Source organism: Prionailurus bengalensis, chromosome D1, assembly GCF_016509475.1.
Source record: "Prionailurus bengalensis isolate Pbe53 chromosome D1, Fcat_Pben_1.1_paternal_pri, whole genome shotgun sequence".
NCBI classification, from domain to species: domain Eukaryota; kingdom Metazoa; phylum Chordata; class Mammalia; order Carnivora; family Felidae; genus Prionailurus; species Prionailurus bengalensis.
In genome coordinates this window covers 104,554,039-104,842,396 of record NC_057346.1, presented here as the reverse complement: position 1 = coordinate 104,842,396, position 288,358 = coordinate 104,554,039, and the positions used below count along the sequence as shown (strand labels likewise).

Sequence of the window (288,358 nt, the reverse complement as noted above, 5' to 3'; positions counted from 1 at the left end):
ATTGTAAATGATATAATAGCAGCACTTCAATTTTTTTTTAATTGAAATATCTTAGTGAAAAATACCTTGGCAAAATCAGATTCCAGACTCACGTAACATTCAAATACACATTTAATAAGCAATTGAATGGCACAGCTCCATCCTCATAAACAATATAAGAAATATCCCAAAAGTCAGAAGAGACTTTTTTTGTGCGTTGCATGGTAAAATTGCCTCCTTGGGGGAAAGAAGGGGTCACAGGTAGCTGTTGACAAATGGTTATAAGAGGATGATACTGTGATAGGATGATCCAACCTTTCACCACCTCAATCAGTCGATTATTTCAAGTGTGGAAAAGTCACATCAGGGAGAGAACAGAAAATGTGACATCAAATTTTAGTTAAGAAAGTGGTTGTTGAAATCCTAGAATATGAATCTAATTTCCTTCTCCAATAATTGCTCAAATATGATATACATAGAATACTTTTAGGAATTGACTTTACTAATTAGGAATTATTTTTAGGAACTGATTTTACTAATTAGGAAAGCCCACACAAGTTAAAGTATCTTCACACAAAAGGACTTTGCCTTTCCTGAGAATATGTTAAATTTTAGATTCTGCACAAATTTACTCTCTGGCACATTTAGATACCTATCTCTATTCTTTATTTTTACTAAAAGAAAATATTAAAAAATTTTGAGAGAGCATGCACACACCAGTGGGGGAAGGTCAGAGAGAGGGGGACAGAGGATCCGAAGCAGGCTCCACTCCATCAATAGCAGAGAGCATCTTGTAGGACTGGAACTCACAGACTGGGAGATCATGACCTGAGCTGAAGTCAGATTCTTAACCAATGGAGCCACCCAGGCGCCCCTACTAAAGAAAAAAAAAAATATTTAGAACATATTTCTCGAAGGTTCATATCAATTGGATCAAATTATTGTCATTGAAGACATATTGTTCTACCATATAGAATAGAAAATAAAATTTTTGTGAGACAGAGATACAGAGAGAGAGCAAGCGAGGGAGCATGCATGGGGTGGGGTAGAGGGAGGGGCAGAGAGAATCTTAAGCAGGCTACACACCCAATGAGGAGCCCAATACAGGGCGCAGCCTCATGACTTGTGAGATAATGACCTGAGCCGAAAACAAGAGTCATATGCTTAGACGATTGAGCCACCCAGGTGGCCCTAAAAAATAAAATTCAAATGGCTAGTATAAATTACCTATTAACATTAAATTAATCAGCTATACCCCTAATGAATAAAAAAATGAAAAATATACTTTCACTGAATCAGGACCTTTACTGAATTAGGGATGTTTAGGGGTAAGATATCTAAGAAAAGATCTATACTAACTTTTTTTTAATACAAAAAAACAGTTTTTCGAACAAAATTCATGATGCCAACTCCAAGTCTCCATTTCTCCTTAAGGAGGGAACCCGTCTGACTTGAACTTAGTAATCCTAGCTCTTCAGGTGTTGTCTCAAAGTCAGCAATAAAGGGACTGGGGTCCAATTTTATTTCATTATCTGCAGAAACTGGTGTGAGCCATACTGATTTCCTAAAAAACAAAACAAAACAAAAAAACAGAAGCAGATATTATTGGCATACTTGGTACCAGGTCATTCTGAGTCTACAGGTGGGGACAAAGTTATTTTTTTACCACTGTTGAACACAGTGGCCATTTTCAGTATAATGATTTAGGGGTGTGGCACAGGCCTAGACCTTCTGCATAACTGATGATTTGTAATGCTTGCTTCAGTAAAGTACCAAAGTGCCCAGTGGAATGGATTTAGACAAGTGGATTCCTAAGAACAGTAAGTAAAAGCTGTCAAAAGCTTAATCTGACCCCATGCAGTGGTAGTAAAGGATATGTGTGTGTGTGTGTGTGTGTGTGTGTGTGTGTGTGTGTGCGCGCGCGCGCGTGCGTGTGCAGCAGTAACATTTATGCACCAGTAACCTAATCATATATCTGTTGGCCTTGTTTTCATTTTTTTTCTAAGGAAGATAAGCTGCAAGCAACATCAAAATTACTATCGAAGTAGAAATGCTGTAGTCATCATAATTAATCTGGTGGCCTACGGAGAGGCAATAGCTCCAGGGCATTATTTCAGAGTGTTTTATATTACTGGAAGCATCGGCTAATATATAGGAATGAAAATGTGTGTGTGTGTGTGTGTGTGTGTGTGTGTGTGTGTGTCTACAGAATCCAGTGTTAGTGTCAGCTACTCCCCAGAGTATTGCTAAATTCCTCAGCCTTCGATTTGCCTTATGAAAATAAGTTAAAAGAAGATCAAAGTATTTAACAATAAGAATGTATGTAATGTACACTTAAAAATGGTTATAAATTTTCTATGCTAATTTGGATGTAAATTTTAAAAAATAAAATTAAAAAAAGTGGTTACAAATTTTATCTTATGTATATTTTACCACAATAAAAAATACCAATTCTCGGGCACCTGGGTGGCAGTCGGTTAAGCACCAGACTTCAGCTCAGGTCATGATCTCATTGTTCGTGGGTTTGAGCCCTGCATCGGACTCTGTGCTGACAACTCAGAGCCTGGATCTTGCTTCGGATTCTGTGTCTCCCTCTATCTCTGCCCCTCCCCGACTTGCACTCTGTCTGTCTCTCAAAAACAAACAAAAAATGAAACATTAAAAAATTTTTAAAAAAATTCCCCCCCCACAAAAAGGATTCTGATAATGTTATAAGATACTATACACTTGCTCTGAGCTCTACCTTCTTTTTTTATGTCAACTATTTCCATATATCAAACAAGGATGAAATCTTTTCCAAGATTTGTAACTCGTAAAACTCAACGTGAATATTACAATGACATGGTAACGTGTTTCAGTATTCACCATTCCACTTGGTCTCAAAGTTTATGTGGGGTCCCTTTGGGATTCAGCATCTCAGTTCCACAAAACTGCAAGCAAAGTGCATCTAATGATTAGGCTGATAAACCTTTCCTTTCATGCATTTCCATGAGTTAGTATTAAAATGGAGGACTAGTTTTCTCTTTTTAGTCATTCACTGTATTCACATGGAATTAAGCCATGAGATGTATTAGGGTATTATAAAGGAGAAGACGTTAAAAAAAAGCATCAGGTTTGACTCTTCCACTTATTAAGGCGACTGGGTATCTAATGATTCTGCTTTGCAGTTCAGTTACCGTAAAATAACCTAGTTACACTAGACTGCATAGGTTTTGATTCTAAAATAAATATTACATTAAAAAATAAAAATACTCCATATTATGATAAATGTCAATTTCATGCTTGTTTGGAAATACGCTTACGGGTGAGTCAAATCTAAAGTCTATGCTTTGCAGAAGCATCTGATTTGGTAAAGGTAAGATGGATGCTTTCCAAAGGAGTCTGGTCTATTGGACTGACCTAGAGGCAGAACATTCCAAAGGGATTTTCTGGCTCTCACAATGCACAATCCTAGGGTTAAAGAACATCTCTGTTTGAAAAAGGAGGGTATCCTCTGAAACAACCTAGAGGAGCACAATATTTAAGCAGAAGGTACTTCTCGTAACAGGGGAGGCATACATACATTTGTATTCTAGTTTAAGATTTATGCCTAGGGGCGCCTGGGTGGCTCAGTCGGTTGAGCGTCAGACTTCGGCTCAGGCGGCTCAGGTCATGATCTCACAGCTCGTGGGTTTGAACCCTGCGTCGGGCTCTGTGCTGATGGCTCAGTGCCTGGAGCCTGCTTTGGATTCTGTGTCTCCTCTCTCTGCCCCTCCCCCAACACGTGCTCTGTCTCTCTCTGTAGTGAAAATACTTCTTCAGTGAAAATACTGCCTCAGGGCAGTTCAAATGATCCAATGAATAGGATAAACCTTCGCAGGATTTGTGACTCTTCCCCTTTGGAGCATCGAATGAAACTTAAAACTGTCTGCTAAGCTTTGGCGAAATAGAAGAGGAGCTGAAGGACAATTTAAAATAGGTTTCCTAACCAGTCAGGAAACCTGTGCTGTTGGGTCCTGTGCACATGAATGGCCCAATGTTCAGTGAATGATAAGGAAGGGACCATGTTGTCATCTGCCCATAAATAACGATAACTAGAAGCAAAATGTAATCCTTAAAACAAACAAAAAAAAAAGACAATAATTTTAGAGCCAGGTATAAAGATCTAAAAAACTACTTCAAAGTTATTTTTAGGGGCACCTGGGTAGTTCGGTTGGTTATGCATCCCACTTCAGCTTAGGTCACGACCTCACGGTTCATAGGTTCGAGCTCCACATTGGGCTCTGTGATGACAGCTCAGAGCCTGGAGCCTGCTACGGATTCTGTGTCTCCCTCTCTCATCGCCCCTCCCCTGCCTGCACTTTATCTCTCAAAAATAAATAAATGTTAAAAAAAATTTTTTTAAGAAGTTATTTTTATAAATAATACTGTACTCACCTTTGTCTTGATCCCACGGTCATGTACAGGGTATATCAAATCATATGCAGAGGACTGAATCCAAGTCATAGGGCAACCTGATCCCAGGTGCAATTCATCAGCAAATATATACAGATCACTGTTGTGCCCACATGGGCTAACCAAGATCATAACCTAGTCCATTGAACAACTTACTGTCACTACAGAAAGAATCATATAAGAAAGTATCAGATGTGTATTTACATCCGGGAAGAGCCCAAGGAATATTCAGCTCTGCCCTTTGTGGTAAATAAAAGGTATTTCTTTCTCCGGCCAAGGTAATCAAGGCTTATAGAATAACATATAAAGGGTTTTCACATTACCGGTTTTTCCAAAATATCTGCATATTATCCTCAAATAACTAGGCTTCATTTATTTCACAGGGAAGAAGATCAACACATAAGAAAATCATAATCTTCTAGTCCCCTGCCTCCTCTAATAGAGATTATATTCTAAAGAGGGTGATGTATCTGGGACCACACAAAAGGCACAGAAGTAAATTGCAATGCATTCGAATAGGAGAGATGTATTCCCAGTAATGCTCTTTGGAGAGGGAGAAGGGGAAAGGGTGGGAGAGTAGAATCCTGATCTGGAACAGTCCCTACCAAAGACAGAGCCACAGAGGAAAGACTCTGAAGAGAGAAAATCCGCTGCCTGGGATGGCAATTCTGTGAAGGTTTCCATGTAAAACCTATTCTTATCCTTTACATTGAAATCTTCAGTCAGTCAGGGATAATCACTATTTCTGGAGGCGCCTGGGTGGCGCAGTCGGTTAAGCATTCGACTTCAGCCAGGTCACGATCTCGCGGTCTGGGAGTTCGAACCCCGCGTCAGGCTCTGGGCTGATGGCTCAGAGTCTGGAGCCTGTTTCTGATTCTGTGTCTCCCTCTCTCTCTGCCCCTCCCCCGTTCATGCTCTGTCTCTCTCTGTCCCAAAAATAAATAAACGTTGATAATCACTATTTCTAATGGACTCATTTATCCCGTGGAAGAAGTAAAGACGGACAGTAACCAGAGCTTCTCAGAGCGCTGATCAGAGTTGAACTGCATGGATCCTACTAATGTTCAGAAAGAAAACACAGATTTATTGGCTTTAAAGAGTCATGATTAGTGGTAGGGGGAAAAACTAATGAAACAGGTTACAAAACTTCCAAAGTGGAGAACAAAAGAGAATGGAGAAAAACAAATTGAAACAATTTAGAAGAAGGCAAAAAAGCCTTAGGGGAAGAGACAAAACATCAAAGCAAACAAACAAACAAAAAGGACAAAAATTAAGCCATAGGGGGATCCTGGGTGGCTCAGTCGGTTAAGTGTCTAACTCTTGCTTTTGACTCAGGTCATGATCTCACAGTTGTGAGTTTGAGCCCTACATTGGGCTCTGCACTGACAGTGCATAGCCTGCTTGGGATTCTCTGTCTCCCTTTCTCTCTGCCCCTCCCATGTGCTCTCTCACTCACTCTCCCTAAATAAATAAAATAAAATAAAATAAAATAAAATAAAATAAAATAAAATAGTAAGCAATAAGATGATTGCAATAAATGAACTGCAAGTATATGTCAACAATAATAAATGTAAATGAACAAAATACTTCAGGCCAAATGACCAACAGCCAAATGAAGAAATTATAATGTATTTATATAATCAACTTCTAGGTAACATGGCAAATATAATTATAAAGTATCAATCTGAAAAAAGTTATGAGAAAGAAGCAAGTCACAACACAAACCTTATATATCTAACAATACAAAGTTGAAATGACAGATAACCATTTTTTATAAAAGATTTTTTTCCAAACAGAGACTATTCTTCGGTAGCCAGTACCTGCCCCACACTTAAGGCATGCGACTCATAACCCAGAACATGACCCCACATCTCATCTGATACAGCCTCCTCATGTTTTGCAAAAGTGGAAGTAACCGGGTTTAAATTTTATCTTCCTATTTCGACGCTAATATAAATTACTCTAACACAACCTGTCATCCAAGCTAGGATAAGTACTTTGAACTTGGATTTCATTTCATAATTATCTTTATATTCACAGCTGCACAGAACCCAGGGAATGTTGAATATACATAGTTTGAATTGTAGCCCTTGTTGATAGTACCACCTGCACGCAGAACTTCCGGATGAGCAGAAATTACAGAACCTCCCCCTTACTGTTTAACAAAGGGAAGGGGCGGGAGAGAGTGAAAGTCTGACTGGCTATCCAACCTATAGGAAGGTAACCTTCTTACAGCTGGCTGGATAGGGCTTGAATTCTATAGCTACCCAATTATTAGATTTTGAAAAAACTGGTTAACACTGCAATGCAATTTATTCACGAGTCAGTGAAGGCCACAGAATGGGAAGATTCACAGTCAGGACGAACAGAAGTTCTGGCAGTTTGACGGAGTGTACTCAGAGCCTCAGTCCAGTTAGTGGACTGGGCTGGACTGGTTCAAGTGAATGTGCACACAAGGTGGCAATTCTAGCCAGTAACTGGAAAGTTAAGCTACAGTGGTTTGGGATGACATTTAAGACAAATTTCCCATACTCCCGAGGTCTCCTGGGAGCTGTAGGTGTTCTAAACACTTACATGCTTTGGAGCCTAACAGAACCTGGAAGTAAATAAAGTAGTGACCTCTTATTCCAGAAATAAGTAGTTCAGTCACTGCTGAAGTCCGATCAATGCCTCCTGTCCCCTACCAGCATCTCTCTAAAGGCAGAAGAAAAATAAAAAAATTGGGGCACCTGGGTGGCTCAGTCGGTTAAGTGTCCAACTTCAGCTCAGGTCTGATCTCACAGATCATGGGGTTCAAGCCCTGCATCGGGCTCTGTGCTGACAGCTCAGAGCCTGGAGCTTTGGATTCTGTGACTCCCTCTCTCTCTCTCTGTCCCTCCCCTATTCATGCTCTGTCTCTCTCTCTCAAAAAATAAATAAACATTAAAGAAAAAAAATTTTAAATAAAGTAAAGCAACAATAGGAGTATGCTCACTAATACTCAGGTGTGGTAAGTGGCTATTGTCTCCTACAGAAAGGACATAAAGTGATGAGTAAATTGATAAGGGCTCCAAGTAGAAAGCCTTGCTTAAAGGCTGCCTTTGGAAGGCATATGTGAGCAGATCTGTGGTCAGGAAAATTGTTAGGAAGATTTTCCTTCCTAAAGCAATTAGGATCACCTGTCATGGGTGTTTTCCATTATTTACGCCGATCTCAATAATATACCACACGCCACATATGATAATGGCAGTCTGCACATCATCTAAAAATTATATTACCTGTGCCGTGAAGCACAAAGCATATACCTGATTGACTTTGACCCTGTACTCTTCACAGATGTGCTGAGTAAACTGCCCCTCTATGGTAGCTGTAGAAATATTAAGAGCTGGAGGATGATCTTCCCACAGCAAAAACTCATTAAATTACCTCCCAGTAGATGACTCTTGCATCAATTTAGGAATTGACAACAGGTAGTCGTTGGAAGAAATAGTCAAACAAACGACTTTTAAAATGACCATCTGCCATCAATATTTATTACTTCTCACTTCATACTTCTCACAAATAAGTCTACCATGACTCTGAGCAAGCCAGTCCTGTGTCAAGGGGCTGTCTACTTATTATCTTCTTTCCTAAAGCACTGGGGCTTTCCCATTCCCCTTCCCCTTACATTCCCATTACAAAGTAATAATAGAAAGTCGGATCACACAATGAAGAGAATGGCTAGAGGTTCAAACCTTGACGAGGAAAGCTTCCCCAAACAGTAATAGGGAGCAGTAGACCTTGGAATACATTCAGGATATTCTTAAACACTTTGGAGGACCTAAGTCTTCCCAGGGTGAAAAAATATTCATATGTAATGAGCAAGAGATTCCAACACTTTGTAAGCCAGTAAGTTCTGGCTCTTTACAGATAAACCATCAAGAAAGCAAGAAAATTCAGGGAGATGGTTTGCAGGGAAAGTGGCATTGGAGAAAGAAGGTGTTCTATATTAGTGACTGTCACCTCCAAATCGCTCCATGGGTTGGAAATATTATCCTACTGTCACCTAGATAAGAGTATGAGAAGGACCCTTCCTAGAGGAAAAAAGATTGCGACATTTAAAGTTGGATTCAACAGGATAAGTGGATATGGACATACAGGGAGTCCAGGCTTCTGTTGTCACTTATTTTTCTCATACTAATCTTAGTCAGTCTGACATTATGAGGTCGTGCCTCTAGTATCTGAGAAATCTGAGGGAAAGCCCGAGGAACACATGTAGCTGCTACACAAATTGGCTGAAGTAACTAGAATCTTCCTTGCACCTGAGCATCATAGATCCCAGCCAGGCCTCAATGCCCTGCTTCCTCACCCCAGATGACCCCAACGCCCTGTGCTCCCCACCCCAGGTGCCCCCAATGCCATGTGCCCCTCTATCCTAGATGGCCCCAATGCCCTGCATCCCCTTACCCCAGAGGGCCCTTACTCCCTGAGTCCCCCACTCCAGATGGCCTCAGTATATTGACTCAAGTCTCCTCGGCCCGAAAGCACTTCCCTTCCAGCTGCTTGTTAAGATCTGAACTCTTCGGGAGGAGAGTTCCTGCATGGAAAGCGACCATAACTCCTCCAAGAAAGTGTTCTTTAGAACTGGCCTCTACCATAGATGCTCTCAGTGCAAGGCCAAATCAAGGCAGCGAGGAGCGACCAGACTCCTAAAGCCATAGAGACCTTCATCTGGACAGACCCCCAGCCAGGACTTCTCAGGAAACAGGAAGTCGTGCGGCCTTACGTGATTTTATACGGCATCCCACACTCAGCTGTCTTCATTTTCCTACTGATTTAGATAGGGCATGCGGCACCCTCTCAATGTCAACCACCTAAAAGCTGCAACTCTCCAGATTTCCCAAACACTGACTCTCCGAAAGGCATATCACACAAAAAGTGCTATTTGATAACAGACGGTGTCTGCATGAGGCCTGTTGAGACCATCTGGGAGGCTAGCATGGCACATGACATTTCCAGTACATGCTAAATTGTAGGAAATTACTGGCACCAGCTGATTTTTGGGTGTCCAGCTAATATGTGGAACAGCCTAAGTCATATACATTTGAAATCAAAAGATGATTATTTCTTCTTTTTTCTGACTTTGGCTGGAAGAATCAGCAGCAGGGATAATAAAGTGACTTGCCCAGAAACAAACATCCCCAGGAGGAGACAGGGACCTATAGAAAGCCATCTTTCTTGGCATCAAGGAAATCTAAAAATCTGTCTTTATTGATTTGTCCATAAATTAATGTTTTAATTAGTTTAGCCAGGTCAAGCCTTAAAAGTATTTACTTATAACACGAGAGAATAATGTTTTTTTCATGCTGAGATTTCTTAGAAAAGAAACATTTATATTCGTGTATTTTGTCCCCTTGTGCCATATATATAATTTTATGTATAATAAGTATATATATTCATTCCAGTACTCAGAAGTTCCAGCTAAGCATTTTTAAAATAATTTTTTCCATCCTGTTTTTGTTTTGTTTTTTTAGAGTTTATTTATTTTGAGAGAGAGAGAGAGAAAGAGAGAGAACGAGGGAGGGGCAGAGAGAGAGGGAGAGAGAGAATCCCAAGCAAGCTCCACACAGTCAGCACAAGCCTGATGTGGGGCTTGAACTCCCAAACGATGAGATCACAACTTGAGCTGAAGTCAGATGTTTAACGGCTGAGCCACCCATGCACCCCAAAGTTCCAGCTAAGCATTTTTTTAATGTTTATCTATTTTTGAGACAGAGAGAGACAGAGCATGAATGGGGGAGGGTCAGAGAGAGAGGGAGACAGAATCGGAAGCAGGCTCCAGGCTCTGAGCCATCAACACAGAGGCCGACGCGGGGCTCGAACTCACGGACCGTGAGATCATGACCTGAGCCGAAGTCAGAGGCTTAACTAACTGAGCCACCCATGCACCCCAAAGTTCCAGCTAAGCATTTTTTTAATGTTTATCTATTTTTGAGACAGAGAGAGACAGAGCATGAACAGGGGAGAGTCAGAGAGGGAGACAGAATCGGAAGCAGGCTCCAGGCTCTGAGCCATCAACACAGAGGCCGACGCGGGGCTCGAACTCACGGACCATGAGATCATGACCTGAGCCGAAGTCAGATGCTTAACCAACTAATCCACCCAGGCACCCCATATGTTTATCTTTTAAATCATTCCAGTAGAAGCATCTAGTATTGTTCTAGAAGGCATCAGAGTCTACTGCTTAAGAGCTTCTACTGCTTAAGAGAGTTTCTCTGCTTTCAATTTACACAAGTTTGGAAAATTAGTTAAACAAACTAAGGCTCATATTCATACTCTGTAAAAAGGAGGTAATAATACTATTTCCCTTGTAAGTTTATTGTGACTATTAAAAGGGATAACAAACGTAAGCAGTCTAGCCAAAGCTAATAGCGTACAAAAAAAAAAAATATATATATATATATATATATATATATATAAACAAGGTACATAGTGTACAAAAGTACATATATTTTCCTCAAACCTGAGTGCAGTGAATTCAGGTTTTATATACTTTTCCAAGGAAGCCTTCCAGGCCAGGAAAGAGGCAGATAATACATCCAAAGTACTAAGTGAAAAAAACTGTAGGTGTTCAGCATTTGTGACTCTCAAAGGACTTCTTAAATTCTTATCCTCAATTATTATTTTTAAAGATGCTGGATTCAATACCACAGTGTTTCAATACTATTTATTTCTGAATCTGTTTCATAAACAATATTTTTCTAAGCATATGTATTCATACATGGGGCAACAGTTTGGGAATCTTTTTTTTTTAAGACTTTAGGATTGCTTATGAAATGTGAGAATTTTCACCTGTGTACACTTAGAAAAACTTGCTTGTCATATATGCTACCCCAACAGCTTTTTACTTGTAAACGTGAGATGACTTCTAAGTCCTCTAATTGTCTCTTTAGACTTTCTGTCTCTTGAAAGCATCTGCTAACATTTTACTAAAGAAGTATTCATTGAAACCTCAAAAAAAAAGAATTATTTATTTAATCTTCACTTTCAAATATACTGGCCTAAAATGGAAGTTTTCCATTTAGATAGTCAGGATTCATTATGCAGAGAAAATGTGTACTTCAGGTTTTCTAGAAAAATTCAGACTCCAAGTATTTCATCAAAATGATAGTAGGAACTATCTAAAAATTTCAGAAATGTTAAATCCAAATTACGTGTTTTATACTGCATCCAGAAACTGAATGTCATCTTTTGTCAGCATATGAGATTGTTGACAAATTATGAGCAGTTTTGTTTTAAAGAAGATCTGAAGGTCGATGATTCTGAAAAACTAAACTCATGAATAAATTAGAGCCCCAGATTTGCTATAAATTTATATCTTCTTCATTTGCCAATTACACGTTCCATTTACCATTTTCAACTAAACTTGCCCATCTTGGATTTCATGGTAGTCTGAGACCAAACACTTATAAATTCTCAAAGGTCTAACACCAGAATAGACAAGAAAAAAAAAAATTAGTGTCTGATTAGCAAATAGTTCCAACTAATTATCTTTTTCAAAAGAAAACATCAGGTAGTTGATAATCAAATAACAAATTTATTTATTCAAATAAATTTTAAAACCACCTAGAACCAAAGCCTATTTTATTGATTCCGTTTTGACTCAAATAGGGGAAATCAGTCTTCTGATTTCCAGACTGTAATCAGCAGGCAAATCTCTTATCTCCCAAACCAGGACTCTCTTGACTGCACAAGACAATTCACCAATACTCATTTTTCATTTGATTTTCTTAGCATCCATAATTGTAATAGCTGGATTTAATGCATGAATACATCAAGTTAATGTTTGAGACTTAATTTGTACTCAGCAAATGTGATTTCTCTTACTCAGGAAGGCACTTTGTTTTTAAAAGTTGTGTAAGGAATTACAAATCAAACCCACAGCATGCAATCTCCAAATAACCTAAAAACAACACTTTAATAATCTAACACATTTCTAGCAGTGGTATCTAAGAAACGATCTATGGTCAGGGGAACATGAATACGCACAAAAACAGCACCCCATAGTGGGTAGCCTGTGCAGAAGACCAAGAAAAACGGGCGGAAGGCACGAAATATGCTTTGTAAGGAACCTAGAAAAACACCCAGAGCCAGAATTGTTGCTCCATTCATGATCTGGACGGCCTATAAGAAGGAAAAAAGAAAAAAAAAAAAACATAATGGTCATGTACTAGTGTCCATGGAGAAGAGACCATTTGAATTTTCTTCAGAAAGGAGATATCAGTGCTGGAAATGACGACAATGTCAAGCTTAACTGAGACAGTGCATGTGTGTGGGGGAAGGCGGGGGGGGGGGGGTGGCGGGTAGACAGAGAGAGAGGGAGGAAATGAGAGAATCCCAAGCAGGCTCCACACTCAACGCAGAGAGCCCCACGTGACGGCTAAATCTCATGGATCATGATCTGAGTCGAAATCAACAGTCAGATGCTTAACAGACTGAGCCACCCAGGCATCCCAATAATGTGTGTCTTAATGAAAATACATTTCAATTTTTGTCAGTATGGGCAGTAGGAATGCAAGATAGGATTTTTTCCTCTTTACTTACTGTATTTGAGGTTCTAGAAACCTCCAGACTTATTGAGGGTGATCATCTAATGTACAGGCCAATTTGAGGTTTCCCAGTTGTCCTCTGTATTGTCTTCTTATGGCTATATATTGCTATTCGCTTTATTCTGAGTACAATAAAGACTGATGCATTGGTTTTATTATCTCTCTCTAATCTTCTATCATACACTAAAATCTTACCTTCAACTTTCTTTTTCAGTTTAAATTCTATTATTTTTTCCTTTTTAAAAATTAAGGCAAACTTGGGGTGCCTGGTTGCTCAGTCGGTTGAGCGTCCAACTTCGGCTCAGGTCACGGTTTCACGGTTCGTGGGTTTGAGCCCCACGTCGGGGTCTCTGCTCTCAGCAGAGAGCCCACTTCAGTTCCTCTGCCCCCCCTCTCTGTCCCTCCCCTGCTCACGCACTCTCACTCTCAAAAATAGATAAACATTAAAAAAAAAATAAGGCAAACTTTACAGACAATAAAATCCACTCTTTTTATATTACAGTTCCGTAAGTCTTGATAAATGTATACAGTCAGGTCACCACCACAACAATCAAGACATTGAACATTTCCATTACCCCAAAATATTCTCATATACCTCTTTGCAGTCAGCTGATCTCCGAGACCCAGCCTCAGGCGACCACATATCTGTTTTCAGTCCCTATAATATTGTCCTCTCCAAAATGTCATTTAGGCGCGCACTTGGGTGGCTCAGTCGGTTGAGCGTCCAATTTCAGCTCAGGTCATGATCTTGTGGGTTCGTGGGTTTGAGCCCTGTACCAGGCTTTGTGCTGACAGCTCAGAGTCTGGACCCTGCTCCAGATTCTGTGTCTCCCTCTCTCTCTGCCCCTCCTCCGCTCATGCTCTGTCCCTCTCTCAAATAAATAAACATTAAAAATATTTTTTTAATGATTTAAATGGACTCATACAGTACACAACCTTTGTGCCTGCCATATTTCTTTCAGCCTAACGCTTTTGAGATTCATTCAAGTTGTTAGCGGTAAAGGTACTTTGTTCCTCATTACAGCTGAGTAGTATTTCATTGTGTGGCTGTCCCACTAGTTGCTTAATTATTTATGAATTGATAGAGATTGAGGCTGTTTCCAGTTTGGGGCTATTGTGAACAAAGCTACTATAAATATTTGTGTATATGTCCTTGTATAGACATTCTTGGATAAATACTCAGAATTGGAATTTCTGGGTTGTATGGAAAGTCTGTGTTTCATTTTTTAAGAGGTTGCAAATCTCTTTTCCAAAACAATTGTGTCATTTTGAAATCTCACCAGAAATTTAGATTTTTAATTGCTCACCCATACTTGGTGTTATGGGTCATTTTAATTTTTGCCCTCCTAGTAGGTGTGGCTCTCATTGTCCTTTAAATGTGCATTTTGCTAGTAATTAGTGACATTGCACAACTTTTTGTGTGCTTCCTTGCCATCTCTCTGTCCAAACATTTTGCTCATTCTTACTGAGTTTTCTTTTTATTGAGTTACCCCTCCTGAATCTTCTTTTTTATGAAGATTTCTTTTTAGAAGAGTCACAGCTAGCTGTCTTAATATGTTTCACAATATTCATTCAGAATATGTCTGGTTATTTCCTCATAATTAGACTCAAGTTAAACCTTTTTGCAAGAGTGAATCATAGGTGATGTTGTCTCCTTGTAGTGAAGATCTCATAAAGTTAGGAACATTTACAGATCTTTCTCATTGCTCATTTTTCTAATTTCTTTTTCTGCATTATGTTGTAGATTTCTTTATGTATCAGGGAGATTATGCTTTTATCTGTGACGTAAGATGACAATATTTGCCTCCCAGGCAGTCATTTGTCTTTTGACTTCATTTGTGGTATTGTTGCCATTGAAATTTGTTTAATTTTTTTTTTCAAATTGTATTTGGCTGCATTTAACTTACTGCTTCTGGAACAGGAGTCGTAATTAGAACAGATTCCCTCTACACTGTTCACAAAATAATTAACACAGCCGGCTAAGTCCACAGTGGGCTTTTTACAAGGACCAGGGGAAAGTCAGTCCAGGGCCAAGAAATCATTTGCCTTTGTCATTTGTAGTTCACTGCCATTTGTGTTTTTGTATCCAGTGCGATCCCCAAGACACCTAACTGACTCACATGAACTCTCAGATAAGTAGCTAGTAACACTAAAACATCTCAGGTTTGTCCCATTAACACATGCGTGCAGATGGAGAGAAGGGGGAGGGGAAAGGAGAGGAAGGAAGGGGAGTGGAGGGGAGGGAAGAAAGAAAGAAAAGGAAACAAGAGAAAGAAGAGGAAGGAAGGGAGGAAGGAAAAGAAAGAAAAGAAAAAAGAAGAAATCTCTCTAGCTATGGTGTCCACTGGTCCCACATACAGGCCTGGCTTCTGTCTAAGGGAAACAAGACAGCTCGGTCTTACCCTCAGTCAGCTCTGGACCAGCTCAGCCAACCTCATCTTTCAGAGCCTCTGAAACGAACACTTCTATTCATGTCAAGAAACCCCTGTACATGTCTACAGCTTTTCCTTCTTGCTACTTTGGGCTTAGAGTTCCATTTCTATTTGCCAGGCTTTTTCTTTCACATGAAGAATTGTTTCTCTTGTAAAATTTACAGGATAAGGGATGACTCACAGCAGAGGGTCCCCAATATTCACACAGTTCTCTTAATTGCTCAGTAATTTTTTTTACAGTATCTGTAGGTCAAAAGAAATACTAATGGCTTCATGTATGAAGTGGTTACATCAAAAATAATTTAGTATATATTTATGCCCTAACAACTTCATAGCCATTTGAAAACATTAGAACACATGCATTGAAAGAAAAATTAATGTGCTTACTTTATTGATTAACCACAATTACTTACTAACAGAATGTGTATGCCTGTTTGATAATACATAGCTTCTCAAATTTTGGAATCAGGTTGGACATCAACATTCTATTTTTTGTTCCACATTTCTTTTCCCACAGTGACTGCTTCTGCTTTTTACAGCAACCACAACACCACCAGCCCCACAAGGATACGGCCTCACTGAAAGGAACATAGTGCCATCAGATGTCAGAACTATGGGTTACCTTGAACGAGCTATTTGTACAGCACCTGCCAGCTTTCAAGCATCATTGTGTCCCTGGAAATTTTAAAGTATTCTCTGGTAGCCCTGGAACTTCTCTGCAGTGCCTCTGGGCTCCCAGGACACTGTATAGGAACCATGGAGTTAAGGACAAGTTTTGCACATCTGTAGAAAAGTCTGACATGTTAATGGCCCTTTTAATGGCACAGTAAATTCTCACAAATAGGCTTCTTGTTAAATTACAGAAGAGGGACACCTGGGTGGCTCAGTCAGTTAAGCGTCCAACACTTGATTTTGGCTCAGGTCACGATTTCACCGTTTGGGAGATTGAGCCCCACATCAGGTTCCGTGCTGACAAGTCTGCTTGGGATTTTCTCTCTGCCTCTCCCCTGCTCTCTCTCTCAAAATAAATAAATAAACTCAAAAAAATGAATGAAGATAACCACATGTGGCATACTTTGTTTTATGTTTTTTCTCGTTGATCTATTCATTCAATTCTTCAGTAGATATCTATTGAGCACCTAATAGGACAGGTGCATGTCTCAGAGAAATGAAAGCTGATTTTCACACAAAAACCTAGATAGAATTGTTCCTAGCAGCTTTATTCACAATGACAACATACAGAAAAATACACAGATGGCAGAATGCCACAACAGCCCATATGTCGTTCATTGAGTGAGCAGTCAAACAAACAGTGGTAACCTAGACCATGGAATATCATTGGGCAATAGAAAGAAACATTATTGGGGTGCCTGGGTGGCTCAGTCAGTTAAGCATCCGACTCTTGATTTTGGCTCAGGTCACGATCTCGTGGTTCGTGAGTTCGAGCCCACATCAGGCTCTCTGCCGTCGGCACAGAGCCTGCTTGAAATTCTCTCTCCCTCTCTTTTTGTCAGTCCCCTTCTCTCTGTCTCTCTCAAAAATAAATAAATTTTTTAAAAAATTTAAGAGATCTATTCACCTTCAGTGGTGATGGATCCTTAGAAAACAGACAATATCATTACTCCCTTCATGAAGATAAATGGACACATCTTTCAGGGAAAATTTAGCAGTAAATATTAATTACCTTTAAAGTGTTTGTACTTTATCACAGGGGCACCTGGGTGACACAGTTGGTTAAGCATCTGACTCTCGATCTTGGCTCAGGTCAGGGTCTCACGATTTGTGAGTTCCAGCCCCACATCAGGCTCTGCACTGATGGTGCAGAACCTGCTTGGGATTCTGACTCTCCTTCTCTCTGCCCCTCCCCCTGCTTGTGCTCTCTCTCTCTCTCAAAAAAAAAAAAAAAAAAGAATAAAGTTTTACACATACTGCATATATGTATTCACTATACTTATATATTATATCTGTACATGGTGCATATATATATAGTAGGTATATATTTACCTACAGTACACACACACACACACACACACAGCTTTTCACAGGCCATAGGAATTTTGAAAATCTTCTGATTAAACAGACTCTGCAGGAGATACATATGGCTCACCCATGAGCGTCCATCAGTGCTAGTCTGCTGTGTCTCTCTGGAAATATGTCAAACCTGGTTTTACCAAAGGTTAGACTGTCCGGCCTCTAATGAGAACAGTAAATCAAGATACTGGGACTCTGTCAAGGTTGATTTCTTACAAACAGAGAAGTAGTCAAGGTTAGACCTCCTGGCCTTGTTGACTTCTCCTTCCCATGTTGATAAAATCCAGCCCAGTCCCGCAGCTATTGGGGCAGCCCCTATTAGCAGAAAGAAAGAACGAAAGAAAGAAGGAAAGAAAGGAAGGAAGGAAGGGAGGAAGGGAGGAAGGAAGGAAGGAAGGAAGGAAGGAAGGAAGGAAGGAAGGAAGGGTGAAAGAAACAGAGAGAAAGAGAAAAGAAAAAAGAAAGCACACCATAAACTGTGGGGGTGGGGAAATGCTCCAGTGGTGGGGGATGAAATGCATCCTGGGATCAGAGCTTTGTGGCATCCCTAACTCATCCCACAAAGTACCAAAAATTGGCCTACAAAGGTCCTAGCAAAGACAGTCCTCTGGACACTGTGTAATGCTTGGTTGGGCTCACTCTGTATATCACTGTGGATTTCCATACCCAAGTGATCGAGAGAGAGTGGGATGTCAGGATCTGGAGCTGACAACAGGTTACCGGCCTTCTCCCTCTTCTCTGAAGTGGCTTAATCGAACACATCTGAGTGTGGCATCAGGCATAAAAACACTGCAGGCTCCCCCAGCCCCTCCCAGCTTCCTGTTGCCCGAGGAGCTCTCGACCCAGCATCCAGCATCATGAAGGCCTGTGTGGGTTTGGGAGGATGGCTGTTCCTACTCGCTTCTTTGATTTGGACGTGTTCTGGGCAAGAGCCAGGTATCAAAGGTGACCCCGAATGCTGGTGCCTCGAAGGGGGAGTTTCTCAACCACCACGAGCCGTGGGGCTTCGGGTGGCTTAGACTCGATTGCCCTTCCCCCCTCCAAAATTTAAGAACTCTAACTCTCCTGGCTCCGCACTTTATTTTCCCCTTGTGTCCAGCCGGATACTGTTGAATGAGTGAAGGAATATTGAGCTCAAGGAGTTGTGTTTTCTTCAGGTTCTAGGAATTAGTCTCTCTTCTCCCACTTCTTCCACATGTCAGCTGCTGGAAATTCCCACCAAACCGTCCTTGGACCTTCTGCTCTGTCATGTGGCTTTCTCTCCCCTTTCCCAGCACCTCCTCTGTTCTTTCACTTTAAACCTTAGCCCCTTGATCACACGTTAACTGGCCTGCCTCGTCGAACTGCCTCTCTCCCCATCCAGAGCATCACTGCACAAGATGCAATGCAAGTGCCTGTTTCTTAAGATGCGACTCTGACCAAACCCCTCCTTAAAAATCCTGGTGCTTCAGGGCGCCTGGGTGGCTCAGTCGGTTGAGTGTCCGGCTTCAGTTCAGGTCATGATCTCACAATTCATGAGTTTGAGCCCCGCGTCAGGCTCTGTGCTGACAGCTCAGAGCCTGGAGCCTGCTTTGGATTCTGTGTCTCAGTCTCTCTCTGCCCCTCCCCCGCTCGTGCTCTGTCTCTCTCTCTCAAAAGTAAATAAACATTAAAAAAATTTTTTTTAAATTCCGATGCTTCTCAGCAGCCAGCTGGATGAAGCATAAACTGGCCTTCAGCATGCCATAAAGCCTGACCTCAAGCCACCTTCTGATTCCATGTGTCTGGTTCGTCCCCAAACAGGGGCTGTCAGACTGCTGGTTTCCCCCACAGGCACTGCAAGGTCCCACTCTGGTACCTGGAGAAAATCTGGTGCAGAACCCCTCATAATATATTCAAGCCATGTAGATCACAGACATTGGGTCACATCAAAAGAAGCAGATGTTAATTTAAAAACTAAGAGATTTATAAACTGTTCTAAATGCTCAGAAGGGAAAGTTAGTCGGATTACAAGTGCATGTAACAAGCAGAATTGATGTGGTTCCCAGGGGACAGGAGAGCTTTCCTGAAGAAGTCCTATGTAAGGTAGGACCTTGGGGATGTCCTGTCTTTACTTGGGGTAGGACTGAGAACAGGGAATGACTCTCTGCTTTTCTGGCTTAAGTTAAAAAAGAGTTGGGCAAAATGTCTCTGTTTCTGAAGCAGTGATCTGTGTGTAGGCTGTTGGACTGTGACCAATGTGAACAGAACACAGGGAAGTGGAAAACGGTGACTTGAGTAGACAAGGGAGGGTAGAAAGGGCAGTGGGGGGTCTGAGATGAGGGGGTGTGGATCGTAAGCAAGAAGGCCATCCTCTCTGCACAGGGCATGCTCTAAGAACAAGCCTTCCCCAGGCCTGGGGTGATGTGCTGGCCCAACCATTCATAGAGAGCTGAAGGACAATGTCCTAGTTGTAGGGAAGCTAGGGATAGAAGATTCTGTGATGGAAACATCAGGACTCAGGAGTGAGGCAGGGAGGAAAAAAAAATCAAACATGACCGCCCCCCCACTTTGTGCAGGTTCCCCACGAAGACAGCACAGGATCTGTCCCCACCCCATCTGGCCCTAGAACCTGAAAAACAGGGCCTGGCTTACTTCTGGGGCAGATGCCAGGTTAGGGCAGCTCATGTTAAGGACTTTGGTCTTTTTCCTACTCACTGTAGGAACCCCAACCAGGAGACCAGGGTCGGGTAATAAAGATGAGAATAGTGTGCTGAGAACCGTTGCATTCATTTGACTTAGGGTCTCAGCCACCCCACAACTGCTCTCAGCAGTCACAAAACCAAGTCAGGTGGATGAAGGATTGTGGAAGGCAGAATGACTTCTCAACAAGTAATCCCTTGTAAACCAGTTGTGTGACGTGGTGGAGCCCTGGCCTGACCGGGCTTGCCTGTCAAGATGACCCCTGACCAGCTCGTACACTTGGCCATCCAGGCCCTTGAGTCCCTATTTCCAAGTCTGCCAAACACAGAGACGCTCATTCAATTCCTCAAGGATATTAAGAAGTTCAAACTTAAAATAATATTAGAAATGTGATGGTCCAAGGAAAGAATGAATACGCAGGTGCTTTGTAAAGATAAATCACTCTCAAAGTTTTGGACCATGAAATTGAAACTGTGTGTCTGTCTGTCTGTGTCCCAGTGGTTGGAAATGCCTGGTAGCAAAGAGGCATATGAGGCTATTGGGACTTATTGTCATGGTCAAGTGTCTCTTGTACTTCAGAGCCGACAATGAGTAACTTTGTGCAATTTCTAGAGTGGTCCCCTCTTCTCTGTGGGGGATACATTCCAAGGCCCCTAGTGGCTGCCTGAAACCGTGGGTACTACTGAACCTTATGTATGCCATATTTCTTCCCATACGCACATACCCACAATGAAGGTTAATTTATAAATTAGGCATAGTAAGCAATTAACAACAATGGCCGATAATAAAATAGAACAATTATAATATAGTGTGATAAAAGTTATCACTCTCTTTCAAAATACCTTATTATACCATAACCACCCTTCTTCTTGTGATGATGTGAGATGATACAATGCCCACGTGTTGAGATAAAGGGAGGTGAATGACACAGGTGTTGTGCTGTTCCACACCACCCCATTCGCTGCTACTGACCTTCTAAAGTCAGAAGGAGGATCATCTGGGCGCCTGGGTGGCTCAGTCAGTTAGGTGTCTGACTCGTGATTTCAGCTCAGGTCATGATCTCATGGTTTGTGGGTTTGAGCCCCATGTTGGGCTCGGTGCTGTCAGTGCAGAGCCTGCTTGGGATTCCTTCTCTCTCTCCCTCTCTCTGCTCCTCCCGAACTCGCTCGTGCATGCATGCTCTCTCTCTCTCTCTCAAAATAAACTTTAAAAAAAAACAAAGAGGAGGATCATCTGCTTCCTGACCACAGTTGACTGCAGGAAACGGAAATTGCAGAAAGGGAAAACACGGATAAGCAAGGACTCCTGTGCCCTAACTAAGTCACCTTTAATACTAAATCTTGCCCTCGTGCACTCAGGCTCCAGCAGCTTTATTTGGGCTACTTCTGTTACTATAGTAACATCGCAATACTTCAGGTCCCCCACAAAGGTCTAGAATCCAATCAAGCCCTTGCCTCCTTTCCTGAAAGTAAGGTCCATGTTATCCTTCTGTTTCTCTCCTCCCAGTATTTAGGACAGACGGTATCAGAATGCTCAATTTGTGTCTAACATTTTCCTTCCTTGCCTATTTACCTGCCGTGGGCCTATTTCCAGCAGCAAAGGCATAGCAGTAAAGACCTTCTATCTTTCTGGATAGTGACAGTGGTAGTTTGGGCCAGGGTCTTGGCCAATCCCAACACCCAGTCCAATACCAATTGGCCAATCTAATACCCAATCCAGAGTATTGGATTCACATGAATCCAAATTTTTTTAATGTTTATTTATCTTTGAGAGAGCGAGACAACTAGAAAGGGAGGGGCAGAGAGAGAGGGAGACACAGAATCTGAAGCAGGCTCTAGCCTCTGAGTGGTCAGCACAGAGCATTGTCGCCTCAAACTCAGGAACCATGAGATCATGACCTGAGCCGAAAGTCAGACATTTAACTGAGCCACGAGGCACCCCAAGTGAGATAAATTTTGAAGGTAAAAGTGAGAAGACTCAGGAATAGACGAGATGCAGGTATGAAGGACAAGGAGTTTGAAGAAATCCTAGCATTTCACGGCTTAGAAGTTGGATGGATTGTGGTGCTGTTGACCGAGGTGGAGAGCAAACCAGGAGTAGGGTCAATCAGAGCTCTGGATTGTACATGTACTTTTGAGAGAACTATTTCAAATATCCACTCAGATGTCTAGCAGCTAATTATAGTTTGAGGTAACTCTCAAACTTGGGAGAGAGGTCTAGGTCAGGCATGACAATGGGATCCCCCAAGGTAATGTGATGTAGTCCAAAGAGCAATGACCCAGTGTGATTTTTCAGTCCCAGCTCTGTATTCTGTGACCCTGAAAAAGTCCCTTCATTCTCACCATATTTACTGCACACCTGCTACTGTGTGGCACACAGCCATGGGCAAAAGTTAAAACATGGGATCTATTTTCACCAAGTTCAAGTTTTCTAATACTAGGTGCTGGGGAACTCAGTTCCTAGCACGAATGCCCTAATAAAGATGCAGTCCTCTGCTCCTCCACCCAAGATGGAGGCTTGAAGACACATCACCACGCTTCTTTCTCAGGTAAAAATTCTGAGTGCTGTGTGAATTCACTCTGGTCACCTGGGGAGTGGCAGTCTGAGAGAGGTAGGGAGCCCCATGTAATGCCGTGAAGGGAATCGTGTTTTCCACAGATCTCGAAGTTCCATTTCTTGTAGTTGAAAATGGTCTTCCTTCTTGGTACCTAATAGTCCTGCTCAAACTTCGTGGAGCTGTTCACTGAAACAGATTTGCTAACTGTCTTCTTTTTTCTTTGCCTCCTTTGACAGTGTTGGTGGAATGCAGCCGTTTGAATTTTCTCGTTGTAGTTAAAAGAGCACTGTTTTACAGAGATGAATTGGTAGGCCCTGATGAGTTATTTCTGGGGACTGGCTGTCAGGCAATTCGAGTGTGGCCGGACAAACTTGAATTTGACTATCCTGTTAGTCTGTGCGGAATTACAATGCAGGTAAGAGAAGGAGTCGTTTTCCCGGGTACCGTCTGTACAGTCTTTGGAAGCACGGCTTTATGTTTGTTCTTATTATATATTATTATTATAACAGGCTCCTGGTCTTGATCATTGATACCACAGACTGAGCAGATGCATAGAAAGAACCTGAAGAACATTTTGTTTTTCATTCATTCACCAGAGACCTACCATGTGTAGGACATGGACAGTGAATAAGAAACTCAAAGAGCTTTCTCTTAGGAGGTGTAGCATACCCATTATTACATGGATGGCATGATAGATTAGCCAGCATTTTCACACAGTTTCTAATCCTCAGAATTTCACGAGGTTGACGTCATCTACACTTACGTAGATTAAGGAATTGAGGCACAGGGGCCAGTGATGTAACCAAACTCGGGAAGTCAGGGCCAGAAACCAGGTCTGCTGACACCTATGCTAATAAGCTCTTAGTTTTATTTTGTTTTCAGTTATGACTCTGGGATAAGCAACTCCCATTATAGAATGTACGACAATGACTTTTTTTTTTTTAAGACCATGGGGATTTGGAGGAAAGGGAGATCTGGGAGGGTCTTGAACTAGCAATCTGCTTTACTTGTTCTTTTCCTCACAAGAGAGTACCAAAAATCTGAGTACCAATATCCTAATAAGGAAAGCTCTGGGAGGGTTTCGATGTAGGAGGTTTCTACCACACCAAAGGTAAGTATAATACATCCAATTTATCTCATCTTCGTGGGTGTTGCTTTAAACATGGGGCTAAATATTTTCTGCCAGGAACCTGGCCTTCAAGTCACAGGTAAGGGAAAACTTGGACATGGGAGCATGAAGTTCCTTCACTGGACCCCCTTCCCGGACCCATAAGGATCGTGGTCTGAAAGCACAGTTCATGCTGGTCCAGCACCTTGCACCAGCCCTTATTCCCCCCACAATGCCATGCTAGTCACTTAGCTCTACTCCGCTACACCTGCCTTGGAGAGATCCAAAGGCATTTGAGATGCTTCTAGAGGTTCAAGGCGCCTGCCACTCCTAGAGTCCTTGGCAACAGCCTAACTCAGTATTGATCAGGGATCAGGTATCAGTAAGCAGGGATGATTTTTTGCCTCCCTCCCCCCCCCCCCCCCCCCGCTCACCCCGTGGTCATTTGGAAATGTCTAGCACCAATTTTAGTTGTCAAAACTGGGCAGGTGGTAGGGTGCTACTGGCATTGAGTGAGTAGGGGCCACACACGATGTTAGCACCCTACAGGACAGTCCCCACAACAAAGGATTATGTGGCCTGAAATGCCAACAGCATCGTAGTTGAACAACCTGGCCTAACCCATCACACTTGCCCTCTCCCCCACCTTTGTGCTCTGAGCAGCCTTTCGCTAAAGGAGCTTAGAACCGTGAGAGCAAACACAGCCTCAACTCTTAGCCTCATTGCTACATAAACCAGATGACAACACTTCACATTTCTAAAACTGCTTTTTCTCTTGTTTCACCCCTTCACTGGAATCACTGAACCAGACAAATCAAGAGACCCCAGGAAATATATGCTTCATCCATCTAATAGGATACTATGCAACTAATAAATGTATACAATAATCCAACAGCTTGAGAACCTCTCTATTGAAGTAGGGAAACGAGATCTGTAGATCTTTTTTTTTTTTTAACTATATATATAGTATATGTTGACTATAAAAAAAAAGGCGGGGGAAAAAAAAGTTAGGTGGAAATACATGCAAATTGTTACAGAATGAAAACAGGCTGATCTGCTTATAGGAATCAAATCTCATTTGTTGAACACCAAATACACTTCAAAATTCCCTAAGGGGAGTACATGTTTTCCATTCAGAAAACTCAGTTGTTTAGCACAAATACATAATTTTCAGTTAGCTGTCTTCCTTTTGGTCTAAGTGTTTTTCAAGGATCTGGAGACCAGAAGTAAAGAAAAAATACCACGTTTTATTTTTTATTTTTTTAAATTTTTTTTTCAACGTTTATTTATTTTTGGGACAGAGAGAGACAGAGCATGAATGGGGGAGGGGCAGAGAGAGAGGGAGACACAGAATCGGAAACAGGCTCCAGGCTCCGAGCCATCAGCCCAGAGCCTGACGCGGGGCTCGAACTCACGGACCGCGGGACCGTGGGACCGTGGGACCACGAGATCGTGACCTGGCTGAAGTCGGACGCTTAACCGACTGCGCCACCCAGGCGCCCCAAAATACCACGTTTTAATACGGAGATCAGAGAAAGCATTTCAGATCCCCCTCGATAAGGGTCATCTTAAAAGTCCTCTTCTCGTGGAACAACTTTTCTCCCCAGCAGCTGTGGAAAATTTTTCCTCCCTAGAATCTTGATTTGAAGAGTCTAACACAAAACTTTCAGGGTCGAATGACCTTGAACCTCCAGTTCTATTCAAAAGCCTCTGCCACGCCTTCTCGTTCTGTTGTGTGATGCAGCTAAATGCCTCTGCTTTGCCAAAGAGAATTTAACTACCCTAACTGGGGTAAATATCATGATCTCTGGAGACACTGTGTGGCCAATTTTTTATTCGAATATATTAAAATATGTTGAGACAACTGAACACCTGTTTCAAGGGCCTCTTTTCCCACCAGGTCTTCTGTGATGGAGCCGTCTTCCATTCCTGGCTCACCTATGTACCAAAGAATCAATCCATTTCTGCTAAACTTCCCCTGGAGTGTACAGTTCCCAGGTCAGTCCAAAAACTCCATTGGCTCCTTCCTTCAATACTGATAGCTCTTTGCTGAAATGCACTGCTATCTACTTGGAAACCTTGAAAATCGTGACTATTTTTATATAGCTTCTCAGGGTGTCTGTCAATGCTATTGAACCTCTACAGAAGCCCACTACTCAGAGGTCAAAGCTCGGGACAAGTGAGTTACACAGAGTTACAAAACTGGGAGTGGACTTCGCTTCTTAGTTTTAGACCCTTGGGTTCCTTCTATCCCTTCTCCCACCGATCATGAAACTTGCTGCCAAACATAACTCACAGCACCAACACTTGACACACAGCATCTACAGAGATTTCTAAGGCAGGAAGTTGAGGTTTGGGAAGGCAGAGACATAATAATCCATTTCCCCTCCTGCATTCGAAATCCATTAATAAATCATAGGCTATGAAAGATGTCAATCAGAATGTAGTTTCATTTATAGTAAAGCCACAGGCAAATGAATCTTTAGCCCTACAACTGGAAAGCCTCATGCAAGTCCCCCTGAAATGAGCTTGCAGACCCAGGGGAAGGAAGAGCTGGAAAAATACAGGTGTCCCCCTTGCCTATAAAGCTCCGGAAGTGCTTTTGGCAGAGGTTGGCCTCCTGGTTGTGGAGCAGACCAGAACATGGCCCTCTGAAGTCGGACTCCACAAAGAGAACGGTGTTCTGCCTAAACTAAGCATGGCCAGTTCCTTCTCCCAAATTTGCCATCAGATAATACTTTCCTGCTTCCTTAGAAAATTAAGGGACAGGACCTAGAGAAGTTAAGTTGTTTTTCCCATAGATTCCTGTCCTGGAAAGTAGTATAATATATACCTGTCTTCTCTGGAAATTTCAAAAAATTAGAAGAAAAATAGTACCAAACAGCTTATTAAAAAAAGAAAAAGAGGGGCCCCTGGGTGGCTCAGTCAGTTAAGCATCCGACTTCGGCTGAGGTCACGATCTCGCAGTTTGTGGGTCCAAGCCCAACATCAGGCTCTGCGCTGACAGCTCAGAGCCTGAAGCCTACTTTGGATTCTGTTTCTCTCTCTCTCTCTCTCTCTCTCTGCCCCTCCCCCGCTCATGATCTCTCTCTCTCTCTCTCTCTCTCTCTCTCTCTCTCTCTCTCATTAATAAATATTAAAAAAATTTAAAGGAAATTCTATGGTTTAAGCCATAAGTATACAATTTCTTCTAAGCCAGCTGGAATTGAATTGTGAGGACAGGATCAGAAAGTTTGTTAAGCATTGAGTCTATCAGGTCACAGCTTTTGAGTGAACATGCTATTGGATTTTCAAAGTCTTCTGCCATGTGTTTTGTTCTGTTTTCTGATAAGATTAAGTAACTCTGCTTTGCCAGAGAGAACTTTCATTACCTTAATTGCTAATGAACTTGTTTATTGAACACTTACTATGTGCCAGCCACAAGTTTAGAAGAACTTCAGGCATTTTAATCATCATTATCAACCCCATGGGTAAGGCACTCATCCCTATTTAATGTTTGAGAAACTTGGGCACAGACACATTAAAGATTTGCAGCATCACACAGCTAGAGACTCCTAAATTTAACTCTAGGTAGAATGGCTGGAAAACCACTGCCCTGTATCCCTAGGCTCTGCAAGTCTGTATTGGTTAGCAAGCTCTTGTGTCAGCTTCCAACCTGACCAATGTTGTCTTTCAAACAAAAAGAAGAGACCTTTATTCCATCTTGATTAACGTATTAATAAACTTCAAGACATTCTAGGAAAATCTTGCCTTAAACCCCGTACTGTCTTCCAGCAAAAATTACAGTGAATATATTCTTGAAATAGTTTTTCTTAATTTAACAGAGGATAGTTTCTGTGTCCTTAAGTTATTATCTAACAAGGAGGGATTTGGTGAGGGTCTAGGGAGTTGAACAAGGACATGATCATGCATTGTGCTTAAGACAAAATAAAAAGTTATAGCTGTTACAGCAAGGCCAGGCAAAAGCTGGGTCCAAAGTTCAATCCCAAAGTTCAGAATGATTTCTTAAGTCTTTGTATTCCTTTTTAATTCCCTTTCCCCAATCTTTTGAAAGCTCCTGTGTCTCACCTGATGAGTCCTATAACAACACTGAAGTGAGCAATGGCTTCCTCCTATCCTCACCTGTTCAACACTGGTTCTTGATACAGTACAGATACTGCATGAGATGTGGCTATACCCACTGGAGAGAACACTGGGTAAGGATACTTGCAAAAGCCAACATTTAATGTGCCCAATCAGGTACTCTATGACGAAAAGAAAACCGCATTTGGGCAAGTAACAACAGGTAAAGTCTAAATCCCCGTTGAAGTATAAGTGGCATACAATTCCGTAGTAGAGACATAGAGGTAGAGTCCCATTGGGTTCTTTCTCTTGTGCTTGGAGCACACCATACTTGGTATTCATATGAGGAAGACCCTCTACCTTCCCGTCTTATAATTCTCTCCTCACCCTAGGATTTTTTTTTTCTTGAACAGGAAGGGTTTCACTCTACAAATTTCATGCCTAAATATCTGAGTCCAAAACCAATGACTGTAAGAGAAGGAGTTGATAAGTTTAGAGGTTACCAGATTAGAGCATCTTTCTTATCTTTTGTGGGGCAATTAAATATCTTAAGGTGGGAGAGGGCCCTTTAAAAGAACCAAATGAGCTAAGTCATTTGGGTTTTCCCACTGGGTCTAGTTCAAACAAAATTGTAAACATGTAGAAGACTCCCTAGAATTTTGTCTTCCTTTTTGCCTATAATCTCTAAGAATTAGGCTCTACATTGCTCCCAGTCTTAAAATCTATACTATCTCAAGACCACCTGGGATATAACTCCTATCTGAGAGTTAGAGGAAAATCATATCCTAAAGCTAATCTTATGTATTTTAGCTGTTTCCATGCCCATTTTAGCCCATGGATTTGAGCTCAGAGAGAATCTTCCCCCTCCTTTGAACAATATCCCAGCTCATAAACACCAAATATCAGCTAATTATGGACCTTGTTTTTCCACAGTCCACACCTTTTTATGGACCACACAATTATTCACTTCAAGAGCATTTCTTCCATCCTTTCACCGATGACTTTTAGAAGCTTTTCGCCTTGGACATTCAGCACCAATACGGAAGTAACCCAGCCCAGTCATGTGGCATTTTGTTTTTATATATTTACATGTTTTTAATTCATTTTGTAATCCCTTTCACGATGCCTTTGAGAAGAGGCCATTTGTATTTTTAACTTTCAATGTGGCCACAAACCCATGAATAAAAACTGACACATTTTATGATATATCTGTGTTTACTGCATTTCTAATTTAGCACTCCATGCTATGGGGCTGAGTTACCAAGAAGGTGGGAGCCTGGGGGAAGGTTATGACCAGTATTGTTCTCAGTAGCTATTTAACACCCAGCTGTTGAACATGGGTGCTGGTTGTGTGCAGTAACATGGCTAGTAAGATCACATGGAAGAGAATGAATAGAAAGTGAGACCCTGGGTGGCTCGGTTGGTTGAGCATCTGACTTTGACTCAGGTCATGATCTCACGGTTTGTGGGTTCAAGCCCCATGTCAGGCTCTGTGCCGACAGCTCAGAACCTGGATCCTGCTTTGGATTCTGTGTCTCCCCCTTTCTCTGCTATTCCCCATTAGTGCTCTGTATCTCTCTGTCTCTCAAAAATGAATAAAAACACTAAAAAGAAAAGTGATATTATATTTTCAATTTGCACGTCCAATTAGTCTGAATTCATGCAAGAGAAAGTCCCTCTCTGAAGCTATCATGGTCCAGGCTCTTTCTATTGTCGTTTTCACAAGGAACAGCTGCATTTCTCAGCGAAGGTACAGGACATCTTGATCTCAGTCCACCAGGGCAAGATCTAGATTCCGCAAACCTCCCTAGGTAGAGCTCAGGCATTAAGAAATTGGGCGTGGGAGCCTGCTTCCTCGCATTATTTCTTGTGACCACCTTTTTGCCTTGCAAGTAGAGCCGTTTCCATTTCAAAAGTCTTCTTTTCCTTTGCTTTCTTCTCACTACCTCTGACTCCTCCCTCTGATTGTCTCTCCTGGGCTATGCGTGTGTAGGATTGCAGGCTACAATGTCAGGGTTAAGTGCTTTCTTGGGCTCTGCAACATCGGCAACCCCTATAAAGAGATGCCCCTGCATAGCCCTCCCTATGTTCCCAGGGCTAAAGTTCCTGATACTTTACCAGCTGTGAAACTCCACTTCCTAATATTACTCCCCACCATCTCCCCACCCTTACCATCTTCTCCTGCAACAATCCTTTATCTTATTTTTACAGCTCTTCCCAATGTAAACAAGAGCCATTCAAGGAGCAGTCCAAACCTCTGTATCCCCGCCCCCCAAATCTGCTGGAAATCATGCACAGAAGCCAAGATTCTAAATAAACCTCCACCCACCAAAAACATGTGTGTGGATGAATAGGTAGACAGACAAATACAAAAATGCATAATTTCTAGAACCTGTACATTTGAAGAGGCCCAGGCCAGGTATACTCCAAGAGTATTCCGTACTAACAATTGACTTCAGCCCCCAAAATGGGTATTTTTCTATACACAATTGTATTTGAAATAGAAACATCAGTGATTTGGCACTTGAGTTACAGTGGCACAATACCATTCATTCAGTTAACAAGTATATATTAAGAGATTACTATGAGCAAAGTATTGTTTTATGCCTCAATAACACATTAACTTTTTTAAAAAAGACAAGTTTCTTCCCTTCTTGACCTGACATCCTAATATATAAGAAAAACAAAATAGGTAAAATATATAGTATGTGTTTAGTGCTAAGAAGGAAAAAATAAAGAAGGGGGATATAAATGTTAATGTGTGTGAAATTTTAGGTAGGATGGAGAGAAAAGGACTCACAGAAAGATAGCTGTGAATAAAGAGACAAGAAAGGGTGCCTGGGTGGCTCAGTCAGTTGAGCATTCAACTTTGGCTCAGGTCATGATCTCATGGTTTGTGGGTTTAAGCCATGCATTGGGCTCTGTACTGACAGCCTGGAGCCTTCTTCAGATTCTGTGTGTCCCTCTATCTCTACCCCTCCCCTGCTCACACTCTGTCTCTCTCTCAAAAAATAAACATTAAAAAAAAAGAGAGAGACAAAGTAAGCAAGTAGCCAGCCATATGGATATCTAGACATAACAGGAAGGGTAAAGTCCTGAGACAGAATGAGGTATCTACAATAATGCCATTTAAAGTAATTAGGGATTTATGCAAACAAAACAGCCCACATTTCACACTGGACTCAAAAGATATTCATCCAATACATTAGAACAGTTAGCTTTGATGGAGGATTGATTGATTACATCGGTTAAATCAAGAGGGGGGGGGGTCTTGCATCGGCCAATGATCACAATGTGTGATTAACTTGACCCTTGAAATCTCTTTAAAAAGTATAATCACCAAGTTAGATTTTGTCAAAAATTGGAAACAGAGGAAGCTAGGCCTCTCAGCTTTCCCAGGTGGATAGATATAACAGTGAATAATTAGTCCCTCAGCAGCTCAATCAGAGTGTTTAGTATTCCTAAAAATCATCGCACAGGGTAGCCCTCCACAAAGAGGCTCTTGAACTTTATCATGAATCACAATCACCCGGGGAACTTGTTAAAACACAGCAAGAATTTGCATTTGTAACAAGTTCCCAGGTGATGCTGATTCTGCCACTCCATGGCCCACATTTTGGGAACTACTACATAAGGATGAAGGCTACTCTATGGACAACATCTTCAAAAGTCCTAATGATGCTCTAAAGATGACTCAAAATGCGTCCACTTCCTTGGTCTATACTCCAGGTCTCAGGAATGTGGAGTTTCAAGTGTGTGGAGAGCTTTCTCTTTGTTCTCCAGATTAATGAAGCGATCATGTACATGTCAGTGTAGCATTATGCATGAACTGACTTTAGGCTTCTCAGCTCTATCAAATTCCAGTTGCTTGAGAGGTTCTTAACCTGTGATCTAGCATAAGGAAGGCCTTTGTGGAGTTACCTTCTACATGTTTCCTTGATTTGGACATGTTCTGGGCAAGATTCAGGTGTAGGAGTACAGTTTAGCTGATAGCTTGAAAGGGTGGTTTCTCGATGACCATGAGTCATGGTAAAAGATGGCTTCACCTGCCTCCATTTTGACCTGAGCCTTTCTAGTTGGGTTCTTCATTCCAGCTTGTCTCTTGGCTCAGGCAGAAGACCCTAAGGGCAAAGCATCCCCTGATGGGAACCGAAACAACCCCCTCAAGCAATAAGGACTGAGCTGATCCAGGAAGACAACGCCTGTGATTGACTCCAAGACAGTGACCTATTAGACCTTCACTGCCCACCTGCACGTACCCACTGACCTTTGCCCCACATTTTCCTTATATAAACCTGGAAATATTTTTAGCACTTTGGAGATAGTCTTTGAGACCTTAGTCCGCTGTCTTCGCGGTGTTGGCCTCACTGAAATAAATTCCTTTCTTGCTTCACGGCCACTCATTACTCTGCCTTTGGATTTTGTCAGCAGTGGGTGGCAAACCCAGCCTGTTTGGGACCCCTGGAGCCACACACTCTTGTACCCCTACACCCCAGCCACAACGGAATTCCTAGGTTAGTTGCTAAAAGCTGAGAATGAATGGTTCTAATTGGCCCTAGATATTATCTTTTCCTTGGGTCTGATTAATACTGTTGAACAATCGATGAACTCACATCATTATCTTCTCTCTCGAAAACATAGTCTGAGGGTTCACAGAATTAACTGTTTTTGCCTCTTATCCCTCATTTCCTCCATTTAGTCATCCATGGCCCATCTGCTCTCCCTTCCTGCAGATGGTACCTCCGTTGTTCTTTTACCTCTTCACACTAAGTCACATTGCAACATATCATCAACTACTGTCCCTTATCTGATTGTATCTCCTCCCCTCTACCCCCAGAACACTACTGTGTAACCTTAACTACTCCTTAGTTCAATTCTTTCTTTAAAATTCCAGAGCTTGCCTACAACCACCCTGGTGAAGCAGACTCAAATTCTATTTCACCTTGCACATAAACCTCACTCAGAGCCCCCTGTCTGATGCCTGCTCATCTAAGAACTTCAGGGAAAAACATACATGACTTTTTTATTCTGCTGTTTAAATAACCTGTCTCCAATACCATATGCAGACCATACAGATTCTACAGAAAAGGCACCTGATCTTTAGAGCAATGTTATGATATGACCATGCAGCTCGTGGTGGTGAATTCTATCTTGACTGGGCCACAGGGTGTAAAGACCTTTGGCTTATCGTTCTTCTGGGTGTCTGTGAGGGTGTTTCTGGATGAGATTAACACTTGACTCTGTAGACTGAGCAAAGCACAACGCCCTGCCTAGTGTGGGTAAGCCTCAATAGAACAAAGAGTCTGAGTAAGAGGAAACTCCTCCTGCCTCACTGCCTTCAGGTTGGGATACTGGTTTTTCCTGCCTTCAGACTCAAGCCAAAAGTGGCTCTCTGGGTCTCAAGCTTTTGGACTAGAACCACACTGTTAGGTCTCCTGAGTCTCCAGCTTGCCAACTACAGATCTTGGGACTTATTAGCCTCCATAATCACATGAGACAATTCCTTATCATACATACAAACGTACGTACCATTTGGTTCTACCTCACTGGAGAACCCTAATACACAGCTACATAAATTTTCCTCAGTGCTAACGAACAATACATTTTACTCTAATCGCCTTATGAATCTTTAGTAATAATAAATGCTACATTTTAGGAGGTTTTATTTATAATAATGAGTAAAGTCTCTCTTCAAGCTGCCCCAAATGATGGATTATTGTGGACACCTGACAGGCTTCAGTTATAATAACACAAAGCAGCTGGTCCTCTCACAACTTTCTGTTCCCCAAACTGATGTTGCCTTGGGTGCTGGCCAGATGAAGGTTTTCCTGGCATTAGGAGGGCTGCACCTCCTTTATGCTGTGTTTTGGACTTGCTCTGGAGAACAGCCAGGTATTTATAGGGTAATAGAAAACATAGTGGGTAACTGATGATCAACGAGGAGGCTAATTCTTGGACTTTCCAAATCTGAATGTTTCAATCTGCTGTTACGTTGCTAATAACTAAGGGTCTATGCTAAGTGATCTGCTTTAGATGACTGAGCTTGGGATGCCTTGTCTCCCAGCTGGCTTTACCACAGGTAGTGTCCTTTGCCCTGCAACACCCTTTCCCCCTTTAAGGATCCTTATCATGCTATAAGGGAAATGGGGTTGGTTGATCAGATAGAAGAGGTTTCCAATGTATCTGAGATGGAAAGGTTATCTTGGCTTTAGCCATGGAGAAAGATGCCTGGACAGAACCCTGGAAAAGAGAAACACATTCACAGTATATGTATATGTATCAAATGCTTATCTCTGGATTCATTAGCTATTTCAGAGGGACCTTTACTTTTTCAGCTTGGTGAACCAAGATGCCAGTAATTGGAATTATTTGTAGCAGAAATTTTGACAATGAGGCCAAGAGAGTTATATCCCAATACATTTTCAAGATACAGAGTCTAGTCTACCCCTAGAATCCAATTATTTGAAATACACATAAGGACTTTGGGATGGAGATTCTTAGTGCTATTTCTAGAGAAAAAATAAATGATCTCTCACAGCTGCAGAGACTAATTCAAAATTCTGATAGACACAGATCCTGTATCCCACAGTAGTTTTTTTTTAAGTTTTTTTTTTTTTTTGAGACGGGAGGGGAGGGGCAGAGAGAGTGAGGGAGAGAGAGAATCCCAAGCAGGCTCCATGCTGTCAGTGCAAAGCCTCACACAGGACTTGATCTTACAAATCATGAGATCGTGACCTCAACCAATGTCAAGAGTCAGATGCTTAACCAACTGAGCCACCCAGGTACCCCTCCCACGGTTGTTTTTTAAGACTTTTTATATAGGGAAAATCAGGGGGACATAAGAATGTAGACATCTGAGGCCCATTCCACATTTAAAGAATTGGCATTCTGAGAATTTGGCCAAGGAACTTGTTTTTTTAACAATCGCTGTAGTTGACTCCACAATAACATTTTAGTAAAGAGCCAGTGACTTTATAACTACCTGATTCTAACCACAATTGGGACTCAATGTGAAGTCACTTTATGTACATGTTCATAGTGGACAAAATTAACTCTCATAAAATTTGGCAAGATCCTTCAGTTCTTTCCTACCACATGAGTTCATTTTAATATCGTCCATATGCTAAGCTCTCTGAGATCTTCCCACTATTACTATTATCTCCCTGGAACTCTTCCAACTATCTATACAACATATTAACTTGAATATACAATATTTATCTTTAAATTTTTACATCTAAAATGAAATGCACACATTTTTTTAAAATCTCAAACTTGCCTCTCTCCAGTTTTCCTCATCTTAGTTAATAGTAGTACCATTTATCAGATTCCCTTAGAACTCTCACTTTTCCTTCCCTAGCCCCACATGCACATGCATCCAAAATGTTTCTAGAATCCCACTGGTTCTGGCAATCTCTTCTACAAAAACTCAAGTCCAAGCTGCCAGCAGCTAGTCCTGGTCTATTTGAATATCCTTGTAACTGTTCTCCCTGATGACACTCCATTCCAACAACCTCCTCTCCTTCTACCCACTAGAATGAACTTTTAAAATCATAAATCAGATCCTGCTTACCCCACAGTGTGCTCACCATGGTTCATTATGTTCTAACCACACTGATCTTTCTGTTCTTGGAAGTCACCAACCAGTGTTTTTACATTTCTTTTTTTTTTTATTGACATATCATTAACATACAATGTTACATTAGTTTCAGGTGTACAACATTGTGATTCAACTTCTCTATATGTTATGCCATGCTCACCACAAGTGTAGATACCACCTGTCACCATACAACACTATTACGATATCACTGACCATATTCCCTAGGAAATCATCAACAAAACAAAAAGGCAACCAACAGAAAGGGAGATGATATTTGCAAATGACTTATCCAATAAGGGGTTAATATCCAAAATATATAAAGAACATAGACAGCTTAAAACCAAAAAATTGAAATAATCTCACTGGCCAGAATGACAAATGACTTAATGCCTGAGTCACCCTCTGTTAAAAAGAGAATATCTAGTCTACCCACCATATATGAACCAAAAAGGGAGAATGGACAGGCCAATGGTTTTGTGTGAACTCACGTTTATGATTTTAGTACTGAGATTCTCCAGTGGTTGGAAATGGCCAGCAGCTAAAGATGGCTTTAAGACTATGAACAATTTACTCCACTATACTATAACTATAACCTAACTATAGGTTAACTTTCCAGTGGTTCTATGCTTGCCTCCTGAAGAAAGCACATAATTCCTTTCTCAGATTTTCCAATTAATCCTCTAAATTATCAGCAGTCTCAAATTACTAGATCTTATATTTCACCACCCAACTTCTTGACTGCTAGCGACCTTTAATGCTTCAACTAATAATATTATAGCATCAATTGTCTTTGGCTGATTGGGCATAATACCTCTTGAAGTCACCAGCTCTTTCCAATCCTTTATCAGCAACATCCAGGCAACTTCATCTTTGGGGACCTCTCTTCACCACACGTCCTAAGTTCTACTTCCGTTTCAGTTCTCCCCAAACACAGCCCGTTGTGATCAGGGAGGGTCTGCACAATCCTCCCTCTTTCTCAGTAACAGGTAGTATTGTTCATGTATTCATTCAACAAATACATAGTGAGAATTGATTGTGGGCTTTTTCTTGGCTCTAAGTAATACAACAGTAAACATAACAGACCAAAGCTTCATTCTTATGGAGCTTATATTCTTATGCAAAGAGGACAATATTTGAAACAATTATAATTACTAGATCCAATTAGTAGTAAGAGAAAAGTAGTATCAAAAAGTTACACCTGGTTAAGCTACAATCACTACGTTTCTATACCAATTTTGTTAGTTTTAGTTTGATCAAATAACTGTATTTGGTTCAGAAAATACCAAGATTACATGTAGATATTAAGATTTAGAACATAGGCTTTGCTTTCTTGAACTTTAAATTGGAAATAAGGGTAGGCAGACCATTGCCAGTAATTACTAATAGAAATGCCACAGTGGAAATGGCCTTTCACTTAGAACTGCACAAGGGGGCATCTACAATCTTGTTTGGGTCAATTCTCATCCATGGATATGATCACCTGGACTCTTCTTGGTGGTAGTGTTTCAAGGGAGAAGGTAAGACTATGATCATCCCCTCTAAAATATATTCTCCCCGACCAACAGGGATGCCTTGTATACTGTTAACTGACTCTGAGCTTCCCTGACCTTCCATGGTACCACTATATCATCTGACACTTTTTCTTTTCTACCTCTCAACAGTGTATGTACGATGCAGCCCCTCTTTGTTCTTGGCCAGGGTTAAGTCAACTGCATTTCATAACGATCTACCTGTGGCCCCTGATGAAGTGTTTCTGGGAGATCGATGTCCTGTCACCTCAGTTCATCCAGGATTTTATGAGTTTCGATACCATCCCAAGGACTGCAACATCAGGATTGAGGTAATTAGGTATCTGGCTACTTAACTAAATCTCTTAAAGACTTTCAGCCTCACAAACTGCATGTTGTGGATTGTTCTTAGTTTTTCCCTACTAATAAGCTGAGCTGATTTTGCCAAATGTCACCTAGGCCCTGGGAAGTAAAAGAAGGGAAGAAGGAACGGTTTCTACTTGTCAGTCAGCAGTGACTAAACAAGACATAGAATTTGTCCTAAGCTTAGAGACAGGCTTTTCTTCTCCCTCGTCTGTCTCCCTCCCTCCCCCGCCTGTCTCCCTCCTTCCTCTCCCTCCCTCCCTCCTCTCCCTCCCTCCCTCCTCTCTCTCCCTCCTCTCCCTCCCTCCCTCCTCTCTCTCCCTCCCTCCCTCCTCTCCCTCCCTCCCTCCTCTCTCTCCCTCCTCTCCCTCCTTCCTTATATCAGGGGTTAGCAAATTATAGCCTAAAGGCCTGATCTGGCCCACTATCTACTTTATGTGGTCTGTGAGCTAAGAATAGATTTAAATTTAAATGATTAAAAAATAACAAAAGAAGCATAACACTTTGTGATAGGCAACAAGTATATGAAATTCACATTTCAGCATCCATACATTCAGTTGGAACATTCAGATGGAACATCGCCAGCTCAACCTCTTTTCATTTGCTTACTATCTCTGGCTACTCTCGCACTATATCACTGGGACAGAGGTCACAGAGCCCACAAAGCCAAAATGATTTACTATCTGGTCCTTTAGAGAAGTTTGTCCATCCCTGCTCTGTAGTATAAAAGCTAACCAAGAGGCCTCAGATGCCTCTACATTTTTATAGCCTTAAGACACAGCCAGTCTAGGGGCGCCTGGGTGGCTCAGTCGGTTGAGCATCCGACTTCGGCTCAGGTCATGATCTCACAGTCTGTGAGTTTGAGCCCCGCGTCGGGCTCTGTGCTGACAGCTCAGAGCCTAGAGCCTGCTTCGGATTCTGTGTCTCCCTCTCTCTCCGCCCCTCCCCTGCTCATGCTCTGTCTCTCTCTTTCTCAAAAATAAATAAAAACATTAAAAAAAATTTTTTTTAATTAATTAAATAATTAATTAATTAATTAAAAAAAAAAAGACACAGCCAGTCTTTCCTGGCTGCAGGCAAATGGAGGAAAGGTGTGAGTGGTTGACACATTTGGTATCTACAAATGACTGCCCAAGCCATCTCCTGATGTCTCAGCTCCCCAGAGAGAATCTGGCCCCCCACCTGGGGGAGGGGGCGGTTAGGATGGGCAGAACAAGAGCATCAGTCTAAGGAGGAGTGTGGAGAGTTGGAAAGCCTCATAGAAAACTTTGATGCCTTGCCACCACACATAACTCCTTTCATTCCATCCAACCCCTGTGAGAAACTCTGAGGGAAGTTCCTCTACTCCATTCAAAAACCAAGAAACTAAGACTTAGTGTCTTTTTAAAAAAATTTTTGATATTATGTTCATGTTCTGACAAAAATCTGAGGATGTTGATGACAGTTAGTGGTGGGGTCAGGTAAGCTAATGGGAGAGTTTCAATTACGTTAAATGAATATTGAGAATCCATTTTTTTTAATGCACAAATACTCATGGTAGCAATCTCTAGATGATGAGATTAAATCTTTATATTGTCCATACTACATTTTTCATATTTTCTTGAAAAAATTTATTTGTTAAGAACCTATAAACCTACTTAAAGTACTCTTTAGGGGTACTTGGGTGGCTCAGTTGGTTAAGCATCCAACTTCGGCTCAGGTCATGATCTCACAGTTCATGAGTTCTAGCCCCACATTGGGCTCTGAGCCTGGAGCCTGCTTCGGATTCTGTGTCTCCCTTTCTTTCTGCTGCTCCCCTGCTCACACACATCCACTCTCTCTCAAAAAATAAATAAATAAATAAATAAACATGTAAAAAAACTTTTAAATACATAAAATACTCTTTACAATTAGATGTATCTCTTCCTCATCTACTATTCACAACTCATGCTCAGCAACTCAAAGCTTCTTAGAATCTAGAGAAAAGTTTCTCAAGAAAAGAGGTTACAAACCCTTTTTTTAATGTTTATTTATTTATTTTGAGAGAGAGAAAGCATGCAAGCAGGGGAGAGGCAAAGAGAGAGAGGGAGAGAGAGAATCCCAAGCAGGTTGTGCCCTGCCAGCACAGAGCCTGACATGGCTTGATCCCACCAACCGCAAGACCATGACCTGAGCCAAAATCAAGAGTTGGTTGCTCAACTGACTGAGCCACCCAGGCGCCTCTATAAACCATTCCTTGATAATTATAGATAATAACTTTGAGGCAATATGGTTCAAATTCAAGTAGCAGGTGCTCCCACCTCCTATGAGCCAAACCCTATACCAGGTGTTAACTCTTCTGGCCACTTAGGAAAAAGCCCTCTTCCCCATTGGGAAGATGCCTTTCTGCGTGCATGTGTCTGCTTTTTAGAGCTGTTGACTGAGCCATGAATTCCTAACAAGATCTTTAAGCTGACTTACACTCTCTCTTTGTCTCTTCAGGTCCTCCCAGGAAAGCATATCCTTTTTGTATCTGAAATCATCTTTAGGTCAAAGTTCTCAGATCTTGAAGCTTCCATACCTGTGGCCTGCATTGTCTTCCAGTAAGTCTAGAATGCCCAAGTGGTTTCAGGCTCTCTCAACTGCCTTTATCTGCTTAGGGGAGGCAGGGTGGGAGCACTGAAGCTGAGAGACCAAGTTACTATGACATGGTGGACCAGACCCTCGTGAGACTCTTACCCCCTTGATGCCCTCTTATTCTGTGCTCTTGACCTCCCAGCTGTGCTACTTATTACCAGTGTGACTTTGGGGAAGTTACTTTATAACTCGGTGCCTCAGCCTCCTCGTCTTATAGGGAAGATTAAATGAGACGATGCACATAGAGAGACTGGAAAAGCTCTTGCTCATAAGACGCACACAGGGCACAGTGGCTGGTGCCATCACTGTATCTGTTCATTCTCTACAGTGTGCGTAGAGCTGCATGTAGGACTAGGTCTGACTTCACCATCTACCCAGAAGCTCTTAGACTGAGAAATCAATTTGTTCTCATTATATTTACAGTCCGAATTACAAACTATGTTATCTCTTAGCCAAGACCAATGGCGAATATTAGAGGTCCTGATTCACCCACAGGGGATGGGAGTACTGAACACTGATGGGCTGGGGAGAGAAGGGAAGCTTACTAGAATACTCATTTTGACTTTAAATGTTAAATATTTCAAATGTCTCTGTGACCTGTGGGATAGGACTCCTATTGGCTCATTGAGACTCTACTTTTTACAATCATCTAAGATTGTTAAGTTTTGAATTAGTGATTATTCATCAGGTAATAGCAAATGTGGTGGCATATTTGGGAGGGCCCTCTTTTATATAAAGCTTACTAGGTTCAGTCCTTAAACTAATAATTTATTTTCTTTAAAAAAAAAATGTTTACTTACTTTTGAGAGAGAATGTGAGCAGGGGAGAGGCAGAGAGAGAGGGAGACAGAAAAATCCCAAGCAGACTCCACACTGCCAGTGCAGAACTGATGAGGGGCTCGAACTCACAAACCATGAGATGACCTGAGCCAAAATCAAGAGTTGGATATTTAACCAACTGAGCCACCCAGTCGCCCCAATAATTCACTTTCTAAAATGGAACAGGATGAAAACATTTCATACTGTTTGGCCCATCAGGGGATAAGGATACTGATGCCAAAGCAGGAAAAGTAAGGATCAAGGGCCTGGCTTCAGGTTCTAAACCTCAGTCACCAGGACTTGCAAGGACCCTAATTCCATCCCTCTCTCTTTATCTGCTTTTCCCTTCTATAGCCGCCCAGGTCCTAGAGGAATAACCACAGGAAATGATGCAAATAAACAAGGTGGCCTCAAGAAAAGATCAGGAATAGCAAATTTATACATTGGAGAGACAGTCAACAGGAAAGGAAAGGTGAGCTTACTTAAAGCACATAGATTAATGCTGTCCACGGATATTTTGTAACCACAAACAATAAGATTTTTACAGGGAAATTGTGTAAATTCCTGTGCTTCCAGTTCAGGAAAGGCTGGTTCATGCTTCCTTGCTTACTAGAGGTGTTGATCTTTCTGGCAGCCGCTGTCTGTCTGGCATTAACTGGCATATTAACTGGCATTAGCCATGTGACTCATCCATGCAGGATGAGGCAATGGAGGAAACATCCTTACCAAAATCAATATTAATAGAATTTTAAATATACATGTTTTAAAATTAATACGAAAATCATAGAATGTGGAATTTAATGAGGTAATAATCCATGAGAATGTGCACTCAGAAATATCTTAAGCTCGGACTCTGTCCTGAAAGGATTAAATGGCTGTCAGGGAGGACATTTCCTAAATTATACGGATTTTCCTTCCCAGACAGCAGAGGAGGAAAATCCTGAATATATACATTAGTATGTGTTACTAACCTGGGATGTAGCTCTCCATGAAGAGAAAAAGCTATAAGCTAGAGGTGGTGAGCACTTTTTAAAATTTGGGATAGGCACCTGGGTGGCTCAGTCAGGTAAGTGTCACACTTCGGCTCAGGTCATGATCTCACGTTCGTGAGCTCAAGCCCCACACTGCACTCTCTGTTGTCAGCACTGAGCTGAGCCCATCGTGGATCCTCTGTCCCCCTCGCTCTCTGTCCCTCCCCCCCACTCTCACGTGTGTGCTCTCTGTCTCACAAATAAACATTAAAAAAATTTTAATGGGATAGGTTACAGATGCTATTTTAAAAAAGATATATACCACATTTCTCTGATATATTCCACCGATTAAAAAAAGCAAAAATACTTACATCTTTAGACATATACAACTCCTATATTAATTTTTTTAGGACATGACCCCAAACATTACCATTTTCTTCCTATCCTCACCATCCCTCCCTGTGACTTGGGAATGTTAGGCCTTTGGGGGCAAATGGTAGAGAATGACACTGGAGCAGATTCTGGCTCCTTTTCTCTTTGCAGAACTACCTTCATGTGCCGTTTTGCTGCTTAAAAAATCACACAGCTTGTCTCTCTCCACCCGAGAACTTGGAAGCAGATATAAATCCCTATAGCTGTGCCGGGGACACTGCATGGGAGCAGCTGGAATCCTGTCTGAGGATCCTGTGTGTTCTCATACATTTTTAAATGTTTTAGAGGGCTTGGTTTTTCATGGAATGGCCCTTTGTTGTTTTACGATCCCTTATTTAGAAGGGTCTGCCTCTGCTTTTAACTTCAGAAGGAATCATAATAAAATGTGTTTTCTTTTCGTGGGTTAAGTATTTCTTAATACACGGTGCTATGGTGCCTCATCATCCTTAAAACTTGTTACATGCAAGCTGAGTTTGCATTGGTTGTTCAGGGTCTGTAGTCGGTGGTTAATGCTAGTGAGGCTGAATAATAGAGCCTAGAAATCCAGCTAATCTATTTGGGACTCGTAGAGTAAATTAAAGAACTGCTGGAAACGAATGAAGTTAGTGTTGTGGGTGGAAAGTTTCCTACTTCAGCTCACATGGCTCCATTCCAAAGAAAGGAGAGGAAAAACCATTGCAAGTGCTTTCATTTTACTAATGGGGCTCCTGGTGGTCAAGAAGGAGGAAGGTTTAGTCCTAGACTATCAAAGCCGGTGCTATCAGCTGGGTTGTTGACTACTGGTCCAACATGACCAACAAGTCCACAATTAAACTAAAATCTTTCTAATGTTCTCTGAACAGAACTGGTTCTGAATTTAGGATATGCCCCATCGTACGTAGTATTTGGAACTCTTTCCAGAAATCTTTTTTTTTTTTAATTTTTTTTTTCAACGTTTATTTATTTTTGGGACAGAGAGAGGCAGAGCATGAACGGGAGAGGGGCAGAGAGAGAGGGAGACACAGAATCGGAAACAGGCTCCAGGCTCTGAGCCATCAGCCCAGAGCCTGACGCGGGGCTCGAACCCACGGACCACGAGATCGTGACCTGGCTGAAGTCGGACGCTTAACCGACTGCGCCACCCAGGTGCCCCATTTGTTCACTATAATATACATAGCTCCATTTCACCCATTCTCCAGGATTCCTCAAATCTTTCACTACCCCCTGTTTAAATACTATGGATCAGGGGGCGCCTGAGTGGCTCAGTCAGTCAAGCATCTGACTCTTGGTTTCGGCTCAGGTCATGATCTCAGTTTCGTGAGTTCGAGCCCCACATCAGGCTCTGTGCTGACAGTGTGGAGCCTGCTTGAGATTCTCTCTCTCTCTCTCTCTCTCTCTCTCTCTCTCTCTGCTGTTCCCCCACTCACTCTGTCTCTCTCAAAATAGATAAGCTTTAAATACATACATACATACATACATACATACTATGGATCAGAATAGAAAGGGGAAAAAAAAGATGTTTTGAGCCATGGACATAATAATAGAGCCAAATATCCCACAGCAGAGCAAATATTAGTCTCATACTGTATTAGTTTGCTAGGACTTCCATGACAAAGTATCGTAGACTGGGTGGCTTAACCAACAGAAATTTATGTTCTCATAATTCTAGAGGTTAACTGTCTGAGATCAAGGTGTGGGAGGGGTTGGTTTCTCCTGAGGCCCCTTTCCTTGTCCTGTAGATGGCTATCTTCACACATGCCCGTGTGTGTGTGTGTGTGTGTGTGTGTGTGTCCTAATCTCCTCTTCTTATGAGGACACCAGCCATAGAGCATTGGGGCCATCCTAACAACCTCACTTAACCTTAATCACCTCTTTAAAACTCTATCTCCAAATACAGTCAAATATATGATTTGGGGGGAACCAGTTCAGGCTGTAACACTTCACCATTTGACCCCCAAAGTATATGTCCTTTTCACATGCAAAATACATTCACCCCAGCCCAACAGCCCCCCCAAATCTTAAACCATTCAACCATCAACTCTAAGTACAAAATTGTATCTGACCATCATCTAAATCTGGTGTGGGTGAGACTTGAGGTACATTGATCCTGAAGCAAAATTCCTCTCTAGCTTCAAACCTGTGAAACCAGACGAGTTATCTGCTTCCAAAACACAATAGTAGGGCAGGCATAGGATAGACCTTCTGCAATAATGTGATTAGAAGAATTATATATTTGGCCATTCAGATGACCAAAATATACTTCTCATATATATTTGAACTTCATCTGCAGTTACCCACTCACGGCTCCCCAAACCTTTGGAATTTCCTGAACGATAAGGGCAATGGGAGCATCTTTTGTTATAATATTTGGTCTCTGGTCCTTGGGTTCTGAAATCCCTTCAGAGAAGGAAAGGTGGCATAGGTGTCTTGTTATTCATAAAAAACCCCTAACCACCATACCTGGGTTCCTGTTAAAGAAGTGACTTGCAGAGCACCTAGGAATGTAGGCGTGTTGCCAGGGGAAACAAACATGATTATAGGATTGGGACTTGCAGTCCAACCTCCTGAATTCTGGGGAAGGGAGAGGGTCTGGAGGTTGAATCAATCACCAATGGCCAGGGAGTTAATCAATCATCCCTATGTAATGAAGCGTCCATAAAAAACTAAAGGGAGAGGGTTTAGAGAGCTACTGGGTTGAAGAACTAAAACGCTTCCCTGTTCCACCTCACTGAGCCGGGCTCTACAAGAACAGAGGTCCTTTGTTCAGGACTTAGCCCTGTGTAGCTCTCCATCTGGCTGCTGATTTGAATCCTTTAATATTTCTGTAATAAATCAGTAACCTAGTGAGTAAACAGGTTCCCTGAGTTTTGAAAGCCATTCTAGCAAATTAATCAAACACAAGGAAGGGGTCGTTAGAGCCTCCAATTTGTAGCCAGTTGGTCAGAAACACTGGTACCCCGGGCTTGCAATTGGTACCTGAAATGGAGGACAGGCCTGTGGGACTGAGTCCTTTCTTTACCCATGGAATCTGATTTTATCTCCAGTAGAGAATGTCAGAGTTGCGTTGAATTCTCGGACATCCTGGTGGTGTCCAAGAATTGCTTGTTGGCATGGAGAAGCCTATATACACACACTTATACATAGACAGGAATTGGCCCAAGGTACCTAATTTACATTCTTATTCCAAAAAGGAGAAATTGAAAAGAAGAAAGGGATCACAGGTCCCAAGCAAGTCCAAAATGTAGCAGGAAAAAAATCCTTTTAGATTTTAAAGCCTAGGAATAATCCTCTTTGGCTCTATGCTCTGTACTCAGGGCCTACCAGGACAGTACCCCTGGCTCATTGGCCCTGGGCCCTGTGGTGGCAGTGTCAGCCCTGCCAAACTCCAAACCACCTTCAGGGTCATTTTTCCCTTTTCTTGAAGGAATAACACATGTTCACCACAGACAGCTCTATTGGCCTATCCTGTAGAATCCCAGAATTCGGGGGGCATGGGTTCATGATGTCGCAGTTCATGGGTTTGAGCCCCACATTGGGCTCACTGCCATCAGTGCAGAGCCTGTTTCAGATCCCTTGTCTCCCTCTGTCTGACCCTCTCCCACTTGCACATGCTCTCTCGCTCTCTCTCGCTCTCTCTCTCTGAAAAATAAACATTAAAAAAAATTTTTTTTTTAATGAATCCCAGGGGTGCCTGGGTGGCTCAGTCGGTTAAGCATCCGAGTTCGGCTCATGTCATGATCTCGTGGTCTGTGAGTTCAAGCCCCGCATCGGGCTCTGTGCTGACAGCTCAGAGCCTGGAGCCTGCTTCCGATTCTGTCTCCCTCTCTCTCTGCCCCTCCCCAGCTCGCGCTCTGTCTCTCTCTGTCAAAAATAAATAAACATTAAAAAAAATTTTTTTAATTAAAAAAAAAAATGAATCCCAGAATTCTGACAACAAAGTGTCAGCAAGATTGGGTGTTTTTTTTTGGAGGCCTCTCTCCTTGGCTTGCAATCTTCTCTGTGTGTTCACACATGGCCCTGCGTGTGTGTGTGTATGTTTGCATCCTATTCTCCTTTTCATTTCAGATGCCAGTCATATTGGATTAGGGCCCATCCACATGACCTCATTTTCCATTAATTACCTCTTTAAAGACCCTATCTCCAAATACAACCACATTCTGAGATACTGGAGGTTAGGCCTTGAATATATGAATTTGGAAATGGCTCAATTCAGCCCGTAGCACATACCTAGATTTGTCATGTAATCCCAAAACTGGAAAATAAGGTTTTCTTGTATGGCCAACAAGAACAAACGAGATTAATAAGCATTTGAGCAATCTCTGGCAAAGTAGAAGAGACAATTGTTAAACACTTTATAAGACAGAATAAGGGTTGACTACATTTTGAATTATTCATGACATGGTTTGATAAAATAGGTTTTAACTATTAGCACACCAATCAAAAATAAAATCTCATCCAATTTTCATCCTTGGATTTTATTTTAAAAATGTGTCTTGAGAATTCTCTAAAACATTTTTTTAATGTTTTGCAATTTAAACATTAAGTAAAAATAATCAGCATCGGGAACCAATACTTCTTTGACTTCTGAATTCAGAGCATTCTTTCCTGGCCTAATTTCTCAATTTGTGATGCCAAGCTTCATCCTTAACAGAAATATGCATGAAATAAGGAAAGATAGAAATCAGGGGTAGGCAGGGGCGCCTGAGTGACTCAGTCAGTTAGGTGGCCAACTTTGGCTCAGGTCATGATCTCACGGTTCGTGAGTTCAAGCCCCACGTCAGGCTCTGTGCCGATGGCTCACAGTCTGGAGCCTGCTTCGGATTCTGTGTCTCCCTCTCACTCTGCCCCTCTCCCGCTCGTGTTCTGTCTCTCTCTCTCTCTCTCTCAAAAATAAATAAATGTCAAAAAAATTAAAAAATAAAAGACATCAGGGGTTGGCAATCTATATCCCATAAGTAAAATGTTATCAAAACATAGGCATGCCCATTCCTTTCCTTAATGGCTGCTTCCTGGAACTTCTACCATGTTTGTTTTTTTGGATCAACTTTATAATCATGTTATTAGATCCCCCCTCCCCAAAATCCTATTAGTATTTTGATTGGAATTGCACAAAATTTTCAGATTTGTTAAAGGAAAATTGGCATATTTACAGTTTCTTATCCAGTAGCAATGCATTCTCTCTTTAGTCAAGCCTTATGTTATATTCTACAGATTTTCAAGATTTCCTGATTAAAGGTGCAGCATATTTATTTTCCACTGTGTATTTGTTTGCTATTGTGACCAGAACTTCTGCTATTTGTAACTCCTGATAACAGGATATGTATTTATTATGCCTATGATTATTTTGTGTATTGGCATACTATATATAGTAAATATTATGCATATTGTGTATTTTGTCTAATATGTATCATAAATAAATGTTTATGTTCCCCCAAAAGTCATGTTGAAACCTAATCCCCAATATGATAATATTTGGAGGTGGGATCTTCAGGAGGTGATTAGGTAAATGAGGGTGGAGCCCACGTAAATGGGGCTACTGCCCTTATAGAAGAGATTCAGAGAACTCCCTTCCCCCTTTCGCATGTGAGGACACTGTCAAAACACATTTGGGTCATCTGTGAGCCAGGAATTGGACCTTCACCAAAGACCAATTCTGTCTGCACCTTGACCTTGGTCTTGCCAGCCTTGGAACTGTAAGAAATCAATTTCTGTTATTTATAAGCCACCCACTCTATGGCATTTTGTTATGGCAGCTTGATTGGACTGATCATATGGATATATGTTAAATATATTAATTTTAGTGAGTTTTATTACTTTTAATAGGACAACTTATTGATTTCTCTTACGATTTTTAATTTAAATTTCTCTTACTTATTCAAAGCCAATTCCTTTGAAGGGTTCAGATATTAAGCCTACCACCAGAAAAAAATTATTTTGTCCCATCTTTTTAAATTTAAGAGAGACGTTATCTCAAATATTAGCTGATGGCTTCCTGTCACTAAACTCTGTCAGCCAGTGTTTGGAGGGATTAGATACCTAAATCAGATGTTTCTGAAGTGTGCCTGACTACATTTTTCCCTAAGTAATGCAATGCCCTTTATGAGCAAGCTACAAGCCAGAATGGCATGGGGACTTCCAATCTCCTGGAAGATTCCAAAGGTGAGCCCTATCTGGAGTAGTATGTAGAGCTCCTTATATGTATATTTGGGGTAATAGGTCAGGAAAAGTAAGCAAACCAAATTCCATTTCCATACATGACCAATCTCTTAAAAGAATTATGCATTAGAAATTGCAAGGTACAATGTGAATGATTGGCAAGGGATGTGATGTTGTGTGTTACATGTTCTTTTAAGAAAGGTTGGGGCGCCTGGGTGGCGCAGTCGGTTAAGCGTCCGACTTCAGCCAGGTCACGATCTCGCGGTCCGTGAGTTCGAGCCCCGCGTCAGGCTCTGGGCTGATGGCTCGGAGCCTGGAGCCTGTTTCCGATTCTGTGTCTCCCTCTCTCTCTGCCCCTCCCCCGTTCATGCTCTGTCTCTCTCTGTCCCAAAAATAAATAAAAACGTTGAAAAAAAATTTAAAAAAAAAAAAAAAAAAAAAAAAAAAAAAAAAGAAAGGTCATAGACTCCTAGAGCTCCTTAGGGAAATGGAATCTTCAAGATGCCCAATGAAGCCAACATTCCCAGAGTGGAGCTGAGTGTGGGGGAAAGCAGTGCAGATCAAAGATCAAATGCTGGTGACCCACTGAGATTAACTTGGCTTGATCTGGATACTATTACTTTTTTTAATGTATTAATTAGTAGCCAACATTAAAAAGCAGGAAACTTCATGTTAAACTTGAAAACTTTTGCATTCTCTTGAAAACCAAAAGATCTACAACATTTGGGTTTGGGTCAAGTATGGAATATACCCTCAAAAACTAGGTTAGGCTCTCCAGGATGACTCCATTTTCATCATTCTTTACTTACTGATTTATGTTACCTACCTAGACCCTACTTATTTATAAAAGTTGTATTCTTTTATAACACTATATTCCAAAAACTAAAAAATATGTAAGGAAATGTATAAGATTTAGACAACTTCCTGACAAAGCAGACCATTTGGGGAGGGGAAAAAAATCCACGGAAAAGCTTTTTTTTTTTTTTTTTTTTTCATTTTCATTTCAGGGTCACTACTGTCTGCCTCTGGTTCCCATTCAGGAGGTAGTGGGCTTTGGACTTTTAAAGAATGATGGAAATAGTAAGTAGAAATATTTTTTGTACAAAGGCAATGGATTCATCTCAAATGAATGCTAGATATGAGGGAGAGAAGATACAAACTATAACCACCTTTAGCCCTAGTAAATGCAAAATCCTTGCACATCTTGTATATGAAAAACTGTAAGATGTGTACCAAAAAATCTATTAGAACGAATAAACACCTTCACAAATGTTGCATAGTAGAAGATAGTTTATAGAAATGCAATTGATTTTTGTGTAACTGAACAATCTGGGAATGAAAGTAAGAAAACAGCTCCATGTATAATAGCAAAGATGCTATCACAAGAACTAAAGATTCCAGATAGGGAGTATAGCACCTGCGTGCAACACAGAAATAAGAAGATGCATTTAAGAGAGTAGAGAAGACAACATCACATTACCCCATTACCCACCCCATAAAGCCCATGCAGCCAGCACAGAGGCACCCTCCCTTTGGGGAAGAGAGAGTGAAGTGAGAACCAGACTTCACCATGGACCCCAGCACCATATCTGCACCACCACCAGGACAGCCCCCAAAGACCCAGCCTCCAAGATGGCTCCCAAGGACCCAGGCTCCCAGCCCACCCCAGTCTCCATACCAACCCCCTGAGACTCAGGCTCAAGCTCACCCCTGCAGGAAGTAGCATACGAATAGAAATAAAGGCACATAGAAGGAAGAAAGGATGACGTAACACTGTCTCTGTTTGCACATGACATGATTTTTTTATATGGAAAACCCTAAAGACTCCACCAAAAAACTGTTCAAATAAATGAATTCAGTAAAGTTGCAGAGTACAAATTCAACATGCAAAATTCAATTGTGTTTCTATACACTAACAACAAACTATCTGAAAGAGAAATTAAGAAAATAATTCCGGGGTGCCTAAGTGCCTCAGTCAGTTAAACGTCTTTTCATTTTGGCTCATGTCATTATCCTAGGGTTGTGGGCTCTGTGCTGAGTGTGAAGCCTGTTGGGATTCTCACTCTGTCCCTCTCCCCTGCTCTCTCTCTCTCTCTCTCTCTCTCTGAGAGAAAGAAAGAAAAGAAGAGAAAAGAAAAGAGAATTCCATTTATAATGGCATCAAAATTGATAAAATATGCAGGGCCCCAGGTGGCTCAGTTGGTTAAGTGTCTGACTTCAGCTCAGGTCATGATCTCATGGTTCATGAGTTTGAGCCCCACATTGGGCTCTCTCTGTCAGCACAGAGCCTGCTTCAGATCCTCTGTCTGAATATATACATATAAAAAATAATAAAATACTCCAGTATTTCAGATTCAAAATACTCAGATAAATCTAATCAGTAAGACAGAAAGATCTTTACACTGAAATCTATAAAATATTGATAAATCAAAGATGACATAAATAAATGGAAACATATCTCATGTTCATGGGTTGGAAGAATTGATATTATTCAAGCGTCCATACTAACCAAAGCAATCTACAGAATCAGTGCAATCTCCATAAAAATTCCAATGGTATCTCACAAAAATAGAAAAAGCTAACTAAAAATTCATATGGGATCACAAAATACCATATGATATTGCTTTGTTGCCAAAGCAACAGAGATAACAAAGCTGGAAGTCAAACTATCTGATTTCAAAATATACTACAAAGCTACAGTAATCAAAACAGCATGGTACCAGCATAAAAACAGGCCCATATAGACCAAAGGAACAGAATAGAGAACCCAGAAATAAATCCACCCACTTATAGTCAGTTGATTTTCCATGAAGTTGTCAAGAACATACAGTTGAGAAAGGACAGTCTCCAGTAGTGTTGGGAAAACTGGTTTTCAACATAAAACATGAAGCTAGACCCTTATTTCACTCCATATATAAAAGTCAACTCAAAATGTATTAGGAATCAAGATTTAAATGTAAGACCTGAAACAATAAAACCATAGAAGAAAACAGGGAAAAACTCCTTGACATTAGTCTGATCAATGATCTTTTGGATAGGACCCCTGAAGTACAAAGCAACAAACTACATTGAACTAAAAAGCTTCTGCACATTAAAGGAAACCATCAACAATAGAGTGCAGAGAAAACCTACAGAATGGGAGAAAATATTTGCAAACCATGTATCTGATTAAGGTTAATATCCAACTATGTAAGGAACTCAATTCAATAGCAAGAAAACAAACAACTGATTAAAAATGGGTGGAGGACCTGATAAGACATTTCTCAGAAGACATACAGATGGCCAACAGGCATATGAAAAGGTGCTCAACATCACTAATCATCAGAGAAATGCATATCAAAACCACAATAAGATATCATCTAGCACCTGTTAGGATGGCCATTATCAAAAAAAAAAAAAAAACCAACAAAAGATAACAAGTGTTTGTAAAAAGAAAGAGAACCCTGTGCCCTCTTGGTAGGAATGCAAATTGGTACACCTGCTATGGGAAACAGTATGGATATTCCTCAAAATATTAAAAATACAACTACAATATGACCCAATCCCACTTCTGGGTACTTATCTGAAGGAAATGAAATCAATATCTTAAAGAGATAGCTGCACTTATGTTTACTGCAGCATTATTTACAATCGCCAAGATTTAGAACCAACCCAGGTATCCATCAAGGGATGAATGGACAGAGAAGATGTGATATACGCATAAAACACACACACACACACACACACACACACACACACACACACACTGGAATATTATTCAGCCATAAAAAAGAAGGAAATCTTGCCATTCACAAGATGAATGGACTTTGAGCACTTAGTATAACACTATATGAGATAAGTCAGACAAAGGACAAGTCATGTATGATCTCACTTGAGCATAGAACCTAAAATAACAACAGTGAACTCAAATGCAGAGAACAGATTGGTGGTTGCCAGAAACAGGGGTGAGGAGAGTGAAATGGGTAGAAGTGGTCAAAAGCTACGAAATTCCAGTTATAAAATAAATGGGCCATAGGGATGCAATGCACAGCATGGTGACTATAGTTAATGATAGTGTACTGTATATTTGGAAGATGCTAAGCATAAATCTTAAAAGTTTTGATCACAAGTAAAAAACACATTATAACCTTATATGGTGATGGATATTAACTAGGCTTGTGGTGAGCATTTCACAACAGAGACAAATTTGAAATTGTTAAATTTTTTTTTTTTGCTTAAATGTAATAGAATGTTATATGTCAATTATATCTCAATAAAGAAAGTAACAAAAAAAATTTCTCAAATTGCTAATGCAAAGACCTACAACCATAGAACTCTTAGCATAGTCATGGGGCGCCTGGGTGGCTAAGTTGGTTGAGTATATGACTCTTGATTTTGGCTCGGGTCATGATCTCAGGGTGGTGAGATCTCCCTCTACCCCTCTCCCCTGCTTGTGCACTCACTCTCACTCTCTCTCTCTCAAAAAAAAATTAAATTAAATTAAATTAAATTAAATTAAAAAGAAAAAAGAAAACAGGAAAGTCACAAATCTTCTTATCTTGGATTAAGTGATTGTTTCTTAGACAGGACACCAAAAGCAGATACAGCAAAAAAGGAAGAAAAGAAAAGAAAAAAAAAGATGAATTGCATTTCAAAATTTTAAAGTTCTGTGCTTTTGAAAACACTGTCAATAAAGTGAAAAGACAACCCATATAATGGTATAAAATATTTATCTGAAAAGGGACTTGTATCCAGACAGAAGAAGAACTCTTACAGGTCAATAAAAAAAAGACCCAATAACCCAATTAAATAGGTAAAAGAGGGACACCTGGGTGGCTCAGTCGGTTGAGCGTCTGACTTCGGCTCAGGTCATGATCTCACGGCTTGTGAGTGCAAGCCCCGCGTTGGGCTCTGCGCTGACAACTCAGATCCAGGAGCCTGCTTCAGATTCTGTGTCTCTCTCTCTCTGCCCCTACCCCAATTGCACTCTGTCTCTCTCTCTCTCAAAAATAAATAAACATTAAAAAAGAATAGATAAAAGATCTGAACGGCCTTTTTCCAAAGAGATATACAAATGGCCAGCAGGTACATGGAAAGATGCTCAATACCATAGTCAATAGGGAAAGGCAAATTGAAACTCCATCAAATACCATTCCACACCCACCATGATTACTAGCATAAAAGAGAAAGAAAATTACAGGCATTGTCAAGGTTGTGGAGAAATTGAACCCTCCTACACTGCATGCAAAATGAGACAGTTACTTTGGGAAACAGTCTGGCAGCTGCTCAAACACTTTAAATATAGAGTTACTGTATGGGTCTGTACTTTTACCCGTATGTATTTACCCAAGACAATTGGAAACCGAGAATCTTGCTCACAGTTGTTCAGAGCAGCACTCTTCATAATAGTCATAAAGCGGAAACAACCCAAACGCGGTATACCCGTACAAAAAAACATTAGTCAGCCCTAAAAAGGATTAAGTGTTGATACATGCTACAACATGGATAAACTTTTAAAACATGCTAAGTGAAAGAAGCCAGTAACAAAAGGCCATGTATTACCTGATACCATTTGTATGAAACGTCCAGAATATGAAAATCTATAGAAAGAGAAATTAGATCAGCCACTGGCGAGGGGAAAGGGAGACTAGGTAGTGACTGCTAATGTGTATGGGGTGCCTTTTGGGGGTGACTAAAATGTCCTACAATCACATAATTAGATGGTTCCACAACTTTTTAAAAAGTAAATTCTAGGGGCGCCTGGGTGGTTCAGTCAGTTGAGCATCTTACTTCAGCCCAGGTCATGATCTCAAGGTTCGTGGGTTCGAGCCCCGCATCGGGCTCTGTGCTGATGACTCGGAGCCTGGAGCCTGCTTCGGATTCTGTGTCTCCCTCTCTCTCTGCCCCTCCCCCACTCACGCTCTCTCTCTCTCCTTCAAAAATACACATTAAAAAAAAAAAGTAAACTCTAGTGCTTGCTTCAGCAGCACAGACACCAAAGTAAATTCTACCCTCAACATGGGTCTTGAACTTATGACCCTGAGATCAAGAGCCACATGTTCTACTACCTGAGCCAGCCAGATACCCCACAACATCTTAAAATACTAAACCACTATACTGTACACTTAAATTTTTTTCAGTGTTTGTTTATTTAAGAGAGAGGCAGAGAGAAAGAGAGCATGCACGTATGAGCAGGGGAGGGGCAAACAGAGAGGGAGAGAGAATCCCAAGCAGGCTCCACACTATCAGCACAGAGCACAATGTGGGCTCCATCTCATGAGGCCTGAGATCATGACCTGAGCCAAAATCAAGAGTCAGGATGCTTCACCAACTGAACCACCCAGGTGCACCTTAAAATTCTATCAAATAAAGTATTCTTCCCTATTCCATGACTGCTAGTTAAAGTGAATGTGACAGGCCTGCTTTTTTGTTTTTTAATGCTAACTAATTAAAATACAGGTCCTTCTTTTTCAATGGATAATCTTTATAATAAATAAAAATAAATCTGGAAAAGAAAGGAAACCACCAAGAGAGAGCAAGAGAGAGAGAGAGATCTTTTTTTATCATAAAACTCATTCCAAAATGTGATTTGATAAGCTATCATACCAAAACACTCATAAGAATATCAACACTGGCTTCTGTGTACTATGGAAACTTGAGACTTTTCTATTTGTTAACCAAGGTGTCCCACAAATACCCATGTGCTTGTGGAAGTATAATTTCAAAGGGGTGTTGTAAGGCTCCGAAAACTATAAAAATTGGCCTTCATGCTCTGGGAAAATACTGTCAAAAGAGATCTATAGCTCTGATTGGTTGTTTTACTTTATAGTTTATTGTCCCTATCGTAACATTGTGGTTGATCTGTCTGCACCTCTTATGTAGTGGCATAAACTTTGTAACAGTCTATTAATCCTTTTGCCTTTGTCATTTCCCCCCATGTATCTGTAATAAAGTCATGCTTTGAAATATGGGAAAGGAATAGAAAGGCAAAAGAAATTAGAAATATGCAAGCCTCCATACCATAGTTGATAATTCACGGTTTGTGGGTGTGAACTAGTATATGGAAGGAAATGAGAAACATTTGTACACAACACGTACACACCTCTAAATGGATAGTCCAGTTATTCCGCGCTTGACTTTCCTACACCTCTGCTTCTTTTGAGTTCATTTTGTAAAACCACTGCATGTTAAATGCAGAGTCCACTTTCTCATCCTCCACCAAAGGTCAGTGTTGAATAGTCAGAAAACCCAGGTTTGTTCTCTGGATTTCCTGCTCCCCTACACAAGTCCCCTGGCCTTGACTTCACTCTAGGTACATTTTCAAAGAAAAATGAAAGATACAAGAGGTTTTGCCACTAAGTTCTATTGAACATTCAGGGATTGAAAAATTCCAATTTTTCCCAAACTTCTCCGACACATGACAAGGAGTATATTAGAAAGGGCAATTGTAGACCAAACTCATTCACAGACATCGATGTGAAAATCATAAATGAGGTCCTGGAAAATCCACCTGGATCACACATTCTCGGATCCTCCCTTCCTCTAAATCCAATTTATGGGTCCCACTGGTCTTTCTTTCTTCTTTTTTTTAACGTTTATTTATTATTGAGAGACAGAGCATGAGCATGAGCATGGGAGGGGCAGAGAGAGGGGAGACTCAGAATCTGAAGCAGCCTCCAGGCTCTGTGCAGACAGCTCAGAGCCTGACATGGGGCTCAAACCCAGGAACCATGAGATCATGACCTGAGCCGAAGTCAGACACCCAACCGACTGAGCCACCCAGGCGCCCCTCCCATTGGTCTTTCTATCCTAAAAGCACCAAAATCAAGTGTCATAAAAATGAACAGGTTCTTCATGGCTTCATCTTCAGCCATGACTGCACCTATCTTGCACTGTGCCACTGCAAGTTAAGATCCAGGGTTAGTTTATGATTTGAAATGTCCATAGCTCTAACCTCTTTCTGAATCCCACACTCGGTGACAAGGTGATTAAACCCATACCCCTTCTCAGTTATGTTGGTTACAGGACAGTCAATCCCCAGGGACACTTCATCAGAATGCAAAAAGTGACCTTCACCAAGTAGAGGTGGTTCCACCACAGCCTGGAAAGTAGAAGTACATCCTATTGATACTGTTGAAAGAACCCAACACACAGAGATTCAGATAGAAAGTTTTGTCCCAGAGGGCACTCAGAGAAGATGTGAGCTTAGCATCTCATAAACTAATTAGTTAGCTAGTTAATAAACACAAACACACACACACACACACACACACACACACACACACACACACCAGAACATCCTTGAGAGATGCAATGCAATCATTCATATGAAGTCACAACAGTTGTGAGTGAAAAATTAACATCAGGTTAGCCTTGTGCAGGCCTCTCTGGGGACAATCTCCATCATCTCCTCCTCCCAGCAGCACTTCCTTAAAAACTACACAGTTAAGGGGCTCCTGGATGCCTCAGTCTGTTAAGCATCTGACTCTTGATTTTGGCTCAGGTCATGATCTCATGGTACATGAGATTGAGGCCCCTGTGTGGGGCTCTGCTCAGAATTTCTCTCTCTCTCTCTCTCTCTCTCTCTCTCTCTCAAAAATAAATAAACTTTAAAAAAACTACAGAGTTAAGTTAAATGTGGGATGTTGTCTCTGCTTTGCTTGCCGTGTGGACGTTCTCCTGGACTGGGGGAGCCTCAGACAGGGGTGCAGCCTTGGGTCGGCATGACCAGGCCAGTGTAAATCATCAGTGGAATACCAAAGCTGCAGCTTCTCTATAGCTTCTGTCCCTCCTCCATAGCAGCCAGACACTCCTTTTGTGGATGAAGGGACAAAGGAAACCACATATCTGAGCAGCTTCTGGATCTGCCGATGGCATAAAGATCTGTACCTACTGTGTCCCCTGCCCTGTGTCCTCCTAGACAGTGACAGGAAGAGATCTTAGATTAAAGCCTGTTTATGTCTCGTGAGTCTGTTATCCACAGTTGTGGTGCCTCATTCATGCGACTACCAGGGTTAGATCCCAAGGAAGGTTTTTAATAGATATGCAAAGATAGGTCCTGCAGATAAAGCTATCCATCACTAGGTTTTCATGATAAGGAAATACTAGAAGTAACAAAGTGTTTACTTTCTACATAGTATCCGGTGACTTTTTTAAAAAGGAAAAATATACGTAGTTTCGGTGAGAAAAGATTGCTGCAAAACAAGCCACAGACGGACACACGAGCAAGGCAAATAAAACAACAGGTGTTAAAAGTTAGCTTTATGACCAGGAAAATAAGTGAGAAGAGAAAAAATGACACAGTCACTTCAGGAGGGCACAGGAGACGACCAGAGGCAGATGGCTGGGTTAGGAGTAGACCAGTAGGTCAGCGTGGGACACGGATGAGCAAGCTGAAACTGTAAGTAGGGAAATCTTCTCCCCCAGGTAGGGTGAGTGGGGATGGTAGGGGGAGGGACACAATGGGAAATACCTACATCTGGAAGAAAGAATAGAAAGCAGCTCTTTCCCAAGCATCAGGATAAACTAGATAAATCACTTGCTTTGGAAGGAAGGAGAGGGCAAAAGAGAGACAGCAGAATCACCACAGAAGTCAGAAAAATAGAATGACAAGTCATTTCTGCTCGAAATAGCAAACAAGAAAAGGGCCAGCAACCTATAAGAAACTACACCTTTAACCTCCAAACAACAAAGCATGAGGGTTGTTCTTGAATCTGTATCCTGTTCAATAAAAGTGAAAATCATGCACAAAACTAAAAATGATTGTGAGCCCACAAAATCCTTCGTGATGTCCGCTCCGAACACGGGATCCCAGAAGCACCTGACCTGTTGCAGGTAATTTTACAGCCACTGTCAGCACTCACAGGGTGCACTTACAAATCGCTCTGCTGATTGCTTTTACTTTTCAGGAATATATGTATTGTGTTATTGCTGATCCAAACTGCCTCATATTTGGAAAAATATAAAAAGTACAAAGAACAAAAGGAAACCTCTATGCAAACCACTATTTTTGTATTCAAAGAAAAACTTCATTCTGCCTCATGAACCCTGACATGCTCCTGATCACTCCAGTACTGACATCGGGGGTGAAAATCAAGTGCCCCCAGCAAGTCTCTTTGAGAACCATGACTTCTCCTGGCCCTCTGAAGTCCCTGGGAAAACAAAATGTTCAGGGAGTGTCGATGGGTGCTTGTCGAATTGTTGGGGAATGGCATTTACGGTGTTTTGCAAACTTGAGTGGCATCAGAATCACCCCCAGGGCTTGCACAACTACAGACTACTGGGCTTGTGCTCCAGGAGATTCTTCTTTAGATTCTTATGGGGCCCAAGAATTTGCATTTCTGAAAGTTCTCAGGTCTTGATGATTCAGCTGATCCCAGGACTACACTTTGAGGAACACTGACTCAGTTACTCAGTTACTCAGAACACTGACTCTCAGTCACTGTGGAGAGCACTCTGTTCAATGGCTCCCAAACTTTATCAAAATCATCTGAAATTGGGGCACAGGGTGACTCAGTCGGTTGAGCATCCAACTTTGGCTCAGGTCAGGATCTCACGGTTGGTGAGTTCGAGCCCCACATCGGGCTCTCTGCTAACATTGTGGAGCCTAGAGCCGGCTTCCCATTCTGTGTCTCCCTCTCTCTCTCTGCCTCTCCCCTGCTTGCACTCTGTCTCTCTCTCACTCTCTCTCTCTCTCTCTCAAAAATCAACAAACATTAAAAATAAATAAATAAGGAATCAGATGTATCTAAGAACTACTCAATAAACATCATCTTTGCCAAATCAATGAGGAATACAAAAATGAATCCAAATCCTGCCTCTCTTCATATATTCTCCTGGTCTTTCCAGCAACTATATAATATAAACATTGTAAAACATTGATGCTATTTGTGCTGGTGGTTGAGGTCTTTTGAGACTCAGGAATGACCTAAAGGAAAACAGAGAAACCAAGTCCAACAAGCATGGCATTGGGCCAAGTTCTAGAACCAGCAGTCTGAACAAAGCCTTTCCAAAAGAGGAGGGGGAAACCTTCACCCTGAGATGTAGGATCTCACACCTCCCTTTCAGCTTTAGCTCCTTCTAGACATCACATTATAACAAGGGAAAAGAGATGGGATAAATTCGTTTGCCACATGGCATTTTGTGTCACCCCAAGATCTGCCAGGAGGGATTTCTGCTCAGGGAACAACCTCATTCTGGTCCTCTCCACTGTGCCTCTTGACTGGAGCAAAAGATTGTGAGACCAAGGGGACAGGCCCCCAAGAACCCACTCCTCCAGAATTACCTGCCCAAATGGCCCTGAGGTCACATCCAAGATCTGCATGAGCCCCTTCCAGAGTCTACCTTCCCAGGTGTATATACAACCAGGCCCAGAGGGTGGCCAAGGGGCAGTTGTCTACTGGTAATATGGACAGAGCTTAGAAAAGTCATCTGTAGTATCCGCACACATGTACTCCATGAATTGGATGCTCCTTACAATGCAGGTTAAAGTGGGGCTGGAAAGAGAGGAGAAATGAGGCCATGGGCCATGGGGAGTGAAGTAGAGTGGTGAGAGATGGTATCTTATACCACACTGCAGTGGTCCAGCATGGAACTCTAAGGGTTAAGGGTGCTAAATCAAACATCGTTCTATCTCATTATGAAAGCTGGTTTGTCAAAACAGGAGGGCAGAACTTATCTTGATTAAGTTTCTTCAATTGATTTATAACTTTTATAGATATGGTAGATATGCCTCCCCTTGTACACTTGCCCCCATCCCCAAACATGCTAGGTAGAAACAGACCTGCAGCCCTTGGTGCCCAGCTCAGAGTGGCTTGTGCTAGATATCTTCTGATCTCCATGGAAGCTCTTAGAACCTTGTCTTGTTCTGCTGATAAGCCTTGAAGGAACTGGGCTTTACTAGACATCATGGTTCTTGGTTCACTTCTCAATGTTCACCTTCAATATATCCAGCAAATAACCAGAATTACATAACTTTTGCTTATCGGCTCAGAAAGAGGTGAAACAAAAGAAACAGAGATTATCTCAAAATGGATCTGCTTGATTAGATAAAGAAATAGATGATTCTTGGGGCGCCTGGGTGGCGCAGTCGGTTAAGCGTCCGACTTCAGCCAGGTCACGATCTCGCGGTCTGTGAGTTCGAGCCCCGCATTGGGCTCTGTGCTGACAGCTCAGAGCCTGGAGCCTGCTTCCGATTCTGTGTCTCCCTCTCTCTCTGCCCCTCCCCCGTTCATGCTCTCTCTCTCTCTGTCCCAAAAATAAAAAAAATAAAAAAAAATAAGTTAAAAAAAAAAAAAAAGAAATAGATGATTCTAGCATACTTAGTACTTGGGCGACCTTGACTCCAAACCCAGATGCTTAAATCTTGAATTCACTCTCAATCCTAATGGAAGTCATGCTAATTATTTCCTTTAGTTTCTGGTTTTCTCCTGTCTAAACTTCTAATATTTATTCTGAGATTATCTACCAAAATGTGTTACCAATTTATCATTTGCCTTAAGGATCTGAGGTGGTTCCTTTCAGCAAATATTTGATGACCTCATGATATGGCAGGAAATACAACAGCTGACAAGAAAGACTTATCCTTACCTTTGAGGAACTTACAATCTGGCAGGGACAAGTATGCTAAACAAACACAGTTAAGAAATAATTCTGCAAGTAGAGAATTGCAATTCTCACAGGTGTTACAAAGGAAAGTACAGGGTGTCAAGAAAGTAGATAACAGGGGAAAATAACTTGGTCTGGGGGGGGTGCAGATAGAACGTCCCAGAGGACATGAAATGGCACCACTCCAAAGCAAGCCTTCAAGAGGAAAACCATATGTGCCAATGAGCCTTGAGGGGGGAAAGAAACTTGCACAAAAGAAGAATAAGAATGAGTGAGGCTGGAGCATAATGTACAAGATAATGAGGTAACGCTGGACACACAGGCAAGGATCAAAAGGTTCAGGTCCTGAGCAATCACATTTAAAATATGGAGTCTTCTTGGGGAGCCTGGGTGGCTCAGTAGGTTGAATGTCCAATTTTGGTTCAGGTCATGATCCTGCTGTTTGTGAGTTCAAGCCCCACATCGGGCTCTCTGCTGTCAGCACAGAGCCAGTTTGAATGCTCTGTCCCCCTTCACTCTCTGCCCCTCCCTGGCTCACTCTCTCTCTCTCTCTCAAAAAAAAATTAATACAATAAATAAGTAATAATAAGAAAAAAATAAAATAAAATAAAATAAAATAAAATAAAATAAAATAATAAAATAAAATAAAATAAAATAAAATAAAATAAAATAAGGAGTCTTCTTCAAAGTGCAATGGAAGCCTTCAAGGTTTTGACCAAGAAGCAAATAATCATAAGCATGGTTTTGAAGATCACTGTAGGAGAAGAACTGAATACTCAGCCCCAAGAGTCACAGACATATTTTCAATTCTATGAGGATTTCAATAAATCGTTAAAAACACTACCAGCTACAACAGTGAAATACCTCTTCTGCAAGGAAAATGCAAAGTGACATTTTTAGAGATTAAAAGTCTTAGAGCAGTCTATGTCAAACTCAGCTCCTTGAGAATTCCTTTTCTTTAAATGGGGTCTATGTATTAATCAAGTTTGAGAAATGCTGCTCTAGGAGTTGCATGGAGAATGCTTTGGAAGGGGTCCAAGGGGCCAAGACAAAGATTTGGAAGTTATGATGGGGGTGCAGAACTCCTAGTAATGTAGACCAGAGTAGTAGCAGTAAATGCAGAAAAAAAAGCAGACTGGTTCCAGAAGGTAGAATGCTTAACACTGGTGATTACTTAGATCAGTGATGGAGGGAGACAGAGGTATCAGGACTGACAACCAGACTTCAGGTAGATACAACTGAAATGATGGTTATTAGTGAGATACTACAAGTTAAAAATTATGAACTGCCTGTTATGGACCAGTTCCTACTCTAAACAATCTTGTGGTAACTCATCAAACTCTCACAGAAACTTAGGAGTTAAGAATTATTTGTATGTACATTTTACTAATAAACTGGGACTCAGGTTGAGTGACTTCCCTAAGGTCACACAGCTATTAAATAGCAAAGAATCACCAATGAAGAAGCAAGTTAGCAATAGAAGGAAGAGCTTTGAATTTGGCATATGCTAATTTTGAGATTCCTATGGGACATCCAAGTAGGAATATAGAGGAAGCCATTGGCTATACATTGGGACTCAGAAGGAAATCTATGCTAGTAGTAAAAATGTGGGAAATGTTGGTGTATTTGTAGGCTTCAAACTGGATTGGAGAACACCTAGACTGTGTAGCACGAGAAACAATAATAGTTTAATACAAAGTCCTGAAGACAAAAACATCTAAAGTTAAAATATATATATATATTGGTAGTGAGGACAAAGGAGGAGTCAAAAAAGCTGGGAAAACTATCAGGGGGTGAAGGTTGATGGTACTGTCACAAAAGGGGAAAGTGTGTCTCAAATTGGAGAATTAACTACACTGAGTGCTCTTAAGAGTTCTGCTAGAAAAGACAACCCACAGAGTGGGAGAAGATATTTGCCAATCACGTATCCAATGAGAGACTTGGCTCTAGAATATATAAAGAACTCTTATAACTCAGCAATAGAAGAGAAATAAATAATAAATAATAGAGGAGAAATAAAAGAGAAATGACCCAATTTAAAGATGGGCAAAAGATCTTTTTGGAGTGATGAAAATGTGCCCTAACTAATTGCAGCAATGGCTGCACGTATCTGTGAATGCTCTTATCTGTGGACACACAAAAATCCATTGAACCAAAACCCATTGAAACCACGTTATCCAGCTAAATCGTATAGAATGTGAATTATATCTCACCAAAGCTGGTTCTTCAAAAGTGAGGGTGAAAACCAGGAGCTGTCCATTACATTTGGAAACAGCTGGTTGGCAACATCACATGAGGAGTTTGATACAACGGTGGAAGGTAGAAGACAACTACAGAAGTTTAGAAAAGTCTGCCAGCCATTTGACTAGTGTAAGAGCTATTCCCCACCCTTTCTCTCTTCCGCTCTGAATCAGAGGACTGATCCCTGTAAACTTCGTCCCCAGACCCCTCTGTTAACTGGCTCCTATGGAAGAGTAATGGAAATAAGGCTGGATGGTGGGGATTTACAGCTGGTTCCATGGTCTGTAATCTAGCTTTCAGGGATGCCTGGGGATTTGACCCCTCGGTCAATTCTCCTAACATTAACTCGGAATTGTTATGAATTTACTTACAGCAGATGCAAAATAAATGACAATCTAGAGAAAGACTAGGCACTGTTTTGTTGCTGCTGTCCCAGAGGAGGAGGACTTTTCACATATACCTGAGGGGCTGTATAACTAACTAGGTAGGTGTAAAAGGTGACGAGACCCAGCACTCTCAAGTGCAGAATGACGGGAACATCAGAAGCTGTGCCTGGGAGTCATAACATCTCTGTGTTGATACTGTGCACGCCCTGAATCCTTTCTTATGGCTAGGAAACTTGATCCTGGTTGAAGTCTGTTGTGCCTCACGAGTTTGATTGTAAATTTACATTCAACCTCTCTGTTGCTGGAAGAACAGAGGAGACATTGCTGAGGCACTGACAGGAGACTGGAAGCTGGGAGAGGAGGAGGATGTAGGGTGTCTCTCCCCCTGAATCTCTTCTCCTGAGATATCTCCAGTGGGTCTACCTCCTGACAGGCAGCCCTCCTTTCCATGGGTCCATCGCCTCTATTGGCCCCTACACAGCTGGAATGGTGTCTCTCTGCAGTTGCTAAACTCTGAGTTGCCCCATCTTCTCCTATCTCCTCTTTCGGCTCCCACAAACCTTAGAAACTAACCCCCATATTAAATCAGTCTATTGAACTACTTGGTGTGTTTTCTGCTTTCCTAACTGGACCCTGACTGACACAATTCAAAGCAGGAGTGGTCTTACAAAATAAAGCCTTAAGTTAGAATTTTGGAATTGAATGCCCATTTATTTTGGCAGGACTGCAGTACCGCCTCGTTGTTAGTAGAAAATGACACATTAAGGGGTGCCTGGGTGGCTCAGTCGGTTGAGCAGCCGACTTCAGCTCAGGTCACGATCTCACCGACCGTGAGTTCGAGCCCCGCGTCAGGCTCTGGGCTGATGGCTCAGAGCCTGGAGCCTGCTTCCGGTTCTGTGTCTCCCTCTCTCTCTCTGCCCCTCCCCCATTCATGCTCTGTCTCTCTCTGTCTCAAAAATAAATAAACATTAAAAATTTTTAAAAAAAGAAAGAAAATGACACATTAATAATCAGTGGCATATGGTGGCATTACATTGGTTTCCCTGTCATCTATTGTTTCTTAGGGTGATGGGCCCATTGAAGGCAAGATTTCTGGAGATCAGTCAGCTTCTGCAGTTGGCTGTGGTTGCAGTAATTATGATTAAAGGGAGTATGTGGTAAGATGGCTGTTTCTATCATCATGGGTCAGCTTACAGGGATAAAATTATAAATCCAATATCTTCACCTCTCTGTTCAACTAATGGTCAGAAAACCAGACAGCTTCTATACAAGCCTGACTAGATGTAAATATTCCTTATGCCCGCAGGCCAGGGGAATTGGAGAACTAAAGCTAAAATGTAATTGTACAGCTTGCAGAACCACAATGAAAGTTTAGCATATCACCCACCAAAATCCCTGTTGTAAAGATGTGGTCATTGACTAGCAAGGAGTGGGATTCTGAGAATCAAGATGAGCGTTTTGAATATACTTCAAAGAATCTGAGAATCTTGGACCAATCACTTTAAAACTGGTTTGTTTTTTTTTTTAGTAGAATTAGCATTTCCTATCCTGACTGATCTTCCTTTGCTTGAAGATCCTGTATTAATCTAATTTGATGCAGTTTTCTTGCAAGGACATCCCTGTTCTCTTTAAAGCCTGGGCCTGTGATCATTCATTGCCTCAAGAACCATCACTATTATCAGATCCCAATGTGACCCAAGAAGACAAGGGCAAAGTTAGACCCAACAGAGGATAGCTTAAACACAAAAATAATTACAAGACCTTCCTAATGTACATTTGCATAAACTTAAAAAAAACATGTGTGGGATTGGATTCTTGGTATATTAGACCAAAGAAAACAGAATATAATGTTGGATGATGCCAAACTTGTCAATATAGATGCCGTTACCAGAGACTATGAAATGTGCTAACTTGAACAACAGCAAGTGGCTCCAACATTTTTCTTGGTTGATCATATGAAACCTGGACTCAAAAGTGACCTACATGAAGGTCCAGAGAATACTTTCTCCATGATGAAATTAGGAAAACAATGAGTGAGAGGAAATGGTTGGGAATAATAGTGAGAGATTTGGTCATTACAATGATCTGTCAGTATAAATGTCACCCTAAATTAGCCAGATTAGGTAACAGTACTTAATCATCCAAGACAAGCTTGGAGCAATGACTGTAATTGACAACAGAATCAGCATAACAATAGGAATATTTTAGCCCACAGAGGTCTCTGACATCAGCTAAATGAATCATGAGGTACCTAAGCACGAAATAGGTGATCAGCTTACTAAAGTATTGCTTATACTATATAACTGGAAAAAATTCTAAGTATCACATATCAGTTATCTACTGCTGCAAAACTAACCACTCCAAACCTAGCAGCTTAACACATTTTCTCACAAATCTATGGGTGGGCAATTTGGGCTAGATTTAGCTAGATAGTCTATCAATCTTGACCAGGGTCATTCACATTATTTTATTCACCTGGGGTTCAACCAATGCTAAACGATCTAAAATCTCCTCACACAACATCAGGATGACAACTAGAATGCTTGTGTTCTCTGTGTGGCATTTCCAGAAGGCTAGCTCAGGTTCATACATGCGATGGGTCTCAGGATTCAAACCACAGAATTCAATGCAAAAGCAATTTTCAAACTTCCTCTTACATCATATTTGCTAACTTCCTATTGACCCAAGTAAATCACATGACCAAGGCCAAATTCCAGACTAAAATTAAAGATATGTCCTGTATGGAGATATAAATTTAAAAAAACACTAGCATGTAGGTATCATTTAAAGTCTTGAGATTTGGGGGGCGCCTGGGTGGCGCAGTCGGTTGGGCGTCCGACTTCAGCCAGGTCACGATCTCGCGGTCTGGGAGTTCGAGCCCCGCGTCAGGCTCTGGGCTGATGGCTCAGAGCCTGGAGCCTGTTTCCGATTCTGTGTCTCCCTCTCTCTCTGCCCCTCCCCCGTTCATGCTCTGTCTCTCTGTCCCAAAAATAAATAAACGTTGAAAAAAAAAAATTTTTTTTTTAAATTTTAGCCCACAGAGATCTCTGACATCAGCTAAATGAATTATGAGGTACCTAGCCACAAAATGGGTGATCAGCTTACTAAAGTATTGCTCATAATATATAACTGGAAAAAAATTCTCAATATCACTTATGTTATCTACTGCTGCAAAATGAACCACTACAAAACTTAGCAGCTTAACACATTTTCGCACAAATCTATGGGTCAGCAAATGTGTCAGATTTAGCTAGATAGACTATCAATCTTGCACTGTACATACATACCACATTTTCTCCATCCATTCATCTGCTGACAAAACACTTAGATTGATTCCATATCTTGGCTATCATGAATAACGTTGCAAAGAACATGAGAGTGTAGCTATCTGAGATACTGATTTCACTCCTTCGGATAGATACCCAACAGTGGGATGACTGGGTCATATGGTAGTTCCATTTTTAATTTTTGAGGCACTTCCATACCGTGTTCCATAATGACTGCACCAATTTACATTCCCACCAACATCGCGTAATGGTTCCCTTTTCTCCACACCAGTGCCAACACTCATTATCACTTTTTCATAACAACCATTCTAACAGGTGTGAGGTGATATCTCACTGTGGTTTTGATATGCATTTCCCTGGTGGTGCTAACCACCTTTCTATGGGCCTGTTGGTGATTGGTGTGTCTTCCACGGAAAAATGTCTATTCATGTCCTTTGCCTATTTTCCAATCGAGTTGTAGGATTTCCTTATATATTTTAGATATGAATACCTTGTTTGATATGTGGCACCTGATAAATATTTTTCTTCCATTTTATAGGTTGCTTCTTCATTCGGTTTACTGTTTCTTTGCTATGCAAAAGCTTTCCAGTTTTAAGTAGCCTCACTTGTTTATTTTTGATTTTGTTGTTTGTGCTTTTGGTGTCCTATCCAAAAAAATCCTTGCCAAGACCAATGTCAAGGAGCTTCTTTGCTAAGTTTTCCTTCCATAGGTCTGTTAGGTCTATTTATTAGTTTTCTTCAGTGATGTCATGTTTATCTGCTTCTTGTGGTCTGTATGGCCTTACGTTTGTGTCTGTGTGTTTGAAGGAGCAAACACCTCTCCATCTTTATAAACTGTTTTTGACAGGTAAAGACCTTCTCCTGTCAGGCGCCTGAACTGATGGGATTACCTCTGGGATCATAGTCATGCAGGGTTGGAACTGGATCATCTGGCTGCTGCTGGGTCCCCAGCGGGTCTGCAAACAGCAAGCCTGTTATCAGGTGCATGACGGTCCTGGCTCCTGCTGGGTCATAGTACAGATCCCTGCACAGGCAGGACTGTCCCTGAACCACAGCTGAGAGTAGATGGAGCCAGGTCACAGGGTCACTTCAGGATCCATAGTTGGATCAAGGTCAGACAGCCTATCTCCTAGGCACTGATAGATGGGTCTCCTGCTAGGTCCCTGGGTGGGCAAGACTGCTCCCAGATCATAACTGATGTTGGAGCCAGGTCACAGCTACTTCAGGGTCCATAGCCCTAAACAAAGTCAGCAGGCCTATCACCGAAGGCTCAGATGGGCATGACTCTTCCTGGGTCCCTTGGCTGATGGTACTATTCGCAGGACCAATGCCAAACAGGGCTGTAGACAAGTCCGCAAGGGGACAAGGCTGTTTTCTGGCCTGTATCCAGGACCATGGACAGTGAGCATGGCTTCTCAGGGTGCAACAGGGAAAAAGGCCAGAAAGAAAAATGAGAGTTGGCAAAGTCTGTGCTTTAGCTTGTGTGGATACAGTCTTTCTTCTTTGTTGTGCCTTTTCAATAAGCTCTCCTCGGTGGCTCCACTGAGGTTTCACAACCTCTTGCTTGGAACCCAAAGCTCCCACATAAAAAAACTTTTGTCCACAGATGGCTATTAAAATTGCAGCTGTGGGGGGATATGAGTAGGGGGCCTCTTATTCTGCCATCTTGCTGACCCAGAGCAAACATTTTAAGGACAAACTGATCGTATTCTCTGATAGTTCTTGGAAGAACTCATAGACAGCACTTCTTACATGTAACTTGTAGCATCTTTCCTAGTATAGCCACCCAGGCTCCCCTCACTTAATTTATTTTCCTTGGGCTGAAGACAAGCAAGGAATGTGAATCCCAAAGTTTAGGATAGGATACGAAGAAAAATTATTTCCTCGTCCTCCCTGAACATACCTTTCAAGACTTCTTCCTGGTTTATCACAATTCTTGGACAAACACACTTGACCACACCCCCTGACATTGTTCAACATTGCTCAATGTTTGCTTAATGAAAGAGGCTGAGGCAAGCTAAAGGAGGAGCTCTCATTACCCTCTGCCCATCACCCAATAAATAGTCAGACAAGCCCTCACCATTCCAGAACACTGTTGGAGAGATGAGACAATCCCACCAGCTGCCCCTACTGGGGCTCCTATTGTTTTCTCTTATTCCAAGACAACTATGTGAGATCTGTGGTGAGTATGCTTTGAGCTAAAATTACTCCTAGTGTGATAGTCTTCTAAAGACTAGTGGCAGGGCACTTGTGTAGAGTGACCTATTCCAGTTCTATAGGGGGTTGGATTTTATGAGTAATATAAAATGTGGCAAGACATGGTGAGGAAAGTTCCACAATGTATGTATGTTGTTTTAAGAGAGGTTGTAGATTCAGTGCTAACTTGCCTAACCATTCTTCCTAGATTCAGATTTTCTCCACCACAGCAACCCTACTAAGTAACTATGTATTCTTCTTCATTTTCAATGATATAATATTCCCAATCCCAGAAACTTTTCAAGATCATATAAAGTATCTTTTGAATTTGAGGCACAATCTTTTTTTATTTTTTTTTGGAAGTTCAACTTATGGGTTTAGGGTTAACCCTTTGCAACTACACAGAAAAAAAAAATAATGTTAATAATCCCTTTCAAATAATGAAGACTTCCCTCTTGTCACTATTGAGTTCAGATTTTCCAAGCTACACATCTTCTCCCCTCCAACTCTTCTTCCCAGGAGATGAGTACAAGCCCATCATCTCTCCTCTGGGTATAGGATCTGGAGATTGTGTGATCCTATTAAAAAATACTAAGTAAGAGAAAGAAAAACTGGCCAGGTGTAGTCTGACCACTTATTAGCTGAATGATCCAATGTTTCTGACATTTTTTTTTTAGCTTTATCCATAAATTGAGGATAACTGGGGGAAGGTGTTGAAGGAAGTGATGTCACGAAGTCTGGTATAGCTCTCAGGGGCATGATTTCTTTTTTGTAAGTATTTTCCCTGGAATGGAGCTTAAACCTAGTCCAAAGATGAGTAGGTGGTGCTGTCTGTGGGTACATCTTCCCGGTGTTCTGTAGCCTACAAGAAGAGAACATCACCACAGCAGGGCCTTGTGTTCACACAAGCTAAAGCACAAAATCTGCCACTTCTAAGTTTTCTTCCTAGCCTGTCATTTCCTCTGTTGTATCCTAAGAATTGGGGGTCTCTGTGGAGGCTTTGAAGTTCAATTCATTGTACAAAATGATTGACTCTGTCTTTAGTGGTCAAGGAAACTGATGAGTTGTTGACTAGGAACTGAAAAGTCCATTTCAGTGCCAGAAAATCTGCTGACCTAGATGCTTCCACAATATCTCAAAAATGATTCAACAATTGTCCAATTGTTCTTGTAACAAACCATGACCTTTCTGTAACCAGTGATTCAGATCTCCACAACTCTCTTTTAAAGAGAAAAATGGTGAAGGGGTGCCTGGCTGGCTCAGTCAGAAAAGCATGGGACTCTTGATCTCCAGGTCATGATTCTGAGCCTCACATTAGGCATAGAGAACTCACGTTTCCTTGATTCTCTAAACATAATGATTGCAACTCCAGTTGAGCTAAAAGTTATAGTATGTATGGTATTTTGCAGTTTTTACATGATTTGTTGTCCAATATCTATAAAACAGATGTTAATATCCACAATTATAAAACAAGGAAACTGAAGGTCAGGAAAGTTACATAAGTCCATTGGAAAGATGGAAAAGGGAAAGAACTGAATCAAGCAAATAGAAAGGACTACAGACTGGGAGTCAGAAGATGCATATTCTAGTCTCCATTAAGCCTTCAATTACCAAGGTTTCTTTAAGGACATGTCGGCTAGACCTCATCTTCAAAATCAGGGAATGATCCTAGATCTCCCAGGAAGGACTGATATTCTGCCAGCACACAACAGTAAGGCTGAAACAGTATTAAAACCTTGAAACACTTCCATGATGGTTGGTAAAGGAGTATCACCTGATGTAGCAGAGGCTCCAGACTCACCTTTGTACCTGTTCCAGTCACATAGCTAGTGACCACTGGACAGTTCCCTCTGTGCCATATCTGTTGCTAAATATTTTAATGCCAACCCTGATCCTAGGGCTCTTGTTCCTTCATGTTTTCTTAATGTGTATTTCCTATTTCTTCCCTCCCCTGCCACAGAGGTAAGCAAAAACAACTATACTGATCTAAACCCTCTGATAAACACAATGATCAATTCAAAATATACCAAAGGAATCCAAGCTGCCAATGTCCTGTTGTCCCTCAGACTTGGTGGGATCCTGAACCAATGCCAAGAACAACAGCTGATCCAACAAGTCAAACTCACTGTGTATTGTAAAGGTGAGTGCCTATAGTCTCCAGAAGATTTAGAACACTAACTTACCCATATAGGTTATCTCTAGCAAGAGATATTTGGAAAATATTGTGTGTCCAAAGTATACTTGCTACATCTATTCCAGCTGTAGAAAACTTGAGGGGACATAAAAGTACCTCAAAACATCAACCCTCTGCCACTTTCTCTATAGCTAGACCTTACTTACTTGGGTCCTGAAAAATATTTTCTTTCGAAAGGCCACAAGGAAAAGCAAAAGAAATTATATACTCTTATCTGCTAATATTATATACTCCTATCTGCTAATATTATATACTCCTATCTCCCCCTACACATCTCACAATATTATTATAAGAATTATGAGAAGCCTGAGAATTTTCATACTCTATGAAGCAGAACATCCAAGTCAATTATTACTATCCTGGAAAGATGGCACCCACAAAGAGAGAAAACCCCAAGGTTTCATTATCTATTTTTTTCTTTTAAATTTTACAAGGATTGTATGATTCCCAAAACCTCCCATGATTTCATGGGAAAGACGAGAATCTAGCTTGCATTTAAACAGTACTGCTGGAAAAGGCTCTGCTTTGGGAATAAAGAAGAGAACAGTCAAATATTGGTATAGTGTAGGGAAAATGAAAGAACTGACAGGCAATATAAATTACAAGAAAGACAGGAGGCCAGAAAAAATCACAAGCATGTACCTTGTTCAACTTGAATATTTCTCTTTTCAGCTTCAACTTTAACCTCGGGACAGCTTGCCTTGGCTATACTGGCTTTGGGAGCATGCAAAACGCCTGATGAAACATCTATACCTTATCCTAACCTGGTCAAAAACCTTAGAAATAAATTCAAAGCAGAAATTAAAAATATGGGTGAGAATCAAATGTTCAGAGGCCATGGACAACCTTGTCTTCTCTTCCACTGGTTCAGAACTGAAGGAAGTTTCCCTTCAGTCTTTCCTTCTCTTCATTCTATTCATTCACATATTTTTGCAGATCACTTTCCCTTCTTCTCTCTTCCGACAGGCATCTTGAATTTTCTTTTCAAATAGATTCAACTGAGCATTGACTCTACATCAACCTTACATATGATGATGAACACACGCCTACACACACACACAAATTATAGGACACTGTTCTCTTGTTCTCGAGAAGCTTGTCTTTAGACAAATAATGAAACACACCAGAAATAGCTGAGCAACACAAGACACTAATGACTGTCATAAGCACCAAAGCATACAATACTAGTATAAGAGCTAAAGGATGGCCACAAGTACTTTATCACCTGGAAAAGTAGACTGACCATGACAGCTGTTAGTGAGGTGCGTTGTTTTTATTTCAACACCCACCCGATATTTATCCTATTTTTCATTAGGCCTCTTTGATCCCATCTTCTTTTGAGATGGTCTCTATTTCTACTTGTAGTTTGAACACATACCATTGAAAGTGCAAGAGGCTTAGTGGTGGGAAATTTGTGTTCCAGTCCTAGCTCTGTAAACACCTCAATGTCAGGATAGTACTTTTATCATGTTATCACTGAATCTCCTCAGTTTTGAAATGAAAAGAGTTGAGTTGAATTTGGTAGCTCTTAGCAGCCTTTACATTTCTCACGTTTGCTGATTTTACCAGTGATTTCCCCCTTCTATTACTCACCTCTCCTTAAATGTAAAGAAATTCTAATAAAGCAAGTAGGAATGGCTGTAAAACTTATTACTCCAGTATTATTTCCATGAGTAAGGTATTTCTTTCCTCTCTGACAGGGAAACACAATGGCAATCCACTGACTAACTACTATCAGCTCAGCCTGGATGTTTTGGCCTTATGTCTGTTCAGGGGGAAATTTTCAATCACCCAAGTTGCTAAAATCTTCGAACCTGAAAATAAAAATTTCTATTTTAAGGGACAGTTCTCAGTAGGTGAGTCATTAAACCCAATTCCTTTGGCATATCGGACACCGGTAAGTCTTTCCCTTTGAGAAAGACTTCTTTCTCCCTTTGAGAAAGACTTTCCCCTTCTTTTTGAGAAGAATGGATATTGGGGAGCATTTAAGCATCTTTCTAGATGTGTAGCAATCCAGTAGAAAGATCTGGTTCTTACCCTACCTCTTCTTTGAGTTATATGACCAATGGATGTTAACTCTTGACTTGAATTTTCCCATCTGTATAACAAGGATAGATTGAAAGAATCCTCATATAAGACATTTTAGGAAGTATAAGTGTTAGAGAAAAGAAACAGTGGAAGTCAGTTATCTTAACTTTGCCTCTTTCTCTCATTTATTGGGACCATTTGGATGTGTGGGCTTACTTGGACAACATGACCTCTCTAGTAACAAGGCCCAAAACTTTGATCAATAAAGTCTGTATCCCCAAAGGATAAGGACCAGAAATCTCCTGGGTCAGCTTACACATCCAAAACAAAGCCCCCTATAGACAGCTAGTATTGTTGCCCAGCCCCTATGGATCCAGATACACACATTTATCTTTCTCCAATGGGCCCGAAGAAAATCACAACTCAGTATCTCTGGATAATAAGGAGAATATGAGATTTCTCATACCATTTCTATGGGAGAGAGAAGGTACCACATCTAAAGAATGCAAGGAGAACTAAGTAATAAGACAGAAAAAGACCTTATCCTCCCTTCTTCCAATCTCTTGTCTCATCCTCCCCCTTAAGAAGGTTTATTGGAAAACAATTCTCTTAAGTGCTATTTCTTAATCAACCCAATGGAAACACTGGAAAATTGCAGACATATTTTACTTGGTGTATCATCCTGAATTCTCTCTATTCCTTTGCCAATATGGCTGAGAGATAAAAAAAAAAAATGAGAACAGCCAAGATGTAGAAGTGGAAGACTGTTCATGTGGATGCATCTGCAAATCCATATGTGTTTCTCTGACCAACAGGTGAGCTATTGAGTATAAGGTACAAGGGATCTTGAAATATTTGAGTGGTTAGTACTGGAGAGGTGATTGCCATATTCCGAAATCCTTCTCTCCTATCATCAACTAGTGTGACCCATCTTCCCAGTTTCCCCAGATCTGTCCCTCTTTTAGCAATGAAAATCCTACATATCAGGAGATCCCTCAGTCCAAGGCAAACTGGGATGGTTGGTCACCCTATCACCAATATGTTGTTTCCTGGCAGATACTGGTGCAATGGCTGTCCTGGCTCTGACCTGTGTGAAGAATATAACAAATGGGAAGAAAAAAACAGATATGGAGAACTTAAATAATATCAATAATCATATAAAGTCACTGATAGAGAAGATTCTTTCTCAGAAAAAAGAAAATGGTCTCCTTGGAAACATATATAGTACAGGAGAAGCTATGCAGGTAAGTCAGAGGATAAAACAGGAGACAGAGAAGGGAGTCATGAAAGAAAGAATAGCTTTCTTATCAGCCTAAGATATTACCCATTCTCTTTCCTATACTAACTGATTTTAAGTGATTCCTCTCCCCTGATGGAAATGTATTCTCCTCACCTTCAATCCTTACCTTTCACACTCCAATGTTTCTATGAAGCTTTTCCTACAACAATTTTTTTTTAAGAAATTCTAGAGTCTACTACAACCTGTCATGTTGTTCTGGCAAATGTAATTTCACACTTTACCATAAACCATTGTTTTGCATTTGCATCTTACCTCCCAAATTAGACCATTGTTTTCCAAGTAATAAAAGGCAGTGGTAGTAATGGCAGCTAGTATTTGTTGACACAGTCATTAATGAACACAACAATCCACGGAGGAAAGAATTATCACCTCCATTTCCTAGAATATGACCATGAGTCATGGAGTATCACTAACTTGCCTAACATTACAAAGCCAAAAAGTGATTCAGATGGGGATGGAAACTGTTGGTTTCAAAATTCACACTCAGCACCTACACTGTCCCGTATATGTTCCTTGAAGTCTGGGGCTTTATTCCTGCATCACTTACTGATTTCCTCAACTCTAAGGGGTAGATACAAGAAGAGAGAAAAAAAAGATTTACAGAAAAAAAATTCACCGAGTCTTTAGTCTGAATCGGAGTCTTCCAGGCCACTCCAGGAGGAGAGGGCTTTCCAAGGGACAGAGGACAGCAAGGGCACAGACCTCAGGCATGAAAGAACATAACATATTTTAGGAAGATCAAGGTTTTCAACATGACCAGTGCAAGGTCCTCAGGAAAAAATTACAAGATGAAGCTAGGGACATAACAGGGATCCAATCACACAGGTTGATTTTACTATTGTTGCTGTTGATGCTGTTGCTTGCCTTGCTGAGTTTGGACCTAATAAAACAGTGGTTTCCCATCCTGGCTGCAAATTTGAATCTCCTGAAGAAGGTTTGAGAAACATTAATGTGTAGGCTCCACACCGGCCAGTTAATATAGAAACTTAGAGGTGGAGCATGAGCCTTGGTCTTGTTTTCAAACCCTCCAGGTGATGTTCACTCACAGCAGAATTGAGAGCTACTTGCCTATAACTTTTTAAGAGGAAATGAAATATGATCCCTTTTAAAAATATTCCACAATGGCTTCTTGACTTCTTGGTTAATTTAAAGTTTCCCTGAGAAACTACAGAGCCACATCTGTAGGTCCAGCCCAAGTAAGCCCTTATCTTACTCCTTGGATACCCTCCTAACTTTTCCTACCCCATCATTCTGTCCCTTCAACCCAGTTCACATCTGCCACTTGGATAGTTTCTATTCAAGGACCTATCAGACTCCCCACTGCCAAGCAAAGAATATCAGACACCTCACCCAGAAACTCTACCAATATGGCCCAACCTCCTTCTCCAGCCTGTTCTTCCACTATCACCCTGAGTCTCCCCAGTGCCCTTCCAGGCCAAGAGGAATCATCTGGGGATTTTGCCAAAATGTAGAGAGTCTCATCACAGGCAGGCCAAACGCTGGCTGCACCTACTTTAGCATCCTTGATAATGCTGACCCTCTGGGAATAGTGCTCCCCTGTTTATGGCACCTAATGAAATGTTGTCATACTGTCAAGACCCACCTCAAGGACCACCTTCTGCACCAAGCCTTTACAAAGTGTCACTAAATGTTTATGTGCTCTTCCTCTTCTGAAAGGCCATGGCGTTAGATGCTTCTCCTAAGGCATTCATCTTAGGGGCTCCTTTATGATTATCTGTCTGTTAACAACGTTTATCAATTGCCTCCTATGTGGCTGGTATTGTTCCAGTGCTGGGGCTACAAGAGTAAATAGGGTAGAGAAAGTCTGTTCTCATGGATGCTCTTATCAGTTGTATTATTAATCAATTGCCCACCTCCCACCCATCCCCAAACTCTTTATAAACTTCTTGGTGAATGGGGCACCTAGGTAGCTCAGACAGTTAAGCATCCAACTCTTGATTTCGGCTCAGGTCATGATCATGGTCATGGTATGGAGCCCCACGTCAGGGTCCACACTGTGTATGGATCTTGCTTAAGATTTTCCCCCATCTCTCTCTCTCTCTCTCTCTCTCTCTCTCTCTCTCTCTCTCTCTTTCTCTCTCTCTCTCAAAAAATAAATAAATAAATGTTTTGGTGGCAGTAAAGGCATCCTAGTTATCCAAGGTGCTTCCTATATGGTCAATGTCCAATAAATATTTACCACATTGTTTAGATGTAAGATTTCCCCTTATTTGATGTTTCTCTCACTCATTCTTATTCCCCCTCATCTTCTCTCATGCATTAGGCTCTCTTTGTCTCATCAGACTATTACAATGAAAGTAAATGGGATTGCCAACGAACTCTGGACACAGTGATCATGGAAATTCATAAAGGAGCGTTCCGTATTCCAACTGCTGCAGCTCAAATCTTACCCGCCCTGATGGGAAAGACCTACTTGAATGTTAACAAAGACTCTCCTTGTGTCTATGGCCCAGGTAGAGCACTAAAGAGCATGATACCCTAAGATGTGAGTCTAAGGTGTTCTTAGGGACCAAGTGTGACCAGATAAATCTTTAAAGCCTAACAGTACCCACATAGAACTCAGTCCTCTATATGTCACCAGTGATTATAACCACCAGAGGACTTGTTCTTAATGTGGTACCAGGTATTGTTCTTGGTTCAAACATTGATAAACAAGGCAGACTTGATTAAGTGATGTCTGCCTCCAAAGGGATGTTTTCTGATGGGTGGATAGAGAGATGTTCTGAGCGTTATTCCCATTCTAAACCAATTATGGTGAGTCTGACTCTCCATTATGTACAAGGAGTGATACTTCAGGGAAGTCCTACATTCTATGGGAGGAAGATGGCAATCTTATAAGGAAATTACAGTCATTTATTCAAACGACTGATTTTTCAACAAGGTATGAAAGAAGACTTTGCTTTTGTCTCTGTTACCTCTGTATCTTTTCTTTTATCTCTGTTCATTCTTGGTTCAGCCACTTATAGGTTTAGGGACCTCAGACAAAATGTTTAATCTCTAACTTCAGTGTACTAATATAAAAAAATACAAATGATAATAGTATCTAATGTGGTTTTTTGTCTAAGGACTGAATAAGATAATCCATGTATGATGGTTAGTACAGTGCCTGGCACTTAATATGTTTTCAATAAATGTTAAGAAATAAAAAGGCACCCCCCAAAAAGGAAGCATTATTGTATTCTGTACCAAAGCAAAAACAAAATCAGGAGCCTCTGTGAGAAACAGAAGCAAGTGAATTGCTCAAATTGCTGGGAATGGAGCTGAACACATGTATTTACAAGCTGGTGACTATCTTGTTTAGTCACCGAGAGATCTGCCTCTTGACTGCTGATTCTGGCTCCTTGTAGCAAATCCTACTCTGCATAAAAGGAGACTGGGACTCAGGCCGGATGGGCATGTAAACGCTAACATCATTTTTATTATTCTGAATAGTAATTCTTCTTTCCTTTTCTGTCTCTGCCAGGTGACTTCAACATCTCCACTGTGGAGCCTATAACAGTGACACCTCCTCTCTCACCCTCACAAATCCAAGTGAATTATTCTGTGGTAATAATCAAGGAAACACATTCCACCACGGTCTCCGTAGCAAATGGCTCTGTCTTCCTAGATGTGATGGAAGCAGCTCAGAAAGAAAATGCAACTCTATTTGGGTATGTCTGTATGTAACCTAAGGTGATGGTATTTGGTGATTTTAAGGCACAGTAAGAATACATAAGCACCTGAATACAAAGTATGTTTGAAACTCTTCTTCACTGGTAACTGCTGTCCATCTACATCTCATGGCAAGAATTTAAAAAAGGTAAGACTTTTCATCTTCTATCACCCAGTAGGTATTAAATTAATGTTCACCTAATGGGTAAGTCCCAGGGATCTCTCTTCTGTCAGAAAAATTCTTTCAATAAGTAGAACTTTGTTAGTCACTTTGTTTTAGAACATGGTTCATTATTTTTGAATCACTGACCTCTTTGAAAATCAGATGAGGGGCACCTGGTGGCTCAGTCAGTTAAGGGTTCAACTCTTGATTTTGGCTCATGGTTTGGGAGGTTGAGCCCTGTAACTGGCTCTGCGCTGAGAGCACAGAGCCTTCTTGGGATTCTCTCAACCTCTCTCTCTGCCCCTCCCCCACGCAGGTGCACATGCTTGCTCTCTCTCTCTCTCTCTCTCTCTCTCTCTCAAAATAAATAAATAAGCTTAAAAAGCAAAAGAAAAGCAGATGATTGCAATGGATGCTCATACCAGACACGTGAACACACACACAAAACGTGTCCTTTAAATCAGAGGTTTCACAAATGCCCTGAAGCCTCTCCATGCTCCCCCACTTTCAGATTCATGGACCCCTAGATTAGGGTTCTATGGCCCACAGAGGTCAAATATTAAAATTACAATATTGATTTTGCCTCTGAAAGATATGGTTCCTCTGACTCCCTAAATCTAATTGACAAGTATTTACTGGGTTTAGTAACAAGATGTAAGATGCCAAAATGTAAGAGAAAATTATATATGCATATATGTATACATATATATACACATATACACCACATGTACACATATATGTGTACATATATACACATATATATGTAATATGTAATGTAAATAAATTCTATAAAGGTTGCTTTCAAGGGCTCGCAGAAAGGCAGAGATGCGACCAGGGAATGTGAAACAGACACTGGTCATGTCACTTTATAATAAATACAACATGAAATATTAAATTATTCTTTCCTGTTCCTCTTCCCTAAAAGAAAGCCCACTAGCTTATGGTGCCTCTAGGACATAAGGTGAACATTTTCTTCTGCACTTTAGTATTTTCAACTGTTACTATCTTGGGTCAGAAGACTAGTAGTTGTTGACTGCAGTGTCTCCTATGAAATGATGCAGGGCAGAAACAGGGCATCATTCCTGTATGATTTAGCATGGATTATGGAGTCCCTGCAGCAGAATCATCTATAGTGTTTATGAAACATGCAGATTTCTAGTCCCCACCCAGACCTACAGAATCAAAGTATCTGAGGACAGGGACAGGAAATCTGCCTTTTTGGATAATAGCTTCAAGTAATTCTTGGGTACACTGAAGTTTGAGAAATGCCCATGGAAGGTTGCCTTTAAAAATTCTAAGTTCCCATAACCCATTTACTGTCCCCACAGTTTCACAGTGGAGGAGAGATCATGGGGCCCCTACATCACCTCTGTTCAGGGCTTAACAGCCAACAATAACAACAGAACCTTCTGGGAGCTCCTGAATAACGGCCAACCGCTGGATCAAGGTAAGAGAGGGACAGATGTGAGTGGCCATGCCCAAAGCATCCAGATGTGAGGGTGCAACCTTTTGTGGTGAGTGTGCTGAGGCACTGGGAAAGTGAAATCCATTATTTGGTGATTTTGTGGTTAAATCACTTAACCCACTTCTCATTCTTCCTTTTCAGGAGTTGGTAGTTACATTGTGCATGAGGGAGATAATTTGGAGGTTCGTTGGAGCACATACTAATAAATTCAAACCTTCCTCAGCTGGATCTCATCCCTTTGCAATGGAATGGCAGGTGGCAAGTGGCCTCATACCTTCCTTTTCCTTTCTCTCAATTTCAGTAGGAGACCCAATAACCCCCCCTACTCTGCGTGTTCAATAAAAGGTCAACAGCTACACAAAAAGAGCGTGTTCTAACCATTTCATTTTAAAAGGGGATTATTGATGGAGGGAAGACCACTGCAAGAAGAAGGAAGGGAAAAGAGACTAGACCAGTGTCTAAGCTGAGCTCTACTCAAGGTTCTACTGCTAACTGTGTGGGTGACCTTGGGCAACAGGTAGGAATGGAGATAAGGTTCTAGATCCAATGTTGAAGCAGCAGCAGATGAGATCAAGTAGGCCCAGAAGTAAGCGATGAACCAAGTGGACATTGACCTCACAGAGGCAGTGGGTAGGGAGAAAAATATTGCTCTGGAGAAAAACAGAAACGTGAGTCTTAGAGATAAAAGGTCAGTCCATAAAGCCCGAGGAATAATATCATCCCCTCACCCAGCTGTCTCCCTTGGATCCCATTTTTTCTTCTCCCACATTTATTTATCTTTTACTTCCCCATAAAAATCATCCTGATATTCATATCATCAAAATACATGTGCAGAAAAAATCACCTTTAGTGTCCATTTCAGCAGAATGCACATTTGAAAAATATATATTAAATCACATCTCAGAAGCATGAACTGAGTTGTACTTTATAACTGAGTGCTTGAGCTATATGCACATACAGTCAGGAACAAGACAAGCCTTTAAGATGCCAAAGGGCAAATAGTTCTTCAGATAAAGCATAAAATAACCCATTTAAAGCAACCCCAATACACACACACACACACACACACAGTGGAGTATTACTCAGCAATCAAAAAGAATGAAGTCTTGCCATTTGCTACTAGTGGATGGAACTAGAGGATACTATGCTAAGAGAAATCAGTCAGGCAGAGAAAGACAAATATCCTATAACTTCACTCATATGAGGACTATAAGAGACAAAACAGATGAACATAAGGGAGGGAAGTAAAAATAATATAAAAACAGGAAGGCGGACAAAAACATAAGAGACTCTTAAATATGGAGAACAAACAGAGGGTTGTTGGAGGGGTTGTGGGAGGGGGGATGGGCTAAGGGGCATTAAGGAATCTACTCCTGAAATCATTGTTGCACTATATGCTAACTAACTTCGATGTAAATTTAAAAAATAAATTAAATAAAAATTAAAAATTTTAATAATAATAATAATAACAACAACAACAAAGCAACCCCAAAGGGTGCCTGGGTGGCTCAGTTGGTTGAACGTCTGACTCTTGATTTTGGCTCAGGTCATGTTCTCATGGTTGTTAGACTGAGCCCCCCTGTCAGGCTCTGTGCTGGTCATGGAGCCTGATTGGGATTCATTTTCTCTCTCTCTCAATCTCTCTCTCTCCCCCTCTGCCCCTCCCCTGCTTGCATTCTATTTCTCTCTAAATAAATAAATAAATATAAAATTTAAAAAAATTTGAAAGCAACCCCCAAAAGGAAGATGCCTTCAGGTAGAGTTAGTTAAGTTATTTCTATCCATGTCTCCCTCAGATGAATTGAATGTTTTCTTCATGATACCCTTAGCTTCCTCTTCTCCACTAGCAACCCTGCTTTACAGTTAGGGTTTGGCCATTGCTTTCTGGTACTGATCCTTGGTCCTCAGGGTCAACGCCACCCTGTTCTTCATTAACTGGATGTGACAGATGCCCTCATAACTAGACAGCAATGGATTCTATCCCCCTTGGGTCTGCATCTCATCCTGGAGCTAAGTCAGAGACAGAAGGCCTCCGTGGTGCTGTTTGCACAGGGAGGCAGCTGTCAGACCTGTTTGTAGACTCTCCAAGCCATGTGAAATATGGCTCACTTTCAACAATAACCAGTCAACCCCAGTAAAGCACACAATTTGTATTAGACTCATTCACCCAAATAGATAATAAGGCTATTCTAATAGGCACGCTGACATGAAATGAAATAACATCCAATCACAGCACGAAAAAGCATTTCTTTTGCAATTCTCAGTTCATTCCTCTCATTGGATCAAATACGAAATTGAATTTTATGTCACTGTGTTTCTAACACTTCCCTGTAGTGCTGCGGCCTCCATTATTAACAGACAGAGCTGAGTTTCTGCTACTCAGTGGTCCCATAGCAGAATACAGTAACATTGCTATCTGATAGGAATGCCTTTAGTCTCAGGAACAGACATGGAAGTTAATGGAGTAACATTCCCTTGGCGTTCTACTGACATTGCCCGGAGAATCCTAGCTCTGGCCACACATGCTTTATGAGAAGCTCCCAAGGCTTGGGACTATGACAGAACCAAGACTGAGTCTGAGGGTAAAGACTTCCATCTGCTGCCACAGAATAATCAATACAAATAAACCTTTCGTATGTCCAGAGAGAGTCTGGGTGCTTGGATACCAGAAAACCAGACACAGGATAAAACAGGCAAATAAATGAATAAAGAAGTTCAGTCAATGGTTACCCAAGGACTGTCAAAATATATGAGTTAAGAAATGTATGGCCTGTGTGGTTCCTGTGCTGGAAGTTATTTGCTAAGTGAGACAATTGTATCATAATCAGTCTTGCAGCAGCCATGGCTGGCAATTTATAAGGAAGTATATGTTTCAAGACACATACCACAGGGTGTGGCTCATCTCAGGATGGTCATGAGCAGCCTCTGGAACCCAAGATCAGTGCCATTCTGGGTCCCTAATCCTGTATTAGATTCTTCTTGCTGTTGTTAACAAATAACCACTAATTTAGCTGACAACAAATACATCACCGTATAGCCCTGGAGGTCAGAAGTCAGAAATGGATCTCACTGGGATAAAATCAAGGTGTTGACAGGGCTGAGTTCCTTCTAGAGGTTCTAGGGGAGAATCCATTTCCTCACCTTTTCCAGCTTCTGGAGGAGGCAGCGTTCCTCCACCTTCAAAGCCAGCAACTGTATCACTCTGACCTCTGTTTCCATCACCACATCCCCTTCTCTGACTTTCACCCCCTCCCACCGTCCTCTTCCACGTGTAAGGACCTCTGATTACAGTGGGGGCCCCCCAGTAAACCAAAATAATCTTCTATGTTAAAGTCAGCTCATGAGCAACCTAAACTCCCCCTTGCCACATGACCTAACATACTTACAGGTCCCAGGGATTAGCATGCAGACATCTTAGGGGGTGGTGGGCATTATTGTGCCTACCATTCCTTCACATGGCATGCAAAGGCTTCCACTGTGCAGACTCAAACTGTCTTTCTGGCCTCATCTCCCACCACACACCATGTATTAGTTAATAACACAAATCACCCTAAAACTTAATGGCTTAAAACAAGATTTATTCTTTCACGGTTCCCACAGGTCAAGGTCTCTCAACAAGGCCACAATCCAAATGTTGGCTGAGGCATTGTCTTCAAACTCAACTGGGGAAGGATCTGCTTTCAAGTTTATTCACACGGTTGTTGACAGGATTCTGCCCGCCCTGGCTGTTGACTGGAGGCTGCTCCCAGTTCTTTGCCATAAGGGCTTCCCAATCAGACAGCTCGTAACATGGCAGCCGGCTTTCTCGGAGCAGGGAGCAAGAAGAGCCAGAGAGAGAAGGCAAAAGCAAGAGGGAAGACAGTCTTTTGTCACCTCATCTTATAACTTTTGCTGTATTATATTCATTTGAGGTGAGGCCAGCCCACACTCTAGAGAAGGGGATATCACGAGGGCGTGAACCAGGAGGTGGGAACATGGGGCCATGTTAGAAGCTGTCTAATGCACCCCAATACATGTCCTGTGCTCTCATCACAAAACCACCAACACTAGCCAAGAATGAAAACCAATGCTTTGCAACCCAGGTCTTATATCTGTTCATGAATTTGCTCATCCAGGAAGTCTTTCTTCTGTTCCTACTGTGAACCAGGTAGGAACTCAGGGGCTGGAGATAGAACAGTGAAAAGGAGACAAAGACCCTTTTGCCTGAGAGCAAACATCTAGTGGAAAAGGAGACAGGAAACGAACCACATGCATAGTGTGACAGAGGGTGAGGAGTCAGGGGCACAGTGGGTGTCTTTGGGGGTGAGGCTGTCTCATACATGAGACAGAAGGTCTGGGTGAAAGCTGGCCTTTGAGCAAAGACGTGAAGGACGTGTGGGAGCCACCATGAGAATATTTGGAGGAGGAGCGTCCTTGACAACGGAGACAGCAAGTGCCAAGGTGGGTGATGGATTCAGGGAACAAGGGGTTCAGTGCGGCTGGAGCAGAGGGAGCAAGGGAAGAAAGCAGTTGGAGGTGAGGCCCAACAGGCAACCAGGAGCCAGATCTTACAGGGCCTTGTAGGTCATTAAGAGGATTTTGAATTTTATTCCAAGATGGGAGCCACTGAGGAACGCCCCCCTAAAAAAAAAACCACCTAAAATCTAGTAGTTACAAAAAAAATTATCCCCCTCCTTTGTAATCTCAAGATATTATTTCTGTTGTATGTTATAGGGAGGTATTGCTTTAATATAGCTGTATTTCTGATACTTATATATCAGAATAATATATATACTAATTATATATATACTAATATATATATATATACTAATACTTATAGTACACTAATACTTCATATTTATACCTCATTGATCCCACATTGTCTAAGTATTTTTTTAAGTTTATTTACTTATTTTTGAAAGAGAGAGAGCACAAGCATGAGCGGGGGAGGAGCAGAGAGAGAGGGAGAGAGAGAGAATCCTAAGCAGGCCCTGCAACGTCAGCACTGACCCCGATGTGGGGCTCGAACTCACGAACCATGATATCATGACCTGAGCTGACATCAAAAGTTAGACGCTTAACTGACTAAGCCACCCAGGCGCCCCCCCCCGGCCCCCCACCCCCCGCCAACTTTCTAATTCTTACTTTAAAAGATAATACCTGAAAGCCTTGGGTGTTTGAAACTGCTTTGTCCCCAGATAAGGAAAAAGAAATCAAATAAAACAATTTCTGGGAAACTCAGGTCCATTGCTTGCCTGAAGTCAAACAGCCTCCAAGAGCCAAGGCTGGGACCCAGGTCACAGTGACTTATTAACCGCACAAAACCCGCCTCCACCTAGCAGACCCTCCCCCAACTGCATGAAAGGGTATGTTGTAAAGCATGCGCCTTGAACCATAAGTAAGGCAGTGCCTTAGGAACTGCCTGGCCCTAGGGGAAGTGGTTGCTGATGAACAGCCACAGGGGTGCCTGGGTGGCTCAGTGGGTTGAGCCCACTTCGGCTCAGGTCATGATTTCATAGTTCATGAGTTCAAACCCTGCATTGGACTCGCTGTGTCGGTGTGGAGCCTGCTTCAGATCCTCTGTCCCCCTCTCCCTCTGCCCCTCCCCTGCTCACTCTTTTTCTCTCTCTCTCTCTAAAATAAACATTAAAAAAAAAAAAAAAAGCCAGCCAGGAGGTGGTCTGAGCAGGTGTCTGAAGGCCCAGGAGGAAAGCCCGTTTATACTCGCTCACTCACCAGCCAAGCTCCTGATCTAATGGCCCAGGATCGTGGGAAAGGGCACTTCGACATCACTGCCTTCCCTGCACCCCCAGCCCCAAGCGTCTCATACTGGCGGTGCCAGCTAGAAGTCACCTTCACACACCTTGCAGGGTCTAGACTAGTTAGATAAGCGTATGGAAATTAGTTCCCTCAGGGAGAGACAGGTCAGCAAAAGTGGTTAGGAGTGGCTGGGAGGGAGGGGAGGGCCGACTGGTTTACAAAGAGAAGCATATATAAGGGAAACGAGAGAAACACTCCACTTTCAAACACTAGGATTTGGGCCCGGGACCCATAGACAGGACAAGAAGAGATTGGGATGGCCTGGTACATCCTCTACCTCCTGAACCTTCTCTGGGCTGTGGCTGGGACCAGCACCCAAACCCAGGGCTCATGTTGTGAGTACAGTGTTTCCTCCAGAGAAGTCAGGGAAGCCGTGACCCCAGGGACAGGGGCAAACCTCACACGCTGAGGTCAGCTGAGGAGAAAGTGATTGGAAACAGCAACCACTGTAGGAGTTCCAAGTGGGTGAGTCAGGGAGAGTGCTTGGTTCATCTTTCCTAGCTGCATAGTGTAAGTTCTTCCAGAAGGAAGTCTATGCATTTTTTTTAAGTTTATTTATTTATTTTTGAGAGAGAGAGAGAGAGAGAGAGAGAGAGAGAACAAGTGGGGAAGGGGCAGAAAGAGCAGGAGAGAAAGAATCCCTAGCTGGCTGCACCCTCAGCATGGAGCAGGTCTCGGGGCTCAATCTCATGAACCGTGAGATCATGACCTGAGCTGAAATCAAGAATCAGATGCTTAACCGACTGAGCCAACCAGGTGCCCCGAAGGCTATGGATTTCACATTAAGAGAGATTGAAATCCTGGTGCAGGAATGATGGCTGGTGGCACAGAGAGGTTCAGAGCTGTTCTGACCTCGTGCCACTGCTAGTGGGGATATGGGTACTCGCTGAGGACTGGTCATATCCCAAGCCTTCCATATTTTTCATGTCAGACTGAAGAAAAAAATGCAAGGAAAACATGATTTTGAGGGATGTGCTGGAAATAATATGAACTGCCCATGAATCATATTGCTTGAAGTCACTAAGTGAGAAATCACTTTCTTAAAGATAAGGGTTGAGAAGATGTTTGGTTTAATTGGCCTCAGAGGAAAATCTCAAGGTTTTCTCCTTTTTCTTTAATAATCATCCCTACATGGGAGCATCCTGGAAGGTACGTACCAATGCTAATCCTGTCTTCTGATTGACTCACAGGAAACACGTGTCTGAGATGAGAGAGAGGGTAGGGGGTTAGTTAATGCCCTTCTCTTTTCAGCTGTCCCCCCAGCACAGCAGCCCTTGGTTAATGGCATACAAGTGCTCATGGAGAACTCTGTGACCAGCTCAGCCTTCCCAAATCCCAGCATCCTGATCGCCATGAATCTAGCCGGAGCCTACAATGTGGAGGCCCAGAAGCTCCTGACTTACAAGCTCATGGCCAGTGACATAGCCGGTGAGAAGTCAGAGCCCCTCTGAACTCTCCCTGACTCTCCAGCCCCAGGTCCTAACTCCACACACCCCTTACTCCCATGCCACCTGCAACTGTACCTGGATCACCCAAATACCTTTCCCTACAAACCTGGAAAGAAATGCATGTGAAGTCAGAGCATTCGCAGAAGAGGGCAGCAACAATGAAAAAGCTCTAGATCAGATGTAAAAAGAGCAGGCTTCCAGTTCTGGCTCTATACCACGTATTAACTCCATGACCTTGGGGCACCTGGGTGGCTCAGTCAGTTGGGCATCCAACTCTTGATCTCATCTCGGGTCTTGATCTCAGGGTCCTGAGTTCAACCCTGCCTTAGGCTCCACACTGGGCGTGGAGCCTACTTTAAAAAATAAAAGTAACTCGGTGACCTTGAACAGGTCACGAATCCTGACCAACCTCACTTACGCATCTGCAAAATGTAGACGATTCTAATAACAAGGACACTAACAGTCATAATAAGAATGATAGTAATAATCAGATCTCTGTACTGCCTACCTCCCAGGAGTAGCCCTGACAATCAAGTGAGACAATAAAGTTAAAGTTATTTTCAGGTATGAATTTGTATGGGTGTTCTTGCTGCTTTTCTAAACAGACACCAGAGATTCTCGATGAAGTTGTCAAGTCACGGAGTGGTCACCAGAGTAAACATTCCTTGAGAATTTGTCCACACTTCTTTCCTTAAAAAGGAGAGATCAAAAAATTATCTAGGTGGTGCCTGGCTGGCTCAGTCAGAAAAGCACTCTTAGATCTCAGGGTTGTGAGTGTGTAACCCATGTTGGGTAAAGAGATTACTTAAAAATAAAATCTTAAAAAAAAAAAAACCTATCTAATCACACTATTAAAAATTCAATGATCTGGACAAAAAGCAGAGAGTTCAGCCCTGGCGCCAGGCACACTCTTCCCTGACAATACCTTTGTAACCCTTTTGTTCTCTCCTCCACAGACCTGACCATTGGCCAGCTTGCCCTTACTGTCATGGCCCTCACCTCCTCCTGCCGAGACCCTGGGAATAAAGTTTCGATTCTACACAGACAAATGGAAAACTGGGCTCCTTCAAGTAAGAGCTCATCAGAAGGGAGGGGAGAGTGAGGCAAATGATTTTTCCTGAGAATTTTAAGCCTAGAACGAAAGAGATGGGGGAATGGAAAGTGAGGGAAGAAACACAGCTGTCTTTGCTTAGGATCCCTGAGATCATCCCACTGCGAGATATTCACTTCGATTCCAAGTGAACTAGAGAAGACCACTGTCCCCAGGGACACAGACTTATGCCATCACCTGAAGACAGCCTCATTCCTTTTATTCTCTTCTCATGCCGGGTGACATTCTTATTCTGAGAAGTGTTGAAGTTACCTTTTGCTAAAACGGAGGCTTTCTTTTTGGACAGGTTTTCTAAACATTTCTATTTAAAAGGTTTGGCTTTTCCCTTTTTCATGAACGTCCTCATTCTGGAGGATGTTAATCTTATCGAGGCCCTCTGTCCCCTTCCCAGGCCCCAATGCTCAGTCTTCAACCTTCTACGGGCCCAGTCTGGCGGTCCTGGCACTGTGCCAGAAGAACCCTGAGACAACCTTACCCATAGCAGTCCGCTTTGCCAAGATCCTGCTGGCCAATTCCTCCCCCTTCAACATGGGTGAGTCGGTCACCACTGCCAGGCACTGCCCTGAGCAGGGAACATCACGGGCACTGAATGGGGGGCCGGAGGGGACAGTGGGAGGGGGAGTTCTCCACGGAGGAAGAGCTCAGGATCATGAAAATGTCTACAGATGGGAGGTACTTCACAAATATTTGTTGGACATGTGAATTAAGGAATAAATGAAAGGGAAATAGTAAGACAAAGAAACCAGGATGGTACTTGAAATGTCTTGACAATGACAGAATCTTCACTGGAAACAATAAGCATGTCACTCACCCAAGTCAGGAGTTATTTCCAGGCAAATTCTTGAATTATTAAACCAATGTCTAGACTCAGCCATACACTGAACCTTCTCTTGTATCATTAGTGGTGATTCCACACCCTGTTCTTCTCAATGTTTCTCCTTGTAACATTCAAATATTCTCTTTCTATTGAACAGATACTGTCTGGGGGCACCTGGGTGGCTCAGTCGGTTAGGCACGCAACTCTTGTTTTCAGCTCAGGTCACAATCTCACAGTTTGTGAGTTCAATCTCTCTCTGCCTCTCTGTCTCTCTGTCTCTCTCAAAATAAATGAATAAACAAAAAACATTTAAAATACATAAACAGATACTGATGCTCCTCCGCTTCAAGGATATATTGGAACCATCGTATTCCTTCTTTCTGCAACCTTATGGCTGCTTGTGAATGGAAGCTTCTCCCCTCTATGGCACCAGGTCCTTCTCTGTCCACCCTCCCCTCCTGCAGATGATGGTGCCGACTCTGAATAATGCCATCTGTGAGGACACTGCTGTATGCCCCTCGTTCATGGTCACATTTTCTCCTCTGCCACTCTCCAAGCAAGAGTGTATCTCAGGTTAACACCCCATTACCCATGCTTCCTCAACAACCTCTCTTGTCTCAAGCAAACACTCTCGTTTCAGGCTTTCAGACCAAGAAACAAAGGCTCTGGTACGTCCCTGGGGGTCAAGAGCAGACGGGTCTCCGTGTTCCATCTGGGACCTCATGCATTGCTGGGGTGTCTCTGTCAGTTTGGGAAATTTGGACTTCTTTGCCAACACTGGTTTCAACAACACTGTCTTCCTTAATGAGTTTATGCAAATTTCAGGCGGAGATCCCAGTAGGGAGGGGAAGATCAGTCAAAGAAAAGATGTCATCTGGCAAGTCTTGCAAGTGTTCCGGTCTTGTCCTGCCAGCACTTGCTCATTCAGTCCATGTACATTTTCCCATGCAAATCATGAAAATGCCCCTGTGTTGGGTGCCATGGGGGGGTGCAAAGTTCCTGCCACCCAGAAGCTCACAGAGCACGGTAACAACAAAACAGAGCAGCGAGTGCTGACATTGCAAAACCGGTCCAAACAACACATGCTAAAAAATAAAAAAGGTCAGGAAAGAGACCACACCTGTGGCATAGGGCTGCCCAAGGGAAGGCTTCAATGAGAGGTGGCGATGGCTCGGCCTTCAAGCATTGGTGACATTTTTAAAGATAAACACTAGCACAAGAGAAATGGGATTGAATCAAGCGCCAGTCTACATTAATTAAAAGCATGAGCTGTGGAGTCACATAGATCTGGGTTCAGATCCTGGCCCTGCTACTTACTAGCTGTGTGGCCTTGGGCCATTATTTGGCCTCTCTGAGCCTCCATTTCCTCATCCCTTAAATGGAGACGATTATAGGTCCTACTTCACAGGCTGTCCTGAAGAATAAAGGAGATAATGTAGCTGGAACACAATAAGCACACAGTAAATGTTGCTTGTTCATATTGTTGTGGTGATGGTTGCCTTATCCCCACTGTGATTCACAGACACGGGAGCAATGGTGATCTTGGCTCTGACTTGTATGTACAACAAGATCCCAGTAGGTTCAGAGGAAGGTTACAGAAGTCTGTTTGGTCAGGTACTAGAGGACGTCGTGGAGAATATTAGCATGAGGATCAAAGACAATGGCATCATTGGAGACATCTACAGTACTGGCCTTGCCATGCAGGTAACACATCACCAACACTCTCTGCTGGGTCCATGCCAATACAGTAAGGCTGGGTTGTAGGATCAAGAGACCAGGCTTCTAACATCTCTGGGAAAGACCAGCTAGTTTAACCTGAGGTAGATACCTTGTGGTGCTTATGTCTTAGTCTCTCTACTGGTAAAATGTAGGTTGAGTCTTATTTCTTCCCTACTTCATGGGCAAAGTGTGAAAATAAAACTACGTGAATTCTTTTCTCATTCTTGGGGAAAAAAATACAAGTCAATCCAAGAAACATATCAGTTTATTACTGATAATGATCGGTTTGTTCATAATATTTACAGACTGATGAAAATTTGATGTATAAAAAATATAAGGATATTAAAACAAGTCCTAAAAAAAACTGAATTTTCTGATTCCATCTTGCCAGTCAAGTGTTCTTTTTTTTTTAGCCCTTTACCGTGATCCAAAAAAATGTGGGCTTGTATTCAAAGTGATTAATGAAAATAACCTAAAGCTGATTGGATGTCTAATCTTTGTCAAGCTCTTTTATAGTCTCGATCTCATTTCATCCTCACACAGTGCTCTAAATGGCAGAGCCAAGTTTGTCTGGTACCCAAGTACATACCCAATCCTATGCTTCCCTGGGAACCCAGATCCCGAGGCTTGGATTCTATGAGATGTTGCTTGATGCATCTCCAAATGCAACCCCCTTCCACTGATTAGGGTTGACCAGAGCAGCGTCCTCCCGTGGAAGACATACTAAAGATAGTGGGGAGACATAACCAACTAGAATCATAAATTAAAGGGTCACCTGTGGCCAAATCCTCTAGCCCCAACTGAGAAGTCTGTGCTCCAAAGTCTCAAAATGCCTAGTGTAATTAATTGGAAAACGACATCATGACCTTCTCCACTCAGAAAGCCCAGGAAACAGAGAACCATGGAATCACAATGCCAGCCCTGAACCTAATACACTACAGTGATAGGAAGAAATCCGTACATGGGGAGGAGTGGAGACTGGCCCTGATTCCACACATTAGAAATTACCAAAGGGCATGAACAGACTAGAAATCAGCTTATATTAAACGTAAGAGTGAACACCAAGTCCCCACTCCATGTGCCATGGTTAGGAGCAATTAATGAGAACAAAGTCAGCTTCTGTATCATGTCATGGTGAATGAAATTTTGCCATGGTACAAAAGACTGTTTGTTACCATGGCTGAATCATATGAGACCAGCTCTGGGGCTCAGGTCTAGAAAGCTGTGTGGAGTATCACAGGCAGTCTGGAAGGGATATAAGATGGGTTTTATCTATGACTCACTTAAAATAAACTTGCTTCACCTTAGTGCCAGACAGAGAAAGGTTTGCTCTTGTTAGTTTGGCTTGTGAATTCTGTTTGGGATTTTTATCACCTGCAGGGTACACTCTGATAAGCTGTGCCTGAGAATTAAAGCTTTTCCTATGAAAAGACAAAACCTCATTCTTATCCAGATATCACAGGCCACGTGGATTTCTAATCAGTTAGGAGACATATCCTCTCCCTACTTGAGTTAAGGCACACATCTAGAGTTTACTCAAGCAGCCTGTAGTCTGGAATCGCCAGATATCTAATGCATAACTTTTTTCTAATTAAAAATGTTCTGGTGTCAAAAACCAGAGGGCTCTGGACATGTAACAAGTTGAGTTTGAAGCCCAGATCTGCCACCCTTGTGGGCAAATACTGAATTTCTCTGAATTTCACTTTCCCAATCAGAACAAGGATCCAAGGATAGTTTTTACAAATCACAAGCACAAGGCAATGCTTAATAACTGTTCACGGTCTCTCCCTTTTCAGCCTTCATTCTTCACCTTCCAGGACGCCAGTGCCCTTCAAGTGGTCTGGGCCACCCACATGGCTTCCCTAGGCATTCATGTGGCACTTCCTCTGTTCCAGAGTTTCTTCTCTTGTTTCCATCACTATTCCAAAGGTTTCAAAATTCCTCTGATAGGGATTTAACTTGGAAAGGGACCTGATAAACATCTTCATGCAAAGTTGTCAATGGCTTCTCACAGCATAATGTGTCCTTTCTCTCTAGAGTGTTGGCATTGGTAATGTTTTATCCCAAAGAGCTACATCTTACTTTTGGGATTTGAGAATTGAATACAGCAAGTGAACAAGATATGGCTGCTGAGGAGTACCTACCTACCTGATGCCCTTTAAACCAAATTTCCCTGTAAAGTGGCCTCTCGCAAGAGCCACAACTCATGGTTGCCAAAGTTAACAGTGATAGTCATGCCTATCCAAACTGTCTGGTTGTTCATCAACTGCCTTTGGCTTATAAAGCCAGTTCTGACTCTCCTCCCCCTTCGCTCATTTCCCATTTTAAGATTCAGCTGAATCAGTCAACCAGCAATCTCAGACCATTGACATACTCTGATGGTCATGGTCAGCACAACCCTAAAGTGAGGGAGATGGTAATGACAGCTTATATAACATACATCACAAAATGCTCTTGCTTATCATCCCATCTGAACCTCAAATGAACCTCCAAAGGTAGGAAGAAATTATGATTTCTGTTTGACCCAATGAGATCTAAAACGCAGCAAAGTAGAATGAACTGCTTGGTGTATTTAGCAAGAATCATTTTTTTTTTTATTTTTTTTTCAACGTTTATTTATTTTTGGGACAGAGAGAGACAGAGCATGAACGGGGGAGGGGCAGAGAGAGAGGGAGACACAGAATCGGAAACAGGCTCCAGGCTCTGAGCCATCAGCCCAGAGCCTGACGCAGGGCTCGAACTCACGGACCGCGAGATCGTGATCTGGCTGAAGTCGGACGCTTAACCGACTGCGCCACCCAGGCGCCCCGCAAGAATCATTTTTTGTAAGTAACAGAAACCCAAGTAACTTAAGAAAAAAAATGGGCATTTCCTATTTCATAGAGACTAGAGGGTCCAGAGCTGGATTAATTTCAGGAGCAGCCAGAAGAAAGGACTCAAATCATGGTTTCAGGGACCACTCTTTTTTCATCGCTCAGCCCTGGTTTTCTTCATTGTCTCCTACTCCATGGTTTCTTCAAAGTGGCTGAGGAAGATGGTCACCAGCAGCCCACTGCTTACTTACATGGTCCCAGCTGAATACCCCCAGCAGGAAAGAAAGAAGTACTTCTCTCTCTGAGTGTCTGTATATCAGGGAAGGACTCTGTCTAGTGTGTATGCCCACCAATCACTGTCACCAAAAGGATGGCACGCTATGATTAGCCCAGCCCAGGCCATGAATCCACCCCTGTGGCCAGGGTTGTGGAGCCTCTGGCTGACAGTTCTGACGTGAATACAAAGTGTGGGAGGAGTCCACCAAAGGGTGTGCAGGACAACACAAAACAAAAGAGTTCTCCTATGTTTCGCTGGCCAGGCTGTTCCAGACTAGCTGCCCCTGGAGCTTGCTTTGCCCGGCTCTCACCTTGTTCTACGTTTAAGAACTATTTTATATAAAACATACTATAAATGCAGCAGCCCTAATAGTGTTCCCCAAATCTGTTGGTTGCACAAATATTTGTTGTGTGACTGCTATGTGATAGACACTGAGCTAAGAGGTGGGGACACAGAGTGAACAAAAGAGACATCGTCCTGAACCTTGGGCAGCTCAATTTTGGACTCTGGATGATCCCCAAGATTAGTGATCAAGTGTTTCCCTTATAAAGCTTATAAAGGCCAACTCTCAGCTATGCCTAATCAACCAATCTCTCCCTCTCCTTCTCTCTCTCTCCCTCTCTCTCCTGCCCCAGGCTCTCTCCGTGACACCTAAGCACCCTCCCAAGAAGTGGAACTGCAAGAAGACCATGGACACAATACTTAAGGAGATTGAGCTGGGGAAATTCCACAATCCCATGTCCATTGCCCAAATCCTTCCTTCCCTGAAAGGCAAGACATACCTAGATGTGCCCCATGTGTCTTGTATCCCTGGTAAGAACTCTAAACATCTGCCTTTCCTTGTGGTATAAAGTGGAAACTTATGCCCATAATAATATGTGGATCAATTTCAAGTGGCATATAGGCTTGTTATGTAGGCAGAGACGCATCTGATTTCCAATTCCCAAGTGTCGTGTCTTAACACACAGCCGCGCCAGCCTGCCCTCAGAGTTCAGCCCCCATGTCCACTTCACTCAGTACACATTAAATGAGCACCTACTATAGTAGGTGGTGAAGATGATGCTGAAGATGATAGTGAAGTGAAATGATGGTGAAGGGGGAAGGTCCATGGTCTTAACAATCAGATGATATATAACTTCACTCATTCATGGGATGAATGCCTCAAACATTACACAGTATCTTCAGATATCTGCTCTTTACAAAGTCATGAGATAGCTACATAGACAAAAACCACAACATTTGGAAGAATGAAATAAGCATTAAATAGAAATAGAAGCCACATACAGTGCAAAAGCAAAGGAGGTATGGCCAATCACTGATCTGGTCTGAGAGACTTATGAGAAGAACAGAGTTGGCATTTCAGCCCAGACATGGAGATCTAAATACGAAGCCTTGGTGCTCCTGGCACACCAAAGGAATGGGGGTGGAAACCTGGCACGTTACCCTCTGATTTGAAATATCTCTATTTTATACAATTAAAAATATAATACAAGGATACTTAAAATTCAAACACTGCAGAAATGTACACAAGGAAAGTGGGAGTCCTGCATAAAAATTTTATCACTCCAGAGGTAACTAGTCCTTGGTAGACATAGCGCCAACTCTTCTTTGTTATCAAATACTAGTATAAAGCACTATTCATCTCATGTTGCATGGACTTCCCGAGACAAGCAGAGATGACTAAGCTCCTTGTCTATCTCAGAACAGAATCTATAGAGACTGCGATCAAGCAACCGGATCCCAAGCACAGGCACATTCACCTAACCCCTTAGACTGCTTCCCAGTGATCTCCCCACCTTCACAAGATGGCTTTGGAGTCTTTCCTACCACTCTACACTACAGTTGCCCAGGCGTTTTGTTAAATGGCCTGAAACTTACTACCAGTGCCTCCAGATTCACAGTGGAAATTCCTTCAACAAAACTCATGTTCCTTGTAAAACTAGCTGTCAGCTCTTCAGCCAAAAACAACTCTCTAGAATGGAAATGAGAGCTCCATGGACCACACCAGTTCCTCAGAACAACCCACCAAGAACACAATATCATTGCCATTCCTTGAAATGTTTGTTTTTTGGTTTGTTTTTCTTTTAGGATGAGTCACTAACAACAGAGATTTTGCACCTAATAGTACAAACCCCATAGTCTTTAACAAATTTGGCCTGTTTGCTCTTCACAGGTCATGAAGGGCAACCAACCCTCCCCAGCCAAACCAACCCTGCTCCCACCTCAGCATCCAACATCACCGTCATATACACCATCAATAACCAGCTGAGGGGGGTGGAGCTGCACTTCAATGAGACCATCAATGTCAGTGTGAAAGCTGGATCGGTGCTACTTGTTGTCCTAGAGGAAGCCCAGCGCAGAAGCTCCATGTTCAAGTGAGTGTTGTAAGCGACACGCACATTCCCCCCAGGCCTCGCCTGAATTCCCATTCTCTCTCTCCTGCCTTTTCTTACCTTTTTTCCCTTCTGATAATTTAACAGATCTTCATCCCATCACCCCTCAAGAGGCCTGCAAACTACCAACTAGGCAAGGCTCTCAGGAAACATTAAATCACCCAAGTCAACATATGATAGAGTTTTACAAACAGGAATTCAAAGGGGAGAGTCTGTTGTGGATTTAGAATAGTCCAGAAAGGCTTGGGGCTTTGGACCACATTCGAAGGATAAGTACTGTAGGGCACATATGGGTAGATGGTATTCTAGGAAGAGGGAATGGCTAGAAAGAAGCATTCAAGGGGTGTTTGGGTGGCTAAATGTCCTCAGTTAAACGTCCAACCTGGGCTCAGGTCATGATCCCACAGTTCGTGGGTTCGAGCCCCACATCGCCTCCATGGTGAGTGTGCAGAACCTGCTTGGGATTCTCTCTCTCTACCTCTCTCTCTCTGCTCTTTCCCCACTTGCACTTTCTCTCTCAAAATAGATAGATAGATAGATAGATAGATAGATAGATAGATAGATAAAAAAGAAGAAGAAGAAGCATCGGAAGCAGGAAGAAGCAAGGAATTCCGGGAGCGAGTAGTCCAGCGTGACTAAAGAAGAGAATACAGGACTGAATTAAGTAAGTAACATCCAGAAGGATAGTCTGGGTAATGTAAAAAATCTGAAAAACCAGGCTCAGGAGATTGGACTCCACATTATGGAGAAGCATTGCAGGTTTTTAAGTAAGAAAAGTCATGTTGTAAAATGTTAGTTGGTTTGAGAATGGGAGACAAGGAGGAAATCTGGGGTGTGCCTATGGTCATGAATCTATGAAGTAATGAAGATTCCATGTAGGACAAACAGACTCACACCGAGGAAAACTCCACAGGTCTCTGTGAGAACTGGATGCGAGGGGCAAGAGAGAGAGAAGCTTCCAAACTTTTGATAGGAGTACCAGAAAGAAAGAATGTCTTTCAGAGAAAAAGACTTAATTCCTTTAGACGTGTCTAATTGTATGTGTTCAAAACAGAAGCACTGGGGAGCTTTTGAAGGGAGAAGCATGCAATGCTCCTTGGGGGCGTGAGTTGGAGCCCCATGTTGGGCATAAAGCCTATTAAAAAAAATAAAAAGGGGTGCCTGGATGGTTCAGTCGGTTAAGCATCTGACTTCGGCTCAGGTCATGACCTTGTGGTCTGTGAGTTCGAGCCCCGCGTCGGGCTCTGTGCTGACAGTTCAGAGCCTGGAGCCTGTTTCAGATTCCGTGGTCTCCCTCTCTCTCTGACCCTCCCCCATTCATGCTCTGTCTCTCTCTGTCTCAAAAATAAATAAACGTTAAAAAAAAGTTTTTTTTTAAATAAAAAGAACAGGAGACAGGTCTACATGCCCATTATACGCATAGCACCACTTAAGCCCAAAGAGGCTAAGTAACAGTCCTAAGATCACATGACATGTAGCTAATAGAGTTGAGATCGGAACCTAGACTTGACCGTGAAGCTCATGTCTTCCACTGCCCTGTCATAAAGGGAAGAATACAGAAATAAATCCAGAGGAGAAAATTAAGCCTTGTGAGGTGGTTATAGTTTGCAAAAAGAGGAAGCAGGAGAGAAAAATGGAGAAGACTAAGATAGCAGAGGGAGCAGAGGGAACATGCCAGGTGCTGGAAAGGAAAAGAGAAGAGTCTTTGAAAGGGAAGGTGACATGACCCCAGTCCTGCAGAGACATGCCAAGGAGAACGACTGACCAAGTCTGAGGGAGTGAAGCTGAGTGGGATGTGGAATCTACCCCACAGGATTGGGCTCGGGGAGTCATGCCTGCTGTCCACAGCCCAGCTCCATAATTTCCCTGACTTCTATACTCAGGTCGGGATCAAAGTTGCACTCCAAGAATACTCAGCTTTCAAACAACCCTCTGAATCTACCTTACTACTTCTCTGAGCTTAGCTTTAATTTTGCCTGATTTTTCTTTTTCTGACTGTGAATGTCATAAATACTTACAGTAGACAGGTGGGGGGTGATGCATAAAGAAGAAAACAGAACATCTACACTACATGCACAACATAATCACTGTGGACATGTTTTTATCATTTTGTAGGTGGTTTCTTCCCATGCATATTATAAACAGTTGTGATCCATCACATAGATGGGATAGCTATTTCGTGTACAATTTATGTCCCACAGTTTCACTTAACATTATTGGAGGAGCATTTGTAATGTCACTTAAAATTATTGAAAAATATAATTTTGTAACTGCAAAAAACTTCAGTCTTGCATATTCATCCCACGATTCACGTAATTATTCACCCATATTTGGGCATTTACATTTTCTTTAATTTGCTTATTGACAGGTTAAAAAAAAAACTCCCTTCAGGCTAATTTCATTTCATTTTAAGTGAAGTAATTTCATATTCATTAGTCATTTGTAATTTCTCTTTTGAGCATGATTTTATCTGATCTATAAAGCATTTAGAATGTCTCTGTCCCAGGGCGCCTGGGTAGCTCAGTCTGTTGAGTGGCTAACTCTTGATTTCGGCTCAGGTCATAATCCCAGTGTCATGGGATCGAGCCCCGTGTTTGGCTCCATGCTGGGCATGAAGCCTGCTTAAGATTATCTGTTTCTCATTCCCTCTTCCCCTCTCCCTCCCTCTCTCTCTAAAATAAAATAAAGAGAATGTCTCTGTCCCTACATCTTAACCTCTTATTGCCTTTCCTAAATGAGATATTAATCACATACATGATTTTATTCTTACAGATTTGAAACCACAATGACATCTTGGGGCCTTGTTGTCTCCTCCATCAATAATATTGCTGAAAATGTTCATCATAGGACCTACTGGCAATTCCTTAGTGGCAAAACACCTTTGAATGAAGGTGAGAAAGGAAAGGAATCTGGGAATCTCTTCCACAGTCTGAAGGCTACTTTCTTTCATTCTCTTCTTTAATTCATTCGTTCAATCGGCAAATAATTGAGATCATATGTATATATACGATAATCACACATACAGTGACTATGCATATATATTCATACACGTATATTATGAATATATATATATACAGTGATTTGATTGAATGATTGATAGATGATGGGATAGATAGATGATAGAACAGGTGGCTGGCTTTCTAAAATAGCTTTTTTAGGGCGCTTGGGTGTCTCAGTCGGTTGGACGTCTGACTTTGGCTCAGGTCATGATCTCACGGTTCATGGGTTCAAGCCCCACATCAGGCTCTGTGCTGACAGCTCAGAGCCCAGAGCCTGCTTCGGATTCTGTGTCTCCCTCTCTCTCTGCCCCTCCCCTGCTTGCAGTCTGTCTCTCTCTGTCTCTCTGTCTCTCTGTCTCTCTCAAAAATAAATAAACATTAAAAAAGTAAATCAGGCTTATTCTTATGTCTACCAATTGCTTTTCTTCTCTGAGGAAAGAATGATAAACAGAAAGCCTCTGAGATCCAAAAAGATTTGGGCCTGGAACTGTCATTCTTTCCAATGCCTGGCAACTTGGAAGCCATCAATACCACCATCATCTAACTTTCCTGCCCTGAAACACAAGAATTCTCAACACACTGCCCTTCCTTATTGTCTGCAAAATCTTCAAAAATGAATATGAGATCTTTCTACCTTGAATGCTCTAAATTTGGCTTAACTAAGCAAGTCTAACAGTAACCACCATTTACTGCACACTTACTACGTGTCAGGTACCGTATTAGGCATCTGGCAGTCATTATTCCTAGTGCTGAAAATGTTTCTTCAGGGTAAATATTATGAATGCAATTTAACACATGAGGAAAAGGAGACTCACAATTTAAGGGGCTTCTCCGAAGACATACCCCACATGGCAACTCGGAGCCTGGAAACAAGGACTCCCTAAACCTCAGTTCCATACTCTTCCATACCAACGGAGCTGCCCATTTCACTCTGTGATGACTTTACTCCTCCAACAATGAGCTGATCCCCTGGGAGGTGGGTGTGGTTATACGCCCCACGGTCACCTCATGTTCTTCTCTGATTGTTTCTAGGCGTTGCTGACTACATACCCTTCAACCATGAGCACATCACAGCCAATTTCACACAGTACTAAGGACGAAGTAGCTTCAGGTTCTCTCAAACACCTTCAAAGGATGATGGAATTTTTGTTCATTTCATTTCAAATCTACGCCAAAAGGTGGAAATCTACAATGCTCCCATATTCCTGGTTAAAAAAAAAAAAAAAAACCATGGAAAACACTGTGTAGAATAAATGATTCAAACTTCCCTAGAGTCTCAACATCTGTGACCCGTGAAAAAAACGTCCAGCTTCTCAAGGCACTGACTGCCAGTCATAATTTAAACCTAGGGTAAGGGGAGAAGAGAGAGCCCAGTTGATATTTTTAGAGTTCATTCTGATCTTGATTAATTAACCAACACATTCCTTTATTTCTACAAATGAAATGATATATTTTTTAAATCTCCTATTTTTTTTTCTTATACCAAGTACTACTTTCCAAATCACTTAGTGAAATGGCCAAAATTATTTCATATGAGACTCCCATACAACTAGGTAAATGATGTTGTACTTCTCCCCTTCCATTTCTAATATTGATTCTTGGCAAAGTTAAGTTTAAAATGTATATTTTTATATATATATATATAAATACATATTTAATATATAAATATAATTTGTATTTAGTATGTAATTAAAATTTAACATAACTTTTATATATTAAATATAAATACACATCTAAAATCCCACCCCATAAATATTATATATTTTACATATTAAATAGACATATAGACATATAACCCCATCCTATATACATATTTGAATGAAAAATTAAGCTTTCAAAGACAATCATAACTTTCATCTCTGCTGGTAGGAGTCAACACAGGGACCAGCTTTCTAGTGAAGGATATGAAAATTGTATCAAAAGGGACATCTGGGTGACTCAGCCAGTTGAGCTTTCAACTCTCAATTTTGGCTCAGGTCATTATCTCAGGGTGAGATCGAACCCCACTTTGGGCTCTGAGCTGAGCATAGAGGCTGCTTAAGATTCTATCTATCTATCTATCTATCTATCTACCTACCTACCTATCTACTTATCTACCTATCTATCTCTCCCTCTACCCCTGCCCCCACTCGTGTTCTGGAGCTCTCACTCCCTCTCTAAAAAAAGAAGAAAGAAAATCATATCAAAAGACCTAAAATGTTCTTAAGTTTGACCCCCCACCAATCCCAATTCTGAAAATTATACAAAGGAGAGAATCATAATAGGACACACATATACAAGAATCAAAACATCCACTGAAGTAATTAGACAGCCAACTTACATGTGCAGCCTCAGTACACTTCCTAATGCTGAAGCCCAGAGGCAGACAGACTCGCCTGCCCTGTCACAGGTCTCCCCTCCCAGCGTCTCAGAATAAGAGCGCGCCCTCTGGTAACAGTGGTTCCTGGGAGAAGAAGGTGTGAGCCACCAGCCCAAGCCTTCATTCCAAACATGCCTGTTACATACGTCACTGTACTCCAGAAGAAGGCCAGGACTGTTACCATGGTGGAAGGCACCCTCAGGGGGTGTGAACAAGCGCTCTCTCAGAACATGCCATGATACTCATAATATGGAAAACATGTGCTCTCTCATAAAAACATAAAAAACAAGTGCTCTCTCATAACATGCCATGATACTCATAATATGGAAAACATGGCAAAGGTCTACCTGTCCAACAATAGAGCAATGGACAGGTAAACCCTGGTAGATCCATATGATGGGATACTTAAAAGTCACTGAGATTCTTAAGTTCCACATGTGAATGAAGTCATACGGTGTCTATCTTTCTCTGACTGACTTGTTTCACTTAGCGTTATGCCTCTAGATCACCCATGTTGTTGCAAATGGCAAGATCTTATTTTTTTAATGGTCGAATAATATCCCATTATATAATAGAGACCATATCTTCTTTATCCGTTCATCTGTGGATGGACACATGAGTTGCTTCCGTATCTTGACTATGGTAAATATTGCTGCAACAAACATTGGGGTGCATATATCGTTTTGAATTAGTGTTTTCATTTTGTTGGGTAAATACTCAGTAGTGGAATTACTGGCTCATTTGTGGAATTTAAGAAACAAAACAAACGAACAAAGAGAAAAGAGACAAGCAAAAAAACCGAGACTCTCAACTATAGAGAACTGGTGGTTACCAGAGGGGAGGCGGGTGGGGGGATGGGTGAAATAGTTGATGGGGATTAAGGAGTGCACTTGTCATGATGAGCACTGGGGGTCGTATGGAAATGTTGAATCACCATATTGTACACCTGACACTAATATAACACTGTATGTTAATTATACTTGAATTTCAAAAGTGAATTAATTTTTTAAAAAAGAAATGTGATGCACTATTAAAATTAATTTTTTGATGTTTATTTTTATTTTTGAGACAGAGACAGAGAGAGAGACAGCACAATGGGGGTTGGGGTAGAGAAGGTGGGGGACAGAGGATCCGAAGGGTGCTCTGCGCTGACAACAGTGAGCCTGATGCAGGGCTTGAACCCATGAACCACTAGATCATGACCTGAGCCAAAGTAGGATGGTCAATCGACTGAGCCACCAAGGCGTCCCTTAAAATGAATTTTTTTTTAAAGTCCATAAAATTCACATTGAAGATAAATACTTGCAGACATGGAGAGACGTTCACAATGCATTATAATGCCACCCATGCCAGAGTATTATAGTAATTAACTGTGACAGAATTAATGGTCACTGATTTTGTTGGTTTGCTTCTCTGTGGTCTATGTTTTCTTCATTTGATACATAATAATTGAGCAACCGGAAGATGGGGAAAATTATTTTAAACAAAGATGAGTTTTTATTTAACAATATATTGGGCAACAAAGGGAAAGGGTGTGTGTGCGTGTGTGTGTGTGTGTGTGTGTGTGTGTGTGTGAGAGAGAGAGAGAGAGAGAGAGAGAGAGAGAGGACTGTCCCCAACTTTTACAATTAACTGTGTGTTCATTTGTACTGGCAAGGGTGGGGGACAGGCGAGCAGGTTGACAGTGGATCTCCTATGACAAGCTGCAATTCCATTTTGAGGAAGTGCTGTAATAAAATGTAGTCTGTGGGTCATTATTGCATAATGCGTAGTGCCCAAGCATGGGTTCGGTTATGGCTTCAGGGATTATAACAAGCGGCTTTTGCGACCTCTACTGGCCATGGCTGGTAAAGCCTAACTTTCTTCAGGGAAGTGGTCAATTTTCAGCATGATGGTTTTTGTGAAGATGCTAGCTAGGGAGAGGAAGGAGGATTGCTTTTTGCTGCAATTCCAATTGCAATTGTATTTTCCTTTAACTAGATGTATGAATGACCTATAGCAAGTGCATGATGGAGGACCACACTCTGATAAGGACGTGGAACTAAATAGAAAATCCTCTAGCCTCTTCCTACCCAGATCCTACAATACTTTGAAATGACAAAGAATCTTGCTTGGAAGTACAAACGGCTCTGAGATTTATAAGAAGAACAACAACAGCGAGAAAGAAAAAAGAACTGTGGACAAGAAAATAAAAATAGAAACAGAGACAGAATAGAACAAAATGGTTCCAAATTTTATCTTGGACACCAAACATGCAAAACAGCCATGATGTTTTTTTGCAAAGTAAAGTGAATTTGACCAAACATATAAAAATGTGTAATAAAAGGACAATAATTCAAACAGTGTAGCTCTGGCTTCAGATCAGGGAGAACATGGGAATGGGATAAAATGCTAAAAAAAAATTATGTGGGAATTTAGTGAATTATAAAATCATATAATCATCATATTAAATGATGATTTTCAACATGGCCAAAGAGTTATATTATATCCCTATTTCTGGCCCTTATAAGCATATTATCAAAGTCAAAAACTCTTAAGAAAATAACTGGCAAATTTTACTGTGTAAAAATTATAAATGGTCCTACCTCAAAAAAAAAATTAAAGGATATATTGAAATTTTAAAAAAATTGAATCATATACACACAGGAGTTAATATACTTGATATATAGTAAGAATTTTTGAATTGATAAAAAAATAAATAGTACAATTGATAATTGATATATAGACAAAGTACAGAAGCAAGCAAATCACACGTACAGGAAAGCGGTAGACAAAAATATACGAGACCAAAGACAGGAGAACAAGTTCAACATCACTAGTCACTGCAAGAATGCAAACTAGTGTATAACCAAGGTGTAAGCTATATGAAATAGAACTCAGAGAATGCAATCAGAAATCAACCCTAGGAGTGCTTGGTTGGCTCAGTCAGAAGCATGCGACTCTTGCTCTCAGGGTTATGAGTTCAAGCCCCACATTGGGTGTAGAGATTACTTAAAAATAAAATCTTCGGGGCAACTGGGTGACTCAGTCGGTTGAGTGGCTGACTCTTGATTTGGGCTCAGGTCATGATCCCAGGGTCGTGCGATCCAGCCCATAAGCATAGTACCTGCTTAAGATTCTCTCTCTCTCTGTCCATCCCCCAGCTTCTCTCTCTAAAATAAAATAAATAATAATAATAAATAATAATAAACTCTTAAAAAAAACTGATGGGGTGCCTGGTTGGCTCAGTCAGAAGAGCCTATGTCTCTTGATCTCGGGGTCATGAGTTGGAGCCCCACACTGGGCGGAAAGATTACTGAAAATAAATAAACTTAAAAAAAAAAAAGTCAACTTTAGTTTACCTTGCTCCTGCTTATCCAAACTCCAAACAAACTCTGTAAGGCTAGGGGTTTTCTGAATTTTCATATTACCCTCTGATTTAAAAAAAAAAAAAAAAAAAGAATAAAAATAAAATAACTCATACTATCACTTCTAGTCACAGAAAACATTCTGATCTCAGTAACTAAAATGTCCAATACTGTGTAATAGTCACTGATGGGGTTTTGGAGTGGTGGGAGGTCCAGAGCTGACAGCCAGAAGAATTCTTGAGGTGTCTTTGATGCAAAAGGAACAGGACCCCTGGGCAGAAAGAGCTGCACTGGGCTAGTGAAGAGAGACTGATTATATACTGTGGAGATGGGAGAGGTAAAGGCAAAAGGGAGGCCTCCAAAGGGGCTTTCATATGCTAAAGAGGACTCTTAAGACGCCAATGGCCTAGCTATTGTCAAGCTAAGGTTGTTTTCCCTTAGTAAGGCATTAACATTAAGACAGGAGGGAGTTGGGGCGCCTGGGTGGCTCAGTCCGACTTCAGCTCAGGTCGTGATCTCGCGGTCTGTGGGTTCGAGCCCCGCGTTAGGCTCTGTGCTGACAACTCAGAGCCTGGAGCCTGTTTCGGATTCTGTGTCTCCCTCTGTCTGACCCTCCCCCGTTCATGCTCTGTCTCTCTCTGTCTCAAAAATAAATAAAGGTTAAAAAAAAAATTTTTTTTTTAAAAAGACAGGAGGGAGTTCCTGGAAGAATGTTATACTTTGTATTTGCCTCAAATATTTGTCAAGGGGCTGCAGGTCTTATAGAAATTTAATTTTACCTGCCATTTCCTTCTTGCCTTTGTCCCCCACATCACTATGGAGGGAAGGGCGATGTTGGGGCTCCAGGAAACTGAGTCTATAGGTTTCTGGAGATTAGGCTATTGATAAGATTGCCTTTTTCTTGTAATTTACTAAGACACTTGTAAACTAATGGAGACTCATGTCCTGCATGGTTGTGATCTGTATCAGTTAACCTTCTCACCTTTTGGGCACCCAGGAGTACCTGAGGAATGTCACACATGTCCCACCTGGGGGGTGAGGGGTGTGGGGTGTCAGCTTGCCTTATGCTCCCTCATCAGTCACAACCCTGAATTCCATCAAAAGGCAAAGCTGCTCCTCTCCCCTAGTTCAGTCCTGCTCCAGAGCAAGTGATTGTAGTAGAAACAACATGGCGGGGGGGAGGGGGGGGGTCTCAATTTCCTCACTTTGTACTTTTACCAATCACGCCGGATCTTTTCTGCCCCTCGTCTCTCACCTCTGTGTCTGACCCCTCTGGCATGGCTGACTGGCATAGCACCTGTTATAGGTTGAAGGGTGTCCTCCTCCTTCTCCAACCAAAAAGATGTGTTGGAGCCCTAACCGCCATCCCCCACCTCAGAATGTGACCTTATTAAGAGAAACTGTCTTTCTTTACAGAGATAATCAAGTTAAAATAAGGTCAATAAGGTGGGCCCTAATCCAATACAACTATTGTCTTATAAAAAGGGGAAATTTGGACACAAAGACACACAGAAAGAGAAGAGGATGGGTAGAGAGACAGAGAGAAGATGGCCGTCCTCAAGCCCGGGACAGACCCTTCCTCACAGTGCTCAGAAGGAACGGACCCTGCTAACAGCTGGACTTCAGACTTGTGGCCTCCAGAGCTGTGGAGGCAATAAACTTCTGTTGTTTTAAGACCCACAGTTTGGGGTACTTTGTTACAGCAGCCGAGCAAACTCATCCAGCACCCAACAGTGGTTGACTCCGCTCCAGGTATGGTTTAAAGTATACTCTTTCTCTCAGGGGTGCTTTACGGATTCTTCAGAGAAACACACACACACAAATACCCTACCCTAACTGCTGAGGATATTCGGATGCATGCAAAGTCATCTCTGCTGAATGATTGGCCGGTTGCATATGATGCTTCCCTCAGGCCCTGGACATCCATCATCACTTCTTCCAGCTTCTTTCTCTCTGCTCCTCAGTGGGGTCCTGTTGGACAGGATATAAGAAAACCCTGAACCGACGCACTGCACTGGGGTCCACATCTGGCGAACAAGATATGCACGCCTTTGCCCCATCATCAGTAAAGATGTAATTACTTCCCAACGCAGCCCTCTACTTTGCATCAAACCTCCAAACATAGACTTTTCTCAAACCTGGGGCCAACACCACTCCCCCTCAAACAGCAGGGGGCCATATCAAGCTGAGTGTCTTGGAATGTCTCTCACTAAGCTTGATGGAGCACCCCAATGCCTAGCCATGGGAGAGCGAGAGTGGAACTCACAATATACCAACAACACTGTCCAAAGAAATCTTTACTGTAATCTCCAGGCTGCACTTCTTTTCTTGATTTTTTTCAGTGCTTTTAACAGGCTGCAAGAAAGTGGAGAGCTAAGAATAGTGAAGCCAAATCCTGCCATGTCCTTCGTAAATCCTGCCCAAGAGGCCTAGCACCTCACTTGGGAATGTGGGGATTACCACACAGCCTGGGGCCTCAGGCAAAGCTGAGTCAGACACAATCCCGTTTTAACAGCCTATCATAAACATAAACCATTAGACATCATCTCTCACCTTTCATACTGGCAAAGCTCTAAAAGAAAGGTGTACAAGAAAGCTCAGCAAGGGTGTGGATAAACAGGTACTTTGATACATTGTTGGTGAAGGTCAATTTTGCATAATTGTATGGAGCAAAACGATTTTAAACGAACATTCCCTTTGATCTCATCATTTCTTTTTATGGAATTTGCCGGAAAGAAATACCAAAACAGTACCAACAGGATGTGTACAAAGTTCATTGCAGCATGGCCTATAATAAAAGATTTGTAAATAACTCGACTCAACGACAATAGGGAATCATTCACGACATAGGTGAAACCATTCACGGGAATACCACAGGTACAGTCTGTGAATGCCAAGACAAAAACAAGAACAGTTGCCATGGTTCCCTCTTCTTGGTCAAACAATTGAGGAGTTGGTCCTTTCTTTAAGCCTGTTGATTTAATCAATGAAAAATGCTGGAAATAGCTCTTCTGTAAAACTTCAGTAGCTTTCCAAGTTGGGATTCAATCTAATTTAGCTTTAAAGCCCTGGAATGTGTAGACATACTCATTTTTCTCATGCCAGTAAGGTAGACACTCAATGGAGACATGTTGAATGAATGCTTTCCTGTGCATCATTTCCACCACTATCATCTTTGAAACAGGATTCTAATAAGATAGTCTTTGTGTCAATAAAAACCTCTCGTAAACAGCAAGTCAATATTATTAATTACTGGGGCACCTGGGTGGCTCAGTCGGTTAAGCAGCCGACTTTGGCTCAGGTCATGATCTTGTAGTTTACGGGTTTGAGCCCCGCATCAGGCTCTGTGCTGACAGCTCAGAGCCTGGAGCCTGCTTCCGATTCTGTGTCTCCCTCTCTCTCTGTCCCTCCCCTGCCCATGCTCTGTCTCTCTCTGTCTTTCAAAATTGAATAAATGTTAAAAATAATAATATTAATTATTAATATTGTATTAGAATATATTGGTTTTTGTTGTGGAAAAATCTAGGGTACTGATGGGGAGAACAAAGGCAAAATAATGTAGAAAAAATTTAAATCTCCTTACAACCTACAGCCCATTGACAAGTCCTTGAGACAGGCAGGGTGACCTTTCTCCAAGAAATCAACTGCCTCAAGGTTACTACTTTGCTAGAAGCAAAAAGCAACCTGAGCTTGACATTGGCCTGACCTCCAGGATCCTGTAAGTCTTCTTTAACATATAACAATCCCTTTGGAAACTTCCTTTTTCTCTATTCCCTTCCCCAAGATACGTGTTGGCAATCATCCTCCAAATATATGGCCCACTGATATACATCTGAAGGGTCTCATGACTAATGTTTTCCTGGATAGTAGGAAATAACTTTTTCTTAACAGCAGCTAGCCCCTCAAGATCCTGACACCTTGCTTCCAAATTCCTTAGAGACTCACACTACCCCTAACTCCCTCCCAACTTAAAAGTATATAATCAATCACTCCATAATCCCAGTGCAGTTCTTTCTGCCCACAGGTCCTGTCCCTATGCTTTAATAAAAGCTACTCTTTTACACCAAAAATGTCTCAAGAATTCTTTCTTGACCATTCACTCCCAGACCCCAAAACACCACATCAGTAGCATTGCTCTTTTAGAAATGCTCTACACCATATGGAAGCTAAACTGATGAATAAGTGAATACTAAGTAGCCCCTTGAGAAGGTTCTGTGGGCTTCCTGGGGCAAGGAAGTTCCATGGTGATTTATTACATTATGATATTAGTCACTCTGATAAGCAAAAACCTAATCTTTTATTAAAATGAGGTACTGTATACATACATACAGACAACACGCATGTGGGTGCCATTTACGTCAAGAACCAAACCTGGGAGATGAAGAAGGGCATTATATAATCATTACAGGGTCTATCCATCAGGAAGAGCTAACAATTATAAATGTCTATGCGCCAAATACGGGAGCCCCCAAATATATAAAACAATTACTCACAAACATAAGCGACCTTATTGATAGGAATGTGGTAATTGCAGGGGACTTTAACACTCCACTTACAGAAATGGACAGATCATCTAGACCGATGGTCAATAAAGAAACAAGGTCCCTGAATGATACATTGGATCAGATGGGCTTGACAGATATATTTAGAACTCTGCATCAGAGAGCAGAGAATATACTTTCTTCTCGAGTGCACACGGAACATTCTCTAAAATAGATCACATACTGGGTCACAAAACAGCCCTTCATAAGTATACAAGAATTGAGATCATACCATGCATACTTTCAGACCACAATGCGATGAAGCTTGAAATCAACCACAGGAAAAAGTCTGGAAAACCTCCAAAAGCATGGAGGTTAAAGAGCACCCTACTGAAGAATGAATGGGTCAACCAGGCAATTAGAGAAGAAATTAAGAAATATATGGAAAGAAATGAAAATGAAAATGCAACAATCCAAAAGCTTTGGGACGCAGCGAAGGCAGTCCTGAGAGGAAAATACATTGCAATCCAGGCCTATTTCAAGAAACAAGAAAAATCCCAAATACAAAATCTAACAGCACACCTAAAGGAAATAGAAGCAGAACAGCAAAGACAGCCTAAACCCAGCAGAAGAAGAGAAATAATAAAGATCAGAGCAGAAATAAACAATATAGAATCTAAAAAAACTGTAGAGCAGATCAACGAAACCAAGAGTTGGTTTTTTGAAAAAATAAACAAAATTGATAAACCTCTAGCCAGGCTTCTCAAAAAGAAAAGGGAGATGACCCAAATAGATAAAATCATGAATGAAAATGGAATTATTACAACCAATCCCTCAGACATACAAGCAATTATCAGGGAATACTATGAAAAACTATATGCCAACAAACTGGACAACCTGGAAGAAATGGACAAATTCCTAAACACCCACACACTTCCAAAACTCAAACTGGAGGAAATAGAAAGCTTGAACAGACCCATAACCAGCGAAGAAATTGAATCAGTTATCAAAAATCTCCCAACAAATAAGAGTCCAGGACCAGATGGCTTCCCAGGGGAGTTCTACCAGATGTTTAAAGCAGAGATAATACCTATCCTTCTCAAGCTATTCCAAAAAATAGAAAGGGAAGGAAAACTTCCAGACTCATTCTATGAAGCCAGTATTACTTTGATTCCTAAACCAGACAGACACCCAGTAAAAAAAGAGAACTACAGGCCAATATCCCTGATGAATATGGATGCAAAAATTCTTAATAAGACACTAGCAAATCAAATTCAACAGCATATAAAAAGAATTATTCACCATGATCAAGTGGGATTCATTCCTGGGATGCAGGGCTGGTTCAACATTTGCAAATCAATCAACGTGATATATCACATTAATAAAAGAAAAGATAAGAACCATATTTACCTGTCAATCAATGCAGAAAAGGCATTTGACAAAATTCAGCAACCTTTCTTAATAAAAACCCTCGAGAAAGTCGGGATAGAAGGAACATACTTAAACATCATAAAAGCCATTTATGAAAAGCCCACAGCTAACATCATCCTCAGTGGGGAAAAACTGAGAGCTTTTTCCCTGAGATCAGGAACACGACACTCGGTCCACTCTCACCACTGCTGTTTAACATAGTGTTGGAAGTGCTAGCATCAGCAATCAGACAACAAAAGGAAATCAAAGGCATCAAAATTGGCAAAGATGAAGTCAAGCTTTCACTTTTTGCAGATGACATGATATTATACATGGAAAATCCAATAGACTCCACCAGAAGTCTGCTAGAACTGATACATGAATTTAGCAAAGTTGCAGGATACAAAATCAATGTACAGAAATCAGTTGCATTCTTATACACTAGTAATGAAGCAACAGAAAGACAAATAAAGAAACTGATCCCATTCACAATTGCACCAAGAAGCATAAAATACCTAGGGATAAATCTAACCAAAGATGTAAAAGATCTGTATGCTGAAAACTATAGAAAGCTTATGAAGGAAATTGAAGAAGATATAAAGAAATGGAAAAACATTCCGTGCTCATGGATTGGAAGAATAAATATTGTCAAAATGTCAATACTACCCAAAGCTATCTACACATTCAATGCAATCCCAATCAAAATTGCACCAGCATTCTTCTCGAAACTAGAACAAGCAATCCTAAAATTCATATGGAACCACAAAAGGCCCCGAAAAGCCAAAGTAATTTTGAAGAAGAAGACCAAAGCAGGAGGCATCACAATCCCAGACTTTAGCCTCTACTACAAAGCTGTAATCATCAAGACAACACGGTATTGGCACAAAAACAGACACATAGACCAATGGAATAGAATAGAAACCCCACAACTAGACCCACAATAGTATGGCCAACTAATCTTTGACAAAGCAGGAAAGAACATCCAATGGAAAAAAGACAGTCTCTTTAACAAATGGTGCTGGGAGAACTGGACAGCAACATGCAGAAGATTGAAACTAGACCACTTTCTCACACCATTCACAAAAATAAACTCAAAATGGATAAAGGACCTGAATGTGAGACAGGAAACCATCAAAACCCTAGAGGAGAAAGCAGGAAAAGACCTCTCTGACCTCAGTCGTAGCAATTTCTTACTTGACACATCCCCAAAGGCAAGGGAATTAAAAGCAAAAATGAACTACTGGGACCTCATGAAAATAAAAAGCTTCTGCACAGCAAAGGAAACAATCAACAAAACTAAAAGGCAACCAACGGAATGGGAAAAGATATTTGCAAATGACATATCAGACAAAGGGCTAGTATCCAAAATCTATAAAGAGCTCACCAAACTCCACACCCGAAAAACAAATAATCCAGTGAAGAAATGGGCAGAAAACATGAATAGACACTTCTCTAAAGAAGACATCCGGATGGCCAAACAGGCACATGAAAAGATGCTCAACATCGCTCCTCATCAGGGAAATACAAATCAAAACCACACTCAAGATATCACCTCGCGCCAGTCAGAGTGGCCAAAATGAACAAATCAGGAGACCATAGATGCTGAAGAGGATGTGGAGAAATGGGAACCCTCTTGCACCGTTGGTGGGAATGCAAACTGGTGCAGCCGCTCTGGAAAACAGTGTGGGAGGTTCCTCAAAAAATTAAAAATAGACCTACCCTATGACCCAGCAGTAGCACTGCTAGGAATTTACCCAAGGGATACAGGAGCACTGATGCATAGGGGCACTTGTACCCCAATGTTTATAGCAGCACTCTCAACAATAGCCAAATTATGGAAAGAGCCTAAATGTCCATCAACTGATGAATGGATAAAGAAATTGTGGTTTATATACACAATGGAGTACTACGTGGCAATGAGAAAGAATGAAATATGGCCCTTTGTAGCAACGTGGGTGGAACTGGAGAGTGTGATGCTAAGTGAAATAAGCCATACAGAGAAAGACAGATACCATATGGTTTCACTCTTATGTGGATCCTGAGAAACTTAACAGGAACCCATGGGGGAGGGGAAGGAAAAAAACAAAAAAAAAGAGGTTAGAGTGGGAGAGAGCCAAAGCATAAAAGACTCTTAAAAACTGAGAACAAACTGAGGGTTGATGGGGGGTGGGAGGGAGGGGAGGGTAGGTGATGGGTATTGAGGAGGGCACCTTTTGGGATGAGCACTGGGTGTTGTATGGAAACCAATTTGACGATATATTTCATATATTGAAAAAAAAAAAAAAAAAAGAACCAAACCTAGGACTAGGCTACAGGTTTCTGTTATCTCTTGATTTTAAAATAAAGATTAGGGGAGTCTGGCTGGCTCAGTCTGTAGAGCATGTGACTCTTGATCTTGGGGTTGTAAATTCAAGCCCCACGTTGGGTATAGAGATTACTTAAAAATAGAATCTTAAAAAAGTAAAATAAATAAAAAAGTGAGAAAGATTAAAAACTGAGATGCTAGGTAATTTTCATACAGATGGAAAAAATACAAATCCCAATGGATATAGACCTGGATGATCCCAAAACAGTGGCTTGTAGCTATACTCTGCTTTTTAAATTTTCCAAGGGCTCACAGGGCACCGATTCTCAACTTGCTTAGTCATTAGAATCACCCGTGGGGACTTAGTTCACAATACGAATTCCTGAACCCCACCTTCAGAGTTTCTGACTTACTTAAGTAGGGACCAGATATTTACATTTATACAAAGGTCTCAGGGACATCTGATGCAGCTGGTCTGAAGACTAACTTTTGGGAGATTTTAACAAACCCATTCCAGTAAAAGAACATCAAGGTTTTTACCCCTACTTTGCATCATCCTAGCTGTGTGGCAAATCATTGCATCCTGGAACATCAGTTTCCTACAAATAAATACCATAGAATTATCAGAACAGTGTAAATAAAGAGCTGTGAGAAATGGCAGGACAGAAAATTTTTTAGGGACCAGAGAAGACCTCACATCCCTCCTCCCATTTTCACAATGCTTTATTCATACTTCTTTTGTGATACCTCAACATTATTATATGCTCATCATATTGTCCCTACATAAATATAAATTCCTAAAGAAATGGATCACTGGTTTTTCTTTGTATCCTCTATTGTACCTGGCACAACTCTTGCAGAGAAAAATAGACATCACTTATAATAGTTACTATTTAAAGGTAAAACTTTGAGCTTACTTTTTAGTTTTTTTAATTTTTTTTAATGTTTATTTATTTTTGAGAGAGAGACAGAGCATGAGTGGGGGAGCAGAGAGAGAGGGAGACAGAATCCGAAGCAGGCTCCAGGCTCTGAGCTGTCAGCACAGAGCCCAACACGGGGCTCCAACCCACAAACCGTGAGATCATGATCTGAGCGCAAGTGGGACGCTTAACCAACTGAGCCACCCGGGTGCCCCTACTGTTTAGTTCTTTTAAAATCAGTAACGAGGTGGAAGTTGGGGGGCCACCAAAAGACTCCGAGACCAAAGAGGGATTGTACTGACACTTTATTCTCCATCCAAAGCAAAATTACACAATATCCAGCTTGAGATTTTTAAACGCGTGAGCACATTCGGATCTCCCACTTTTGGTGGAGGGGAGCAGGCAAGAGATGCCTAGAATCTGACACTGGCTTGGGAGTGGGGGTCAGTAAAAAGCTTTTAGAGCTGCTCTTAAAGGACAGAAATGGTTGGCTGTAATAAAGTCCACTAACTCTTTTGAGACAGCTTCAGTGTGCAGATAACCAAGAAGTGCCTAAAACGGTGGACACCGAAAGTTCTCCCAGTAGCTTTGGAAATGTTCCAGGTTTTATTTGTTGCCATTTATGAAAATAATCCTTGGGGAAAGACCATACGCAGATTTAGCATGATTTAAATACAACAGACATCAGTCTCAATTTGTTAATCCTATTTGTGCCCTAAGCTTGGGGAAAGATCCTTTCTCATTCTAAATATCAAAAAGCTTCAAACCCATAAAAATGATTTTGCCCAACATCCTTCCAGAATACTTACGCGTTATTTTAACTTGATAATCAAGTTTTGATATTGTCCCGTCACTGGGGTCCCTGGAGTCACACAGACTCCAATTCTGATTGTAGTTTTCCTGCTGTGTGACCGGAGTAAATTAAACCCCACGACCCTCGGGATGGAATCTGCAAATGGGTGTCACGCCTTCCTTATCTCATGGACTCGTTGGGAGGACTCCGCGCAGTGATGAGGTACTGAACGCGACACACTGCAAGCGCCCGCTAAAAGCTCAGGCCACGGTGAATGATCAGTGGTGTTTTCCTAATGCCTCTGAGCGCCCCCCCCCCCCCCCCCCCACACACACACAAGGGGCTTAATGCAGTGAGCTGGGAGGCGCAACCGGGTGGGTGAAGCCAAGCTTTCTCAACGCGACACTCGGCCCGCAACCCACGAAAGACCTCGGATAGTAAGGAGACTCCCAGAAGGCGCCGGGGGTTCGGGGCGTGGCTAGCGGATGCCCGCGCGGAACCTAAACTCCGCGGCCCGGTTTCTTCCGCTTCCGCCGGGACTCTCTGCAGAGCGGACCGATGCGAAGGCGACTTCCGGGGCGGCCGTGTCCCGGGAGTCGCCGAGATCGCCGCGGGGAGCCCGCCGCGGCCGGGTGCGCGTGGCCATGTGGCGGGTGCTGGCTCGCGCGGGGGCGCCGCTCCTGCGAACGCAGCTGTCAGGTGAGGAGGCCCCTCGGTCACTCAGAAGACGTCCCCTTCCTCCCCAGCGCCAGTGCGGCACCTTGCCAGCTCCGGGAAGGCTCTGCCGACGGTTACCGAAGCGCTGGGTAGGGGCCGCGCTCCCCCGCCGCGGGGACTCGTGGCGAAGAGCGGCGGCCACCTGGGGCGGGGGTGGGGGGGTCGGCTCCCGGAGACCCCTGCTAGCGGGCTTCTTTGGGGAGCCCTGAGCCTGTGAGCCCACGTAGTGGAACCCGCGGCCCACTATCAGGGCACTCCGTTAGGAGTGACCGGTCCAGGTTGTGCCGGGCCCAGGTCTTGTCGCTTTCGTCTTTTAATTTGATTTGTCCTTGTAGATTCCTGGGTCGCCCCGCCCGCCAGTGCTGGCCTGAAGACGCTGCTCCCGGTGCCGGCTTTTGAGGGTGAGAGCTTGTGTCAGTTCCGTGTTTTTCTCTGATGGACCCTAGAAGAGGGTAGGTGAAGACGTAGGAGGGTTCTTGTACTTCCTATCTCCATTCACTCGCGCAGTAAACTTGTATCGAGGGCTTACTGTATGCCAAGTGTTCTGAACACTGGGGATACATCAGAAAACGAGAGACACCCACAAAGGTCCCTGCTTTTCTGGAGCAGATGTGTCATGGGATGGGTCCTGTATGGCCTACCAACTGGGGCGCATGGTCCACCCTCAGCCATGGCTGATTGGCATCAAATTTGAACTTTTGATGTTCTCTCTGAAGGATGTCACATATATGCAGTCATATAACAACATATGTGAAAAGCATTGGTTTATTAAATACAAACGTTAAGAAAAACCTCAATTGTAAATCTAATTGACCATATCTTTTATTTTTCTTTTAAAGTTTATTTATGTATTTTGAGAGAGAGCGTGCACCAGGGAGGGGCAGAGAGAGGATCCCAAGCAGGCTCCGCGCTGCCACCACAGAGCCGGATGCAGGCTCGAACTCACAAACAGTGAGATCATGACCTGAGCTGAAATCAAGAGTCAATACTTAACCAACTGAGCCACCCAGGTGTCCCTAATTTACCATATCGCTAATATATTGGAAATCTCAAAAAAAAAAAAAAAAAAAAAAAGCATCCTTGACCTCTGAGGGCTTTGGCTTCTGCATGTAATTGTTAAACGACTCTGCTCTGGAAGTACATATGGACTTGTAGGTGAGAGAAAGCATCACTAAATTCCTCTGTAGCTGCTTGTAGAAACTGGAGGAGAACGGGCAGTTTCTGTAACCCTAAATAGCCCATTAATAATTTGGTATTTCCTTGAAGGCCCCTGTTTTGTGTTTGACTCCAGGGCAAAGCCATGCTTGTTTTACTATAGACCTGTTTTAAATGACTTAAAAGTTATAATTTTTTTCCTCCCAACTTGTCAGAACGTTTGATAGGAAAGAAGGATGCAGCACGTCTGGCCTGCATTTCAGTCCACCTGCCTTCAGTGCCGCAAGCTGTTGCCCATTGTACGCAGCATACAGGTGTCAGTGTGACAAGCCCTGTAGAAAGAGAGCACAGATCAAAGGATTCCTGGGTTGCAGGTTTCTTAACAAGAACATGGCAGAGGGGCGCCTGGGTGGCTTAGTTGGTTAAGTGTCCGACTCTTGGTTTCCACTCAGGTCTTGATAGCGTGATTTCGTGAGTTCAAGCCGCACATTGGGCTCTATGCTGACAGCGTGGAGCCTGCTTGGCAGTCTCTCTCTGCCCCTCCCCCGCTGACACTGTCTCTGTCTCTCTCAAAATAAATAAACTTTTTAAAAAATTACAAAAAAAAAAAAAAAAGAATGTGGCAGAGGAGAATTTAGATATTTTCATATTCATTGTAGTAAATATTCTTTCCACTACCCCCATTAACATCCAGAGAGGCCATGTAGTATTTTGAAGGAAAAAAAAAAAAAGTCATACGGTCTGACTTTGCTGTTTTCACTGAATGTCCTAGAACAAATTACAAAATATCTCTAGGCCTCACATTCCCCTTTTATCAAACGGAGCTTTAAAATAGTACCCGCCTAATGTTCTGTTCCGTGATCTGGGTGTGTTAATGTGGGTGTGTTTATGCAGTCATTTTGTGATAATTCACTGAGCTGTACACTTTTTATTTGGCCCTTTGATTATGTGTGTTAAACTTGAAAATGTTCAAACTTTTTAAAAAGGGAAGCCCTAAGAAATTCCTAAGCTATAAAATCGCTTTAAAGATTAAATGAGGGGCGCCTGGGTGGCGCAGTCGGTTAAGCGTCCGACTTCAGCCAGGTCACGATCTCGCGGTCCGTGAGTTTGAGCCCCGCGTCGGGCTCTGGGCTAATGGCTCGGAGCCTGGAGCCTGTTTCCAATTCTGTGTCTCCCTCTCTCTCTGCCCCTCCCCCGTTCATGCTCTGTCTCTCTCTGTCCCAAAAATAAATAAACGTTGAAAAAAAAAATTTTTTTTAATAAAAAATAAAAAAAAAATAAAGATTAAATGAGATAGTGCACATAAAGCATTCTACTCCGTGTCTAGCACTTGGAAACATTAAAAAAAAAAAAGTTAGCCAGTCTTAACTCTGTGACATTCTTAATCTCTGTACCTTCCCAGTGGTCTCTCTTCTAGTTTCAGGCAGAGAGTGCGTTTTGTTTGAAGGTTAAAACTGCGCATCTTCAAAGGCTCAGAAGCCTCTCCGTTAAGTCTTGTCATAACCAAAAGATTCCAGTTGACACTGGAAAAAAAAGCATTGGCAGGAAAAACCCAATATGCTTCTGGAATTACTTTTTAGTGGTAACTTCAAGACTCTCACTTGATTGTTATAAATCTTTCTAGAAGAAAATGGATCCTTCGAAATGTGTTGTTGTATTTATTCTTGGTTGTGCTCTTTTTAGATGTTTCCATTCCTGAAAAGCCCAAGCTTAGATTTGTTGAGAGGGTTCCACTTGTGCCAAAAGTCAGAAGGGAACCCAAGAACTTGAGTGACATACGGGGACCTTCTGCCGAAGCCACCGAGTTCACAGAAGGCAGTTTTGCAATCTTGGTAAGTGAGTTCAGTGTCAAGTGGCTATAGGATGGAAGTCAGGGATTAGCAAAATCTCATGCTCTTGGAGTTGTTCTCTTCCTCCACAGGTGTTATTAGAACTGCCACCATTTGCTCTTTATTTTATGTTTATTTTTGAAAGAGAGACAGAGACAGAGCACAAGTGGAGGAGGTGCAGAGAGAGAAAGACAGAATCTGAAGCGGGCTCCAGGCTCTGTCAGTACAGAGCCCGACGCGGGGCTTGAACTCACAAACCATGAGATCAGATCATGATCTAAGCCAAAGTTGGATGCTTAACCGACTGAGCCACCCAGGCGCCCCCACCGTTTGGTCTTTAAAATGATGTGCACTACCCAGTAAACATTTGAGTTCTCTTTTTTTTTCGTGTAGAGTGCAGATAGTGTAAAAGCAGGAAAAGGAAGAGGCTACCTATTTGGCCCCTATAATCATACTGTGAAATCTTCTCAGACCTCTGCTAGAAATAAAACTACCCATGACTTAGGATGTGGGACGACTGTTTCCTTACTCAGGTAGCTCCCATGAAGACTTGATGTCAGAAGCTGCACAAATGGGTGTGAACTAGGATTGATTTCCCATCAGGCAGCCAGAGCAGTATTTTACGGTCCTTCCCACAGCCTGCATGAGCAGCCCCGCCAACCTCTCAGAACCTCATGCCCAAGCCCTGTCCCTTAGTCTGCTCCAACTCCCCAAGCCCCTTACTGTGTCAGGGCCTTCACATACCCCATTCCTCTGCCTGTAACTATTGTCTGTTTTCCCTTGGCCACTTCCTACCATTCTGGCCTCAGCCTTAAGTGTCATCTCCTCAAAGAGGCCTTCCCTGGTTATCCACTGAAATGGGTCCACCCTTGTTCTCATTTAGGCTTTTCCTCCATGGTTCTTACTAGAACTTCTATTTCTATCTTTATGTATATCATTGAAGCCGCAGTTATTATGAAAGAGCCCATAAAAGATACCTAAGTCCCCACGTGTTTCTAATTGTTTCATCTACTTTTAGGCACTGGGTGGTGGTTACCTCCACTGGGGCCATTTCGAAATGATGCGCCTGACAATCAACCGCTCTCTGGACCCCAAGAACATGTTTGCTTTGTGGAGAGTACCAGCCCCTTTCAAGCCCATCACCCGCAAGGGTATGGGACAGCGCATGGGGGGAGGCAAAGGTGCCATTGATCACTACGTGACTCCCGTGAAGGCTGGCCGTCTCATAGTAGAGATGGGTGGGCGTTGTGAATTCAAAGAGGTACAAGGTTTCCTCGACCAGGTGGCCCACAAGTTGCCCTTCCCAGCAAAGGCCGTGAGCCGTGAGACTCTAGAGAAGATGCGGAAAGATCAAGAGGAAAGGGAACAGAACAACCAAAACCCCTGGACCTTTGAGCGCATAGCCACTGCCAACATGCTGGGGATACGCAAAGTCCTGAGCCCGTATGACTTGGCCCAGAAGGGACGGTACTGGGGCAAGTTCTATATGCCTGAACGTGTGTAGTGAGAGTGGGAGAACTAAGTGTACAAAGGCTGCTGAGAGAAAGAATCTACGCTTTTATTCCCATCAGCCTACCCTCCAAGTCTTCGGGTAGCTCTGATATCTAACTGAGGAGCAGTGTATGAGTAAATGAGTTCTGAAAGATTGTACACTATGTGCTGATTTTTTTAAGTGCGTTGTATTTACATCAAATAAAGTTTGAGGATCATCTCAGGAAATAACTTCTCACTGGTCACTCCTAATCCTTAAATGGTCAAGAGGCTGGCCTGTTAGGGGGTCTGATTCTCCCCAGCTGTAAGATGAATGTCTTCAGGGCTGAAACATCCTTCCATCTCCCACCTCCGTTATAAGTTGGACTTAGTATCTGTATGGGTTTCCCTGCCGTCTGAAAGTTTGCTTCATATCGCTTCGCTTTTACCAAAGACCTTCATTAGTAACTGTTTTTTCTCTAACTGGAAGAAATCCGAAGAGAATTTTCACTCTCACAAAATGGTAATTACTTGGCTGTACATTTTTTCAGCTTAGGAACACTCTACTTTCAGACAGTGGGGAATTCTGTACTACCTGTTACATGTACACGCTTCAGGAGCAAGTTGCTATGATATTTACTAGTTAGAAACATTTTTGGAAAATCAAAGAAAGAAACAGTGGGACACACATTGTTTGATTGAACAGATATTTATTTATGCCCAGCTATCCATCTCTCAATCCTGGAAGGCAAAGGGAGATGTTGGACAATAAGATAAGGAACGTAACCTTTGCCTTTTAACACAAGAACTAATAGAAGTTGAAGTTGGCCTTTCTAGGTCTAAAGTTCTCTGAGGGCCAGTGTTGTGTCCCTGTAGGTTCTAGTACAGTGCACGTGCCACACAGCACTCAAATATGCTGGATGAATAAGGGCCCCGTGTGTTAAATCCCCATGTTGCCACCTCCCTGTCTGTCCTTAACAAGATTCATCTAGTTTTCAGAGCTAGCCGGCAGTTTTCTAACCCCTGTTCAAACTAAAAGAACTACAAATAGATATAAATGGTAAACCATGTGCTTTGGAAAGTGGGTAGAAAACAGCACACTGACTTGAATTGTCAGTTTTTAATCCCACCTTCTTAAAACGTTAAGATCTCCAGCAAAGAAAATAATTTACTGTCAAAGTTACAAATATATCTAAATAGTTACATGGTTCTCAAGAGTTGAACACTGTGGTTTTTAATGTATTTTTAGTGACCCTCTTGTAATTACAGTAAAACCTTGGTTTGCGAGCATACTTCATCCCAGAAACATGCTTATAAGCCAAAGCTATATCAAAGCGAATTTCCAGAGCCACTGGCTCAGTTGTGATCATGTGATGTTTGGCATCATGTACTACTCCTATCACAAGACGTCGCTCGTTTATCAAGTTAAAATTTATTAGAAACGTTTGCTCATCTTGTGGAACACAGAACAAGTTTCTTGCAGTCCAAGGTTTTACTGGTACTAAATTGCAGTAGAGAACACATCTAAACCTTGAATTGGGACCAGTGTTTGGGACAATTTTGTACACACATTGCTGGCCAACTAAATCCGTTTTAGCTAGCAACACAGAGCACATAAATAATGCAAGTGGTAGGCTGCTGTCACCTTCCTGACCTGACACGTCATCTCTGTTACCGTTCACAGAACACGGTGCTGATTGTCGGGAGTTCATAATATAAACGTTTTTTTTGTTTGTTTGGGGTCCACCTTGAGTTACTGAACCCCAATCCTGGGGCCAGCCGATCTTCGCAGAATAAGGGACTGTCCGTGGAACTCCATCACCACCCATATAAAAGGACTTTATATGTCACCGAAATAGGAGGCCTGTTGTGCAGAAGTGTGGATCAGCCCATTTCCAGGCATGTGCACACAGCATCTGATACATAACCCGTTTACCACTGATGCTTTAAAAGGTTTCAGAGTAAGACCCAAGGACTCATCCATGAGCTGAAATCAGAGCTTAATTACAGGTAATTAAGTCAACCGATACTTGAAATCTGTAAGTGGCAGGCACTGTGCTAAGCACTGGGGACGCTGCCGTGAGCAAGACCCGTATGGCGCCTATGGTTAGACAGCCTTCACTTTAGACAATTAGACCCTGAAGAAGGAAGTAGACGCAGGTTGGTCAAAGGTGAGGCCTAGAAGAACCTGAGGGGCCTGGTGTTGATCAAAGAGAAAATGAGATCCTGAGGAGCGGGGAGTGCAGCATTTTCTGCCTCTGTGCAGCACTGGCTGTTCTATTTCCCAAATAGGCACCTGTTCTCAGCCCCACAGCCCTTGCCTAACCAGCTGTCCGCCACTGTGCTCCCTGTTCCTCCAGCCCTGCCCGCCCCTCCCTCCCAGCTCCGTACTGTCTGAAGTCTAGCTTTGCTAACGTGTAATGGGTGGTTGGATGACGCCCTGTGTCATAGGTCTCATCATGGAAAGAGGGGTAGCTGTGAGGAATCTGCAGTGGAGAGGTGATGGCACCACAGAGGTGGAAGAAGGATTAGAGACTCCGGCTGAGGCTCCATCGGTGAGGACTGAAGGAGACAACAGAAACGGAGGGGGAAGAAATTCACAGATTATACACCACAGGATGCTAGAAGCCAGGATCACCAAGTCCTTCCTCAGCGAGTCTGCACTAACTTGTTACTCGGGGTTTACTGGCTGGCTCTCTTCTAAAGAGTTCGGGGTGCTTTTAATGCAAGAACTAACTCTCCTCCAGCCTTTCCCAGACACCACAGCCCAAACCGCTGCAGGGAGGCAACATCCTTCTCCGAAGCATCCTGAACAGAGCGTTCGTTCTGCTACCAGACCCGGTTTGGAACAGCTTGCCACCTTCTGTCTCCCCATCTACTGCCAACCCATTATTCACCCATTTTTCTCTTTACAAAGCATTTCTTTCCTGAGTTTTCTCCAGCCTTTATCTAGTTCAGCACCTCACCCCACCCAGATTTGGGGCACCTGGTGACAAATGACAAAACCCCGAGGACACCAGAGTTTCAAGTAAGTGAGAGTAGGTCTGACCCTCCCCACAGATGGCTCACCTTGTTCAGGCAAATATGCCCCCAATGGTAGAAGCTAAGATGATCGCAAGGATGATACAGCAGATCATGATCATGATCTTCTTCTGCTCGTCCACACAAGGAAAGAAAAAGCATGTGAGCAACAGCGTCCACGTGCAGACACAGCCACCAAAGAAGGGAGACAAAAGCGGATCCGGGCACAGTGGAGGATGAGAAGGGAAAGGAAGATGGATCTGGCTTCTAGAACCCAGGGTGTTAACAGAAGCATTGCTTTCGGGGACAGATTCAAAATTAGATCAATAGCAATCTCCAGGGATGTTTGGTATGTCTCTGCCTTCTAGATCCCATCCCGTCGCACCAGAGTTCTCCTGTCTCCTGGAGCCAGATACTCATGACGAGTGAACCAAATTATGGTGGGCAGGGAGCAGCTTAAATCTGAAACTCAAATACAGTTACATTTCATTCTTTGAGAGGTACACCATCTTCAAAATCTGGGACTTTTGGTCCATCTGGTCCAGCACATGGTTGAAAAAGATTTTAACCCCTTTCCAAAGCCTAAACAAAAACCACCACGTGGTGGCATCCGGCCACTGTTTTGCAGGGAAAGAGAGGCAGAACTGTTTCACAATCAATATAAAGTCATTTATTTTTAAATTATCAATAAAATAATCAACTTTACATTAAAAAAAAAAAATACAACAACAAAAAACCCCTTCACTTGTATTAAACTAAGCCCCAGGCCTCAACAAAGGCCTGTGATTAGAGCTTGTCTGCCCTAGTTGCTGGAGCCAGTCCGCCGTTCGACTTCATAGCCACGGGCAAGAGGGCATCCCCTTGGCTCTGTCTGAGTGCTGGGCAATGACGGAGTAAGTAGCCTTTGCAGAGGAAGCCAAGGGGCTGTGCCTGCATTAGGGTGCTTGCCCTATCCTAGAAAGTCAAGGCTGAAATATAAATCAGGGAGACTGGCAGGGACTGGGAATCTAAGGGGCACCGTCACTAGAAAATTACCTGGCTGTTGCTTCCCTCCATGACAAGAACTGGGGAGACCAAGAACCTGTCAAGCTTGTCAACCTGGTAGTGGACGAATTACTCGGTAGTCCCTGATCTCCTCTAACTGACTCAGCCCTGACAACAGGATCATCCAAAGGCCACATGAATGATCTCAGATTGCTATGGGATATTCTCAGGACAAGCCTCATCAATGCACTGGTGGGAAGAGGTACCAAAACTTGTCACACCTTCTGTCTGCTAAGCAGAATAACTTAACGGGGTCAACTTAGTCCCTACCCCAGAGATCCATGATCATCCCAGTACTCATCCATAAAACAAGGTTTCTAAATGACACGGGAAGATATTTCTACTCTGATTCATTTGCAGATAAGCAAATGTCTCTTACCTAATTTTTAGCCTAGCTCAAGGTTTTTTTTTTTTTTTTTTTTTTTTTTTGAGGTTATAATATCCTCCATTTCTAGTTTCCTACTTCCTGAGAGACATGGGCATATATGTATATATATATCTCACACACATGGTTATAAAAATACATCTGGAATACATGAAATGAGTGACTGTATATTCGCACCAGTCTTGATCATTTCCAGAGCCTGAGACTCAAGCACCTGTCCCTGGCCCAATTTTAAGTGCCTGGTTATTTCTGGCCTCAAGGCAATGGCTTCACAAAGCTTCACTCCAATGGAGAACAGCCAGTTTCCAAGAGTTCGATATGGGAAACAAATATCCCATACCCTTAACCTTTACAAATGGTAACCTCATCATGGATCATCTAGGATCATCATGGTGCCCCCTTGAGTAAACACGAGAGATTACGACATAAAGATTGAAGTTGGTCACCAAGCTGAACATACTAAGAGCTTAATTTAAGATTGAATTTCAAATAAGTCAGCTTCTAAGACCAAAACGACATCTGCCAGTTCCTCATATTTTCAAGATGTGGGGACAAGAAATTGTAAGGACTGAGATCCTGCCAAGTGGAAGGCTCAAGTCAAGTCTTATTGTTGCCACACTTGGAAGAATCCCTTTGCTTTGTTAAAGATGCCCCCCTAAAAAAATACACTGCAATTTCTGGGAGAATACTCCATGAGGTAGAAAATACAGCACCTTGAGAAGGTTTTGAATAGGCTTTCCAAGGTGCAAGGCATAATTTGACACATTCAGAGGAAAGAAAGAGAAGCTGGGGTGGTTTGCACAGTCCAGGAGAGAAGGCACTTCAGAGTCGGGGCAGGAGAAGGTTTTGAGGAGAACGCAGGGTCGCATCAGGTAGATTAGCTTCATCCGGGCTAAACTGTTTGCTGGGTCAGGTCCAAGGACGGTTACAAGGAGACAAGGGGACAGGTCCCACTCTCTCAGGAAGGCCATTCAAACTCCATTCCCGTCTGAAGACAAGGGTGGCCACACCAGGCTGGAGTGAAATCGGGTTCTAAGAGAGGCAGGGGAAGGAGGAGCTGATCAGTGCACAGGATGATGGTGGAGAGCAACATTAAGACTCGGTCACAAACCTAGAAGGTGGAGACGAAAAATCAGACAAAACTGCAAAAAGGAGGGCAATGGTGAAGTCAACGCGAAACCTGAGAAATCCGGTAGACAAACCCCTGAGACGCGACCTGGGACTAAATCTCCTATTGTAAAAGAATCAAAAAGCCGTATTATGCAAGGGAAAAATAGACCTCTGGGCCTTTTATAATCTTTCACACAGGCTGTCACATTCCCATCAAAGGACTTGCCAGAGGGAGGCCAAGTCACTCCATGAAAACACCTGTTCTATCTACAGGGCCCTCATTAGCACCTTTCAGATACAAGTTCCAGAACTTGAATCTTCTTCTCCATTACTCCCCTACTCCCCACTTGTCTTACACAGTGAAAAGAACAAAGAGAAATTCAGGGGTCATCATGGCTGTTCCATCTGAAGAGCTGGGTAGGCTTGGGTGAGTTTCCTAACTTCTCTGAGCTTCAGAGTTTCCCATCTGAAAATGGGGATAATGTTACTATCCTAGAACAGTACCTGGCACACAGTTGGGGAATATAAACATAGGCTGTCTTCCCTCCCTCCTGCCCCCAAGACCTCTTGTCCTCAGGCCACATGGATGGGGGGAGGGTGTCCAGACCTAAGCAGCAGCCAGTCCTGACTTTATGGAATACACTACAATAAGCAACCCGACACTGCTCAGCAACGCAGATAAGTCAACTAAACACAATACGTGAACTAGTCTCCCCCTTTAAAAAGGATTCATTTACATTCTCAAGATGAAGTTGATGTTTAGTGCTATAACTATCTCTCTTCAAGATCCTGTGGTCACACCTCACAAGGGGTCTCGAGACCCCTTTGAGACCCATTGAAGCCAAAATAAAGAAGAGGGTCGGCTCTGGGTGCCAACATGGAGGTACGTGTCAGGTATTTAAAAGATTGGTATCTAGTACCTCAGCAACGCAAGTTCTCTGAATTCATCAAAGAGAAAATAGAAATGAGAGAAATAGAGGTTTGTCATACTGTTAGTTGTCGCTAAATAGTAATAACAAACCTCCAACTTTGGGGAAATAATAACAAATTGAGAGTGTATTCACAATCTTGTGTTGAAAATTAGATTTGCGGAGAGATCTCAGTGATGCAGAATGAGGCATATGATTTTTTAACTGGATCTAAAACCAGAGATAATACGGTCTAAGCCGTGCGAAACCACGTCTGAACGTGTACGTGCCAGAAAGCTATGAGCAATAACACTAAAAGTTCATTCTGTTCACCTTTTCTGTTTTATAGGGTTTGTTTGTTTTTAACAATACATCCTACATTTTATTCGGAAAAGTAATATTTAAGAAGTCACAGAAGTGTTAACAGGCCCAACAATGAGATCATTGTTGTTATATGGCCACTATGGACATGAAGCCCTGATTCAGTGGTCAGTTCTATTCTTTCTACCAGACTTTAAAGAAATTAATGTCCTAGACTTTAGACTCACTATCCTCCAAGGCTCTCTGGACTTTGAAGATGACGAAGAATGGATACCTGGTTTTACAAATGAAGCTAAGATGCCGTAGAGAACCTCCCCCCAGGCCCATCGTCAGCTGTGTGTTCACACCTGGCCCTGGCACTTCATATCTCTTCAAGCCTGAGTGTCTTCGTCCATAAAATAATGGGTAACGATAGTACCTTCATCAGGAGGATGTTACGTGGATTCAAGGACGTGTGTGTAAGGTGTTCAATACATGGTCTGGCACAACTCAACACTGAGAAATGTTAACCGCTATATCATTCAAGATCCAACTGGTCACTCAGACAAAACCCCGCTGCCCCAAACCCCATTCCAAGGCTTTGTTTACACTGAAAAGCATATGGAAAGCAAAGCCCAACATCCATGAGAGTCAGCAAGAATTCAGAAGATAAACCCTGGATCCAGGACACAGATGGCACCCAATTAGGAGCATATTGCTGAGCAAAGGGAGCGAAAATGTGGTGCGCGGATGTGCCAGGACAGGTGGTAAGACAAAGAGCTGGGACAGAATCCACAGGAGAGGAAACCAACAGGAGCCCGGCCCAGAAGAGAACTTTTCCCAGGGACCAGAACACCAGAACAGAATTTTAAGGAGACAAAAGAATGCACAGGCAATCGGAAGTTTGAGAGAGCTCAGTGCGTTCAAGGACAGCCACAAGGGGCAAGCGGTGCCATGTGAAATCCCAGGCCACTTCCTCAAGAGGGAGCCAATCTAGAGTCCCCGAGAACCTTCCATTTACTTACATTTCAGTGCAGCAGCCACTCAGGCCACCGTTATTTCAGCCCAACGGAAAGTCCAATAATCAATGCTAAAATGCCCAGCAACACAACTACTAGCACAATGATAATTATCAATTTCTGGAGAGAAGGATAAGAGAAACAAAACAAAGCATTATTACAAACAACCCAAAACAGTAATTCATCCAAAACCCAACCCATCTCACCTCTCCGTTGAAAGCATCTTATTGATCCAAATAAGAAGGCTACATCTCTACATAAAGACCTTCTATTAGGATATTTTATATTTCTGAAATTACTTCCTGGCTGGCAAGGCCAGCAGATGGAAATATGGAGCTGCTCTCAGCTCACACTGCAGTCTTGGACATGTGCACAGACAAAAACAACAACAACAACAACTGTCTCCAAGCAGCTATAGGCCAAGGTATGACGTGACCAGTTTTTCCTTTTCAAGAAGTGTATGTTTTTTAATAGACCTAATTTCAAACTTCCATCCGTCTTTCCCCTAAAGCACATGCCTGCCCATCAGACCTGATCCAGTGACTGGGGATCAGAAAGCGTGATTACAGTCCTGTTGTGCGCCAGCCTGGATTCATCATGTAAAATAACTTCCCAGCTCCCTGAATCCCTGCACAAGCAACAGGTAAAGTTGGAAGGAAATCAAAGAACTGAAGAACCAAAGTGTCAGAGCCCAGGAGAAAGAGAAAAGAACAGCCTACAAAGCACAAGCCACCAGAGATGGCTACCACAACGGGCAGAGAAGCTGAGAAGTCCTCAAGCAACAGGGGCACTGGAAGAGGGAGAAATGCACTGGTATGGTGGGAACAGTGTGACTGGAATCTGACTTTGAATCCCACTCCTGTACTTACTAGGTGGCCCGAGGCCAACTATTTAACCTCTGACCCTCAGCTGCTTCATGTGTAAGTAGAAATAATAGGTGCTCCGTAAGAGAGGAGGTAATGTTACATGGCGATCAGCACAGCACTGGGTTCATGGCAGAGAGAAGGGGGTGGGGGTGGAGCCTGGTTAATGGAGTGGAAGAGGGCAAACAGGTTTCTGAAGAACAGAGGAGTCAAGTGTAACATCTGAAAGGAACAGAAGTCTAGCAGCCACACCGGGGCAACGCGTCCAGCCTACAGAACGGCCTCCAAGTATGGTTCCTTGGGTAGAGAGTACGTGAGCCAGATCCATGCAAGAAACACCGGGGGAAGAAGGGTAGCTAGCTACTCTCAGGGAAAGGCTGACGTAGGTATTGGGAGGAGGCCAGGACACAGAGGGAAGGCACGGGCTCAAGGACACGGGTGAGGGTGCGGAGGACCAGAGACAGGAGAAGCAAGCCAGACCAGTGGGGACTGAGGCGCTCACCCTCCGAGCTTCACTCTGATACTTGACAGCCTTTTTGGTGTCTGCCACAGCCCGTTCCACAAAGCCCACAGACTGGTCCATGTTGTTCTCGATACGGTCAATCATGGCTCCCTTTCCCCGGATGCAGGAGGTGGTGGCAGCAGAAACAGAGACAGGGACAGAGAAGAGAGAAAGAGCGAGAGACCGCGAGCAGAATGGACTTTCTTCTCTGAAGGCAGTGGGACAGTCTCACCTTCCGGGCCTGACCCTGGTACTTCACGGCTCTTTTAGTTTCTTCCCGTGCCTTCTCCACATGGTCCACTGTGTGCATGACATTCAGCTCTATGTTATCTAGCATCTCTCCCTGAGAAGAACGGACATGAGTCACGCCCCATAAACCCACCCCAGGACAGTCCTAGCTCACGTGGGGGAGGGAAGCATCCAGAAACCTTCTGTGGGGCACACATTCACATTTCCCATGGGAAGACCTAGGGGTCTCCGGTCCTTGATGGTGGTCACTCATTCAAGCAACACTCTGAATGACTCCTGTGGAGCAGGTGCTGCCCGGGACACCTGTAGTACACCATCTAGATGCCTGGTAACTATGGATCTCACAGATCCCACCCCCGCCATTTTGTTTTTAACTGAGCATGTGAGGAGAGGAACCAAAATGAGAGTATTTTGGGGCATAACTGGGATGCTGGCCTCTTGCTGGTCATGTAGATCTGAGCCAAGTTCATTTGGCCTGAGGCATGTTTGCTGACTACTGCTGCAGAACAGTGCTGACAAAAAATAGTTGCTCAGTAAATATCCAAGGTGGGAATGTTTGCTTTCTCCAAGAGATACTCCCGGGCCCCTTAAGTGACAGATATTGGGTTTACCTAAGCTATTTGGTTACATGTTAGATCGACGTGGCTATGGAGGGACAGTGGTCTCTGAGCGAGATTCCCAACCATCTCTCAGCTGTTACTTCCCGACAGGGAAGTTCGGTGACTCGGATTAATTCTGGGCATCTTAGGATGGGAACGCCCCTCACCTATCTAGACCTTCCCCAACTTGACCCGTTGCTTTACGGCACTCTGTAAACACAGAAAGGCACTCACCATCACTTGACTCTCAAACCAATTCCTCAGCAAGGCCGCGAGGGGAGAAAAAAGAAGGGTGGGGATGGACGACGCACTTAAGGAATGGTCTCAAAGGCCAGAGGGGGCGGAGGAAAGAAAGGCACCTGGGCCCCGAGCAGGGACCGGCCTTCGAAAACCAGCCAAGCAGTGCCTGGGCTTCAGTTAGGTTTTGCAGCCCTCCCACAAAGGACTCAGGCCTCCATCCCTTCCAGGTGGCAGGGCAGCTGGAAGTTCATGGTAACACGGCGCATCTGGACACCGTGGTCGCCAGGACCGGCAGGCACCTGACCATGCGTGGAACCAGCGCCACACGCAGGTGTGACAGGCTGGCAGCCTGAGCAAGGACACCCAGGGACAGAATAAACCATCAGACCATGAGTGTTCCAAGTCTTCCTACGAACATTATTCTCCTGTTGCTTCGTTCATTCCCTTATCTGCTCTTGTTCCTTAGCAAAAAGTGCCAAAATATGGGGGGGTCGGGGGGACATACAAAAGAAGACACAAAAATGGACAAAAATTAAACCCTCTGGCAAAGCTAACTTTTCACTGTGAGGTGGCAGAATGACCCTGTCTTCAGTGTCACCAGTGAAACAGTTCGTACCCGGAGGCTGTTCTAAGGCACCCTCACCAAGAACCCACATCTCCAGTTAGAAGAGAAAACAGGGGGTGCTGAGGCTGGACCGCATCAAGGCCCCTAGTAAGTTTAAGTGACTGTGAGGCCGAAGGAGCAGCAAGAGTGACGGGGCTGACGGGGCACTCGGGGAGGGGGGGGGGGGGGGGGCGTTCCTGGCCTGGACACTGGGATTCTGTTCCTCCATCATGCGAATTCCTGAGGACTCCCCCACTGCACCCCGGCCGGTGTTCTGGCCCCCCACTTCTCAGGAGTGCCTGAGCTTCCCTCCCTCGCCCCACGGGGGTGCCCGCTGCCCGGTTACCTGATTCTCCACCAGCATGGCGATGTCCACGAACATGTCATGAAGCTCCTTGATGCTGCTCTCCAGCCTCACGATGTCCTTGTGCCGCCCCTCGATCTCGCTGAGGGCTTGCTTCGAAATCTGAGAGTCGATGATCTACAACGGGCCACACAAAGGCCGACTGTCAGCCCACGCCCTGGCCAGAGGCCCCCACCCCCCGGCACCTGCAGCCCTGCCCTTGCCAACCACACGGAGCCCCACGGCAGCCTCCCTCGAGAGGGGCGTGCACCCCAGCTCCCGGACGCTCACCCCAGAAGTGAAGATGGCGGGGTTCCCACTCTCCAACATCTCCTCCAACTCCTCATCTGTCGTCTTTTTGCCGGCTTTAGCACAAAAGAGGTAGAGTGTCAAATGTGAGACCAAAGCACACCACTGCAAAAGTTCCCTGAAAACCAGGAACGCGGTGACTTCACTCTGAAGACCGTGGCCTTTACAACGCACCCCCGGGAGCCCCTGATCGTCTTGCTTCTGATTTCTCCCCTAATCCAGTCCAGCCTTAGCATTATGGGCGATTACCTTCCTAAAGCACATATCTGACCACAGCCCTTCCTAGCTCAGAAAGCTGACCGGCCCATTCGCTGTGCCTCAGAGGCCCAGGAGCCGGTCCCTGGCCACAAGCCCTCCCTCCTGCACCTGACCCCACACTGCTACTCCCAAGGGTTCCCTCTCCCCAGGCTGGGCAACCTGCCACCCCCGCTAAACACATGTGCTTTTCTCGGACCCCTTCCTAGTCCACACCCTTCCTCCACTTAGAGCCGGTGGCACCCCCCTGAGTCCTTGACGGGCACGGCTGTCGGGATCAGTCTATTCCTCGCAGCACCCGGCACCACACTCTGATCTCATAAATGTTCTTTGCTGTCAAAGAGACGACAAAAAGAGGGGCGCCTGGGTGGCTCGGTCCGTTAAGCGTCCGACTCTTGATTTCAGCTCAGATCATGATCAAACGGTATGGGGGTTTGAGCCCCACATCAGGCTCTACACTGACAGCATGGAGCCTGCTTCGGATTCTTTCTCCTTTTCTCCCTGCCCCTCCCCCACTCGTGCTCGCATGCTCTCTCTCTCTCAAAAATAAACATTAAAAAAGACAGAGAGACAGAGACAACAAAAAGATATCATGAGTCCCTAGGAGACGCCACGAATAAATGCTGGCGCCCACAAGGGCCAGAGGACCAAGCCTGACAAGCACCGTGCCACCCACAATGCTGCCCCAGGGACGCCAGTGCCCCAACGCCTCTCCTGGGCTTGAGTGCAAAATACGGGGCGGGGCGGGGGGGCAGCCACTGGCGGGGGTGCTGCCGCTCGCTCCCTGGGGTCTCCCGACTTGGGATGAACAGCCAGGTGGCAGGGAAAGGTGAAGGGACATGCGCCAAACACGTACTGATTTCGAGCTGCCGCTGGATTCGCCCTTTGCTGCGTTCACGGAAGTCCACCTGAGCCTCGTTGTATTTGGTCATCACCTCCACAAACTTCCGGGACAGGACGGAGTGCTGTGGGAACCATGCCAAGTGCAGTAAGCCCCCAGGAGCTGAATGTCGGGGAGCCCCCACGGCGGCAGAGCCCACGTGCCCAGCCCTGCATGGCTGTCTTGGCAACACCGGATTTGGAATCAGAGGAGCAGGTATAAGGCTCAACGTTCCGCTTTCCTCACTCACACCATCGGAAGGGTCCGCCGACCCTTCCAGTTCACCTGCCCTGCTGACCTCGCATGGTAATCATGGGGCCACGGGACAGCCCTGCATCCACACGACTTGCCGCCACCCGGGCTTGCTTCCTAAAGCTGCCAGACTCCCTTCCTGCATCCAACACCTGCCCAAATCCTTGAGTTCTTACCCAACCTGACCTCCCTAACGTCTCCCGCTTCCTGCTCAAAGCATTCGCTCCACAGCACTCGGTGTCTGCGTTCAAATCTTTACCGTAACTTTTATTCCTTGCCCAACTGTCCACATCAAGGCCTACTGGCTTCTCCTGTGCAAAATCACCAGTATTTGTACCCTTTGCAAATGCATACTACCGGCACGCATATTCAGACCAGAATCACTGCAGAAGCCCAGCAAGAGACCCACTGGCCTCTCGCCCCATCCCCACTCTGGTCCAGCGTTCAGGAGGTCCCCGGACTATCTCCTAAGAGACTACAAGCTCAAGCAAATGCACACAGGCTACCTGATCATATCCAGGTTCCCTAGGCAGGTAGGTATTCAGAGGCCTCTGGACCACAGAGCCACATCCTCTATCAAAACCCCGCAGCCACTCGCCCACAACCAGCTTTTCTCTCCAGACGGGCTGTTCTCTCCATGCCAGCCCCTCCTCCCCGCCCCACCACCGTCACCACCCCTACTGATACTAACACACCCCTCACTCCGCCCCCCCCGCCCCAGGCCTGTCCACACGCCACTCTTGCCCATCCGAGGCCCAGCTCCTCTGGCTGCCCCCAATTCTCCCCAAGCTCTGAGGATGCTGAGGGCACCATCCATTTCACTGTGTTCTCACACTGCCCTCCTGCTGGGTCCTAGGTGATAGCTTCCTTGGGCCACCTGAACGTCAGGCCTGTTCTTTAAGGACAAGGATCGTGTCTTCATGACCACCAAAGAGCCTCAGTCCACACTAGACAACTAACGACCGACCATCTTTATAGAGAAGACCTCAGGGGGCACCTGGGTGGCTCAGTCGGTTGAGCATCTGACTTTGGCTCAGGTCACAATCTCACGGTTCTTGAGTTCGAGCCCCACGTCGGGTTCTGTGTCTCCCTCTCTCTCTGCCCTTCCCCCGCTCGTGCTCTGTCTCTGTCTCTCAAAAATAAAGATTATAGAGAAGACCTCAGTTTCCTCTCCTGTAAAACAGGAGGTGCACTAAATCTGAAGCTGTGCCCTGTGGGAGCAAGTCTTGGGAAGATCTTCGGGGGCCTCCTTAGAGAAGCGGGGGGGTGGGGGGGGCTCCGGCCCCTCCCCTACTATAGCCCGGGCAGCTTTCTTTCCTTCACCAGTTCTTCGAAAGGAGTCCAAATAAGAATTGTACTTTAGGGCACCTGGGTGGCTCAGTCAGTTAAGTGTCCGACTTCAGCTCAGGTCATGATCTCACGGTTCGTGGGTCCAAGCCCTGCCTCGGGCTCTGTGCTGACAGCTCAGAGCCTGCTTAGGATTCTCTCTCTCTCCCTCTCTCTTCAAAATAAACATTTAAGAAAATAAAATAAAGTAAAACAAACTAAAGTAAAATGAAACAAACTAAAGTAAAATAAAACTAAAACAAAACAAAACGAAACAAAACGAAACAAAATGAAACAAAACAAAACAAAATAAAATAAAATAAAATAAAATAAAATAAAATAAAATAAAATAAAATAAAATAAAATAAAATAAAATAAAATAAAATAAAATAAAATAAAATAAAAAAGACTCCACAGCTAAGAACAAAAAAATTAAGACCGGACAAGACAAGCATCAGACCAGGGAAAGTCTTACCTGGGATTTCCGAATCCGAAGGTCTGCCGACGACCGCACGTCATCTTCCTCAATGTGCCTCTCCATACCTGCAGGGCAGAGCAAGGCTATGCCAGCAGCACATTGCCCTCGCCCCCAGGAAGCACGCTGCTCGGTGCCCGGCTCCCCGCGCCTCCTCACACCCAGCGCACCGAGGGGTGCAAGAGACACCTGCGATCTCGAGACGTCAGCTCACGTGTGAGCCGCAGGCCTTCAGGCCACGGCCTTGCCTGTACCAGCTCTCGTCTGACTGTATCTCAGCACAGCGGCTCTCAGCAAGAGTCTCTGTCACCGGGAGACTCGGGCTCACATCCTTGCCCTGCCACCCCCTAGCTGCGGGACTCCGGGGAGGCCACGTTCCCTCTCTTAGTGTTCCTGTTCCCTGGTCTGTAGAACGGAGTAAGGACAATGCCTCCCTCACGGCACCCACGTGCACAGCAAACGAGAACGTGCACCGTGCTTCGCACACTCCCCGGCGACTCCTGGAAGCCGCCCCTAACGACCCCCACCTCCACCCGCGAGGACAGGTGTGTGATTTGTTTAGGGGGGAAGAAATATAAATGCTGCCTCCACCCTCTGACCGACAGTCTGCATTCCCAAACCAACTGGGCGAAAATGCTTTGGGGCCCCAGGGGAACTCCATCTATGACGACGGCCGTACTGAACGAGGGTCTAAACTGAAGGGGTGGGAGGGGGTGGGAGGGCCGTAGACCTGGCCCCCCAAGAAATGTCTGTAGCCGGAAGAATAAAATGTTCTGCACCTAGACAGCGCGGGCATTACTGTTCACATGTACGTAGGGGCTGGGGAAATGGGACCGGTAAAGTCAAGGGACGAAGTGGGAGCGTGGAGTCTCACGGCGACTCGGCCACCGGAAGCATACACCAGTTCTGCTCTCTTTCACCTACTGCCCTGGTTTCGAGATGGGCAGAATTTTTGGGGCAGTGCCCAAGCCACAGGCTGAAGGGGGACGGGTGTATCATCAGGACGCGTTTCGGTCCAGGAGAGCCAGGCCCCGCGGGTAAGAGGGGGGCAGTAGCAGGGGCCGGCTTGTTCCCTTCTTACTCTTCAGTTTGTTCCGCACGTTGTTGGCTCTTTTCTTGATCTCGGTCGTGAGCTGCTCTAGGTCGTCCTTGGTTTCTGGGTAAAACAAAGACAGAATCAGTCAGCAAGACTCCTGGCTTTGTGAGCTATTCCAGGCAACAGAGGAGGTGGGAGCTTTCTCAGAGCAGTCTTTATTTACTGTGAGGTGTTCCCCAGTCATCTGTCACTGGAGTCACAGACAGCTTATTTAAGGGACATTTGCCAGGCACTCTGTCCCAGACCTATATAATAAAAACACCCAGGGTTGGAGCCCTACAATCTGTCTTTTTCACAGGCTTTCCCAAGTAATTCTCTGGCACACAAAAGTATGAGCTTCCTTTTTGAGGAAATCATCTGGTTTATCATGACGGCTTCAGCTCAAAGGTAGGTGAGGGTTTCATGGGACCTCTGAGGAAAAGGGATTTCAACCAAGGTTCATCGGTTTAGGTTCAGACACATATTTATGACATACCTACTATGTGTACGATGCTATTCTAGGATGAATGGAGCAAAGTAAGTATGAGCCATGACTACTCATTGAAGAACCATCCTGGGCGCACCTGGGTGGCTCAGTCAGTTAAGTATCCGACTTTGGCTCAGGTCATGATCTCAGGGTTTGTGAGTTTGAGCCCCATGTCGGGCTCTGCACTGACAGTGTGGAGCCTATTTGGGAGTCTCTGTGCCCCTCCCCTGCTCTCTGCTTTCTCTTTCTCTCTCAAAAATAAACATTGGAAAAAAAAAAAAAACCTTTGGCACCTGCTACAAGCTTAGAACTGAGCTAGATACCCACACATCAGAGAGAAGATATAGATTCTGCCTTCAAGAGGTGCAGGGCCTAATGGGGGACAAGGGACAAATAAAATCAGCCGTTCTAATGTGCAGTGTGGAGTAAGGTGTGAGTTCTGGCCAAGGTGTGCACAGGGTGTTGGTGAAGAGCCTCTAGCACAGTCTGGAGGGATCTGGAAAGGTTTCTAAAGACAGATGATAGTAAGACCGAGTCTTGATGAAGGAGGAAGTGTTCAACAGGCACAAAAGCAGACGAACAGTGGAGTCTCCGGGAGATGGGACCGTATGTAAAAGATGCGAAGAGACAAGAACCATGTGGGGAACAACCGGAGTTGAGTCTGGCTAAAGTGTGGGTGACATGGGGGAGGGTGGCGGGAGAAAAGGGTGCAGAGAAGGGCAGGCCCATGACCGAGACAAGTCCCATGTGCTCTGCTGAAACGTTCCAGCTTTAACCTTCAGGCACCAGAGAGTCACTGAACAGTTCAGAGTGAAATGACAGAGCGTCTGGCTCGTTCCTTGTCCTTAAGGAACCTAAAATACAGCCTGGAACCCTACTGGAAAAACGTGAAAAAGTTTGCCGGGCTGGCGGTAACAGACGGGACTCTCGGGATGGGAGGGACTGAAGTGAGCCTGACCCATTCTGGAACAGCTCAGGGAAAGAAGATGGCCTTGATCTGGCAGGATATGGAAGGGGGCTGGGAAACAGTACCCGCAAAGGCACAGCCATGGGACGGAGATGAGGAACGCGAGAAGCAGGAAGCCTCACCACAGGTCACGAGAGGGACTGGATGGGAGGGGGAGGAGCGTTTGGCCACAAGGATTCAGAGGCCCCGGCCGGCCGCGAAGAGAAGTGCTGGGCCGGGAGGGAAGGGAAAGAGGACACGACGTGTGCATAGTGTGCAGTGTGGGCCGGATGCTCCCCGCCCCTCCCAGGAGAGAGGAAAACAGGGCTGGCTCAGCCCCAATGCCAAGGGCCATCGTCAGGCAACTCAGCTCCGAGTAAACGCTCACTTGGCTCAGGAATCGGTGCGGACAGGATGATACTGTAGAGTTTCTTAGCCTCCTCCACGTGTTCTGAGATCTTGTCTATGTTGAGCCGAGTCTCCTCGATCTGGAATCAAAAAGACAACGGCCTTTGTTGGGAGAGGAAGAACACAGCCACAATTGAGAGGAAAGTTTAGCAGAGGTCTCGGGGGAAAGCTGCCCACCTTCGGGGCTCGTGGGGCAATGTGAGGACTAGAAAGTCTTCTGCCGCCCGGGGAGGACCCCTGGCATGGCCAGATCAACTAACGTCCAGAGCAGTCACCGAAGACCCACACGCCTTGCTCCCGGAGAGGAGCGCGCTGGTCCCCCTGGGATGGGAGGCTGCAGGCCGGAGTCAAGACGGGCCAGGAAAACCCATGACGACAACGAGCCGGAGGACGAGGCCCAACACACATCCCAACAGGCAGACCCGTCAGCCGCCCCCAGAACCAGAAGAGCAGAGAGGGAGGATGGGGGGGGAGGGAAAGGGGAGAAGGAAAGAAAAGCAGTGAACGGAGAGAACGGATGTAGAGAGTGGAGCGGAGAAGAGATGGAGACAGAGAAAGAGACTAAGCACGGCCGCCTCAGGAGACACGGGAGCCCCCCGCGTGTGTGTTCTGCTGGAATGCCTCCTACTAGCTGATTCCCTCAGGTGACCAGCCACAGGCTATTTCTGCACACGACTGAGGTTCCTGATCATGCACAGGGTGCACCACAAAATATTTCCTGTGGCGCTTCATTCCCAGAGAGAGCAGGACCACGAGACGCTCTCAAGATCACATCACTAAGTGCCACCCCAGCTCCTGCAAGGCATCATGGCCCCTGCTGATGCGGGAGCACCAGAGAGGCCTCCTCTGTCCACACCCACCAGGTCTAGCCACCAGGCTTCCAGAAGGTGGGGCCTGTCAGCACTACGACAGTTAAGAAACCTCGTAAAATACCACCCGGTAGGATCTTAACATCAGCGATACCATAAAATGCAACTTGGCGTGTGCTGTCCAGTATGCTTTTCCTCTGGCAAATAATTCACTCGTTTTTGAAATCCTGGTCATTAATCTCCAGATTAAATAGAAAATGGGAAAAACAAAAGTGGACTTCTCTAACCCTCAAATCAGCGCTTTTGCCAACAGAGCTGTGGACTCTGCCCCTCTACAAATATACCGGTCTTGATGAACTGCAGTTTGAGAGTGGAATCACTTGCTAAAAGATATAGACTAAGGGGCGCCTGGGTGGCTCAGTCGGTTAAGCGTCCGACTTCCGCTCGGGTCATGATCTTGCCGTTTGTGGGTTCGAGCCCCACGTCGGGCTCTGTGCTGACAGCTGGGAGCCTGGAGCCTGCTTCGGATTCTGTGTCTCCCTCTCTCTCTCTGCCCCACCCCTGCTCACACTCTGTCTCTCTCAAGAATAAACAAACATTAAAAAAAAAAAATGTAGAATAAAACGTCAATGTAATCGTATCATCAGGGTATAAATCCAAACCCTAGGGGCGCCTGGGTGGTGCAGTCGGTTGAGCGTCCGACTTCAGCCAGGTCATGATCTCACAGTCCGTGAGTTCGAGCCCCACATCAGGCTCTGTGCTGACAGCTCGGAGCCTGGAGCCTGTTTCGGATTCTGTGTCTCCCTCTCTCTGACCCTCCCCCGTTCATGCTCTGTCTCTCTCTGTCTCAAAAATAAATAAATGTTAAAAAAAAAAAAATTAAAAAAAAAAAATCCAAACCCTAGTAGCTACCCACATTTCTGTGAAGCACTTTAACAGCTGGCAAACCATCCATGGTAGCACGGAGGACCATCATTCACACGAAGAACGTAAAGGTTAAAGAGGTCATAGGTCACAGGTGATGGTTGGGTGGGTGTTCAAACACGGATGTTTGGATGTTGGAGCTCTCCAGACTCCAACTGGGATGCTCTCTGCTTTACATCTAAGACTTGATCTTTTGACTTTCTGTTCTGTTCCACTTCTAGCAGAATCCCAGACCTACCCAGCTCCACAAAGGGCCCGTGCTACTACTTGGGAATGCTGACGGGCTCCAGAAGTGTAGCCACCTCAGAATCAGGCCCTTGGGTGAAGCCAGAAATTCCCACCTTACCCTTCCCTTCATCTCTCACATCAAAACCATGTTCATCAAACCACATTCCCATTTCCATCTCGTGACTGTCTTGCCAAAGGAATTTCACTACATCAAACAGGACTGAGAAAAAAGGCTCTCTAGGATAAAATGCACAAACCACTTTAAAAAGGGTTTAATAGGGGCGCCTGGGTGGTGCAGGTCATGATCCGTGGTTTGTGGGTTCGGGCCCCCCGTCGGGCTCTGTGCTGATGGCTCGGAGCCTGGAGCCTGCTTCTGATATCGTGTCTCCTTCTGTCTCTGCTGCTCCCCCACTCGTGCTCTGTCTCTCAAAATCAAAAAATAAATAACATTTAAAAATAAAAAGGGTTTAACACATTTTAACGGTTAACAGACTGTAAGTCCTTGGATTTTGCATGTTCACTGAATTCGCTGTCTTAGAAAATATATTCCGGAATATTATTTCATAAAGTGGAAGAGCATCTAGACCTGAATTTTGGTCAATGGTAGAAAGACAAGATAGGAAGCTGTCAGCTGCCAGGCCTCAAGTTCAGAGTCACTCCAGACATCTGAAGACTGGGCGGTAGGTGGCCTATCCGACCCTGTGGATGAGAGAGCCAGGCCCTGGCTGCTCCATCCCCAACCTGCCTGTGGGACTTCCCAGCCCGGGGAGCACGGGCACCTGCTCCCACCTCCTCCCTCCTCCACCCAGTGCAGCTGGCTGCCGTCTTCCTCAATCCTCCCCAACCCCACCATCTGGAGGCATTTCAGGGACTCTGATTTAGTACTCCAGTAACTTAGCCAATTCCCCAAATAATCACAGCACCCATCTAGGACTCCAGGATGGGCAAATGGCCAATCACAAAGCTTTCTTCTTTTTCTGAACTCCGGGTCTTTGTTTTTCCTTGGAAGCGCTGGTCTTGCTCCAAGGTGACTTTCTGGGTATTTCATGGTGGCAGCTGCGTGCAATTAATTTCCTGGAGTGCCTTTGCCAGATAACCGAAGAATCATGGCGGGAGGGAGGAACCTAGTATGAGATCTTTTATGAATCTAAGACTCAAGGGCTGTTTGTGTTTCTTCGGGGTTGTTTTAAATATCCTGACATTGCCTTACACAAGGATCTGAACTGATTTAACAAATACACGTGTCAGAAACAAGTTCCTTCAACAGCACTTCTGTGAGGTTGCCAACCACTAGCTCCTTTTCGTGCCTGAGAATACAGCAGCTCATAGGACAGGAACTCCCTCAAGGACGTGCTTCAGAAAGAGGTAGAACCAGGCATCTGTTGGACACCAAACCCTGTCTCGTGAACCAGATATAAAGGCGCAAGGACCACCAATGGGAAGCTCCTCTCTACCTTCTCTCCCGAGTCCCTGCATGCTGAGCCTGTGTCAGGCTAATGCCCACGGTCCACTCCCTGTCTTGGGAGACTGCCTTTCCCTGGGATCACATGCCGTATTCCTTCGTTCTCTAACCAAGGCTCCCTATTAGAGAGCATTATACACTAAGAGCACCCAAGAAATGTTGCTGACTGAGGGAACCAACCGGAAAGTGGTGGTTTTTTAATCACCATGCTCAATTTGCGGCCACTACCTCCTCGGTCAGTGCCCGCTTACTGCAGGTTACATTTTAAAATGTATTTTTCAATGATTTGTCAGTAATGTGGCCACCCAGGCAGTATAGCTCAGAAAATGTTATAATCAGGGTGCCTGGGAGGCTCTGTCAGTTAATCGTCTGACTCTCGATTTCGGCTCAGGTCATGATCTCTCCATTCATGGGATTGAGCCCCTCGTCAGGCTCTGCGCTGACAGTGCGGAGCCTGCTTGGGATTCTCTCTCCCTCTGTCTCTCTGCCCCTCCCCATTCATGCTCTTGTCTCTCTCTCTCTCAGAAAATAAAGGAAGAAAGAAAGAGAAAGAGAAAGAAGGAAAGAAAAAGAAAAGAAAAGAAAAGAAAAGAAAAGAAAGAAAATAAAGGAAAGAGAACAGAAAAGAAAAAAGCAAAGGAAGAAAATGTTAGAATCAAACAGGCCAGGGTCAAGTTTCAGCTCCACCTCCCAGCAGTTTTATGACCTTGAACAATCAATCCGCTCACCCCCCACACGCCCCCAGCTCTGGTTCTTGCATCTGTGAAACTGAGGATTATCATATGTCCCACTTCCTAGAGTTAGAAACCTAGATTTCAGACTAAGTTCCCCCTCCTCCCATGATTCTTTGGTTATCTGGCAAATGCACAAAAGAAAACTAATTGCATGTAGCTGCCACCATGAAACACCCAGAAAGTCACCTTAGAGGAAGACCAGTGCTTCCAAAGAAAAACAAAAACACAGAGTATTTTTGTGGGGATAAGATGAGACAATACGCATCAAGCACTTAACACAAAGTACGTGCACACTAAGTACGCCGATAATGAGAATCCCAGGAAAGCCAGCAAATGCTGCCCGCTTACTATGGGCCAGGTGTGCCGCTGTGCCTTCACAAGCACGTCTCACTTACGCCCCACAGCAGTCCCCAATGTTAACAACACGCCCCATGATGCTGTCAGCAGCCACCCAAGGAGATCAAGTAGGACAGCCAGTCAACCACCCTTTTGGGTGTTGCCTCGGGGAACCAACAATGATTTCTATATTATACTACGCACTACTGTCTAACTGAAAGGAGGGAGTTATTTTCAAGGCATGAATGGCTTCTTCCTTCTGGACCTAAGTACCCGGCGGAATCCAATTCGATCACAGAAAGCAAAGAAAGTCCTACTTTAGAGAAGTGGCAGATTACCGAGGGGGAGGGAGGAAGGCTTTGTCCATTCCACTTAAGAATGAGTCTCTGCCTCCCCTAAGCTCCCATATACTTTGTACCTCTAGTTAGGCATTAATTAACTCCTGCATATTTATTTATGCGCCACCCCGTTAAGGTGACAAAGTAAAGGGATTGTAAGGGTCAAATGACTCCTCCTTTTCACAATTCATACACCTTGACTGTTCCCCAAAACTAATAGAATCCCGAACAGTCTCTGTGTCACAAGTTCCCAGCCACATCCTTGTTCATTTGTTTGCGTCTTTGCTCTGGAAAACAAATACACACTCCGGCAAGAAAGAAGGGGCAGAGATGTCTCAGTCCAAGCAACAGAAGTCAAGTGCGTCAAGGGTTTTACGGAGACTAGTGACAAAGCAGTGGAACATCCCATTCACGAATGAAAAGAAATGAACAATCTCAGAGTTATACTGACCAGTGAAAACCAGTATTCTCAGACAATAATCTCAAATCCATTAAGTGCATTTGGGCTTTGCATCACTGAAAACTTGGTCAGGAAAACAACAACCTATCTATCTCGTTATGTCAGCCAAAATAAGAGAACATGGGGAATTCTTTCCACGGGGACAGGAGGGCCAGGAAGCCAAGCAGAGGATGGTGAGGCACTCTGGAAATGACCAAGAGTGGGGTCACCAGGGCCCAAGGCCAGGGCCCCTCTGATGGGAGCCGGACCACAGTGGAGTTGCCCAGCAGAACAGGCCCCATGGAGACAGGGTCTACCCAGCAAAAGTTGAGCCCATGGAGAAGACATGTCTGGGGAGGAAAACCAGGGCCTCCTCCCTCCTCCTAGAGTCTTCCGCCAGCGTGTCCCCTACATCAAACACACCAAAGCCAGCTGGCAAGGGAACATGGGGAATGAGTTCCCTGCAGTCCCGAGCAGAGCACAGGAAGGGTGGGGGACGGGCCTGAGAGCAGACGAGCAGTGACTGGCAAGAGCTTCGTGCTGCCTAACGAAGGAACCCAGACTCACGGAACCAACCAGCCCACCTACCCACCAAATACTCCACCTGAAGAAGGAATGAGAGAGTTCTTAACCTGTTGGATTTGACTCGATGCCTCGCCTTCCATGTGTTGTTCACTTTGAGGGTCTTTGTTCTAACAAAAATCAAGCCTACGCAGAAGGGTCTCTGCTTTCACAGCTGCTCCCCTCCCAGTTCATCTAAGCAGGCACTGCCCCGCCCCCCGAGGCGCCACAACACCTTGATCGCACACTCTCACCTGTCCCAGCCCTGACTCAGTGCCCTCGAGGGCTGGGACCACGTCTCTTTCCTGGCCACTGGCCACGCATGGGGCGCCACTGACTGTAAGGTTGCTGAATGAGTAAATAAATGAATACAAGTAACTTCAGGAGACAAGCATGCTTCATCTACAACGGCAAACCAGTCTCACAGAATTGTTTTTTTAAACACCTCCCCCCCACCCAAAAAACCCCTCAAAAACTTTATAATAGCATTTTCTGAAACGTAACCATTCATCCTTGCTAATAGAAGTTACAAGTCAGAAAGGGCTCTGTGAAAAACTAAATGCAGAGATGAGCCAGGTAAGCGAGTTTCTTTATTGCAGGACTTCTCAGAGTCTTTAATAAGTAAATGTGCATTTTAAATCCCCAAGGGTGGAAAAGAGTATAAAGCATCTTTCAGTTATATTTGCTCACCGGAGCCTTCTGGCATCTCATATACCATCGATGACAGTGCTTTGATGCACCTAATAGCCAGCCCCGGCCCCCACCCTTTCTTGTTAACAGAACTCTGATTTTGCTTGGGGAGCAATGTTGCCGGGCCCAGGCAATGAATCATGATCACTTCTACGCCAATCCTCGCAACCCTGTCCCTTTGCTAAGTGCTCACTTTCCTGGTGTCCCTCCCAGCTAGGAGTGGCCGTGACCATGTGATCTGTTGTTGGTCAATGGGCCACAAGGGGAAGTCAGCTTAGAGCATTTGTGTGGTTTTCCTGCCTGATAAAAGAATTCGGGGACATCTCTGGCTTCCCCCTTTCGTACTTTGTGCGATACGGGTACATGGTGGTGTCATCAGGGGCTGTGGCTCTGGCCCTTTCAAAGCCTGGCACAAATTCTTCAATGGCCCTCCCACTGAGAGGGGGTATCTATGTAACGCTCTCTTGAACCTGGCAGGCTTGTGTCTGTTTCAACATCAGAGCACACAAGTGACGTCCCACATGCCTTCCACAGCTGGAATCTCGTGTGGGGGCCTTGTGCCTCCACGTGACACCCCGGTGATCCTGGGCTGGCCATGCTAAGAAGCCCGAGTCACAGAAACAAGTCAACATAGGCGCTCCAACTGAGGGTCTCTCCAGAACTTTTCCCTGAGTCACCAGACGTTTCAATAAAGAACTCTCTATAAGGTTCCAGCGTCCAGCTGCTCAAGTCTTCCCGGCTAAGTCCCCAGAAACTGCGGAGCAAAACTCACCCACCTCCACTGTGCCCTGTGCCCGAATTTCTAGCCCACAGAATCTGTCCTCACTACACAATGGGGGTCTTACAGCCCTCAAGGTTGGGGTGAATCATCATACAGCAGTAGGTCATCAGAACAGACTCCACTCTCAATGCCAAGGGAAAAGCCAAGAGGCTCACAGAGCTGCTGACCTAGAGCCCCACCACCTCCGACCCACCACACCGCGCTGTCGACTTCTTCACACGTGAAATGATTACACACCTTTACCGCTTGTGCCACGGACACTCAAAAGCATCCCTGGATGATACACCCTGCCAGCTGCCAGGGCCCCAGCCAACTGGCTCGTCTTTTCATTTCTGGCCTTTCCTGCCTTCCATGAACTGCCACCAGAATGATTTTCCTACAACACACCCTGATCCCCGCATTTCCTTGCTTAGCACCTTCAAAGCCCCCCCCCCCACCCCGTCTACCCTGCAGCATTTCATAAGCAGCATTTCATAACCATAGACGCAAAAGAATCATCTGAACGGACTTCCTCAAAATCCAAAAGCCTAAGCCATTGCAGGCCCTCTGTGCGGGGCATGCAGATGTGTGAAAGGCTCCCCAGGTGATTCTGAGAAGCAGGTCTAGGTAGGAACCACTGAGGCCTTCCCTCACCTTACCTCTCCCCGATCCTCCAGGCAGAATTTAACACTTCCCCTTCTGTGCTCCCAGAGGACCTTATTGACATTGCTACAATCATGACTTTCTACACATTTCTGTCATCCTCGCCAGATAAAGAGACACCAGAGGGCAAAGGACTCCGCCCCACACAATGCTGTTCGCCCCAGCACTGAACACGCTGTGTGGAAGACAGTAAACACTTGTGTATTTTGCTGAATGCATGAATCAATATAAATAATAAGCCCCTGGGGCGCCTAGGTGGCTCAGTCGGTTAAGTGTCCAACTTCAGCTCAGGTCATGATCTCACGGTCCATGAGTTCGAGCCCCGCGTCGGGCTCTGGGCTGATGGCTCAGAGCCTGGAGCCTGCTTCCGATTCGGTGTCTCCCTCTCTCTCTGCCCCTCACCCGTTCATGCTCTGTCTCTCTCTGTCTCAAAAATAAATAAACGTTTAAAAAAACATTTTTTTTTTTTTAAAATAATCAATAAGCCCCTAATGTTTCTGCCTCGGAAAATTTGTCCTCTCTTCCAAACAGCGCAAAGAAAATACAGGTGACCACAAACTAGACAATAACCTGAGGTTTATCATTTACTAGACCCCCTGGCTTAATCCTCCAAGGCCTGAAAACCCAAGGGCCAATTCATTCCCATAACAGCCAAGAAGCTGGAAAAGCCATCTGGGTCTTAAACAGCGCAGCACACATTTTGAAATCATCCTGATCCCATGACTTCACCTGCCCCTTGCACACACCTCTCTGACCGGCTTGTGATTCACACAATCAGTCCTCAACAAACAGCCACTGGGACCTGCTTGCTGGAACAAGTCCAAACAGCAGGTTTGCCACAAGAGTGCCTTCCCAAGCAGTCTATTTAGTCGTGTTCAGCAGGATGCCCTCAGTGTGCTCCCCAGCTGCATGAAGGGAGAGCCCCCCTCACTTCCCCAAACCCCCAGGCCCTGGCATGTGCTCTATCCCACTTTCAAGGCTATTTCCAGACCCTATTCCCTAACACATCAGGAACAGAACAGTGATGACAGCTAACACTGACTGGAGACATACTGTGCCAGGTACATCCATGTACTTTCTTGATTTATCTTCATAATAAATACCCAGCAGGTAACACTGCTATTCCTGTCTTAGAGGGAGCTGGGGTTCAGAGTAGTGAAACGGCTCTTCCAAAGTTATACTGCTGGTAATGGCAGAGCTGAGATCAGGACCAGAACTCATGGGCGCCCAGAGCTTGGGTGGCCTCTTTCTGTGTCCACGGCCTCTTGCCTCTCTGAGACATTATTACCCTCCTGGGGCTCCGTCACATGGAAAGCCGGGCAGTAACATTTACCTAAGCCGACACGGAGCACTTTCTGAGTGTCGGCTCCTTTACTCCCTAACACACCTGTGAGCTGAAGATGCTACTCCCCATATCACAGATAAGCTCACGGAGACCAAGGGGAGCCAAGGAATGTGCCCGAGATCACAGCTAGTGGCAGACGAGGAGCTCCATTTCAAAGATGATGGTCTTTCCACCCCACCGTGCAGTCCTCTTCTCCACCCCAAATATGATAGGGTTTGGGATTTTTTCCCCTAAATGACAGAAAAGCATCTGACAAAGACGCGAAGAAAAACAAAAAACAAAAAAACAAATAGCCCTTGAGATCTTGTTAAGGCTCCAAAAATAACTATCCAGCCAGCACTTTTCTGTTTAAAAACACTTTCCAGGGGCACCTGGGTGGCTCAGTTAAGTGTCGATTCTTGATTTTGGCTCAGGTCATGATCTCACAGCTCATGCACGGGTGCAGAGAGCCTGCTTGGGATTCTCTCTCCCTCTGCCCTCCCCATCACACATACTCATGCTCACTCACTCTCTCTCTCTCAAAATAAATTTAAAAAAATGCTTTCCAGATGTGTGATCCTCGTGTTATCTTCACAACAACCTTGAAAGGTTAGTACTAACATTCCCAGTTTGCAGAGCAAGAATTAGAGGCCCAGGTGGGGTAAATGACTTAACCAAAGTCAACCGCTATTAAATGCATGAGGATGAATTGAGAGCATGTCCTGGAGGCACATCACCTTCCCACTTGGCAGGGGATACTGCCCTTCAGAGACCCTCCTGCTGGGTTAGGAGAAGAGGCAGAAGACCGTAATTGGCGAAGCTGCCTTATCTTAGGGAAGAAGTCCCTTAACGTATCTGGTCATCCAAGGCAAGATCGGAGGGCAAGCGACAGTGGCATCCAACAACTCCTGAAGTCCTCCCCACCACTGAGAAGACGTTCTCTTTCCATGATCCACACCTGGAACAAGCTCTGGCCTCTCAAAACTCCGCGCTCTTCGGTCTCACCACGACTTCTTGGCCAAAAGGACGGACCCACCCATGAAGAGCGTGGGGAACCGTGGACTGTTCACAGCCCAATTCCCACTCAGGCCCACACGTACGCCAGTCTGCTCCTACACCGGCTACCCACTCCACCAGAGGAGCTGCCATGAACCGCCAGGCCCCGCAAGCTAGAGCGTGACTTTCCACATCCACAATCTCGAGACGGGAGGTGCCCACATTCCTCCTGCAGAAACAATATGGCGCCTCTTGTCTTCTTTCCAAAAAAAATAAAAAGCCTAAATAAAGAAACCACAGTATGATGGCAGAAACTTCCATGACTGAACTCTTCACGCTTTTGTTCTGGTCTGGAGAATCACTCACCAGGCACAGACACGTCAGATGCTATACTGAATGCTTTATAAACATTATTCCATTGAATCCTTGTAATAACCCTAGGGATTACGTTATCACTCCCAATTTGCAGATAAGGAAACCAAGCATGTGAAGGAACATTGGCAAGATCACCAGCTGGTCAGAAGCAGAGCAGAGATTTGAATCCCACCGCTCACCATCTGCCATAGTCTCTCCCAAGAAGGACCTTCGAGATCAAAGACTTTGTGAATCTGTAGACAGGAACAACCCATCTTTGCCCCTGTTGAACGTGAAAAAAATAAACTGGTGGTTTCTTAGTTTCCCAGTTTCTACTAGAATTAAGTCAAAGGGCCTGAATTTTGGGAAACAACAAATCTGATCAATCTGAATCACAAGCTTAAAGATGTATTTTTTTTTCACACATGGCTGTGACCCCACGGTTGATTTCAGTATTGAAATTATGTAACTTAGGCAAGAAAGAAGATCATTAAAATGCTGTCATGCAGCATAAGACTTTAAAAGCATCTCATTAATTACATATCATTTACCTTCTGCTGACTTTCTCAAGAAGATTAAAAATCCAAACCCTCCCAATTACATATTGAAGAGAAATCTCCCAGTAACTTCTGGGTCTGGCCGCCTCACCCCAGGAAAAGACCGACTTTCCTCTGCTACACCTGAAAGAGCCGAGTTTTATTCTTTACACAGGAAGCTGTGTTTCCTTATGTACATTCAGAAAAAAGCACAGGAAGGTCGCCTACCTCAGAAAAGAACTCATCCATGAAAGCCGTGTTGTCAATGGCAACCTCGACCTCGTCGGCATCATCATCCTGTGTCAGCTGCTTCTGTGAGAGACAAAAAGGAACGGGGTGAGGCTAAAAACACAAGAAACAGCTAACAGAACTTGAAGGCTCACCAGGAGCTACATCTATACTAGACATTATACGACATAATCTCCTTTAAAACTCAGAACAGCCCTGCAATATATCGGACTCCATCACACTGTATTTAAACCCGAGCTGCACCGTTTACTGACTTCTAGCAGGGGGTGGGGGAAGGAAGGGAGGGATGGGCAAGCTACTAGCATCACTGTGCCAGGTTTCTCTATCTGTAAAATGCTGACATGCACTATGTACTTCGGGGGCGGTGAAAGAAATGAGACGAGGAAGTTAAAACATGTTTGCATGGTGCCTGGCATACTGCGATTACTCAATAAATGCTAGGTGTTATTGTTATTGCTGGAGGTGGGGGTGGGGGTCCGCAGTGGTACTGGTGACATTATTATAACTCATTCCTGTTGGAGAATCTAAAACAGAGAGGTTGAACAACTTGGCCAGAGTCACACAGCAAAAATGTAGAGACAGGCAGATTCTAGCCTGTCTTTTGGATTTGGGCCCCACGTTCCTAATCCCTTCTCCACAATGTTCAAATGTGTGATCCACCCTACCAGACATCTCTATCAGGATAGTTTCTAGCCTCGGGGCACCTGGATGGCTCAGTCCGTCAAGCGTCCGACTTCAGCTCAGGTCATGATCTCATGGTTTGTGGGTTCAAGCCCCGTGTCGGGGTCTGTGCTCAGACAGCTCAGAGCCTGGGGCCTGCTTCGGATTCTGTGTCTCCCTCTCTCTCTGCCCCTCCCCCACTTGCACTCTGTCTCTCCCTCTCAAAAATAAATAAACATTCAAACAAAACAAAACAAAACAAAGAGAACAGTTTCTAGCTTCAATTCCTCCAAAGCACTTGCTTCCAATCCTCAGGGTAGGAACAAAGGTTTTCCTGTTTTCATTAACCACCTACTGCAAAAAAAAAAAAAAAAAAAAAAAAAAAAAAAAACCAGTACTGTGTGTCATCCCCTGTCAGAGCTCATGTTTATAAGGAAAAGGAAGCTCTCCCTTCGGCCCCCAGCAACCCCTGGGGACCCCAGCTTTCTTGATCTCATTCCACGTCCTCTACAGAATCACAAAACGGCTATCTAAAGGAAGTGCTTCCATTCCCACCCAGCATCCAGGGCCCGAGCCGTGTCTACACTCTCCCCATCACTGGGCCACATTCTGACCGTTTCTAAGCTCAGAGGGAGAACTGGTTCTTGCCAGTCGAGGTGCAGAGGGGAAAAGCTGCTACACCTGCTTCTTCACAACCTGCAGTAGACAACAGCCCTCTCAAACACTCATAACCCCATGGGCGATGAAAGCCCCAGGGCCCTCTCCTCTTTACCCACTACCAACCCCCCAACCTTCAACAGATGATGGCATTACTGGGAATTCCCAGTGAAATCTGGGACGCTCCAGGGTGGCTTGTCGGTTAAGCGTCTGACTTACGCTCAGGTCATGATCTCACGGTTCGTGAGTTCAAGCCCTGCGTCAGGGGTGCTGACAGCTCAGAGCCTGGAACCTGCTTCAGATTCTGTGTCTCCCTCTCTCTCTGCCCCTCTCCTGATTGCACTCTGTCTCTCTCTTTCAAAAACAAATAAACAGAAAGAAAGAAAGAAAGAAAGAAAGAAAGAAAGAAAGAAAGAAAGAAAGAAAGAAAGAAAAAAGAAATCTGGGACTCTCCAAACATCTGCGGAGTCTGTTTTGACTGGCTCCGCCATCATCTCATTCTCTGGCTTGTCTGGAACCTTCGGCAACCCAAGCTTAACAGTCACATTCAAAGGAGTTGAACTTGATGGCAGTGCCACAGCGCCCAAACTCATCTTCCTAAAAAGTCACTCCTTCTGTTCTCCTGGGATTAAAAGTCCCAATGCCCAACAGAGCACATAGGGACCATTAAGGTCTGGCCCTGCCCATGTTCCTCTCCTCATGATACACTCTCTAGACCAGGCACTTGGAACTCCCCACTTTTCCTGGACAGACCATCTTTCACGAAGGACTTCTTCCTGAAATGCATTTGCCCAGCGGGAAAAATTTTACTTAGCCTTTAAATTCAATCTTGGGGGCGCCTGGGTGGCTCAGTCAGTTGAGCCTCTGACTTGATTTCGGCTCAGGTCGTGATCCCAGGGTTGTGGGATTAAGCTCCGTGTAGGGCTCTGCACTAGGATTCTCATTCTCTCATTCTCTCTCTCTCTCCCTCTCTCCCTTCCCACCTCTAAAAACTAAAACTAAAAATAATTAAATTCAATCTCAAACCATCTTCTCTGTCGGCCTTCCCTGACACTCCTCATGTAAAATTTAAAACCTTCCTAAGCAGGGCACCTGGGTTGCCCAGTTGTTTGGGCGTCACTTTGGCTCAGGTCATGATCTTGTGGTGGTGGGTTTGAGCCCCACGTCGGGCTCTGTGCTGACAGCTCAGAGCCTGGAGCCTATTTCAGATGCTGTCTCTCTCGCTCTTTCTGACCCTCCCCCACTCATGCTCTGTCTCTCTCTCAAAAATAAACCTTTAAAAAATTAAAAAAAAACAAACTTCTAAGCTCCTGATGCATCTTGTGCAGACCTTCCATAGCATCCAACACAGCCTACTGTTAATTATCCCTTTATTTATCAGTCTTTCCCTACTGGCTATAAACCCTGGAGAGTCAGGGCTGCCTTATCTATTATAACAGATACTCTGAGCGTACGTGCCTGCCCAGAAAGCCTTCCGTGGTGTAGATAACCTTCCCAGAACCATGTGGGGAAGGTGAAGGGGGTCAATCGTGAGCCAACCTCCCTGAGGAATTTGAATTGCAAAGCAAACAGAGATCTCTGCCAGTTTCTCAAAGAGTACCTTCACTTCTACTCTTCCTAAGCCTTCCCAACAGGTTCCACAACTGTTCCCAGCACTCTCCCAACAAACTCAAACAGTATTATTCTAATGTTTTTAGAAAATCCATTTCACTGGAATTGGCTTTTCTCACTTGCACTTAAAATTACTTGTACGTGTCATTCATTCATTCACTCATTCGTGCATTCCACATGTACACTGAGCACTTACCACGTGCTAGATGTGTAAGAGAAATTTAATCAATTTTAGCTGAATGGAAACCCAGCCCCCACAGGGACCGCAGCCTGGATTCAGCCAGCAGTTTCTAAAGTTGAGATAAAACGCTCCTATTATCACTATCGTCAATACTTGGGCCTCTTAGTAGCCTCCAGAGAGCTCCATCTCCCAGCAAGGATCTCCGTGACCCTCACTGGAAAACAGGAGCCCAGCCCTCCTCTGGGAAGGTGAGCTAACAAGTATTCGTCCCAACTCCTCTCTCCAGAGGTCTTCTAGAGACCCACGCTGAAGGGAGATACCATGTGGGTACGTGTGTGGGGGTACACACCCATGAGTGTCAACATGAGATGGAAGGAAGTAGGATGAGTCTACCATCTGAGGATGGACCAAGGGAAGTTTCTGGAAGCTGGGAACAACTGTGTCCTGGAGCATGGGAGGCAGGCACCTAGCTCTCTGTCATGACATAAATTTCTGAGACCCCCGAAATTTGTACAGGGATCCCCCGCATCCAAGACATCGCCTTCTGGCTTTGGGCAGGGCAGCCTCATCCACCTCCAGTTGAGAAAAAGTGTGAACTAGGAAAAGAGAAGTCTTTGGTAACCCACAACCTAGGTCTAAAACCTTTGGTTACCAATTACTGGCTGTGAGAATCTCAATCAAGTCTTTTATTGCTGAGTTGTTTTTTTTTTTTTAATTTTTTTTTTCAACGTTTATTTATCTTTGGGACAGAGAGAGACAGAGCATGAACGGGGGAGGGGCAGAGAGAGAGGGAGACACAGAATCGGAAACAGGCTCCAGGCTCTGAGCCATCAGCCCAGAGCCTGACGTGGGGCTCGAACTCACAGACCGCGAGATCGTGACCTGGCTGAAGTTGGACGCTTAACCGACTGCGCCATCCAGGCGCCCCTATTGCTGAGTTTTTTATCTGTGAATGGTAATAACACCACTCACCTTATGACTTTTACGGGCACTGGAAGACATCACATATGGAAGGTTTCTAGCACAATACTGAGCACATACCAGTGGCTCATAAATGTCAGTTTCCCTATCACCTTGCTGTAAAGATGTGACGGCTAAAAGAGTGACTTCTCTTCTGAGGAAGTCCTCGCACTAAAGGCTACGTCAGTAAGGTCAGCCACAGAGCATGATGATGATCTGGGTTCCGTAAACTGCTCCATCACATACTGGTCACCAAGCCTTACACAACTGGTTTAACATCTCTGAGCCTCAATTTCCCTATCCACAAAATAGATAGAACAGCGTCTACCAATGCTTTTGTGAGGACGGAATATTTTAAAGTTCCTTATGCAATGAATAGCACATAGTTACAACTCAATAAAAGGGGCCGTACATAAGATCTAGCCAACTTCTCTATAGCTTTAACCTGGATATAAGTACCTTTAAACAGGAAAAGGGGAAAAAAAGAAGAAAAACAAAAAAACAAAAACAAACAAAAAAGGTACAGGACTTTTAGAGTTAAATGCAACCTTACAGATTCTACCATCAAATTCTGTCACTGAGAGAGGGGCAAATCAAGGCCCACAGCCAAACAGTGAGTTACTGATGGCCAGGAGTAGAACCCAGGTTTCTTGATTCCCATCTTCCCATGCAGAGTCTTTCCCACTGTGCTGTGCTGTTTCCAAAAATATAACATCACAACATCAATTACAACAGCACAAGCTTTAGTCCAGTGAGAGAGTCCAAGGAAGAAGCCACCATCATAGGTGATCCAGAGTCATGGGGCATTGGAACTTCCAACCGGCTTCTCCAAAAGGGGGGTCTAACTGATCCCGGGGAAACCCCCTGTCCCTTCTGACAGAGCCAGGCTCTCTCAGGCTGAGGCCTCAGGAGTCCCAAGGCCAAGGAAAGCATGCAGTGTCCTTTATCTTGGGCCCACATGACTGAGCACAGCTGAGAAAAGAACTTGGGCATCTTTATCAGAGAATCAAGGCGTGTGGTAATAGGAACGTTGCAGTAGCTACATCGGCCGCAGAAGGAACAGTGAGAACCACGAGTTCAGCCGCTCACTTCCTCTCCCCCACCCCCAGCCCCATGATGCCTCTCCCACCAGGAGATGGGACGTGGGCCAGCGGGCAGCACTGACACAGAGCCGTGTATCTAGCACCCGTCCCTGCCTCTCAAATGTGCCCCACAGTCCCGTGAGGGCTGCCAGGACCATGACCTCCTCTCTGCAAAGTGGGGAGCGTTCAGGGGCCCGGCACGCAGCATGAAGAGGCTTTTGCTGTACTTCCTCTTACTCAGCATTCACTGCCTTTCTCTCAACTGCCTTCTCCATCATTCTCCGTCTATCTGATGGGGGTCCCTTCCGTTAGCTTCTTGAATAAAAGCATTTGCCACCCATAGAGCCCCTACCAGATGCTGGGTGGCCACAACACCCTAGAGGTTATCCAAGGGCTCTCAGCCACTGGTTGGCAGAGTCTGGGCTCGAACTTCGCTTGTCTGTCCTAAGCCCTTGTTACCCCCCTGCACCTTCCCAAAGCGGCCCATCCCGAGAGTGACCAGGAGCCAAGGAGAGCAGCAGCCCGGCCCTGCGGAAAGCTGGGCACTTGTCTGCACTAAGCCTGGGCTTTCTCGCCAAGTAAGGAGCTTAGCTTTCCAGTGCAGCTTTGTGGAACCCCAGGACACTTCAGATGAGCCTCAGAAACCGGCCAGGGAAGCCAGGGAGGGGGGAGGCAGGCAGGTGGGCCCTTCCCCGCTCTTAAATCTGTGTAGCTTCCCTTCTGTCTGCTTTATACACTGGGGCTGAATGTAACACTTCATTTGAAGAAAGTCCTGTTGTCAACAGAGCAAAGAAAAGAAGAAAAAAGGAAGTAAGCAAGCAAGCAAACCAGCAAGCTTAGCTAACCAAGAAACCACTGCTGTAAACAAATGGATGCCTTCTCAAGAAGAGGGGAAGGGGGGCGCCTGGGTAGCTCAGTCGGTTGAGCGTCCCACTTCAGCTCAGGACACGATCTCACGGTTGTCAGTTCGAGCCCCGCATCGGGCTCACTGCTGTCAGCCTGTCAGCAGGGAACCCGCTTTGGATCCTCTGTCCCCCTCTCTGTGCCTCGCCCACTTACACTCTCTCAAAAACAAACAAACATTAAAAAAAAAAAAAGAGAGAAAGAGAGAGAAATCCCACTGCTCCTTTTCCAGGTACATTCATTTTCATTTTATTTATTTTATAAAAATAAGTCACGGGGATGAAAGGTATGGCATAGGGAATACAGTCACCAGGGTAATTCCGTCGTGTGGTGACACCGTGGTGAGCGCTGCATAACACAGGCTTGTCAAATCACCGTGTCCTACGCCTGAAACTGGTGTAACGTTGTGCGCCCACTATACTTCCGTTAGAGATTTTAAGACAAACAACCTGCTGCAGTCTAAGTTTAAATCACCGGCAATTCCTCGAGGATCCTACAAATCAGAGCAGCAAGACAGAAGGACGGGACAAAGGAAGGAAAAGGGAGCCACCGCGGATGACGATGACGCCCATTTACTCCTCGGGGGTCCCCGGACAAGATGGAAGGCCCCGGAGCTCTCGGGAACGTTCTGGGGTGAGGGAAAGGCACCAGCAAGCAGTCTGGGCTGCGAAGGGACATCTGGTCCTTAACGGCCGGCAGCGGGGGTATTAAAGGATTGTGGCTGGCGGAGGCGGGGCCCTCGTGGCACAGGCAGGTGAGCACGAGTCTGTGCCCCTCCTCCACATGGGAACAGCTCTCTGCTCAAGGCGCATGCGCCTTTTCATAAACCCAGACTTTCCCCCAATGAATTCAAAGAGACAGCGCCGTGTGCCCTTCCTCCTCCCTGCTGCCCTCTGCCCCACCTGCCTCCCTCTGCAGCGAGGGTCTGCGGATTCCCAGAGACAACAAACACTACGGCTTACGAGGGTTCCAAGCGCACACACACACACACACACACACACGCACACACACCAGTGACACACTACCCAACGTCTGGTTTTTCCAGTCCCTCTTCTTCAATTAAAAGAGCCACAGATTCTGAGTAAGCAGCTCTCAACAAGTACTTGGCGTTCTCTGCTCCCCACTTAAAGAGTGTGCCTACCCTTCTCTTGACCCCACGCCCCCCCCCCCCCCGTCTCCCTCCCACACTGTCCTCTCTCCCTGTGAAACAAGGGGACACTTCCCTTTTCCCAAGCAGGCTCCATGCTCCGCACAGAGCTTGATCTCTCACGAGTCTGGGATCATGACCTGAGCCAAAATCCAGAATTGGACACTCAACTGACTGAGCCACCCAGGTGCCCCCATTCTGACTTCTTTTTAACTCAAGAGCTAGTTAGAAAGGCATTTTCAATTTCCAAAGCAGGTAAGGAGGGCTACCTCCTCTGGGAGGGCTATTATTGTATTGTTAATTTTATTATGCCATCCTCAGGGAACATAGCCTACTGGACTTAATATTCTGTGCAACTGGACACTTCTTTGTATCATTATACACGGTATTTTTTAATCTTCCACGTGTGTTTGAAGACACTTTGCATTCTGTTCGTTGCATAGAAAAATCATCAAACTTCATCCCCAGGTGCCATGTTAATTCCTACCTGTTTTTGCTTCTCAGGACCTGAGCTAGGTCTGAGAAGGAACAGCAAAAAGGGATGGAAGTTTATGGAAAGAAAAGGAGGAGGGAGGGGTGCCTGTGTGGCTCAGTCGGTTAAGTGTCTGACTTTTGATTTCGGCTCTGGTCGTGACCCCAGGATTGTGGGAATCTCTGTCCCCCTCTCTCTCTCCTTCCCCCTTCCCTCCTTCCCTCTCTCTCTCTCTCTTTCTCTCTCAAAATAAATAACTTTAAGAAAAAAGAAAAACAGGAGGGAAAAAAACATCCTCTGTGTAGATGTTGTCTACACAGGTGAGGAATCTGAGGTAGGGAGATTAACTCACCCAGAATCACATGGCTAATATGGAACAAAGACAGGATGGAACCACACCTGGTCCAACCCACCGAGTTCGCAGTGCATTCACTTAGAGAGATGGTAGGGTCTTGTAACCAACCGCCATACCCACACATTCTCCTTCCCACTACAAGGTCCAATCCATTCGCTCATTCACTCACCCAACAGTATTTACTGAACAACCAGCATTTATTTGCCACTAGAGATGCAGAGACCAAACTCAGCAGCCCCTGCTCTCCAGGACATCACTGTCTCCGATGGGAGGCACACAGGTCATTACAACCCCACATGGTGAGTGAGGACAGCACTTAAGACAAGAAGACAGGGTGCCCAACCTCCCTGAATCCAAGGCAGAGCCTGGGGAGGATGGAAGCATATATAATAATGTGTGCAAAGGTGACTCCTTGGGGAAGTTTTGAAAGATGAGTGAAATTACCCAAAGGATACCTCCGGGAAGGCCACTGGAATAAGAAGACCACACCTTTTTCCTGCTTTCTCTCTCATCCCAGGAGCCAAAGACATTGAAAGAGTATCTTCTGCTTCCTCCTGGAGAGTTCATTGGGCTTCTGTTCTTTAGTGATAAGACTTCTTACTGGCCCACGATTTCTTTCTGGAACATTGTTCCTCCCCTACTCCAGCTTTCTGTGCTCTTTTCGGACTTCCTCTCCGTCTCAACCCCGCCACTCAATACCCCACAGCCTCCAGTTCTCAGGGACGAGGCATGGAGGGACTAATAACCTCTTCTTCTCTACTCGTCTCTACTTCCTTTCAGCCCCTGTGCCCAAGCCCCCTCCCATCACGATCCTTCTAGAAAACACTTCACTATGTATTAGGTAACATCTATTGAGCACTCCACAGGAGCTGAGGATTCTTCCGGGACATGCACTTTATACGTACCATCTAATCTCTACAATCTTCTGGGGACCCTCCCCATCTTACAGCTGAGAAAATTAAGGCATAAAGATGTCAAGCAACCTGCTCAAGATGGGACAGACGGTGCGTGCCGGAGCTGGGAGAGCCCGGGCAGCCGGCTGCTGAGCCCTTGCTGTCTACCACCCCGGAGGGATGCCTCCAACGGCAGCCACACGCCAGCAGCTGCACCGGCCACTGGAAACACACTTCCAAAGCATGAAAACACATGAGCTGAATAAACGGACAAGGTCACGGAAACAAGGAACACCTGAGAAGCAGACACAGGTCAGGGCAGGCTAAGAAAGCAAGACACCTAACTGCAACGGGGTGTCCTGGATGGGACCCCAGATCAGGAAAAGGGCCGTTCGTGGGAAAATGAGTGGAATCCATATCAAGTCTGGAGTTCAGAGAATAGGAACGTGCCAACATCAGGATCGTTAAAGCATCCCTCGGTTGTGACAAACGTACCATCATAATGGAAGGTGTCAACAAGGGAGGAAACCAGGTGGGGGTGGACAGGAACTCCCTGTGCTGCCTTTGTGGCTTTTCTGTAAGTCTAAAATTCGTCCAAAATCAAAAGGATGTGTTCCACTGATCTCCTTTAGGTTGAACTGCATTTACAGCAGCCCTCCCGTCCGGCAGGGGGACGTTGCCATGGAAACAGCCCAATGCCAGAAAGCAGGCTGGCCTGACCGTGGAGAGTGGTCAGGGCAGGGAGCTGAAGAGGCCGGGTATTAAAGCAGCTGCAGATAAGGTCCCTCAGGGCCTACAGAATCTCCAAGTAAGCTCATCTGCAGAACGTCCCCATTTGCTCACTGGACAGTGTGGTTTGCGGCCTTCCCCACCATGAGCCGGGCCGTGGAAGTGCAGGGGGAACGAGGCCTGCGTGATCTGTGCTCCCTCACACAGCAGACAAGGATGGGGCAGGCGGCTTCTGAAACCCTGGGCCGCTGCTGTCACACATCAACCAAGATAAACAGTTTGTGGAGTGCTAAATGCTGTCAGCTCAAGGTCTGGGGGCTTCCCTGTGGTGGTGACACTGGAACTGAGTGTTGAGAGACTCCCAAGATTTGGGGGCACCTGGGTGTCCCAGTCAGTTAAGCGTCCAGCTCTTGGTTTCAGCTCAGGTCATGATCTCATGGTTTGTGACTGCAAGCCCCGTGTCGGGCTCTGTGCTGACAGCATGGAGCATGCTTGGGATTCTCTCTCTCTCTCTCTCTCTCTCTCTCTCTCTCTCTCTCTCTCTCTCTTTCTCTCTCTCTCTGCCCCTCCCCTGCTCACTCACTCTTTCTTTCTCTCAAAAATAAATACATAAATAAACTTTTTAAAAAAAATTTAAAAAGAAAGATGTTATTAGATTTTGCCAGAGGAAAAATGGGGTAGCTAGATTTTCACCATGGCACCCACATCTTCTCCTTCATTGTCTTTCTGAACAGGGCAATCCTCCATGATGTAGTGGGCTAAGGGTTTAGGAATAGCTAGGAGCCTTGGAATTCAGCCACCCTTGTCCTTGAAGATGGAACCGGTGACCTCTGGCATCATTAGCAAATTCACAGGCTCTCGGAGTAAATGCTGCCCAACTCCACCCCACAGGGAATAGAGAGGGAAGAGTAAGTCCCAACGATGGGCAAGAGATGTGGGAGGGCCAAGCTGTCGATTAGTCAATAATCAGTCGGATAAACATTTACTAGATAACTACCATGCAGAGTTCGGGGCACTGGGGCCCCAGAGGAATACCCTTTCTGTCAATGCATCAGGCTGTGTGCATTGTAGATGGGCAGATGATCAAATAAAGTGCAGGGAGATACAAAAAAAAAAAAAAAAAAAGCAAGACAGACATGTTCGATCTTGATCCCAACTTTTCCCAGCTGGGGATCTCCATCAAATCTGAGCCTCGATTTCCTTACCTGTGAAATGGGAATAATGTAAAACAGCACCTTGCCTTGCGTGGTTGAAGGGATTAGAGACAACGAATGCAAGGCACCTAACACAGGTCCCATCAAATAGTATGTAGCTGCTCAATAAATGATCAATTTTACTGCAGTTGATGACACAGTGACAACAAGGAATAGAACCATCACTCCTTTTTTTTTTAAAGATTTTATTTTTAAGTAATCTCTACACCCAATGTGAGGCTTGAACTCACAACCCCAAGATAAAGAGTCACAAGCTCTACAGACTGAGCCAGCCACGTGTCCCCAGAATCATTGATCTTAAGGACAATAGAACTTAAGGAGACAAAGAGTCCAACTCTTGAAAAAACAAAGGAAGGTGGTTTCAAGCCTACTCCATGGTGACAAAAACCCCATGAACCTAACAGCAGAAAGGTATTTGCTGCAAAGCGATACACAGCCCTTTATGCACAGCTGGAATGAGGGAGAATACTCTAGGCTGCAGTCAGGGAGGTAAGTGGAAAGAATGCGTTTTGGAAGATGGGTAGGAATTTTGACAGTAGGAGAAGGGAGAGAGAGCACCCTGGCTTCTGCCAGGCCCCGGTCTCCCCCCTCACTCACAGGAACAAAAATAAAACTAATCCCCTTCCCTCGTCCAAGCGTTTTCTCTTCTGGCCTCAGCCTGATGAGTCCATAATCCCTGCTCAATCCCCTGTTAACTCATCTCGGCCTGGCCTCCCAGTCTGCTCCAGCTAAATCGCTCTCCCGGGGGTGAATCCTCCCAGGAAGAAATCACAGACCAGTGAGAAATCTTATCACTAAAGTACAGAATCTCAATGAAAAGGGTCTTAAGTTGAATCTCAGTGAAGAGATTCTCAAATCAGGATGTTAAGATTTGGTTAGGATCCAAAGCACCTGGCACATAGCAGGGGCCAATATCTATGCAGTAAACGAATTGAGCTTTAAGGGGAAGTACAGCCCCATGATTCTGAGGGGTTATACTCTGATCCCACAGAGATCCAGACTGTCAAAAGCAGCAGGAGGCCAAGGAGCCCTTCAGGATGCAGCAAGAGACAAGACAGAACAGAATGAATAAAAAGTTACTCTGGCCTTTTAGAGCCCCAGGTGGTTGATTTCATTCGTGCATCCCTATTAGCACTTGCCTTGGAGGGGCCGGTGTACCCCAAGTTCTTTCTAGTCCTCCATAGACCAACTCCAGGGGGTCCAAAGTTCTTGCCCTCTTTTCCCTACCCGACATCACTGGCTTCTCTGCTATCATTATCTACCTTTAATTTGCGAGTTGTTTCATACATGACCATTTACTCTTTAAGACCAGAACCTTGTGTAGTAATTCTGCATAACATGCTATCCAGCAGGAAGAGGTCAGAAAGGAGGATCAGCACACCCAGCACAGGAAAGTCCCAAAGCACTTATCGTGGTGAAATAGTGGAGCACTCGCCAATGAGACAGTGGCTGAGAAAATCCAGGATCCCTGCCTCTCAGGAGACTCTACGTGCCTTAAAGAGATCGGACTTGATCTTAACGAGACCTGAGCTCAAGCATCACTTCTGGGAAACACCCTGCACCCCCTAGTGTCTTGTCCCCAGAGGCCAGTCGACAGGGTCTTCCCACAGTAGCTTCTAACACAAGGATCGTATCATCATTTTCCGTTTCTTGTGCGTCTCCCTATCTGACTGTGAACTTCTAAGGTCCAGGAATAGGTGGTAATCACCATTATAACCCGGCACCTAAGGCGGGGCTTGGGCCATAGTAGGTGCTCAGTCAATGTTTGCTGAATGAAAAGAGAGCCGGGCAAGAGGTCCCTGGATGGGGATTGTGTAGACTCAGTAGATCCAAAGTTCAGCTAGTGAGAAATCAGCTTGTGAGACGGGCTGGGGGTGGACCCTGTGCATTCCTGGTATGCCTGTCCTACTCCCTGAAGAAGCAGGCTGCTGAGGAGGCCTACCAGGAGGAGCAACGCAAGAGATGAGTCAGGTCTTGTGACCATGGCCTCGGGAAGGTGTGCCCCTTCAGTGTGGATGCTGCTCCCGGCAGGTCAAGTTGGGGGAACGCACAGGCACAATGGTGGGTGATTATCTTGGATTATTTCATTCAACCTCCACAATGGCTCTATGGGGAAGGTACGATGACCCACTTGACAGGTGCAGCTCTGAGACCTTGGTCCTGGAAACCCAAGAGCCTCGTGGTGCCTAACACAGGTTCACACACAACAAAGCATTTTAGAGAACCATGTATCAGCAAGGTGGATGAGGGCCTGAAATCAGTTTGCCTCTCCACCCTCAGAGAGCTGCTCAAACTCCCCACAAGCTTCCTGCCTCACCCCAGGCTTAAGAGTTCCCAACCTCTCTGGCCACCCCAGTCCGTCCCTGGGCAGCTCTGACTACTGAGAATGCTTTCACGCAGAGAACCCTTATTTTGACCCATCAGCTTCACATCTACTCCTGATACCCACACAGAGGAAGGCTAATCTCCTGCACATGACCGCCCTCCCCCAGTTATCACCTCGCCTCCCCCAAAGGTTTAGAAAGATGCCACAGAGGAGATTACACAGGCTGTTCAGTGTGAAACTGGTTTCATGCGGGGTAACCAACATTTTTTATTGATGAAAGTAATCAGAGGGATGGTTATCTTGTTGCAGTGAAAGCATCTCTCACCCAGAGGTGGGGGGTGGACTAGAAACCAAAACCCATACAAACGTGAACAATGGTCCAGGGGAAAACATCAGTATTGCCAAGAGGGGGTTCTGAGATGAACCAAACTTCTTGTTTTACAAAAGGGGAACAGAGAAGCAGAGGGGGTACAAAGGAACACAGCTAGTAAGTGGCAAGGCAACAATCAGAACCTTTGAACCTGCAGCCTGGTCCTCTTTGCTGGGCACCACCAGCCATGCCCCTGCTCCAAAACCTGTGATTTCAGAACAGCACCCCACAAGTGCCCAGTCCCTAGTGTGACTTTTCCCTTCCCCAGAGGTAAAGCCCCGCCCGGACGCTCGGGGAAGCCAGGGGACTTGCTTGGCTTTCCTGGCAAACTGAATTGATGCTCAGAACTCAAGAGTTCTTTGCTATTGGTTGACCGTGGGCTTGAAAGGGGCGTTGGGCTATCTTCCTCTGGAAATGGGTTTCCTAACGCAAGGAAGGGAGTCACCTGGGCCTGCCGTTCAGTTCCGCACTGTTTTATGATTGCTGGGTGTGTGGCTGATACGGGAAGATCTTCAAAACCACATTCCTCTTTCCTTTCCAGCGAGCCTCAGGGAAGGAGTATGGTGGAGAGCGTCAGGAGCCTGGGTTCCTCTCCAGGCTGTGCCCTGACCGGCCCTCGGAACCGAGACACCCCTCCTACCCAAGCTGAGCTCTACTTGCCTCTTGTATAAAAAATAGGGGCAATAAAATCTGCCCTGTCTGTAAAGGCGATATTACGAAGCTTCAATGACAAAGAGCGGGCAGGAGGCGGGGAGGCTCCCTCCCCGGCTCCCTCCCCAACTCCCTCCCCAACCCCCCCCCCAATCTGTAGCTGCCCTTTTTCTTCTCTCACTTCCCCATCACCCTCACCTCCTCTGCAGCATTATGACCCAGAGCAGGTGAAAGGGGCGCAAAGGTCTTACCCAGGATAAGGGAAGAGAAAGAAAAGCGACTGTAACAGCATCTCAGCAGTGCCTTGAACAAGGCCTGTATTTTTGCCCGAGGAGCTTTTACAGCTATCAGCCCATTTACCACCTATTCATCCCACACGTACCCTGCATCATGCAAAGGGCTCTGTGTGCTCTTGCTTTTAGTCCTTACAACCACACACTTCACAGACCTGAAAACTTAGGCTCGGAGGTGGAGGGACAGCCAGTAATCGGTGTAGCCAGGAGGCAACCCCAGTTCTATCCATTCCCAAGCTTCCCAAACTTTCATGTGTTCTTGCATCTCCTGGGGAGATTCGAGAGCAATCAGACTGATTTTGTGGGTGCAGTCAGGGGCTGAAGCCTCGCACTTCTCACGAGCTCCCAAGAAGAGGGACTGCTTTGTGTCTATCAAAGGCTACATTTAAAATTCCATATAGACAGAGCCTGTATCCCCAATCCCCAGGGCCGAGCACCGGGCCTGCCCCATAGAATGTACTCGGTAATTATTTGTTACTTGAGTCAATGACTCAAAAACCCAAGCTTTAACCATCCTCTATATCAAGTCCCATTATGTCATTTGATCTCATAGCAAATCTCTAAGGGATGATCATCCCTGTTTGACAGACAAGGAAACACAGGCTCAAAAGACTAGGTAGCTCGGGGTTTTACGGCTTTTGTGCAGTAGGACTGGAGGCGGTCTACCTTCATTCAGATCCTTTGCCCTGACCACAGCTGTCCGGAGGATGAGGGAGAAATTAATAATTATAGACCTCAGGGTGGCGAGGTGCTGGGCCCATCCTGGCACGTGACCAGCTCACAGCTCAGGAGGTCACCCAGGGGCTCTGAGCAGGTCCTGGGGGAGGGGCAGCCGTACTCGGCGCCCCCTCCCCGCCCCCCAAGGGAGACAAGGAGGGTAGGAGGAGGCTGATCCTGGGCATATTGCCAGGTAGCAGGCTGGTAGAGGTGACCCCTGACCTCACAGAGAATTCCTCTGGACTCAAAGAACCCCCACCCGCAGACCCCAGCTCTGAACCGAAACTGTCCAGCTTGTGGGGAGGGGAGGGAGGCATCCAAGGAAATCACAACCCAGGGATGAATCACTGGCACCTGACCCCAAAGCGGAGGGGCGGGGGTGGGGAAGGGGCGCGGATGCGGCGGGAGCTCCGGGGGCGCAGGCCTGGCGCGGGGTCCCCCCTCTAGCCCGGATTTGGGGAACATAGGGAAGGCCCTCTCCCGCGCAGCTGCTGCCCCCGGCCCAACAGTTCCCGGGTGCGGCGGGACTCACGGCCTTCAGCTGCTCCAGTCGGTCCTTCATCCTGCTGCCCAGGCGCCCGGAGGCAGGTGAGCGCGTCCCAGGTGAGCGCGTCCCAGGTGAGCGGCCGGAAGTGGCGGGCGGCCGGCCGGCCGGCCGGGTCGGGGCGAAGGAGCTGGAGGCGGGCGGCGGCCGCGGGCTAGGAGGAGCGTCCGAGGCCACGGGAGGCTCCGCCGCGCCGCCCCCTGCGGCCCCGCCGGCGCCGCGCTCTCCAAATCCGGCTCCCGGGCCGGCGCCGGCGCGCAGCGCAGATCCGCCCGGCGGGCCCGCCCCTCACCTGCGCCGCGCCCCGCGCTCCTCCTTAAAGGGCCCTCCGCTCGGGCGGCTCTGGCTCCGGCGCGGGGGGAGGCCGGGGGAGTCCAGGGAGAAGGGCGGGCCCGAGGGAGACCCCCTCCTTTTCCCCCGACGGCCTCTCGCGGCCTGCACCGGGCTGTGTCGGGCCCGGCCGCACACTGTCCCGGGGACCGAGAACGCTGTGCGCCTAGCAGGTGGGAGGGAGAGCCAGGCGTCCCTCTCCCCCCCCCGCCCCGCAACCGAGGAAGGGCGCTCCAAGGGACGGAGCTGGCCGTCCGGGGGACTGCGGGATACCGCTGGGGGCGCGTGTTCTTTCCTGGAGGAAATAACCGGGGGTGCGGCGGGGCGGCGGCGAAGACTCTGGATTTGACACTGGTCGCAATCGCGACCCCTCCGAGAAATGGAAGCAGTCCAACGTTGGAGGCAGCACCTGCCGCTAATAATCTGTACAACTTTGGGGGTTGCGGTTTCTCTAGGGGACTCCGTTTCCGGAGGGGTCTGGTTCGCACCGCACAGAACCGGGGTGGTAAGATCGAGATGTCTGTGTCACGAACTGTTTGTCAAGCTGAAGCCGTCTTCGTTCCTACGAGGTGTGGACTACCAGGTGGGATGGGTCTACCGAAAAGGTGGGCGGGGTCTTTGCGCCGCCCCTTCCCTCCCTGTCTTCCCTCTTCCCCGTTCATCTTCCTCCTTGGGAACCACCGACCTATCCAGCAGAGGGCGGCGCTCAGTAAGTGGGAGTGGCAGCCCGAAGACTGAATTCTCAAGTCACGACAAGAATGTGCTCTGTGTATTCAGGTTAAAAGGCTGTAAATATTTTCGTAATTCTAACAGAACTTTGCCCTCCTCTGCGATCTTAGTGCGTGCTCCAGGCTGACTTCATCTCCTCCCATAAAGATACGGTCGTAAGCGGTCGGGCTGGATGAACTCTTTCTCGTCCCTGATCCTCCTTTGGGCTACACTTCCTTCCACCCCGGACGCTCCCTAGGTGGGTTCCCGACGTTAGTAAAGGAAGGCTTCTGCTCCCCCTGGTGGTCCTAAATGGAAAAGGTGAGTAAATCGCACACCATATCTCCCCTTCCCTTAACAAATTTTTGTTAGTGCGCATACATTAGCTGGGTCCCCCTCCTCAGGAAAAGAGAGTCTCCTGAGGGAAACAGAGATGTGAACAACTCTTTACATTAAAGTCTGGAAAGAGCCATAGGAGTCTGGCATAAGGATCAAGGATGGCCACACCACCTGCCTGAACACATCCAGGGATGGAACATCTAGGACCTCCTGGTTAAAGAGAATTGTTTTCAAAAAGAAAAAAATCATGACTCTCAGACAACTATAAAGTGAACACACATCAAAGATTTTATTTGACTCATTAATTAATGAGGGAACGAGTAAAGTGTGAAAAACCTGTTTACAGAAGGACCCAAAAAACAGACACTTACACAGGCCATCGGGAATGCTGAAATGAATACGTTAAATGCAAGACCGACTTCCGGGGGTGGGAGGAGATCAATGGCACCTCAATCAGATTTTGTTTGCATCTCCATGGAAAAGAACTATTTGCATTCCTAGCGGTTTTCTACGATCTACAGAATTGTAAAATAGTTACAGGACCATAGGAGGCACAGACCATTAATAAAAACAGATAACCCAGTGCTCCTTTGGGCAGCACATATACTAAAATATAGATATACGATATAGAGAAGATTAGCATGGCCCCTGCACAAGGATGACACACAAATTCATGAAGCTTCCATATTTCCCGCCCCCCCCCCCCCCGCATTGGGCTCTCTGCTGTCAGCACAGAGCCCACTTCAGATCCTCTCCCCGTCTCTCTCTGCCCTTCCCCCACTTGTGCTCTATCTCTCAAAATAAATAAACATACACAAATAAATGCAGATAATCCAGAAAGGCCTACCACACCATCTGACACCCAGTAAGCTTTTTTTTTCCCATTTTAACTGTTTCACAATTTTTCCAGACACTCTCAAGAAAGCATCTTTCCCGATTGAACAGTTCCAACTGTTTAAAAAAAAAAAAAATTTTTTTTTCTCTACAAAACAAAAATTTCCCTCCCTATAATTTCCACCACTGTTTATTGTTCCTTGCCTTTGCCCAAACATTAAGAAGTGTAATCTGTCCTTCACAAGATGGGCTTTCCATGAAGGGAGAGTTGCTGTGGGGCTGGAGAATGATTGCTGATATATGTAGCCCGGAGGCCCGAGTTGTAGGCAGAGTTTCTGCCAGAAAACTTAACACTTAACACCACACAACCTGTTTTCTCATCTGTGAAATATGGAGGTTGATCAAAACTTGTGGTTCCCAACCTTTCCAAGATCAAGAGTATCCTATAGGCTTTGTTTTCATTGATGGATCTCTTGTTTTAAAAGATTTCATATCCTTCACAAAATATATTTACTGGGGAATCAGAAATTTGGATTCCTCAAACTCAGACGCAGAGAACAGAGTGGTGGTTGCCAGAGGTGGGGGGGTAGGGGTGGGGAGCAACATGGTGAAGGAGGTCAAAAGATACACACTTCCAGTTATAAGTCCTGAGGGTGTAACATAGAACATGGTGACTAGAGTTAACAAGAACGTACTGTGCATTTGAAAGTCACTAAGATGATAGACTTAAAACTTCTCATCACAAAAAAAAAAAAAATTGTAACTATGTGAAGTGATAGATGTTAACTAAACTTACTGTGGTTATCGTTCTTGCTGTCTCTATATATCTCAAGTCATTATGCTGTAACCTTAAACTAATACCATGTCACGTGTTAATTATATCTCAATAAAACTTGGAAACCAAAAAGAAATTTGATTTCCTATGAGATGATTCCAAGAAAAAGTACAATAACCTTTTGGTTAGCCTAGGGAGCCATAACAGAAATGACTGTATCATTTCCCTTAAACTTTTTAAAAATACTGAAAATAGGGCAAAGAGTCCTCTCAACTGCAGGAAGGTACTTAGAGGCATCAAGCTTTCTTTAAAACTTTTGTTAGGCATGAACCCCATTTTGTTTATTTTCTGGTAGCATATTGCTATTTGCTCTTCCCTGACAGGCAGAAGTTTGGATTCCACCTGCTAGTTGTATACAAGAAATGAAAAAGTTGGGGCACCTGGGTGGCTCAGTCGGTTAACTGTTGGACTTCGGCTCAGGTCATGATCTTGCACTCCGTGAGTTCGACCCCACATCAGGCTCTGTGCTGACAGCTCAGAGCACAGAGCCTGCTTCGGATTCTGTGTCTCCCTCTCTCTCTCCCTTCCCCAACTTGTGCTCTGTCTCTCTCTCTCTCTCTCTCAAAAATCAATAAATGTTAAAAAATTTTTAAAAAATGAAATGAAAAAGTCAAGTAACTAGAATATGGTACCTGGGCAAGGGAGTCCAGGGGCTGGTGAAAAAGACTCTTGATGTTGAGCCCAAGCGGACTCTAGGGTCTCCACGTAGGTGTGGACGGGGACTTGAGGTTTCAGGCTTAGTCGGAGCCCCTACTGATGTATTTTTACTTTTCTGCCCCACGGTGGAACTTCATTTCCCATCTGCTGTGTTTTGGTGTAGCTGTTTCCCCGTTAAACAAACAGAGCCCAAATCCACTCAAGTGTTTGCATTTTGGCTATGTGTAAAACCAGCCGACACTCAGTTTCACCTCTACAGACCAACCAAAGGCTCCTGGCATTTGGCAACTCCGCTTCCTTCTCTCTCCTCCCTCCGAGCCTACTTCGTTCCCATCGGAGGAAGGGAGTGGGCCTTACCCCTTCTGGACCTCCAGAGCCCACTGCACGACAGGTGACGCCTCTCCATAGGGCAGCTCACGACATGGCAGCTGGTTTCCATCAGAACAGGCAGGCGAGAGGGAGAGATGGAAGCCAAAGCACTTTTGAACCTAATCTCAGCTGTGACGTCATTTAGGCTGTATCTGTTCATTGGAAGTTACTCACTGGGTGCAGCTCACGCTCACGGTGAGGGGATGACACGGTAGATTGAAGACTGGCAGTCCTCTCAATGGCTACCTAGTACCTAGTTCAGATCCCAAATCAATGCCAGAGTTAGGCTGTGTCACTTTCTCAGAGCTCTCTTCTCCCCCATGCTCGTCCGGGACACCGCTGGTACATTCTCCAGGCCTCAGAGTAAAAGTTTCCCCCTCCAGGATGGAGTTAAGTGTCCCTCAAACATGCCTCTGGTGACACCCTGCGCTTTATCGTAGCCCCTACCACGCTCTGAATTACCTGGCCACTGGTCTGCCTCGCACGCCTTCTGTAAGCTCTGAGGACAGCAGCCTTGTCTTTTGTCTTCACTGATGTGGACCCAGACCCAGGCCCAGGGCCACAAATGTATCAGGCGTTCGGTTAAGGTTTACCAAATTTAGTAAGCGAATCTTCTTATAATGTGCCTCCATTACGTCTTTCTTCTGATGGAAACTCATCAGTAGCTTCTCATTACAACGAGTAGGGAGTACAGACTCTTCTTGGAATGGTATTCAGGCCTTTGCCCAATCTGGCCCCTGGCCCCATGCCCTCCATGACATGCACAGCCCCTCATTAGCCTCACCGAATGCCCACCTCCTCTCTGAGCCAGATGCACCAAGGATTTCCCACCTACCTCTGCCTAATAGGCCCTTAATCCTTTTCACGTCTAACAGATCCGTGCTCCTCCTTCAAAACCCAAACCTCACGTGGCCCCGTGGCCCCTCTGCCTGCCTCTACACAACTTGTTCAGACCTCTTTTTAAAGCACACCCTGGCTCCGTTGTTAAGCGTCCGACTTCGGCTAGGTCATGATCTTGTGGTTTGTGAGTTCAAGCCCCACAACAGGTTCTGCACTGGCAGTCTGGAGCCTGCTTGTGATTCTCTCTCTCTCTCTCTTTCTTTGCCTCTCCCCCCGCATCTCTCTCTCTCTCTCTCTGCCCTTCCCCCACTCGCACATGCACACTCTCTCTCAAATAAACTTAAATAAATAAAGCAAGAAAGCACATCCTGTCTTGTCTTGCACCTAGCTGCTTATCCATCTGTGTCCCTGGCTAGCCCATGAGCTTAAGAGCAACAAACCAATGTTATTCATCTCCCAGGGCTACTACGAAGTAGGTAGAATGCAAATATTTGGAGAACAAACCAAAGAATAGTTGGCTACTAACACACACGCTCCCTGGGGATCCCCCTCTCTTCTCTCTGAGGAAGAAGGAAGATGCTTCCTGAATCCGACCTCTTAAAAGTCCAACCGCAACTCCACGTGTTCTGGAGAATGAGTTCTGTGTCACTGAATTGAGGGTTAAAATAACATGTTTTTTTTTATCTCACAAAGATGTCTTCTAGCACATCGTTCAGATGTTTTCCTAGCACGAACCTCCCTGTGCCATACACCTATGCCTCTAATTTGACAATATAAACTATTTGAACCTTATAAACTTGCTTTCCTGTTTATACGAAGTCTTCAATCCCTGGAGCCCTAAAGCCCAAAGTGCTACTAAGAAGAGGTTGGTGAAAGACGCCTCCTCTACAGAGGCCTGCTGTTACTTTGAGCTGCAGAAGGCCCGTTTGGGGACACCTGGGTGGCTCAGTTGGTTAAGCAGCCGACTCTGGCTCAGGTCATGATCTCACGGCTCGTGAGTTCGAGCCCCGCGTTGAGCCCCATGTTGGGCTCTGTGCTGATGGCTTGGAGCCTGGAGCCCGCTTCGGATTCTGTGTCTCCCTTTCTCCCTGCCCCTCCCCTGCTCGCACCCTGTCTCTCTCTCTCTCTCTGTCTCAAAAATAAATAAACGTTAAAATAAATAAATAATAAATAAATAAATAAATAAATAAATAAAGTAAAATGTTTATAACTAAAAAAAATAAATAAATAAGCCATCTAGCATGTTTCTCCGTTCAGATGTTATTTTTTTTTAAGCAGGCTCCATGCTATACCGACTGAGCCAGCCAGGTGCCCCTCCATTTGGATATTAGACTAACCGTGCTGAATCTTTCATTGTACTTTTAGAGTTTTTCTCCACCCCACCCCCAAGATCTCACAATAATTCAGGGCAGTAGAGTAGGTATTATTCCCCTCGTTTATTATGAAATTAAGTACAGAAAAATGAAGGGATCTCCCCCAAACTCCCATAGTACAGTGATAACATGCTGAGATAGCAGCACCATCCCCATCATATCCCACATTCTGCCCGTTCCGACTGTGTGACCTTAACACGTGGCTTAAATTCCCCATGTGTCAGTTTCCTTATCTGTAAGCAGAGATAAAAATAACACCAGTCTCATGGGTTTTGTGACGATATATGGGCTAATATATGGTAAACATTAATTCCCTTCTGCAATCACTTGAAAAGAAGCCCACTAACCCAGGACAACTACGCTTGTTCCCTCAACAAGCATGGGGAACTGAAAAGTGCCTGGAGTATTTCCATCGCTAGTGAAAAAACCCTCTTGGTACTGAGTCAGCAACAGCTAAGGCTGCTTCTTCCAAAGTAGGTTCAACAGGATAAGAGGTTTCATAAGATACCCCAAGGAACAGAAGACTTTAGTGGTGACAGAGCTCGGAAAACATAGAGAAACATATCCTCATCTTAGAATCATGGCGGCACGTTTGCACATTATAGGTACAGAGCGAACCTGCAGTAATGGGTTGGGATTTGATTGGTACAGTAGTCTTCATGCTTCCTTGACCACATAAAGTTTATTTCTCCCAAACACCTATGATTCAACAAGACTAGTGTCCTGCAAGTAACACTGACCTTGTAGAATATTGTGGTAGAACACAGCAGGAGGGACAGCAAGTGTCTGTAAGTGAACCAAACAAGGTCCTTTCAGGTTCTTGTCTTCAAAGGAAGATGGGAACATTTCAGTTCCTTGTAAGATAAATTTGGGGTCATGGTTTCTGCCTTTTAAGCCTGTGATACATTTTCAGGAAAAAAAGAAAAAATGTAGCGGAGTGTTTATGCCTTTCCAGATAAGGAAACAGGCACAAAGAGTTCGTTCTCTGTTCTTCTGTCCTTACCATTCCCCCCTTCAGCAATGCCCTCCCTGCTCCTCTTTGCACAGATCTGAACACCTGCATGCTGCAGGTCAAATGCCACCTCCCTCGTCAAACTTGTCTTGATTCCCTTCGCTGTCCCTCCTCTGGAAGCTCATAGCTTGCCCTTGGGCTATCATGGTTTGTGTTCTTTTTTTTTTTTCCTTAAGTTTATTTTGAGGGTGGGGTGGGAGGGCAGTGAGAGAATCTCAAGCAGGCTCCATGCTGTCAGCTTGGAGTCCGATGCAGGGCTCAGTCCCACAAACCGTGAGATCATGACCTGAGCTGAAACCAAGAGTCGGTGGCTTAACTGACTGAGCCACCCGGGCGGCCCTGGTTTGTGCTCTTCAAAGCCACTAGACTTAACTTCACCTTTCTACAGGTAGATACACAGTAGAGTTCAATAAATAGTTGTTCACTGCCTTCTTAAATGTTGTTGAATGAATAAATCACTCACTATTTTTTTTTTTTTGGCAGGCTCCACACCCAACAGGGGGCTTGAACTGATGACCCAGAGATCAAGAGTTGCACCGCTCCACCGACTGAGCCAGCCAGGCACCCCAGTAAATCACTCGCTATTCAACAAGGAGAGGAATAAATGAGCTTCCCTCACCCTATAAAAAGACAGCAAACCATCTATGTTCTGACGCCATTACCCTGAGGCGGATCGTCCTGAAACAATCACCCTCCTGTTCACAGCCGCTTTAGGGGCCCTTCCCCTCATTGTGTGTCTTCACATTGTGTTTGTCTTCACAGAACTAGCTTTGCTCTACCTGAATCCATTACCCCCTGCTACCCAGAGAGGCTCAATTAAAAAAGCAATCTTTCTGGGGCACCCGGATGGCTCAGTCAGGTGAGGGTCCAACTCTTGATTTTGGCTCAGGTCATGATCCCAGGGTCATGGGATCGAGCCCCAAACTGGGCTCTGCACTGAGCATGAAACCTGCTTAAGAGTCTTTCTCTGTGCCCCTCCCCCGCTTGCTCATGTGCATATTGTGTATACTTACTGCCTTCATCCATCCTTAACAAAGTACCACAGACTGGGTGGCTTTATAAACAACAGAAATTTCTTTCTCGGAGTTCTGCAGGCTGGAAGCCTGAGGTCAATGTTGGGTGAGGAACCTCCTCCTGGTCACAGATTTCTTGTAACCTCACATGGTGGAACAGGCCAGGGAGCTCTGTGGGGTTTCTTTTATAAAAGTATAATCTTGTTCATGAGGTGGGTGGTGTTGGGGCTGGGTGTGGGGGGCGGGGAACACAAATATTCAGACCATAGAAGCCAGGGACAGATAGAAATGTGCGATATGTGAGTGTGAGTGTGTGTATGTGTGTTGTCTGAAACCCACAGCGGGAGGAGCCCCTGTGGGCATGGAGAGAGTGAGTTAGATGCAGACTAAGAGCTAATACAGAGTCAGAGACTGAGATGGAGACAGATTCGCTCTGGGTGTAAAAGTAAGAAAATAGAGCGTTTAAACTCCAGCGCTTTCCCCGTCACCTTTCCCTGGAAGAGAACTGAGGATGAAAGAGAATTCAACAAGGCACAAACTCAGCATTTGCACTGCTGGCATAAGGAGAAAGTGGCTCCAATGTTCCCAGGCGGATGTGCATCCTTTTCTTGGCTCTACCCCCGCTACCCCCGACCACATGAGCAACCTGTGGGCCTGCAAAGAGCCCGAGAACTGGACACCGACTTTACGTGTAATGGTGACGATAAGTAAGAACGACATTCCTGCCGTATCTCCCTTTAAAAGCCACTAAGTAGTTTCACGTCATGTATCTCATTACATACAAAACCACCCCAGAATTTAAGTCGGGTGGGACATTTTAATCCCCATTTTAGAGATGAAGGATCTGAGGCTGAGGAAAGAAAAATGACTTTTCAAAAATAATATAACCGGGAAGAAGGAACAGCATAAAACCGGTGACCTCTTAGCCCCCATCTCCTTGTCTTTCAGAAGGCATACTCGTTTGTGTCTTCCCAGTAGTGTTGTAGAGGAACATCCAGAGCGTTCACCGTGTTCAGGACAACAGGAACCTCATCATTGTTCTCTTCAAAGCATCCGTAAGCTCTCTGTTTCTCATGCTGTAGATCAAGGGGTTCAGCACAGGGGTGATGAAGGTGTAAACCACAGACACTACCTGGCCTCTCTCTGGAGAGTACCTGGAGCTGGGGCACAAGTAGATGAGGCTTCCACATCCGTACTGGAGCAGGACCACAGTCAGGTGGGAGGAGCAGGTGGAGAAGGCCTTGTGCCTCCCCTCTGCCGAGCGGATCTTCAGGATGGCGGCCATGATGAAAACGTAGGAGAGGGCGATAAGCAGGAAGGGGATGGTGAGGACGGTGAGGCTGACCACCAACAGTGTGGCCTCATGGACCCACGTATCTGCACAGGCCAGTCTCATGACAGGGAGGACATCGCAGTAGAACAGGCTGATTTCTTGGCTGCGGCAGAAGGGGAGGCGGAAGATGAGCACAGTCAGCTGCATGGCCAAGATGAACCCCAGCACCAGAGACCCCAGGGCCAGCTGGACGCACAACCTCCAGCTCATCATGAGGGTGTAACGCAAAGGGTGGCAGATGGCCACAAACCTGTCATAGGCCATGACAGCTAGTAGAATGCAGTCAGCGCTGCCCAGGAAGATGAAGAAGAACATCTGGGCACCACAGCCAGGCAGGGAGATGAGGGCTCTCTCTGCGGACAGGACGCTGGCCAGAGTCAGAGGGGCAATGGTGGAAGAGTAGCAGATCTCCAGAGCTGCCAAGCTGGCCAGGAAGAAGTACATGGGGGTGTGCAAAGAATGGTTGCTCCAGATGATGAGAGAAATGGAGCCGTTGCCGCTGATGCTGACCAGGTACATGACGAGGAAGGCCACGAAAATCAGCATCTGCACCTCGGGGAGTTTGGAGAAGGGGCGGAAGTGGAAGTGAATCATCCCAGTCTGATTTGTACCCTCCATGTAGTCAACAAGCTGGGCCTGCGGATGGCGCGGTGCTGCCCCCCTGAGGAGAGAATGAAAGCAGGACGCAGAGGTCCTGCGGGGTGACCCATTCAATCCTTGGCCTCTCCCTTCCTTGATCTCCTCAACCCCAAAGGTCTTCACCTCCTGCCTAAACTCATCAACTTGCTTTTAAATCAGACTTCTTGTTGTAATCACCCAGAAGTAGTTCACCACAGAAATATTTTTTTTAATTGTGGTAAACTATACATGCATAATATTTCTAAGTTTAGCCTCGTGTAAGTATATGATTCAGGGGCATTAAATACATCCACCATGTTGGGTAAACATCACCTCTATCCATAACCAAATTTTTTTAAATCATCCCAACAAAAACTCTGTACCCACTAAACAATAACTCCCCATATGTCATCCTCCCAAACTCCAGTCACTTCTACCCTGATTTCTGTCTCTATGAGTTTGCCCATTCTAGGAACCTCATACAAGTGGAATCATATGGTATTTGTCCTTCTGTGTCTGGATTATTTCACTCAGCATAATGCTTTCAAGGTCCAGCCATGTGGTCTCACATGTCAAATTTCCTTTATTTTTTACGGCTGAATAGTATTCCATTGTGTGTAAATACCACATTTTGCACATCCATTCATCTGTTCACAGACACTTGGATTGTTTCCACCTTTTGTCTATTGTGAACAATGCTGCTGTAAACATAGGTGTGTAAGTATCTGTTCAAGTCAGCGCTGAAATCTTAAATCACACAGTACCATACTCAGACCACAAATTCCTCTGTGCCCTCATCCCTTGCCTGGTTCTCAACAGTGCAGCCTCTGGGTTTGGACCATCTAGGTTCTAATCCCTGATCTGCCATTGACCAGGAGTATGACCTAGAGCAACTTGATGAAGCTTTCTGCTTCAATTTCTATATCTATAAAGATGACAATAGGACAGAACTCTTAGGATTGTTGTGAGAAGTAAATGTGTCTGGCCCCTAGTGAACTCTCCATGAATGTGAGCAATAATCAGGAACACTTCTCTTCTTCTCCCTCTTCAAGACCACTTTGACGCCTCCAGTTCCCCCAAATAAGCCTCCTTTGGGCTTTACTCCCTTCCTCACCCAACCAAGACCTATGGTTCATACCTTCCATTAGTTTTTGCCAATATTATCCCCATCCATGGCTCCTCGACCTTTTGCCAACCCTGTTGTTACCTTCTGTAATATCCAACATACCTATTCCAGGTTGACCACGACTAAAGATTACAAAATCCTGCTGAGTGGGGCCACAACAAAGGGGCATTATCAACCCCAGTACTGACCCCCATCCTCTAAAGAGCTCCTCCTTCTGGTCCCCTCCAAAACTAGTGCGAATTTCCCTGGTCTCTTCAAGTCTCCTCTTCTGCTACCTCCTTCCTTACTAGCAGTGGACGACCCAGCCTCCCAGAAAAAAAAATTACAGAAGCTACTTGGAAGCAATTGTCACTAGTGCTGGACCTATAACATAGGATCTATAACACATCCATAACACATTCCCTCCATCTGACATCACCCTCTAATGGTTCCCTAGCTCCTTCCCATCATGACTATTTCCTACTCTTTAGCCCAGGCAACCCAGTTTCCATCTTACTACCTGAAACCACTCTAATGAAGTTCACCAATGACTTCCAAGTCATTGAATCCAACAGCTACTTTGGACTTGAAGCTGCCAGCTACTCCCTACTCCTTGAAATTTCCCATCCATAGCCTCTGTAATACTATTCTGCCCAGACTCCCTTCCTACCTCTCTAGACACTTTTCCATCTTTTTTCCACTTTTCTGTTTTTCCATTTCCATCATTTTAGAGATTACTCTTCCTCTTAGTGATTTGCAAAAGGAAGGTTTTCCTGGCTATTCTAGGTCTGCTCCCCAGATCGACTCTCCACCCTGCTCTGCCCCATGGGAGGCTAGTCACTAAGGACTGCATTAGTCAGTCACCCTCCCCCTGTGGTTTCTGGTTGGGTTTGGCTGATGAAAGCTACTGACAGGAGAATGAAAAGTAGCATAAAGAGCAGTAGGGTATTTATCCTCCCCTCCCCCAACAACACACACACACACACACACACACAACCCATATTACATCTCCTGCAGAAACATAAAACTGACAGTTTGCCTTTCTTCCAATGATTAAGCAACTCACAATGCCACAGTAAGAAGGGGGGACCACTTTGCACCCCGAGTTAAACCAAAACAGATCAGCCTGACTTTTTTACGGATGCCCAAAAGAATGTATTTTTTGTTTATTTTTGCTATGCTGACGTCTGAAGATGTGTCATGATCTTTGAAAATATAATAATCATGTAAGAATGTTGTTTTCCACCATACACAGAATAATACAACCTTATATTCTTGCTGACTTACAGTTTTACCCTTTGAGTATTTGTTGGGTTTTTGTGTCTTACAAGCCAGTCTTTTTAAAGTCTGACTCCCTGCATGCTTTGGAAGTAAAGTGTTTTCCTTTCCTAAATGCATCTGCCCCTGCATGGGTCATCTGTTTGGCACAGCCTCATGTCCGGTAGGAGGGCTAGAAGATGGCTGGAATCATGGTAGGAAATTTTTCATCTGGAACTTTCTGAGAGTTTTATTACTTGAAAATGCTAATTCCTTTTCCGGAACAACATTAAGAGCACATGCCTGGGGCACCTGGGTGGCTCAGTCAGTGGAGCATCCGACTTCGGCTCAGGTCCTGATCTCGTGGTCTGTGAGTTAGAGCCCGGCGTCGTGCTCTGTGCTGACAGCTCAGACCCTGGAGCCTGCTTCAGGTTCTGTGTCTCCCTCTCTATCTCTGTCCCTTCTCCACTCGTGCTCTGTTTCTGTCTCAAAAATAAATAAATATTTTTTAAAAACATTAAAAAAAAAAAAAAGAGCACACGCTTGCCTGCCTTTCTCTCTATGCAGAGTGAGAATGGACAGCACATCCTCTACCCCAAATATTTGATCTCTGTGAATTAAACACTAATGGGACAAACAGTTATAAGAAAAAGAACTACTATCTATAACCAGGGATCTCACCATTCCCTGCATGTGTTTGCCTCTGTGTTCACATGTATATTTCCGTCCGCTCCTTGGACTCTAAGCTCCAAGGGGGCAAGGGACAATTGGGTCCCATTTTTTACTAATGCCCAGGACCTAGTACAGTGTCAGGCACTATGTAATGCTGTATTGACATGAACCCTGGAGATTTACTGAGGCTCTATCAATGCTGGTGACTGATACTTAGTACTTTTGAAGTAGAAATAGGAATCTTCATTTTAGCACTCTGATACTAAAGAGGTGTATCCTTTCTGGAGAGATAATCAGTGTTTTCAAGAAGTAATTTAAGATGTCACATGCGTTGGAGGTGCCTGTGTGGCTCAGTCGGTTGAGCGTCTGACTCTTGATTTCGGTTCAGATCATGATCTCATGGTTCATGGGATTGAGCCCCATTTCGGACTCTGTGCTGACAGTGCAGAGCCTGCTTGGGATTCTCTGTCTCCCTCTCTCTCTGTACCACCCCCAGTGTTGCTTGCACACGCTTTTTCAAAATAAATAAATAAACATCAAAAAAAAAAAAAAAGATGTCCTATGCACTGAATCAGTACTTTCAACATTAAAGGATCTACCCTAAGGAAATAGCCTGGCATATGGAGCCAAACACACAAAGATGTGTGCAGTGTGCCTTAATAATTTTTTATAAGGAGACAAAACAAATGCTTAACAAAAAGTAATGTTTTGGGGCACCTGGGTGGTTCAGTTGGTTGAACATCTGACTTCAGCTCAGGTCATGATCTAGCAGTTCATGGGTTTGAGCCCCACATCAGGCTCACTGCTGTCAGCACAGAGCCTGCTTCAGATCCTGTCTCCCTCTCTTTCTGCCGCTCCCCCACTCATGCTCTCTCTCTCTCTCTCTCTCTCAAAAATAAATCAACACTTACAAAAGTAATGTTTGAGTCCCTTGACATATATCCATATGATGAACTATTACATTGCCATTGAAATTGTTATAATGAAGAGGTTTAATAAGATGAGAAGATGCTTATAACATTAAATGAAGAAAACAAAGAGGCAAGACTATGCATCGCATGAACAAATTATGCGACCAATATAAAGGAGGACAGTAAACTCTTAGTAGTGTTTTTGAGAAAAATGGGTGATTACTGTTTTCTTCATGCTTTTCTCCACTTTTCAAATTTCCTTCCAAAAATGTGTGTTTACTTTTTCAATTACAAAAGTTTCATTGATTTTTAGAATTCTCGTTTGAGAGGCAAGGAAACAGAAGTTCCCTAGCACACCCCTAGTTATACAAACAGTCATTGTTGGAACCAGGATTAACATCTAGATACGGGCTGGGCTTATTGTTGTGAACCTCCCTCCCTTCCTTCTTTCCTTCCTCCCTTCTTTCTTTTCCTTTTCTCCTTTCTTTTCCTTTCTTTTCCTCCTTTCCTTCCCCTCTCTTTTTTCCTTTATCCTCATCTCTTCTTAAAGCCAACCCCTTAGATTTAGCTCATCATTCTAGTCCATCAAGATCATATGGAGAATTTCAATTCTTTACTCCAGTGAGTAATCAATTTTGCTCCCACTCTCATCTACAAATTTAATGAACATGTTTCACAAAGCTATAACTAACTGGGCAATAGACATAGCTCCTGGAGACCACATCTCTTAAGCATACTACCTCCAGTATCCCTCAAAGTTTCCTTCAGAACACCAATAGGTTTTCAGAGAAGTTTAAAAGTAAAAGGTTCTCTGTGTGGAATGTCTTAAAAACTAGAGTGAATTCCACTGCAATACGCAATCACCTTGATTACAGAAGGGATGTTCAACACTCCTTGGATAAGGAATTCTCATTTTCATTCCTTAGACTCACCTGAATTCACAACCCATTCCCCAGACCCCTGGCCAGACACACACATTTCTCTCTTAATAAAATATATGTCATCCTACTTGACTATTAAAGTTACATAATTCGTGCTTCCCTTTTCGTCTTAGCTGCTAGGAAGCCCAAACCTAAGTTTTATATTCAACTGCTTATCATTCCTCAACTCTAGTAACTCCATTTCTATTTCTCTCTTGTCTTCTGTACTGTGCAAGTTGATTTTGATCTTGCTGTAACTAGGGTTTGATCGCAAGGCACTCTATTTTTAGGAGCCTATGAAGCGTGATAAATCTATTATACAAACAAAACAATTATTCTTGCCTTTTGTGTCTTCATCCAAGGTGTTGACGAGTGAATGAGAAATCTCTCCACTCTTCGCTCCCAAACTTGCTCCTCCTCTGGGGTCCCCTCAGTGGTACAAAGATGACAATCCTGTGGGCTTGGTCATAGTTAAATGTTCTCTTTCATTGTCTGCTTTCTTCTGCCTTTGCTGCTGCCTAATGCCTTGCTACTTGAAGGTTGGATCAGAGAATTCCAACTCTCTTCTCACCCAGGAAATACAAACTCTCAATAATGTTGCATCTTCTTTGATGAGTCTCTTGGCACCAGTACTGCTTCCAAAGACTTGGCAAACATCCACAGAGAGAGCCTTTCCTCTTCCATAAAGACCTTTGCATACTCCTCTGCCTTCTTCCCTTACAGAGTGTAACTAACAGGACTATTCATGCATTCACTCAATCAACAAGGATTTACTGAGCATCTACTATCAACCAGGCATTGACTGTGCCACCTGGAAACTGAGTAGATTACACATTTTCTGGGTGTCCCATCAAAGCACGGACTCCTCCTACAAAGGAGGGTGGATAACTTCTCACCACTCTTGGGCAATCTAGGAAATCAGTCACATTTTAAGGAAGAGGCAGACTCTTCTCTCACTCTCGGTGGTGGACTGGTTCAAAGACTTGTTTGTTGTTAGAATGTTTGGCATAAACACTGTCACTTCATTCACTCCAGGAAATTGTACAAATGTTCCCATCTAATTGTAACTTCACCCCAGAAAGCCCCTCACAGGATCAGGGAATCCCAAGGTCAGTAGGGTTCATTGGTCCATTTCCCCGGGTCTAGACCATACAACAAACAACTCATCAACCTGGTCTTGCATCTACCCTCCTTACCTTCTGCCTGGAGAGACTGGCAACCACATCATTCCCTGAGGCTGAGTGAAGGCCACAGTGGAATCCCCTTCTTAATAATCTTGGGAACCGTGGAGACTGACTCTGAAAAACCACCCAGCACCGAGGGGAGCACAGATCCAGACGCTGTTAAGCCTTCCCTGCTGCCTCTTCTCAAGGGAAAAACATAGGACTCTAGCCCTTGCAGAGACAGAATTCTGGGTTGTCTCTCTCAGCTCTCAGTTCTTCTCATCTTCTTTCTGGAGATTTCCCTGCTAGTGTAGGTTCAGTAAAGCCCCAAGAGGCTAACTTGGGTTTTCCCTTGACCATCCCCTGTAGGTCAATGAACACAAATAGGAGTTGTTTGGAGACGTGATATTCCAAACTGGTTTAACTGCTACTAGACTGAGCTATATTCTAATTATTGCTTAATTTTTACTCTCCAAGTTTGAGAGCATTTAAAAGATACACAATTCTTCCCCTGCTCATGCTCTGTCCCTCTCCGTCTCTCAAAAATAAATAAATGTTAAAAAAAATAACAAGTAAAAGATACACAATTCTAATTAATCCAGGTAGAGATTAATATCTTGTGCACCTAAACAAATTCCAGGAATCTTTCAGAGCTCAGCCAGGTGTCATCTGTTAAATGAAGCCATGTTCTGATATGCACACCTTCCCCCACCCTCCTCCACAAAGGGAAAGTTTACTCCCTGCTCCAGGCTCTGTGGTGGCTTTGTCCCCATTATAGCACTTATCTCTCTGTATTTTTTTTTTAATTTTTTTTAACATTTATTTACTTTTGAGAGACAGAGAGAGAGTGTGAGTGGGGAGGGGCAGAGAGAGAGGGAGACACAGAATCTAAAGCAGGCTCCAGGCTCTGAGCTGTCAGCACAGAGCCTGACGCGGGGCTCGAACCCACGAACTTCGAGATTGTGACCTGAGCTGAAGTCGAACACTTAGCCGACTGAGTCACCCAGGTGCCCCAATGTTTTTCTTCAGTTAAATTCAACTCACTTTTTGTTACCTATCAACATGTATTCATGTATTATGCCAGTTCTATCTTGTAATCTCTCGTTTTCATTCATGTGTCACCTAAAATTTTCATTTCAAGAATCAGTAACTGAAAATTCAGTGAACATTTCTAAAAATGAAGACCTACGGGGCTCCTGGGTGGTTCAGTCCATTAAGCATCCAACTCTCGACTTTGGCTCAGGTCATAATCTCATGGTTCATGAGTTTGAGTTTGAGCCCCATGTTGGGCTCTGCACTGACAGCTAGGAGACTGCTTGGGATTCTCTCTCTCTCTCTCTCTCTCTCAAAATAAATAAACTTAAAAAAAAATGAAGACTACGGGGGTGTGTATGTGTGTGAGAGAGAGAACTTGGCAGGAAGTTGTCAAAGCAATCTAGAAAGAAAAATGCAAAACAGTTCCTGAAAAGCAGTCACCAACCATTTGAAAGCCTAACTGACCTGGAACATGTTTCAGGAAGGATAAGTGGGCAGGTGTCATCTTTGGATCCTTCTTCTAGAATCAGACTCCAGGGAGTTTGGGAGAGAAAGTGACTGCATCCAAGGAGGCCATGAAGTGATTTCTATGACCAATGCACCTTTTTCCAGATGGTCTCTTCACATTCCCCAGTGAGTCACTGAGTGCATCCAGCTGACCCCAACATCCAATCTGGTTCTCCCACATGCAACCGCAAACCACATTGGACATAGTTGGCAAATGTGCTATGTTTCCATGAGATGAGGGGGCTCAGTGAATTTTGCTGTTGATAGAAGAGGTCTTGACCTTCACCTTGACCTACATCTCACCTCTCCAGAAAGAGAAACCAGAGAGACGCTGCGGCAAATGCTGTGTGGTCCCGAAGATCGTTTTCCTAAGAGCAAAGACCGGAAGTGGTGAGCTCTGTATTTCACTACAAATCAAGTCATTGGGTTTTACTATGCTTTCTTGAAGGTTTTTAATTTCTAAGTCAAACTTACCTGAGTAATAATCATATCTTAAAATATACATAAAAGGATTTGTGTCCAGTAACGTCCATGAGTGAACAGGTTGCATTTTCAATATGCTCATGAGTTTTACTTTCACACAGCCTGGCTTCTGTCACAACAGACTCACTTTATTCACAGCCAAGCCACCATTCTATCTGGTGTGTTGTTTGTCTTTTACAGAAGCATTTCCTTAAGAGCTTTCCCAGAAGATTATCTTCATCAGGTTAAGTTAATTAGGTGTGAGGGAAAGAAAGAAAGAAAAGGAAGAAGAAAGAAAGAAAGAAAGAAAGAAAGAAAGAAAGAAAGAAAGAAAGAAAAGGAAAGGAGGAAGAAGAAAGAAAGAAAGAGAAGGAAGAAGAAAGAAAGAAAGAAAGAAAGAAAGAAAAGAAAAGGAGGAAGAAATAAAGAAAAGAACAAAAGAAAGAAAGAAAGAAAGAAAGAAAGAAAGAAAGAAAGAGAAAAGGAAAGGAAACGAGGAAGGAAGGAAGGAAGGAAGGAAGGAAGGAAGGAAGGAAGGAAGGAAGGGTGATAGTTGTTTGGGGAAGCCCCAGTCATACAAAGACTGCTCTATGGTAGAGCATCCCAGGTAATGTGCTTGTGAATCTTCAAGAGCAAAGTAAAATATGCACTCTTCCCACCCTTAATTAGCCAGAGAAATTTTTCCATGCCATCTGAGAGATGTGGCTTTTGAAAGTAGGTCAACATTTTGAGAAACACTGGTTTGTTCTAGAAGAGAAGATGATCCCATGTCTCATGGAAACTCTTCCTGTTGGCTGCATTTGAGAATTCTAAGACCTTTAGGCTGTTGGAATTTAGTGCGCTTGCCTCTTAGCGTGCAGTCTTCTAAATAATGCAAATAAATTTTAGGAAAAGCAAGCAATGGATTTTGTTTCTAAAGAGCAGTGGAATCCAAATGAGACCCAGATCATCTGCTACAGTTCACAAAGTACTTTTATATCCATGACCTCACTAGTGATCCTTTCAACGGGACTCTTGTGACTTTACAGATCAAGACACTGTGGCTTCATACCCAGAACACAGACACACCACAACAGAGGAAGAGCAATAGAATTTAACACAGTTCCTGAAGCTCAAGTGTCTTCCCTCTTGGCTTCTAGTCTTCTTGATGGTTCATCCTTTTTTTTCTTTTTCCAAGGTAGGAAAAATTGTTTGACCAATAATATCCAGAAAGAGTCAATGTGCTCTGAGCAGCAAGAACCTTGTAATTTCTTTTTTTAGAGCATCCTTAAACAATTTGTTTCTCGTGCTGTTGATTAAGGGGTTCCGCACAAGGGTGATGAATGTTTAAACCACAGACACCCCTGGCCCCTCTCTGGAGAGTAGCTGGAGTTGGGACACAGGAAGGAGGCTTCCCCATCCACCCTGGAGCGGGACCACAGTCGGAGGTGGAGGAGGGGGCGTGAACAGGTGAAAAAGACCCTGTGCCTCCCCTTTGCTGAGCGGATCTTCAGGATGGCGGCCATGCTGAAGACAGATGAGAAAGTGATAAGCAGGAAGGGGATGGTGAGGGTGGTGATGCTGACCATATATTTTGTGTGATAAGTTTCATTTACATTTCATTTTACTCTTGTAACACCTTACTGGATATGTCTGTCAGTGTTTAGTGCTTCAACTCTACAGATGAGGAAACTACAATCCACAGAGGTAGGTTGACTTGTCCAGGTTTGCACCGCTGGTCAGTGGCTGATCTGGGATTTTAAACCAAGACTTCTGACATCCTATCTCCCCCCCCCACCTTCCATCAATGTGCAAGAGCAACAGGAAAAGGATTTGGGGGTCCATAGGGGTTCCCCCTAAAGCTGAGTTACAGCCTGCATGATATTTTTAGTTGAAAAAGGGAAGGTTTTCTTAAATAACTATCTTCTATAAACTCATTAGGCAGTAGGGCCATGATTTAGTTAGTTCAGGCTGTTAGACAAAGTGCCAGAGGGGCAGCTGGTGGCTCCATCAGTTAGATGTCCAACTTCGGCTCAGGGCATGATCTCACATTTCATGGGTTTGAGCCCTGTGTCGGGCTCTGTGCTCAGAGCCCAGAGCCTGCTTCGGATTCTGTCTCCCTCCCTCTCTCTCTGCCCCTCTCCCCTCTCAAGCTTTATGTCTCTCTCTCTCTCTCAAAAATAAATAAACAGGGGTGCCTGGGTGGCGCAGTCGGTTAAGCATCCGACTTCAGCCAGGTCACGATCTCGCGGCTGTGAGTTCAAGCCCCGCGTCAGGCTCTGGGCTGATGGCTCGGAGCCTGGAGCCTGTTTCCGATTCTGTGTCTCCCTCTCTCTCTGCCCCTCCCCTGTTCATGCTCTGTCTCTCTCTGTCCCAAAAATAAATAAAAAAAACGTTGAAAAAAAATTTTTTTTTAAATAACAAAAATAAATAAACATTAAAAATCATTAAAAAAAAAAAAAAAAAAAAAAAGAACAAAGTGCCAGATACTGGGTGGCTTCTAAACAACAGAACTTTATTTCTCACAATTCTGGAGGCCGGAAGTCTGATATTGAGGTGCCACATGATTGGGTGAAGGCCCTCTTTCACGCTGTCATTATATCCTCACACAGCAAAAGGGGCTAGGGAGCTTTGTGGGATTTCTTCTTCTTCTTTAAAAAAAAAAATGTTTTAAGTTTACTTATTTATTTTGAGAGAGAGCATGCATGCATGTGAGCTCACACAAGAAGAAGAGGGACAAATAGAGAGAGAGAGAGAGAGAGAGAGAGAGAGAGAGAGAGAATCCCAAGCAGGCTCCACACTGACAGCACAGAGCCCCAGGCAGGGCTCGATCTCATGAACTATGAGAATGTGACCTGAGCTGAGATCAAGAGTCAGCCACTTAACCAACTGAGCCACCCAGGTGCCCCTGTGCTTTCTTATTATATTTTTACACATCCATTATCTCACTTAACTGTCGATCCAACCCCCTTGAAATAGAAAGGCTGTTGTTCTCACCATCCTCTTTTTTACATAAAGGAAAAGTGCGGACTCAAGTCCATGGTTAGATCCTAAGGCTAAATACCCACCATTCACCAGAAAATACAAAGAAAGAATAAGCCATTTCTTCTACACTGAGGGGCCTTATAGACTTATTCTAGAGGCAACACTGAAACATGTGAAACTTGGTTGTACAAAAAGAAGATGATTTGATTTTGATAAAAATCAAAAGAAGTATGATTTAGTGAAAAGAGAAATCCCACTGTCAGAAGAGTGGCCAGACAGACTTTATTAAGGCAGTGGGGCTTGAACAGGCCTCGAATGGCAAAGAGCAAGGTCAGAAGACATCTGAGTCTTTGAATCCATTGGGTCTGTGTACCATCAGGCTGTAGGCTCTTAAAACAAGTAACAGGATGGCGTCCATTATACCAACTGCTACTGTCACCCTGTCCATCCATTTATTCACCCTCTTCTTCACTGACACTCCTGTCCAGTCCTTATTCTAAGCACTATGATGAGAGAGGAGGCTGGCTAAGTAGTCAGGGCCGATCCAGGGCTTCCTCACCAGAATCTCCTAAAAAGAGAGGAATGTGCACTGATGAGCATCCCCCGGCTGAGAGGGCCATGGAGACAGTCATCTCTCCACTCCTTCCTCTTTGCTTTGGAGCTTTCTGTCCTTCAGATCATGCCTCTACTGGTTTGGGGAATATTTCTTCTAGGAAGGAATATTTCTGGTTTCCTGAACCAGCACGTTCTTACCGTAAGTCTTCTTCCCACATCGGTCACCTCTTGACTCCTTATGCTATAGATCAAGGGGTTTAGCACTGGTGCAAAAAAGGTGTAGACAACAGACACTGCCCGGCCCTCTTCTGGAGAGGAACTGGGGCTGGGGTGAAGGTAGATAAGGGTGCAACATCCAAACTGCAGGAGAACCACGATGAGGTGGGAGGAACAGGTGGAGAAAGCCCGGCACTTTCTCTCAGCTGAATTCATCCTCAGTATGGTGGCCACAATGTAGCCATAGGAGAGGCAGATCAGGAGGAAGGGGACAGCCACTGCGGCCACACTGATGGCATAGAGAGCTGCCTTGTGCATGCGGGTGTCCACACAGGCCAGGTGCATGACGTCAGGCATGTCACAGAAGAAGCAGAAGATTTCATTGCGGCCACAGAATGGAAGGTGGCAGATCAGAATGGTCAAAGGCAGTGACAACAGGAATCCCAGGCCCAAAGAACCTAAAGTCATCTGCCCACAGAGCCACCAACTCATGATGATGTGGTAACGCACTGGGTGGCAGATTGCCATGTACCTGTCGTAGGCCATGACAGCGAGCAAGACACAGTCAGACCCTCCAAGAAGAATGAAGGGGAACATCTAGGCCCCACAGCCAGGGAGAGAGATGAGCATGTGCCCCGTGGAAAGGATGCCAGCCAGAGTCAGGGGAGCAATGTTGGTGGAGTAGCCAATTGCCAGCACGGCCAGTGCGAAGAGGAAGAAGTACATCGGGGTGTGGGGGGAGTGATCTCGCCAGACTGTGAGCCCAGTGGTGATGTTTCCAATGAGACTTCCTAAGTACGACACCAAGAAGGCCACAAATAGGAGGGGAGACACTGCTGGGTCTGTTGAGAAGCGGTGGAAGTGAAAGTAGACCACCCCCATCCGGTTTTCCTCTTCCATCAGACCTGGAACAAGGAAAGGAGTCATGGGAAAAGTGACTCTCCTGTGTCCTTGAGCCTGGAACAGGCCCAGCCATGTTAAAAACACAGTCTGCAGTCACTGAGTACTTATCCTCAGGGCTTCCTTGGGAGTTCGGTTAATGTTATCTCGCCTCCCCACTGCTTACCCTGCTCGCTGCATGACCTTGGAGAAGTGATAGACTTCAACCCACTCATTTTAAATTTCTTTTGAAGAGGGGGAGGGGTGGAGAGAGAAGAGAGAGAGAATCTCAAGCAGGCTCTACACCTGCTGGATGTGGGCCTGGATCTTGCAACTGTGATATCATGACCTGAGCTGAAATTAAGAGTCAGGTGCTTGACCAACTGAGCCACATAGGTGCCCCTAGTCCAGTCATTTTAAATGTGGGGAGAGTATAATGCCTGGCTCGGGAGCGTGGTGAAAATTAGCGGAGATTCTGTGTCTGAAAGTGCCAAGCCCGACAATGGGCACGCAGTAGGTTCTCAATGGGGTTTCCTGTTTTCCTTCTTTCCTTGATCTTCATTTCTTTTTTTTTAAACATTTTTAAATTTCTTAAAAATGTTTATTCATTTTTGAGAGACAGAGAGAGACTGAGCATGAGTGGGGGAGGGGCAGAGAGAAAGGGAGACACAGAATCCGAGGCAGGTTCCAGGCTCTGAGCTGTCAGCACAGAGCCCAACGTGGGGCTCAAACCCACAGATCATGAGATCGTGACCTGAGCTGAAGTTGGATGCTTAATCAACTGAGCCACCCAGGTGCCCCCTTTTTAAACATTTTTTAAAGTTTAGTTATTTTGAGAGAGAGAGAGAGAGAGAGAGAGAGAGAGAGAAGCAGAGAGAGTGTGAGAAAGAGAGAATCCCAAGCAGGTTCTACACTGTCAGCACAGAGCCCGACATGGGGCTAGAATCCATGAATGGTGAGATCATGACCTGAGCCTAAATCAAGAGTCAGACCCTTAACCAAATGAGCTACCCAGGTGCCCCTTTCCTTTTTGCTTTAAAGCGAGTACTCCTGATCATTCACATGCCTCTTTAGTACTATGATTATCCAGTTACCACAACATCTTAAAAATACACATTTATACGAAGAGCATGCGATACCCGTATCGAGCCCAGAAAGCAGGCAATACAGGTGTTTCCTTTAGCCGTTACACACGTGGACGTAGAAGACCAGAGAAGTTAAACATAACTCATGCTGCTATCCTCCCCAGTCCCCAAACTCAGGATTTTCTTATCGTATTTTTTTCTTCAACACTCAACAAGCCAATTGTTTCATTTTGTTTTGTTCTGTCTGCCAAACATGGACCCTACTCTTATTTTGCCTTCTTTCATTTGTCCACCCCCATCTGCATTTTTATGGTGTCTATCCTGGATCGACCCCTCTTAAACACTTTTTAAATTGTATTACTCCACATTGACTCCAAACTTAGCAAGTAAAAGAACCTCAGTTTTGTCAATTGCACCTCAGTGAAGCTGAAGGAAAAAAAAAAGTAAAAGAACCTCTTATTCTTGTAGTATCACACACAATTATTACAGTCCGGGTCACAAGATATTTTTATAAGTAAAACTAACACGACTCACGGGGTGGGGTTGGAAGGTCAGGAAATCCCTTGATGAACATGCCCTACTGGCCCATCTCATCACCCACATCTTTTTTTTTTTTAGTTTATTTCTTTATTTTGAGAGATAGAGAGAGAGTGTGAGTGGGAGAGAGGCAGAGAGAGAGGGAGAGAGAATCCCAAGCAAGCTCTGCACTGTCAGCACAGAGCCCCATCTGGGCTCAAACTCACAAACCATGAGATCATGGCCTGAGCCAAAATCAAGAGTCAGATGCTCAACCAACTGAGCCACCCAGGCACCCCCACACACACTTTTTTTTTCTTCCTTTTTTTTTTTCCACATCCTTTGATCTAAGTCGCTAAGTCCTTATGCACATGACCCTTACATTGTATTGAGTTTTAATTTACTTCAAGATAGACATGCATGATGTTTATGGAATTTTCAATGACGTTCAAATGGCCAAAACTACAAGAGAGCTCCTTGCATTGATCTTCTTGGGGGAGCCTGAGGCCAGGCCAGGTCAAAAATTCTGCTAAACTACAGGGGTAGGGCAAATTAATTATTTTTGTTGTTGAACAAGTGAGCCAAGTTTTAGTACTGCATTTTCTTTGGGTTTGGATTTTAATAATGACCCTCAGTGCTGCTAAAGTTGTAGAGAAATGAGCACTGCCAAAGTCACCGGTGGAGGGGTAAAAGGTCCAACACTTTGGGAAAATAATATTTTTCTTTTTAGTAGACTTCACGCCCAGCGCGAAGCCGAATGTGGGTCTTGAACTCACAACCCTGAGATCAAGATCTGAGCTCAGAGGCACAGCTGGACTCTCAACTGATTTAGCCACCCAAGCGTCCACAAAATAATATTTTTAAATGCTTGTATTTTGTCAAAATACAGACCATTTTCCAAGCTGGGTAATGCATACCTAAGTATTCATTCTATTATCCTCTTAATTCATGTAGGTTTGAAATTTTCCAAATAAAAAAAAGAGCATTTGAATTTAAGTTGAGTTATTCCACTTCAGGACTCTAAAGTTAGAAAATTAATCTAAAATATAACAACCATAACAACAGTAAGTTTTATACATAAGACAAAAATCACAGTGTAATCTTAATAGGATACGATGAAAACAACTTCATACAGAACACTAAATTCAGCTGATGAAGTACTATGCAATTGTTTATATTTATGAAGACAATGTAACAATGTGAAAATATTTGTGATATAACACGACACACAAAATGGGATTTTAAAAGTTACAATCTCTACCACACACACACACACACACACACACAAATCCAGTCTTTGAGTGATGAGCCTGAAAGATATTTTTCCCATTCTGTATTTTCCAATACCCTTTAACAAACATCAAACTCTTATAATTTTAATTACAAGCTTGTAACATGATAAAAGGAGAGACAAGCAGTGTGGTACTCAAACTGCGGAGTATAATATTTTGCAAATTTTTAGAGCAAAGTAACCAATTTATACAGAGCCTTTCCTTAAGAAAAATATTTGGGGGCGCCTGGGTAGCTCAGTAGATTGAGTGTCCGACTTCAGCTCAGGTTGTGATCTCACAGTTTGTGGGTTTGAGCCCCGTGTGGAGCTCTATGCTGACAGCTCAGCACCTGGAGCCTGCTTCGGATTCTGTGTCTCCCTCAATCTCTGCCCCTCCCCTGCTCACACTCTGTCTCTCTCTCTCTCAAATATAAATAAAACATCAACAACAACAACAAAAAAGAAAATAAAAAGAAGAAAGAAAGAAAGAAAGAGAGAGAGAAAGAAAGAAAGGAAAGAAAAAAAGTATTTGTCTTGGGGCACCTGGGTGGCTCAGTCGGTTAAGTGTCCAACTCTTGGTTTTCGGCTCAGGTCATGATCTCACGGTTTTGTGAGTTCGAGCCCTAAGTCAGCTCCGCACTGCCAGCACGGAGCTTGCTTGGGATTCTTTCTCTCTCCCTCTCTCACTGCCCCTCCCCAACTTGCTCTGTTTTTCTTAAATAAATAAATAAACTTAAAAAAAAAAGAAAAGTATTTGTCTCATCACAATTGCCACCACGTAAGAAAAGTGTCATTACATGAATGCATGTAGTCCTTCATCCATGTAATTTATGGTCAATCCCACACACACTGCTCCCTCCCCCGCCCCCGCCAGAATGGAAGCGAAGGAACTTTGTCTGGCCAAGACTGCCAGCTTTCCTTGAATGCCTATGCAGAACAGCCCCTGTACATCAACCGTTGTAGGGAAGCAGCCCCACCGAAGCCACCAAGCCACGAAAGAGCACCATACCCCCCGTGGGGTATGGAAACTTTCCATGATATGGAGACTTGAAACTGGTTCTTTGCACTCGGTGCATAGACGACACATCCCCTTCACTCTACATCGTTCACTGTTGAGTTATTTTGTGTACATGTCTCTGTCCCCCTGGCTACCTAACACACTTGTAGCTTTCATATTTTGTTTGTACACACACACACACACACACACACACGATTTGCCAATGGCAAATGCAACTCAACTTTTTAAAAATAGTTCAGCCAGCCTGACGAAAGCCAAATATCCTGAATTACAGCAGGGAAAACTGGAAAGAAGAATAAGACTAAAATGCCAGCCAACACGTACGGAGTGCCTGCGGATGGCTCCTGCGTGACAAATAATAATAATCAACATTTCTTGGGTGTCAGGTACTATTCTTAGCACTTTATGACAAGTAACTCGTTTACTTCTTGTAATAAACTTATGAGGTAGGTGCTAATTGTTTTTTTGGTTTTTTTTTTTAGCGAGGTGCTATTCTGACCTTATTTTACAGATGAGGAAATCAAAGTGCGGATTTCAACCCAAAGGCTGAAGGTTGCACATGCTTAGCCACTGCTCCGTGTGCATCTCCCCACATCTGTCACCTTTGCATGGTGAATATATATGTGAACTTGTGGGAGAATAATGATTTACTGTATTCCATCTATAGGAGACAGCCCATCATTTACTAATTGGGAATCTTAAAAAAAAAAAAAAACAACTCAGGTACTTAATACACCCGCTGCTGGGAACTAATTCTAAAGAAGCAAGTCAAAGGAATAAAAAAGCATTCATAGGGGCGCCTGGGTGGCGCAGTCGGTTAAGCGTCCGACTTCAGCCAGGTCACGATCTCGTGGTCCGGGAGTTCGAGCCCCCCGTCCGGCTCTGGGCTGATGGCTCAGAGCCTGGAGCCTGTTTCCGATTCTGTGTCTCCCTCTCTCTCTGCCCCTCCCCCGTTCATGCTCTGTCTCTCTCTGTCCCAAAAATAAATAAACGTTGAAAAAAAAAATTTAAAAAAAAAAAAGCATTCATATAAAGCTCTTTGTAGCGGTATTGTTTCTGTACCTAAAAGAAAAAAGCAGGGGCGCCTGGGCGGCTCTGAAGGTTAAGCATCCGTCTGACTTCGGCTCAGGTCATGATCTCACGGCTCGTGAGTTCGAGCCCCGAGTGGGGCTCAGTGCTGACAGCTTGGAGCCTGGAGCCTGCTTCAGATTCTGTGTCTCTCGCTCTCTCTGCCCTTCCCCCACTCATGCTCTGTCTCTTTCTCAAAAATAGGTAAACTTTAAAAAAATAAAATAAAATGAAAAAGCAACAAATCACACAGCCCACAAGGAACTAAAACATCCAGGTGTGTGAATTCTGTGGATTAGAAGGCCTTTGCTGAGAATAGAGAAGACAGTGTTAAAAAATGGGAAGTGTGAGTTGAGGGCTGTCGTTTGAAATATGAACAAAGAAGGCTAAGTACCCTACCCACCACAATCATCACAACACTGTGAAACTTTATAACCGGACCAAAGCCATAAGACACCATAGACAGCTGGGGTACCTGGGTGGCTCAGTTGGTTAAGCATCCGACTTCAGCTCAGGTCATGATCTCATGGTTCATGAGTTCGAGTCCCACATCAGGTTTTCTGTTGTCAGCTCAGAGCCTGGAGCCTACTTTGGATCCTGTGTCTCCTCTCCTGTTCTCTCTGCCCCTCCCCTGCTTGTGCTCTGTCTGTCTCTCTCTCTTTCTCTCTCCAAAAATAAATAAATAAACATTAAAAAAAGAGAGAGACCAGAGACAGTTATAAATATGTGCTGTTAACAGAAATGAGTATGTTTGCATGGTTTTTGCAAATTTTTTGTACATTGTCTAATCACCTAAATTTTTTTAAAGTGTTTTCTAAATAAAAAGGAGGGAACCCATCACCAGAGAGGCTTTTTCTAAACAAAAGCCAAAACCTACCTCAGGCGGGTTGAAAATCACTGGGAGGGTAAGTTAGCAGAGGGATCTTAAAGCATTTATTTCCTTCAGAGCTTGCAAACATTCCACATCATTCAGATGCCAGGGAGGCCGAACTGCCGGAGTCTCCTGAAACCTCTCCTGAGGGATGCCAGAGCCCGATGTTAACCACGTCCTGTCCTCCCTTCACAGGAGTCCTCACTGAGTCCATTTAGCTGACATTTATTTATTGAGCACCTGCCTACTCTGGTCCCAGACACTGATGTGGAAAGGGGAGATGGAGCCGTGAACAGGAGAGGAAACGTCCTTGACCTGATAAAGTTTATATCCTCGCGAGAAAGAACAGACAAGAAATGAGAAAAAAAAAAAAATTAATCATGTAATTTCAGAGAATGATAAGTGCATGTGGAAGATACAGCAGAGCCGTGGGGTCGGGGTGGGCAACTTCCACTAAAGGAGTCGAGGAAGGCCCATCTGGGGAAGTGACGTGAATGGAGGCCTGAAAGTGTAAACGAAAAAAGCAACGAAAAATGCAAGATCATTACCTTCTAGAAATCTGCTGTATGACATCATGCCTATAGTTAATGATACTATATTGTACACTAAATAGATAAAGGGGATTTGAAGTACAAACCTCCAGTTATAAAATAAATAAGTCACAGGGTTGTAAGTACGGCATGAGGATTATAGTCCATAAGATTGTGATAACTTTCTAGGGTGACAGATGGTAACTACACTTATCACAGTGAGTATTCTGTAGTGCATATAATTGCCGAATCATTGTGTGGTATACCTGAAACCAATATGTCAGCTTTAATTCAATTAAAATTTTTTTAAATTTTTTGAGGATTATTTATTTTTGAGAGAGAGAGAGTACCCGTGCCTGAGCAGGGAAGAGGCAGAGAGAGACAGGGAGACGCAGAATCTGAAGCAGGCTCCAGGCTCTGAGCTGTCAGCACAGAGTCCAACGTGGGGCTCGAACTCACGAACCGTGAAATCATGACCTGAGCTGGAGTCAGAGACTTAACCCACGGAGCCACCCAGGTGCCCCCAAATTGTTTAAATCACACACAAAAAAAATTTTTTTTAAGTTTATTTTTTTATTTTGAGAGAGAAAGAGAGAGAGAGAGCACAAGCAGGGAGGAGCAGAGACAGAGGGAGAGGGAGAGAGAGAGAGAGAGAAAGAGAGAGAGAGAGAATCCCAAGTAGGCTCAGCACTGTCAGCACAGAGCCTGATGGGGGGCTCGAGCCCACAAACTGTGAGATCATTACCTGAGCTGAAATCAAGAGTCTGGCGCTCAACTGACTGAGCCACCCAGGCGCCCCCACAAAAAAATCTTTTAAAGGGTAGATTTCATGTTAAATATTCCTATCACAATAAAAAGTAAAATAAAATAATTTTTACAAGGCCTCTGGAATATGTCAAAATAAACAGTAGGGAAAGAGCATTCTGGGGAGAAGCATTAGCACATGCAAGCGTCCTGAGGCAGGGATTTTATGACTGGTTTAGTAAACCACGAGAATAGCAATGTGGATGGAGGGGTGGAAAGGAGTCAGTGATGGGGAAAAAGGAAAGAGGACATCAGAGGAAGGGAGCCACAAATCACGCAGGGTTGAGGGCCACAGTTAGAAGTCTGGATTCCATTGTGAGTGTTATGGGAAACTACTAGAGCTTTTAAGGAGAGATACACGCTGGCCCTTGTATTGGAACAAGGTCGCTCAGCTCTGATGCAGAGAACATAGTAGAAAGAAGAGAGGAGGCAGGGAGATGGTCAGGAGGCTGGATCTGCCATGGAATGACTAGTAGCCCCAGAATCAAACTCACCCAGCTCCTTACGTGCACCCCTCTTTCTTCCTCCCCTCAAAGCTCAATTATATGGAAGTCTGTCTCGATGTGAGAAAAAAATACGTGGCTCTCCTCTCCAACAGTTTACTTTATCTGACCGGCTTTGTAAAGAATAAGTAGCTTGGAAATTTCCTACTGCCCTCTGGATTCCCATGGGTTGTCAAAGTAGAAATCCAAAGGAAATTTGACCTGTAAGAGATATTAATAGAGCGGACAGTTACTGGATACTTACGACGGGCAGATTTTCTGCTGAGGACGTCACACGTGTTATTACCCACGATTACCTCCATTTCACAGATGATGAAACTGGGGCTTCCAGAGTAAATAATTTGACCAAAATTAGGTATCCTAAAAGAGGGACCGCTAGGAATAGAACCCAGTTTGAAGGACTTCAAAGCTACACCCTAGACCACGTGTTGGCAATAAATACACTGGTGTTCAAAGTATGATACGGGGATCAGCAGAATCAGCATCAGCTGGGAGCCTGATCCAAGTACAGACTCTCAGGCCCCACCCCAGACCACTACACGTATAGAAGTTCTAAATTAAGAGTTCCTTGCAGTTTCCGGGGGTAAAATCATACCATCTGAGGCCAATTATTTTATTTTCTGGTCTTGCTGCATTATTTAGAACCTCCAAAGTGTTGATTAACCATGGTGATACTGAGAGTCCCGTCTAGCACCTGACACCTTGTGAACATGGTTTACTTAATCCACCATTTATAATGCTACCCGCTGTGAGATTTCAATACGGTTTTTCATAGGAAGTGGCAGCCTCTGTGGCACGAGTTGGCAAGCGTTTTCTGCGAAGTCGCAGGGAGCATCTGTTTGAGGCGTTGTGGGCCATGCGGCGGCCTCTGTCATGACTGCTCAACTTTGCTGGGGCCACACGAAAGCAGGCAGAGACAACAGGGAGAGGAATAAAGATGGCTGTGCGCCAATAAAACATCATTTACAAAACCCAGCAGCCCACGGATATGACCTATAGACCCTACTTTGACGATCCCTGCTTAGGGACAGCATAGGTTGGAATTTTGAGCTGTCGCTTGCTAGTTACATGACCTTGGATAAGTTACTCAACATCGTGGCCCTCAGTTTCCTTATCTGAAAAATGAGGATAATAATGGCACCTCCTTCATGATGTAATTGTGCACAGTGATACCTGTGATGTACTTAGAAGAGTTGCCTACATCAGAAATAGCATTTGGGGCACCTGGTGGCTCAGTCGGTTAAGTGTCTGACTTCAGCTCAGGTCATGATCTCCCGGTTCATGAGTTTGAGCCCCGCGTTAGACTCTGTGTTGACAGCTTGGAGCCTGGAGCCTGCGTGGGATTCTCTCCCTCACTCTCTGCCCCTCCTCTGCTCACACTCTGTCTCTCAAAAACAAATAAACGCTAAAAAAAATTAAAAAAAATAAAAATAAAATAGCATTCAATGATGTGAGCACAAAAGCAGAAATCTTCCCTGATTTATCTGCCATGGTACTCCCAATTTCTGGCACACAATAAGCACTCAGTAAATATTTACAGAATAGATAAAAATTAACTATAATATATTTAAGCAGTTTATTTCTATTCCCATTTCACTCAAAGGTTTTATAAAGAATCTCTGCTGAGGGGCACCTGGGTGGGTCAATCCATTAAGTGTTCAACTCTTGATGTCGGCTCAGGTCATGATCTCACCATTCATGGGATCAAGCCCTGTGTCAGGCGCCATGCTGACAGCACAGAGCCTGCTTGGGATCCTCTCCCTCTCTCTCTCTAGCACCTCCCCCACTCATGCACTCTCTCTCTCCCTCCTTCTCCCTCTCTCTCAAAATAAATAAATAAACTTAAAAAAAAGAATCTCTGTTGAAATACATCAAATAACTTTCCAGTAGCTCTGCACATAAATTTATTATTTGCCATTTCTATTGAAAGTAACACTGGAAGTCCTAGCCAGAGTAATTAGGCAAGAGAAAGAAGAAAATGCTGCCATTTGTGACAACACGGATGAACCTAGAGATTTTGCTAAGTGAAATAAGCCAAACAGAGAAAAACAAATGCCGAATCATAACACTTATATGTAGACTCTAAAATACATTGAACTCACAGAAACCCAGTAGAGGGTGGTTACCAAGGGTTGGGGAGTGTGGGAAATGGGGAGATGCTGGCCAAAGCTTCCAGTTATAAGATGCATAGGTTCTGGAGACCCACTGTACAACATGGTGAGTACAGCTAATAATAATGCATTGTATATGGGACCTTTTCTAAGCGAGTGGATATGAAGTATTCTCACCACAAAAAGAAAAAAGTGACTCTAAGGGGTGATGGATACATGAATTGGCTTGATTGTAGTTTTCATTTCACAAGGTATACCTGTCTAAAAACATCCCATTATATACCTCAAATATATACAGCCTTTATTGTTCAATTTTAGCTGACATAAAATATTAGGGATAGCTATCTGGAAGTCAGGATGAATAAAATCAGTAGCTCTCAACATTCTCTGCACCACATGAATTTTACAGTGTTTTCTCCATGAACCCCACCGTGATGATTTTAAAGCTAAGAAAGGGTTAGGTAACATGATAAACACTGCACGTGCATTATCTCATTCAATCTCCGCAACCACTCTATGAGCGAGAAGCAGTACTATCATTCCCACTTTGCAGGTGAGGTAAGTAAGGCTTAGAAAGTTTAACACCCAAAGGCACACATCCAGCCCTTGGCTGAGCCAAGGTTTGAAACCAAATCTATCTGAATTTAGACCTACTCTTTGAGCCATTCTTATATATACTGCCTCCAAACCCCATGTTTTAAAAATTACTACCTATCTAACTCTATCTTCTAAATAAACAAAAACACAAGTAATAATAATAACAGTAATAATAATAATAATAATAATAATAATATAAAATTATCCCGGGAAAATGTATGACATGTTAGGCCTTTCGAAATATTAAAATTACCTTAGAAACTCCATTAGTAATCTTTTTTTAATGTTTATTTATTTTTGAGAGAGAGAGAGAAAGAGAAAGACAGAGAGAGACACAGTGTGAGTGGGAGAGGGGTAGAGGGAGAGGGAGACACAGAATCTGAAACAGGCTCCAGTCTCCAAGCTGTCAGCACAGAGCTTGATGTGGGACTCGAACCCACAGACCATGAGATCATGACCTGAGCCAAACTTTGATGCTTAACCGACTGAGCCACCCAGGCACTCCCTCCATTAATAATCTTGAAGGCCTTTTGAGACATGGGGATTAGAGATGGAACCATTTAATGTCCTCTAAATCCCTTCTCATTCCACAATGTCATAAATGACCTTTAAAAAAGAGCTCTACAGACCTCAAGCTGTATTACAAAGCTGTAATCATCAAGACAGTATGGTACTGGCACAAGAACACACATTCAGATCAATGGAACAGAATAGAGAACCCAGAAATGGAACCACAAATGTATGGCCAACTAATCTTTGACAAAACAGGAAAAAATATTCAATGGAATAAAGACAGTCTCTTCAGCAAGTGGTTTTGGGAAAACTGGACAGCGACATGCAGAAGAATGAACCTGGACCACTTTCTTTTTTTTTTTTTTTTAATTTTTTTTTAATGTTTTTATTTATTTTTGCGACAGAGAGAGACAGAACATGAGCAGGGGAGGGCCAGAGAGAGAGGGAGACACAGAATCGGAAGCAGGCTCCAGGCTCTGAGCTGTCAGCACAGAGCCCGATGCGGGGCTCGAACCCACAGACTGTGAGATCATGACCTGAGCCGAAGTCGGACGCTCAACCGACGAGCCACCCAGGCGCCCCCCTGGACCACTTTCTTACACCAGACACAAAAATAAACTCAAAATGGATGAAAGACCTAAATTTAAGACAGGAAGCCATCAAAATCCTTGAGGAGAAAGCAGGCAAAAACCTCTTTGACCTTGGCCACAGCAACTTCTTACTCAACATGTCTCCAGAGGCAAGGGAAACAAAAGCAAAAGTGAACTATTGGGACCTCATCAAAATAAAAAGCTTCCGCACAGCGAAGGAAACAATCAGCAAAACTAAAAGGCAACTGACAGAATGGGAGAAGATATTTGCAAATGACATATCAGACAAAGGGTTAGTATCCAAAATCTATAAAGAACTTATCCAACTCAACACCCAAAAAACAAGTAATCCAGTAAAGAAATGGGCAAAAGACATGAATAGACACTTCTCCAAAGAAGACATCCAGATGACCAACCAACACATGAAAAAAATGCTCCACATCACTCATCCTCAGGTAAATACAAATCAAAGCCACAATGAGATACCACCTCATACCTGTCAGAATGGCTAACATTAACAAGTCAGGCAACAACAGACGTTGGCAAGGATGCAGAGAAAGAGGATCTCTTTTGCACTGCTGGTGGGAATGCAAACTGGTGCAGCCACTCTGGAAAACAGTATGGAGCTTCCTCAAAAAATTAAAAATAGAACTACCCTACAACCCATCAATTGCACTACTATGTATTTATCCAAGGGATACAGGTATGCTGTTTCAAAGGAGCATATGCATCCCAATGTTTATAGTAGCACTATCAACAATAGCCAAAGTATGGAAAGAGCCCAGATGTCTATCGATGGGTGAATGAATAAAGAAGATGTGGTATACGAGGCACCTGGGTGGCTCAGTTGGTTAAGAAGATGTATATATATACATGTTCTATACATGTTCTATACACACACACACACACACATATATATATATATATACACACACACACAATGGAGTATTACTCAACAATCAAAAAGAATGAAGTCTTGCCATTTGCAACTACGTGGATGGAACTAGAGGGTATTATGCTAAGCGAAATTAGTCAGAGAAACACAAATATCATGTGACTTCACTCATATGAGGACTTTAAGATACGAAACAGATGAACATAAGGGAAGGGAAGCAAAAATAATATAAAAACAGGGAGGGGAACAAAACATAAGAGACTCTTAAATATGGAGAACAAACAGAGGGTTGCTGGAGGGGTTGTGGGAGGAGAGGATGGGCTAAATGGGTAAAGGGGCATTAAGGAATCTACCCCTGAAATCATTGTTGCACTATATACTAACTTGGATGTAAATTAAAAAAATAAATTAAATAAAAATAAAAAATAAAAATAAATAAAAAAAGAACTCTAGATGGTCCTTCATTTCTCCAGGGGACACTGAAAGAAAACCATGTCTTTGGATGAATTTGAATGAAGCATCATTATTCATTGATCTCAACAAATATTACTGAGAGACTAAGGTCAGGATTTGAATGGTTCAACACCCAAGTAGATGGTGAGTGGAGGCTCTGGTTTTAGATATGTGAAACAGGAGATACTCATCAGTGATGCAATAGAGATGTCAAGTAGACAGTGAATATACAAGTCTGGAGTTCAGGGGTGAGGTTGGCTGGAAATAACACATTTGAGAGTCATCAGCCTGTTGTCTGTATTTAAAGCCTAAAGAAACTGAACCATTTGCAAATAAATAAATAAACAAATAAATAAATAAATAAATAAATAAATAAGAAAAGAGGACCTAGGACCAAGACCCACCTCGAGGGGAAGTTAGGGAAAGAGAAGAAGCCAGCAAAATAGACTAAGAAGTAAAATCAGAAATATAAAGGGCCGCCTGGGTGCTCAGTCTGTTAAGCGTCCAACTTCCGGCTCCAGTCATGATCTCACAGTTGGTGGGTTCAAGCTCTGCATCAGGCTCACTGCTGTCAGCACAGAGCCTCCTTTGGGTCCTCCGTCCCCCTCCCTGTCGGCCCCAGCCCCCCTTGCACTCTCTCACACAAAAAGAAAAAAATAAACATTAAAAAAAAAAAAGCAGGGTTGCCTGGGTGGCTCAGTTGGTTAAGCATCCGACTTTGGGTCAGGTCATGCTCTCACAGTTCTTGAGTTGAAGCCCCAAGTCTGGCTCTGTGCCGACAGCTTGGAGCTTGCAGCCTGCTTTTAATTCTGTGTCTCCTTCTCTCTCTGCCCCTCTCCCGCTCATTCTCTCTCTGTCTCTCTCTCTCAAAAATAAATAAATATTTAAAAAATTTTAAAGCAAAAAAGCTATTTTTAAAAATCAGAACTATAAAGTAAAATTAGGAGAAATTACTTTTCCAGAAGCAAAGAGAGCAGAGGACATTGCAAAATATGCCCTCCCCACTAAAAAAAAGAAAAGAAAATGCTGCATGTAGAAGTGATCTTTTTAAAAACATGATTTCAAGGTAAATCAAGTGAAAATAATTTTTCTTTCCCCAACTGACTTCATCATTGAACTTATCAACAAGTTACTAAAAGATGACCCTCAGGGAAGATGTACCAGTGGAATAATCCTGATGCAATTTTAATTTTTAAGGAACACTGTATTTAATCTTGTTGCTTTCTGCTTCCCAGGCAGACCTCAGTCATCTCAGGGGACCAAGAATGTCACTTTAGCCAGATTAGTTACCAATATCCTTACTGGATGATAATTTTGAGTCTGAATGTCAGGGGAACTTCAAAGGTAAGTTTTAGACTACAGAGATGTAGTAAGTAAAGCCCAGACGTTACTTTATACAAAGAAGAAAAAGGCAGGGTAGAACATATCTTCAGGCTAAGAGTTGATCAGATAGGAATCAGGTTGAGTTTGAGAAGTGTTTTAACCTAGTGTCCTGAATCAGCCAGATCTCTGAATCTAGAAGTGATCAGCATACCTGCCTGGGGATCCTCTGAGGACAGAAGGACCTAGGGGCAGATTCCTGGGGTTCTCAGTGTTTGGCAAAGGATCCAAGTAAATCTGCAATGGCTTACAGTCCACAGAAGTCCAGCATAAGGTAAGAATCTCCTCCCAGACTCCAGATTTGAGAAGATTAGGAAAATCCCTAGCTTGTAAAAGCCAAGCCTTGTGGTAGACACTGGCCAGGGAAGAGAAGCTAAGGACGGAGCCTTTCAGAGAAAGAGTCAAAGTCCAGTTCCTAAGAAGAACCAATGTTTCACACACGACAGTTTCAGGGGAACTCAAGAATACATACCGTAAAATCCATGCTCTTCAAATTGCTGAGTGGCAAGAAGGAGCTTCTGTCCAAAAAGATCAAGGGATCATATTCTAGATCAGATTAAGAGTTCACCGCTAATTAGCACTGAAACATACAGATGTCAGTACTTTTAAGGCTTCCTCTAGTTTAAAAAAATCCATCACTCCAAACTTCAAACTTACAGAAGCCGAAAAATTAGGAAACATTCATTTCTATTATTAAAGGAATTACAAGGAGGATCCTTCACCTTGAGAATCCCCTTATGCATTAAAAGGTAATTCTAATTAGATGCATTTTTCTTTTTTTTTTTTAATTTTTTTTTAACGTTTATTTATTTTTGAGACAGAGAGAGACAGAGCATGAACGGGGGAGGGTCAGAGAGAGAGGGAGACACAGAATCTGAAACAGGCTCCAGGCTCTGAGCTGTCAGCACAGAGCCTGACGCGGGGCTCGAACTCACGGACCGCGAGATCGTGACCTGAGCCGAAGTCGGCCGCCCAACCCACTGAGCCACCCAGGCGCTCCTAGATGCATTTTTCAAAAGACATTATTGCACAGAGATATGCCTATGTGCCCGGCATGTTATCCTTTCATGAGAATACTTAAGTGAATTTGACTTTTACTATTTTTACTGCTCTCATTCAATTTTGAACTCTTTGAACACTGACCTCTCTCATTCTCTACACGTTTCCTCCTTTTCCCAGACACCTGAGCTATGCCTTACATAAAGTAGAGCCTTAACAAACGTTTTTTAAAGGGTTTATTAAGGTAAATATTGTTGATTAAATGGGTAGTGGGTGAAGAGGAAGAAAAGGAGGAGCAAAAAGGAAAAGAGAGAGATTACAAATTAGAGGACTGAGCATTGACTTGTAATAAACTGAGGAAGTCTTGTGACACATCACTTTCCAGTGAAATAGTTTTGTTGACAGTGGACAATTGGAATTTAAAAATTTGGGGGGCACCTGGGTGGTTCACTCGGTTAAGCATCCAAGTCTTGATTTTGGCTCAGGTTGTGATCTCATTGTCGTGAGACTGAGTCCCACATTGGGCTCCATGCTGATAGCATGGAGCCTGCTTGGGATTCTCTCTCTCCCTCTCTCTTCCCCTCCCCTGCTTGTGATTTCTCTCTCTCTCTCTCTCTCTCTCTCTCTCTCTCTCTCTCTCTCTCAAAATAAATAAACTTTAAAAAATTAAAAATTTTGTCTCTCTAGGACACATAACATTCAGCCTTACACATATAGTGCTTTGCTCAGTGATGTACAGTTCCATTTTCTTTTTTATTTTTAAAGGTTATTTATTTATTGTGTGTGTGAGAGAGAGAGGGGGAGAGTATGGGGAGGGGGAGAGAGAGAGAGAGAGAGAGGGAGAGAATCCCAAGAATGCTCTGCACCGTTAACACGAAGCCCAATTCGGGGCTCGATCTCACGGACCATGAGATCATGACCTAAGCCTAAATCAAGGGTTGGTCACTTAACCTACTGAGCCACCCAGGCGCCCCCGTACAGTTTATTTGAATGGTAGACGCTTAGACTCGCTTCCAGATTGACCTAAGAATTAAGTGCTACTTTGCCATTTAACAGCTGAGCAAGTTCGTCAAACCCAGAAGCCTGAATTTCTTCATCTAAAAAGTTTGTACAATAAAGGTATCTGTTGAATATTCACTGAAGGACCACTTAAGTGAAATGATCCCTGAAAAATGATTAGCACAGTGTACGAGTGCCCAATAAATGTTGTCCATTGGTATGCAGTAGGAGAATAACTTTTGGTTAAATACCTGAATATTTCCTTTGACATATTCAAAATATGCTTGTAAAAGTATTATGTTGAATCATGTGAAATTGCCTAAATGCTACCATTATTGGTTTTCAGAAACAAATTCCATATGATTCAACATATTTGAGTAAAGCAATACCACATTGGCATTTCTTTCCAGATGCTGCTGCCAGAAAATTCTCACAAAAGACTCTTCCAGAGTAGAGTCTCTTTAGGTATCTAATCTCTTGAGATATATAAATGGATATGAAATCTGAATTTCATTTTATGAATGATACTTATGACTTCATAAGTTCATATATGAAATTCACATATGTTCAGACATATAGAAAATGTTATTCAATAATGTCTTGTAAGGACAAATATATCTTTTGTTTGGTACATCTGACATTGGGACATTTTCTTTGAATCATTACGAATAGATCTTCCAGCTGGCATGAGTATCTCCAGAAACCACAAACACTATGCTTCAAACAGGGTTTTTGTCCTGTGAATGATGGTTATAACATTGTTCTTCCTTCTCTGTTCACCCTACGATCAAAACTCCCAAGTTAAGAGTTCATCTTCCTTTGTAGGTGAGTCCAACTTTGTGCTAAGAGATATGCCATTGTAGGTCAAATAGGCCAGATAAACCTGAAGTCAAGACATTTTATATAAGCTATCTTTTAATAGTAACAACTTATTTCTGAGACAGTGGCCACTGCTCATTCTATTCAAAGAGGAATTATGCAATATAAGGTGACATAGGAAACTAGACATGGAACCAGAGGTGTGTAAAAGATTTCCCAAAAAATATTAGATACACCTGCCAGGCATTCTACCCAGCAATTTAAATCTTTCTCAGTCTCAAGATAGATAATGGAAGGAATCAATGAATCAGTATACTTTATACACTGCCATGCATCCCAGTAGGTTCTTTTATGGACACTGTTCCATTTTCACCTCACAACATTCTTGTAAAAAAGTGAGGTGTTATTCTGAGCAAATGGAATTCTCTCTCTTAGAGAGAGCAAGTGACTTAGCAAGATCACAAAGCTATTAAGTAGAAAGCTGGAATTTGAATGCACGTCATTCAATTCCAGCATAGCCTCCTCTGTAACCTATTTCTTGGAAGGATCATCTCCCCCAAATTATATGCTTGTTTTATATACGCATTTTCCTAAGTTCTAGTTGTCTAACCAAAGAGGCAGTTTACTGACTTAGTGAAAAGACCACCTTTTAACTAACTTTTCAGCCCTTATTTTAAATGTTGCCTACAATTTTAATTGCGGGAAACTGACAAGGGGGGGGGATGCAAAAGTGTTTTAAACACAGCAAGAATAAGGGGAAATCTGGCCAACAGTCTTGTCCCTATGACTGCACAGAACAGATGACATCCCAATCATCTTTGCATCCCCTGCAGTGCCTTGCATGTTTAAATGATGAATTAAAAAATGCTTGGACAAGTCGAGCAATCTCTTTGGAAGAGATGGACCAGATAATGTGCCAGAGCTCTGATTCTGTGGGCATCTGTGACCTTTTATGGCCACTAATCAACCCGGACAGGAATTACATGAAGGACAATTTGTGGAGAACTCATGGAGCCATGTTCTTCATTGTCTGAATGTAAACAGTCTCAGGAGATGATAAACCATCTTTCCAAAGACTAGCTATCCCCTGAGTGTTTTCTCTGAGCCTCACTTATCTTAGAAAATGGTGACTACTACTTGTTTTCTTTTGAATAATAAGGGAGGAGACTTTCCAAATCAAGACTGTATATTTGGGAAGTCTGGAAAATTATTTTTCATTGGGTAATAGCCAATCTATGGTCTAAATCAGTACATCTAAAGCTTTTCTATTTAAGTACTAATTAATTAGCATGAGAGACAATTTATATTCGTAAGGACTTGGCAAGCAGCCACAAGTAATAAATCTCCTGGAAATCTTGTTTTTAATCTCCCAAAATTCATGCAGATCTTCCTTCTATGTATACTATCTCCACTTTTTTTACATGAAATAATTGTGCAAAAATTTTCAAGGTAAAATTGACCTTTTAAGAAAGCTGCATCATCTTGATTCTGGGACTTCATTTTTGTCCTGGACATAGCTTTGTACCCTGTAGATTGTAGAATATACACATTTTTTTTAAGTTTTTTTATTTGTTTTTGAGAGAGAAAAAGCATGAGTAGGGGAGGGACGGGGCGGGGTGGGGAGAGAGAGAATCCCAAGCAGGTTCCATGCTGCCAGCACAGAACCCGACACAGGGCTCAAACCCACAAACTGTGAGATAGTGACCTGAGCTGAAATCAAGAGTCAGGATGCTAAACTGACTGAGCCACCCAGGCACCCGGAATATGGTTTCGTAAGCATGCATAGATACAAATAACCACCACTATCCCTCAGGATTTATATAAAGAATAGTCAGTAAAGCTTTCAGTTATTTATTTGCACGATGCCCAACATTTGGTTCAATATTTTGGCATCATATAGAAGGAGTATCTGAAAGAAATATCAAGACCATCTTTTGAAATGTGTCTACTTGGTTTCTTCTTTGCAATAACGAAAGCACTTCATATAACCTACAATTCATATAGCTTCCAGATAGAACCTAACTAACTTACATCTTTATCTTGTCACAATGAGGAGACTACCATGGGTGGGGAAATTTGCAGAAAGAAATGAATAGAATAGTTAGATAGGAAACTGGATAATGTGGCACTTGGATTTCTTATTCAGGACCCTGGATTTCATAGTATTTCTCTATGTTTGATTTCCTGTTCCCTTTTCTAGACCTTGTAATGAAATGAAGCCAATGCAGCCTATACATTGCATTTAGACTCAAGTGCTTTGAGGAGATTAGGTGGATTTATGCCCAAGACTTCCTGTGCCCAAGGAGGTGGTAACTGAGAAAACAAATGAACAGAAGGCACCATTTGGAATTTCCATCTCTAGTATCCTTCTTATGAATTGAGTTATTCATTTATATTCACCTGAATAGGTTTGGTTCAATACAAAGCTACTGTGTTGGTTTTGGGACTAGACTCTTAGCCACCAGAAGACAGGATATTAAAACTTCAGGCTCCTATGAAGACCCTTTGGACATCACTCAGGACTCCGGGGCCTGGGCCACAGAAGACCTTCTCTTTGTTTCCATGTTGTCTCTCGTGAAGGATGAATTAAACCACTCTCCTCCGTCTTCACCCAAACATCATAGTTTTTAACCAAATCCTTTCTCCCTACTCCTTGTAAGAGAAAGAAAGGAGATTCTTTTTGTTACATTGTTACGGGCAGCATTTACTAAATAAAACAACAGTCTAGATTGTAATTATGGTTTTCAAATCTGAAAATACTGTAATCTAACATTTTTGTTCTCAGATCTTAGGTGCCCTTTTTACCATTGACCATCTAGAGTTCTACCTATGGATGAAAATATAATCAAATAACAAAGCCATTTAGGAAATATAAAGTAGTATAGAAGGAGGCAGTATGGTATGAACCAAAATCAAGCACGAGACTTTTGTGGTCAAATAGACTGTATTCAAATCCTTCCTCTCTCACTTTCTACCTGTATGACTTCAAAACATGTCTTAACCTCTTTAAGCCTCTGTCTTCATCTGTAAAATGGGATGATAATAGTACAGGACTCTTAAAATGGCTTTGTGGACTAAGTGAACTAATACACCGAAATCATTTTCCACCATGCCTACCACTTAACATGGAATAAATGACAATTTGTCATAAGACGCATCCTCTGTCCTCAGGGAACATAGAATATAATTTGGAATAGGATATAATAAAAGACAGTGTACTAGCACTAAAATCATAACACTCGGAGAAACATAGAATTTCAGGGAAAGGAGAGAGGGATTTTTTTTTAACTGGAGTGACCTAGGAAGACCATGAAAAGAAGAACATGACTTAGAATTTGAAAGTTGAACAGGATTTGGATTAGGCAAAAGAGAGATGATGAGATTTCTAACTGGAAGGAGAATAGAAGTATATGAAGCACAAAGAAGAATGATGGAGAAGAGGCCAATGAGTAGACTCCATAGTACATGACAGGGATAATTGAGGCCATGGTGGGATTAGCCTAAAACACTCAAGTCCAAGAGACACTGGAATCATCAGCAGAGGAGCATGAAGGTCATTTAGGCAACGGGAAGGCACTGAAAATGACTAAGTAGGTGGGTAATGTGATAATGGAGAACAGAATGGATGATAACAGGAAGAGGAAGGAAAATGGGAGATTAGATAGGAGGCTATCACAAGAAACCAAATGTGAGATAACAATGGATAGAAATGACTGGGGCAGTAGAAAAGGACCAAAGCAATAGATATGAGAAATTTTTGAAGGACAAACTATCAGCATTTAGGAACAAATTGAATAAAAGAGAGAAAGCAGCCTGAATCAATGTTTCTAGGTGTCGAGCTAAATTACAGTGTGTGCTGTAATATCACAGCACACCAGGACCACAATTCTCTTTAAATTATAACCTACATCCAATTAAACTTTCCTAAAACGTTTTTGCTTTGAGTTTCCCATGATGAGATAATACCCTATTTTATCCATTTTGTAACTTTGAACTTTAAGCTGACTTTACTCATTCATTCATTCAGTAAATACTTCTTGGAAAGCTTCCTGTATCGGGCATGGTGCTAGGCACCAGAATCAAAGCAAAGAGCATCAAAATCGCCACCATGGAGGATTTCTCAGTCCTCCTCTTCAGGGTAGAGGAGGAAATGAGAGGAGTGGCATATGTGTAAATTATAATATTCCACGATTTGCTCTGAAATGAAAGGGTGCGCATAACCACTGAGATACCTCAGAAAGTGCTCTAACATTAAACAGGGGAATGTGACTGCGTCACATTAAATGTGAGGTACCTAGAGACACATGTCATCTTTCCTTTTTCTAGATCCAGCACACTACCCATGGAAGAAATAAATAAAACTGCAAAGATACAATTCTTCTTTCGTCCATTCTCAGCTGACCCTAAGGTACAAGTAGGGATTTTTGTGGCCTTCCTGACGATGTACCTGATCAGCCTCAGCGGAAACACCACAATTGCAGTCATTGTCCAGATCAACCACTCCCTCCACATCCCCATGTACTTTTTCCTGGCGAACCTGGCAGTTCTGGAAATCTTCTATACATCTTCCATTGCCCCACTGGCCTTGGCGAACCTTCTTTCAATGGGCAGGACTCCTGTTTCCATCCCTGGCTGTGGGACCCAAATGTTTTTCTTTGTCTTCCTGGGTGGAGCTGATTGTGTCCTGCTTGCGGTCATGGCTTATGACCGGTTTGTAGCAATCTGTTACCCTCTACGATACACCCACGTCATGAGCTGGCCCTTGTGTGTGGAGCTGGTGGTAGGGTCCCTGGTGCTGGGGTTCCTGCTGTCGCTGCCACTGACTATTTTGATCTTCCGTCTCCCATTCTGCAACAACAATGAGATCTACCACTTCTACTGTGACATGCCTGCTGTCATGCGCCTGGCCTGTGCGGACACACACATTCACAAGACTGCCCTGTACATCGTCAGCTTCATTGTCCTAAGCGTCCCACTCTCATTAATCTCCATCTCCTACGTCTTCATCGTGGCAGCCATTTTACGGATCCGGTCAACAGAAGGGCGCCACCGAGCCTTCTCCACCTGCTCCTCGCACATCTTAGTGGTCCTCCTGCAGTATGGCTGCACCAGCTTTATATACTTGTCTCCCAGTTCCAGCTACTCTCCTGAGATGGGCCGGGTGGTGTCCGTGGTCTACACCTTCATCACGCCCATTTTAAACCCTTTGATCTACAGTATGCGGAACAAGGAACTGAAAGATGCCCTACAGAAGGCGCTGAGGAAGTTCTAGGTAGGATGATCCCATGACTTGTCAAAATTGGACACTTGAGGGCAAAACGGGATGCTATTAATAATTATGCTGTGACAGCATGCACGAGCCAAGAATGTCCTCGCAAACTAAGATATGGCCCACTGTTCTAGGATCACCAGAGGAGAATACTACTACTGTGTAATTGAAATAAAGCTGTGTCATGGAGGGCAGCATGTCCTGGGCATTGATGGAAGAACATCAACATTTATTGGACTTTATATACTAGGCACTTTACATGGGTTATCTCACTTAGCCCATAGTAAGTACCACTGTCCTCATTTTTTTAGAAAAGGAAACCAAAATGGCTAACAAAAGACATACCCAGGATGAGAACCCAGGTATTTAAAAAATCTAAAGACAGGCCGCCTGGCTCAGTGGCTCAGTTGGTTGAGCCTCTGACTCTCGACTTCAGCTCAGGTCATGATCCCAGGGTCATGGGATTGAGCCCTGTATCGGGCTCCATGCTGAGCATACAGCCTGCTTCAGATTCTCTCTTTCTCCCTCTGCTCCTTTCCCCTGCTTCTACTCTCTCTCTCTCTCTAAAAAATTAAAAATTAAAAAAAATTGTTAATAGAAATCTAAAGACTAAGCTATCTTCACACAATATTGGCCAAGCAGACCCTGAATGCCAAAAAAAAAAAAAGAAAAAAGAGAAGAGAAGAGAAGAGAAGAAAAAAGAAAAGAAAAGAAAAAAAAAAAAGAAAAGAAAAGAAAAGAAAAAGAGGAGGTTTTGCAGTTGGCCAAAGGAAGGGGGACTTTTTTTTAATATGGTTTTGTTGTATTAACCAAAAAGAAAACTCATAACTCTCATAACTTTTAAAGAGCACCCCAGCAATAAAAAGGATAGTAGTGAAGGAAAATGCTACTTAATTTAATAAGTGAAAATATGGGAAAGGGAGAAAGTGAGCCTCGTTGAATCTCGGACTCCACCAGAATCCCTTCTATAGCATCTCAGTGTTCCAGACTCTGCTTGAGCTTCCAAGGAGAGAGATCATTAACTTGTAAGACTCCACATTCTTGTTGGACAACTTGTTTGTTACAGTACCACACGTTCGTTTGAGCTAAAGTCCATCTACAAACAACTTCCTCCCACTGATCCTGTTTTTACCCTCTAGAGCTTTCTTCTCCTTGACAGTTCTTCTAAGTATTAGGATGAATTTTGTGTCTTCTTTTAAGTCTTTAGCTCTCTTCTCTGTAGAGCAAATACTCCATCAGTTTTCTCTCCAGGAGATCATATTTGTATGCTCTCACACCAGTCACCTTCTAATTCTCCCTCGTTCCATGTCCTTCTACAAATTTTCACCCAGAAATGAACACAATCCACTGAGAATATTTTGTTCTGTGGAACTGTTATTTTCCATGACCTGTGAACTATGTTTCTATCAATTGCTCTTGATCACTGTAACCTCTCATAAATTTGGTATCAAATAAAATCTCCATATTGTTTCATATGCCTTTCAATACTGCCTGACCACAATTTATTTTACTAACATATGTGTAGGACTTCTCATTTAACACTAATATATTGATTTTTTTATTGGTTTAGTCCAAGAGATCCAAACTACCAAAGTTATCTTCAGGAATTATATTATTAATCTAGTTTTATGTCATGGTCAAAATTACAATTATATTTCATTTCCTTTGTCGAAATCATTAACCAAGATCTAGAATAGAACATGATAAATAAGCACCTATGGTAGTCCTCCTCTTTGGGAATTGTTGTCCAACTGGATAGAAATATGCTCAGTTAATACCATCAGTGGCACATTGTCACAGTTATGACCCTCCTAATGGATCTCCCCTCCCTGAATCCATGCCCCTGAGAGGCCCTCGTGCCCCTATGGCTATGTGACTTGCTTTAGCCAATGGGACATCAGCAAATATATTGCAAATAGAGGCTTATACTTGCCCTTTGATGTCTGTCTTCCCTTTCTGCCCTGAACCTGACACATGAAGAAGTCAGGGCTAGGATGACACCCAGAGATAAGCCACCAAGGAGGTTCCCTAGACCAACCCCAGTGGATCCACCAGATGACTGCAATCATGTTATTGGACCCCACCAGAAGAACTGCCCAGCTGAACTTGCTTAAAATGCTGACCCACAGAAATATGGGCAAATAAAATGATTGATAAATTTTAAGTCGTTGAGTTTGAAATGATATATTTTGCATCAAAAAATAACCAATTCAGGGACATCTGTGTGGCTCAGTTGGTTGAGTGTCCAACTCTTGATCTCGACTCAGGTCATGATCTCACAGATTGAGATCAAGCCTTGCATCAGGCTCTACTGACAGCACACAGCCTGCTTGGGATTCTCTCTCTCTCCCTCTCTCTGCCCCTCCTCCACTTACACTCTTCTCCCTCTCTCAAAATAAATTTTAAAAATTTTTAAAAATTCTTAAAAAAAAAAATAACCAATTCACCATCCGGTCTACAATAAACTGTATCTTCAAGAAAGATATGGGAAGCCTATCAAATCTCTTCATACACTCAAAATACACTACAGCACTGGTATAAATCTAAACATTTAGACGCCTTATGTTAAAAATGAAGTGCACTTGGCATGATTTATCTTGGGTCACTGCATATGGGCCTTTACATCACCAGGCTTTTCACGTCTACAGATTATCTAATCAATCACGCATTTCCAGAATTTTACTAGGGATTCGCAATGAGATGGTTATCTTATTGTTTTGAAATCCACTGGTAGTTTATAAATTTTTTTATTTCTGTAGCTTCATCTGAATGGGAAAAGAAACATTTCAGTAGTTGTGAGTGCCTTGGGGATGGAGAATATGCCTTTAATCTTGAATTCCCAGCATCTAGTAGAGTGGATAGCATTTATTAGACTCAGCTGATTTACTATCAAGAGATAAATTACATCTAGGGAGGGTGGTTACCGCTCATAAAAACTGTATGTTCTTTATACAAAGGGATTGTGTTCTAGCCTTTTTCTACCATTTGTATCCTTCACTGCTCCCTTCACAGTGATGGTACTCCATAAATATTTGTGGAATTGAACAGGACTTCTTTTGGAGATCTTTTTTTTCTGGTTTTCAGATTTTTTTTTTGATATTTTTATTTATTTTTGAGACAGAGAGAGACAGAGCATGAGCAGGGGAGGGGCAGAGAGAGAGGGAGACACAGAATTTGAAGCAGGCTCCAGGCTCTGAGCTGTCAGCACAGAGCCCGGATGTGGGGCTCGAACTCACGGACTGTGAGATCATGACCTGAGCTGAAGTCAGACGTTTAACCGACTGAGCCACCCAGGCGCCCCTCTGGTTTTCAGATTTTTTAAAATGTTACTGATAAATGCACATTCTTTTTTTATGTTTATTTTGAGAGAGAGAGAGAGAAAGAGAGAGAGAGAGAGAGAGAGAGAGAGAGAGAGAGAGAATGCACACACAAGCAGGGAAGAGACAGAGAGAGAGAGAGGGAGAGAGAGAATCCCAAGCAGGCTCCACACTGTCAGCACACAGCCCAATGCAGAGCTCAGTCCCATGGACCATGAGATCATGACCTGAGCTGAAATCAAGAGCTGGACAGCTGAGCTACCCAGGTGCCCTTATACATTCTTATTATAAACTTTTTTGAAACATTTATTGCTAATACTTATTTTTGAATGCCTTATTTGATTCTATATCTATAAATCCTATATTCCCTAAGACTTGCAGATAATAAAAAATAAAAATGGGAAGTACAAAATACCCATTTGAGAGAAGTAAGTAGAAATTATTATTGCCTATTAAAAGAAGATCATGGGGCACCTGAGTGGCTCAGTCAGTTGAACGTCTGACTCTTGATTTTGGCTCAGGACATGATCTCACAGTTCATGAGTTTGAACCCTGCATGGGGCTCTATGCTGGCAGTGCAGAGCCTGCTTGGGATTGTCTCTCTCTCTCTCTCTCAAAATAAATAAATAAACTTAAAAAAAAAAAAGAAGATCATATATTTTGCTATATTTAACCCAGTTTTAGCAAGGGTATTTTTAAACTTTCATCACTCATAGAAAATTTTGAGAATCTATAACTTTCACTTGCTGCAGAGTGGATGGTATTGATGCATATCCTCTTTATTCCAATAAAGAGCCAAATGGACAGGCATCCTTTGCAATTACACCTGGAAGAAAATCCCAAACAGACCCTCATTTCTCTTGTCATCCTTTTACAGTGTTGCACTGTTCAGAACAGAGGAAGGAGGGTAATGAAGAAAAGTTGAGTCACAAGACACTAGAAAACATGGGGATAGTGCTGACAGAGGAAAGCAGGATATCTGAGGAACCTGTGGGGCCATGAAAAGATGAGAGGAGGGGCGCCTGGGTGGCGCAGTCGGTTAAGCGTCCGACTTCAGCCAGGTCACGATCTCGCAGTACGGGAGTTCGAGCCCCGCGTCGGGCTCTGGGCTGATGGCTCAGAGCCTGGAGCCTGTTTCCGATTCTGTGTCTCCCTCTCTCTCTGCCCCTCCCCCATTCATGCTCTGTCTCTCTCTGTCCCCAAAAAATAAATAAACGTTGAAAAAAAAAAAAGAAAGAAAAGATGAGAGGAGTCAGGAGTTATCACAACGGGCAGCAGGGAGTGGACAGGGCACCAGATCATCTACCATGCTTCTCTGGAAGGAGGATCATGGGACTGAGATCCAGGAAACATGGAGACATGGTTCTAGGAGCTATAAACTGAGAAAGTCACTTTCATCCTGCAAGCTTTGGTCTCAGTATCTAGAAAATGAAAGGATTAAACTAGTTAATACTAGGATATCTACAAGCACTAACTTTGATTCCTTAATTTTCCCACTTTCTGTTCATGTCTATCAATACTCAGGCCATTTCTGCTCATTTTGGACAGGCCACTTTCCTACCCCAATGGTGATCGATTTTTAGCTGCTTCTCAATCAGCATGTGAAAATGAACAATGTGGGCATGACCAAATGGGACAGCAGTTAACCCTTGTCTTCTCCCAAGCAGGACAGAAAGTCTGAATGCTGGGATTCTGTGGGCCTCTGACTTGGGAAACACACCCTCCCAAATGTGGTTTCAAAACTCAGACGTTGCCATGTGACTTTCTTATTATTTAAAAGAAATGAGTGCTCGGTTCACGGCACGTGTGCTAAAATGGAACAATACTGAGATGGGCAAGGAGCCGGCACAAGGATGGTGTGCAAATTCATGAAGAGTTCCAGAGTTTTACAAATAAAAGACTGAACTCATAGATACAGAGAACATATTAGTTGTTGCCAGAGGTAGAGGATGGGGATGGGCAAAATGGGTGAAGGGGGTCAAAAGGTACAAACTTCCACTTATGAAATAAATAAATCTTGGGGATGCAGTGTGCAACGTGGCGACCATAGTTAACAATACTGTGTTGTACATTTGATAGTCGCTAAGAGACAAGATCTGAAAAGGTCCCATCCCAAGAAAAAAAATTGTAACCATGGTGACGGATGTTAACTAGGCTTGTTGTGGTGATCATTTTGCAATACATACAAACATCAAATATTATGTTGTACACCTGACACTAATATGACATTATATGTCAATTATATCTCAATAAAAAATAAATATGTAAAAAAATAAAATAAAAGATATGAGCATGATAGCAGTAGGACAGCAGATAACTGGCTATGGTGTGTGTGTGTGTGTGTGTGTGTGTGTGTGTGTGTGTGTGTTAATTATAAACTACAAACTTGAATCTTGTGTTTGACTAGTGTGGGACAACTTTCTGATCTTTAATTTGCCAGTCCAGTTAGACAGCCCTCCTAACCAGTGTATGGTACTAAGCCTTTGCCATTCAAAGTCAGTGTGCAGCTAATGGAGAATGTAGCAACATGGTACACACACAGTCTGTTTCAACCACCATCTGGTGAGTCTTCACATAGTTCAGGACCTAAAAAGCTAAAAACTCCCAGACTCTCTAGCAACATAGGATGATGTATTTAGTTTCCACCAATCAGATGCACTCCCTCAAGAAATGAATTAAGACTGAATAACCCAGGAGCACCTGGGTGGCTCAGTAGGTTGAGCATCTAACTCTTAATTTCAGCTCAAGTCATGATCTCATGGTTCGTGAGATCAGGCCCCAAGTCGGACTCTGTGTGGATAGTATGGAGCCCGCCTGGGATTCTCTCTCTCCCTCTCTCTCTCTGCCCCTCCCCTGCTCGTGCTCTCTCCCCAAAATAAATAAATAAGCATAAAAAAAATACCTAAGTGGTATACCACCATTCTTTTCTAGGACATATCTCTTATTTATTCTTCTTAATTTTTTTTTATGTTTTATTTATTTTAGAGAGAGAGAGAGGTGGGGGGAAGGGGCAGAGAGAGGGAGACACAGAATCTGAAGCTCTGAGCTGTCAGCGCTGAGTCCGATATGGGGCTTGAACCCACAAACTATGAGATCATGGCCTGAGATGAAGTCAGATGCTCAACCAACTGAGCCACCCAGACACCCCTGACATATCTTTAAAAGAGATGTGTTAGGGGTGCCTGGGTGGCGCAGTCGGTTAGGCGTCCGACTTCAGCCAGGTCACGATCTTGCGGTCTGTGAGTTCGAGCCCCGTGTCGGGCTCTGGGCTGCTGGCTCAGAGCCTGGAGCCTGTTTCTGATTCTGTGTCTCCCTCTCTCTCTGCCCCTCCCCCGTTCATGCTCTGTCTCTCTCTGTCCCAAAAATAAATAAAAAACGTTGAAAAAAAAAAAATTAAAAAAAAAAAAAAAGAGATGTGTTTTGTGTTGAGCTGTTCTGCTCAGCAACACTTCACCTAAAATGGCTTTCCTGACCACCACCACCCCACACACCAGGACAAGTGACCACACTGTCCCCCTCGTTCTTTTTGTACCTTGTGTATAACTCCATCACAACATCTGTAACCCCGTAGCACCCTTATTTCTCTTCCTCAAGTACACTGTGACCTCTTTGGAGGAAGAAACTATCTCTGTTCCCTTGGTGCCTAGAAATCCCAAAAATATTGAATAAATTTATTAATCATTAATTTACAGTCATCCTTTCAGGGCCAGCTAAGTCTTTGCCTCCACTGTGAAGCTTTATGTGACTCTTCTTGTCCCTCCCTCCTTCATGATAACATCCCTTTCAAAGGTCAGTCTCACACTGGACCTGACTCACATTTCACGTCCTTGTGTTTTATCTCCCAAGTCAGATGCTGACCTCATTGATGGCAGACACTATGCCCCTTATGTCTTCTAATATCTCACAAGACTTGCCACAGTGAATGGGTGGCACTCAAAAAAAATTATCTGGAGGAGCACCTGGGTGGCTCAGTCAGTTAAGTGTCCAACTTCAGCTCAGGTCATGATCTCAAGGTTCATGAATTCAAGCCCTAAATCAGGCTCTCTGCACTGACAGCATGGAGGCAGCTTTGGATCCTCTGTCTCCCTCTCTCTCTACTTCTCCTCTGCTCTCTCTCTCCCTCTCTCTCTCAAAAATAAATAAATAAACATTTGTTTTAATTATGTGGAGAACTACAGGGTAAATAGCCTATTGGAAGAAACTGAACACACCAATCAAAGCACAGAAACACTCCAAAGACTAACACAGACCATGTAAAGTACTGTCCTCAGTGGATGACTAAAGACATCCACCACTGCTTTTCATGAAACATGTGGGATCACACAGTACACCCAGAGCCTACCATTCAACTATTCTTTCATGACTGACTTTTCAGATTTCCCAGCCTCTGTGTCCTGTCCTTGCTTTCAGGGATCCCAGGAAGGGGGAAGCCACCAGCTGTGCACAAAGACGTTCTTTGACCTTGGTAGTTAGGTTCTTCTGCTTCAGTGACCTCTCTGGTAAAGAAAGTCTGAGTCTCCTTTGGCATACGTCTGTGATCATTTGCATTTCTTCCAGTTGACTTAATTAAGAGATGAAAAGAAGTGACGAACTTTCCAGCAGGAACAAATGTATGTCAGCACCCTTACTTACCCACCTTCCAAGAAGAAACTCCAGGCTATTCTTTCTATTGAAAGAAAGAAAGAAAGAAAGAAAGAAAGAAAGAAAGAAAGAACAAAAGAAGGAAAGAAAGAAAGAAAAGAAAGAAATAAAGAAAGAACAAAAGAAGGAAAGAAAGAAAAGAAAGAAAGAAAGAACAAAAGAAGGAAAGAAAGAAAGAAAGAAAGAAAGAAAGAAAGAACAAAAGAAGGAAAGAAAGAAAGAAAGAAAGAAAGAACAAAAGAAGGAAAGAAAGAAAGAAAATAAAGAAATAAAGAAATAAAGAAAGAACAAAAGAAGGAAAGAAAGAAAGAAAGAAAGAAAGAACAAAAGAAGGAAAGAAAGAAAGAAAGAAAGGAAGGAAGAAAGAAAGAAAGCAGGAAGGAAAAAGGAAAATGGGGAGAGGGAGAGAGAAATGGAGCCTGGATATCAAGGGGCTTCCCCTATTACCTCTCTTTAGAGAAAGCATGAAGTATGATTTATAATGTAATGTAATGAGTTAGTTCTGCTCCAGTTGCAATGATCCTTCGAGTCTTGGGAAGACCTGTCAATAATTCTTCCCTTCATTCATTCTATGGCTGTTTACTGAACATCTGCTATGTGTGGCAACCTGCAACATAGTGGGAATGCAACAGTGAGTGAGCAGAGAAGATCTTTGCCCTCCTGAAGTTTACAATCTAATGGGAGAGACAGCCGGTAAACAAAAAAGATCATGACAGACTGCAGTCATTGCTATGAAGGCAGTAGCCATGGTAACACAATAGGAAGTAACTGGGGAATATGTACATTAGGTAAGACTGAATGTGTGCACTCAATTTCCCCCGTTGTTAACATTACTATAGTACATTTGTCGTAACTCAATAACCAACATTGACACCTTATTACTAACTAAAGCTCATGCTTTATTCGGATTGCCTTATTTTTTCTTTAACATCATGTCCTTTTTTCTGTTCAAGGATTCCATCAAGGATACCATACTACATTCAACCATCATGTCTCTTCAGGTCCTTCTTGGCTGTGAGTTTCTTACACTTTCCTTATTTTTGATAACCGTGGCAGTTTGAGATGTCCTGGTCAGGTATTTTGTAGAATGTCCTTCAAATTGAATTTGATGCTTAGACAAGGAGTTATGGGTTTTTTTTAAAGAAAGACACAAAGTGTCATTCTCATCACATCACATCAAGGGTACATACTATCAACATGACTTCGCTATTGATGTTGACTTCCATCTCGTGGCAGGGATAGTATTGGTCAGGTTTCTCCAATATAAACTTACTCTCCATTCTCCCTTTCCATACCGTATTCTTTGGAAGGCAGTCACCACAGTCAGCCCACACATAAAGAGTAGGGAGTCATGCTCCCCCAACTGTGCGGGAGTATCCACATAAATTATTTGGAATTGTATCATATGGGAGATTTGTCTACATATTTTACATATTTGTACCATTTTACATATTACATATTTATGCCAGCATATAATCAAGAATAGATTATGATTCATTGCTGCGTTTTTAAGACTATGAATATTTTTATTTACTACAGATAAGAGACGAAAGATGAGAGAAATGAAGGAATGGAGCAGTGGAGAAAGATAGGAAGCAAGCAAAGAGAAGAAATGAATAATCATCATAAGACTTACTTTTCTTGGCTCAGTCTTTTAAACATACATCTACTATGTAAAGACACTGAGAAGATATTTGCAAAAAAATTTAAAAAGATTTAAAAATAAACAAACATGCAATTCAGAAAAGAGAGGTGGCTCAAAATCTGAATCAGGAATTCAGGCACCGAGTACCTCCCACCTCTCTTCTAATTTCATCCCATACCCACCATCAGGGAGTATATGAGATCTTGGAACCTAAAGATGGAAAAGACATGTTGTTCTCTCTAAGTAGCTCACAGTCTAGAAGGGGCAGCAAACATACTAACAAACCACCACGATCTGATGCAACAAAGGCTAACAGTGATATATGTGCTGTGAGGGACTTGGAGGGAGTGGATTACAACCTGGGGTAAAGGACCCAGCCTTCCCAGGTGTGGCACTGGAGCATGTGAGGAGGTGAGCTAGAATTTCCTAGGATAAGAACTGGAGAAGAACACCAGGACTGCCACGAGGAGCTAATAGAATTATTTTACCATTAGGAAAGATACCATATATATTTTTCCAAGGTATCAAGAATCTGAAGATTAAATTAATCAAGATACTATGGCTTTGTAAGACATGAGAAAGAGGAAAAAGAAACTAAAACTGTGCATTCTGAAACATGAGTTGCGCCAATGCACGAAACAAGAAAATATCTCTAAACCCCAGTATTTGGGAACTGGTATCCTTTATTGAGATGTGTGCTGAGTCTTTCTTTCCTGTTATTATCTGAGTTCTCTTTGCTAGAGTTAATTTAACACAAACTCAACTTTATTCTTGAGTGTGATGATTATGCCTTAAGGTCACACAGTGTCATTTGAGAATTATTCGACCATGCCCACATGCATATCCCTAAAGGTCCTAACTTCATTTATTAAGGCCCAGGGTATTGGATCTGGGGACCAGATAATAACCAAGCTGAAGCCCTGGTCTCCTGACAAATCTCTTGCTCCAAGTGTCAACATTCAAAACTCCAACTTCCATTTCTGGTTCTTGTCCAGGTTTTAAAGCCAATTATTTCTTTTTTTCCCTTATTTTTTTTTCAATACCCATGGGCTTTGATTATTTTGTTTACCAGTTTCCTTCATTAAGATGGGTAAAAACAGACAATGCTATACTTCCAGATGACTTACCTTTTGAATGTCAGAGTCCTTGCTATATAAAACACTTTTTCATGTATAAAGCTATTCTAAGAATATTACCGTGTTTATCCTTTTAACAGAATCCCTACTAAACTGACATAATCTACAATTGTGAGACTGAGAAATAGAGCATGAAGACAGTTAAGGCATTTGCCCTGGTCACCCAGCTAGTAAGGGACAGAAACAACACTTGCGCTTAAATATTCTGATTAAGTCCAGCCCACTGCAACTTAAATGTTCTGATTAAGCCCAGCTCACACTGAAGGCACATAAAAGTTCCCAGACTAAACTGTATGGCTATACTGCATGGCTCTAAATAGGAAACTCCATGATCTACTTTGTCATTGGCTTTATGAAACCTTGGCTTCCACATTGTAATGGGTCCATTTCCTCTCACCAAATCTGTACATAGTACAGAATATCCGCCTGGGGAGACAGTTAAACAAATCAACCTAATGACTGCAAGCAAATGCAGGCATTATGCCTTCTGTGAAAAATTACTTTTCAGTTCCAAAGTTTTATATGAGTCATTTTGCCACCAATTATTTGTGATATATTGAGGACCCTTAAAGATCATCCAACACAACCTCCTAATTAAAAAAAAAAAAAAAAAAGTAGGAAGGACACTCATAAGGCCAGTAGTGGAAACACCGGACCTAGAACCCAGACCAACCTGGTTCTCAGCCAAGTAGTCTTTCTAACAGACCACATGGAACTAAAGAATGCAAAATTTCCTGGGGCACTTGGGTGGCTCAGTCAGTCAAGTGTCTAACCTTGACTCAGGTCAGGATCTCCCAGTTCTCAGTTCTTCGTGAGTTCAAGTCTCACATCAGGCTCTCTGTTGTCAGATCCAAGTCAAGCCTGCTTTGGATCCTCTGTTCCCCTCTCTCTCTGTACCTCCCCTGCTCATGCTCACTCTCTCAAAAATAAATGAACATTAAAAAAAAAAAGAATACAACAGTTTCCCACAGCCTGCTGTCTACAACACAATATTATGGTTATCAACCTTCATGTTCTAGCTAGGAATTTGGTCTCAGAAATAATAATATTTTTCTTTTTTTTTTCTTTTAGAGAGAGAGAGAGAGAGAAAGTGTGCATAAGTGGAGGAGAGGAGAGGGCGGGAGGAGGGGGGTGGATCTTAAGCAAGCTCCACACTCAGCCCCTGAAGCGGGGCTTAATCCCACAACCCTGGGATCATGACCTGAGCCAAAGTCAAGAGTCAGATGCTCAACTGACTGAGTCACTCAGGCACCACTAATATTTTTCAATTGTATAGTGAATTTCCACTTACAGAATATCTTTACATGTACTTGATCCTCAAGACCAAAATGTTCCCAGTTTGTCATTATATTACCTTCATTTGGCAAATGAAGAGCTCACCAGAGTTTGAGTGATTTGCCCACAGTCTTCTGATGGCAAGCATGCTGCTCTTTTTAATTTTTTATGCTTCCTTTTCAGTAAACTAATAATAGGGCTATCAGGGAAGACTGCATATCCAAACAAGTTCATCTGACTTGCCCAGCAACCTAAGTTCATGCTTAAATTTAAGTGTGACCTTATTGTCATTATAAAAGTCATCCAGAGTTATTACAGACAGTGTTTAAATGGATAAAAATAAAATGTTCTTTAAAAAAATCAACTGTATTCCCAGCACTAAACAACAACTGTTTAACATTTTGTTAAATTTCCATTTGGTCTCTTGTACAGCATATCTTTAACATATTTGTAATTATACATTATCTTTTTTCACTAAAAGTCATATTCATTTCCTATGTCCTTTTGTAGATATAGTTTTTGATAAGATTTTTTATAAGATTCTAACATGTTTTTTTTTTTTATTTAGGAGACTGTTTTTGTCTTTTTCCTTTGTTCATTTGTTTCTTAAATTCCACATATAAGTGAAAACATATGGTATTTGTCTTTCTCTGACTGACTTATAATTAGCATTATACCCTCTCAATCCATTCATGTTGTTGCAAATGGCAAGATTTCATTCTTATTTATGGCTGAGTACTATTCCATTGTATATACACCACATCTTCTTTATCCATTCATTTATTGAAGGACACTCAGGCTGCTCTCATAATTTGGCAATTGTATATAATGCTGCAATAAACATAGGGGTGCATATATCTTTTTGAATTAGTCTTTTCATATTCTTTGGGTAAATACCCAGTAGTGGAATTACTGGATGATATGTTAATTTTATTTTTAATTTTTTGAGGAACTTCCCTGCGATTTTCCAGAGTGGCTGCTCCGGTTTGCATTCCCACCAAGATACACAAGAGTTCCTTTTTCTCTACATCCTGGACAAGACTTGTTTCTTATTTCTGATTTTAGCCATTCTGACAGGTGTGAGGTGATATCTCATTGCAGTTTTGATTTGCATTTGCCTGATGACGAGTGATGTTGAGCATCTTTTCATGTGTCTTTTGGCCGTCTGTATGTTTTCTTTGGGGAAATGTCTGTTCATGTCTTCTGCTCATTTTTAATTGTGTGTGTGTGTGTGTGTGTGTGTGTGTGTGTGTGTGTGTGTGTTGAGTTGTATAAGTTCTTTATATTTTGGATACTAACCCCTTATGGGATATGTCATTTGCAAATATCTTCTCCCATTCAGTAGGTTGCCTTTTTGTTTTGTTGATTGTTTCCTTTTCTGTGCAGAAGTTTTTTATTTTGATGTAGTCCCAATAGTTTATTTTTGCCTTTGTTTCCCTTGCCTTAGGAGACATATCTAGAAAAATGCTAACTACAGCCAATGTCAGAGAAATTACTGCCTATGCTCTCTTCTAAGATTTTTATTTCTATCATGTTCTTAAAAAGTATTTGTTCAAGGGATTGTGGCTATGTTTTTTTAAAAAATTATCTCAGAGATAGGTCCTAAAGTGTATGATATCCAGGAGGTAAAATATTCCAATCAAGAAGGTGAATGGAAATATAAATGAAAGAAAGGTAGCTAGGTCAATAATTGTTGAAGCTGAATAACAGATATACATGGGGGTTCACTGTACTGTTCTAGATATTTTGGTATTTTGACATTATCCACAATACCAAGTTTTTTAAAAAAGAAAAACATCTCATCATGTGACTGCAATAGTGTAGTAGGTTCAGACTGTTGTTTCCAATTCTTTCCTCTCTCCCTCTGCCACATAACCTTGCAGTGGCAGAGTAAATTGGCTGGCTCCTTTGACATTATTGGCCTTGGTCACATGACTCTCTCTGACCAATGAAATTTTAGTGGGCATGATAGTGCGTAGATTTCAGACCTGACTGCCTAGTTTGACTAATCTCCTCACCTTCCTGTATCACAGTGGGAACAGCATGCCCCAGGAAGCAGTTGACCCTTCAATCCCAAAACAAGACATGTGTGGCAGACCTGAACACAGTCTAAAGCCTGGATCCACACTTAGCCAACCTGCAGCCCGAAGCAGAGCTGTCACAGCTGACACACAATCCCTGTATAAACAAGTAAAACTACGAGACAATAATTAAAAACTCGTAAGTCACTAGGTTTGGGATTCGTTTGTTATACGACATTTTTGCAGCAATAGCTATTTAATACAGAGAGTCAAACAATCCCCCCAAAATTGAACATTTTAGATATTTCCAGTTTTTCAATAATACAAATAAAGGACTTTTTTTTGGACATAAAGCTTCTCTACTACTTCGGATCATTAAATTCAGTTATAATGGTATGATGCTGTTTATATAGGGAGACTGAACCATTTTATTTGTGGATATTTTTCTAAAAAGGAAAATTATGAAAAGAATTAAAACAAACTCATTCTTTATTTCTTGATATCAGAAAGACTGTAAATACAGTTTTTGTTTTTTCTCTTGACATTCAAAAAGATCCTTTCCTATTTTTCCAGGGCTTGGTAAAACTGGTTACTCTGTTACCTTTCTTGGGTTCTGTCTGTTTCTGCGCAAATCCCAAAGACCATAAAATTACAGTAGGAACATCCAGTGTTAAGGCGGTGGGCTTCATTGCAAATAAAAAGGCTTTTAGTTTGCTTTTCTAGAGATTGCTCTATCTTTATGTATATACCCTGCATGTTCAGTTCACCAAGATTGTAAATGAAGCATTGAATCCCATTGGTAAATCCATTATTCACCTGGAAAACTCAGGAATAGGTGGCCAACCACAAAATGAGCCAAAAGGCATTAGAGTATCTATGAGCAATGGAATCCAGTGTCCTATGTGGCAATAACTTGTGAGGAACAACTGAAGGAAAAATTCTGGGGCTTCTTCTGAGTCATCATTCTGATGAGAATTCCCATTGTTCTGATGAAAATTCCAACCATGTTTTGTTATTGTAGCCAAAACAAGGAGGGAGCAAAAGTAGGGAGAGAGGGAGGAGAAGAAAGGGAAAGAGGAAGAGGGAGGGCAAAGCAAATAAAGAGGAGTTCTTGTTGTTCCTGGAGGCCAGGAAAATTATGTATTTTTTTTTAATAGCTAACACAATAGTTGCTACAGAAAGAGAAGAAAAAAGAATGAGCTAACACACAATTGCTAGACAAAAATGTGAAGTCACAGAGGATCCTGGCTAGCTTCTCAGTTATTCCAATTAATTGTATGCACTTGAAACCAAGTTAGCTCCACTGCCATGCTACTTTATGACAGTGAGCCTCAAAGTGCAGGTCCCAGGACCAGGAGCATCCGCATCTACGAACCCATTACAAAGGCAGACTCTCAGGCCCTACCCCAGATCTATGTAACCAGAAGTAGGAGAAGGTGGGGTCCAGCAATCTGAGTTTTTAACAAGCCTTCCATGTGATTCCAATACGTAATAAAGCTTAAGATCCACTGCTCGAGAAAGTAGTCCAGTTGGGAAGGGATCAACATTTCACAGTGGTCCCCAAATCTTTACCATCTATTCCCCACCCTCGTTCTCTATAGGATACTAGAGTTGACAGGGTTATTATCAACACTGGGCTCAGTAATTTCTCTGGTTGTTGTATTCAACGTGTTGGAAACTCTTTTACCACAACCACCACTCCCTTTTTATGTTGTGATTTCAATGTCAGTTCCATTTTCAAAGCCTCTGCTGTGATATTCAGATATGTTCCACATGTGTTCTACCCAGTGGCCAGTCTGGCACTTGGAAAGTGGTTTATCTCTTAGTTTTGCTCTCAAAGTCTTTAGTATGCTGTTTGGAATCCTTTCCACCCATTTCTGACTCAGGGGTGAGCCCAGGAATTCATAAACAACTTTATCAGGTCACTTTCCAGAGCTCCTCCCTCTGCAAAATCTGCCTGGTACTTTCCAGTTCCCTGTGTTCTTCTATTTGGTCAGAAGGCTGAGGCTTTATTTACCTACTCTGAAGGGAGTTTCTCTGGGCTGCACCCAGGTCTGAGCCCAAAGAGCAGGAACACAGGAGAGAAAAAACCCAACAGGGGTTCACCCTACCTTTTAGAGACAACAAGTTCTTTGACTGTAGACAAAGGTAACTTCCCCCTGAGTTTTAGGTGCCTGTGGGTCTCACTACTGCCATTGTCACCAGCAGGAGATCCCTTTCTCAGTCTGAACTAGATGGTTCCTCTTAGAGCCTTTTCTATCCATGCCAATGCCCACTTCTGGGTTTCAGGCTGCCTTGAGTCCAGGCTAGGAGGTGCAGGAGAAGGAACAAAAAGAGGCAAACCAACTACCAGTTCAATTGTACTTCTAATTCTGGCCTTCTTTCCCAAACTACTTGTTACTATTTGCTTTTCAGAGACCTCAATTGGCTGTTCCTTGCTTTCTGTCCATGTTTTAGAGCTGCATTCAGTGGGAGGGACAGGATAGATTATGCTGACTCCATTTTACCCAGAGCCAGAACCAACGAAGATATTCCTTTTTTATAGAACTAAAAGCTCTCTCTCCATAACTTCTTCTTGCTGGTTTTTGTTTTACATCCTGGGATCTCACAAAATAAAGCTGTTGTTGTTGTTGTTGTTGTTGTTCTCCTAAAGGTCCCTATATCTTCAAGTTTCCTGTTCTCAAAGCTAAAATAAAAAGGGTAGAGGTTTTATAGAGTTTATATTTCTTATATTATGGTAAATAAACTCTAGCCACATATTGACTTGGTAGATACAACTTGTGGAGTTTCCAAGCTCAGTTGCTTTTTTTAATCTCCTTTGGAAGTCAAAAAATAGACTTGCACGAAGTTTCTTCTCTATCATGAGATATATCAGGATTGGCAGGATGCTTACATTTGGAGATACTCTTAGCCACTCCCCCCAAAATGTGTCTTATTTTGGTTCAGAGATGAACTCCAGGGCCATCTATGGTGGCCTCAGTCTTCACCTAAGTTCTGCTACAGCTGTTCCCTGGTCCCTGGTCCCTGGTCTCCTGGAGAAAAACATAGTATTCATTCTTTATGGCTTTTGGCAATTCTACAGTAGCCTAAACTTTTCTTTCTCCTGGCAGCTTCAGTGGTTCTGGGCTCCAGGGAGTCTAATTCTTAACCCTGATCTGTCCAATTTGCCTAAAACATAGTTACTTTCCAATTTTTAGGTTGTTCTAATCCTTACAGTACTGTGACATGTTCATCTTTGTCTCTTCTACAGCATTTATCCCTGGTCTTCCAAGATCTTCCGATTGTCTCTTACGCTTTCATTAACTAATGCCTTTTTCCTGGGAGTTTCTTTTAAAATCTCTTGTCTCACTAAGAGCAGTCTTCATTCTGTTTCAAAATTCTCCTTTGGGGACAGTTCCTGTAGGATCCTTTTTATTGTTTCCTCTTCTCAGGTCAATTGCAAACATAAATGCTAATACATCTGGCACAAAGAAAACACTCAAAACAAATCCTTGTTGAACAAAAATTGATTGTGAGTCCCATGAATGAGCAAGGCTTTCCAGCCTAAAGTATTCTCATATCGCCAGATCTTTGATGTCTCATCATTTATGTGCCCAAGAAGATTGATTTAAGTTAACAAATATCTGTTGAGTAACTAGCTACATGTGTAGAATTCTTAAAAAATAAATTTACCAGCGGTGTCTGTGTGGCCCAACTGGTTGAGTGTCCAGCTTCGGCTCAGGTCGTGATCTCACAGCTCATGAGTTAGAGTCCTGTGTCAGGCTCTGTGCTGACAGCTCAAAGTCTAGAGCCTGCTTTTGATCCTGTGTCTCCCTCTCTCTCTGCCCTTCTCCTGCTCACACTCTGTCTCTTACTCTCAAAAATAAAATAAAAACATTTTAAAAAATTAAAAAAAGAATAAAAAATAAATAAATTCACCAACTGGTACAGCCACTCTGGAAAACAGTGTGGAGTTTTCTCAAAAAATTAAAAATTATCCTATAATCCAGCAATTGCACTACTAGGAATTTATCCAAAGGATACAAAAACGCTGATTTGAAGGAGCACATGCATTCCAATGTTAATAGCAGCATTATCAACAATAGCTAAAGTATGGAAAGAGCCCAAATGTTCATCAGCTGATGAATGGATTAAGAAGATATATATACACACACACAATGGAATACTACTCAGTGATGTAAAAGAATGAAATCTTGCCATTTGCAACAATGTGGATGGAACTGGAGGGTATTATGCTAAGTGAAATAAGTCAGTCAGAGAAAGACAGATATCATATCATTTCACTCATATGCGGAATTTGAGAAACTTAACAGATGAACATAGGGGAAGGGAAGGAAAAGTAAGATAAAAGCAGAGAGAGAGGCAAATCATAAGAGACCCTTAAATACAGAGAACAAACTGGGGGTTGATGGGGGTGGGGAGTTAAATGGGCGATGGGCATTATGAAGGGCACTTTTCCGGATGAGCACTGGGTGTCATATGTAAGAGATGAATCACTGGGTTCTACTCCCGAAGCCCAGACTATGCTATATGTTAACTAACTTGAAAATAAAAATAATAATAATAAATAAATAAAAATAAATTCACCATTGTATCTGCCCTTAATCAGATATGTAGTCTAATAATTTTTTAAATACACAATTACCTATAAGACAATATCATAAACAAGGTTTCCATAAAGAACTAAGAAAGTTTAAAGAGCCTGTTCCTAAAGATGCTGTTAGGAGAGGATTCATGGAGAAAATACTTCTTTAAGTAGAATTTTAGGAAAGGTTGGAGTTTGACAGCAAGATACCCTAAGATGTCTAGCACAGTGACATAAGATGAGCAGAGGCACAGAGGTGGGAAATGGTCTGATTAGCATTCAGAGTAAAATTGAGATAGTGCTGGAAAACCTAATGGAATTTAAGAAGAAAAAAATGTCCAGAGAGAAGGTCATGAATGGCAAACAGGGATTTTGTTTTCAAACAATAGTATAAAGTGGGCCACAGAGCAGAAAAATAACATGAACAGTTTTTAATATATAATAAATCAAGGCACCTGGGTGGCTCAGTCAGTTAAGTGACTAACTTTGGCTGAGATCATGATCTCACAGTTTGTGGGTTGGAGTCCCACATTGGGCTCCAAGCTGACAGGGTGGAGCTTGCTTGGGATTCTCTCTCTCTGTCCCTCCCCTGTGTACTCTCTCTCTCAAAAATAAATAAGCTATATATATATATATATATATATATATATACACATACACATATATATTCATATATTCATATATGAATATATGTTATATGTATATGAATATATATAATATATAAAACATGGAGAGATTTCATATTGGACAATTAGAGACACTTTTTAAATTATTTTTCTTTTTTTATTAAAAAAAATTTTTAATGTTTATTTTTGAGAGAGAGAGAGAGAGAGAGAGAGAGAGAGAGAGAGAGAGACTGCAAGAGGGGGAGGGGCAGAGAGAGAGGGAGACACAGAATCCGAAGCAGGCTCCAGGCTCCGAGCTGTCAGCACACAGCCCCATGTGGGGCTTGAACTCATGAACCACGAGATCATGACCTCAGCCGAAGTCAGATAGTTAACCTACTGAGTCACCCAGGCACCACAAGACACTGTTTTGTTTTTTGTTTTTTTTTTTAACGTTTATTTATTTTTGAGACAGAGAGAGACAGAGCATGAATGGGGGAGGGTCAGAGAGAGGGAGACACAGAATCTGAAACAGGCTCCAGGCTCTGAGCCGTCAGCATGGAGCCCGACATGGGGCTCGAACTCACGGACCGCGAGATCATGACCTGAGCCGAGGTCGGCCGCTTAACCGACTGAGCCACCCAGGAGCCCCCCAAGACACTGTTTTTTAAGGACCTACCATATAACAGACATTGTGCCATAAGCATTACGTAGACATTAGCTTTTTTTTGTCTGCCAAAAAGAGCTTAATCCAGATACAAATAATTTGAGTGAATAAGACACATGACAGCGGTATCAATTTGTATAGAATACATAACAGATTGAAACAGAAGATCCTCTAGAACATTCTAGACCATTTTATTGTGAACAAAGTAGCAAAATTCACTTTTCATGCCAGTGAGCTTTTTAAATAAAAATTTTTTTAATGTTTATTTATTTTTGAGAGAGAGAGAGAGAGCACTAGCAAGGGAGGGGCAGACAGAGAGGGAGACACAGAATCGGAAGCAGGCACCAGGCTCTGCACTGTCAGCATGGAGCCCAATGCAGGGCTTGAACTCACAAACCGCGAGATCATGAGCTGAGCTGAAGTATGACGCTTCACCAACTGAGCCACACAGGAACCCCGCCAGTGAGGTTTCATATCATCCAAGAGATATACAACAGTTCTTCACTCCAAACAAAACCCTAAAACAAATTTAAGACATATTTACCAAGTATAAATTTGGAGCTATTGTCAAATATAGAATAGAAAAGTTAAGAAAAGTTAAGTTTGCTGTCATGCATCCAAAAACAGAGCATACCATGCGCTTTAGAAAACTGCTGATTAGAGCGCCTGGGTGGCTCAGTCAGTTAAGCATCTGACTCTTGGTTTTACTCAGGTTGTGATCTCACAGTTCGTGAGTTTGAGCTCCTCAGAACCTGCTTGGGATTCTCCCTCCCCTGCTCTCTCTCAAAATAAATAAACATTAAAAAAATTTAACTAGCTTGAATTTAAATAAATAATTTTTTTAGAGAAGAAACAAAATTGCTGATGATAGAAAAAAGGATACAGTTTCTAGAATGCAAGCCAAAGATATACTTTAGAAAATATCTTTTAAATTCACTTTTCCAAGTTATAATCTGGCATAATATTTTATATAAATTTACCTTTTAAGCAATATAATGCGGGCACCAATATTCATTGTACATAATGCCCTTGGAAACAAAGAGAACAATAAATTGCTTAAAACAAAAAAAAAAGCAACCAGTGACATTTACAAAAATATATAGATAGATAGATAGATAGATAGATAGATGCCAAGTATATTTTTCAGTCTCTGAACATGATGGCAACTTCTCCAACCCAGATAATTAAAAGAAAAAGAAAACAAAACAAAACAAAACAAACCAGGAAGAACATTCATTTCAACTGTGAATTGTGAATCCCCCCGATCAGCTCATCTCTTATCTAAAATGTACTTTCTAATCAGCTTATTGTTTTTCTCTATTGAAAACAGTAATATTATCTTTCAAAGAAAGGTTTAACTACTAAGAGAATTTTGTGGTCTTTTCAGTATCCTAGTTGACATGTATAATTTAAAGAATTATGAAGAAAGTGAGTTACTGTAGTCATATGTAAAACTTTGTTGAAATTGAGTGATGGACACGATACGGAACGTGCTGTTGATATACACTCAGGGAATGAAGACTTAAAAACCTTAAATGGGGTGCCTGAGTGGCTCAGTTGGTCAAGCCTTCCATTCTTGGTTTCGGCTCAGGTCAGGATCTTACAGTTTATGAGTTTGAGTCCCAAGTGGGGCTCTGCACTGATAATGGAGACCCTCTCCAGTCCTTCCCCAAACCCCCTCTCTCAAAATAAATTAAAAAACAAAACAAAACAAAACAAAACTATACAAGGGGCACCTGGGTGGCTCAGTCTGTTAAGTGTCCAACTTCAGTTCAGGTCAGATCTTGCAGTTCATAAGCCCTGCGTCGGGCTCTGTGCTGACAGCTCAGAGCCTGGAGCCTGGTTCTGATTCTGTGTCTCCCTCTATCTCTGCCCCTCCCCCACTTGTGTTCAGTCTGTCTGTCTGTCTGTCTGTCTCTCTCTCTCTCAAAAATAAATAAAAAACATTTAAAAACTATACCAAAAAAAACCCTTAAATAGTCTTCTAAGCTCTGGAACGAGATTCCTGTTTTAATTGTACAATATATTTACACTAATAATTTATTAGGCACATTTTCAAATGCTATCTATTTCTCAGGATTTTTTAACTTTCATTTTTAAATTTGCCAATATCAGTTGCTAGTGGAGAACATAGCTTCCCAAAGTGAATATTTATGAAAAACTTAAGGTCAACAATGGCATGAGAAACATGACCATCAAATCTAGCGATGGCTTCTATAAAAAAAGAGATATTAGAACTAGGTAGGCTCAAAATACTCATAAAAATTTCACTTCCATGAAAGCAAGATGTATGCATATTTTGTAAGAAATTATTAAGACAAATTAAATATGATTTCACTTATATCTAGAACTAAAAAACAAAACAAATGAACACACAGACAACAACAACAACAAGAGGAACAGCCTCATAAATACAGAGGACAGACTGGTAGTTACCAGAGGAGAGTGGAGGTGGGGGGGATAGACAAAATAGGTAAAGGGTATTAAGAGGTACAAACTTCAGTTATAAAATAAATAAGTCATGGGGATGAAAAGCACAACATAGGAAATACGGTCAATAATATTGCAATAAGTTTGTACGGTGACACTTATCATGATGAGCATTTTGTAACATATGTAACAATCAAATCATTACATCCCACACCTGAAACTAATATACGTCAACTACACTCCAATTAGAATTAATTAATTAATTAACAATTCAAAAATTAGTTCAGTTCCTATTTACTGTAATTAAAAATTCAGTTCCTATTTACTGTAATTAAAAATTCAGTTTTTCAGTTCCTATTTAACTATCAGTTAAATTTACTAACTTTCAGTTCCTATTTACTGTAATTAAAAATTCAGTTTTTACAGGGGTGCCTGGGTGGCTCAGTCGGTTAAGCATCCGACCTTGATATAGGCTCAGGTCATGATCTTATGGTTTGTGAGTTCCAGCCCTGCATCGGGCTCCGTGCTGACAGTGCAGTGTAGAGCTGAAAGGGCGGGCCTACGCCAGCCGACTCCATCTTGTTCTGTGTCCTTCACCTTGACCACACATCCTTCCCTCGACTCCATCTTGTTCTGTGTCCTTCACCTTGACCACACATCCTTCCCTCGACTCCATCTTGTTCTGTGTCCTTCACCTTGACCACACCTCCTCCCCTTGAGTAAACCCTCCCTCACCTGCCGGACCCTTCCCCAGGACCCCTCCCCAGCCAATCGGCTGAGGCCATAGCCATTACCTCACCAACTGCCCCCAGGCCCCAATAAAACCTTTGTCCTTTTGAAACTCGCGCTCTCTCCCCGGTATCTCACCGCTGCGTCGGTGCATGTAGGGGATTGAGCTCGAGCTAGCTCGAATAAAGGCTCTTTGCTTTTGCATCGGACTCAGCTCCCTAGTGGTCTTTGGGGATCACGAATTCTGGGCATAACAGAGCCTACTTGGGATTCTTTCTTTCTCCTCTCTCTGCCCCTCCCCTCCTCACGTGCTCTGTCTCTGTCAAAATAAATAAATAAACTTTATAAAAAAAGATTCAGTTTTTCTGTTATTTAACTTCAATACTTTGACCTGTATACTTTTTAAACATTTTTTTTCATTTTTTTTTTTTTTCTGAGACACAGAGAGACAGAGCATGAGTGGGAGAGGGGCAAAGAGAGAGGGAGACACAGAATCCGAAGCAGGCTCCAGGCTCTGAGCTGTCAGCACAGAGCCTGACGCGGGGCTCGAACTCACAAACCATGAGATCATGACCTGAGCTGAAGTCGGTCCCTCAACCAACTGAGCCACCCAGGTGCCCCTGACCTGTATACTTTATACAGAATTCATGTTTGTTCTAATTGTGACTGAAAAACAAATAATGTGCTGAGCTTAAGTTATTAACTTGAAAAAGAAACACTTTTTTTGTAATTCAAAGAAGCTTTATAAGCCAAGTGACCATGAAAATGATCTTTTTCTAAAGGTTATAGGATCAACAGAAATAAAATTTAAAAAAGGCAAAGGGTAGAAAAAGAAAAGGTTACTAGAAAGAAGTTCTAATAAAATTAAACCAAAAGCTTCATTAATAACTAGTAGTAACAATCATCCTAGCCACAAGAAGGCACACTAAAGTCAGCCTAATATAATAAAAGAAAAAGGACTTTATGCCATGATCTCTGGATTTTAGCCATAGCTCAAGCACTAACCATTACTTAGCCTGGGTGAGCTTCTACTGACCCATCTGTAAAATGGGAAATAGAATGATCATCTCAACCTCACAAGATAGCGTAAGAATAAAAGGGTAATAATGCAAGAGCACTTACAACATTACATATTGTGCTATATGCATAGTTTACATATACTTTACATTATTTTTAAATGAGTATGTTTTCAAATCTACCTCTTTTTCTCCAACTTTCCCTGTCTTTAGTAAAGAAAAATTTCAAGTCTCTTGAAAATAATGGTACTATCGGGGCACCTGGGTGGCTCAGTCAGTTAAGCGTCTGACTTCGGCTCAGGTCATGATCTCACGGTCCGTGAGTTCGAGCCCTGTGTCGGGCTCTGTGTTGACAGCTCAGAGCCTGGAGCCTGTTTCAGATTCTGTGTCTCCCTCTCTCTGACCCTCCCCCTGTTCACTCTCTGTCTCAAAAATAAATAAATGTTAAAAAAATTTGTTTAATGCAAAATATAAAACTATAAAAAATAATAATAATGGTGCCATCCCCTTATGGTGGTAGTGATACCAAACCAATTTTTGAGAGAAGAAATAATACTGATTTCAGAAGTTTAAAGATAAAGCCTAGAGGTATGCCTACACAGAGTCAGAATATATGAACAGCAATGAAATATGCTGTTAATCCAAGATTTCGCCTTCACCTTACAAACTTTCAAGGCGCTTGCCTCAAAATAATCAAGTGTTTCAGAGATGAAAAGTACGGCATAGAGAATATAGTCAATAATACTGTAACAATGTTGCATGGTGACAGATGGTAGCTGTCCTTACTGTAGCAAGCACTGAGTAATGTACAGAATTGTCGAATCAATATGTTGTACCTCTGAAACTGACGTAACGCTGTTTGTTAATTATACTTCAATACAAAATAATAATAATCAGATGTTTGACTCAATTTCTCAACTCTTGATCTAGACTTCTTTTCTTTATGAAAATAACACCAGTGATCTTACTCCAGAAGAAAGACTATTCTGATTGTTGTTTTTTGGCTTAAAGACACTATCATTGAAAATAACATCCAAAAAAAAAAAGAAAGAAAAAAAAAAGAAAATAACATCCAAGAACTATTTTTTTTTGATGTTTATTTTTGAGAGGGGGGAGGGGCTGGGAAAGAGGGAGGCAGAGGATCCCAAGCTGGCTCCCTGCTGACAGCAGAGATGCAGGGGTTCAAATTCTGAGATCATGACCTGAGCTGGAAGTCAGATGCTTAACTGACTGAACCACCCAGGCACCCCCATCCACGAACTATTTTTAAAACCACAGAGTAAGGAGATGTCTTCATCCAGGCGAACTACCAATGAAATGTAAATCTACTCTTGAAAAGCTACTAAACAGTGGCTGATAAAGGTTGTTTGTTTTTCTTGCTTTCAGTTTCCAAGGGCTATAAAGCATTGTTGGAGATGAAACTTTACTCAGGGACTGTGAAATCGTCCTAGGAACCTAGGAACCAGTCTCCCAGGCATGAATGCTTCATTTCAACGAAAAACATGGCAAGATGGGAGACTGCTAAAGAGGCACTGTGCCACGACAAAAAACCCTGGAGGTGAGTCTGACTTCTGGAAAGGAGCAGCAGTGACAAGGTGTGTTCCAGGAGCTGGCACTTGTTTGTGGGCAGAGATATAGGGACACCCAGGACGTTGGTCCCAGAGACCTCTGCAGAAGCTGTAAAGGCTTGAGGATTGAGGGAAGTCTTCAGAAATAACACTTGGATTTGAAGATAGCTCTTCCTTCACAGAGGAAGGTAAGTTCTCAGCCAACTGCAACATCTCCCTTAGCTGCCTTGTAGGGCGTCAGATTCCCTACCTCTGTGCCAACTGTGAAGATACTTTTTATAGTAAAGGAGATACGCCCCCAGAGTTCTTGATAATAACAAAACAATTCTAATTATCCCTTAGAATAATAAATATTCTGGCTCTGGCTCTAGCTTTCGTAACATCTGCAAAAGCCTCGTATATACAGGAAGACTGGCAGCACCAGGAAAATTCTGACCTAACTTTTGACTTTCTTCCCAGATAACCAGTGGCTTGTAGACCTACTATTTATCATGGATCCTTGTTCTCACAATTTAGTCCAAGTGAAGACAGACAGAGGGGACCAAAACAGTTTTACCATGCATTGGACAATTTCCATTTTGGGTTCAGAGCAGAAAAACATCTGACAACTGATGAGGGAGCATAAGGCCAGCTGACCGTCCCCACCCTTCCACCCTCCACCAGGTGGGATATGTGTGGTATTCCTCGGGCATTCCGGGCTGCCAGCTGCCCAAGAACAAAGGAAAGGGGTAAACAAATGGTTAACTGATAGAGATCAGAGTCCTGCAGGAGTCTCCATCACCTCTCCATAGTGATGGGGGAAACAAAGGCAGAAGGAAATGGCAGATACAACTCAATTTCCCAATTTCCATATCACCTGCAGCACATTGACAAATACTTGAGGCAGGCAGAGTAAAAGGTTTCTCCTGAAACTCCTGTCTTAATGCTAATGCTTTGCTAGAGGGAGAAACAACCTTAGCTTGACAATAGGCCTCCTAAATCCTGGGAGCCTTCTTTAGCATATGAAAATCTCCCTGGCAACTTCCCCAGGACTTTACCTCCCCCAATCCCATAGTATATAACCAGTCTTTCCTCAAGGTCCCGGGGCAGCTCTTTCTGCCCACAGGTCCTGTCCCCGTGCTTCAATAAAATCACCTTTTTGCACCAAAGATGTCTTCAAGAATTCTTTCTTGGGTGACGACTCTGGACCCCGTGAACCCCACTATCACCCCCAAAAAACCTCATCGACTTCAAAATGAAGAGAACTGAGGGGCTATGCATCTAGTCACAAGAATGGCGATGACTAGGGGCACCTGGGTGGCTCAGTGGGTTGAGTGTGACTAGAGCTCAGGTCATGATCTCACGATTTGTGGGTTCAAGCCTTGCGTTGGGCTCTGTGCTGACAGCTCAGAGCCTGGAGCCTGCTTTGGATTCTATCAATTTCTCTCTCTCTGCCCCTCCCCGACTGGTGTGTGCATGCTTGCGCTCTCTCTGTCAGAAATAATAAATGAATAAACTTTAAAAAAAAAAAAAAAAAAAGAATGGCAATGACCATGTTGTGGGTAAATAGGCTCTTTATCCCATTATTTAACACAAATCTATACGGTCCTAAGGAATCAGGTGGAAATTCTTTGGATTCTGGCTCCAAGATTCAAAATATTCTAGGTAAATTTCCTACTATTTTTTATTTTATCTTCATTTTAGGAGAATTATAATAAGGCTCTACATTGAGCTGCTCCTTACAAGAACCTCAAAATATCCCAGACTAAGCTAGATGTTCTCCCTTTCTCTCATATATACAAGTAAGAAATCATTCATTCATGCTTGCCTTCAGTGTTACGTTATCTCCTGTATTCTGGTACCATGATAGGTGCTGGATGTACAATGGTATGCATGAGATAGAAGAGTCATAAACCCCTTCTTCTTGGTAATGTGAAATAAGAGAAAATATAATATAAACAGCCTAAGTCACCGATCATAATCATTAAAATCCAGAAAGGTCAAGATACACTGGAAAATTCAGATGAAATTAGAAATACCTTTATATTGGGGCACCTGGGCGGCTTAGCTGGTTAAGCACCCAATTCTTGATTTTGGCTCAGGTCATGATCCCAGGGTCCTGGGATTGAACCCTCCATCAGGCTCTGTGCTGAGCATGTTGCCTGGTTAGGACTCTCTCTCTCTCTCTCTCTCTCTCTCTCTCTCTCTCTCTTCCTCTCCTTCTCCCCCACCCCCCCCCCACCCCTCTCCTCTTCTCTCTCTCTCTCTCTCTTTTGCTCAAATAAATTTTAAAGAAAAAAAAAATACCTTTGGAGTCGGTGGATTCCTTCACAGGACTAGACTGTCCTGGGTCAAACTGTAGTAATAACAATGTCACAGCAACATACTTTGTCCTGTGGAGGTAATCAGATACAGAAAGACATGTATTGTTCACAAAGAACTAAAAGCAGGAAAAAAACTATCATCAAAGATTTTATATACTATTATATCAGAATAAGAACTCGTGTTGTCTATGGCAAGATTCAGAAAGGGTCATTAGTACAGCTGTTCAAAAATCAATTATGGTAATAGCTAGCCTGGAATGACACCTCCACCAGATACTGTACAATCACTTTATTCATTCCCCCATCTTATCTTTACAATAACTGTCTGGAATAGATGTTAATATATTTAAAAAATTTTTTTAATTAGCTTTTTTTGTGAGAGAGAGAGAGAGAGAGAGAGAGAATGCACCCACAAGTGGGTCAGAGGGAGAGAGGAAGAGAGCGAGAGAATCCCCTCGAACCCATGACCTGAGCCAAAATCAAGAGTCGGAAGTTCATCGACTGAGCCACTGAGGTGCCCCTGGAATAGATGTTAATATTATTTGCACTTTGAAGACAAAGGAAGTGAGGTGCACAGAGATAAGCTTTTCAAGGTCACATAGATGGTAAAGAGCAGAGGCAGGTTGATAGTCTCCGGTCTGCTCAAGTCCAGTATTCAAATTCTTAGCTCTGCTAGGCTTCATTGCCAACTCTGTGGACCAATCAGTATGACTGTGTTTTTATTTTATTTTATTTTTTATTATTATTTTTTTCAACGTTTATTTATTTTTGGGACAGAGAGAGACAGAGCATGAACGGGGGAGGGGCAGAGAGAGAGGGAGACACAGAATGGGAAACAGGCTCCAGGCTCTGAGCCATCAGCCCAGAGCCTGACGCGGGGCTCGAACTCACGGACCGTGAGATCGTGACCTGGCTGAAGTCGGACGCTTAACCGACTGCGCCACCCAGGCGCCCCATGACTGTGTTTTTAGGAACCAGAGGTTGATGCTTTTGGTGCCTGTAACCACAGCTTTAATTCTGACAATCTGACCTCCTCAGAGGCTAAGCTGAGTCTCACCAAACTTTGTTTGAATTAGTAGTATTTTTAAAGTACCCCAACCACAGACATCTTGTAGATTCATGGAATTAGCTAGAAGTCCTGAACAGTCCTTAAGGTCATTTATATATATATATATACATATATATATATATATATATATATATATATATATATATATGAGCCTTACCCTGTGAAAAGCCATTTGCTGATTTGTTCTGAGTTCACTGGGAGTGTCAGGGGCAAGATCACAGCTGGTTCATGGTCCTGTGACAAGAATCAAGCTAAGATTTATGTAATCATTGATAGGTACAAGGAGATCTAAATGCTAACCTGTCTTCCATCTCTAAATCACTGCAGGATAATGGATCAGTTAATTACCCTTTCAGTGTCTCAGCCTGAAGATGGAGGTATTAATAGCTACCTTCCTACCTGCTGAACATTTTAAGGCAATTAAGTGAGACAGTGGAACATAAATACATTGAAAAAGCATAGAGTAGGCTATAACAAATTGTCCCTGACTTGCTATAAGACATCTCGTCATTCTTTAAGTCTTATGCCCGGGTTACGTCACTCTTCTCCTCCCACATGCACAGTGCTCTAAAGTGTTCCTCCCCTCCAGGGCCTGAAAGGGAAGTTGAGCCAATGCAAGCAAATAAAATCAGGTAAGGTGCTAGACTGATGGAACAGTATTCTAACTGGCCCTCTTAATTTACCCATCCTCATCCATCTTAGCTCACGTTTTCATTTCAGCTGGGTTAATTTTTCACTTTACAAGGAAAAAATTCATTTTATGAATATGGGTCTTTATAAGGCCCTTCAAATCTTACCCCTTTGGTAAATGTCTAACCTTCTTTCCTGGAGGAATGAGCCTGACCCAGATCCAAGCAGTAATTTACAAAACCCTGGGAGTTTGGGTGACTGTGGGTGGTGACTATTGAGTAGAGGGTGTGTCTACGGGTGTGGGAGTAGCTCCAAAGCAGCTGAAACAAGACCCCAGCTGTTTTAAATGTTCTAGTTTCTTTTTGAAAGTCTATTCTAGCCCAATCTACTCCCAACAGTCTAGAGGAAACTCTACCTTCAGTGCTTAGTCACGCTTAGTGGTGAGCCCCAGGGCCTGGCAATGCCCAGACCAGAAATGCACATCAGCCTAATCTTCAAAGAGAGATTCAGGGAGATAGAGAGAGAAGATTCTTTCCCTCATACAGGAAAACAGTTTTGAGATTTGAGCACTGAATTATTTGAAGTCAAAATATAAGTACTAATACGATGGGCAAATTTTCAGTGACCATGTTTTCTAAAGATGAAGCAACTAAGCTGTACCAGGCTTGTAAGAGGAATGCTTTCCTTCCATGAACACTTAAAAAGTGAGTGGTTCTGTTGTGGCCACAAAATGGCAGGGGGGAAATCAGAGCTGTTGGTTGTATGGCTAGAGTGAAACCAAGGACCAGGGCTCCCATAGCCAATTAGGCACACAGCTACCATCGCATGCTGAGGGTGTAATGCAGGGAATCCTGAATAGCTACAAACCGATCATAAGCCATGATCCCAAGAGGAAACAGTCAGCACTGCCCAGGAAGACAAAGAAAACATCTATGTGCCACAGTCAGTGAAAGAGATGGGTATTCTCCATCTCTTTACAAGACTATGTGCTCTGCCTAAATGAAAACCTACCCAGGTTGTGAAAAACTTATTCACTTGTTTATCCATTCAACAAACATTTATTGGTCACCATACGACGCATTAGAAGGGAAGGAATAAGATATAGCTCTTATCCAGCCAAAGAGCTTATATCTATGATAAATACGACATTCATAAACAAATGATCACACAAATAGAATAAAAGTTTGTTTTAGAAAGGTATACAAGATATTGTGCTTGATACTTTCTCTACCATTTGCAAGAACGTGGCCATTGTCCAATTGTCATGGGGGAAGAATTTTTATAAACTTTCCAAAGCGAGATGTCCATATCGATCCTGTTTCTAAAACTGCTGTACTTCTCTTGGTTCTTGGTTAAAAACACAGAGTTTATAAAAGGCATGGGGGTGTACAGTTGAGGGCCAGTGCACTAAGAGGCTGAGTTTTTTCTGCAACCACAAACCAGTGATGGAGCCATCATGCTTATTGCTACCGAATTGGCACACACTGACCTCTTTTTCTATCTAGGAAGATAACCCTTTAGAGAACAATGGAGCATCCTTTATATGGGACAATGTGATCCCAGTGTATATTGTAGGACTTGGACTCAAGATCATAATGACTTCATATTTGATGGCCAGCATATTCTTGCTAGGCGACATGTATGTTCAGAGGCTCAGGGGTTATTAATTCAGCTGCTTCTTGCAAAACAAAAGTGAAGTCAAAGTCCCGAGCCCAGATGCCACATGGGGCAAACTAACTCGACTCTTATTCATAGTGATAAGTTTTATAGTTAACCTGAGCCAAGTCTTTAAAATGTGAGCTGGCAAACACAAACAAGAATAGACAGAGAGCGACCCGCCCAGCATAAACCTATCTTCAAGATTATTAAAGCTATAGGTGCTAACCCAGCATCATTACCTTGATCCTAAAGCACAAAGCACTTTCTTTCCTAACATAATTTTTCTTTTGTCCTAGAAAACCTGATGTGCCACTTTTATGGGGGATGAAAACTAAACCATAGAGATCCAGTTCCACTTTCACCCATTTTCACCCATCCTGGAGATACAAATGTTTTTGTAACTTTCCTGCTAATGTATATTGGCAGTCTCATTGGTAATACCACAGTCTTTCTCACTATCTGGGTGGAACGTTCACTCCACATTCCCATGTCTTTCTTTCTGGCTAATCTGGCAGTTCTGGAGATCTTTTACTTTTCCACTTGTTGCCCCTCTCCCTTTGGTCAACCTCCTGACCATGGGGAGAATGCCCATCTCTTTCACTGACTGTGGCACATAGATGTTCTCCTTTGTCTTCCTGGGCAGTGCTGACTGTTTCCTCTTGGGGATCATGGCTTATGATCGGTTTGTAGCTATTCAGGATTCCCTGCATTACACCCTCAGCATGTGATGGTAGCTGTGTGCCTAATTGGCTATGGAAGCCCTGGTCCTTGGTTTCACTCTAGCCATACAACCAACAGCTCTGATTTCCCCCCTGCCATTTTGTGGCCACAACAGAATCACTCACTTCTACTGTGATGTACTCCGATCATACAGTTGGCCTGTGGAGACACTCGAATACAAGAAGCCATGATCTTCATTGTCAGTGTCATCATGCTTACCATTCCCTGTTCCCTGATCTCCATCTCATACATCTTCATTGTGGGTGCCATTTTGAAAATCTGCTCTGCAGAGGGATGGTGCAAGGGCTTCTCCACCTTTTCCTCTCATCTGACCATGGCTCTCCTCCAGTATGGCTCCTGTAGCCTTATGTATTTATGCCCCAGCTCTAGCTATAACCCAGAAATGGGTGTCTGTTGTCTACACCTTTGTCACCCCTGTCTTGAATGCCTTGATCTATAGTAGGAGGAACAAGTTGCTGAAAGGCACTAAGTAGTGAAAAGACATTTACTGAATTAGGAAATGTGGGAATTTCTGGGCTCAAATAAACAACAGGAAATAATTATTCAGAAAACGATAAACTCGGGAACTAGATGACTAAACATTTGGGGAACGGATTTACCTACTTCCTCAGGACCCAGTTCCTTTTCCTAGCTCCCAACTATAGTGTAAGTTGGTGAAAGTAAGACATTATCATTTAAATAAGAGAGAGTAGTTTTTGTTTTGTTTTGTTTTGTTTACTGGTCCATCCCCAGTGCCTAAAACAGCTAAAGTAGATACTCAGTACATATTTATTGAACTGGTGAATTCCTTCAAGTGATGGCAAAGAATATTCTTAGTTCTTTGTTATTACCTGCACAAAGCTATATACTGAGATTTGCATATACCAGCATTCCATAAATACTTGTAGAATAACAGAGGTTGCCTCTAAAAACACTAATAATTCTTCAAGTTTCCACTCATAAAGTCTTATTTTTCTCCTTTCTATTGTCTGAGTGTTGAGAAATATTTTTTTTAAGTTTATTTATTTATTTTGAGAGAGTGTGAGCGCGGGTGGGGGAACGGCAGAAAGAGAAAATCCCGAGCAGGCTCTGTACTGTCAGTGCAGGGCTCAAACTCACGAACCCTGAGATCATGACTGAGCCAAAATTAAGAGTCCAGATGCGTAACCGGCTGAGCCACCCAGGCATCCCTCGGGTAATGTTTATTGTGAGACTCATCAGTGTTGAGAAGTTATAAAAATAGAATACATAAATATCTGGAATGTATTGCCATTTTAAAAAGTATAATTGGTGATATTTCAAAATTACAAATAATATCTTCACCCCATTCAGAATGGGAAATTTCAAGAAGGGGCCAAGGCACTAATGGTGATTTGGCAGAACTGGTAGGAGAACTTCTTTTCTCTGTTCTTACCAGTCTGTCTTGTTATGGTTCTACTTTTTTGTTTGTTTGTTTATTTATGTTTTGAGAGAGAGAGAGAGAGAGAGAATGAGCAGGGGAGGGGCAGAGAGAGAGGGAGACAGAGAATCCCAAGCAGGTTTTGCTCTATCGGTGCAGAACCCGACACGGCGCTCCAACTCACAAACCGTGAGATCATGACCTAAGCCAAAATCAAGAGTTGGATGCTTAACCTACTGAGCCACCCAGGCACCCCATTATGGTTCTACTTTTAAAATTACATGTTTCCATTTTTAAATATAATACACATCCATTTTATAAAAATTGAAAAACATATAAAAGTAGAAAAAGTTAAAAATCATTTCTAGTGCCACCAATTAAAAGAAACCTGAGAGAGGGGGAGACAGATGGAAGCAGGCTCCAGGCTCTGAGCTGTCAGTACAGAGCCTGATGTGGTGCTAGAACTCACGAACCATGAGATCAGAACCTGAGCCGAAGTCAGATGCTTAACTGACTGAGCCACCCAGGTGCCCCTTCCTATTGTCAATTGGTAGTTTTACAATTAATCTTGTTTACATTTATTAATTAAATTGACCTTTTTATATATTTTATATCTATTTAAATTTTTGTGGGTTTTCTAAGATGCTTAAAGAATTTTAAGATCCTTTTTAAAGAAAACTCTTCTATTTTTTTAAGTTTATTTATTTACTTTGAGAGAGAGAGAGCACAATTAGGGGACAGGCAGAGAGAGGGAGACAGAAAATTCCAAACAGGCTCCACACTGTCAGCACAGAGCCCAATGTGGAGCTCGAACCCATGAACCATGAGATTATGACCTGAGCCAATGTAGGATACTTAACCGACTGAGCCACCCAGACCCCTAAGATCTATTTCTTAGTCTTTGTGCTTTATGTCAATGCTTTCCCTATAATATGTGAAAGTAATACAATATTTTGAAAGTTTATTAATGATTTTATATGTATATTATATGTACGCTTTACATACATACTATATATGTATACACGTTATTATAAAATTCAGTATTCAGATTTTTGCTTTGTGATTTTTCCACTTTTTTAGTAAATAAATTCTGAAATTCTATCCTGAAATCATACAAATATTCACCCATATTTTGTCCTTGCTGCTTTATGTTTAAAATTTTACATTACAAAAAAAATAAAAATAAAAATAAAACTCTCAACAACTGGTTGAAAGCTGAAGAAAAATAAATAAAATTTATTTATAATAAAATTAAAATAAATAAAATAAAATAAATAATAAATAAAAAAATAAAATATAAAAAATAAAATAAAATTTTACATAGAACTTATTTATCATTGTGGAATGTATGCTGTTGTATGCTGTGCTATACGGCTTTAACTTTTATCTCAAAATAAATAACCAATTGCTTCAGTGTAATTCAAATCATGTTTCCTTAACCCAGTGAATTATTATCTTTATCACATAGTAAACACACATGCATGTTCTTTTTCTCAGCCACTTACTCTGTTCCATAAATTAGTCTGTGTATTCCTGTACTGATACTACCTTATTTGTACCACTGGTATTTTATGATCATTTACATAATAACATTAGAATCTGTTTATCTTTCCAGAAATTTGCTACAATTAAAAGGTTTGGAGTTTACCTTCAAACAGGTTGTGGTGGTTTCGAAAAACATCCACCAGTTCTGATATTCTTTCTTTATAAAGTAGACGGTATTCTTTTGGGTTTGCTTTTCCTATTGAGATAGAATAATTATTATGTTAAACACATAATCCACCTCTTCCATCAAAATTGTCCCGTCTTAACTGTCAGCTCATAGGTGAGGGAAGCAAGTGTGCCTGAGTTCTTTTTATAGTTTATTTGTTTCATGGGGGTGGGGGGTGGGGGGCAGGGAGTGGTACAGAGAGAAGGAGAGAGACTCCCAAACAGGCTTTGTGCCGTCAGCAGCACAGCCGGGTAAAGGGCTCAATCCCACGAACCATGAGATCATGGCCCAGGCACCCAAAGTATGCCTGAGTTCTTAAACATCATTGAATTTTACATCAGCCTTGGGTATAATTAATAAAATGCTTCAAGACCTTTGTTTTTCATTTTTTTATGGTTATTTATTTTTGAGAATGAAAGACAGAGCATGAGTGGGGGAGGGGCAGAGAGAGAGGGAGACACAGAATCCGAAGCAGGCTCCAAGCTCTGAGCTGTCAGCATAGAGCCTGACGCAGGGCTCAAACCCACAAACTGTGAGATCATGACCTGAGCTGAAGTCAGATGCTTAACCGACGGAGCCACCCAGGTGCCCCCAAGACCTTTTTTTTTTAATGTTTATTTTTGAAAGAGAGAGAGAGAGAGCACGAACAGAGGAGGGGCAGAGAGAGAGGGGGACAGAGGATCCAAAGCAGGTTCTGTGCTGATAGCAGACAGCCCGATGCAAGGCTCAAACTCACAACCTGGAGGTCATGACCTGAGCTGAAGTCGCATGCTCAACCAACTGAGCCACCCAGGCGCCCCCTAATGCCTCAAGACTTAATGGTGTTCATGGAATTTGACTAATTTTTATACTTTGTTGAACAAACCTCTCTCCCTTTTGCAAGGTTTGCCCAAAGATACAGCCAAGGTCCCTCCAGTACAGCAGTCTCAGGGAACAGCCTGAATCTTTTTCCCAACGGCCCCGGGAGAAGGCCAGAAACCAGAACCTCACTTATCCTCTCTCACTTAGATATGGGGAAATACGGAAGTCCAGCTAATGCCAGAAGTTGACTCCCAGTGAGCCTTAGGCGTACCAGGGAACACCAAGGTATTGGACAGGGAGTTGGGCTGTAGAGGCTTTTTAAGCTTTCATAGGGTTTCCTCTCTTCCTCCCTACCCTCCCTCTTAGTACTCTTCCACCCTGCCCCTGTTCCTTAGCACCAGCTGTTACTAGTAAAATGGGCAAGGATATATTCTGAATGGGATGTTGCCATCTAACCCTGTTCTGGTGACCCTACGAGAACAAGAAACCAAGGCAAGGGGATTATAAAGGGTACTTGAAGACCTTCAAGGTATAATGTGTGAAGACATCTCCTATGAACCAATAGCTAGAATCAATTTTTCACTTTGTCAATTCATTCATTCATTCATTCACTCATTCATTCATTTTGACAGAGAGAGATAGCACAAACAGAGGAGGAACAAAGAGAGAGGGAGAGAGAATCCCAAGCAGGCACCACATTGTCAGCGCAGAGCCTGATGTGGGGCTCGAACCCACGAACCGTGAGATCATGACCTGAGCCGAAACCAAGAGTCGGACGCTTACCCGACTGAGTCACTCAGGGGCCCTGCAAATCCTTTTCTTTTTATATTGGTTTATGATTGAAAGAACTCAGAATGTTTGAACAATTACTTTTAAGTGCTGAAGTAAATGATATGGTAAGAATAAAATGCTTAATGGGAAATACATCGTTTCTGCCTTCTGTCACTTATTCTCGCTAAGGGCCCAGGAAGGAGGGACTCGTCATCCCTTTCCTGAGCTGTGTACATAAATGACAAGGGGAATAGTTGTCCGTGCCCCCGTCCCTGGCCTGCAATGCTCAAAGAATCAAAAGAAAACGATGGAAGCGACTGTAAACTCACACACCTCTTAGCACTTGAGTAACAGACAAATGTGCAAGAAAACAGACTTTCTGCTTTTATCTTCCAATGCCATGGTCTACCCCAGAACGCTACCATATTTCCCCATCTCTACATGGCAGCCAATCACTACTACCTGATGGATATGCCTACAACACATCCTTAGTGTCAAGACCTGGTCAGCATTAAGCTGTCCCCCGCACCCCCCCCCCCCCGACTGCCAAGGCAGGGACCCACGGCAGGAGGGTGGGCCTGCGCTTTCTCTCTCATTCTTGATACTTCTTTTAATGATCTTTCATGCTCTCACCTAGTGAAACTTCCTATTTTTCACCTTTCAGCAGTATATGACATACTTAAATTTTAATGTTTTCTCATTATGCTACCCCAAAACCATTTTAGATAACTCCAATGGTTCACACATACCACATGGGGTAGGCTGTAAAATGCCCCATCTCCCCCTGAGATGTCCATGTCCTGATGCTCAGAACCTGTGAATCTGACTTTATGCGGTAAAGGGGATTTTGCAGATGGGGACATTATCCTGGATTATCCAGGTGCCCCCACTGTTATCATGGAGTCTTTGTAAGAGGGAAGCAGGAGGGTGGGAGAGAAAAACGTAACAACAGACGGAGAGGGTGTGAGGGAGAGTCTGAAAGACGCTCGGCTGCCAGCTTTGAAAACGGAAGACAGGCAACAAGCCAAGGAATGCAAACAACGTCTAGAAGCTGAAAACAGTAAACAGATTCTCTCCTAACACTCCAGAAGGAATATAGTACTGCAAGTTTGTGGGCTACATGAACAATGACCCTCTGGGCAGCCCATGACTTTCTCCTTCTCTAAGAGACACTTTCCAAGCACTCAGGTTTAATGTCTTAAAGCCATGGTTCTCAAAGTAGAACCAGTGGCATCAGCATCACCTGGGAACTTGCTATAAATTCTCCAGTCCTACTTCAGACCTACTGGATCAGAAACTTTGGGGATGAGGCCCAGCAGTCGGCGTTTTTTAACAAGCCCACTTCGGGACGCGGAGAACCACTGATTTAGAGTCGCGCGTTACTTAATGAAAATTGAAACCATCTAAAACTAGTCTCACAAGAAAGTAAACTTTGTTTTGCCATAATTTTTTTTAAAAAGAATATTTAGAGCCTATAAATACCACAATGGGTCATTTGTAGCTTTTGGAGAGAGGACAGACAATGCTAAAGAAAACTCTGTGGCTTTGTCTAATTGATGTCCTCTCTCTCCTGTCAAAAGCCTATTGTACCCACCTAGCATGCAAGAGAGACTTCTCTTTCATCCACTTATGGGATACTCTCTAGAGGCATCACACCTTATTTCTGAAGAATCACTTGTGAAAGGAACTTGTACCCCTCCCATCTTAACAATGGATCTAGGGGCACCTGGGTGGCTCAGCCAGTTAAGTGTCCAATTTCAGCTCATGATGTCACAATTTGTGAGTTGGAGCCCCACATTGGGCTCTTGCTGATGGCTCAGACCCTGGAGCCAGCTTCAAATTCTGTGTCTCCCTCTCTTTCTGCCCCCCCCCCCCACTCATATTCTCTCTCTCTCAAAAATAAAAACATTAAAACAATTTTTTTTATTTAAAAAAATAATGGATTACACAACTAAAAAAAGTGCATTATTCCCTTAAAGGAACTCTCATTAATCCCCCTCACAAATAGGTGTTATGTGAGGGGAAAAAAATGGGTAATTTTGGTGATCATCTCAGTGACACCTTGTCTTGTTTCTTTAATTACTGCTTATTTTTCTACTTTCTTTGAGCTTACCCGATTCATTTATATTCAGGCTTTCCTACTTTCTTATATAAACTGCTTTAGCTATATCCTGAAAGTCATGATAAGCTATATGTTTATCATTAAGTTCTAAATATTTTCTGCTTGTCATATTTTCTTAAGTAGTGAATGAACTAGAGGTATATTTTTAAATTTTTTGAGTCTATTTATTTCGAGAGAGAGCGAGGATCCTAAGCAGGCTCTGCACTGTCAGCACAGAGCCCCATGCGGGCTCGAATTCAAGAACTGTGAGATCATGACCTGAACCGAAATCAAGAGTCAGATGTTTAACCGACTGAGCCACCCACGTGCCCCGAGGTGTATTATTTTTAACGTCTGATTTTTTTTTCAAGTTTATTTATTTTGAAAGAGACCGAGAGAATGTGGGCATGGGCGAGGCAGAGAAAGAGGGACAATCTCAAGCAAGCTCAACGCTGTCAGCGCAGAGCCCATGTGGGGGCTTGAACTCATGAAATGGAAACTGTGAGATCCTGACCTGCGCGTAAATCGAGTCAGATGCTTAACCAGCTGAGCCACCCCGGTGCCCCTTGATGTCTGATTTCTAACATAATGATCAGAAAACATGATCTGCATCGTCAAGGATCAGCCAACGTTTTCCGTAAAGAGCCAGTTAGTAAACCGTGCAGGCTTTGCGGGCCAAATGGGTCTCCACTGTAAGTACTCATCTCCGCCTTTGTTGCCCTAAAGCAACCAAAGACAGTATGTAAATAAATGAAAGTGACTATTCCAACAAAACTTTACTTACAACAGTAGATAACTGGCCTGGTTCAGCCAAGAGAGTCATTTCCAACCCCTGGTCTATATAGTACCAATTCCTTTTGGTCACCGTTAAGACTTGCTGTTACCTAGTACTGTGTTGTAGCAATGTTCAGTGCGTGCTTGAAACCCACTTATCCTATCCTCCGTCTGCTCCTTTTCCTTAAGGTTCAGGCCTGGCCCATGTAAGCATTTGCTTTTGTTAAATTATCACGGTGATTCAGACACTGGGTTTTTGGAATCAGAGAGACCCCAGCTGCCAGCTTTGCCACTTGCCATTGGGTGATTTGGGGCAAATTATTTAACATCTCTAATCCTCAAGTTCCTCACCTGTAAGATGGAGAAAATAATAATAATAATTAATAATAAATACCTCATGGGGTTGGCCATAGGAAGGATTTAACGAGATAATCCATATATGACACCTAGCAGAGTGCCAGACAGATTTCAATCATTATCAGTAGCATTAACATCATCATGCCTTTGAACCACTATCGAGTGGGGTAGGTATCATTAAACCCATTTTACAAAGAAATTAAGGCTCAAAGATGTTTAGGTAACTTGCCCTAAATCTGATAGCCAGTGAGTGACAAAGCACCAATTCCCACCCAGAGCTTCTTGTCTCCAAACCCAAAGCGTCCAGGACTCAGGCTCTGATTAATCCAATCACCCTAACAAGTGAGGAATTAATTGACCGTATGCCATTCCTTAGGCGAGGCTGCATTTTCAGACACGCGGAGAAAGGAGTTGCGGAATGCACAGGGATTAATTCTTCGCGGTTCAAGTTTAGTCCTTACGGGAAACGAGAGAGTTCCGCGAGCTCAACGGGTCAACGGGCGGACCGACAGGGCCCGGGCGGTGCCAGCAGAGGCGGCAAGCCACCAGACTCCGGGAACCAGGGTGTCGCGGCTTATGATCTGGACAAAACTCCTTTTTGGGCTCGATCCGCGCAGGAGGTGGTGTCCCTCGGCGGCGCAGCCGGGCTGGCGCTCCTCGGCCCCGGTGACCTTGCTACCCACGGCCCCGCTGCCCTTTCTGGCTCCCCCGTTCCACATGCCCGGGGCGCCTGGCGCCTAAAAATATCACCCCGGTTCAACCTCCCGGTACATGCCTTCGCTTTTTAAAAACCGGCCGCCGTCATCACCTCGAGACTCATAAATCACAGCCCTGACCTGCTGTGGAGGCAGCGGGTGACGGGACCCTCAAAGCAGCGACGAATTCAGCCCCCTTCGATGACCCGGGCTTTTCGGTCTTTTCCCCCTCCGCTCCGCGCACAGGGCATATCGCGAGGACCGCCCGCCCCACCCTAGCCCCGAAGATCGTGCTGGTCGTTAGAAAAACAGCCCGGGAACCTCCATTTCTCCCGGCTCGGGCTAAACCGGGGACTCTTCAAAGCCATATCCTGTGACAATCACAGGGGTTTTCTCCGCCCCGTCGGTGACGGAAAACTCGTGACTCGGACCTGAGCGCGGGGCGGGCGGAAAGCAGCCGGGGGCGGAGCTGCGAGCCCGGCTCGCGAGGAAGCCCCCGACGGGTGGCGCGTGCGCAGTCGCTCTCCACGGGACCTCCTTCCCGCCGCTGAGACTAGGAAGCGGGACGCCAAATCTGTCCCCGCGCAGCCGCCGCGCCGGGCGCCGAGCGGGGCGGCCGGCCTCCCCGAGGCGCGCCTGTGCACGTTCCCACGCACGCTCCGGCGTACGGCGGCGGCCAGGGGTCGCGAGCCGGTGGAGGACCCGCGCGCGGAGGAGCCCGGCGAGTCAGCGCCTCTTCCCTCCCTCCCCCACTCCCCTCCCCGCTCCCTCCCCCCCTCCCCAAGAATGTTCCGCTACGAGGTGAGCTCTTGCGACCGGAAGTAACCCCTCCCTCCCTCCTGCGCCCCTTTTCGTCTCTCACCCCCTGCGCGTCCGTCCCGCGCCCCTGGAGGAGGAGGGGGCTGGCGGCGGGACCGCCGGGACCGAGTAGAGCGCTTGGGGCCTGGGGTCGCGGGTTTAATCCGAGGGTGGTGAGCAGGCTCCAGGGGGCGGGACTGTCCTATCAGTTGCCGCCGGGAGAGTTGGCCTCTGTTTTGGGGTGGCGAGGGCCCGTTAAGTACCGTATCCAGACCATTCCCCAACCCCCACCCCGGGAGGAGCCGCGGAGGGGAGAGCGTCGCACCCACCGGCTTGAGGAAGAGTCTCCCTGGAAAGCTTAGAAACACGTTTCCCGCCCTGGACCCGGAACCACCTCCCCTCCAGTTACATACCCGTGCGCACTGGCAACCAGCGGGTCAGGGGGTGCCCGGACTTGCCCTTTTCTGGGGCCGAAGACTGTTTACCAAAGAGGGCTCCCCGAGTTGGGAGGGGGCGTGTCCAGCAGAAGTTCCTTCTGGGCGAGTGGGGGGAGACGTGGGTTTGGTGACCATCCCGGGAATGTAGCGACAGTCAAGTTAGCGACAGTCTAACCCGACCGCTAACTCACTGTATGACCTTGAGCAACTCCCAGTCTCTGGACATAAAGTTTCTAGATTTGTAGACTGAAAGGGCTGCTCTAGGTGATCCCTGAGAGCCTCTACAATTGAAAAAAGCAGTGATTTGGCTAAGTGGATCTTTGTGATTTTGAAGGGCGTGCAGCTGGGAGTTGCTTGTGACGTGGAGGCAGTTGTATGCCTGCTTTGTGTAAGTTTGGGAGGCTTAAGATGGGTGGAATGGCCCTTTGGCCTAACCTTTCCTTCGGGGACAGCCTAGCGAAGAAGTAGCCTGGCAAGGTATGTCACAGACCTGCCTGTTGATAGGTGGTGCTGTGATCCTGAGTCTTTGGACATTGGGGGACACATACACAATAGGAAGGGTTCAAGATGAACTGACTTGATGTAAACATGGAGAGAGATGCTGAGATGCAGGAGGCAGAGTTGCCAAAAGAAAAGAAAACTTGGAAAATAAGTCCGTTGGAAACGGTAGCGGAGGGGGGAATATTTAAAAGGGAACGGACCTACGTGGTTGTGGGAATATCTAGCACTGTGGAGCAGTCCAGAGTCTTTGCCAAATCTCTGCCCCATTTTATCCTCACTGAGGTGTTGTCCCTTTCTTACCACCTAGAGCCTAACACAGAGCCTGAGACACAATAGGTACTTTAGAGGTCTGTGCTGCGTTAACTAGAATATGACTTGCCCAAGTTTGCACCACTTGTACGAATGGAGCCAGAACTTGAACTCACCGTATCACAGCTTTTCCAGAGTTCTCTTGATTGGGGTTGAAAATTTAGCTTTCTGTTTGATCACCAGAGTTTGGGCCTACAGAAAACAGGATGGAAAATGAACAGAAAACCTTAAAAGGGCATAGTGAAATATGGTTGCAAATTTGACGTGAATATGGGAAACCTGATACTTAATGTTGAAAAATATTTCTAAAACTCAAGCAAAATAATAATAAAGTGTGCATCTTCAGCGGTCATTACTACTCTAACCAGTGATGTGAAGAAAGTTGGGGGCCTAATTCCTTAGTTATGTGAAGAAATACCGTTAGTAGATTCTTGATGGAGAAACGGAGTGTTTGGGCCAAGAGAAACTGAAAGAAGATGCTGACATCTTCCAATGTCAAGGAAATTGGGCATAGAAAAAATGCTGTCTCTACAAGAGGTCATAATGAAGCTATTCTGATGATGGGGAAGATAAAATGAACATTTTTTTTCAATGACTTTTTCACATTGTTACTCATGAGTGTGAATTTCATGAATAGTTAATCTCTTCTCTTTTTTTAGTCTTTAGAGGATTGTCCTCTGGACGAAGATGAAGATGCCTTTCAGGGCTTGGGAGAGGAAGATGAAGAGATTGATCAATTCAATGATGATACGTTTGGGTCAGGTGCAGTTGGTAAGTGACAGTGTTCTTAGAATGTCATCTTGGTCTCTTGCTCTTTTCAAATGTTCTCTTTTAAGTGCTTTATCCTAGTAGGAGTAACTGCCTTCACAAATTGGGCAAAATATTGCATTCTCGGTCTCAGAATAGTTCAGTCCTCACTGGAAGCATCTACCCCACTCCCTGGGCCTCTTTTTTTTCCTCATATATAAAACCAGATGTTCTCTGAGCCCTGTGCCTTCCGGCTACATTACCTGTAGCTGTAGGTTGGATGCTAAAAGGAATGCAGATGGTTAGACAAGTAGGCATTTTCTGAAGATTTAAAATAATCCTAGAAGAAGGAAATTTTTATTTGTGGAACATGTAACTTTTGGAAAACCAGTTAACTAAGAGAAAACTTGGACTTGAGTGTGTATGTTTTAAAATTCATGGGGCTCCTGGGTGGCTCAGCAGTTAGGCGTCCAACTCTTGATTTCAGCTCAGGTCATGATCTCACGTTTTATGGGTTCAAGCCCTGCATCAGTCTCTGTGCTGGCAGTGTGGAGCCTGCTTGGGATTTTTTCTCTCTCTCTTTCTCCCACTCGCCCTCCTCCCTATCCTTCCCCCCCTTTCTTTCCGCCCCTCCCGTGCCTGCTCTCCCTCTCAGAATAAAGAAATAAACTTTAAAAAATAAATACAATGAAATTCAATTAACCAGTGGTATATTGCATGACCCTGCTATTGCCTTATAGTATCTTCAGTAAAATAGGAAGCATTTTATTCCAAGAATTGTGGTGATAGGAGGTCTTCATAAGTTAGAAAAGTGCTGTGCACAGATGAAATTTTCTCATCCCTGGATATGAACATATATCTAGGAACTGGAAAAGGGTAAAAAACTAAAGAGCCAAACTAAACGTAACATAGCTCAGAATTACAATTACTAAAATGGGAGACTTAGGGAGCAAGCTTATATGATAAAGTTCGAGAATTAGAGATCCTAGAACAAGTGTACTAATAAAATATACTTAAAAAAAAATAAATAGGTAAGAGTGCAAATATTTTTATTTTAACTGTTGGTGTTGAAAAGTAGCAATAACAGTGTTTCTGTTGGGATGTGTAACTATATGTGATTTCTTTGGAATCAGCATTTCTGTCTATGCAACAAACATTGTTCAAACTTAAGTAGCAAGAGGAAATTATGCAATAGTGACTAATCTTAAAATGTTGAGTATCAAAAACAAATAAGAGATCTTAGAGGTGTGATAATGGTGACTCATTCTGCAGTGACCTAAGTAGCTTGAGTTGATTAAAACTTAGACTATGTTGAATTAACTGGCAAAAATAACAAAGTTTGCTTGTTAGTCGAGGCTTACAGAATTCAGTAGAGATACACAACTGCCACTATCAGGAGCAGCAAGAGAAGTGTCTAAGGTAGAAGCAAGACGGATTACAGAAGGAAACCAAAGACCATTTGGATTATAGCCATAGTTTAGGGGATGAGATCGGCCAAGAGAAGGACAATGTCAAAGATGCTGTTCTCTCTCCATGGAGATCACCGAAGAAGAGAGGTAGGATAGAATTGCAAATGAACTGATGTGAATTGCAAATTGTATTTGGAAGTTCCTTTAGTGTATAACCTATAGAACACAATAGAAGTTACAAGCATTGTGTGCTTGTTTCTGGAACTCCTTTTCTCTTAAAGTATTGTACTGATTGTTACCATTTTTCAGCAAATTCGTCACTATTAAATGAAGTTGATGGAATTGACTGACAGATGTTACATTAAGATGAAACAGCATAGTAATAAGCCCTCAGTTTTGAACCCGGACAGAAGAGAAGTAATCTTGCCTCTTCTCGTTGACTTCCAGCGTGCTGTGGGCAATCTTTTTCTGCTTCTCCGTTCCTCACAAGTTGAGGGAAATGTTTCCTTAAAAGGACATTGGAGTGTGCAGAACTGTATTTTGTATGATGGAAAAAAAGAAAAGCACACACATGTTGAAAAAGCCCCTAGGGTTACACAGTAAAAGAACGGGTAGTAAAAAGTAAAGGCAGTGAAATAGCAGCATATGGTTAGCCCAGTTTGTACCTGAGGGCATAAGTGATTAAGAAAGACTTTCCTTGTTCGTCAAAGTTTATAATGGAGAAGAGATTTCTAGGGGTGCTTGGGTGGCCCAGTCAGTTTAGCATCTGACTGTTGACTTCGGCCCAGGTCATGATCCAACAATTTGTGGGTGCGAACCTCCCCCATCAGGCTCTGTGCTGATGGCACGGAGCTGCCTGCTTGGGATTCTCTCTCTTTGCCCCTCCCCTGCTTGCATGCATGCGTGCTCGCTCGCTCTCTCTGTCTCTCAAAATAAACATTAAAAAAATAGATTTCCAAATATGAGCCCTCTCCTTTAGGAGTATGATATATTTGTATTAAAGTTAAAATCATAATTCTTTATGATATCTTGATATAAATATTACACAGATTTATTTTAAAAAATTGCTAAGTCAACCTGTGATTTGTTTAATACACTTGTACAGGTGGTATAAAGAATTTAAACTAGGAGGGGCGCCTGGGTGGCTCAGTCGGTTAAGCATCCAACTTTGGCTCAGGTCATGATCTCACTGCTAGTGGTTCGAGCCCTGCATGGGGCTCTGTACTGACAGCTCAGAGCCTACAGCCTGTTATGGATTCTATGTCTCTTTCTCTCTGCACCTCCCCTGTTCACGTTCTGTCTCAATCAATCAATCTCTCTCCCCCTCTCTCCCTCTCTCTGTCTCACTCAAAACTAAATAAAAATTAAGAAAAAAAATTTAAGAATTTAAACCAGGAGGTAAAATGTCAGACCTCTGACATGTTATGGGTTGATGGTTTTTAACTCAAGGAGTGAGTGTCTTGAATGATACTTGTTAGTACAGTAGTTATTTTAAGTCACTGGCTGCAAATGCTCTGATGTCACCTTTCCTTAAGAAACTAGTGCTTGTCTTCTGCATGGAAAGATATTTACATCATCTTAAAGCAGTAAATGGCCACAGTAATCTTAACTCATCCTCTAAAAATAAAAGTTGACACTTACAAAGTACTTATTGTCTGCTGGGCACCACTATAAATGTTGTGTGTATATATATATATATATATATATATATATATATATATATATTATTAATCCTCACAAGAACCTTGTTCATTTGAACAAATGAGGAAGCAAAGTGTGAGAGAGGTTAAGTAACTATAAATGCAATCAGTGTAAACTACCAGTTATGTTTAAAGTTGGTGAGGAATCTTTGGGAATCTCCTGCCTCTACTTGGAAAGGCTCCCCATTCTTTCCACTTCCCTTTAATTGATAGCTGTTAAAATCTTTAGGGACTTAAGTTGCCTTAACATTAACTCACCTGTATTTCCTTTTCATTTTGTTTTTATTCAAAAATATTCCAGAGACAGACGGCAGCCCAGAATTCAGTAACCCACATCTGGGTATAGATTAATTAGTTAACAGAAAACAGATAACTTCTTTTTTCTTCATTTCTCTGGTATTCTTTTGCCTAGCCTTTATGATTTTGACCATTGTGGATTGAGGTCAAGTGTTGGCATATATATGTAACTTTATTTTTAGGTCATTTGAAAAAGATATGAGTGAGGTATCCTCTTCTAGTAAGGGCATGTGATCTCTTGACATATTGCTTCACATGACTTTTCACAAGAGCAAGGAAGATCCAAAATAAAGATGACAGTATTCTGTGGCATAGATTTCTTTATTTACATGTTTGAAACAGTGACAGTCCATTCACAACAAAGCCATTCTCACAGAATATGGCTATTTAACCAGTGCTTTTAAAATGTATTATTTTTTTTTTTTTAATTTTTTTTTCAACGTTTATTTATTTTTGGGACAGAGAGAGAGCATGAACGGGGGAGGGGCAGAGAGAGAGGGAGACACAGAATCGGAAACAGGCTCCAGGCTCTGAGCCATCGGCCCAGAGCCTGACGCGGGGCTCGAACTCGCGGACCGCGAGATCGTGACCTGGCTGAAGTCGGACGCTTAACCGACTGCGCCACCCAGGCGCCCCTTAAAATGTATTATTAAGGACAAATACACTGTTTGTCTTTGGTAGGATCTGGTAATCCTAGTAAACATGAGTATGAGAGGTGGTGAATGAAAACAACTCAAGTTAGAATTCTTCTGCATTAGGATCTGTCTGCTAACAAATTAGCTTCTTATACTGGGGAGATAAATGTTAAAAAAAATCCCCCAACTGAGGATTGCATAGAGTCCTCATCTTTTGGCATCCCCAAGTTAGTAACATTGCAAAAAACAATCCTTTAAAAACTTGCTCAGCTTACTGTTCCTTAGCAAAGATGACACAAATATTAATGTCGCAACTGATTTTTAATTACATTCATCTTTAAGGATATTTTTCTGGGTAACTGATAATACTATAATTTTCATCTAAAGTGAATTTTTTTCTTTACCACAAATAGTACATTCAGATACACCACAGTGCTCGAAGACTAGACAGTGGTTCTGATCATACCAAATTGTACATCTGAAAGTCTCCCTTCCCTTGCTTTTTGCATCACTAGTGTTAGGTGATGCATTGTTATGTAATAAAAATAGCAAATTTTAAATGTTTATAATCTGACCTTACAAGGGACTTTGCTGCCTACTTAGTAAATATTTGCGTAAGATGTTAAGATCTGTGGTGCCCCCTTCAGCAGCACATATACTAAGATATTAAGACCTGTGTAACACTGATTACAGTGTTAATCGTTACATTGAAAATTTGCAAATAATCCAAATTTCCATCAGCAAGCAATCAATTAAATTAGTATATCAATAGAATAGAATCTTATACAGGTGTTAAAAAGAATGAGCTAATATTATCAGTAGTCATATACATGTGTGTGTGCATGAAAAGCTGTACAGGATGTATTGCTTAAATACAAAGAAACAAGGGGCACCTGGGTGGCTCAGTCCGTTAAGCATCCACCTTTGGCCCCGGTCGTGATCTCATGGCTTGTGAGTTTGGGCCCCTGTTGGTCTCTGTGCTGACAGCTTAGTGCTTGGAGCCTGCTTTGGATTCTGTGTCTCCCTCTCTCTCTGCCCCTCCCCTGCTCATGCTCTGTCTCTCTCTCTCTCTGTCTCTATCTCAAAAATAAATAAACATTAAAACAAATTTTTAATAAAAAAATACAAAGAAACAAGTTAAACTTTATAGTTTGCATCTAAAAAACTTAAGGTACCTGTAGAGTTCTGGGGAACTCTATAATAAAGTAACAGATTTGTGTGATGTTTCAATTATTTATTTACTTTAGATCTTTATTCATTTTTGAGAGAGAGAGAGACAGAGAGTGAGTGGGGAGGGGCAGAGAGAGGGGGAGACACAGAATCTGAAGCAGGCTCCAGGCTCTGAACTGTCAACCCAGATCCCGATGCGAGGCTCGAACTCATAGACCGCAACATCATGACCTGAGCCGAAGTCAGACGCTTAACTGACTGAGCCATCCAGGCATCCCAATGACCAAGGCGCCCCAATGTTTAAATTTTTTAATAAACATGTATTTTCTTTGTAAGCAGAGGGGGAAAAAAGATAATTTTAACATGAGCCCCTCAGAAAATTATCAGTAAATCTAACTAAATCTTTTTTTTTTTTTTAAGTGGCTACCATTTATTATACCCTTATTGTATATCAGGCACCTTTGTTTTTTCTTGTTATAGTGCCTTTAGTTCTCCCTTCCCTCTTTCTTTTAATGAGGTGTAAAGAAAAGTCATGTGGAAGGATTGCCACGGAGGACCCTTGCAGAATCCTGTGTTTCTAATGTTATAAAAAGAATTACCTGTTACCCTTTCTGTTGAATTTTATGGGACATAAAAACAAAAACTAAAGTAAGAAGATATATATGAATACGTGAGTTTTTTGTGTTTGAAAGTCTTCCATGTTTAGATGAGGTGAAGGCAGCATTGAAACGAAAAGATTGTTTAGGGAAAGCTTCCATGAGGAGGGGAAAGATAACCTGAATTTTAATACTGAAAAGAGCATAATAGTGAATAGAGCTTTTACGGTGGAAGCAGAATGGAGGGATGAGGTTGAGGAGCATTGGAGACCGAGTGATGGAAACGGTCTAGTTTATAGAGAAGCTGGTGAAGGGTTCTGAAAATTTGTGTCTGTGCTGCAGCAGGACTCAAAAATAATGCTGTGTCAGCATAAAAAGAGAAGAAAACCTAGTGCCAGTGCCACAGACTGTATAGTGTCCAGGAATAGCAGAGACGTTGTTAAAATGGAAGAGGACGGGACCCAGGTCCAAGTCACCATCACCTTTGCCCTGACGTGTGCAGTAGTCACCTGGCAGGCCTCCAGGCTTCCAATATTTCCGCTCCTTTTCCCGCCCACCCCCCAAATCCCCAATGTGTTCTCAGTACAGCAGCCAGAGTATTTCTTTCAAAAAGTCAAGCCACATCAAAACCTCCAGGGTCCCCCCTGGAGTGGCCCAAAAGGCCCAGAAGGAGCTCCCTCCTGCTGCCTATCTGGCCTCATTTTTTTCCTCTCAGCTCTTTCCCCTTGATCATTCTAATCCAGACACAGTCCTTGCTGTCTCTCAGAATCATCAGTCATCTTAAGTCCTTCCTACGGACTGTCCCTCTGTCTGGAACACTCTTCTCCCAGCTCTCCATATGGCTAACTACCTTACTCTTGAATCTTTGCTCACTCGTCACTCTCACAATGACAGGTACCTGTGACTACCCTCTTTAATGTTTTCAAACTGCTGCTTTTCCTCTACACTCCTACAGGACTTCATTTTCTGATATAGTGTTGAATGTACTTAATCGATACATTTATTGTCTGTTCTGTCTCTTCCCTCCCTGAAGGAGTGTTGCAGGAGGGCTGGGTCTTTGTTTTATACACCGATCTGTCCCATGTGCCTAAAACCGTACTTAACCGCATTGATAGGTGCTCAATGAATATTAACTGAACGAAATGAATGGATTTGAGAGCTTGTAAAGAGGATGGCAGTTATAACCTAAAAGAAAGCATAGGCTAATGCAGTGAGTTTTAACTTTCCTTTTTTGCCCAAAACGTCATAGAATGTCAAAACCAGCAGGATGTCATGTACATCCCTATCACCAGTTTAGAAATCGTTTTCAGGATAGAGTTTGGATGCCATTGATAACGTATTCAACTATTACTCTAAGTGCTTGAACTTTGTTGCTGGTGTGATGTTATTTGTCCTTAGTGAAAAGCTCACTCTCATGTACCTCTCAGTTTAAACCGTAGTTCATGTCTCTAAGTGGACATGTACTGTCTTCTGAAGTTAGGATTGTTCATTTGGTTCCCAGAAGAATTTCATGAAACTTTTTAGTCCCAAGACGAACTGTGTTTCTTCCTAACGATTTCCTTCTAGATGATGACTGGCAGGAAGCACATGAGCGCCTGGCTGAACTGGAAGAGAAGCTCCCAGCGGCAGTTAATGAACAAACGGGCAATGGAGAAAGGGATGAGATGGACTTGCTGGGTGACCATGAGGAGAATCTGGCAGAAAGGCTCAGTAAGATGGTGATTGAGAATGAGCTAGAAGATCCAGCTATCATGAGGGCAGTGCAGACCAGGCCAGTCCTGCAAGTGAGTAAGCTACTGTGATTTGAGAACTATAGCAGACTGGCGATTGAGGTGAAGTTTTGAGCTTTGCCATATTGTTTCATCCCAAGAGACTTACCTGTACCTTAAAAATTGGTAACGTAGTTCCCTGATCATAGCAGTCGAAGGTAGGGAATAATGTATATTCTGGAACGCTGTGATTTCGTATCCTCAAGCAGTTGAGACTCTCTTGGGACCTTGTTCACCAAAAGCAGTTAAATGCCCAGAAAGCCCACACCATTCCAGACTTTGTGTATGTGTTTTCCTTTTTTGTTAGCCCCAACCAGGGAGTCTCAATTCCAGCATCTGGGATGGATCTGAAGTTCTGAGGCGAATCCGAGGACCACTGCTAACTCAGGTATTAAGCGTTTTCTCTTTACACAAATTCCTAGCATCCGCAGATTCCAGGTTGGCTCCTGTTGTCACCCTTTCCTTACCGAAACAACGTACAGATGTGTGTCCTGTGCCGTTATGATGCTGATTACTCAACCTAGCACTCGGAGCTGTCCCTGTTGATCATACGCTTCTCAGCCTCCGTGGCTGTGCTCACTTTACCGTGCTTTAGTTTGAAAAGGTTGAAAGGGAGCCATTAGAACTCAAATTTGTTAGCTTACGATTCGATTACTTCAGTCATTTCTAGGCAAAACTGTGGGGATGGAGAACAGATCAGTGTTTGCCGGTGGTTGGGGGTGTTGGGAGGGATCAACTAAGGGACAATACAACAGAAGTTTGGGGGTGACAAAACTACTGTGCTTTGTGATTGTGGTAGATCCATGAGTCCGTGCATTTCTCAAAATTCAGAGGACTGACTGTATACCGAAGAGTGAATGTTACTGGATGTGAAATAGAAATCAAACTTAAAAATAATTTCTCAAGATGTTTTTGGCATCTGTACGGATTATTAAAACATTTTAAGTTGGCTATGAGCTAATTTTCTCTTCTCTCTCTCTCTCCTTTTTTTTTTTTTAACTATTTCCTTAATTAGGAAATGCCTACAGTGTCTGTATTAGAATATGCCCTGCCTCAGAGGCCCCCACAGGGCCCAGAAGATGATCGGGACCTTTCTGAGCGTGCTTTGCCGCGGCGGTCCACGTCACCTGTCATCGGGAGCCCTCCTGTTAGAGCCGTCCCCATAGGCACCCCACCTAAGCAGATGGCTGTACCCAGCTTCAGCCAACAGGTACCTCTCATTAACAGGCACTCAGCCCAGGATATTGGGAATCTGGGCAAAATTATTTGGGAAAATGGCGATGCTGGGAGGAGGGTGGACGTTTGGGGTAGGCATTAGAGTAGAAAGAGAAGTAGCCAATTAGAGGAGAAGTTAGTTCAAACAAGAGACACATTCCCTAATGCCCTTTCCTGGTGCTGCTCCTGGTGCTGCTGCCTATTAAGTGGGGGAGAAAAAGGGTAGTTAAGCACATTTAGCATCTATATCCTTTTCAGAGTGTTTTGCTGGCTGCCCAAAACATTGGCAGAGAGGTAACTGAAAGCTGGGGGGAGTGGGAACACACAGCATTGTCCACATCCCTTTTTACCTTTAAGATATCCCTGCTTTCCCTAGAGCCTGTGCAGTCCTGTTCCATAGACTTTCCTCCACCTGAAACCAGCAGCTGAAAAGGAAGGCCAATTTGGAAGGTATGGGGGGAGGGTGGTGTTGGTATGGCCTAGTTAGGCTCAGTATCCTATGAAACGGTGGAGTCACAATGTATCACAAAAGAGCTGAGCATGGCGGCCATATCACAGGGGCTTCAGAATAGGACTTAGTTAATCCTCCAGCTTTCTTATCATTCCTTCTCCCTCGCTGCTACCAAAATATATCCTCTTGGAGAGAATTTGCAAGTCAGAATATCTGCTGGTACCTCCCTCAGATAGCATGGAAGGGTGGGGATAACTGGAGAATTAGCTAAATCTTCTTCAGTTGCAAGTGGCACGTTGCTTGATGTTTATGAGAGGAAGTAACCAAAGGTTCTTCTGTGAACCCACAGCCATAGCGATTTGCTTAGAAGTAGGGCTTTGCATTAAGTTCGCGTGTCTACCGGTACTTGAGGGGAGGGGGTGTAGGTGGAGGAAAAACTGACTTCATTGAGTGTAGTTGTGTATATGTTTGTCCTGATAGATCCTGTGTCCGAAGCCTGTCCATGTCCGGCCCCCGATGCCACCGCGCTATCCTGCTCCCTACAGTGAGAGGGCGTCCCCAAACCAGCTCTGCAGTGTCCCGGTATGTCATTCTACAATCTCGTGAAAGCACGCAGCATGTAGTTTCTGAGCGCTACTCATATATAGGCAGCTCCTAAATAATGCAAGCTTTTCATAATCTCCGTGCTTGAATTTCTAGATCTTACGGTCCCCAGGTAAATAGACCTGGTTCATCGCGTTGTTTCCTACCTGAACTTTTTTGTATCTTTGAAAGTCCAACTCGGCCTGGCCTGCTATTTCAGTCCCTATCCTTTTTCAAAGTCACTTCCTTTTTCAAGTTACATGAGTGTCGTGCTTCATGATTTCTTTTATTTTTATTTTTATTTTTATTTTTTTTATAAATTTTTTTTTTTTTTTTTTTTTTTTTTTTTTTTTTTTTTTTTTGGAGACAGAGACAGACCATGAGCAGGGGAGGAGCAGAGTCCAAAGCAGAGTCACAAATTCACAGAATCCAAAGCAGGCTCCAGGCTCTGAGCTGTCAGCAGAGAGCCCGATGCAGGGCTCGAACTCACAGACCGTGAGATCATGACCTGAGCCAAAGTCGGATGCCCAACCGACTGAGCCACCAGGCGCCCCTTTATTTTTATTTTTAATGTTTGTTTATTTTTTTATTTTAATTTTTTTACATTTATTTATTTTTGAGAAACAGACAAAAGCACGAGCGGGGGAGGGGCAGAGAGAGGAGACACAGAATCTGAAGCAGGCTCTAGGCTGTGAGCAAGCGGTCAGCACAGAGCCTGATGCGGGGCTCGAGCCCATGAACTGTGAGATCATGACCTGAGCTGAAGTCGGAAGCTCACCTGACTGAGCCACCCAGGCGCCCCTAATGTTTGTTTATTTTTGAGAGAGACAGAGCATGAGTGGGGGAGGGGCAGAGAGAGAGGGAGACACAGAATCCGAAGCGGCTCCAGGCTCTGAGTGTCAGCACAGAGCCCCACCTGGGGTTCCAACTCATGTATTGCAAGATCATGACCTGAGCTGAAGTCTGATGCTTGACCAGCTGAGCCACCCAGCTGCCCCATCGTGCTTTCTGATTTCTAGCATTGCTTTCTTTTGTATTCCTTCCATGGGTAGCTTGACTATACAGTTTGAGCATTTTTATATCCAAGTTTATTCAACATTCCTACCGAATTCTTTGTTATATTGATTTACCTGTTTCGCAGAAAGCATATAACTTTGTCTTTTTTTTTTCCCCCTTAGAACTCTTCCCTGCTGGGTCACCCTTTCCCTCCTAGTGTTCCTCCTGTCCTCAGCCCCCTCCAGAGAGCACAGCTTCTGGGAGGAGCACAGGTAAGGCTATGATTAGCCCAGCTCACGAAGAGCTCTCTTACTTTCTTGACATTCACTAGATGATGTCCCTCTTTGCCATTAATCAGTCTCTACTGCCTCCCAATTTTCCCTACACTTTATTCAAATAAAGTTATTGATGGAAATCGTAGTCACTTTTGTAAAAGCAAGAGGACTTGCTGATGAACTAAATCTGAGATCTTGTCCCTCTTTCTAGCTGCCGCCTGGACGGATGTCTCCCAGCCAGTTTGCACGGGTTCCTGGATTTGTTGGTAGCCCGCTTGCCGCCATGAATCCCAAGTTGCTGCAAGGGCGAGTGGGGCAGGTGCTGCCCCCAGCGCCGGGCTTCCGTGCCTTCTTTAGTGCTGCACCCCCCGCCCCACCGCCTCCCCAGCAGCACTCCCCCGGCCCAGGGCCTCACCTGCAAAACCTAAGGTGTGCAAACACAGGCCACTGTTTACCTGTCATAGTCATTGAGGCTTAGTGTTACAATACAGAGGCCTCACGATGGTTGCAAGGGGTGGGTTTTGAGATGTTCTTGTATCCTCAACTTGCCAAACACAGAAATGTTTGACAGCCTCCAGGCATTCTTCCAAATTAGCATTTCCCTAAAGTCACATGCTTCCTGTGTATATTTGCACCTTGCTGGTTAATCACCTCTTTTATTTCTTCTAACCTCTCTCAGGTCTCACTTTATATCCATTTTACAAACACTCGGACATACGCACAAAGTGCTTATGGCTTAACAAGAATTACCGTATGTTAAAGAACAGAGATACAATACAGATGCTAATCTGAGTGCTAGCTAGGTTGCTCACTTCTGCTCTGGTTTTATAACAGGGGTTCAAGTTCCTGCTTCTAGGGAAATTATGTTTTATTACATACTGTATCATATCAGGATTCCTCAGAGAAACAATCTTTAAGATATATACACACGCGTATGTATGTGTGTGTGTGTGTGTGTGTGTATATATATATATATATATATATATATATATATACACACACACACACACACACGCGTGTGTATATATATATATACATATATATATGTATATATGTATATACGTGTATATCTTCATAAAGAAAAGATTTTAAGGAATGGCTAAGGAAATCCATAGAGCAGGCCAGCAGAGTGGAAATTCAGATAAGAGTTGAATTTGCAGTTGAGTCTGAAATTTGTAGGACAGGCTGGCAGGTTAGAAACTCAGGCAGTTCACTAACTTAGATTTAAATATAATTAAAAAATTACAAAACAAAAACTCAGGCAGGACTTCTGTGTTCCCAGTCTTGAGGCAAAATTCCTTCTTGTCTGGGAAATACCAGTTTTGCTCTTAATGCCTTCAACTGGTTGGGGGAGGCCCACCCACATTTTCAAAGGTCATCTTTTTTCTTAATTAAGGTTTTTAAGTATTTTGAGAGAATGTGTGAGCAGGGTAGGGAAAGAGAGAGAAGGAAAGAGATAAACCCAAGCCAGCTCCACACTGACAGTGCAGAGCCCAACATGGGGTTCGACCCACAGAACTGCAAGATTGTGATTGGAGCTGAAATCAAGTCGGATGCTTAACCAACTAAGCCACTCAGACGCCCCCTGCTGATTAATTCTTAATTAATCACATCTACAAAATACTTTCATAGCAACATCTAGATTAGTGTGTGACCAGAAAACAGCTGGGTACCATAGCCTGTAGCCAAGTTGACATAAATTGATAGTCACACATATATTTTCTTCTTTTTCTTTCTTTCTTTCTTTCTTTCTTTCTTTCTTTCTTTCTTTCTTTTTTTTTTTTTTTTTAATTTTTTTTTTCAACGTTTATTTATTTTTGGGACAGAGAGAGACAGAGCATGAACGGGGGAGGGGCAGAGAGAGAGGGAGACACAGAATCGGAAACAGGCTCCAGGCTCTGAGCCATCAGCCCAGAGCCTGACGCGGGGCTCGAACTCCCGGACCGCGAGATCGTGACCTGGCTGAAGTCGGACGCTTAACCGACTGCGCCACCCAGGCGCCCCATCTTTCTTTTTTTTTTTTTTGGCAGCAATTATTTGTTTGCTTGTTTTATTTTTGGTGTGGAGTGCTAGGGGGCTATTTTATTTTTTTAATTTAATTTATTTTTTAGTTTACATCCAAGTTAGCATATAGTGCAATAATGATTTCAGGAGTAGATTCCAGTGGTTCATCCCCCGTGTTTAATATCCAGTGCTCATTCCAACAAGTGTCTTCCTTAATCACATATATTTTCAATGTCTCTCCCAAAGATTCGAAAATAAGCACATTAAATCTTTTAAGAGACTTCTGTTAACAGGAGTGAGAAGAAAAATAGTTACACTGTTTACTGCTAATTCACTCAAATTTTATGATCCTCTTCTTAGGAGTTGAGAATTAATCTCTGTAGAAGACATGTAAAAACACAGTTGTCTTTTCCTTCTGAAAGATCTGAGAATAGACTTGAACATTCCCTTGGGTGGACATGTATGAAGTTACCCTGTACTGACAACATTCTCTAAAATGTCAAGTCATCAGAACAGTAGAATTGGAAACCTTTCCCTTTTTTCTCAGGTCTCAGGCCCCGATGTTTAGACCAGACACAACTCACCTCCATCCCCAGCACCGTCGGCTCTTGCATCAGAGGCAGCAGCAGAACAGAAAGTAAGTACTCATCCTGCTCCTTTGTGGTTTTTTAACTCAGCTTGTAGTTTTGACAGTGCTACTAATTTTCTGTTTATTTATTTTAGAACGAGTGGAGGAGGGACAGAGGGAGGGAGGGAGGGAGGGAGAATCCCAAGCAGGCTGTCCACGTCCAGCATGGAGCCTGATATGGGGTGGAACCCACGAACCATGAGATCATGACCTGAGCCAAAATTGGTCGCTTAACCAACCAAGCCACCCAGGCATCCCCATCAGAAACACAATTTAGATCTGATTTTTTTTTTTTTTTTTTTAGTCATTTTATACTCCTTACCAAGTTCTTACCATACTCTTAACTACCTTTTGTTTATAATCTCAGCTCAGAGGTAACTTTGAAGCATAATGGCGAGCCTTAACTTCAGTCTTCAGTAAAACCAAGTCACTCTATTTTTGCCTGTAATTTAATCTCACTCACAAATATAACTGTGTATTTATATAGGCAGCCCTGGCTGTAGAGCAGACACTGTGGTAGGTTTTGAGGATTAAAAGAAAAACAGGACATGTCAGAGTCCTGACTTCACAGACCTGGTGCTCTATGATCATTCATATACAGAAAATAAGAAAAGTAAACATAACTTTGAGGTTTCTTTAACCTTCAGTTTTGTGGTTCTGTTTGTGTAATTCCTTCTCACTTTCAAAGAAGCTCTAGGATACTTTCAGCAGGGGAAAAAAATAGAGGCTCTTAAAATAAGACATGAAAAGGGCACACCTTAAAGGAAAAGATCAATACATTTGACTGTGTGAAAATATGAAACTTGTAGTGCCTGTAGTTAACAGTATGGTTTTACATGCTTGAGATTTGTTAAGAGGGTGGATCTCATTCATGTGGAATGTCTTGCCACCAAATAACAACAACAACAACAAAAAACAAACAAACAAAAAAAAACAGTGGGAGATCCAGGAACCCTGGTGGGTATCGGATACATCTGTTACCCCACGTGTGGTGATGGTGTCGAAAGGGTTCGCGCGTGTCCAAATGTACAAAATTATAGACGTTAAATACGCACAGTTGTGTATCAGTCATACCTTAGTAAAGCTGATATGATTTCGCTCATATGTGGAATTTAAGAAACAAAACAAACGAACAGAGGAAAAAAGAGACAGACTCAGAATTCTAGAAAACAGACTGGTGGTGTCCAGAGGGGAGGTGGGCCGGGGGAAGTAGAGGATGGGGATTAAGGAGAGCACTTGTCGTGACGAGCACAGAGTAACACGTGGAACTGTTGAACATCGTATCAGACACCCGAAAGTTAAAAACAAAAGATTTCAAGCCCATTTATAATCAGGAAAACACATTAAAATTAGATAACCATTTTACATCATCAGATAAGCAAAATTTGAAATGTCTCAACACTCGTTGTTGGCAAGAATGTTGGTTTTACAGCCTCTTGTGAGAGAATTTGGTAGTAAATAATAAGGTTGAAAATGTGGATACACTACAACCTAGCAGTTCTCCTTTTTGGTATACACTGGGGTATGCTGTCGACATGGTTACATATGAAGAAGGTGATGTTGAATTAGAAGAAACTTACCCAGTACCATTTATGTAAAACTTAAAGGCACAGAGAATAATACTGTATAATATTTAAAGATGGACACACAAGCAGTAAGTCTTAAAAACATTTCAGGGAGAGTTCTCACCACGTCAGGATGGTGGTTCCTCTGGGAAGGGAGGGAAGCTGGAAACTAGGGTCCAGACGGGGTTCAAGAGGGCCTTCAACTGTGAATGTTGTGACAGTATGTTACTTAAATGTTCCTGCGTAAAACTCTATAGAGCTTCTTAGTTAGAACTAAGCACAGTCTGTCCCCTTTTCAACCGGGAGAGCCTCTCACTATTCACTAAAAGGTTTCTATATATGCAAGTTTGGGCAATTTTTTTTTCCCCACTAAGTCTTGGTGGTGGATAAGTGAATGTTTATTGTGGGCTTTTCTCTATATTTGAAGTATTTCATGATTTTCAACAAGTTAAAAAAGAAGTGTATAGACTGGGAGTCAGTTGGCCTGTGTTTCACATCTCCTTGGCCTCAGTTTGTTGTCTTCAGTGGAGAAAATAAAACTCCCCACTTGTTAGGGTTCTTGTAGGGCTTAAGCAGAAGGCCACGGGTGAGAGGGCTTAGCACATGGTGAGGCACTCCGATCTCCGTTACTTCCCTCAGTGTGTGTTGCGTAGCTCTTTCTTCTCAGATTCCGGCAAGACTCAGTTCTCCCTTTTTAACAAAAGCAAAGTGGCATCTTTTTTTTTTTTTTAACTTGGCCTGGTTTGTTCCCATACTGTTATGAGACCCAAGGAATGCCCTGACTTGGAGTGAATGAGCCCTATGTTTGTTTCTCAGTCAGCATCGGAGTCTTAACGGTGCGGGAGATAGAGGAAGTCACCGCAGCAGCCATCAGGACCATCTCCGAAAGGACCCCTACGCCAACCTCATGCTGCAGCGAGAGAAAGACTGGGTCTCTAAAATCCAGATGATGCAGCTACAGAGCACTGACCCCTACCTGGATGATTTTTATTACCAGGTAAGTGACCGACCAGTCCCTCACTCTGACGAAGGCACTTGTGGAAGTCTGGTAGACTTAAATACTGACAAATTTCTCTTTGGAGGTAGTTTTCAGGGGGTTAGGAACTACCTAAACATATTCTGTCCTCTTTTCAAGCAGGAGAGCCTCTCAGTATTCACTAAAAGGTTCCTGTATATGCTTTTAATTTCTTACAGAGGCTGTCACACCCAATGTCTTGAAATAGTTCTTTCAGTTAAGGATATTGACAGTCTGGACGCCTGGATGGCTTAGTTGGTTAAGCATCTGACTCTTTTTCTTTTTTTCCAATGTTTAATTTGAGAGAGGGAGACAGAGGATCCAAAGCAGGCTCTGTGCTGACAACAGAGAGCCCGACGTGGGGCTTGAACCCACAAACTGCAAGGTCGTGACCTGAGCTGAAGTTGGATGCACAACTGACTGAGCCACCCAGGCGTCCCTAAGCGTCAGGCTCTTGATTTCAGCTCAGGTCATGATCCCAGGGTCGTGGGATTAAGCCCCATGTCAGGGCTCTGCACTGACAGCACAGAGCCTGCTTGTGATTTTCTGCCTCCCTTTCTCTCTCAAAAATAAATAAACGTAAAAAACAAGAATTTTGGCAGCCTGCGGTGCCTGAGCAGCTCAGTTGGTTGAGTGTCTGACTCTTGATTTCAGCTCATGATCCCAGGGTCATGGGAACAAGCCCTACGTGGGGGCTCTGCACTGAGTTTGGAGCCTGCTTAAGATCTCTCTCTCCCCCTCTACTACTCTCCTCTGCTTTCTCCCTCCCTCTCTTTCTCAAAAAATTAAAAACTAAATAAAGTTAAATCAAACTTTATAAAGAAGGTATTGGAGGTCTAAAGATATTTCCATTGATAATTGGCTTTTCTGAAGGCTGGGACTTTTTGAGAAGGAAACATCTAGCGGTCTAGCAAAAATTAAAGATCAATACACCTAAAGAGTTCAGGTTGTTAACTGCCGCTGGCATAATTATGTAAAGAGCAGCCAAACTCTGGGCTTGTGTTGCAACTGAAATCACCTTCTCGTGTGATAGAATTACTTTGAAAAACTGGAGAAACTGTCAGCTGCTGAAGAAGTGCAAGGTGAAGGCCCTAAAAAGGAGCGTACCAAGCTCATTACCCCTCAGGTGGCCAAACTGGAGCACGCCTATAAGCCAGGTAAGTCCTTATCCCTCGGTCCGTATTAGAAGACATTTGACATGCTGCTGATACGATAAAATATAAACAGCCGTGTAGATGGCTGGATATAGGGCTGTTCGAAACTCATTCATCAAGGACTGTTGTCCTTACGTGCAGAGGGCAGCCTTTTCTGCAGCATGGCGTGAGTGGTTCAGCAGATGCACTTGTAAATCCTTTAAGACTTGAGATTCCGTAACTTTTTCAAATGTGTTATAATTTCTGCTATCCCTATATAATAAAAGGGAAATACTTCAGAGTGTCATTATTATTAACAACCCCAAAATGGGAAAAGATCGATTTTAATAAGAAATCACGTTAGATATGTAGGTTTTTGTATCAAATTGTTAGGCTGTGAGGAAAGACCAGAGAACATAAAGGTCTTTGGAAGCGACCCACCTGCACTGCTGACTTCCTTTTTGGAAATGTTTTGTCTTTGCAGTGCAGTTTGAGGGCTCTCTGGGAAAGCTCACTGTCTCTAGTGTGAATAATCCCCGAAAGATGATCGATGCTGTTGTGACATCTCGGAGTGAGGATGACGTAAGTGTCAGCAGAATTGTGCGGGTCGTCACTGCTGTTCTGGAGGTCATTGTGGAATGGACTCATGCATAATGGAGTCTGTTGTTGTCTAACTAGGAGCGTCCTACCTGCCATGTCCTGGCTTTCTGGTTTCCTGCACAGGGGCTGAGATCTAACACCTTCACCTCTAAGGCAGCCAGGCAGGACAGGGGGTGGCAGGAGTCTTTAACCTGGGTAACTGGCTGCAAACAGCATCAGCTATCTAGTGCAGTTCTTAAGATTACCATTTTCTATGTGCTCTTAAGATTTTCCTGGGATTATCTTCATCTTTACTGTATCCTACCATTACCTTTTGCCCGTCTGTAAATTCAGTTTAATCATTTGTGTGGTTTAGTTCATTCAGTTCTGTGACCTTTGTCCAGTTAGTGTTGTTTTAGATTATTAACTTTGGAAGAGTTAGGATTCTCTGACGGTATTGTCACAAATGGAACTATATGTACACACTTAGGAGGTTATTTTTAACAGAGGTAAACAGTTCGCACTGAATAGTCTTGTCTTTTTTTAGGAGACGAAAGAAAAACAGGTTCGGGACAAGAGACGAAAAACCCTGGTCATAATTGAGAAAGTAAGTTTTAAAATCTGTTGCTGTCGTTAGTTTCAAACACGGAACTCGCAAATGTGTGTGTTCGCGAGAAGTGAAAAGTAGGGAGTGGTGTCCTGTGATTGCAGTTAATGAATATATTCTTCTTACACACCTGCTGTGTACCCGAGCGCACTAGAAAAGAGTGTGCTGCACCTCACAGAAAGAACACTGCTACTATCAGAAGTACCGGGATTTGTTCACACTTGTTCAGTTAACCGCTAAGTGTTTTAGTTAGGTCACCTTCTAAGAAAATGGGAATAAAAATTATGTGGTTCCACCTGTGAATCAATGTAGTTAATTAAGTCAGTCCACATGTATTTACTGGGTACGCCCTGGGTGCTGGGCACTGGGCTGGATGCTAAGAACAGAGTAAGTAGAACCATGTAGGCAATTAAGTCGTGAAGTGTAAACCACCCTGTTGCAACACCATGGCATGACCCGCCTGCAATTCACATCTTCTCCATTTCTAGCTGAGCCTGTGACTTGAGGCAAGGTGCTTAACCTTTCTGTGCTGTGCTCGTTTTCTTCATCTATAAAAATGGAGCTGGTAATAGTCTCTCTCTCACTGGGCTGTGGAGAATATTTGGTGAAAGGGTACGTGCAAAGTGCCTAGCACAGTGCCTGGTATCCAGTAGTAAAGTGATTGCTGTGTTTATTAATATGGGGCATCACTTGGAGCAGTGATAAACATCATTTATGTTAGAATGCCGTTCTTGCTGCTGTAACATTGGCAAAGTGTGCAGTCATTCACTATGGATACCTCCTGGGTTAGAGGTCACGGAGGGACAGCAGAGGGGCGCCTGGGTGGCTCAGTCAGTTTAAGCAGCCGACTTCGGCTCAGGTCATGATTTCACGGTCCGTGAGTTCGAGCCCTGCGTCGATCTCTGCTGACAGCTCAGAGCCTGGAGCCTGTTTCAGATTCTGTGTCTCCCTCTCTCTGACCCTCCCCCGTTCATGCTCTGTCTCTCTCTCTCTGTCTCAAAAATACATAAATGTTAAAAAAAAAATTTTTTTTTTTAAAACTAAAGGAGGGACAGCAGACAGGAATTCTTTAAGTTACTGCACTATGTTTTTCTGGATTTAAAAGAGCACCTTTTTCCTCTCAGTCTTACTACAATTTGTTTTCAGTCTTCTGTCTTTACGTGGGGGTCCTAAACTGTGAAACTGTTTATCTAATACTCTGATCCTGACCCAGCATGCTGTGGCCTGCTTTGTGTTTCACTCAGACCTATAGTTTACTCCTTGATGTGGAGGATTATGAAAGGCGGTATCTCCTAAGTCTAGAAGAAGAGCGACCTGCCCTGGCGGATGAAAGAAAGCACAAAATTTGTTGCATGTATGACAACTTAAGGGGGAAATTGCCTGGACAAGAGAGGTAAGAATTGTACACTTGGAGGGACACATGAGGCCAGCTGGAGTCCTCACTCGGCTCACCTGAGCTTTCCACATTTCTGTATTTTGGCTGACCTTCCTTACCATCTCAGGAAGCTCAGAGTGTATCCTTCCAGCCTGACTCAAATGCCATGTCATATAAAGCATTTCATAATCCTTCCCAGCCAGGAAAAAATCTCTTTATTCTGGATTCATATATTCAACACCCGTCTATTCACTGTCTGCTGGGCACTGGAGACGTAGTGGGGAACATGGTTTGGTTTCTATGAGCCTACGAATTGTACTTGCTTTATGCTTTATTTTAGCATGTTCATGCTTGTAATCTTTGTGTATTATCTTTTCTACTGAGATGAAAAGTATAGACGTTTATATTTATACTTCCTTGGGATTTCCATAGAATACGCACATGCTATGGAAGGCAGTCAGTCTTCCAGTGGGGCCTAAGCTCCTTAATATATCTATTTTTCTGTATCTGTCTCTTCTGCCCAGGATCTTGCTAACAGTAACTGTTTTATAAACCCTAAGTGTGTGTTTGATGAATGCAAGAGGACTCTGTCCTGATAACTCCATTTCCCTTTGCTCATTGAAGAGAATTGATGATTCTTCTAAGCCAGGACATACACAAACCAGAACATAAGAATAAGTACCTTCTTTTCAGCACACCTTTTCTGGAGTTGTGTTGACAAGCAACTGGTTGAATAAATGTGGGTTTGTCCATAGTTGGGAATGTTAGGCAGTCATCAAATCGATGTAACTGAAGTATATTTATTGACATGGAAAAATGTCACAAGAATTTGTTGAGTGAAAAAAGTAACAAAGTCATATGAATTCTATGGAGTCATTTTTTAATGAAAAAACATACAGCAAAAAGGTTCTTAAAAAATGATAACAGTACTAATAAAATTAACTCTGAAATGAATGCTTTTATATCCTTTTTGCTTACGTAGGTTTTCAGATTTTGCTGTATTATCATGTTGTTTGTAAAGTTACATAAACATAAAGGAAATTAATGCCTGTAGTTCGACCGCGTCTTTTTAACATACATTTGTGTAGTGATGATTTTCTATGCTTGTGAAACTTGAAAAATTACTTTTTATTATTTGGTTGAGAGTTGGAGAAGTAGTTCTGTTTTGTGGCACAGGTCATTTTAGGGTAAAAATGAGTACAGTGTATTTGTTCAGTAACATGTAAGCGGAGAAGAAGGGCGTCTTGCACTGTTCTTGCTGACCTAAGTTAGCATTTCCTTCCCCTGCAGGCCAAGTGATGACCACTTTGTACAGATCATGTGTATCCGAAAAGGGAAGAGAATGGTTGCCCGTATTCTTCCTTTCCTCTCCACAGAGCAAGCAGCTGACATTCTCATGACAACAGCCAGGAATCTCCCTTTCCTTATCAAGAAGGATGCCCAAGATGAGGTGATGATCCCCCATGTGGGACTTCTTTCCTTTGGTTGATAAGAGCTCTAGAATCCAAATTGCTTCTCCTCTCCTCTCCCCTTTTCTGTAGTTTTGTCTAACCTTTGGCAGTAGGATTTGATTATTTAAAGCAAAACTTTACTCCAGGCCTATATTCTTGATCCCATTTTTTTCCTCCCAACAGAGTAAGTTCCTAAACTGAGGAAAGCAAAAAATCCCATTTTATAAGCCATACAGAGAAAGACAGATACCATATGGTTTCACTCTTATGTGGATCCTGAGAAACTTAACAGAAACCCATGGGGGAGGGGAAGGAAAAAAAAAAAAAAGAGGTTAGAGTGGGAGAGAGCCAAAGCATAAGAGACTGTTAAAAACTGAGAACAAACTGAGGGTTGATGGGGGGGTGGGAGGGTGGGAGGGTGGGGAGGGTGGGTGATGGGTATTGAGGAGGGCACCTTTTGGGATGAGCACTGGGTGTTGTATGGAAACCAATTTGACAATAAATTTTATATATTGAAAAAAAAATCCCATTTTATTTGATGCAGTTGCAAAACTGTGTTGCGTATCAGAATTTCTTAGGAAGCAGATAATTTAGCTCTACTCCAAACATGCTGAACCAGAATTTACAGAAGAAAGATCAGGGCTTTTGTATCTATAACGAGAGTCCCCAGGTAAATCTGGTGCTCATGAAAATTTGCACTTACGGTCTTGGTTACTTTGCTAGATATAAAGCATCACTCATTGGCTGTTATCAAGACTGAACGTTCGCCTGTAGCCTTAGTTGAATGGTATCCCACAGGAATCAAGCCAGTGCTTATAACTAATAATTGTCACGATCTAAACTAGGCTGGAATTTGCAGCACTTGGGTGGCTCAGTCGGTTAAGCATCCCACTTCAGCTCAGGTCATGATCTCGCGGTTCATGGGTTCAAGCCCTGTGTCAGGCTCTGTACTGATGGCTCAGAGCCTGGACCCTGCTTCAGATTGTCTCCTTCTCTCTCTGCCCCTCCCCCCGCTCGCACTGTCTCTCTCCTCAAAAAATGAACGAACATTAAAAATTTAAACTAGTCTGGAATTTGAAACATGATTTTGAAGTTTAGAAGCTAACTGTTGGTAAGAAAGAGTTGCTCTTTCTTGTTCTTGTCGTAACACTCAAAAGATTAACAATATTTAGAATAGTCTTAAGTTCAGAGCAAGAAATTGATAAAGGCAGCATAAAGGGAAATCATTACCAAGTGTGAGGTTCAGAATGTTAGAATTTATGAGAGTGAGCCTGTTACAATAGACTGTGAGTTGATTAAGAACAATCTGGTGTTGGTCCACAGAAAACATGATGCCAGGATACCCTGTAAGTGGTATGGCATGAAAGAGTTGAACATTACTTCTCCTGAAGTAATAATAATAACTCCTTCTGAGTTGAAAAATTCCTTGTGAAGTTGTAGCACCTATAGAAGAAAGTAATGCCAAGTGGAGCCTTCATCAAGAACAGTGAAGTGGGATGAGACAGACACATTTTTTAAGGATTTCAGGAAGGAAAAATGGAGTGAAGTTTAAGGAGTTGAGGTTTATCTTCGAAAAAGCAAGACTAAAGCAACAGCTCCCTTGACAGCTTATAGATTGTTCTAGGCTGTGAGGCGGGCACTCAATCTTAGAGTAACTCATTAGTGGAGACAAGTTTGGGAGAGCTTTATTCATTCAGTAAATATTGAACGTCTTTGTGAACCAGGCACTATTTTGGGTCCCAGAAATACGGCACCTAGAGCTAGGTGCTGGGAGCTAGGAATTCAAAGATGCTTGCTTGAGTGGAGGTACCTGCTGAGCAGGAAAACTTGGTTAACTGCAGAGGTGGAGTTTTTACCTATATGCACTAGAGTCCTAGGCCACTTTTCCAAATACCATTTCTTGAAGTAATAACTAGCAGGTCCGCAGCACAAAATATACAAGGTAATCCTGGAATATCTCATGCCAGAAAGTAAGGAAGCTAAAAGATTACTGGGGTCCCATGTAAAATTGCACAAACCAAACCGAAGGGGCTCCTGTTGGCCAAAAATGGGATAATTTGCATCAGAAAGAAAAAGTACGGCAATGGATTGAAATATATTAAAGATTTTTCATTCAATGAGTTCATAATGATACCAAAAAATATATTAATCACCTTCAGAGATTGCTAGGCCATCCAGAACTCATTATTCTGAGAATGGGTAAACTTTGAAAGAGAATCAAACCTTTATCTTGCCTTTCCATCACAACCAAGTATCACAGTAACCAGAAAGTTGATAACAGAAGGTTCTTCATAGAAGAATTTCAGCTAATAAATGCAAAAGAAAGGATGAAATTAGAAGATCACCGCTTTACAACCCCTAACAACATAGCCAGTCAGTCTGGACAGCAGTGCCTACTGGTGCAAAAGGCATTAGATAACAGGTGGATGGGAAACTTTACAGTGGTTGGGGCAGGAGCAGACATCTGATCACTAAGGGGCGGGGGGGGGGGGGGCCCACACACTGTGCTTCTTAACATGATGCAGAAGAAGGCACACAAGTTTTCTTGCCCTCGTCTTCCCACCCCCCTCCAGGGAACTTAAACCTGATTTAATCAAACCTCTGATTCTAACCATTGGTTTTTACGGGAAAGACAGAGGCTAGTAGAAGCTGTTAAGTGACCTCACAGAGATACAAGTAGCCAAATCCAAACTATGGGACAGATAACTCAGTGTCTTCAACAACTAAATAACAAGACAAGACGGGCAGTGGGCAAAGGACCTATTCACAGATTTTTCTTTTTTCTTTTCTTTTCCTTTTCTTTCCCTTTCCTTTCCCTTTCCTTCTTTTGAGAACACAAGCAATGGAGGGACCACAGAGCCCGATTGAGGGCTCAAACTCGAGCCCATGAGATCATGATCTGAGCCAGAATCAATAGTCAGACCCTCCTGAGCCACCAAGGTGCCCCCCGTTCACAGATTTTAAAAGCCTTACCAGCCAGATGCAATGTGTGGGTCTTGTTGGAATCATGATTAGAATAAGTCAACTGCTAAAAGACATTTTTGAGACAAGTGAAGAAATTTGAATTTGGAGGAGATTTAATTTTGTTAGGTGCCGTAATACAGCAAGAGGTCTTGTTAGAGATCCAAAGTAGAGTATTCACGGATGAAATGATTTAGGAGAAACATAGACTGGCAGGATGCTGATGATTTATTGTTGAAACTGGGTGATGGGTACACAGACATCATCATACATTTGTTCACTTTTATGTATGATTAAAGCTGCTTTTGTTGTTAAAGCTGTGTTTATTTAGACTAGTAGATCACAAATTGTCTACTTTTTTTTTTTAATATTTTTATTTATTTTTGAGACAGAGTGTGAGTGGGGGAGGGGCAGAGCGAGAGGGAGACACAGAATCCGAAGCAGGCTCCAGGCTCTGAGCTGTCAGCACAGAGCCCAATGCGGGGCTCGAACTCACGGACAGTGAAATTGTGACCTGGGCTGAAGTCAGATGCTCAACCAACTGAGCCACCCAGGCACCCCACAGATAGTCTACTCTTGAACGCCACCCTTGAATGCCGTCTGAAGTAACACCAGCCATCGTTTTTTATACCGTGGACACTGAGTGCTGGGAGCACCCTTGATTTCCTTACCTGTGTTAGAACCTAGTTTTATTGGTAGCACTGTATTTTCACCTTCCAGTCTGGGCCTTGGGGCGGAACGGAGGGAACGACTCAACGGCCTTGGATTCTGGTTGTCTCTGTTAGCTATGTCACTGTGAACACCGAGCCCCCCCCCCCCCTTTTTTTTTCTCATACCAAGGCCCTTTTCATTTAGCTTGTCTAATCTGTGAAAATTGGATTATCATTTCTCCATTTCCTCACTGAGCTTTTATAAAGATCAAACAAGATCCAGTGAAGTCTGAAAGTACTTCTGGGTAGTTCTGAGGACTCGGGATCTCCCTGTCTCCCAGTGCTTCTCAGGGTATAATGAAAGTGCCCATATACTTGTGACTCCCCACTGAGCCTTAGCTCCCTGAAGGTCTGTCCTGTTTACCATTTCATTTTAACCCACGCGGCCAGACACACCGTAGGCATTTCAGTCAGTATTTGTGGAGTGAATTAAAACACTGATGTCTTCTCATGAATCTTGCTCTTTGAGAAGTGATTTTACACCCTTGGTTCACACAAGTCCTGTTTCCTGCGCAAATTGAGTTTTAAAAAGTTCTCAGTAGACACCTCCGAATCCATTGTTAAGACCCAGCAGTACCTGCTAGACTCGTCAACCCTTTTTTGTTACAACTTGCCTGAGGCCGTTTGAGCGCACAGCTGAGCACCCCCATCCGGTCCGCGCCCACTGACACCCCAGTGGCCAGGATGTAATGCTTTTCTCTGTTTTCTGTAGGTGCTGCCATGCTTACTGAGTCCCTTCTCCCTCCTGCTCTATCACCTTCCATCAGTGACTGTCACCAGCCTTCTGCAACAGCTAATGAACCTACCTCAGAGCGCAGCCGCGCCAGCGCCCTCTAACCCTCACCTCGCTGCTGTGCTCCAGAACAAGGTGCCCTTGCCCTCCTGTGTCCCTGAACTTTGCCAGCCTTCTAGATTTGAGTTGTAGATACAAATAGTGGCTGCTGTAGCTGTGGCAACTTGTAAAAGAAAGGCTTCTTTCAGTCGGAAGTTACATTGAGCTCCTGGTGACAGAGGCTAGGAAGGACGAAGGTTTCAGCAAAATAGGGTTTTCTGTATCTCACGTGGAACAGCTTTCGTGTGGTGTCCACGTTGCCCTCAGGGACACAGGCTCCTTTGGTTTGCCTTCTCTGCAGCCTTAGCACTGGCTGCCGTGCTGGTGACCCTCAGGCTCTGTGCCGGTTGTTGAATTCAAGGCTCCACTTTGCATCAGGAAGAGAGGTGCGTGCAGAGGGGCCAAACGGTGGATATCTGCCGTCTGTCTGCCTTGTCTGGACCTGTTCCAGGAGTTCTAACCAGCAGCTTAACCTCAGTGGCCAGGTTCAACTCACCTGCCACACGTCACTGCAGAGAAGCCTGGAAAACATCTCTCAGTTCACAGCGGTGTGACCTCAGATAAAATCAGAGTTCTCACATGGGGACGAGAACGTACTGGGTCAGTAATCCACACTCTCGGTCGTGAGACTAAATAGTAGAAGACATCCCATTTCATGTTTCATTTACATCAGTTTGACGATCCAGAGACGTGCAAAGGAAGCATAACAGATGAGAAGACGTGAGCTCTCAGCAGGTTTCCATTCCTTGCCTGCCATTTTCTAGGCTTGTGACACCAAACAGATGATTTTGCTTTGCCGAACCCATTTCCTGACCTGGAAGTGGAAGTGACGAGGTCGATTCCAGGGCTGTCCTGTTACTCAGATGAGTACACCGCTGTGACCTTCAGTGGCATGCCTTTCCACAGTGGGCATGTGTGCTGGCAGAGAGAGAAAGTAGTATCAAGGCCTCTATCTCCCTTGCACCTGAAAACCCGCCAAAGAGTGACTGAGGGCGGTACATCCGGGGCCGAGAGGTGACAGTGCTTCGGGGGCCAGAAGATGGGGATTCTGGAGGGATACCTTATAGGCCTTCCACGTTATTCAGTCTATGAGTTTAAAGTTGATAAAGGCGATAGAAAACCACGAAGTCAGACAAGAGGTTATATGTGTAGCCCAATGTCGTTTTCCTGACGGTGACACAAAGGTTGTCCTCTGTGAGGTAAACTCAGAAAGGTGGGATTCCCTTCAGATCCAGTATAGCTATGACTTCTACATTTAACTTTGTACCACTCGTCCCCATTTGTATTTCCTTCTGTGCCTCTTCAGACCACACGTCCACCGGATAAAACCAATCTAATGAAACAAATCTTTAACCTCAAAGCACGTTGTTAGATTAGAAACATGGATGTATCGTGTATCCTTTTTCTGTTTTTAACATCTCGTCTAAGCCTTTATATGTCCAGTAGGTGTATCCTTTGTTAAGGAAAGTTTTTACAGAGATTTAAGGAAATCCCTTCACATCCTGATCATTTCGGTTACCAGTTACCAGTCGTAACATCTTTTTTCTTAGTTCAAAATCTCGTAATCTGTGTAGTGTTTTTCCTTACGTTTGCTGTGAACTTTAATTTTCTGTATCCAAGTTTGTCTTTGATTTTCTTTTTTAATGTTTCCATTGTAGCGAAAAGGAGAAAATCTAACTTCATATTTTCCGTGGCAGGGAAACTAGCTTCTCCTGTCACGGTGGGGTGGGCGAGCAGAGAGGGACTTCCCCTCTCGTGGAGCATGCCTGTTGCTGCTCTGCCGGAAGTAGAGTCGGGAGGACTCGGCCTCCCAGTTCACGGTTGTCTCACGTTTGCCCCATTTCGCAGCACTGCGGTGGGGTCCTTTTGATCTGGTGCCGTTCCCCATCTAGCACTGGGATCCCTTCGGTGGTGGTGGAGGACGGATGCGGTGCTGATTTTGAGTCCCTCTGTCTCCTCTTGTAGTTTGGCCTGTCACTGCTCCTCGTCATCCTGAGCCGTGGGGAAGACCTACAGAGTTCAGAGCCTGCTACAGAATCCACACAGAACAACCAGTGGTCAGTCGGGGTTGGGTTTCTCCTTTCAGTCTTTTCAGAATAATCTTTTATTCTTTTTCTTATACTGTCCTTATCGGTTCTCACCGGGTTACCTTTCAGGACAGAGGTGATGTTCATGGCGACCCGAGAACTTCTGCGGATTCCCCAAGCAGCTCTGGCCAAGCCAATCTCAATACCGACAAACCTGGTATCCCTCTTTTCTCGCTATGTTGACCGACAGAAACTGAACTTGCTGGAAACAAAGCTGCAGTAAGTTTGAAACAGGAGAGTTCTGCATCTTTCTAAAGTTGGCACTTTAGAAGTCCCGAGGAGAGGAGGTCAGGGGCCTAGGACTGAATGTAGTGGAAGACAGTAGAGACTCGTATCAAATCTCTAAGCATCTGCCAGAGACCGGGCCCCGTACCGGGAGCAGCAGCACCCTCAGAGCTCACTAAGGGTAGAGAGAGGTTGTGGGTGTTCTGTTAACGAGAATTCTAACAAGGGTGTGACTTTGATGCAAAAGATTGCCTTCTGTTTTAACTCGTTTACACAAGTTTCCTTTTTCTCTTTCTTTATACCCATAGGCTAGTTCAGGGGATACGATAAAAGATCTCCAAATGTGTCCTGTACCTCCTTTTGGCTGCCACCTGCACTGCCGCCATCACAATGGAGTGTTTTTAAATGAGGGAGGGAAGGTAGCTTATTCCCCAAAGCGTCTTGTGGGACTGATTCCTGTTGGCAGGGGTCGTCTCTGAATGCCAGGTATTTTTCCCCACTGCTCTGTGAAATTTGGCTGGGTGACCCTTCTGGTTTCTTCTTACCTTCTGTGTTACAATTCTGCATGTCCTGCTGTCCCTCAAGTCTTCTCAATTGTGCATTTTCTTTGCCCTAGAGACACAAATATAATCTCTCCCTTTGTCCCACCACCACCGCTCCAGGTCACAGTAGACTGTAGCCTGCCAGAGGGTTCCTTCCCTCATCCTATCAAAGTCTTCTTTCGTTGCCCCATATTAATACGACTATAGGAGAACCAATTAAGTAGAAACCAATATATACATACATGTGCGCACGCCCCCTCTGCACGCGTTCGTGTGGTCTCCAGAGGATCCGTAAAGAAAGTTTTAGATTGAGAAATACGTAGTTGACACGTCCCTCCTCTAAAAACAAACCAGCTGATGTATTTTTAATCTGTTTCTAGGTCCATCCTGTAATTAATTTGGTGGGTTCTACTTGTTTTAATATAAACGCAGGGTATGCAGCACGTTAATAAAATCAGAACTCTTAATTGGCTGACACCCAGCTCTAGGCTGAGAAGTCCTGTCTCTCGTCCCCGCTGTACTTCCTCGGTGTCTGTCCACCTCAGTGAAAACGTACACGGTTAAGCCCTTTTCCGGCTACAACGGCAGCGCCCCGGGGCCTGTCCCCTCTACGACCTGCAGGGTTGCCCCCGATGAACCGGACGAGAGCCTGCTTCCGCAGCGTAGCGTTTGCACACTCGCTCTGTCTTCCTGAGACAATTTCAGTAAGCCATGCTTTTACTTCCCTCGTCCCCATTCTGATTTGGTGTCGGGGGTAGCCACCTCCAGCGGTAGCCACGGAAGCGGAGTTCGGCTTGCTTTGCTCTGCGGGCTCCTCCACGCCACGGACACACCTGCTGTCCTTCCCCCTTCACCTCCAGGCCCCCGCTCTCAGGCAGCCAGGGGCCTGGCTCTGCGTCCCGGCAGGGACAGCCCCCCGCGGTCCTTTGCACCTGTCCCTGTCCCGCGCAGCAGCCACACAGGATGAGGGGTTTGATCCCGAGTGATCTCAGCCCTCAAGGCAGTTAAATCAGAGCCTGTTTCTCATGACTGTCCTGATACGCTTTTTGCTCTTCTCACCTTTTCAAATGTTAGTGAGGGAACAGGTTATGATATTTAAAGAGAATCAACATTTTGCACATACATGTATTGTACAACCAGAAAGCCCTCCGTTGTAACCGGCTGTCCTCACTCTCCATCTGTCTGTCCCCGTTCCGTAGCCCCGGCCCCACCAGCTGCTCCGCGGTGACATGACCTAGCTTCCTTCTGCCCTCACCTACTGACTGTTTCCACCATGCGCCTCTCCTCCCTTCCCCTCACAACTGATCAAGTGAATACTTGACTATTATTTCTTCCTTTCTGTGCTTTCTCTTTTTTGTTTGGTTCTAATTAATAAAAATTAAAGTTTCTAAATTTACATTTTTATAGGGTATTGTAAATAAAAACAAATTGTATACTTGAAAAACCGTGTGCCTGCATTTCTGCTTCGTGTTACTTCTTGTCTGAATTTGTACGATTTCACCTGTGTCTCCGGCCCATTGAGATGGACTGGCAAAGCTCTCGGTGTTGGGGACCGGTGAGGATTTTCCCTGTTAAATGTTGTAAGGGACACAGAGCAAAGAGCTTATGTTTACGTGGTAACTTATCTTGAAAAACCTAGGTGCTTTGAGTCCTCCCCCGCGCACCCATTCACTACAAGCCAAGGTTCTGCGCTGTAGTAGGCACACCAGCAGGCACACCAGCCCGTCTGCATCCTGTGACTTCCGGAGGCTCCGTGTAGCCAAGTTTGGCCTAAAGCTGCCGCGGCCGTTAGCTCTTACATCGCACAGTTCGCCTGCTCAGCAGAGACGGAGAAGAGTCGACGATTCTTTGTAGTAAATCTGTGTTAATGACTTCAGGCTCGGGTGTTCTTTTTACCCTAACATGCCCCGGATGAGAGACTCCACTGTCACCCCTCTCTCCCCTCCTCGTGGTGTGAGCGCTAGACTCTCCCTCACCGTATCTTCTCACAAAACTTTCAGGATCAAGCGATTTCTGGCCCAAACCAAGAGCAGAATCGTCCCAGTCCCCGTTGTGTTCGTGTGAGAACTGGTAGCAAAAGCACGTGGAGCTCCAGGGGCGGTCGGAGAACCAGGCCGAGGCTCGAGGACCTGCAGGGAGGCGGCCTGCGCGTGCGTGCGTGCGGCGCCAGGCTGAAAACACCACCACCGTCTGGACGGCTGCACACGTCTTCCCGGGCAAATGATTTTTCTCTTGGTCTCTATGCTGTGCTTAGCTGCCTGGTTCGGCAATAACTAGAGACCTTTCGTTTGGGGGGAAGACCTAAGCAAACAAGAAAGACATTTAAAAGGATAACAATTTTAAAGGATAAAGAGGGAGATCTTTAACTTCGTTGGGCACCTACTTGCATGAAAATGCTTCCTGACCAGCAGACAAGACAGGCTCCTCGAGGGGAACGAGCTTGCCTGAGCCGATGTCGCCTGTGTGCCGCGGAGCAGGGGACTCGGGATGTTCTGGCTGCCAGGACCTACTAAGGCTGTCTTCCCGGGAGCACCTCCTCTCCCATCTTCCGAAGAGAACGTCGAGGCCTCATCTGATGGTGCCGCAGTGTTACAGGCTGGGCACCCTCGCGTTCCAGAAGACAACCCAGAATGTAGGAAGGGAGGCTTGAGGGAGCTTGTGGCCCACGTGCCCACAGCTGAAGCTCCCAGGTGGCAGGCACTTGCCTCCGAGCCCCCGCAGTTAGTGGAAAAGCCAAGAAAGGAGCTCAGGCTTGTATGCTGCCTGTTCCTCTCCAGATTACAGTCCCCAGTCAGAGATGCGGGCTCTTCTCCAGAAAATACATGGCATTTCTTGGGAGAAAGACTGAGTTTAAGAAATGTGCTCCTACTTTATGAATGGAACAATAGTTTACAGTAACTCCTGACTTTTAAGTCGTAGTGTATGTGAGAGAGATTGTTCTAGGTGCTTAGAAAGTCATTTTTAAGACTCGAGTAACCAGTAAAAGCAGGTCTTAACCTCCGTGTTAATGTATGTCAACAATAATCAGATTACATGATGCACTGAAATAATTTACGACAATGGGGTACAGAGCTAAAAGCTGACATCGGTGCATGTAATCCTGTAAGGAAAAGAAGACCCTGGGAACACCTGGGTGACTCAGTCGATTGAGCGATGGACCTTAACTCAGGTCATGATCTTGCGGTTGGTGAGTTCGAGCCCCACGCCCGGCTTGCTGCTGTCAGCTTGTCAGCACAGAGCCCACTTCAGATCTTCTGTTCCCCCCTCTCTGTCCCTCCCCTGCTTGCACTCTCTCAAAAGTAAACAAAACATGTTAAGTAATAGATCACACACTTGTGAACAATAATTTTTACAAAAGAAGGGACATGTGGGTGGCCCAGTCAGTAAAGCGTCTGACTTCAGCTCAGGTCATGATCTCATGGTTCATGAGTTCAAGGCCCGCAGTCGGGCTCTGTGCGGACAGCTCAGAGCCTGGAGCCTGCTTCGGATTCCCTGCCTCCCTCTCTCTCTGCCCCTCCCCTACCCACGCTCTGTCTCTCTCTGAAAAATAAAAATTTAAAAAATAAATTTTACAAAAGAAAATGCAAGTAATATTAAGTTCACCTCCACTTGTCATAGAGAGATAACAAAATACTTTTTTACCTATCAAGGTAGCAAAATCTTTAAAAATAATGCTAGTGAGAATTTGAGGCAGCCACCCATACTGGTAGGCTAAACTACATTTCTAGAAGTGCTTTGGCAATGTGAAGAGCTTCAGAAGTATTCATAGCCTCTGACTAATTCACTGGGCTCTAGAAATCTAAGGAAAGATTCCAAAGGAATGATACTAATGCATTATTTATAATAAAAAAATTAGAAATAACCTAAACATCCAGTCTCACAATGATGGTTAAGTAAATAATCATCCATGTGTCGCAGACAATTAGAAAAGCAGAATATTTAATCACGGAAAGATATGGGGAAACAAAATATATATGCTTTGAACGCAATTTTTAATTCATTTTTTTATTGTTATTTTTGAGAGAGAGCATGAGCGAGGAAGGGCAGAGAGAGAGGGGGACAGAGGATCTCCAGCAGACTCCACTGACAGCATTGAGCCTGATGTGGGGCTTGAACTCATGAGCTGTGAGATCATCACCTGAGCTGAAGTCAGACACTCGACCAATCGAGCCACCCAGGTAGCTCTTTTTTTTTTTTAATATTTACTTTTGAGAGAGACAGCATGTGAGTGGGGAAGGGGCAAACAGAGAGGGAGACACAGAATCTGAAGCAGGCTCCAGGCTCTGAGCTGTCAGCACAAAGCCTGATGCAGGGCTCGAACCCATGAACCATAAGATCATGACCTGAACCGAAGTCAGACACTCAACCAATTGAGCCACCCAGGCTTAACTGACTGGGCCACACAGGCACCCCTCCCCAATTCTTTTTATTATTTATTATTTTTTATTTTTTCAATATATGAAATTTATTGTCAAGTTGGTTTCCATACAACACCCAGTGCTCATCCCAAAACCCAGTTCTTTTTTTTAAAGATTTTTTTTATTATTTCAGAGAGACCATGCAAGCAGGGGAAGGGCAGAGGGAGAGAGAGTGAGAATCTTAAGCAGGCTCCACACTTAGCTTAGAGCCCAACTTGGGACTTGAACTCATCACCCTGGGATCATGAACTGAGCCCAAACCAAGAGTCAGATGCTCAACTGACTGGGCCACCCTGGCCCCCCAAATCAAATTATTTTTTAAAGGAACTGTAAATATAATGAAAAAAAGATAACGGGAGGGGAGGGTATGTTCTGAAAGGTTACTGGTGTCTGTCTCTAGGTGGTGAGAATACAGGGGCGCCTGGGTGACTCAGTAGGTTAAGTGTCTGACTTTGGCTCAGGTCATGATCTCGCGGTTCATGGGTTTGAGCCCCGCATTGGGCTCTGTGCTGACAGCTCAGAGCCTGAAGCCTCCTTCAGATTCTGTCTCCCTCGCTCTCTGCCCCTCCCCCACTCACGCTCTGTCTCTCTCTCTCTCTCTCTCTCTCTCTCAAAAATAAGCATTAAAAATTTTTTTCTTAGGTGGTGGGAATACGGGAAATTTATTTTTGCTTTTCAGTATTTTCCAAATTTCCATAGAGAAAACACATTGCTTATATTCTTAGGAGAAATATTTCTAAGGAAAAATTGCTTTGGGAGAGTTTAGTTAATTAACATGGGACAATACTAAGAATACAAATGTTAACCATAAAATAGGTTCTGTATATGTATGTATGTGACAATCTCTATGGAGGGAAAAAGTAGGAAAAACAATGCCATCAAAGGTGACAAATTAGCAATGGTGACCTTTAAGGGGAGGACTGTGGGGCATTGGGGGGTGGGAATAATTGTTCCTTTTTCCATATTTTCCAAATTGTCTTCATTGAGCATGTATTGCTATTATAACCAAAAGGGCGATGATTCTCTAAACTAAAAATAGTAGTAGCTTTCTATTTCTAGTGAGAAAATAAGTTACAGAGGGCAAAAGCGTCTGATCTACTTGTGCTTGACTTTAGAGACAAAGCATTTGACTTTGTAGCAGATGAATGCGCGAGGGGTCTGAAAAAGTCACGTGAGAGCAGGGTAGTTACCCTGAAAAATGTGGTCAGGTATTAACATAGCTCGGTAATTAAGATGGTTTGCCAATTGTGGGATCCAAGAACCAGTTTTGATAAATCCAAGCTCTATTTCCCAGGAAGCTTCCAGATTTACACTAAAGTGCATTTGTTTCCAAACTAACCTGGATCAAGAAGGATCCCAGCTCCATCTCCAGAAAGATCTTTCGGAGCACCAGGGTGGCTCAGTTGACTTTGGCTCTGGTCATGCATGCTCTCATGGTTCATGAGTTTGAGCCCCGCATCAGGCTCTATGCTGACAACTCAGAGCCTGCTTGGAATTCTATCTTTTCCTCTCTCTCTGCACCTCCCCCACTTGCTCTCTATCTCTCAAAATAAATAAAAATAAAATTAAAAAAAGGATCTGCTTTCATCTAAGTGTCAGCCAGCTGGCTTGCACTGAAATTGTCCTGTCCATCATTAGAAAGGCCAAGACATGACTTTCTGAATTTGATACAGAGAACTGGATGCCATCTAACATCTGCGTCTGGAGGGCGGTGAAGTCCACTGTGTGAGAAGTCAAAGCAGGGAGCTGAAGGCAACGGACACTTTTCTTCTTTGCCGAACTCTGTCTTAAATATATTAACGTTGTGACCTTTGGGAAAC

The 288,358-nt window shown here is 43.4% G+C and overlaps 9 protein-coding genes, 3 non-coding genes and 1 pseudogene across 17 annotated transcripts; 9 read left to right on the top strand and 4 right to left on the bottom strand.

Moving 5' to 3' along the window:
- Positions 1–1,224: 1,224 nt before the first annotated feature.
- On the bottom strand, positions 1,225–9,090 carry OOSP2 (oocyte secreted protein 2). Its single transcript, XM_043579137.1, is given in 4 exon segments — positions 1,225–1,543; positions 3,379–3,482; positions 4,396–4,574; positions 9,027–9,090. Coding segments are annotated over 4 exon segments (546 nt in total). The 3' UTR covers positions 1,225–1,344.
- Positions 9,091–68,783: 59,693 nt separating this feature from the next.
- TCN1 (transcobalamin 1) lies at positions 68,784–80,131 on the top strand. Its single transcript, XM_043581226.1, has 9 exons — positions 68,784–68,931; positions 70,906–71,085; positions 71,812–71,952; positions 72,840–72,995; positions 74,224–74,411; positions 76,752–76,941; positions 77,952–78,138; positions 79,631–79,749; positions 79,909–80,131. The coding sequence occupies exons 1-9, from the start codon at positions 68,853–68,855 to the stop codon at positions 79,968–79,970; spliced, it is 1,302 nt and encodes a 433-aa protein (XP_043437161.1). The 5' UTR covers positions 68,784–68,852; the 3' UTR covers positions 79,971–80,131.
- Positions 80,132–85,781: 5,650 nt separating this feature from the next.
- CBLIF (cobalamin binding intrinsic factor) lies at positions 85,782–100,411 on the top strand. Of its 4 annotated transcripts, none has more exons than XM_043581227.1 (9): positions 85,782–85,901; positions 86,818–86,994; positions 87,971–88,084; positions 88,517–88,657; positions 90,465–90,646; positions 94,387–94,564; positions 95,925–96,126; positions 98,917–99,035; positions 100,176–100,410. In XM_043581227.1, the coding sequence occupies exons 1-9, from the start codon at positions 85,823–85,825 to the stop codon at positions 100,235–100,237; spliced, it is 1,254 nt and encodes a 417-aa protein (XP_043437162.1). In that variant the 5' UTR covers positions 85,782–85,822; the 3' UTR covers positions 100,238–100,410. The 4 variants fall into 4 exon arrangements, with proteins under 4 accessions (XP_043437162.1, XP_043437166.1, XP_043437164.1 ...); XM_043581228.1 differs by lacking the exon at positions 85,782–85,901 and adding an exon at positions 85,945–86,031 and having other exon boundaries at positions 100,176–100,409; XM_043581231.1 differs by lacking the exon at positions 86,818–86,994 and having other exon boundaries at positions 100,176–100,411.
- A 14,887-nt stretch (positions 100,412–115,298) lies between these two features.
- On the top strand, positions 115,299–120,181 carry MRPL16 (mitochondrial ribosomal protein L16). The gene is made up of 4 exons (XM_043581225.1): positions 115,299–115,457; positions 115,811–115,876; positions 118,314–118,462; positions 119,478–120,181. Exons 1-4 carry the CDS (start codon positions 115,403–115,405, stop codon positions 119,961–119,963), a joined length of 756 nt encoding a protein of 251 aa, XP_043437160.1. The 5' UTR covers positions 115,299–115,402; the 3' UTR covers positions 119,964–120,181.
- Positions 120,182–123,597: 3,416 nt separating this feature from the next.
- Positions 123,598–164,946, bottom strand: STX3 (syntaxin 3). Of its 3 annotated transcripts, none has more exons than XM_043581223.1 (11): positions 164,686–164,946; positions 148,912–148,995; positions 137,510–137,609; positions 135,695–135,769; positions 134,614–134,681; positions 132,537–132,645; positions 131,408–131,481; positions 131,120–131,254; positions 129,314–129,424; positions 127,723–127,836; positions 125,290–125,490 (listed from the first exon to the last, which is right to left on the bottom strand). In XM_043581223.1, the coding sequence occupies exons 1-10, from the start codon at positions 164,713–164,715 to the stop codon at positions 127,753–127,755; spliced, it is 870 nt and encodes a 289-aa protein (XP_043437158.1). In that variant the 5' UTR covers positions 164,716–164,946; the 3' UTR covers positions 125,290–125,490; positions 127,723–127,752. The 3 variants fall into 3 exon arrangements, with proteins under 3 accessions (XP_043437157.1, XP_043437158.1, XP_043437159.1); XM_043581224.1 differs by having other exon boundaries at positions 125,298–125,411; XM_043581222.1 differs by lacking the exon at positions 127,723–127,836 and having other exon boundaries at positions 123,598–125,411.
- Positions 138,745–138,829, top strand: TRNAG-UCC. The gene has a single exon. It is a non-coding gene; the product is annotated as a tRNA-Gly (tRNA).
- A 1,710-nt stretch (positions 164,947–166,656) lies between the features above and the next one.
- On the top strand, positions 166,657–166,767 carry LOC122484527. The gene has a single exon (XR_006297598.1). It is a non-coding gene; the product is annotated as a U6 spliceosomal RNA (small nuclear RNA).
- A 7,043-nt stretch (positions 166,768–173,810) lies between these two features.
- LOC122483819 (olfactory receptor 10V1-like) lies at positions 173,811–175,487 on the bottom strand. Its single transcript, XM_043581220.1, has one exon. It carries the CDS (start codon positions 174,956–174,958, stop codon positions 174,020–174,022), a length of 939 nt encoding a protein of 312 aa, XP_043437155.1. The 5' UTR covers positions 174,959–175,487; the 3' UTR covers positions 173,811–174,019.
- Positions 175,488–185,883: 10,396 nt separating this feature from the next.
- Positions 185,884–187,914, bottom strand: LOC122483818 (olfactory receptor 10V1-like). Its single transcript, XM_043581219.1, is given in 1 exon segment — positions 185,884–187,914. A coding segment is annotated over 1 exon segment (1,026 nt). The 5' UTR covers positions 187,653–187,914; the 3' UTR covers positions 185,884–186,626.
- Positions 187,915–206,557: 18,643 nt separating this feature from the next.
- LOC122483817 (olfactory receptor 10V1) lies at positions 206,558–212,195 on the top strand. The gene has a single exon (XM_043581218.1). It carries the CDS (start codon positions 208,968–208,970, stop codon positions 209,895–209,897), a length of 930 nt encoding a protein of 309 aa, XP_043437153.1. The 5' UTR covers positions 206,558–208,967; the 3' UTR covers positions 209,898–212,195.
- A 2,802-nt stretch (positions 212,196–214,997) lies between these two features.
- Positions 214,998–215,099, top strand: LOC122484557. The gene has a single exon (XR_006297618.1). It is a non-coding gene; the product is annotated as a U6 spliceosomal RNA (small nuclear RNA).
- A 26,409-nt stretch (positions 215,100–241,508) lies between these two features.
- Positions 241,509–242,404, top strand: LOC122484368 (annotated as a pseudogene).
- An 8,606-nt stretch (positions 242,405–251,010) lies between these two features.
- On the top strand, positions 251,011–283,516 carry PATL1 (PAT1 homolog 1, processing body mRNA decay factor). Its single transcript, XM_043581217.1, has 19 exons — positions 251,011–251,320; positions 253,224–253,335; positions 260,685–260,902; positions 261,195–261,275; positions 261,903–262,097; positions 263,034–263,135; positions 264,314–264,403; positions 264,618–264,835; positions 266,958–267,047; positions 269,420–269,600; positions 270,652–270,775; positions 271,236–271,333; positions 271,878–271,937; positions 273,182–273,330; positions 274,603–274,762; positions 279,147–279,302; positions 281,232–281,323; positions 281,423–281,572; positions 281,887–283,516. Exons 1-19 carry the CDS (start codon positions 251,306–251,308, stop codon positions 281,906–281,908), a joined length of 2,313 nt encoding a protein of 770 aa, XP_043437152.1. The 5' UTR covers positions 251,011–251,305; the 3' UTR covers positions 281,909–283,516.
- Positions 283,517–288,358: the final 4,842 nt, after the last annotated feature.

Excerpts from the sequence above, each read along its gene's own strand:
- LOC122483817 (XM_043581218.1), top strand. The coding sequence starts at position 208,968 with ATGGAAGAAATAAATAAAACTGCAAAGATACAATTCTTCTTTCGTCCA.
- PATL1 (XM_043581217.1), top strand. Across the intron at positions 274,763-279,146 it reads AGAAGGATGCCCAAGATGAG|GTGCTGCCATGCTTACTGAG; the intron begins GTGATGATCCCC and ends TGTTTTCTGTAG. Across the intron at positions 281,573-281,886 it reads TTGCTGGAAACAAAGCTGCA|GCTAGTTCAGGGGATACGAT; the intron begins GTAAGTTTGAAA and ends TTATACCCATAG.
- STX3 (XM_043581222.1), bottom strand. The coding sequence starts at position 164,715 with ATGAAGGACCGACTGGAGCAGCTGAAGGCC. Across the intron at positions 148,996-164,685 it reads GACTGGAGCAGCTGAAGGCC|AAGCAGCTGACACAGGATGA; the intron begins GTGAGTCCCGCC and ends TGTCTCTCACAG. Across the intron at positions 135,770-137,509 it reads CGCACCGATTCCTGAGCCAA|AAACCAAGGACGACCTAGAG; the intron begins GTGAGCGTTTAC and ends TGTTTTACCCAG.
- MRPL16 (XM_043581225.1), top strand. The coding sequence starts at position 115,403 with ATGTGGCGGGTGCTGGCTCGCGCGGGGGCGCCGCTCCTGCGAACGCAG. Across the intron at positions 115,877-118,313 it reads CCCGGTGCCGGCTTTTGAGG|ATGTTTCCATTCCTGAAAAG; the intron begins GTGAGAGCTTGT and ends TGCTCTTTTTAG. Across the intron at positions 118,463-119,477 it reads AAGGCAGTTTTGCAATCTTG|GCACTGGGTGGTGGTTACCT; the intron begins GTAAGTGAGTTC and ends ATCTACTTTTAG.
- TCN1 (XM_043581226.1), top strand. The coding sequence starts at position 68,853 with ATGAGACAATCCCACCAGCTGCCCCTACTGGGGCTCCTATTGTTTTCT. Across the intron at positions 71,086-71,811 it reads ACTCACTGTGTATTGTAAAG|CTTCAACTTTAACCTCGGGA; the intron begins GTGAGTGCCTAT and ends TTCTCTTTTCAG. Across the intron at positions 79,750-79,908 it reads CGGCCAACCGCTGGATCAAG|GAGTTGGTAGTTACATTGTG; the intron begins GTAAGAGAGGGA and ends CTTCCTTTTCAG.
- CBLIF (XM_043581227.1), top strand. The coding sequence starts at position 85,823 with ATGGCCTGGTACATCCTCTACCTCCTGAACCTTCTCTGGGCTGTGGCT. Across the intron at positions 88,658-90,464 it reads TTCCTCCCCCTTCAACATGG|ACACGGGAGCAATGGTGATC; the intron begins GTGAGTCGGTCA and ends TGTGATTCACAG. Across the intron at positions 94,565-95,924 it reads CCATGTGTCTTGTATCCCTG|GTCATGAAGGGCAACCAACC; the intron begins GTAAGAACTCTA and ends TGCTCTTCACAG.
- LOC122483819 (XM_043581220.1), bottom strand. The coding sequence starts at position 174,958 with ATGGAGGGTACAAATCAGACTGGGATGATTCACTTCCACTTCCGCCCC.